Source organism: Heptranchias perlo, chromosome 14 (assembly GCF_035084215.1).
Source record: "Heptranchias perlo isolate sHepPer1 chromosome 14, sHepPer1.hap1, whole genome shotgun sequence".
Lineage (NCBI taxonomy): Eukaryota > Metazoa > Chordata > Chondrichthyes > Hexanchiformes > Hexanchidae > Heptranchias > Heptranchias perlo.
The window spans coordinates 51770275-52058632 of record NC_090338.1 but is presented as its reverse complement, the minus strand read 5'-3'; the positions used below and the strand labels follow the sequence as shown (position 1 = coordinate 52058632).

Sequence of the window (288358 nt, the reverse complement as noted above, 5' to 3'; positions counted from 1 at the left end):
GGTCGTATGAGTGGTAGAGGATGTGTATTGGCAAGAGTATCTTGACTTACTTGGCCACCTTTGTGATATCATTGCCTTCTTGCTGCACTGTGTGGAGTGGAGGTTGCACTGTCTGTCTCTCACTAACTTCCCTCCATACGGCCTGCACCACTCTCTGACGGGGCTTCCTTCTCTTGGTGCTCAACAATCTTGCTTTTCTGACTCTGACTTCTGCCAAATTGACCTCCGGGGATGCGTCCACGCATCTGGAAGCCCTTCCATCTGCTGACACCCTGAAGCTGTTGCTGTTTCAGCCATTCTTGCAGAGGTGTGGTGCTCCTCTTTATCTGGCTACATAAAGACTGCACTGGAACTGTATTTCCCTCTCTACCAGCAGCAAGATTGCCTCTCTAAACCTGTGCCGCACAACAAACGAGCGCCTGGGAGGAAATTGCGGTGGTGGATTCTCATTGGAGGACATAACCTAAAACAGATTTTCAGGCTGACATATACAGCAAACTACATGGTTTGATGTGCAGGAGAGGATACATTCATTCATCGGGGGTGATTTTAAACCCCAAGAACGGGTGGGTTGAGGGCGGGTGGGAGTTGAAAACAGTTGTTTTTTGGGTCGCGACCACAACCCGGCTTTATTTCCAGGTTTAACGTCGGCGCAGAAAAGTACAGGCTTCCCACTGGGAAAGCAAAGTCCAAAAATGTTGTGGTCGCCACCCAAAGAAACAACTATTTTCAACTCCCGCCTGCTCCCAACTCACCCGTTCTTGGGGTTTAAAATCACCCCCATCATGTGACATAGGATGGTGAGGGTTAGAAAACTGGAAACAAAAATACACTGAATGAAGTGTGTAAAAGTATTTAAACGTTTCTTTGGAGCTGCAAGCTCCAATCTGAAGTAAAAGAGAAAACATAGGCCCTTGTATATGTATTCAATCATACCTTGCAAGAAAACCCCAAAGAATAGAAAAATCTGTAATCTTAGACGCCTACAGTAGAATCAAAATGTACAAACGGCAGAATAATGGCAGACTTCCAGTACTCCACACAGCCTCACGTGTTTGAAAACATCATGAATTTTTCCTAATGATAATTTAAATCCCATTGCTGACTGAGTATTGTGTTTAAGAATTTTGGTTATTTTTTCCAAATCGAACCTGTAAATGCTGGAATCTATACGAAAAACAGATTTTGTTTTCCCCTTTTTTCTTTCTTATGCTGAGGTCTGGTCATAATTTGTTCGAGTGTATGATTTGGAGTTCTCTGTTATTTTATGCATGTGTACACTTGTAGACATTCTGTGCACACGCATGCACAATTTTTAAAAAATGCTGGCAATCAGAGTTGTGAGGCACTGGGGGAGGGGAGAGCAAATGGCAAGTGGTGCTGGGAAAGTGAGCACCATGTGGAGGACAAATGTGTTGGTCAGTAAATAGTAATCAAAACTACATGCCGGCCGGCAGAGTAATACTACCATGCATCTACATATGTCTGAATTGATCTACGTATGAGACCCACCCATACGCGAGTCCAGTTTATTCTGGTGCAGATTTGGAACTTACAAATTGAAAAATTTCAAGTAACAAATGAAAGTCAGATTTTTGGATTGAATTAGGCATGTGGTTCTCATTCTGATCTGAACTTTGTGGCCGGCCCCCTTCAAAATGTCATTGTGTGGGCTTGCTGCACTGGATGAACTACAAATCCTAATCCATTTTTCACAGCGCATGGGAACAATGTCTTTAAAAAAAGGTTTGATCTGGGTAAAAACGGTTAATTTTCTCGAGGCAAGCATCATAGGGCTGAGTTCTGCATTTAACTTGAGAAGAAATCTTCCAATTCAGAAATGATGGTGCATATCAAATGATTATTAGAATCATACATAAGCAACATTTTATGTAAAACGTGGCTTTTATTTCAAAAAGACAACTATTGTAAGAACAATAATTGAAGATAATAGAGAAACGAAATAAAAATGTGACCATTAATCATCAAACTTATAGATTTTATGGGTACATACATTCAGAATAGGGCATAGTGTGTCTTTAATAAGCAAAAGAATTAAATCTGACTCAGTAGCTACAGCATATTGATTATTCATAGCTCTGGAGGTGGAACTGCTCTTGCATAATTTAGTGGAGTTCCTGACTGGGTGATGAAGAAAAATAGCTACAAGCACTTATAAGGATAGCAACAAATGTGAATTAGCACACCAAAGATGTTTTATTAATAATAAAAAATATTAATTTCAATCAATCTATTGTTCATGTACATTTCTTTTCCAAAGCTATAGTGGAAACAGGCGACTAGGTACAGTGCATGTCAGCTTTTTGGCGAAAAGGTTGCCTGCACTCATTTTCAACATCAGTGATTTTCATGCTGATTCTAGTGTACAGTTCATTCTTATCGCGACCTACAGCCATTTATCTTGCCAGTGATTATTTAAGAAAAGGATCTTGTTCTTCTGTCTTCCAAGATACTGCAAAGAATCTGTGAAATGGATCACACTGTGAACTGCAGATCTACAAAACTGTCATAAATAAAGCATAAACAGTCACCAAGTCCACACTGCAGCAAGCAATAGTGTTCAAGGAGTCGAGACCAAAAACGAGAACACATCTCTATTAAAATGAATCTACACTGATACAGTGGAATCATGTTCTAGACCATAGGATTGGAGCAGACAAAGGAGCAACATGTAACTAGATTCTGCCTTTGTGCTTCTGAGTTTTAAACACATATAATTGGACTATAGCAGCAATTATATCACACTTTACCATAACGCAAAATGAATTTAGCTTCCCACTGATGCAAAATGTTGCCCCAAAATTAAATTTATGAAAGCAATGCGAGATGATGTCAGGGAGTTGGTCTGACATCTCTTCTGGTGCACACCTGATGCAGTAGGACTGCAAATGATGCAAAGTAAAGTTTAAAGAGTTCGCTGTGGGAATTTTCCAAACTTAATTTTTTCACTTCTTTAATATTGGCAAAGGGGCACTTGGATTGTCTCATTTTGATGCCAGTTGCAGAGTACCCTGTATGCACGATGCTCTTCTTTGCCTGCTCTGATATCACTGTAGAGTTGGCAGTGTAGCTTTGATTTGCTGGCTCCCCAATGTTCTAATCAAATATAGCGAACTTCAGTTATAATGTTTGTTCAATCAGCTGAACCAGAGAAAATAATTTCCCCAAACGAAATATGTTAAAGCTAATGCATGTTTTATCAGTTATGTAGTTATCATAGATGGGAACATTGGTTTGAATATGGAGCTTTTCAGGCCCAGACTGATGTGATCCTTTTTTTGGTGATTTGAGGACTCATCACTGGCTTATTTATTGTGCACAGGTGTAAATTGCTGTCATGGCTACCAAGAATCTCTGCTGCTATTATTCCAGAGGTGTGAAAAGTTATGCTCATGCAAGCAGCCTGTTTCTTTATAGAAAATCCTTTCATTTTGAACTGCTAACTGTTAAAACAATTTTTAGACTGTCTTTTTGGAGATTTTTTTTAACTGTACTGCTACAATTCTTTTCTCATGGATTTTGTGCAGCATTTCATGTTAAAATGACAGTGTCAGATTCATCAATCTCTGGAAAATAATGACATGATTCTTTAATAAAAACAATTTATTCATTGATATTTTGCATCTGTTTCATATTAGAGCTGCGCTGTGCATTTTTTTAGCTTTTGATGTTCCCTTCCCCAATTAGAACAGATATCAGTTATAATGAACAAATCAGGTTATGATGGATTAGTCTATTATAAGTAGCTTGTACTGTATTGGCTTCAGGCTGTTTCCTAAGATCTAGGATCCTGTAACTAGAGGGGGAATTGTAACTCCCCCACCCAGCTTAAACTGAAGCAGCTAGAGTTAATATGGAGCAGGCAATTTTCCACTCCATTCCCACCCCAAAGTGATTTTAACAACCCTGCTTTATCGGGCAGCAAACATGCCCGCCTGAATTAGGCGGAAACCTCGTACATTTATGCAAGTTGGGGTTCTCTGACATACATCGGACCCCAGTGATATTTAATGGCCGCCAGAGCAGGGAGTCCACCCCGGCCCCCTACTCAATGAAACCTGAGCTGCTGGAAGAAGAGGCTCTGTGAGGTAAGTGTTAAACTTTCACTTGTGGGCTAATGTGGAGCATGAGTGTTCCTCCGGGCCCCACAATGAGTGTCTGGGCCTTTGCTGCCCCAGGCTCCACACCTACTTCCCACCCATGAGACATTGTCAAACCCCTCCCCCCACCCCTCCCCGCCACTTACCTGAGGGCCAGTGGCCCGATATTCAACTGCTGGCAGCCAGCCAGCTGCCTCTTACCTCTTTCCGTCTGTTTCAGGCAGGCAGCTGGCTGGAGTGATGTAAATAAGATTCGGCTTGGTCGTTAAAATAGTTAAATGCTATCTGGAATATTTATGTTCATTTATTGGAGAAGGCAAACTTTAAAAGAATGATAATTGTAATAAAAAAATGAACATTTTAGTTTATGTATGTTTGTAGCTTTTTATATAACAATAAATTTCGTCTCGTGTCTGCAGCTTATGTGTCTCCACTATCACTTTCTCCTCACATCCAAACTGTCACTTTAGTGCATTCTCGTTGGCTGCCTGATTTCCCAAGATCAACCAAAATAAATTTCGCTACCTTAAAAAAGCAAACCATCAAAACCGAACTTAAAAATATACGGCCAGAAATTGCGAGCTGGAGTCTCTCTTAATGCCACAGAATAGCCCCAATTTTTAAAAAATTTTTTTTATTCGTTCACTGGATGTGGGCGTCGCTGGCGAGGCCAGCATTTATTGCCCATCCCTAATTGCCCTCGAGAAGGTGGTGGTGAGCCGCCTTCTTAAGCAGCTGCAGTCCGTGTGGTGACGGTTCTCCCACAGTGTTGTTCGGAAGGGAGTTCCAGGATTTTGACCCAGCGACAATGAAGGAACGGCGATATATTTCCAAGTCGGGATGGTGTGTGACTTGGAGGGGAACGTGCAGGTGGTGTCGTTCCCATGTGCCTGCTGCTCTTGTCCTTCTAGGTGGTAGAGGTCGCGGGTTTGGGAGGTGCTGTCGAAGAAGCCTTGGCGAGTTGCTGCAGTGCATGATGATATAAAGCTATCTCTGACCCATGCTTATGTCTAGTGAGGTTTCGCGCTGGGAGCAGAACCTCACAAAATTAGTCCCACAGTGTTCACTCAAACTTTGCAATGAAAAAAGAAATGAGGCCATGTCCTGATAGAGTTGGGTGTGAGGCTATAAGAATTCTGTTACATAGTAAACACATTCTGCTCCAGGGTATTTTAGCACATTTTGAAAATATGGTACCGTATTTAACGCTGTAGTGACATCTAGTGTTAGGATGTTTATACTGTACATTCTTCATTTTTTATTATACCAACAGTATGTCTAGTTTAGATTCTTTCTATATTGTACCCTGAATCAATGACAGCCATCCATTTGGACATGTGGCTAGTATGGGTAGACTGAACAGTCCTAATCAATAATGTAATCCTTGCCATCAGTTCTACTCATTGATAGTAATTTTAATCAATGATCTAATTGCACTTATCATTAAATAGGGAGTCTATTGTCTTGGCAGCTCCAGCAGTAGAATGTTGTAAATGGATTCAGAGGAGGCTAAATTGGGATTAGACCCAGTGTCGACATTTGAACATGGGTACCCTTGTTTGTGTTCCGTCAGTTCTCAGAAGGGCTTCTCGGTTGATGCCTTTCTTGTGGTGGTGAGGGAGGGGGGCTGATGTGGGACAGGAGAAAAAAGGTGAGAACTCTCACTTTTGTATTGTGACATTTTAAAATTTATTCTGAATAAATATATTACTGTCGAAAATGATGAGCAGATTTGGTGACTTATAAATAGTTTATAAGTTCTGAGGAAGATTCCTACCTCTGATATAGATGTCTTCGCTTTGGTCCCTCCCACGCTACAGAACTGTTTAGTTAATGCCTCACAAACACAGGGCACAGGAGGGAGCATTGAGAAGACATTATTAAATCAGATCTAAAGGGCCACCTTCAGTACTGAAACACAAAGACAAAAACTGGCATATCATGTTGAGCAGTGATAATGGGGGACTTCAATTATCCTAATATAGACTGGGAAAATAACAGTGTAAAGGGGAAAGAGGCATAGGAATTCCTGAAATGTGTACAAGAGAACTTTCTTGATCAGTATATTTCCAGCCCAATGAGGAAGGAAGCAGTGCGAGATCTAGTTCTGGGGAATGAAATGGGGCAAATGGAACATGTTTCAGTGAGGGAGCATTTGGGAAACAGTGATCACAATATCAAAAGCTAGAGCTCCCTGGATAACTAAAGATATTGAGATTAAAATGAAACAGAAAAAGGAGGCTTATGATAAATGTCAGTTTCATAATTCAGTAGAGAACCAAACTGAATACAAAAAGTACGGGGAGAACTGAAAAAGGAAATAAGAGGGGCAAAGAAAGTGTATGAGAATAGATTAACAGGCAACATAAAAGGGAATGTAAAAGTCTTTTATAAACATATAAATAGTGAAAGGGTAGTCAAAGGAAGGGTAGGACCGATTAGGGACCAAAAAGGAAATCTTGTGGAGGCAGAGGGCATGGCTGAGGTACTAAATTAATACTTTGGCAGTATCCTCTTCTTTAGTGATGACAGATGCAATGTCATAGTAAAGGAGAAGGTAGTAGAGAAATTGGATAGGATAAAAATAGATAGGAAGGATCGTAATCATAGGACACAGATTTAAGGTGATCGGCAAACGAGCTAGAGGCGATATGAGGAAACATTTTTTTATGTAGCGTGTTGTAATCATCTGGAATGCACTGCCTGAAAGGGTGGTGGAAGAAGATTCAATAATAACTTTCAAAAGGGAATTGGATAAATTCTTGAAGGGAAAAGAATTGCAGGGCTGTGGGGAAAGAACAGGGGAATGGGACTAATTGGTTACCTTTTTCAAAGAGCCGGCACAGGCAAGATGGGCCAAATGGCCTTCTCCTGTGCTGTACCTACTATTATAAAGAGGAGGTACTTAAAAGGTTGGTAACGCTCAAAGTAGAAAAGTCACCCGGTCCAGATGGGATGCATCCTAGGGTGCTGAGGGAAGTAAGGGTGGAAATTGCGGTGGTTTTGGCCACAATCTTACAATCCTCCTTAGATGTGGGAGTGGTGCCAGAGGACTGGAGGATTGTAAATGTTACACCCCTATTCAAAAAAGGGGAGAGGGATAAACCCGGCAACTACAGGCCAAACAGCCTAACTTTGGTGGTGGGGAAACTTTCAGAGACAGTAACCCAGGACTTAGAAAAATATGGGTTAAAAATGAAAGTCAGTACGGATTTGTTAAAGGCAAATCATGTCTGACTAACTTGAGTTCTTTGATGAAGTAATGGAGAGGGTTGATGAGGGTAGTGTGGTTGATGTTGTGTATATAGACTTTCAAAAGGCATTTGATAAACAATGATAGACTTGTAAGCAAAATTAAAGTCCATGGGATTAAAGGGGCAGTGGCTGCATGGATATGAAATTGACTAAGGAACAGAAAGCAGAGAGTAATGGTGAATCGTTGTTTTTCAGACTGGAGGAAAGTATATAGTGGTGTTCCTCAGGGGTCTGTGTTGGGACCATTGCTCTTTTTGATATATATTAATGACCTGGACTTGGGTATACAGGGCATAATTTCAAAGTTTGCAGACAACACGAAACTCGTAAACAATGTGAAGGATAGTAACAGACTTCAGGAGGACATAGACAGACTGGTGAAATGGACAGACACATGGCAGATGAAATTTAATGCAGAGAAGTGTGAAATGATTCATTTTGATAGGAAGAATGGGGAGAGGCAATATATACTAAATGGTACAATTTTAAAGGGGGTGCCGGAACAGAGAGACCTGGGGGTGTACTTACACAAGTCTTTGAAGGTGGCAGGACAAGTTGAGAAGGCTGACAAAAAGGCATATGGGATTCTTGACTTTATAAATAGAGGCATAGCATACAAAAGCAAGGAAGTTATGCTGAACCTTTATAAAACACTGGTTAGGCCCCAGCTGGATTATTGTGTCCAATTCTGGGCACCACACTTTAGAAAGGATGTGAAAGCCTTATAGGGGGTCCAGAGGAGATTTACCAGAATGGTATCAGGGATGAAAGACTTCAGTTATGTGGAGAGACTCGAGAAACTGGGGTGGTTCTACTTTGAGCAGAGAAGGTTAAGGGGAGATTTGATAGAGGTGTTCAAAATCATGAAGGGATTTGGTAGAGTAACTAAAGAGAAACTGTTCCCAGTGAAAGAAGGGTCAGTAATCAAAGGACACAGATTTAAGGTAATTGGCAAAAGAACCAGCGACGACATGAGGAAAACATTTTTTACTCAGCGAGTTGTTATGATCTGGAATGCACTGCCTGAAAGGGTGGTGGAAGCAGATTCAATAATAACTTCCAAAAGGGAATTGGATAAATATTTGAAAAGTGAAAATTACTGGGCTATGGGGAAAGAGCAAGGGAGTGGGACTAATTGGATAGCTCTTTCAAAAAGCCAGCACAGGCACGACGGGCTGAATGGCTTCCTTCTGTGCTGTATCATTCTATTCTATGATTCTAAATAAAAAGCTATCAGATTGTCATTAAAAACTCAACTGGTTCACTAATGTCTTTTAGGCAAGAAAACATGCCGTCCTCACTTGGTCTGGCCTATATGTGACTCCAGTCATATAAGACTGGGGTCACATCCAGTCATCCAGTCTAGGGATGGGCAATAAATGCTGGCCTTGCCAGTGACGCCCACATCCCGTGATCGAATAAAAAAAAGTCACAAAGCAGTTTGGTTGGCTCTTGTAGCCTATTAGGTTGCTACAAGAAGCTCCACCACTGCCTTCCCAGGGCAACTTGTGGTGGACAATAAATGCCAGTCTTGCCAGTGACACCCATATCCTGAGAATGAATTTTTTAAAATTCTGCCATTCTATATGTTTCTTGTGAAAACTGCAAACCTTAACAGTGCACATCCAGTGTTCTCAAAGAGAAATAGCATTGATGTGGAAACGACATCACATCCGACCAATTATAGTATGGAAATGAAACTTCAGCCTCTTTACGTATCATGCACAATATGGATGGCGATCTGATGTAAGCATTCTCTGTCCATATTTCTGGTTAGTTACGCCCCAAATTCATGGAACATAACCAAACCAAAATGAACCCTAGTAACACCCTGTATAATTCAATTTGAAGTACAGGTAAAAATATAGATACCGAATTTAATATAATGTTTGTTGATTAATGTTTAATGATATTCCAATTTTCACACTGAACAAAGTTCTTTTATTTCTGAAGCTATGAGGAAGCTGTGATGATATCAGGACACTGCCAAGTCCCACTATTGAACTGTAATGAAGTAATTGATTGTTACCCAATTCCTACTTTTGTAGGATTAGACGTGACAAACTAAGTTGTAATGATGTCTGTTATTCACAGCCTCTCTAAATAGGTTCTTAACCCTTCGGGGTCTCCTTACTTCTGAAAAAGCTTCACAAAACACATAAAGGGTAATTTTAGGAATTCCTATGTCTAGGAAGTTCGCCTGCCGGAAATGCATATTGGGAATTTGGGAGCAGACTTCAGCTGGCCTGGCAGGATTTTCTGTCCAAGCTGGGAGCCTGAATTAATAACATTTAGCCTGGAGCCTTCAAGACTGTAGCTGACAGAACTGATTCTATTTGGTTGGTTAATTAACAAAGATTGTGAGTGACCTTTTGACAACAGCTACTTAACACCAGCAGCTACAACAGTACATAATGTTCCCGGACACTGAGGTAAAAATTCCACTTCTGCACGCGGCAGCCTGTGATTTAGCATCTGTTAAAGTCAATGGGCAGAAAATCACAGGCTGGTGATTGCAGAAATGGAATTTTTACCTCACTGTGTCTACTTTTAATTACACCAATCTCATTACACTAAGCAGATAGGTTCATTATTGGACTGGTATCAGCTGAGTTCTTTTGGATTTATGAACAGCGCAAATCTAAAATCCTTAAATCAAAAGAGAATGAGGCTATCTATTAACCATTTTATCACAAAAGTAATTTTGCCTTTTTAATATTTTAAAGAACTTTTAGTAGCTTTACCTTAGTTTTCGTAATTTCCTTGAGTGTTAATGCGATTTGCTGAACAGGAATAATTTTGTGCTTTTTCTAACCGTTATGAATTTTCAGTATATATCACTGCCTTGGCAGTCCGAGTCTCATTGTTCCGATTTGCCTCATAGAACTGAAAGGGATTTAACATGGAAACTTGTTAATTGAGAAATGAAATGAAATGAATGGATTGATATGTGGATGAATAAACAATCACAACTATAATGGACTGCCAGCAATATTGTACTTGAATTCTTCTTTAAATGCAATCATTCTTCTATATAAGTGAGTCCACTAGACTATATTCACCTCCAACCTGAATTACCAATGGCAGTCACCTTCAAAAGCATAAAATCCTGAATATATATTTTCAATTGTTTTAGGAAATTTACTTGACTGCTCTGCCATGGATATACTGTTGCACTAATAATAAATGTTGATCCTCAGCCATGTTCTGTGTATTTTTGGCCCAACTCATGACCATTTTTGCTCCAACCCAATTCATTGTCTAGTGGAACAGATCATGCAAAAATAAGGGAGAGTGCGATCTAAATTTGGCAGATAGAGTACTTTGAACTTCCAAATAAGAATTCAGAGTGCTGCATAGGCAAGTTCCACAATCTTTAGTGGGATCGCCATTTGCACAAATCAAAATGGTGGAATTTCTTACCCATGCCACTTTGTTAAAACTGCTCGACATGTGGATGGATGGAATGAGAGGTAAATATTGTTCTTTTTTACTCTTCCTAGGCTAAATATGTTAATCTGTCCAGCATTGATATCAACCTCCATTCAAACTCAGTGTAAAATTAATGCAATTTTTGCAGTGATGTTTTACAGAATTTATAAACTGTCCGTCGGTGCAGAATTCACATGGGCCTTCAGTCAGGTGATCATAATTACAATTCGCAGTATGGATCAACCATGTTAGATTTAATCTGAAACTAATCAGGGTGACAGGGAATAGACTCAGAGTTGATTGAGAGTAACGCTTTAGTACTGAATAGCCTGCGATGCAAACATACACATTATCCGTAACATCTGCAAAAATAACTGTCTTAACATTCTAAATGCATAAACTTAAGTATAACATTTGCCAACACAAAATATTCTAAAAAGGAAAATTGATTTTCAAATATGAAATAAAAAAAAAAGAAAATTGTTCAAATGATCAACAGGTTAGTCAGTCTCTGAAGATGAATGGAAGGCTAATGTTTGGATGGGCTTTGTCATTAGATCAGTTCTTGTTTTTTAACTATAGTTGTGATCAGAAATACATTACAGTCCTCAAAGCATAAAGCTCACACATGGTGATTCTATATACCTTCTGTTGGTTTAAGCCAATCAATTGAATATTGAAACAGTCACAGGTTTCTACTCCGATCAGGCTCTGCTTTGAATGATTACCTGTAGGAGTTTCTCCACTATATACATACGATGATGTCATGTGATGTGGTTTTAGATCATTTGTGTGGCATAGGTTTGGATTACATCGAGTTACATCGAAACTACAGCACAGAAACAGGCCATTCGGCCCAACTGGTCTATGCCAGCGTTTATGGTCCACATGAGCCCCCTCCCTCTCTATTTCATCCAACCCTATCAGGATACCCTTCTATTCCTTTCTCCCTCATGTGCTTATCTAGCTTTCCCTTAGATACATTTATGCTATTTGCCTTAACTACTCCTTGTGGTAGCGAGTTCCACATTCTTATCACTCTTTGGATAAAAAAGTTTCTCCTGAATTCCCTATTGGATTTATTAGTTACTATTTTATATGTATGAGCTCTATTTTTAGACTCCCCACAAGTGGAAACATTGGGGATGGTTTTAAACCTCAAGAACGGGTGGGTTCGGGATGGGTGGGAGTTGAAAATAGTTTTTTGGGTCGCAACCGCAACCTGGCTTTATTTCCGGATTTAACGTCAGCGCAGAAAAGTACAGGCTTCCCACTGGGAATGCAAAGTCTGAAAATTTTGCGGTTGCGACCCAAAAAAACAATTATTTTCAACTCCCACCCACTCCAAACCCACCCGTTCTTGGGGTTTAAAATCACCCCCATTTTCTCTATGTATACCCTATCAAACCTTATCATCATCGCAAAGACATCTATCAGGTCACCCCGCAGCCTTTTCTAGAGAAAAGAGCCCCAGCCTGTTCAGCCTTTCCAAATAAGGATATCCTCTCAGTTCTGTTATCACCCTTTGAGAATTCTTTTTCGCACCCTCTCCAATGCCTCTACATCCTTTCTATAATATGGAGACCAGAACTGTGCACAATGCTCTAAGTGTGGTCTAACCAAGGTTCTATACAAGTTTAGCATAACTTCTTTGTCTTTCAATTCTATCCCTCTAGAAATAAACCCTACTGTTTGATTTGCCTTTTTTATTGCCTTATTAACCTGCGTCACTGCTTTTAGTGATTTGTGTATCTGTACCCCTAAATCCCTTTGCTCTTCTATCCCATTTAGACTCTTATTATCCAAACAATATGTCGCCCCCTTATTCTTCCTACCAAAAGGCATCACCTCACACTTGTCTATATTGAAATTAATTTGCCAATTACATGCCCATTCTGCAACTTTATTAATGTCCTCTTGCATTTTGACACATTCTTTCTTTGTACTAACTATATCCCCCAATTTGGTGTCGTCCGTCCGCAAATTTTGAAATTGTACTTCCAATTCCCAAATCCAAATTGTTAATGTAAATTGTGAACAACAGTGGTCCCAGCACCAATATTCCCTTTAATCTTTTTCGACCATGTGCGGAATGAATTTGGGTTTGTGCACTGATATAAAGGCTGTGTGCGCCAATGTAAATAAAGATCATAACTTTGAATAGAATATCTCTGTAGAAAACGGTATTCAGGATATATAACAAACAGAACAAATGTCCAACATAATGGCTAATTGTAACAAGGCGAGCTGTCAAGGATTTTTAATTAAACAAAACTGGTTATAGAAATTTCAGAAGTAAACACTGCTACCAGAGGAATGGGGCCATCCTGATTGAGACCCAGAGTCTGGAGGTGTCAGGTCAGATGATGGAGAAGATGGTGGCTGTCTGTGGTTCAGATGTTTTTCTCTTCTTCCAGTGTTTATATATTTTGTCCAGGTTTACTTCTTTACCACTTGACAGATTAGATTTGATCCGCATAAGCATATCAAGGTGATTTTCTTTCAAACTGTTTAGTGATTTTGTTTTTCTATTATTCATAAGGCTGAAGCCATGCTCACAATCAGCACTTGAAGCTTGAACCGTTGCACATGTATCCACTAGTTGTGAAACCACATTGTACCGTTCTGCATTTTGTGGAGTGAAAGTCACCGTGTCCTGAAATGTTTTCAATGACTTTGCTTCTCTGCAATTAAGTACTTGTAGTCATTGTATTGGCTCACAATGAGCTCCATCTCATCCATGATGTTTTGCCCAGAGGACCTTACTTGACCAAGGACCAGGATTTGTCTGTATTTGTCAACCGGCTTCTCAATATTCTCAGTGCCAAATTCATAGCTGATTTGTTGTGGTGCAGGTGAAATTCATTGAGTTCATTTTCTGGGAACCTTTTTTCCAAATGATCACATAGTCGGGATACGAATGTCAGAATGGAATTTCCCTTGAAAGGTTCATCTCTTGTGCATGATGCAATTAGATTTTTCACTGTGTTGCACCAGAAGACCATTTCGCCGAGATACTGTTCTCTGATCCAGCCGATCTTGGCCCACGTTAACTGTTCAGCTTCGATTGTTGTTAAACAGCTCTTCTGAAAGCATTTACACAATTCTGCTAGCTCATTCACAATATCATTCAATGCCGATATGGTAAGTAGAGTCTGAGAGCTTCTTCAGGCAATACTTGGCAACTGGGTCATTGTTCTCTGTTCTTTCATGCTTAAAGTATTGAAGAAGAGCATCGTAATTGCGCATCAGAGCACAAACTGCAAAATGTCTCAATAGCCACCTTACTTTACTGTGACATTTGCAATTTCCTCAAATTGTTCTTTTCGAACTGAAGATCTGCAGAAGACTGTATAAATGGACTTCAGCAATGTCTCTGTTTCCTTTATCATTGGTACTTTGTTCCAGGCATCAACAATTCCCAAATCTTCTCGATGGGCCACAGTGTTGCTCTACTAAATGTAGAATGGACTGCTTAAGCCCTGTGGCATCACCATTGTTTTTTCCCAGCATGACTGAAGCACCATCTGAAGTGAACATCACCATTTTCATCACGTCCAGATGATTCAGAGTGTAGAAGTCTTTGATAGCCGTTGTAATAGCCAGTGCATCGCAAGAAATTAACTTAACAATTCCACCGAATATTGTCTTGTGCACTGCAGAAGCCGCTTCCCTGAACTTGCAATAAATGATGAGCATCTTGCTGACTGAAATATCCGTGCTCTCATCAATAATTAGTGTATGAAATAAAGCTTGGCGAATCTCCAACATAATTTCTGCATGGACGACACTGTTGATTGATTCCAAAAATTCAAAGGCATAGTTTTTGCTATGCCACCTCGCTGGTGCCTGGAGATATTTAGCCATGTGGTCGTGTATATGTTGCCCAGAGTACATGGAGTTGTTTATTTGTACTCCAAGCAGTACATTGTCTATGAGAATCTTTATTTCATCTGGCTTCGATTGCTGTCTCACCGTCAGGTCCATTCTATTCTCTCTGTCAGCAGCAGTTTCTGTTAACATATTCTGCAACCTGAATCCCACTGGGCAAGAATTTCTGTTTCTAAAAACAACCACAGCAGATTCATGTGATTTACTTGATTAATGCCTCTTCATATAGTCTAACTTCCATCCGTCTTCCCATTTCTTGTCAGTGGAGAAATCGCCTGTTACTTTTGCTCCAGCACACATTTTGCAGATCAAGCCCACATCTGCGCTATATTGGAATATCTCCCTCAATTACACACGGATCTTGCTTCTTGATTCATGAGATTCCGCCTCTACAATTTCATCTAGCCACTGTTCTTTGAATGCGAGTCAGGATTTCTTCTTAGCGCTGGCTCTATTGTTGGCTGATGCTATTGCCTTCCGTTTAAACATGGGTATGATGGTGTGGTGTTGCAGTGACTCACGACTCCCGAGCTTTTTATTGAATCAGCTTAATGGCCAGGATTTTAATATGCCGGTGGGATGTCAGCAGTGGGGGGGGCGGCGAGGGGTCAAGGGCATGTAGGAAACCAGAAAAAAAAAATCCCTACCTTTCCCCACGTGATCTCAACCTAATTGATGGCCCTTAACCTGGCTTCCGGTTTTGCCGTCTGAAAGCTGCGCTGCAGACGGACTACACACCCGCCTGATGTGCTGTCAGCTGGAGTATTTAAAGAACCATTGATGCAATACTCACATTCTGCCCTGTGAAGTCTACTCCATCACATTACTCCTCACACCCACTTAAGGCTCATCGTCAACTTACCTTCACTTTCTGAGCACTTCCTCACCTCTCCATTTATGAACCCACCACTACCACTCACTTCAATCCTAATGCGATGTGATGCCTCTGTCTGATACTCACCCTCACTCACTCAGACGTCTGTACTTGCTCCCTGTGTAGGAGAAGAGAGCGTAGAATGCACGGAAGAGGGAGAGGACTGGAGGGGGGCCACAACAAATAGTGGTCCTCACAGAGGCGGAGGAGGAGGCGCTGGAACTGAGCCGAACGGTAGAATGCCTGTCCTTCGGAGATGCTGAGACTAATGGTAGGGCGTTGGGGAGAGTTATAGAACAAAGAGATCTAGGAGTACAGGTTCATAGCTCCTTGAAAGTGGAGTCACAGGTGGATAGGGTGGTGAAGAAGGCATTCGGCATGCTTGGTTTCATTGGTCAGAACTTTGAATACAGGAGTTGGGATGTCTTGTTGAAGTTGTACAGGGCATTGGTAAGGCCACACTTGGAGTACTGTGTACAGTTCTGGTCACCCTATTATAGAAAGGATATTATTAAACTAGAAAGAGTGCAGAAAAGATTTACTAGGATGCGACCGGGACTTGATGGTTTGACTTATAGGGAGAGGTTAGACAGACTGGGACTTTTTTCCCTGGAGAGTAGGAGGTTAAGGGGTGATCTTATAGAAGTCTATAAAATAATGAGGGGCATAGATAAGGTCGATAGTCAAAATCTTTTCTCAAAGGTAGGGGAGTCTATAACGAGGGGGCATAGATTTAAGGTGAGAGGGGAGAGATACAAAAGGGTCCAGAGGGGCAATTTTTTCACTCAAAGGGTGGTGAGTGTCTGGAACGAGCTGCCAGAGGCAGTAGTAGAGGCGGGTACAATTTTGTCTTTTAAAAAGCATTTGGACAGTTACATGGGTAAGATGGGTATAGAGGGATATGGGCCAAGTGCAGGAAATTGGGACTAGCTTAGTGGTATAAACTGGGCGACATGGACATGTTGGGCCGAAGGGCCTGTTTCCATGTTGTAACTTCTATGATTCTATGATTCTATGATTCTATAACACCCCACAAACATCTGGTGACACAACTTTAACATTCATTACACAACGTGAATTGATATTATTAATGATTGACATGTTGCACACCTCAGTATGCTCATTGCAACATTACATCTGTGATGCTTCTTAATATTGCTTCTGTTCTCGTCCAGGCCCTACAAGGACAGAAATGGTGGACGAGGGCGATTCCTCAGAGGAACTCCCGGCCTCTGAGGGCACACCATCACATCTTAGCGAGCCATCCACCAGCACAGATACTCACACCTCAGTGGGTCCTAGTAGTCAGTTAGTTGGGTTGTCAGCTGGTGAGTCACCACACACAAGTGAATACGAGCAGACACTGGTGACAGGGGCAGCTGTGGAGAGTCTGTGTTGGTGGGCGCACTCCTTTCCAGGCTCTGCTCAGCTGGATGCAGATGCTGAACCCCGGGGGGCCATCCTTTAAAAGAATGATCGAGGGACAGCAGCACATTTGCAAGGTACTGGAAAACGTGCCACACGCACTTTCCACAACAGTGGAGAGGATGGAGGAGTGCACCTCCAGCATTAGAGGAATTGGGACACAGGTAAGTGTGTAAATGAGTGCGATGGAGAGAACGGCAGCCTCCATCGATCCTCAAGCACGGCTCACGAATGATTCCATTCAGGCCCTGACAACGGCCATGCGGACTCTGGATGCCAACATGTCTGCTGCCTTAAACTGGCCGACAGATACTTTAGCTGTGGCCTTCGAACGCATCGCAGATCTGCTCAAAGCTGTTGTTCAGCAGACTGGTAGGAGTGATGTGGCCCTGGCGCAGGAGATGGATGATGGCGAAAGGAAACATGGAAGTGGGGACGCCACTCAAAGTGCTTCCGTTGCCCCCCCAACCAGTACCCGCAATGCTGCCTCCTCTCCAGGTGGCCGAGTCTGCTCCTGCACAGGTTTCAGGTGGAGCAGTCTTTGGAGGGGCCCTCAAGGACTCTACAGCCCAGAGGGCGTAGGCCGAAAGCATCTCAACAGTCCGGACATGGACATGAGCAACCTGCCACTACCTCTGCTACAGCCACAGGGGATGCACCACGTAGAAGTAGTAGGAAGAGAAAGGCTGAGGTTTTGTGATCACGAAAGGTATGCACAAGGGTGTCTGACAGACTGTCATGTTTGTCATTTCTCTTTGTTTTTTGTTCCATGCAGATTAAATGTTATAATTATCATCACCATTGCCATGTCTTGCCCATTCTTGAGACCCTTTGGTGATTGCGCCCTTTCATGTGCTTTATCATGAATGGCGAGCCTTGATGCCACCAGTGGGTGCATTTACAGTGGGTGCATGTGTGGTTGTAGGAATGTTTTGGGTGGGGGCGGGGGTGGGGCTGGTGTTGGTGGTGCTCGTTCCAGGTGGTCTGAGAATTTGACCATCCTCACTTTGCAGATCTCCTTATGAGAACCTATCAATTATGAGTGCCTCCGTGGCATGACGAGCAGCCAGGTGAGCTGCTACTTTGCCCAAAGGTTGTCCATCGTCTTCCTCCTCCTCCTCCTGCTCCCCCTCCTCCGCCTCACTGTTGATGGTAGATGCGGAAGCTTCATGAGGGCATGGGCCTCAAGCACTGGTAATCCTCTCTGTTGAGTGATGTTATGCAGACTACTATAATTCTACCCACTTTCGCTGGTGAGTACTGAAGGGCTCCCCTAGATCGATCGAGGCACCGAAGCTGCATTTTGAGCAGTCCTATGGCATGTTCAATGACAGACCTGGTGGTGATGTGACTGTTGTAGTACCGCTGCTGAGTCTTGCTGGTGGAGTTTCTCAGAGGTGTCATGAGCCACGTCTGCAGGGGGTATCCCTTGTCTCCAAGGAGCCGGCCCTTATGTCTGTTTGGTGCGTAGAAGAGGGTAGAATCAAGGAGTCATGGCAGCTGCCAGGGAATCTGGCACAGACCTGCATAAATCTTTTCCGACGGTTGCAAATGAACTGCATATTGATCGAGCGATATCCCTTTTGGTTGATGAACAGTCCTGGCTCATGTGGAGGTGCTCGGATTGCTAAGTATGTGCAATCAATTGCTCCCTGTACCCATAGGAAGCCAGCCAGAGAGTGGGAACCCACTGCCCTCTCAATCTGGCTGATGTCATCCATGGGGAAGTTGGCGTAGTGGGACGCCCTGCAAAACAATCCATCGGTAACCTGTCGTATGCATTTGTGAGTAGACGACTGCGTGACCTTGGCGATGTCACTGGTGTCGCCTTGGAAGACAAAGAAATTGAGGGCAGCTGGGAGCAGCTCTGCATGAAGGAAGCTGCAGATGTCTGTGACCACCTGGCGACTCACTCTGAGCCTTTGTAGGCACTGCTTCTCAGAGAGGTCCAGGAAGCTCAGCCTTTGTCTGTCGACCCTCTCACGTGGGTAGTACCTCCTGCAACCTCGGGCCCTCTGTTGTTTCCTGCTCTGCCCTTCTGCAGGTCCCTGTGGCGCACCTCTGTCTTGTGGAGCTGCAAGTGGTGGAACTGCTCACGGTGATGGTGATGGTGATGGTGATATGCCTCCTCCTCAGATGTACTGGTGAATGCAGCCATTGCGCACCCCCCCGCCCCATCCTGATGTTGTTAGTTTGAGGGGGTCCAAAAAGTAGATAAATATGTCTGAACACAAGAATTCTGAGTGTGAACAAAGAGATCTGAGTCTAAACACAAAGAACTCACAGCCAAAGGTTTGCCTGAGAGAACTGAGTGCCCTGCTGCAAAAACTCATCTTTATCCCCATCTGTCAAACAGGAATTTAAATGGACAAATGGCTGCTGGCTGCAACCCGTCTTCCCGTTTCCACGGCATCTTACAGATGCATGGGAAACACATTGAGACAGAGTTAAAATCGTTTCCCTGCCTCAATACATAAAATATAAAATAATTTAAGTGTCTTATTTGTGTGTTTAAATTTGGCCCGCTGGCTTTAATTGCCGGGACTTCTTGTTTCTTGAACCATGCGTGCACTCGGACGCGTCTGGGTCGTCTGCGTTTTTTGGTGGGTTGGAGCCGGGATTCGTTCCCGCTCCTTAAAACCGTGACTTTGATTGCCCTCCTGCCCCCAACCCACCCGGATGCGGGGGCTAAAATTGTGCCCAATGGCTCTGATTCAAACAGAAATAAATCGTGTGCAATCAGAATTTTTAAATTGAGTCAGAAATACAAAACAGCTGTGAAATCAGACAGTGTGAATTTGGGGATAGGGAACAGTTTAATTAAAACTCTCCCCCTCCCCCACCCCCCCATTGAATCCTCAGCAGGGTTTAAAAAAAATTATTGCATTACAATTGTACATCTCGCAGGTCTCATTTGTTTTGGCTGCCTCTATGTAAGGAAGGGAGCAATTTGGTCATGCACACTGTGCACCAAACTGCTCCCTGCATTACAGAGAAGCCCAACCCAATTCAGCTTATCCAGTGCCCCCAACAAAATTCAGCCCAGCCACAAAGAGCCCCGACTCCCACCCCAACCCCCAAACACTCAACTCGAACTCATTCTTCATGGTCTGGGGTGCGCACAGAGCCAGATCCGAACGCAAGCAGCTGGACCCGGGGCTGCTGCAGGAGACTCACACCAGGAGGATGACCATGGCTTGCACCAATTACAAACTCCAGCGCATGCGCTCTGCCGGATATGAAGATCCACCTCCTGGCCCAGGTGCGGTGCACGGACAGAATGCTGAAGTCCGCAGCATACAACAGACTGTTGCGCACGTGCGCAGCTTAGAGGGAATGGTGCCCCGCACCGATCCCTGTGGAACACCACTTCCCACCTTTTGCCAGTCTGACTAGCTACCCTTAGCCCCTACTCCCTGTTTTCTAGCCAACTTGCTATCCATTTTGCTACCTGTCCCCTGACTCCACATGCTCTGACCTTAGCCATGAGTCTACAATGTGGTACCTTATCAAAGGCCTTTTGAAAATCCAAATATATTACATCCACTGCATTACCCTTGTTTACTCTTTCTGTAACTTCTTCAAAGAATTCAATAAGGTTGGTCAAGCATGACTTTCCCTTCTGGAATCTGTGCTGACTATTCTTTATTATATTTTCGTTCTCTAGATGTCTTTCTACTACATCATTGAGTAAAGATTCCATTATCTTTCCTATACCAATATTAAGCTAACTGGTTCCTTGGACTTGTTCTAGCTCCATTTTTAAAGATAGAAATACCATTAGCTGTTCGCTAGTCCTCTGGCACTTTTCCCTTTTCTAGTCAATTATTAATAGTGCCTCTGCTAGCTCCTCCCTGACTTCTTTTAATATTCGTGAATGCAATCCATCCAGACCAGGGGTCTTATCCTCCCTTAGTTTGATTAGTTTGTCAATTATCTCCCCACTTTCTATCTTAAATGTTTTAATATCTTTTTCGACCTCTTCTAATGCCCTGCCCACCGTATTAGTTTCCCTGGTAAATACGGAGGCAAAGTAACTATTCAATATTTCTGCTATTTCACTGTTGTTACCTGTGAGTTTACCTTGTGCATCCCTTAGTGGCCCTATCCCTATTCTGATTTTTCTTGTGTTATTTATGTGTCTGTGGAATACTTTACTATTTCTGTTTATATTCCATGATAATTTAAGCTCGTAGTTCCTCTTTGCCTACTTAATTGTTTTTTTGATTTCTTTCCTAACCTTTTAGAATTCCCTTTTGCCATCCTCTCCTTTATTGTCTATGTATTTAGTGTATGTCTTTTTCTTTAGTTTCAATTTTAACCTTATCTCTTTATTTATTCATCGTGTGTCATTATTGGCTAGTTTGTTCTTGCTTATAGAGGAATACACTTCTCCTAAACTCTATTGATCACTATTTTGAATATTTCCCACTGATGTTCTTTGTCAAAATTTTTTCCAGTTTACCTGTCCTAGTTCCACTCTCATCCCCTCAAAATTAGATTTTTTCTAAACTAATACTTTGGTTTTTGTCTTCCTTTTTTCTTTCTCAATCATTATTTTAAACCTTACCATGTTATGATTGCTATTGCCTAGATGTTCCCCTACGCCTACTTCTCTTATCTGCTGCGGTTCATTTCCCATTACTCGATCCAGCAGTGATTCCTCTCTTGTTGGGATTCTCACCTACTGAGGAAGAAAGGAGTCATGTACACACTGTAAAAACTCCATCCCTTTTCTCCTTTCCCTACCTCTTCTTGCCAGCTTATTTTGCTAAATGTTTAACTTATCACTTTCTTTACAATTCATTTGAAGTTAACTCAGCTCCCCTTGCAGAAAGAAATGACAAACAACAACAAAATGATGGAATGGACAGATTTTAAATTATGTTCTCTCCTGAAAGACAAAAATGGGGACAAATGCTCACCATTGAATAAACACATGTCATGACAGCAAAACACTTCAATACATAATAAATTATGTTGAGGGTGATTTTTGTCTCTTTGTTCCCTATTTGGGCCCAAAAACAGGACAGTAACAGGTAGAAAATGGTGTGTCAGTTCATCCCACCCAACTTGTGCTAGTTGCAGAACCCAGGGAAGGGGGTGGAGGAAATTCTTAGTGGTCAGAGCTGCTGTCTAAACCAGACAGGAGCCTCATGAATAAATCAGGGTAGCATGGCATCATTAAGACACCAACACAATTTCCCAACCTTACCGCCTGATTAACGCTACTTCCTGCTCCTGTCCACAAATCATGGTCGGCAGAAAATGTTAGGCGGCCACTTCAACATTATTTAAAGGGATCCTCAGCTGCTCTTGGGCAAAGCAGTATGGAACTTTTGGATACATTACTTACACTATCTTATCTTTAAATTAATAGAAGTTGTCTTATTTGCTATAGTAGGCTCTGGACTGTGAAAGGGCATGTGACTTTGTAGTTGTGTCTTCATGGGAATACTGCTAGGAATCCTATTCTGGAGGGAGACAGGAGGAGGACAAAGGAGGAGTAAATAGAACTGCAGCTAGAGGGGAAGCAGATAGAAGGATGCATGCTAGGCAAAATCGTTATCCTCCCAACAGAGTTTATAAGCCCAGGAGAGCATACTTGTAGTTCTTTGAGAAACAATGTATAATGAGGCTTTATTTCTCCAAGGAGGCAGTGAAAGAATTGTGTCACATCCCACGAGAAAATTTGCAGCCAACTACCAGAACTAGCACAGCACTGAATGTTGCAGTCAAGGACATTGAAGCCCTTAACTTCTTTGCCTCCATCTCCTTCCAGGGTGCTACGGGGGAATCAGTAACATCAGGCAATCTGCAGTCCATGCTTGTATTAAGCAAGTGACTGATGCCTTGTTGGCCAAAGCTTTTCCCATGGACATCCAGAAGCAGCAGGATAGGGCTCTGGGCATCATACTGATTGCAGGATTTTCCCAAATCCAGAGCATCATTGACTGCGCCCACGTAGCCCTGCACGCTGCTTCATACAACATTGCCGTCTTCATGAATTGTAACAGGTACCAGTCTGTTAAATGTTCAAATGGTATGTGATGACCAGTGGTGCATTATACAGGTCTCTCTCTGCTTTCCTGGCAGCTGCCATGATGCTTTTATATTCTCTCAGTCAAACATTACCCCACCGTTTGACCCAGGACAGTAAGTTAAAGGCTGCCTTATAACACCTCTTAGGAGCCCACTTACAGCAAAGGATACTCTGCTACAATCAGATTCATGGTTGTACGAGAGCTGTCACCAAACAGACGCGATTGGAGCCCTGAAACAACCAGATGCTTGGGCAGGTTTGATGGCTTCCTTCAATACAGTCCACAGAGACTGTCCTGTATGATGGTTGTGTGTTGGGTAACTTTTGCTCTACAACAAGGACAGCACATGAAGCCACCGGGGAGGTAGAACCTTCACATGGTCAGGGAGGACACCGATGACAAGGAAGTGAAAGAGTCCAGTAGTTACCTGCTGCCCAGAGGTTTACGGCAGCTACCTGCTGCCCAGAGGTTTACGGCAGCTACCTGCTGCCCAGAGGTTTAAGGCAGTTACCTGCTGCCCAGAGGTTTAAGGCAGTTACCTGCTGCCAGAGGTTTACGGCAGTTACCTGCTGCTAGAGCTATATGGCAGCAGCTTGTTGAAAGGAACTTCAGCTGAACAATCCATCCTCCCTTGCATCAACAGTCATGTCCAACATATGTACCAGTCCTTCCACCCAACAATCAACAGCATCTGCCCAAATACCAACATTTCTATTTCTATCACCTCACATTCCAAGTTCATCAGCCACGAAAGGAGAAGTCTCTGTACACAGAGTTTGGTTTACAGACAGGCCTTCACACTATTTGTCATCCTGTTGTGGGCCCTTAGTGCCAATCTGAAATGTTGTTTTATCAGTTCTAGTGCTTCTATGAGGTGCTCCCCCAGTGCCTGAAACCTGGGAGGGGGTAGGCTACTGCAGCCCAATCAAAGGCTGATGAGATGTTCATGGTCAGCAACCTTTAGGAGCTCAAGCCTGAGAGGCCCCAGCTGGAGACTGTAACAACTCGCACCGAGATGGACATTGGTTCAGGAGTCACAAGAGAAGTCATCACTGTAAGATTTGGGTTGGGAAATTCCTCAGAGCTGCTCTCGCTCCACTGCTGTTACTTCGCCAGGAGTGCAGCGAAAACCCTCTTTATGCTCGTAAATGGGATCTTCAAGACACCTCGGGTGAAGTTACGGTGATGGAGCGGGAGCAGCGCTGAGGAATTTCCTGGCCTCGTATCATTTTCCATTCTTGTTGCACAACTGCCCCCCGCTACTGAGCTGCAGCTCAGCACTGCTACTGATCTGCGGGACAGCAAACTCCAGGAGATCCAAGTGAAGCCCCTATCTATTTGATCTCCCAGCTTGTTCAAGGTGGAGGCGATGGTTGAGTCCAGGATCCGAATGGATCCACTATGAGCATCCCTGAGCGATACTGTGACTGGTGTCACAGATTCCAACATTGGGAGCTCAGCTGCGATGGCCATCAAAGTGACCACCATACTATATCAGATATTTTGTAAGCTCTCGAACAGGCTGCCCAATCCCTTCCGCAATTGTTGAAGTACAGAACTCATCCTTTTTTAAATGCTGGGGTCCTGAAGCCTGGATCGCTATCCTTTTCAGCAGAGTTAGGACACAAGCTGGCCCTCTGGTTAGTTCTTCTTTTTGCCACCTTCACCAGCTCCTTCTCACTTGTGCTTGGTGAAACCCCCAAATCACTCCCTTCAAACTCACATGTTATGCCAATTTCTGGGCTAGTTCCTGGCATGGTAAGAGCTAGTGACAGTACATCATCATCACTGTCTAGCACTAGAATCTAAGTCTTTAGATGGGCTTAGAAAAATGGGAGATGGGCAAGGGTTATGATGTAGTATCAATGGCAAGAACTGACCAGATTGTCTTGTTCAGGAGATGAGTAAGTGCAAAATTGAAAGAGTTAATGAGAAAGAGGATATTTCAATAAACCTTGTTGTAACACTGGGCTTCCAACTTCACCATCCCCAATGCTGACTGCTGTATCTCTTATATCAATGTAGTGAGCGGCTGTAGAATGGCTGGACCTCTTTCTGTGCTGGTTGTCTTCCTCCTAGAGTGTGCAAGCTTTTTTTTTTATTCCTTCATGGGATGTGGGCATCGCTGACGAGGCCAGCATTTATTGCCGATCCCTAAGTGCCCTTGACAAGGTGGTGGTGAGCCGCCTTCTTGAACCGCTGCAGTCCGTGTGGTGAAGGTTCTCCCACAGTGCTGTTAGGAAGGGAGTTCCAGGATTTTGACCCAGCGACGATGAAGGAACGGCGATATATTTCCAAGTTGGGATGGTGTGTGACTTGGAGGGGAACGTGCAGATGGTGTTGTTCCCATGTGCCTGCTGCTCTTGTCCTTCTAGGTGGTAGAGGTCGCGGGTTTGGGAGGTGCTGTCAAAGAAGCCTTGGCGAGTTGCAGCAGTGCATCCTGTGGATGGTACACACTGCAGCCACTGTGCGCCGGTGGTGAAGGGAGTGAATGTTTAGGGTGGTGAATGGGGTGCCAATCTAGCGGGCTGCTTTATCTTGGATGGTGTCGAGCTTCTTGAGTGTTGTTGGAGCTGCACTAATCCAAGCAAGTGGAGAGTATTCCATCACACTCCTGACTTGTGCCTTGTAGATGGTGGAAAGGCTTTGGGGAGTCAGGAGGTGAGTCACTCGCCGCAGAACGCCCAGCCTCTGACCTGCTGTTGTAGCCACAGTATTTATATGGCTGGTCCAGTTAAGTTTCTGGTCAATGGTGACCCCCAAGATGTTGATGGTGGGGGATTCGGCGATGGTAATGCCGTTGAATGTCAAGGGGAGGTGGTTAGACTCTCCTGTTGGAGATGGTCATTGCCTGGCACTTATCTGGCGCAAATGTTACTTGCCACTTATGAGCCCAAGCCTGGATGTTAACAGGTCTTGCTGCATGCGGGCTCGGACTGCTTCATTATTTGAGGGGTTGCGAATGGAACTGAACACTGAGCAATCATCAGCGAACATCCCCATTTCTGACCTTATGATGGTGGGAAGGTCATTGATGAAGCAGCTGAAGATGGTTGGGCCTAGGACACTGCCCTGAGGAACTCCTGCAGCAATGCCCTGGGGCTGAGATGATTGACCTCCAACAACCACTACCATCTTCCTTTGTGCTCGGTATGACTCCAGCCACTGGAGAGTTTTCCCCCTGATTCCCATTGACTTCAATTTTATTAGGGCTCCTTGGTGCCATACTCGGACAAATGCTGCCTTGATGTCAAGGGCAGTCACTCTCACCTCACCTCTGGAATTCAGCTCTTTTGTCCATGTTTGGACGAAGGCTGTAATGAGGTTTGGAGCCGAGTGGTCCTGGCGGAACCCAAACTGAGCATCGGTGAGCAGGTTATTGGTGAGTAAGTGCCGCTTGATAGCACTGTCGACGACACCTTCCATCACTTTGCTGATGATTGAGAGTAGACTGATGGGGCAATAATTGGCCGGATTGGATTTGTCCTGCTTTTTTTGGACAGGACATTCCTGGGCAATTTTCCACATTGTCGGGTAGATGCCAGTGTTGTAGCTGTACTGGAACAGCTTGGCTAGAGGCGCGGCTAGTTCTGGAGCATAAGTCTTCAGCACTACAGCTGGGATGTTGTCGGGGCCCATAGCCTTTGCTGTATCCAGTGCACTCAGCTGTTTCTTGATATCACATGGAGTGAATCGAATTGGTTGAAGACTGGCTTCTGTGATGGTGGGGATATCGGGAGGAGGCCGAGATGGATCATCCACTCGGCACTTCTGGCTGAAGATGGTTGCAAACGCTTCAGCCTTGTCTTTTGCACTCACGTGCTGGACTCCGCCATCATTGAGGATGGGGATGTTTGCAGAGCCTCCTCCTCCCGTTAGTTGTTTAATTGTCCACCACCATTCACGACTGGATGTGGCAGGACTGCAGAACTTTGATCTAATCCGTTGGTTGTGGAATTGCTTAGCTCTGTCTATAGCATGTTGCTTCCGCTGTTTAGCATGCATGTAGTCCTGAGTTGTAGCTTCACCAGGTTGGCACCTCATTTTTAGGTACGCCTGGTGCTGCTCCTGGCATGCTCTTCTACACTACTCATTGAACCAGGGTTGATCCCCTGGCTTGTTGGTAATGGTAGAGTGAGGAATATGCTGGGCCATGAGGTTGCAGATTGTGGTGGAATACAATTCTGCTGCTGCTGATGGCCCACAGCGCCTCATGGATGCCCAGTTTTGAGCTGCTAGATCTGTTCTGTATCTATCCCATTTAGCACGGTGGTAGTGCCACACAACACGTTGGATGGTGTCCCCAGTGCGAAGATGGGACTTCGTCTCCACGAGGACTGTGCGGTGGTCACTCCTACCAATACTGTCATGGACAGATGCATTTGCGACAGGTAGATTGGTGAGGACGAGGTCAAGTAAGTTTTTCCCTCGTGTTGGTTCGCTCACCACCTGCCACAGGCCCAGTCTGGCAGCTATGTCCTTCAGGACTCGGCCAGCTCGGTCAGTCGGTGTGCTACCGAGCCACTCTTGGTGGTGGACATTGAAGTCTCCCACTCAGAGTACATTTTGTGCCCTTGCCACCCTCAGTGCTTCCTCCAAGTGGTGCTCAACATGGAGGAGGACTGATTCATCAGCTGAGGGAGGGCAGTAGGTGGTAATGAGCAGGAGGTTTCCTTGCCCATGTTTGACCTGATGCCATAGCTTCTTTTACAAGAGTGGACGTTGATTAATCTGTGCCCTTGGCTAAGGCTTTCAACTCTCCCCATTTAAGAGTCAGCTCACCAAGATGACAGGAGGAAGCAGCAAGTATGGCCAAGAGGGAGAAGTAGTTGTGAGGGCAATAGCAGCTTTTGAGGGTATAAGCGCAAGCTGAAAGAAGGTTTTCCCTGCTAACATGGGAACCATGAGAAGTAGAGAAGGAAAGAATCAATTGTGCAGAGGAACAGGTCGGGTCCTGTGGGGCTGTGCAGAAAGAAGGAGAGACATGAAGGGAAATCGTACCTTGGTATTCCTGGTGAGATCTTTAAATTCATTTCTCCGCTGCAGCCAGTCCTGGTGTAAATTCTGCTTGCATTCACGAGTTGTGCCCCCTCTTTTCATGCCCGTTCACTGACCATCCAAGGGGAAAGGACCTCCCTCCTCTCACAAACTTGCCCCACTAGCATCTCCATGGTTGAATCTAAAAACCTTCGGGCCTTCCTGGAATTCTTCTTGCCCAAAGAGATCTTCCTGCAGCTCCACGACCTGCATTTCCTGTTCAGCCACAGCAAAATTTCACCTCTCCCTTAAGCTGCAGCAGGCCCTTAAGAACTCAAGAGTAGTGCCTGAATTCTCACATCCTAATTGTCGGGCTGCCTACGGGAAGCGCATTTTGCACTGGCTGTTCGCCTACTGTCGGCTAATGAAAGGCGAGCTGGAGTATGGGAAGAATCTCCCAACAACTCCCCCAGGCGGCCGTTTCTATTGTCTCACCCACCTCCTTCACACTGGGAGACCAAAATCGACCATGCTGTTTCGATAAGTAGATTCTCAGTTAAATTATATTATGATTGTACATTTCCACACATTTCTCTCTGGAGAAGAGTATTGCAGTGGTGGCAAAACATTCATTTGGAATTCTTGCTGGTAATTTTTCAAGCTGACAGTGCCTAACTGGTGCTGAGAAATAATTGCCATCATTAAAACTGCTACGTGAGGTGAACGTGCGAATGTTTATGCAGGAAATGCACCTAATTCCCTCAGTTCCAATCAAAGTGACACAATAATTGCAACACCTGTAAGCCCAAATTGTATGACGGCAATACACAGTTGTACAAGTAAGCTCAATCCTGTTCAAAATGTGCTTAATGATTCAGGGGAAATATTTGGTATTGAATTATCACCATTTTAACTACTGCAAAGGGAGATATCTGTATAGTTAGCTGTCTCGTTCAATGGTACTTTATGCTATAGCACTGCAATGTAGAGGGAGCCTGGGAGTGGACAATTTGTATGGGAATTTCCCAGCTCTGACAGCTCAGTTTTCTCAATCATGATATGGAACCAGAATGGATATTCATAAATGTCAGAGCTGGGGGAGTATTATTTTTATTCATTATGTCAGAGCTGGGGGAGTATTATTTTTATTCATTCTCAGGATATGGGATTTGCTGGCAAGGCTGGCATTTATTGCCCATCCCTAGTTGTCCTGAGAAACGACTCCTGCTCCTCCTGACTCCACAGGAAGGGTTTAAAAAAATAATTATGACTTACTTTATGTTAACGGCAGCAGGGGGCACTGAAGAATCCTGAGCTGACTAATTTTGAAAATGGGTCCTTTAACAGGCGCTAGGCAATGAATATGTAAATTAGGGGCCTAACGTTTGTTTTCTGCATCCATTTAGGATCTGTCAATTTTTCAGGTTTTCATGGACACAATTTATAATGTTATTACTTTGCACTGACTGGTGCACTGATGTTATAACGTGAGTGGGAGTGACAGTTATAGTGCCTGCTGGTACAGCCAGGATGGGGAAAGGGGTGGAGTGGGGGGGCGAAGTTACATGGATGTGAATGCAAAGCCACGCACAGAACTTTATTACTGGTCTCCAACTGTTTTTGCTGGTTGAAAGCTGTCAGATTTGATGAGGTGTTACGTAAATACAAAATAGATTGTTTAGGCTTACAAGTGGCACTTTTTAAAATTCATTCATGGGATGTGGGCGCCGCTGGCAAGGCCAGCATTTATTGCCCATCCCTAATTGCCCCTGAGAAGGAGGTGGTGAGCCGTTTTCTTCAACCGCTGCAGTCCGTGTGGTGAAGGTTCTCCCACAGTTCTGTTAGGAAGGGAGTTCCAGGATTTTGACCCAGCGACGATGAAGGAACGGCGATATATTTCCAAGTCGGGATGGTGTGTGACTTGGAGGGGAAATTGGTGGTGTTGTTCCAATGCGCCTGCTGCCCTTGTCCTTCTAAGTGGTAGAGGTCGCGGGTTTGGGAGGTGCTGTCGAAGAAGCCTTGGCGAGTTGCTGCAGTGCATCCTGTGGATGGTACACACTGCAGCCACAGTGCGCCGGTGGTGAAGGGAATGAATGTTTAGGGTTGTGGATGAGGTGTCAATCAAGCGGGCTGCTTTGTCCTGGATGGTGTCGAGCTTCTTGAGTGTTGTTGGAGCTGTATTCATCCAGGCAAGTGGAGAGTATTCCATCACACTACTGACTTGTGCCTTGTAGATGGTGGATAGGTTCTGGAGAGTCAGGAGGTGAATCACTCACTGCTGAATAGCCAGCCTTTGACCTGCTCTTTTAGCCACAGTATTTATGTGGCTGGTCCAGTTAAGTTTCTGGTCAATGGTGACCCCCAGGATGTTGATGGTGGGCACCACTTGGAGGAAGCACTGAGGGTAGCAAGGTACTCTCATATTCCCTCCCTCCACCACTGGCACACCATGGCTGCAGTGTGTACCATCCACAGGATGCACTGCAGCAACTCGCCAAGGCTTCTTCGACAGTACCTCCCAAACCCACGACCTCCACCACTTAGAAGGACAAGGGCAGCAGGCGCATGGGAACACCACCACCTGCACGTTCCCCTCCAAGCACAGAATGTACTCTGGGTTGGGGACTTCACTGTCCATCACCAAGAGTGGCTCAGTAGCACCACTACTGACCGAGCTGGCCGAGTCGTGGAGGACATAACTGCCAGACTAGGCCTGCGGCAGGTGGTGAGCGAACCGACCTACTTGACCTTGTCCTCACCAATCTACCTGTCGCAAATGTATCTGTTCATGACAGTATTGGTAGGAGTGACCACCGCACAGTCCTTGTGGAGATGAAGTACCATCTTCATACTGAGGACACCATCCAACGTGTTGTGTAGCACTAACACCGTGCTAAAAGGGATCGATTCAGAACAGATCTAGCAGCTCAAAACTGGGCATCCATGAGGCAGTGTGGGCCATCATCAGCATCAGAATTGTATTCCACCACAATCAGTAACCTCATGGCCCGGCATATTCCTCAATCTACCGTTACCAACAAGCCAGGGGATCAACCCTGGTTCAATGAGGAGTGTAGAAGAGCATGCCAGGAGCAGCACCAGGCGTACCTAAAAATGTGGTGCCAACCTGGTGAAGCTACAACTCAGGACCACATGCATACGAAACAGCAGAAGCAACATGCTATAGACTGAACTAAGCGATTCCACAACCAACGGATCAGATCAAAGCTCTGCAGTCCTGCCACATCCAGTCGTGAATGATGGTGGACAATTAAACAACTGATGGGAGGAGGAGGCTCCGTAAACATCCCCATCCTAATGTTGGCAGAGCCCAGCACGTGGGTGCAAAATCAAAGCTAAAGCATTTGCAACCATCTTCATCAAGAAGTGCCAAGCAGATGATCCATCTCGGCCTCCTCCTGATACCCCCACCATCAAAGATTCACTCCATGTGATATCACTAAAAGGGTTGAGTGCACTGGATATAACAAAGGCTCTGGGCCCTGACAACATCCCAGCTGTAATGCTGAAGACTTGTGCTCCAGAACTAGCCACGCCTATAGCTGTACTGGAACAGTTTGGCTAGAACACTGGCATCTACCCGACAATGTGGAAAATTGCCCAGGTATGTCTTTCCACAAAAAGCAGGACAAATCCAATCCGGCCAATTACCACCCCATCAGTCTACTCTCAATCATCAGCAAAGTGACAGTGCTATCAAGCGGCACTTACTCATCAATAACCTGCTCACCGGTGCTCAGTTTGGGTTCCGCCAGGACCACTCTGGTCCAGACCTTATTATAGCCTTGGTCCAAACATGGACAAAAGAGCTGAATTCCAGAGGTGAGGTGAGAGTGACTGCCCTTGACGTCAAGGCAGCATTTGACTGAGGGTGGCACCAAGGAGCCCTAGTAAAATTGAAGTCAATGGGTATCAGGGGGAAAACTCTCCAGTGGCTGGAGTCATACTTAGGAAAAAGGAAGATGGTAGTGGTTGTTGGAGGCCAATCATCTCAGCCTAAGGACATTGCTGCAGGAGTTCCTCAGGGCCGTGTCCTAGGCCCAACCATCTTCAGCTGCTTCATCAATGACCTTCCCTCCATCATAAGGTCAGAAATGGGGATGTTCGCTGATGACTGCACAGTGTTCAGTTCCATTCGCAACCCCTCAAATAATGAAGCAGTCCGAGCCCGCATGCAGCAAGGCCTGGACAACATCCAGGCTTGGGCTGATAAGTGGCACGTAACATTCGTGCCAGACAAGTGCCAGACAATGACCATCTCCAACAAGAGAGTATCTAACCACCTCCCCTTGACATTCAACCGCATTACCATCGCCAAATCCCCCACCCTCAACATCCTGGGGGGTCACCATTGACCAGAAACTTAACTGGACCAGCCACATAAATACTGTGGCTAAAAGAGCAGGTCAGAGGCTGGGTATTCTGCGGTGAGTGACTCACCTCCTGACTCCCCAAAGCCTTTCCACCATCTACAAGGCACAAGTCAGGAGTGTGATGGAATACTCTCCACTTGGCTGGATGAATGCTGCTCCAACAACACTCAAGAAGCTCGACACCATCCAGGACAAAGCAGCCCGCTTGATTGGCACCCCATCTATCACCCTAAACATTCACTCCCTTCACCACCAGCGCACAGTGGCTGCAGTGTGTACCATCCACAGGATGCACTGCAGCAACTCGCCAAGGCTTCTTCGACAGCACCTCCCAAACCCGCGACCTCTACCACCTACAAGGACAAGAGCTTCAGGTGCATGGGAACAACGCCACCTTCATGTTCCCCTCCAAGTCACACACCATCCCAACTTGGAAATATATCGCCGTTCCTTCATCGTCGCTGGGTCAAAATCCTGGAACTCCCTTCCTAACAGCACTGTGGGAGAACCTCCATCTCACGGACTGCAGCGGTTCAAGAAGGCGGCTCACCACTACCTTCTCAAGGGCAATTAGGGATGGGTAGCATATGCTGGCCTTTCCAGCGACGCCCACATCCCATGAAGGAATAAAGAAAATTTGGCGATGGTAATGCCGTTGAATGTCAAGGGGAGATGGTTAGATTCTCTCTTGTTGGCGGTTGTCATTGCCTGGCACTTGTGTGGCGTGAATGTTACTTGCCACTTATCAGAGATAGGGAAAATGGAAGAGGGGGTTGGGTAGCCTTAGTGATTAGAGATGAAATCACTTCAATGATAAAGGGGGATATAACGAGAGGTAAGCAGCCAACAGAGACATTATGGGTTGAATTGAGAAATACGAAAGGATCTGAAACTATAGTGGGAGTTGTGTATAGGACACCTGGCAGCAGCTCTGAAGTGCTAGATTTTATAAATGCAGAGATTAGACAAGCGTGTAACAAAGGCATAGTGGTTTTAACGTGGGACTTTAACCTTCACATAGATTGGGAAAAGCAGACTAGCAACTGTCAGAAAGCTAGTGAATTTCTTGGGTGTGTCCGGGATAGTTTTCTACAGCAGTATGTCCTAGAGGCAACAAGGGGGCAAGCCATACGAGATTTAGTAATGAGTAATGAACCAGATTTATTTAACAGCTTAACTGTGTGCGAAAATCTATCCAACAGCGATCATAACATGTTCGAGTTCGATGTAGTGTTTGAAAGGGAAAAAAGTGAATCAGCTGCTAAGATTCTAGACTTGGGTAAGGCTGACTTCAATGGGATGAGACAGAGACTGTCCACAGTAAACTGGGCAAATCTGTTAATGGGTAAAACGAGTGATGATCAGTGGGAAATGGTTAAAGAAACATTTAACGTGATACAGAATCGGTTTATACCCCTGAGGGACAAGACCTCTACTTGCCAAAAAAAACAGCCATGGACAACTAAAGAGGTAAGGCACAGTATAAGACATAAGGAAAGGGCATACAAAAAGGCAAAAAATGGCACAGATCTTGGCGAATGGGAAAGATACAAAGATCAACAAAGGGTCACAAAACAGATAGTAAGGGCTACAAAAAGAGAGTATGAAACAAAACTTGCAAGGGATATCAAAACCAATACGAAGAACTTTTATAGTTATATTAGGAAAAAGAGGGTAGTCAGGAGCAATGTTGGCCCCTTAAAAACTGAAAGTGGGGATATTGTCATTGACAATGGGGAGATGGCGGACATGTTGAATAATTACTTTGAGTCAGTATTTACAGTAGAAAAAGAAGATAGCATGCTGGAAATCCCAAGAAAACTAATATTGAATCGGGGATAGGGACTCAATAAAATTAACATAAGTAAAACAACAGTAATGAAGAAAATAATAGCACTAAAGAGTGACAAATCCCCAGGACCAGATGGTTTCCACCCCAGGGTTTTAAAGGAAGTAGGTGAGCACATTGCAGATGCCCTAACGATAATCTTTCAAAGTTCTCTAGAATCAGGAACTGTCCCTCAAGATTGGAAAATTGCACATTTCACTCCGCTTTTTAAGAAAGGAGATAGAGGGAAACCAAGGAATTATAGACCAGTTAGCCTAACATCTATTGTGGGGAAAATGCTGGAGTCTATAATTAAGGATAGGGTGACTGAACACATGGGGAATTTTCAGTTGATCAGAGAGTGCCAGCATGGATTTGTGAAAGGTAGGTCGTGCCTGATAAACCTGATTGAATTTTTTGAAGAAGTGACTAAAGTAGTGGACAGGGGAATGTCAATGGATGTTATTTATATGGACTTCCAGAAGGCATTTGATAAAGCCCCACATAAGAGACTGTTAGCTAAGATAGAAGCCCATGGAATTGAGGGAAAAGTACGGACTTGGTTAGGAAGTTGGCTGAGGGAAAGGCGACAGAGAGTAGGGATAATGGGTAGGTATTCATATTGGCAGGATGTGACTAGTGGAGTCCTGCAGGGATCTGTCTTGGGGCCTCAATTATTCACAATATTTATTAACGACATAGATGAATGCATAGAAAGTCTCATATCTAAGTTTGCTGATGACACAAAGATTGGTGGCATTGTATGCAGCGTAGATGAAAATATAAAATTACAAAGGGATATTGATAGATTAGGTGAAACTGTGGCAAATGGAATTCAATGTCGGCAAATGTGAGGTCATCCACTTTGGATCAAAAAAGGATAGAACAGGGTATTTTCTAAATGGTAAAAAGTTATAAACAGTGGATGTCCAAAGGGACTCAGGGGGCCCGATTTTACCAGGCCTGCGGGTTGGGTTTCGGGTGCGTGGTCAACACGCTCGGTGAAATTAGTGGGTTGCCCGCGCGATCGTAGCAGGCAACACACCAATTGGATCCAATTACCTGCTCCTCCGGGGTCCATGGCGCTGGCCTGCGCGTCGGGCGGGCTGCGCATGCGCAGTACGATCTGTCAGCTGGAGGCTCTCTAGTTAAAGGGGCAGTCCTCCACTGACAGATGCTGCAACCAATAGAACACATTACAGCATGGAGCAGCCCAGGGGGAAGGCTGCTCCCAGTTTAATGACGCCTCACCCCAGGTATCATCAGATGGGGTGAGGAGGAGGGGGAGGACAGAGCTCTTCCACCCGGCGGGCGGGAGGAAGCGGCCTGCCTCTGCCACCAAGAAGGCCTGGCTCGAGGTGGCAGAGGAGGTCACCTGCACCACCAACATATCGCCCACCTGCATACAGTGCAGGAGGCGCTCCAATGACCGCAGTAGGTCAGCCACAGTGAGAACACGTAGTCTTTCCCCTACACTCCGTCTGCCACAACACTGCCCCCACCCCACATCTCCTTCGGCACCGCCAACACCACTCTGTCACATCACCCCTCATACTCACTCAAACCTCATCCTCATCTTACCTGCACCTACTCACCTCGCGAGTACTCACCCGGCCACTAACACGCAACCCGATCCTCATATAATCTCATGGCTCTATCCCATACGCACCCTCTCATGCATCTCCCTCATGGCCAGCCTCACTCAACCTGCCACCACCTGTGCTGCAGCCACAGGGCATGCATCACATATGTGCAGTAGGCAGCGTAAGGCAAACGTGTCATGAGCATGAAGGGGATGCACAAGGATGTTTGAGGGTTTGTCATGGGTGTTACCCATATTGAATTTCAGAACAACTCACATCACACATTATATTGGCACCACCACTGCCATGTCTCCGCGAATCCTATCTGTTTTGTGCAATAATGCCCGCTCCTGGGTATCACTATGAGGACCCACCACTGATGCCACCCATTGTGTCACTGCAGAGTAGGTGCAGGTGTATTTGCAGGGCTCTTCCGCGCAGACGACTGAGAGACATCGGCGGTGTACCCGGCAGCACCCTGGAAGGATGCGGAGGAGAAGTTGTGGAGGGCAGTGGTGACTTTGGCAGCGACAGGTAAGCAGATGGTGCTGGGGCCAGCCAGGAGCAGCTCGGCATGAAAGAGGCTGCAGATGTCCACGACTACATGTCGAGTGAATCTGCACCTCCGTGTGCACTGCTGCTCGGAGAGGTCCGGGGAGCTGCGCCTCGGTCTGTGAACCCTGTGGCGAGGGTAGTGCCCTCTGCGACGCGTCTCTCTCTGCGGTAGCCCTCCCTCCTGCTGTACAGGTGGATGTGTCACAGCACTCTGTTGTGGAGCTCCACATGTCAGAGGTGGACGGCGAGGCTGGTGATGCTGTTCGCCCTCCGAGGGGGTCATGACTGCAGCTACGACGGCCCCCATCCGCAAGATGTACATCTGAGGGGGTCTGCAAGGTAGGCACATGTCTCCGGACCCCGGGGTGAGTGTGCAGGTTGGTGACTTTGACCGTCAGGAGGGGGGTTGTGGAGGTCACACTTTGTCCCAAGTGACAGAGCGGCCTCCTGCAATGGGTGAGGGTCTCCCCCCACCCCCCCCACCTGTCAAATGGACCTTTGCAGCTGCCACAGGCTGACGGCTGCAACACGTCCAGTTCAACTAGGACTGTTTCCCCCAGTGTGTGAAACAGTCCCATGTTTCTCCAAAATCACACACAGTCCCTTAATCAGGTCAGTTAATGACCTGAACAAGCAAAATAAATACACTCAAGTGGCATCCCGCTGGCTTTAATTGCCTGCGGGATTCCCACCAGCGGGGGCTACACACGCACCCCCGCACGTCATCGGGGAACCCGGAAGTGGGCGGGATCATGGCGCGATCCAGTCACGTGCCTGGATATCGGGATTTTCAGGGCCCCCCCGCTGGAAATGCACACGAAACCCGCCGGTAAAATCGAGCCCAGGGGTTCAGGTACATAGATCATTGAAGTGTCATGAACAGGTGCAGAAAATAATCAATAAGGCTAATGGAATGCTGGCTTTTATGTCTTGAGGACTGGAGTACAGGGGGGCAGAAGTTATGCTGCAGCTATACAAAACCGTGGTTAGACCGCACCTGGAGTACTGTGAGCAGTTCTGGGCACCGCACCTTCGGAAGGTCATATTGGCCTTGGAGGGAGTGCAGCGTAGGTTTACTACAATGATACCCGGACTTCAAGGGTTAAGTTACGAGGAGAGATTACACAAATTGGGGTTGTATGCTCTCGAGTTTCAAAGGTTAAGGGGTGATCTGATCGAAGTTTATAAGATATTAAGGGGAACAGATAGGGTGGATAGAGAGAAACTATTTCTGCTGGTTGGGGATTCTAGGAGTTGGGGGACACAGTCTAAAAATTAGAGCCAGACCTTTCAGGAGTGAGATTAGAAAACATTTCTACACACAAAGGGTGGTAGAAGTTTGGAACTCTCTTCCGCAAATGGCAATTGATACTCGCTCAATTGCTAAATTTAAATCTGAGATAGATAGCTTTTTGGCAACCGAAGGTGTTAAGGGATTTGGGCCAAAGGCAAGTATATGGAGTTAGATCACAGATCAGCCATGATCTTATCAAATGGCGGAGCAGGCACGAGGGGCTGAATGGCCTACTCCTGTTCCTATGTTCCTATCAGCCCAAGACTGGATGTTGTCCTGGTCTTGCTGCATGTGGGCATTTGATGGCCAACTATCAAAAGTGTTGACAATAGACAAACTCATAGTATCATAGCAGGTACAACACAGGAGGAAGCCATTTGGCCCATCGTGCCTGTGCCAGCTCTTCGAAAGAGCTATCCTGTTAGTCCCACTCCCCTGCTCTTTCCCCAAAGCCCTGTCATTTTTTTCCCTTCAAGTATTTATCTAATTCCCTTTTGAAAGTTACTATTGAATCTGCTTCCACCACCCTTCCAGGCAGTGTGTTCCAGATCATTACAACTCGCTGCGTAAACAAATGTTTCCTCATGTCGCCTTTGGCTCTTTTGCCGATCACATTAAATCTCTCCTTTGGTCACTGACCCTTCTGCCACTGGAAACAGTTTCTCCTCATTTACTCTGTCAAAACTGTTCATGATTTTGAACACCTCTATCAAATCTCCCCTTAACCTTCACTGTTCTAAGGAGAACAACCCTAGCTTCTCCACATGGCTGAAGTCCCTTATCCCTGGCACCATTCTAGTAAATCTCTTCTGCACCCTCTCTAAGGCCTTGACATCCTTCCTAAAATGTGATGCCCAGAATTGAACACAATACTCCAGCTGAGGCCTAACCAGTGTTTTATAAAGGTTTAGCATAATTTCCTTGTTCTTGTTCTCTATGCCTGTATTAATAAAGCCCAGGATCCCATATGCTTTTTTTTAACAGCCTTCTCAACTTGTCCTCCCACCATCAAAGATTTGTGTATTTGCACCCCCAGGTCTCTCTGTTCCTGGACCCCCCTTTAAAATTGTACCATCTAGTTTATATTGCCTCTCCTCGTTCTTCCTACCAAAATGCATCACTTCACAATTCTATGCATTAATTTTCAGCTGCCATGTGTCTGCCCATTTCACCAGTCTGTCTATGTCCTCCTGAAGACTTTTACTATCCTCCACATTGTTTACTACATTTCTGAGTTTTGTGTCATCTGCAAACTTTAAAATTATCCCCTCTATACCCAAGTCAAGTTCATTACTGTACATCAAAAAGAGCAGTGCTCCCAATCCTGACCCCTGGGGCACACCACTGTATATTTCCCTCCAGTCTGAAAAACAATCGTTCACCACTACTCTCTGCTTTCTGTCTCCTAGCCAATTCTGTATCTAAGCTGCCACTGTCACTTTAATTCCATTTTGCTTACAAGTCTATTGGATGGTACTTTATCAAATGCCTTTTGAAAGTCCACGTACACAATATTAACCGCACTACACTCATCGATCCTCTCCGTTACTCATCAAAAAACTCAATCAAGTTAGTCAAACATGATTTTCCTTTAACAAATCCATGCTCACTTTCATTTATCAGCCCACACTTTTCCAAGTGCCAATTTATTTTGTCCTGGATTACTGTCTCTAAAAGTTTCCCCACCACCGACATTAGTCTGACTGACCTGTAGTTGCCGGCTTTATCCCTCTTCCTTTTTTTGAACAGAGGTGTAACATTTGCAATCTTCTGGCACCATCCCCGTTTCTAAGGAGGATTGGAAGATTGTGCCCAGAGCCTCCGCAATTTCCACCCCTACTTCCCTCAGTAACCTAGGATGCGTCCCATTTGGACTGGGTGACTTTTCTACTTTGAGTACTGCCAATCTTTTAAGTACCTCCTCTTCATTTATTTTTATCCTATCCAATATCGCTTCTACCTCCTCCTTTACTGCTACAATGGCAGCATCCTCTTCTTTAGTGAAGACTGATGCAAAGTATTCATTTAGTTCCTCAGCCATGCTCTCTGCCTCCCCAAGAAGATTTCCTTTTTCGTCCCTAATTGGTCCCACCCTTCCTTTGACTACCCTTTTACTATTTATATGTTTATAAAAGATATTTGGGATCCATTTTATGTTAGCCGCTAATCCATTCTCATACTCTCTCTTCGCCCCACTTATGTCGTCTGAATTTTTTGTACTCAGCCTGGTTCTCTATTGTATTATGAACCTTACATTCGTCATAAGCCTGCTTTTTCTATTTCATTTTAATCTCTGTATCTTTAATCATCCAGGGAGCTCTAGCTTTGGATGCTCTTCCTTTCCCCCTCAGAAGAATGTGTCCACTTTGTACCCGAACCAACTCCTCCTTGAAGGCCTCCCATTGTTCAATTACTGTTTTGCCTACCAATTTTTGATTTCAATCCACCTGGGCAAGATCCTTTTTTAGATCTCTGAAATTAGCCCTCCTCCAGTTAAGCATTTTCACATTTGATTGTTTGTTGTCCTTTTCCATTACTATTCTAAACCTAATGATATTATGATCACTGTTACCCAAATTTTCCCTCACTGAATCATGCTCCACCTGCCCACTTCATTCCCCAGAATTAGATCCAGCATTGCTTCCTTCCTGGTTGGGCTGGAAACACACTGTTCCAGAAAGTTCTCTTGAACACATTTCTGGAATGCCTCCCCCTCTTTGCCCTTTACAATGTTACTGTCCCAGTCTATATTGGGATAATTGAAGTCCCCATTATCAATACTAACTTTAAAATTATTTTTCTAGCAGATCATAATCAGTATTAATGGATTCTGCTTCCTAAGCACAATCTAGTAAATGAGACAATCCCATTTTGAATAGTTTATCAAAGTTACAGTCTTCAAATATATATCTAGACACACAAAGGCCAGTGTCTTCATAGCAATGTTGGGACGTTGAGTTCAATAATGGGATCAGTGTCTCATCATCCAAAGTAAAGAATGTCCTTTCCATGTAAAGCTTTTAAGAATAAGAGCTAAAATATTCCCCAAATGATTATTGGTAGATTATATTATCAAATGGATATTAGAAAAGATGATTTCCTACATGTATCTGAGTACAGGTAATTTTCTATTAAGTGCATATGAGTATGGGTAATTTTCCCCAAGTGCATTGTATTGTAGGCTTGACAACCCTCTTGTATCCCACCTCCTCAGTTAGTATTACAAATACTGTTTTGTAAACAGTTTATTTTGTACTAGCCGCTATGATGAACATGGAGCAATTTTATTCACCTGTGGAAATAATTTTTTTTTTAGTGAGTGCAACAAACCTAGGTTCCATTGTAGTGTAATGCTTACCAACCACAATGGAATTGTGGCTTTATTCCATCAGTTGAGAATTGAAGAATTCTTCACACTGGTTAATTATAATAGTTGAAAAAGATGAGCGGGCTTTACAGCTTTTTGTTTTAAACCGTTTTAGGAGTGGGTGAGATAGAATAGTATTCTTTCATACGTGTCCTTCATATCCATACTAACAGAAGGAAGTAATGTGGCACCCTGAAATTTATTCATTTCTCAGAATCACTAAAGTAACACTTGAAATGAATAATCTATCCATGTCCATTTCTGTGCTTCGCTGATATTTTATTGTAATGTTACAGCTTTGCTTTGGTATCTTACTCAGAAGTTGTGAAATTTCTTCTGGAATTGCTTTCAGGTCCTCTTGGTAGAGGGCCCTGAGTTCACTGTTTCATAAGACCGTGCTCTTGGTCCTCAACGAATGATTGTGGCCTGTCCTGCGGCAAAACAAAAATCATTCCTTCTCTCTATCAAGTCATCCACCAGCATCTCCATGTCCCAGTCAGTAAATTGGTCTTACGTGAATTTAATTCTAAGCCATGAGAGGAAAGTTTTGCATATTTTACAGCCAGATGAATGAAACTTTCAACATTTATACAACAATAGCAACCTCCATTTACATAGCATTGTAAATGTCCCAAAACACATCATAGAAGCAAGAAGGGATGCCAAGCAATAACAGGAGAAAGTTTAGTGGAAGTGCCAAAAGCATGGTCGAGGAGATAGATTTTCAGTGGGCCTTTGAAGATGGGAAGAGCGATATCAAAGTAAAAGGATTCGGGGTGATAATTCCAGTGGGTAGAGCTAAGATGGCTAAAGATTGTCACCATTAGTGGAATGGAGGGAAAGGGGATACATAGGAGGCTAGAGTTGGAAGGACAGAGGGTGCAGGCAGGCCATGTGGCTAGAAGAGGTAGCAGATGTAGAATGGGGCAACACCATGGAGAGATTGTAAATAAGGAAGGGGATTTTGAATTCAATGTGTTAGGGAATGGGAAAATAACGAAAGTCAGCGAGGATGGGATGATGGGCAGCGTAACTTTGTGCTAGAACGTGGGTGGCAGCGTTTTGGATGAGCTGGAGTTTGTGTAGATGTTGAGCCTGGAGGTGCAAAGGCGCAGATGAAGATTTCAGTGTGGGGCAGGGGCGGGGGTGGTCGCAGTAGCAGGAGAGAGATGTGTTGAGGTAAGGGCGAGGAAGGTGTTGCTGCAGAGGCATTCTTGGTGATGAATGGGATGTGGGGTTTGAAGTTCAGTTTAAGGTCAAATAGGAAACAAAGGTTACAGACTAACCAATTCAGACTAAGTGAGTTGCAGGAAGGCAGATGGAATTGGGGGCTATGGTGGTACATTTTGTCTTATCCATGACTTAGTCTTGGGACAAGCATTAGTACATTAGTGCATTCTGTCAACCTTATTACATTTGTATTTCGTGAAATCTACTGCAGGAGTATTGTCCAAAGTTACTGCTTTACTTGGCAGTCTTCAAAATCTGTCAAAAATAGGATTATTATTTGACAAAGAAGATACCATTGCCCATTAGACAACAATATCACTCTTAGGAATTTTATTAAGGATTGATTCTTTAGGGGACATTAAGTTGACTTGATTTCAATTGTTTGCTCTTATAGTTTTGTAGGTTGGGAGAAGATTGTATAAGCTTATCAAGTTGAGGGATGTCAGTGCTCTGTGTTAACATGAAACACTGAGGTCAGGTATAGTACAGCCAGCTGCAGAGGAAAACTTTTTTTTTACACAAACTATCCTGATGACCTCACTAAGAGAGAATGTTAATTTGATGCCAATATTTCCCCAAATTTTAGGCGTATTTTGTATTTTGGACACATACCTAGTGGCTTGTGAATACCTGCAGAGTTACTGATTGGTGGAACAGGAATGATTGGCAGGTGTGTCTGACTTCTTTTCTCACTTGTGATCTATTGAGACAGAGTGGAAAGACTTTGGGCGACGCAGCAGCCATTGAGTTAATCGCTGTGTGTGGTGCTCACGGTGATTTTTCCGCTATCTTAGAACTCCAACCCTTAATTTGTAAAACCTGAGTCAATTTAGTTACTTTTTCCTACAAATTGTAAAAGGCCAAAGTGGTGAATTCTGAAATAATCTATTTAAATGTATCTGAAGGAAAGATGTGAAATTGTATTATCCTCAGCTGTTGTTTTACAGATCACTGTATTTTTTTCACTTTTCATAATGTCTCCATGATTCCACACTAAAATCATTTTCACATCGTTCACCTGACGAAGGAGGAAGCCTCCGAAAGCTTGTGAATTTAAAATAAAATTGCTGGACTATAACTTGGTGTTGTAAAATTGTTTACAATTCCACACTAAAAGTACAAGAAGAAATGTATCTCTTCAACGGTTTGGCAGTGCACTGTTATCCCCCTAACAAAAGGATTTGACGGTTCTTCCATGAAATCAATGACTCTTCATTTTCCTCCTTCCCACTTTCAGCACAAATACTAAATCTTCTCTCAGCACCATTTCTTATGTATCATAAAGTGTAAATCCAGAGTCTGAATCAAGGTATTTCAATATAACTGAACTCATGCTGCGCTTTGCCAGGTTTGGTTGTGACAAGCAGCATGCTCTGGTTTTTATTTTAAGTGATGAAATGGGAATGTGGAGATGAGCCAAGTTTCCACCTTATTATTTATCTGGAGGAAGGAACAGTGATTTTGATAGCTTGGATTAAGCCCAGATTTAATGAGTGTTCATTTACTCATGCCTGTTATGAATGAACCTATATTGAATTAAGTAGTGCTTAGGGTTAGCTATCCATCACAGCAAAAGTAACTGCCAAAAAAATATTTAACAAATGGAAATATATGGAAATGTTCTAATTAGAAATATATTTAAAGAAAAATTAGATAAATATATTGAAACAAATATTATTCAAGGCTATAATAGTCCATCAATTTAGTAAACTCATTTTAAAATTAAGCATTAAGACTCATACTTTATATTTGCAGGATAATCTGTTTCAAGATATTAAAATCTTTCTGAATGTAACTTATTTTCCTGTAAGCTGTGTAATTGCCCTGGTGAATTTTACACACATTTGTGGAGCGATTCAACTTGTCCCGGTTTCTGACGCGAAATGGGTGACAGGATCCGAACGCACTTCCGAAGATGTTGGTCTGAGGTCCGATCAAAGTTGGGCCTCGGTCCTCATTTGCATTAAACCGGCGAGCTGCGGACGCCAATCGGTTGGGGCCTGATCAGTTCTGGCGGCTCCAACTCCGAGCTGGCCTGGGGGGTGGTGGGGGGGGAGAGGCAAAGCGGAAGAGGGAATGGCTTGGGCTGGCATTGGCCCATAGTATTTTTGTAGAGCCTGGAGGAGCATTCTTCCATCTAGCTTGTCCCATATAGTTGTGACGCCAAGTGCATCACAATACAAACACTCCCCACCCGCCCACAGCCACGTAATCTCCTGGGAGAAGCAAAAAATCAGTTAAAACCCAGGCCAATTAGGGGGGAAAAAATCTGGAAAATTCCTCTCCAACCCTTTTAGGCGATCGAAACTAATTCAGGAGATCACATAGACCTTGATTTATATTACAGGCTACTTCCATTTGTATGAGGTGATCTCCGCCCCAGCCAGAAACCAGGCCCAGCTCTCTCTTGAAGGAATACAGCAAATCAGTTTTCACCGCATGAGCCGGCAGCCTGTTCCACAGGTCCAATATTCTCGAGGTAAAGAAGAACTGTCTAACTGCGAACCTAGCTCTGCCTTTACATAACATGTAAGTGTAGCCCCTGGTCCTCCCTAATCTATTCAGTTGAAATAATTGGTCCACATAAACACAATCTAGTCCCTTCATTATTTTATAAAGCTCGATCAAATGGCCCGAGTCTACGCTTTCGTGAAGTATACAGACCCAGTTCTTTGTGCCTATCTGGGTAACTAAGGTGTTTTAAACTGGGAATTAATCTTGTGGCCCTTCTCAGCATCCTTTCCAGAGCCTCAGTATCCCCCAGCATGTGAGGAGACCAAAACTGGACGCAGCAGAAAAGTTTTCTGACCTTTTTTGAGCGGCCTCCAGTGGTCCCTTTAAGGACCGCTGATTGGGCTGCTAAAGACCTGGAACAACTGGGTGGTGCATGCACGACGCACACTTTGCCCATTTCCTATCGGGATCCTACAACTTGTGCGCCCTGCACACCTAGAAGTCATCAGCTTCCAATTTGGCAGCTGGTGCACTTCAAGGGGAGACTAGGGACAGGAGATCGTGACCCGAAGTTCATCCACCCAATGTTGATCTAATGCCCAAAAAATGGGTGCAATGATGTTGAATTTCTCCCCCTTTGGATCTAAAAAATCTCAGCAGTTTGTTTCCATACCACCACAGTGTATTCAGACTTGCGTATACATTGGGGAATATATAGGGACATTTTTTTTAAATGAAGTAGAAAAGTCTGATCATATGCAAGGATCTCTGTTGTGGGAAAGTAGAATTAGCCAGTAACAAATACGTTTAGAATAGAATCCTTCCACATGAAAGAATAATTGTAAACAGTCTGCAAGTCTTGTTGTATGCAAGTCTTATTATGAGTAACACTTTGGTATATCCTCATTTATTGTACTTTGCCAAGACAAACCATCAAGTGTAGTATAAATACAAGGAAATTAAAACTGGTTAAATGCAAAAAAGAACATAAAGTATAAATTCAGTGGTTCCACTGCAAAAATGTCATTAGGGAAACGAAGCATCTCTGATCCTTGGCTGTGATTACAAAGAACATAAGAAATAGGAGCAGGAGTAGGCCGTATGGCCCCTGAAGTCTGCTCCGCCATTCAATAAGATTATGGCTGATATTCGACCTCAACTCCACTTGCCCGCCCGATCCCCATATGTCTTGATTTCCCTAGAGTCCAAAAATCTATCTAGCTCAGCCTTGAATATACTCAACCATCAGCATCCACAGCCCTCTGGGGTAGAGAATTCCAAAGATTCACAACCCTCTGAGTGAAGAAATTCCTCCTCATCTCAGTTTTAATTGGCCAACCCCTTATCCTGAGACTATGCCCACTAACTCTAGACTCTCCAGCTAGGGGAACCAACCTCTCAGCATCTATCCTGTCAAGTCCTCTTAGAATCTCATATGTTTCAATTTATTCACCTCTCATTCTTCTAAACTCCAGAGAATATAGGCCAATTCTATGCAATCTCTCATCATTGGACAACCCTCTCATCCCAGGCATCAATCTAGTGAACCTTTATTGCACCACCTCCAAGGCAAGTATATCCTTCTCTAGATAAAGAAAACAAAACTGTACACAGTACTCTGGGTGTGGTCTCACCAAAGTCCTGTACAATTGTAGCAAGACTTCCTTACCCTTGTACTACAACCCCCTTGCAATAAAGGCCAACATGCCATTTGCCTTCCTAAGTGCTTGCTGTACCTGCATGTAAACTTTCTTTAGTTCTTGTACAAGGACGACTATCTGTTGCAGCCCCCCTCCAGTCCTCTCCCTCTCCCGTGCATTCTGGGTTCTCTTCTCCTATAAGGGAAAAAGTACAGACGCTTGAGTGAGTGATGGTGACGTGGCCAACCGATGAATGCATTGGTTTGGGTGTGGCTGACAGTGAAAGAGATGCATCAGAGGGTGAGTATGAGACAGAGCCATGACATTGTATGAGGATTGGGTTGAGTGGTAGTGGTGGGGTGAGTAATGGGGAGGTGAGGAAATGCTGAGGAAGTGCAGGTAAGTTGAGGATGAACTTTGAGTGGGTGTGAGGAGTGATGTGATAGAATAGTGTTGGCAGTGCAGAATGAGTTGGGGGGTGGGGGTGATGATGTGGAAGACGGAATGTAGGAGAATGAATAAGTGTACTCACTTTGGCTGACCTAGTTAGGTGATTGAAGCGCCTCCTGCACTGGATCCAGGTGCGGGAGATGCTGCTGCTGGTGACCTCCTCTGCTACCTCGAGCCAGGCCTTCTTGGTGGCAGAGGCAGGCCACTTCCTCCTGTCCGCCAGGTAGAAGACATCCCTCCTCCTCCTCACCCCATCCAGTAGCACTTGGAATAAGACATCACTAAATTCTCGGAGCAGCCTTTCTCCTATGCTGCTCCATTGTGCTGTGTGGGTGTTTGCTCCAGGAGCAGTCTTTGGAGGACTGCCCCTTTAAGTAGAGCTCCTCCAGCTGACAGCCTGTGATGTAGTCCGCCCGCTGCACAGCTTTCGGACGGCAAACCCGGCAGCCACGGTAAGTGGCTCCAATTGACCCACGATCGCGTGGGGAACGGACAGATTTTATTGGGCGGGTTACCCACGCGCCCAATCGCACACCACCCCCCCACTCTGCTGCCAACCCACCTCCCCCCTAATATCGGATCCTTTGCAACCTCCTCACAGCTTACTTTCTCACCTAGCTTTGTATCGTCAGCAAACTTTGATACATTACACTCGGTCCCTTCATCTAAGTCATTGATATAGATTGTAAATAGCTGAGGCCCAAGCACCGATCCTTGCGGCACCCCACTAGTTACTGCCTGCCAACCTGAAAATGACCCGTTTATCCCTACTCTCTGTTTTCTGTCCATTAATTGTCCACTAACTGCCAATCTCAACAATATAGAAAGTCAGTACTCCTGGATCTTTGCTTCTCAAACGTTCAAAAGGTTTTTGATGAGGTATCACATAGTAGACTCATGACTAAGGTCCGAGCATGTGGGGTCAGGGGACAAGTAGCAGAATGAATAGCAAATAAAACAGAAAACTGAGAGTAGGGGTTAAAGGTAGTTACTCAGACTGGCAAAGGGTGGGAAATGGTGTTCCACTGGGATCGGTGCTGGGACCACTGTTGTTCATCATTTACATAAATGATTTGAACTCGGGAATCGGAAGTAATATATCAAAATTTGCACATGATTCCAAATTGGGGGTATAGTTGGGGGAAAACTCTCCAGTGGCTGGAGTCATACCTAGCACAAAGGAAGATGGTGGTGGTTGTTGGAGGCCAAACATTTCAGCCCCAGGACATTGCTGCAGGAGTTCCTCAGGGCAGTGTCCTAGGCCCAACCATCTTCAGCTGCTTCATCAATGACCTTCCCTCCTTCACCACACGGACTGCAGCGGTTCAAGAAGGCGGTTCACCACCACCTTCTCAAGGGCAATTAGGGATGGGCAATAAATGCTTGCCTTGCCAGCCATGCCCACATCCCATGAACGAATAAAAAAAAAAGTTAATATTGAGTAAAACTGCAACAAAATACAAGAAGACATTAACAAACTTGCAGAATGGGCTTGTAATTGGCAAATTAATTTCAATATAGCTAAATGTGAGGTGGTGCATTTAGGTAGGAGGAATAAGGAGGCCACATACTCTTGGAAAATAAGAGTCTAAATGGGGTAGAGGTACAAACGGATCTCGGGATACAAATTCACAACACAGGTTAACAAGGCCATAAAAACTGCAAACAAAGCACTGGGGTTCATTTCTAAAGGAATAGATTTCAAAAGCAGAAAAGTTATGTTAAACCTATATACAGCCTTGTTTAGACCGCACTTCGAGTACAGTGCACAGTTCTGGTCTCCATAATTACAAAAAGGATATAGAAGCACTGGAGAAAGTGCAAAAACAATTTACAAGAATGATACTAGAACTGAAAGGGTACAACTTTCAGGAAAGACTGAACACGCTGGGGCTCTTTTCTCAAGGAAAGAGAAGACTGAGAGGTGACCTGATAGAGGTCTTTAAAGTTACGAAGGGGTTCGATAGGGTAGAATGTTTCCACCCGTGGGGGAGTTCAAAACTAGAGGCCATAAATATAAGACAGCCACTGATGAATCCAATGACGAATTCTGGAGAAACTTCTTTACCCAGAAAGTGGTGAGAATGTGGAATTCGCTACGACTTGGAGTGGTTGAGACGATTAGCATAGATACATTTACAGAGATCTAGACAAAGACATGAGGGAGAAAGGAATAAGAGGATATGTTGACAGGGTGAGATGAAATAAGGTGGGAGAAGGCTCGTGTGGAGCATGAACACTGGCATAGAACATTTGGGCCGAATGGCCTGCATCTGTACTGTAAAATTCTCTGCAATTCATTTTAACTACATGGTTTCATCAGAATATACTATGCAGTATTGTCTTTCCTCCAGCTGAGAGTAAATTAAGGAATTCAATTCCCAAAAGGAACAATGCTGGCTGTACAGGTAATTACAGAAGATGAGAAAATTACAACATTCGTGATGAGAAACAATCTATCTTTAGAAACAAACTGCTCCAACTGGCCTGTAATTTTTTTTTGAAGTAACTGTAATGGGCAAGATATTCGGAGAAAAGTTTAAAATATATTTTAAAAGACTAGCCGTTCTGCTGTGACATTGAGTCAGAGGTTATGCTATTCCGAGCACTTCTCTCTCTTTCAGAATTAGGCTAAGGAATTAGCCAGGTTTAATTGAAACAACTACTTCTGTTATGCCAGCCCATCAATACCAGCTTCAATCTCAAATTTGCAAAAAATCACAGATATAATATAAAAATTTACGTTTATCTCACCTGTAAATTTACATTTATCTCATCATGTCCTAACATCAATAAAACAGATTATCTGGTCATTATCACATTGCTGTTTGTGGGCAAATTGGCTGCTGCCTTTCCTATTACAACAGGGATTACATTTCAAATGTACTTCATTGGCTGTAAAGCACTTTGAGATGTCCTGAGGTCATGAAAGAAGCTATATAAATGCGAGTCTTTCTTTTCGGTATTACATAAACTAAAGCACACAGCTTAAGGCTGTTTTAATTGAAAGTTGTTCTGAACACAATTTTAAACATTAATATTTTCCCTTACAGTTTCTTCTATGTCTCCTTTTTCCTTGGTCGATATAAAATGTAATGTTTTGAATAAAAATGATACTCAAATGTCCCATGTGTTTAGAGTGTGTGTTTTAATACTGGTGAGACAATCAAACTACTTTAATCTTTTCCTCTTCACCAAATATCTCTGGTGCAGTACTTATTACTAAACAATTCTACTTAAATTAAAAACAGAAACAGAAAATATTAGAAGTACACAGCAGATCAACATTTGTAAAAAGGGAAGACAAGTCAACATAGCAGAGTATAAGACTTCTTCAGCATTACACATTTGACGGAAATGTAACATGGTAGGGCAAAAGTATGTTAGATACAGTGTTTTTATATAAATACAAGCCAATCTCCTATGGCATTGCCCATGAAGAGTCAGAGTTTAAGCTGTTGCAACTGAACAGGGCTGCTGGGGTAGAGAAGTGAGAATGGGTGAAAATCTCCAGTGAAAGGAATTGAAAAGAAGTTTGTAAGACTTTTGCCCAGAGCTAGTGAAGCAAGTCTTTTTTTTTGATTGGTTCCTGAAAAATAAATATTTGTTGGTTCCCTTTTCCACTGTAGCTGGATAAAAAAAGGTAGCACAACTACATAAATAAATCTTTGTCTTTGAATTTTTGGTATTTATAAAAAAGCACAGGTGTTTGAATCACCCACTCTGTCTCTTTTCTGTCTGTCTTTCTCTCAGCAGCTTCTCTCTCTGAAATAAAAAAAGGTTAAAAAATAGTTCTCCTGTGAAACCTTACCTCAAAAAAAAATGGTAAAACTCATGCTCCAGCTTATTTTGAAATCATTCAGAAAAGCAAATTAATGCATAAATATTGTTATGGGTTTCAGTTGCACTGAGAGTCTTGCTCAGGAATTCCTCACACTATATGCTCAGTTTTTAGCATTGTGAGAATTGCAGCACAGACATAATTGGTAACTCCCTTCAGTGATAGAGAATTTCAACTCCAACCACTGGCATTTGATATAGGCTGCGGCCTTTGAGTAAAAATGTTAATGAAGATACACAAACGTACAAAAGACAATTTTATAGGCAAGTTTTATCATGGAATTGTGATATATAAATATTTTTATGTCACTATACACGGCAAACTTTATTTTCAACATTATATCAGTTACTCCCCTCCAAGTCACACACCTTCCTGACTTGGAAATATATCGCCGTTCCTTCATCGTCACTGGGTCAAAATCCTGGAACTCCCTACCTAACAGCACTGTGGGAGAATCTTCACCACACGGACTGCAGCGGTTCAAGAAGGCGGCTCATCACCACCTTCTCAAGGGCAATTAGGGATGGGCAATAAATGCCGGCCTTTCCAGCGACGCCCACATCCCATGTACGAATTAAAAAAAAGTTACTAATAAAAGATAATGACCTGAAAAATTTCAAAAAAATATTTGGAATTATTTGATTGATTTTTCTTCTCTTTTCTTTTATTGGTAATTTTTTTGAAGTCCATGATTGGTAGTTTTCATTATTACATGATACTTGCTGATTGGAACATTTTCCACCTCTTCAGGTTTGATTTGTTGCTTCTTTATGCGCAGAACATTTGAGCAAATCAAATGAAAGCATGATACCAAGGTTTGTACGAGTGACAGTGTAATCTCAAAATGTGACACCAGAAAGGAGGACAAACAATAGGAAAGATGCTCAGATTACCATTTTTATTATATTAGTCAATCTCCCGTGTGATTGTTCACTATTAGTGAGAGGAAATGGTATATATTTTAGCTGTGTTTGTTATAACAGGCTGAGAGAGGCCAGTGTCACCTCTGGAGCAAGCCAGAATAACATGCTTGTAATATTCCTTTTTTGTAAGAGGTTACACCACCATCATCTGGAGGCAGTAAGAATAGCATGTGCTACCATTCCAGTGTCATCCATTGATCTCAATGAATTGGGGCATTCCCTGGTTACCCATTGATTTTAATGGACTGGGTCAAAATCATGGCAACTCCAGGATATTAATATAGTGTAGCTTTCTAATTAATTTTCTGTGGCATTGCTTATGGTAAATTGAAGGATACATTGTTTTATGACCGGAGAGTTATTAAAGTATATAGGATTGGAGGCAGCCTTGTGACATGGGTTAGTAATTGTTTAGGAGGTCAGAGATAAAGAGTAGGAATAAAAGGAATGTATTCTGATTGGCAGAATGTGAAAAGTGGTGTTCCCTAGGGACCTGTACTGGGGCCTCAGCTTTTCACCATATATAATCAATGACTTGGATGAAGGAATATAGAGTTGCATATCCAAGTTTGCAGATGATACCAAGTTAGGAGGCACAATATGTTGTGTAGATGGGAGCAGGAAGTTGCAAAGGGATGTAGGCAGACTAAGAGAGTGGGCAAAACTATAACAGATGGAAATCAATGTCATCCATTCCATCACCAAGGCCACTTTCTTACACCTTCACAAAATTGCTTGCCTCCATCACTGCCTCTCCCTCGATGAAATTTTCCCCGATGCCTTCATTTTCTTAAAGCTTCTCTCATGCTCTTCCAGCTGGCTGCTGTACCTCTCCCTTCTACATCATAATTCATTCAAAATGTCTCAGCCCGCATCTTCACCCACACAAGTCCTACACTTCAATCATCCTGCCTTCACCCAGCTCCACTGGTTCCTCGTGCTCCAGTGGATTGACTTCAAAATTCTCATCCTTGATTTAAAATCCCTCTATGGCCTTGCCCCACATTACTTTAGTGATCCCCTTAAGGCTTAAATTCCTGTGTGCGCCTTCCACTCCTCCTTGCTGCTGCTTCTCCATGCTCCTCTCTTCCTCCGTTCCAGTCTTTGTGGCTGCTCATTCATCCACTAAGCTCCTCTTCTCTGAAACTCCTTCTTTGCTTTCAAAAACCTTGTCAAAACCCTTCTCTTGGACAGTGCCTTCAGTTCCTCCCCCCACCGCAGGTGTTGCTGGGGCTCAATGGATAATTGCACTACTTGATGTGTCACCTTCATTGAGCCATAATGGTCCTGGTTTTGATCCATGGCCTGTGTTGTCAGCTTGTTTCAGCAAGGGTGGTAGAGGGGACACTTTAGTTAGTCTCAGTATCTCTGGGCTGGGGATAGCCAAGGTTTATACTCCCAATCAAACAATTAACATTTAGATTATCAGCGTTATCACCATTCAGTGATTCGTCAAGAGTAAAGGTCTGATTTCAACTCCTCTTACTCATGAATAGACATCGACTTGATGGGTCAAATGCTTTCCCTCTGTGTTGAAATTTCTATGATAGTATGACATATCAATTTCAGGTATACTTATGGATTAATAATCCAATAGAGACAATTTACTAGCTCAGTAAAGTTGATGGACCACAAGTGAAACTATCTATCAGGTAACCCCGGTATAATTATGAAATATTAGTAATTTTATTTTTTACTAGCAGATCTCCCAACACATTGCTAAGGGGTAATCTGTAGTGTTCGAGCATTGTTGTCATATTTAGCTATTAACTTGGCCTGTCTCTTTAAGGTCAATGCTTAAGTACTCTCTGTGGGAACCCATATAGTTGTAACTGCTTATAAATTCCTAAGATGAATTAGAGGTCAGTAAATTGCTTGTAAATTTCAAACTCCAGATCAATGACTGGTTTTCTTTTTTTTAAAGATTGCTTTGTAGCTGCTGCAAAGGGTAACATTTGATATGTAACAGAAGGGGCAATAGATGCAAGACATATATTGATCCTGTGGCATTGCATATGGAGAGTCAAGAGCAAATGTAGTCTTAAGGTGAAGAAGCAGGGATAAATGGTAAGGAATAATTGTTACAGGATGTGAAGATGTAATTCAATTGCTATTTTAAAGTAATAAATTCTGTCCTTATTTGTATATAATGCTTTGATTTCATTTCATTTGTAGTTAAATAGCAAAACTTATGGTAATTTACGAAGCAGAGTTGTTTGGAACATAGAAGTTTCTCTATGCAACAGGCTGAGGAGCCGGGGACACAAAACTGAGGTGGTACATGACCATCCTTGATGGAAAGGTCCAATTACAGCAAGACAAGTTTTACTTAGGAAGTTTCCATTATATATGTGGGCATAGGAATTTATATTGGAAAAGTTGGTTTTGTTGACAAAAGGTGCAAGCAGACAGAAGATGTTTGATATATTATATAGATGTACATTAGCCGATCTTCCACAATGTTGCTCATGGTAAGTTAATGAAAATTGTCACTGAGAGAGTGAGGTAAAAATTTGGAAGCAATTTCTTTACATGAAACGTTTTGCCATAAGGGAAAATAATATGTTCATGTGAAAGAAATAAGAAACATCTGCAAACTTTTGCACTAATTTTAAGGACCAAGACATTAATCAATGTAATAAAATAAATAGCTTTACCATTAAGGTGTTATCATCTTTCAAAAACAAAGAATGGGAAAAGGATTCACTAAAAATAACTGAATAAAATGGAACTGACAGTGCATCTCAAGGATTAATTGAATTTGATGTCAGAAATGCCAAAAGCTAATGGCATTTGTGCATGTGTTATTGCTTGTTCACGTATCAGTGACGACTGTAATATGGAGGTAACATTCCAAAGAATCCATTAGACTGGTGTTGACAGTGGGTAAATGTAAAATGCAGTGTGTACCAGCACCAGATTATATTGCTACGTAGGTGTGCACTCTGAGTCTTCATGAATTAATCACTTCTGAACTTAAGGCAAGAGTCTCTCTCAAGTTGGATGAACATGATACAGCGTGCTTAGATTAAAATTAAATGTTATTTTTATAAATCAATAAGCCTTTCAGAGTGTGAATAGTTACTCAGGAAACAGTGCTTGGCTAGCATTATCTGGGATAGATATGATGAATGATCTAATCCTCATTCCCTTATCCAGTGCAATGCTGTTACGGTTGTTTTCAAAATAATTATTTTAGAAATGCATAACGCGGCTTCCTCATTACTTCCATAATTTCTTAAAAGTACATATCAGCATTTTGATTCAGTGCAATATCTCCCTGATTAGATTTTTAATAGCAATAGCCACTTCCCTTGATTAATAGGCAGAATGCTTTACATTGGAGCAACAAGCTTGCTCGACCCTTGGAAGAGTTATAGTTCATTTAACTCCTGTGTAAACCAAAAGGACTTTCATTCCCTGACCATTAAAATATCATGCAAGTAAATGCCTGTTTCCCAGGCAGCTTTCATTGCACTTTCATTTTGAGGCAGTCCATCATGCCAGGATTATTCGAGCCACAAAAAAAAAATCTGAAAGGTTGATTCTCAGGAGACCAAGGCTACCCTGTAAAACCTGTCTCAAGACATCTCTGTGACAGCCACGGTCAGCAGTACAGATGCAGTGTGGCCCAAGAAGCCATCAGGGCAGCGTTGAATATACAACAGACATCTTAAAGCAGTGGTCAGATGCCTGCACATTTCTGGGGAATCATTGTATGTTCCCATGCGCCTGCTGCCCTTGTCCTTCTAGGTGGTAGAGGTCGTGGGTTTGGGAGGTGCTGTCGAAGATGCTTTGGCTGGACTGGATGTGACAGGACTGCAGAGCTTTAATCTGATCCGTTGGTTGTGGGATCGCTTAGCTCTGTCTGTAGCCTGCTGCTTCCGCTGTTTAGCGTGCATGTAGTCCTGTGTTGTAGATTCACCAGGTTGACACCTCATTTTTAGGTATGCCTGGTGCTGCTCCTGGCATGCTCTTCTACACTTCTCATTGAACCAGGGTTGATCCTGGCTTGTTGGTAATGGTAGAGTGAGGGATTTGCCAGGCCATGAGGTTACAGATTGTGCAGGAATACAATCCTGTTGCTGCTGATGGCCCACAGCGCCTCATGGATGCCCAGTTTTGAGCTGCTAGATCTGTTCTGAATCTATTCCATTTAGCACGGTGGTAGTGCCACACAACACGTTGGTTAGTGTCCTCAGCGTGAAGACGGGACTTTGCCTCCACAAGGACTGTGCGGTGGTCACTCCTACCAATACTGACATGGACAAATGCATTTGCGACAGGTAAATTGGTGAGGACGAGGTCAAGTAGGTTTTTCCCTCGTATTGGTTCTCTCACCACCTGCCGCAGGCCCGTCTGGCAGCTATGTCCTTCAGGACTCGGCCAGCAGTGGTGCTACTGAGCCACTCTTGGTGATGGACACTAAAGTCCCTAATCCAGAGTACATTCGGTGCCCTTACTACCCTCAATGCTTCCTATAAGTGGTGTTCAACATGGAGGAATAATGATTCATCAGCTGAGGGTGGGCGTTAGGTGGTAATCAGCAGGAGGTTTCCTTGCCCATGTTTGACCTAATGAGATTTCAGGGGTTCGGAGTCAATGATGAGGACTCCCAGGGCCACTCCCTCCAGACTGTATACCACTGTGCCACCACCTCTGGTGGGTCTGTCCTGCCGGTGGTAAGGACATACCCAGGGATGGTGATGGAAGAATCAGGGACGTTGGCTGAAAGGTATGATTCTGTGAGTATGGCTATGTCAGGCTGTTGCTTGACTAGTCTGTGGGACAGCTCTCCCAATTTTGGCACAAGTCCCCAGATGTTAGTGAGGAGGACTTTGCTGGGTCGACTTGGCTTGGTTTGCCTTTGCCTTATTTGTCGTGTCTGGTGTCTAGTGGTCCATCCGGTTTTATTCTTATTATGATTCTTTGTAGCTTGATTGTACAACTGAGTGGCTTGCTAGTCCATTTACAGAGGGCAGTTAAGAATCAACCACATTGCTGTGGGTCCAGAATCACATAAAGGCCAGATTGGGTAAGGATGGCAGGTTTCTTTCCCTAAAGGACATTAGTGAACCAGATGGGTTTTTACGACAATCTGGTAGTTTCATGGTCACCATTACTGATACTAGTTTTTTATTCCAGATTTTATTTAATTAACTGAATTAACTGTCGTGGCAGAGATTTGAACTCCTGGCTCCAGATTATTGGTCCAGAACCTCTGGATTACTAGTCCGGTAACATCACCACTATGCTCCCGTATCCAATTAAGGGTATGTCTGCCAATAGTTAGACTGTACCGTTGTGAAACAGGAATGATTTATTTGATTCAGATTCTTGCTTAATTGCATACAGAATGAAACCTGCTGAAATAGGCCCGATTATGTCCATTGTTGAGTATGATTCCAACAATTTACAAGAGATTGTTCTGCAGTACAGAACATTGCCTTGATAATATTAAATGATAAATTACTTTTCTTGTGTCTCAAAAAACTGCTTTTGGTTCTATTGAATTTTATTCAGCACTTCATCACAAAAACAGGGTCAGAGCCTATACTGGACTAAACAGCCATTTTAGAGGCTGAGTGGATCACCATTTTACAATCGCTATCTGTGCAATTTTTTAACTTATATATACACATACACACACAGGAACTAAATAGCAGCAGAACGTAATTTTACGTGCAGATGCACAGCCACAAGGCCATCGGTGTGTTGGGGACCTCAGAGACACAAAGTTCACTTACTTCCACGTCCAAATCCAATTTCTGAATACATGGGACATGAGTTACAAATGCTTATAGAAAAATATTTACAAAGTGCATTATTTATATGTGATTTCCATAGGCACCCTTAGTGACCTGTTACAATATAATGTGGTGCACAATTTGGGGAAATGGAAATTAAATTGTGATTCTATGCTTTGTTCCATATTTTTAGTACTTGTTTTGAAAAATGGTGCAAATTTTCCAAAAAATTAGAGCCTAATGTTTTCAAATTGAAGTGGTGTAAATTTTACTCTTTGTCACAATGGCTGTGGATCTTTGGTGGGCTCAGGATATCTGTCCTTTGTCTGCATACTTGACTCCAGCCACGTTCCTGTCATCAGGACAATTTAGGTAATTAAGGTGGATCCTGGGACCATTTATCCACTGCTGGGGCTGTGCTATCACTTGCAATCGATTACCTTAGTCAAAGTGGGCCTTTAAAATTTAACCCTCACTCACCCAAAGTCCATAGCAATGCTGAATGCCAGGAATGCACTGAACTGCAGTTAATGCTGCAAAGGCACAAATGACGAGAAATACGACATACAATGTCATCCTGTCATTTGCATCTTATTATAAAACGCTTGCCCATATTTGAGCAAATGTATCCATACCTGACAAAAGTCCAGGAAGTGTTGTTGGAGAGCTGGTAGAATGGCTCCCCATTCAATTTACCTATCTCACCCATCCCTGTTATTCAGGTTCACCAGCATAGCTGAAGATGTGACTGTTAGGGATGGGCAATAAATGCTGGCCTCACCAGCGACGCCCACATCCCATGAACGAATAAAAAATAGAGGAAAATCTTTGCAAAGACTTTTAGAAATTAAAGTATAAAAACTTAACAGAATCAACGATTGGCAAATGCTATTAAAAAGACAAAGTCCTTGTTAGTAACATATTTTATTCCAAGCAATGTTAGAGTTCATTTAAGTTAGCTCTATACATTCCTGCAGCTACTTGTTAGTTGAAGTGCTCAGTCTTTACTATCAGCGTTTGCAGGATTAAAGGTTTCTTGGAATGCAAAATGGAGAATCAGATTCGTTCAGTGCTGCATGTTAATTTATGACTAAATTAGAACAAAATTCCTTCTGGATGGAAATACCCTAATCATTCTATTTGTGTTGCTATTTTCTTACTGTTTTGTTAGCAGTGATTATTTTGCATTTGCTTAACATTTTGGGAGTGCACAGTGTACATGGAAAACTGGTCTAATCATAGATACTGTGTGTGAAAACATTTCTATGAAGGAACAAAATATCAATCTGTAAAAAGCAAGGCAACTGTGGTGTCACAATAGAAGCTTTTGCATCAGCCCAGTAAAGTTGTTAAATATTGATGTGCTTCCACATTATATATTTTCAAAACCATTTGAAGTAGGAATATAATTAGATAAGCTATGGATAAGACACTTCCTTAACAGTAAGAAACCTTGGAGAAACTGATCAAATTTAATTGAATTGTTTTATTGATTTTGTTTCACTTTGACGGAGAGGCAGTGTAAACTTTCTATCATCGAAATTCAAGGCTCTAATCAATCACAGTGGTATAGGATTTCTGAAATACGAACTTCCCCTGAGTTTACAAACTACAACATTCCAAATTGAACAGCACAAAGGATCAGCACTGTGGTTAACAGAATGTGTAGAAACATCTTCTTGCTTTGTGAAATCAAAGGCACTTTTTCACTTTTTCAACTCCACCATGGGCACAGTTTCTCTTTATTTCTGTTTTTGTGAAAAGATCCCTTCCCGACCTGGGCAGTCACATGTCCAAGTTTTCTCCGAGTGGGCAAGGGTCCATGAATATGCCTCAAGAGCATTTGGCTACCAAAATATGAGGGGGGTGGGGGGGACAGTGGTAGGGGAAATTCAGCCTCCCAAACATCACAAAGACTACAGCTGGGCAAACCCAGATCCAAGTAATTGTGACATGGTTCCTCGCCACCCAATGGAACTCATGGCTGGGAATGAGTATCCTTGCCCAATTCCATTCTTCTCTGCAGCCACTTGTTTAGGCTGAGCCAGATGGTGTGGAACCTTGGTGTCCTGTTCAGCCCTGAACCAAGCCCCAAACCCCATTTCAGATCCATCATCAAGACCACTTACTTTCATCTCCACAACATCTCCATCTTTACCCCATCCCAGTGCCTCTGAAATCCATAGCAACAATTTCATTACCTCAAGATTCAACTTGTCCAATTCCCCACTCACTGGTATCTCAAACTCCACCCTATATAAACTCCCAAGTTGTCCCAAACTCTGCTGCCTGCTGTTCCAGTTATCCATTACCCTGTCCTTGCCAACCGTAATCAGCTGCTATTCCCCAATGCTGTGAATTTTAAAAAACATTCAATCTCAGGATGTGCAAGGTTGACATTTATTGTTCATTTCTAGTTGCCCTGGATAAAAATGAATGGCTTGCTAGGTCACTTCTGAGGGTAGTAAAGAATCAACTATATTGGTGTATACGCCTGACCAGGTAAGGACGGCTGGTTTCCTTGTTTAAAGCACACGACTGAACAAATTGGGTTTTTATGACAACCTGATAGCTGCATTGTCATTTTCTTTACTGATATCAGCTTTTTATTTCCAGATTTTTTTTTAAGCTGAATTTATGGATTTGAACTCATGTTCTCTGGATTGTTATTCCAAGCCTCTGGATAACTATTCCAGTAACATAACCCCTACGCTACCGTACCCTTCTAAATCCACATTTCTGTTGATACATCCCTCCGTGGCCTCACCGCACCCTAACTCCGCAACCTCCTCCAGGCTCTTTGGTCTTCCAACTTTGGCCTCTTGTGCATCCCTCTCTTCCTCCGCTCCACCATCAGTTCCAGAACATTCAACCATTGTACTCCTTCCCTAAACCCTCCATCATACCATGTGTCTACCTTATCACACCCTCTTAAAAGCCTCCTCAAACCGATCTCATCAACTATGTTTCCAATTATCTCTCCTAACGTTTAAACAAAAATGACCATTCAGGCTTCATTTTCTCCACTTGGGACATTTTTAAAGGTGTGATATAAATGCAAATTGCAGTTGCTTAGAATTTCAGAACTACTTGCTGCGTGGTATCGTTCTGCATTTCTCATCAGGACAAGAACTTAGGATCCAAAACTACTTGAAAACATAACAAAATACAATTATTTTCATTTTAGGTTTTTTATAAGCGACAGCTGAAAATCATTAATTATATCCTATTGTTGCACAGCAAAATAAATGTTGACCACCTCATTTTCCCTAACTTGATGAATTGTAAGAAACAATAAAATATAAATGTATTTCATGAGAATGAATGGCCTAATAATTTACAGTTCACAAAATCACACGTAGGTTATGAAGGTGTCTCTCATTCATGGGATAAACTGAATATTTCACTATTTTCAATGGTGTTTGCATAACAGGTGTGGAGATTTTTTAAAAATGATTTAAGTTTATTGTTAATTTTAAAGGTGCTCGTTACAAATCTAGATTCTGCTTTAACTACATATTGTATCAAATGACCAATCTGTCACCTGTCATCTCTTTCCAGACATTCTGCACCATCATGAAAATTTCTATTGTGGAGATGAGTTGTTGACATTTTAAACTCATGGGGCTGTTCCAGTCCCCGCGCCGCCCCATTTGGCTCCACCCCCGCGTCACCCCATTTTTTTGTTATCCTTCCGCACTGCCCCGTTTGGCGTCACTCCCGGCTGTGTCCGATTCCCCCCCACTCCGCGGTGTCCAATTTCCCCCCCCCCCCACGGTGTCCAATTTCCCCCCCCTCCACGGTGTCCAATTTCCCCCTCCTCCGCAGCATCCAATTCCTCCCCTCCGCGGCATCTGGTATCACCCCCTCCGCGGTGTCCGATTTTTCCGCCCCCCGGTGTCCGATTTCTCCCCACCCACCCAGCGCAGTGTCAGATTTCCTCCTCCCCCCACCCTGCGACTCCCCGGCTGCTTTCCAGACCGACAGACAACCAGCCTATCAATCTGGCCGGCTGCCGGGCGTGAAACATTTGAAAAAATTAAATGCTGTTAAATTCAGAAGGACGAGTGGGAAACCCTTATTTTATGGTTTCCTATCCGAAAATCCTCCCTCCCTGCTCTCTTCCCGGCTCCGAGTAAATATTGGGGTCCACTTATTTCAGGAGTGTGTTATATAGCTAGTATAAATATTCAGCTCCATGATTCCACAGAAAGGCAAACTCTTTTGAACATATGCTCAAATTTGCCATTAACTGCTGTACAGAAAGAAAAGCTAGTTTAAACACTCAAGCTCCATTCACCAGGTTATAAATGTGACACTAATTTCATAAAACACCTGAATATTTATGCCAGGCGTTGGCCAAGGATGAGCTATTCCAGTCTAAATGTCATCACGCAATGCAATACATTTCAAATCACTTCATAAACCTAGAGCAACAGAATAAATCAACATTTACTTAAGTCGTCTCAGCTCTGAGAGGCCCTGATATGAGGAAAATAATAATCTATTAGAAAACATTAAAGGAACGTCCTTAAGAGTTATACCACAGGGAGCAGTGAAAATATGTGGGCTGGGATTTTCCACCCACCCTACTACTGATTACTAGGTGGATCTGTGGTGGACGCAGGGGTGGAAAATTGCTTGGGGATGCACTCTGATGTAGCCCTGCCTTGGTCAAAATGGAAACAAAATGCAAATGAGAAAAATATGTCCTCTGACTTATTTTTCATCGTTTGTTTCTTTGCAGTACTGGGATGCTTGTAGCCTCTCGTGTCCAGTGTTGCTATGGCAGTGGAAGCGCCCGAGATTTTTTTTTGTGTGCTGTCAGAGCCTGTGCAATTACGCACAGAATGATGGATTATACAGGCTGAAGAGGAATCCTTAAATTCATTTTGAACAATTGGCCCCTTTTACAGACTGCCTGTATCCCCACACTGCAGCAAGTTTCCAAGGCCTGCCACAGACAAACTCCACCTCAATCCGATGGGACTCCCCGGCAGAAGTCGGAGGTCAACATGAGAAAATTGCCAAAACTAAAGCATAGGAATCAGAACTGTGATTTATGCCATGGGACTTATTTTATGTTAAAGCCATTTTTTTCCCAGCACACAAGCCAGCTGAAAGTTCAAATGGATATATACCTTGTAAAATAAAGAGTAAGTGTAAGATAAATTGCCTGATTTTCCATTTGGCCAGCCTCTGCCTGTAAATCTTGGGGTTGATCTGGGTACCAAACATAGCTGTGGCCATGAAATTGCTGTAAATTTGAGCAACAAAATGGATCTTCTTTAGCATTTGAATTTCATGTTTCAGTCCATCTGGTTTGAACAGAATTTGTGCTCTTTTAACTGGACCGTTCATCACTTGTACCCGTCGTAAAGCAACCGCAGTGTTGCACTGTTAAGGGCCATGGTACCACACTGTAGCAAAAGTAATTTGTTCTAGCCCTCCCACATCTTCCCATGTCTTTCATTGTGCCTCTCCTTTTTTGGCCAAATGATTACACATTTGCACCCAATTCCATTTAAAGCAGGAAAAAAATCTTGGTTTAAGAAGATGCAAGGAATAATCCTGTGAACCAAGGGGCAAGAACTGATGGGGCAGGGATCTCCTCAATTTTGTCTAGAACTCTCAAAGTTACCTCATAGTTACGGGCTTGTTTCTGTGCTGAACATTTTATGATTCTGTCTCTCCAGGTAGGAGTAATGAAAGACGTAGGGGGCTAAATTGGGTCATGTATCGCCTATTGTGTAGGTGCTATGCGGACTCCTAAGCACCAAAAATGGCATCCGAGATGCATTCGCGCACTTCCGGCGTGACATGCGCAGGACGCCAGACGCGCACCTAACAAACGCCGGAAGCATGTAGAGTAGGGGGATTATGACGTAAATCAATGTGCAAAGCTGATTTGAAGCAGCTGGTGCCATTTTCAAACTCCCCGTTCCAGCACTGTCCTAACTTCGCACAGCTGAACAGGAGTTAAACGGCATGAAGGACCCCCCCCTCCCCCCTCCCCCCTCCACCAGCACTATTTAAAGGGATCATGCAGGAGTTACAGGTTAGTTGCTGGATTAGTTATTCTGGCTGCTGGTACAATTGTGGGTGTTTATAGAAGTTTCCTATACTTGGAGGAAGTTGCAATATTATATAGAGAGTGGTCTGGGTGGTCTTGCAGTTCTGTTAGTCTGGCCCATTGAAGTCATCATCTGACTCCTCTGCAGCAGAACTAGTGAGCAACCTCACCCTCCAGTGAGCTGGCACCTACGGTATCCATTCCCCCTGACCCAGCCCATGCGCACGTGCCCGGTATCTCACCTCCTAGAGCAGATCTCTCCTCTATCCTAGCCTCTAACGTACGCCAAGTGTCATTCTCTGAGTTAGTGGCTGTGAGTGCAAGATTAAGTGACAGAGCGTCTGTATCATCATTATCATCTTCCTCTTCCTCTTCTGACGGTGCTGGTTCCAGGTCGTGGGTATCTGAAATGACAAAGGGTCACGGGTTGAGTTGTGGTGAGGGAAGAAGAGAAAGTAAGACATGCGTGCTGACACCATCTGCAGCACATGAGTCAGCAAAGATTGTGGGATGAGGGAGAAGTGGGAAGCAAGAAGGAGGATTAGGTATGCAGAGACCCTCATCCTCCATGGGCGTGAGGACGTGTAGGCGTGCCTGACCTCCCCAGGTCTTTCCTGCTGCCGAGTGTTGTACGCCACCTTCTCCTGCAAGACAGAAGGAAGTGTGTCAGTGAGTGTCCTGCAAGATGTTTGGGTGATGTAGCTGTCATGCTTGAATAGTTGCCAGTGTGTGTGACCTGTGAGTTGTGGGTGTGCGGCTTGCAAGAGTGGTAATGTGTGAGGGTGAGATGCAGCATCTGATTCGCAGGGTTGCGTACTGAATGAAAGAGTTTGTTGGTAGGTGGGTGACAGGGGGTGTAGTGCGTGGAGCAGTGGATGCGGCTAGTAGTGCAGGTAGTAGGATATGTCACGTGACAGTTGAACGCAATCACCTTGACCACTCGTGCCAAATCATTGAACTTCTTCCGCATTGCATCCATGTGCGTGGAGTGATGCTCCTGACATTGAACTCGTCCGCCTCAGCCTCCCACTGCCACATGAGGATGTGCCTGGAGGGCCTCCTGCCCCCCTGCGGATATAGGATGGCCCTCCATCTGTCCACCTCTTCCACCAAGGCCTCCAGTGGATCGTCTGAGAACCTTGGTGCATGCTCTCTCCCAGGCGCAGCCATTCTTCAATATGTTCAGTTCAGTAATCATTTCTCACTTCCTGCAGCCACAGTCCACCTCCCCTTTAAGAGGTGTAGGCTTCCTTTAAGTAGTGCTATCCACTTCCAAAATCGGGGCCCCCTGCTGGTGCGTGCAGCCACACACGGCGCAGGTAGCGCTGGCTGCATGCAGCAATCGTGCAGATTAGCAGGCAGCATGAGTATTATGAACTGCCTGCATCTCAATGACTGGGCACGGGTTCATTGGGGGTTAACTAGTTTAACCCCCGTGGAGTTTATTCATTTATAACTGATGACAAAAACTGAAATTTGCTGTTATTAGGGCTAAAGGCAAAGTCTTTGGATTTGGCGATAAGTCTCATCCACTTATTAGCATATCACATTCAGGAAGTAGAAGCCTCCAGAATTATTACTACTTTTGGGAAAATTGAGGGCTCAAAAACTTCAGACTCAAAGTAAATTAATGAGGTGTTTTGGAATTTTTATTCTGAAGTATAACACACGTACAACAATCCCTGATTAGAGACTTTTGACAAGATTAAACTGCCTTGGATATCTGAGGCTAGGTGCTTATATCAAGACCAAACATTGGTGATCAAGACTAATCACTAGTGTTGGAGGCACAGAAAAAGCTATCAGCAATTTTTCTTTGCTCAACTTCTTTTCTTTGTTTAAGATATGTAACATAAATAGCGTTTTGGTTTTCGCAAAATTGACAGTGGTGCTAAAATAAGTGTTCAGTCACACAGACTAGATAGACTCAAGTTTGATTCTCAAGCTATTATCTCAATCAGGACAGCAAATGCAGCATTAAAAACAGCAAGGGATCCCACTCCTAATCACTGTCCAGTACCTGCTGCTAGAAAGTGAAACGTCCAGATGTTTTGCAACAGGAGGATTGGGCTTGACTGTGATGCCCTCCATAGTCTTCCAACTGTTTGCTACTCATTAGATCTTATCCAAAATTTCACCTGCTAAAATGGTCACATTGGGCTTCATTTTAGCACCCGCTATCGGGTGCGTTCCTGGCAGAGGGGCCCCGAAAATCGGGGAATTCTGGAGCGGGTCGGGAGCCCGGCTCCAACCCGCCCAATTCCGGGATCCCCATTGACGCGCTGACGTGCGCATGCAGCCCCCGCAGGTGGGACTCCCGCAGGCAATTAAAGCCAGCAGGATGCCACTTGAAAGTATTTACCTTGGTCTTTCAGGTCATTAACAGACCTGATTAAGTGAATATGTGAGGAGGGGTGGGATTTTACTGACAACTGGGACTGTTTCCCATACTGGGGGAAACACTCCCAGTTCAAATGGACATGTTGCAGCTGTCAGCCTGTGGCAGCTGTAAAGGTCCATTTGACAGGTGGGGGGGGGGGGAGACCCTCACTCATTGCAGGAGGCCACTCTGTCACTTGGGACAAAGTTTGGCCTCCACCACCCTCCTCCTGACAAGAAAATTCACCAACTTGCACACTTACCCCAGGGTCCAGAGACATGTACCTACCTTGCGGACCCCCTCAGATGTACATCTTCCGGATGGGGGCCGCCGTAGCTGCAGTCATGACCTCCTCGGAGGGTGAACAGCATCACCAGCCTCACCAGCCTCGCCGTCCACCTCTGACACGTGGAGCTCCACAACAGAGTGCTGTGACACATCCACCTGTACAGCAGGAGGGAGGGCAACCGCAGAGAGAGATGCGTCGCAGAGGGCACTACCCTCGCCACAGGGTCCACAGACCGAGGCTCAGCCTCCTGGACCTCTCTGAGCAGCAGTGCAAACGGAGGCTTAGAGTCACTCGACATGTAGTCGTGGACATCTGCAGCCTCCTTCATGCCGAGCTGCTCCCGGCTGGCCCGAGCACCATCTTCTGTCAAAGTCACCACTGCCCTCAACAACTTCTCCTCCGCATCCTTCCAGGGTGCCACCGGGGACATCGCCGACGTCTCTCAGTCGTCTGCACAAAAGAGCCCTGCAAATACACCTACACCCACTCTGCAGTGACACAATGGGTGGCATCAGTTGTGGGTCTTCATAGTGATCCTCAGGAAAGGGCATTATTGCACAAACCAGACAAGATTCGCAAAGACATGGCAGTAGTGGTGCCAATATAATATGTATATGAGTTGGTCAGAAATTAAATAGAAGTAAAAACCATGACAAACCCTCAAACACCCTTGTGCATCCCCTTCATGCTCACGACACATTTGCCTTACGCTGCCTACTGCACATATGTGATGCATGCCCTGTGGCTGCAGCACAGGTAGTGACAGGTTGAGTGAGGCTGACTGTGAAAGAGATGCACGAGAGGGTGAGTATGAGATAGAGCCATGAGATTGTATGAGGATTGGGTTGAGTGGTAGTGGTGGGATGAGTACTGGCGAGGTGAGTAAGTGCAGGTAAGATGAGGATGAGGTTTGAGTGGGTGTGAGGGGTGATGTGACAGAGTAGTGTTGGCAGTGCAGAAGGAGATGTGGGGTGGGGGCGGTGATGTGGCAGATGGAGTGTAGGGGAATGAGTAAGTGTACTCACTTTGGCTGACCTACTGAGGTCATTGTAGCACCTCCTGCACTGTATGCAGGTGGGCGATATGTTGGTGCAGGTGACCTCCTCTGCCACCTTGAGCCAGGCCTTCCTGATGGCAGAGGCAGGCCGCTTCCTCCCGCCCGCTGGGGGGAAGATCTCTGTCCTCCCCCTCCTCCTCACCCCATCTAATGATACCTGGAGTGAGGCATCATTAAACCCGGGAGCAGCCTTCCCCCTGGGCTGCTCCATGCTGTAATTTTTGCTATTCGTTGCAGCATCTGTCAGTGGAGGACTGCCCCTTTAAATAGAGCTCCTCCAGCTGACAGACCTGACTGCGCATGCGCAGCCCGCCCGACACGCAGATCAGCAGCGGGGAACCAGGAGGAGCAGGTAAATGGATCCAATTAGGCTGCGATCACGCGGAGGGCAGACTAATTTCACCGGGCACGTTACCCACGCGCCCAATAGCCCCCCCGCCGCGAACCCACAGCCCTGCTAACATCGAGCCCATTATATCTGACACATGCACAGGCTAATTAAGCACCCCTGTGCAGTTAGCATTTTTTTTTGATCTGGGCTGGAATTGTAAAATGGCAGTGGGTTTCTTCCACTGCTGCTGTCTTTTCGCTGTAGAAAACACATTCTGCTATTTCAATACCTGTGAGCTTAACACTTCTCAGATGGATAAAATCTTTGAGTGATCTAATGGGTGAGCACTTGGAAAAACATAACTTGTTTAAGGCAGTCAGCCTAGATTTAACATGTTTGAAAAACTTCAGGTTATTTAAAGAGAAATGCGGGAGAGAATTGCAACTGGCAGCAGGTTTTCAGAAAGCTTTTGACAAAGTTGCACGTTGGCGACTAATGGCTGAGGTAATGCATTATAGGAGCTATCGAAGAAGTATGATGCTGGAGAGAAAATTGACTTAAAACAGCAAACAGACAGTAAATATAAATGAAAAGTTTTATATTGGAAAAATGTTATGAGGAGAGTACCCCAGGGATCGGTCTTGAGATCTTTGCTATTTTTAATATTTGTTTATCTCATGTGGCATTCATTGTTCATGGTAAGTCAGAGGATATGCTGTTTTATAAGGACAGGAACATTACCTCATGTAATGTACAATGTATTATTATCATCGGGGCTATTGATTTGCTATGACTGAATAAGTCAAATTGCAATTTTATTACATGGTGTTTGGAAGGAAAGGGTTAACCAGACTGTCTTGAAATCAGCTAATGCTGTACTGCTATTGATTTACGCAGTGACCACTGAACTGTTGAATTAAGACTGACCTTAAAGCAATGGTCAGTTTAGACAATAAACCTAATTAAAAGACATTTTCAAGCATACTGCAGAGAACTTTAATTAATTGATAACAAGATCTGCAGGAGGGATTACATCATTCTTTTCAGAAGCAGGAGATCGGTATGGAATGGTATAAGATAACAAAGTTGGGGAGTTGTACTGGCCTGTGGAAAAAGAACTTGATAAAACTAAAGTTATTGCGCAGACACAGGACAGGCAGAAAAACACCCTTTGTTCATTCACAAAGAGGGAGGCCTTGAAGCTGGAAAGTTAGGGAGTGTGAATCAAGTAAAGGGAATTCGAACAGATCTGTATGCTGCAAAGACAGGCAAATCAGTGTTGAAATATAACAATGTAATGTAACTATGCAAATTGTCATGTAGAAGGGCTGAATAAAAGGTATAAAAGTGGGTGTTGGAATAGATACTTTGGAATTCGATTAGTGTCTGATCAACCAAGTACACCGAGCTCAGAACTGTAACGTTTTTGGATTTTGCAGCTAAAAGCACGCAAGGTTTTGCCGTAAGTACTGCTGTTAAGTATATGTTTAATTATTTTAATAAATTATTATTTTATGCTTAAAAATCTGTGAACGTCTGACATTTAATGCTGTGAACCCTATTATTTTGAGAAGTAAATTATAAGTAAGAACACCCCTCCTCTAACAGTTGGCACCCCCAGATAAGCATCCATATGTGCTGATGTATCATAGAACGAAGACTTAAGAGTCAAACCCTGATTTCTCTGATAGGTACAGCAGTGCTTCAAGCCTTTTACTGATTTCCAGTACTGGCACGTTACATTAAATTATTATAAAGCCATGGCAGAATCAAAATCTAAACGAGATGAGAGTTTAGAGAAACGTATCCTTGAACACCAAGTATCACAGTTTGCATTGGACGCGGTTGACTATGAAAAAGCATTTAAATAATTTAGAACCCTCTTTGATAGAGTCTAAGACGAAAAAGGGCCTGATTGTCCAAGGGTTAGGTATAATCCGTTAAGTCTTCATAAAGCAGTTAGAACAGCAATCAACACTGTGTAATAAATTCAGTGAAAATGTATGTGAGCAGTATAGGCATAGTCTAAAGGAATGTGGAATGGTAGTGGTAGGGTTGAGACCAGTCACAAACTGGGACTCTTGACTGGTGCCCCAATGCCCCCATCTCCCCTGATACTGTGTCATTACACCCCTTCCTTTTCTCCTTTCTACAAAGCAATGAATCACAATTAAGAAATTTGCATATCAACCAATCTAGTAGTGCAAATAGACTGGAGAGAAAACTGGATGTGTTTCTGGAGAAAGAAGGTGTTGGGAGATATGGTGACCTTTGGCGAAAAACAAACTGGCCTGTTGGTCCTGATGGCCTTTTCCTGTTTTTAAAATGTCTTCTGGTCACATTCCAGATTGATGATTGTCACTCCAGCTGATATCCACTCTTTGGCTATGAATCTGACAGGTTATATCATATCCTGACTTTCTGAACTTATAACGTTATGCTAGGGGAAATGTCTTGTTATTTAATCTTGAAGCCAGTGGCACTGTCAATCTAAAACTGTTCTATACTCTAGCAAAGTCCTATTTTGTAATGGATTGATCAATGATTTGTAGAATCAATGTGGTAAAAGTTATAAAATGATTGATCTGTCAGAGAGGTATCTCAGATCCTCTCATAAGTGTCATTGGGCGCTAAATTGGGTTGTGTAGCGCCCGTTGTTTCGGCGCTATATGGCCTCTCCGACATCCAAGATGGCGTCTTGGATGTGCACGCATGTTTGCTGCATGACATGCGCCAGACGCCACCTTGGTATAGGAGTTAGCGCATGTGCTAATACTGGACGTTGGAGGCATGTAAAGTAGGGAGAAAATGGCTGCAAACAGTGTGCAACGCTGATTTAAAGTGTTATACACCATTTTCGACCTTAACGCTCAACTCAACGCACAGTCTTATCCCCGACCATCTAAATGTTTCTTAAAGTGCCTGAAGGACCCCCCACCAGCGCTATTTAAAGGGCCATGCAGGTGTTGCAGGTTAGTTGCTGGATTATTGCTTCTGGCTACTGGAGGAGTAGGAAGTGTTTTGTGAAGCTCCCCATTCTTATTGAGAGTTCCTACACTACTTTTGAGAGTGCTTTGGCAGGTACTGCCTTACGGGTCGGAAAGTTGCAACCCTGGTGGAACAACATTCCTGCCAACCATGGACGGTCTGCTAAGGCTCCCGCTGGGCATTGACTGGGAGCTTGCAGAGAGGCCACGCCCAGCAGGTCAAGCTGTGAGGAGATGAGGAGGTGTAGGGCACTGAGCAGGAGGCCATACCCAATGAGGGCCTTCCGGGACCAATTCTCTTACCTCAACATGACCGAGGAGGATTGCATCCGATGCCTGAGGTTCACCAAAGAAGCCGTCACTGAGATCTGTCAACTGGTGCGGCCACAGCTGCAGCCTCAGAGCAGGGCGAGGACAGCATTGCCTGTGGCTGTGAAGGTCACCGTGGCACTGAATTTCTACGGCTCCGGAGCATTTCAGGCCTCTGCTGGCGACATGTGCAACATCTCGCAGTATGCAGTGCACTGCTGCATAACGGAGGTCACAGATGCACTGTACCAGATGAGGAACAGGTTCATCACCTTCCCTCTCAACAGAGACAATCAGATCGACCGAGCACGGGGGTTCGCCTGCATCGCTGGCTTCCCCATAATGCAGGGTGCCATAGACTGCATGCATATTGCCCTGCGTGCCCCACACATCAACTCGGCTGTCTTCGTCAACCGAAAGGGCTTCCACTCCCTCAACGTGCAGCTGGTGTGCGACCACATGCATCGAATCATGGAGGTCGATGCCCGCTACCCTGGGAGCAGTCACGGCACCTTTGTCACGCGGCAGCCCAACATGCCAGCTATCTTTCACCCGACTCAGCAAATCAAAGGCTGGCTACTGGGCGACAAGGGCTATCCCCTCACGACGTGGCTCATGACACCCGTCAGGAATCCACGCACACGTGCACAGCAGGCCTATAATGAGAGCCATGCTGCCACACGCAACATCATGGAGCACACCATAGGCCTCCTCAAACAATGCTTCCGCTGCCTGGACTGGTCTGGAGGAGCCCTGCAGTACTCCCCTGTGCGGGTGGGCAGATTCGTGGTGGTCTGCTGCATGCTGCAGAACCTCACCTTCATGAGGGACCAGCCTTTGCCACCAATGATTGGAGAAGACCCTGAGTCAGAGTCAGAGGTGGAGGAGGAGGAGGCTGAGGAGGAAGAGGCAGAGGAGCAGGAGGAGGAAGTGGCTGAGGAGGAGGAGGAGAAGGGGGTGGAGCCAGAAGAGGAAATGGAGGAAGACGCACAGGCGCAGCAGGAACCACACGCCTTATTTGCAAGGGCTGTGCGTGCTCGCCTGATCCGTGCCCGCTATCAATAATTGGAACTACATCCCTCAACTCACCAACAGTCCTACACTCCCCAACTTTCCCCTCCCACAAGACAATCAAATCGCCCTCTATCTGATTACACATTGGTCTCCCTCTCAGCTCATTGCATAAATAAAAACCACCACCAAATGCAAAATCAAACTCTCATTTATGGATGAAGAAATGAAATTATGCAAACATAACAGAACTATTCACCCTTGTGCATTCCCTTAATGCCTGTTGTTCGTGTGCCTTTACCTATCCTAGTGCTTCTATGAGGTACTTCCCCAGTGGCTGGAACATGGGTGGTGAAAGGCTGCTAGCCTTCAATGGAGGAGTGCAGATGGCCTTGGAGGACAACCTCGAGCAGCTCTGGGCCAGGAGGGCCCGGCTTCAGACTGCACCATCTCAGCATGGGCTGCAGCAGTGAGGCCTGGCTGGCCGAGAGGCAACAACAGGGGCACTGGCGGAGTGGCAGTGGTGGGAGCAGGAATGTGGTCATCCTGAGAGAGGACAGCAGGTCCGACTGCCATGGCGCCACTGCCACTCTCCTGGGGTGGTGCCTCAGCAATCCTGGTGATCGGCTGGAGAACGGACTGCTGGAGTGCTGTGACGCCCTGGAAGCCTCGTTCCACAGTGGAACCCAGACCCACGATAGCAGCAGTCTGAGCTTCCAAGGCAGCAGTCTGAGCTGCAAATGCAGAAGTGAGACCTTGGATGGCAGACGTTTGTGCTGCAATGGATGCTGTAACATTAGTCATCAGATGCTGCTTCATGGTGGGTTCCACAGGTGCGCTGATGGAGGTGAACACCTGTTCCATGTTGGAAAGGTTGGGCTCCAAGCTCTGCGCAAAGCCCTGCGCCAAGTTGGAGCTGGACTCCTCTATGCCCCTTCTCATTGTGCGCAGGCTTTCCTGTGCCCAAGCATTTGTTGGTGTACGCCCATCAGCCGTCTTCTGTAGCCTGGCCCATCGAAGTCCTCATCTGACTCCTCTGCAGCAGAACTAGTGAGTGACCTCACCCTCCAGTGAGCTGGCACCTGTGGTATCCGTTCCTCCTGCCCTGCTCCTTTTTTTTTATTCGTTCACGGGATGTGGGCGTCGCGAGGCCAGCATTTATTGCTCATCCCTAATTGCCCTTGAGAAGGTGGCAGTGAGCCGCCATCTTGAACCGCTGTAGACCGTGTGGTGAAGGTTCTCCCACAGTGCTGTTAGGAAGGGAGTTCCAGGATTTTGACCCAGTGACGATGAAGGAATTGCGATATATTTCCAAGTCGGGATGGTGTGTGACTTGGAGGAGAATGTGCAGGTGGTGTTGTTCCCATGTGCCTGCTGCCCTTGTCCTTCTAAGTGGTAGAGGTTGCGGGTTTGGGAGATTCTGTCGAAGAAGCCTTGGCGAGTTGCTGCAGTGCATCCTGTGGATGGTACACACTGCAGCCACGGTGCGCCGGTGGCGAAGGGAGTGAATATTTAGGGTGATGGATGGGGTGCCAATCAAGCGGGCTGCTTTGTGCTGGATGGTGTCGAGCTTCTTGAGTGTTGTTGGAGCTGCACTCATCCAGGCAAGTGGAGAGTATTCCATCACACTCCTGACTTGAGCCTTGTAGATGGTGGAAAGGCTTTGGGGAGTCAGGGGGTGAGTCACTCGCCGCAGAATACCCAGCCTCTGACCTGCTCTTGCAGCCACAGTATTTATGTGGCTGGTCCAGTAAAGTTTCTGGTCAATGGTGACCCCCAGGATGTTGATGGTGGGGGATTCAGCGATGGTAATGCCGTTAAATGTCAAGGGGCAGTGGTTAGATTCTCTCTTGTTGGAGATGGTCATTGCCTGGCACTTGTCTGGCGCGAATGTTGCTTGCCACTTATCAGCCCAAGCCTGGATGTTGTCCAGGTCTTGCTGCATGCGGACGCGGACTGCTTATTATCCGAGGGTTTACGAATGGAACTGAACACCGTGCAATCGTCAGCGAACATCCCCATTTCTGACCTAATGATGGAGGGAAGATCAATGATGAAGCAGCTGAAGATGGTTGGGCCTAGGACACTGCCCTGAGGAACTCCTGCAGCAATGTCCTGATGCTAAGATGATTGGCCTCCAACAACCACTACTATCTTTGTGCTAGGTACACTCCTGCGCATTTGTGCTCAGTGTCTCACAACGTGCAGATCCCTCCTCTAAATTAACCTTTAAAGGACATGCAGTGTCAGTCTCTGAGCTGGTGGAAGCAAGTGTCAAATCGAGTGATGGTGTGGCTTCAGTGTCCTCCTCCTCCTCCTCCTCAGGTGCCATCACGTGTTCTTGGGTATCTGCATTGACAAAGGGAAACAGGTTGAGTTGTAGAGTGGGGAGAGGAGCAAGTAAGAGGTGTGTGCTGACAGCATGTGCAGCACGTGAGTCAGAAAAGATTATGGGAGGAGGGAGATCTGGAAAAGGAGAAGGAGCATTAGATATGCAGAGACCCCCTTCACCGGGACCTCCAACATGGCACATTGTGATGGCTGCAGCGACGGTCCGCCCAATGGTCAGTAGCACTGTCTCCTCCAGGGGGGTGAGGATGGCAGACGTGCCCGTCCAGCCTCACGTCCCTCCTGCTGCCGGGTGTTATACGCCACCTTCTCCTGCAAGACAGAGGAAAGTGTGTCAGTGAGTGTCCTGCAAGGTGTGTGGGTAATGTGCCTGTCATGGTTGAATAGCTGCCAGTTTGTGTGACTTGTGAGTGGTGGTCGTGTGGCCTGCAAGTGTGGTACTATGTGGAGGTGAGATGCAGCATTGCTTATGGATGGGCAGTGTTTGTTGGTGGGTGGGTGGGTGACGAGAGGTATCGTGCATGGAGTATTGGTGCAGTGGGTAGGATGTGCCACTTGACACTTGTATTCACTCACCTTGACCACTCGTGTCAAATCATTAAACTTCTTCCAGCACTGCACCCACGTGCGTGTTGCAATGCTCCTAGCATTCACCTCCTGCTCCACGGCCTGCCAATGACTGCGCAGCTGTAGTCTGGAGGGTCTCCGTCCACCCTGCGGGTACATGCTTGCCCTCCTTTGGTCCACACCTTCCACCAGGGCCTCGAGAGCATCGTCCGTTTATTTCTGTTGAGTTGAGTAGTAATCTAATAAATAGAAGCATAGCAGCGCACCTCAGACTTGTCGAATTTGCATCTTATGCCATGTGGGAATTCCAGGATGCATTCCATGTCCTGGACAACCACATGTGCAGGAAGTGTCGTCAGCTGGAGGAGCTCGAGCTCCGGGTTCTGGTGTCACTACAGTGCATCCGTGAGGCTGAGAGCTACATGGATAGCACGTTTCAGGAGGTGGTCACCCTGCGGCTTAAGAGAGCGCAGGCAGAGAGGGACTGGGTGACCGCCAGTCAGAAGGAGGACCAGGCAGGTAGTGCAGGAGACCCCTGAGTGCATCTCACTCTATAACCAGTATTCTGGTGAGGGAGAGGGTTCCTCTGGGGAGTACAAACAGAGCCAAGTCCACAGCACCGTGGGTGGCTCAGCTGTACAGGGGGGGAGGAGGATGGTCAGGAGAGCAATAGTGATAGGGGATTCAATAGTTAGGTGAAGAGACAGGCATTTCTGCGGCCACAGACGTGATTCCAGGATGGTATGTTGCTTCCCTGGTGCCAGGGTCAAGGATGTCACTGAGGGCTGCAAAACATTCTGAAGGGCAAGGGTGAATAGCCAGAGGCCGTGGTCCATATCGATACCAATGACATAGGTAGAAAGAGGGATGAGGTCCTGCAGGAATATTTTAGGGAGTTAGGAAAGAGATTAATAAGCAGGACCTCAAAAGGTAGTAATCTCCAGATTACTCCTGGTGCCACGTGCTAACAAGTATAGAAATAGAAGGATAGAGCAGATGAATATGTGGCTGGAGAGATGGTGCAGGAGGGAGGGCTTTAGATTCCTGGGGCATTGGGACCAGTTGTGGGGGAGGTGGAACCTGTACAGGCTGGATGGATTGCACCTCAATAGAGCTGGGACCAATGTCCTTGCAGAGAGGCTAGCTAGTGCTGTAGGGGAGGGTTTAAACTAATTTGATAGGGGATGGGCACCAGGATTTAGCCTTGGAAAGGAGAACCAAAGTGTACAAAGATTGGGAGAGAGAGATAGCACTAGAGTAAGAAATAGTATGGTATTAGATGGGATCAGATTAAGAGAGAATACAAGATGGTCTAAGGTAGGTTTACAGTGCATGTGTGTAAACGCACAGAGTGTAGTAAACAAGGTTGGTGAGCTGCAGGCGCAATTAGCCACATGAGAATATGATGTTGTGACGATAACGGAGACCTGGCTCAAAAAAGGGCAGGATTGGGTTCTAAATATTCCTGGATACAAGGTGTTTAGGAAAGATAGGAGGGGGGTGGCAGTATTGATTAAGGAGAATATTGCAGTGCTGGAGAGAGAGGATGTCCTGGAGGAGTCAAGGACAGAATCTATTTGGTTAGAGTTAAGAAACAATAGAGGTGTCATTACACTACTGGGGGTATACTATAGGCCACCAACTAGTGGGAAGGATATAAAGGAGCAAATTTGCAGGGAAATTACAGAGATGTGCAAGAGCCATAGAGCAGTGATAACGGGGAACTTCAACTATCCTCATATAGACTGGGATGGTAATAGTGTAAAGGGCAAAGAGGGGAAGGAATTTCTGAAGTGTGTTCAGGGGAACATTCTTGACCAGTACATTTCTGGCCCAACGAGGAAGGAGATATTGCTGGATCTGGTTCTGGGGAATGAGGTGGAGCAAGTGTCAGTTGGGGAACATTTAGGGAATAGCGATCATAACACATAAGGTTTAGATTAGCTATGGAAAAGGCCAAGGACTACTCTAAAGTAAAAATACTCAATTGGAGGAGAGCCAATTTCAGTGGGATGAGAAAGGATCTGGCCCGGGAAAATTGGAAACAAAGATCGGCAGGCAAAACTGTAATTAAACAATGGGTGGCCTTTAAAGAGTCTCCTCTTTAAAGGCCACCCATTGTTCAATTATAGTTTGGTTTGGGTACAGTCTAGGTACATTTCCATGAGGGAGAAAGATAAGGCAACTAAAGTCAGAGCTCCCTGGAAGACAAAAGAGAGAGATTAAGATGAAGCAGAAAAAGGGGGCTTATGACAGATGTCAGGTTGATAATACAAGTGAGAACCAGGCTGAATATAGAAAGCTCAGAGGGGAAGTGAAAAAGGAAATATGAGAATAAACTGGTGGCTAACATAAAAGGGAATCCAAAAATCTTCTATAGACACGTAAACAGTAAACGGGTAGTAAGAGGAGGGGTGGGTCCGATTCGGGACCAAAAAGGAGATCTACGCTTGGAGGCAGAGAGCATGGCTGAAGTACTAAATGAGTACTGGGCATCTGTCTTTACCAAGGAAGAAGATGCTGCCAAAGTCACAGTAAAAGAAGATGTAGTTGGGATACTGGATGGGCTAAAAATTGATAAAGAGGAGGTACTAGAAAGGCTGGCTGTACTTAAAATAGATAAGTCATCAGGTCCGGATGGGATGCATCCTAGGTTTCTGAGGGAAATAAGGGTGGATATTGCAGAGGTACTGGCCATAATCTTCCAATCATTCTTAGATATGGGGGTGGTGCCAGAGGACTGGAGAATTGCAAATGTTACACCCTTGTTCAAAAAAGGGTGTAAGGATAAACCCAGCAACTACAGACCAGTCAGTTTAACCTCTATAGTGGGGGAACTTTTAGACAATCCGGGACAAAATTTACACTCACTTGGACAAGTATGGATTAATTAAGGAAAGCCAGCATGGATTTGTTAAAGGCAAATCGTGTTTAACTAACTTGATTGAGTTTTTTGAAAACGTAACAGAGAGGGTCAATGAGGAGAATACGGTTGATGTAGTGCCGCATAATAGACTTGTCATCAAAGTTGAAACCCCTGGAATTAAAGGGGCAGTGGCAGCATGGATACAAAATTGGCTAAGTGACAGGAAACAGAGAGTAGTGGTGAACGGTTGTTTTTGGACTGGAGGGAGGTGTACAGTGGTGTTCCCCAGGGGTTGGTACTGGGACCACAGCTTTTCTTGATATATAATAATGACTTGGACTTGGATGTACAGGGCACAATTTCAAAATTTGCAGATGACACAAAACTTGGAAGGGTAGTGAACAGTGAGGAGGGTAGTGATAGACTTCAAGAGGACATAGACAGGCTGGTGGAATGGGCGGACACATGGCAGATGAAATTTAATGCAGAATAGTATGATGTGATACATTTTGGTTGAAATCATAGAATCACAGAAAATTTACGGCACAGAAGGAGGCCATTCGGCCCATCGTGTCCACACCGGCTGAAAATGAGCCACCCAGCCTAATCCCACTTTCCAGCACTTGGTCCATAGCTTTGTAGGTTAAGGCACTTCACGTGCACATCCAGGTACTTTTTAAATGTGATGAGGGTTTCTGCCTCTACCACCCTTTCAGGCAGTGAGTTCCAGACCCCCACCACCCTCCGGGTGAAAAAAAATTTCCTCAGCTCCCCTCTAATCCTTCTACCAATCACTTTAAATCTATGCCCCCTGGTTATTGACCTCTCTGTTATGGGAAATAGGTCTTTCCTATCCACTCTATCTAGGCCCCATAGAATTTGGTACATCTCGATTAAATCTCCACTTCAGCTTCCTCAGTTCCAAAGAAAACAATCCCAGCCTTTCCAATCTTTCCTCATAGCTAAAATTCTCCAGGAAGAACGAGGAGAGGCAATATAAACTAAAGGGTACACTTCTAAAATGGGTGCAGGAACAGAAAGATATAGGGGTATATGTGCACAAATTGTTGAAGGTGATCGAGAAATCGGTTAAGAAAGCATACGGGATCCTGGGCTTTATAAATAGAGGCATAGAGTACAAAAGCAAGGAGGTTATGATGAACTTTTATGAAACACTGATTTGACCACAACTGGAGTATTGTGTCCAGTTCTGGGCACTGCACTTTAGGAAGGATGTGAAGGACTTAGAGAGGGTGCAGAAGAGATTTACTAGAATGGTTCCAGGGATGAAGGACTTCAGAGAAGCTGGGGTTGTTCTCCTTAGAGCAGAGAAGGTTGAGAGGAGATTGATAGAAGTGTTCAAAATCATGAAGGGTCTAGACAGAATAGATAGAGAGAAACTGTTCCCATTGGCGGGAGGGTCAAGAACCAGAGGACACAGATTTAAGATGATTGGCAAAAGAACCAAAGGCGACATGAGAAACAAAATTTTTACACAGCATGTGGTTAGGATCTGGAATGCGCTGCCTGAGGGGGTGGTGGAGGCAGATTCAATCGTGGCTTTCAAAAGGGAATTGGATAAGTACTTGAAGGGAAAAAATTTGCAGGGCTACGGGGATAGAACAGGGGAGTCAGACTGGCTGGATTGCTCTTGCAGAAAGCCGGCACAGACTCGACAGACCGAATGGCCTCCTTCTGTGCTGTAACCATTCTATGATTTTCTATGATTCTAAGAAGGTTAATAGTTAACTTTGAGACCATGCGGGTCATTTTTTACACAGCGAGTGTTTATGATCTGGAATGCACTACCTGAGGGGGTGGTGGAGGCAGATTCAATCATGGCTTTCAAAAGGGAATTGGATAAGTACTTGAAGGGAAAAAATTTGCAGGGCTACGGGGATAGGGCGGGGGAGTGGGACTAGCTGGATTGCTCTTGCAGATGGCCGGCACAGACTCAATGGACCAAATGGCCTCGTTCCGTGCTGTAACCATTCTATGATTCTATACTGATGCTGCATCTAAATGAAAAGTTTAAGTCTATTTGAAGATTGAAAATGAATGCGACCATGGTGGTCTGAATTGGGTTATGTTAATTTTCCTTGCTAACAGCCAGGCGCTGAATCTTCTGGGCGTCTGCTCCGCTGGTGCAGGTGCAGCAGTGTGGAACCCCCATACACCTGCAGCTGAGGACTCAGACCCTTTCCCCTCTTCAGTGGTCAGGCAGCTTCTGTGTAGAGAACAGACAAGTTAACATTTCAGGTGTGAAACCTTCATCTGAACGAGTGATTGACTGCAAGAAGGCTCAATTTGATGGAGAAAATCCTGTTCTTGATAAATAATCTAATGGGGCTGATATGGCCTTGTGATAGCCTTACATGTCTCTAACGCCTGGAGAGTGGTAGGTGGCTTTGTGCTGGCTTTACATCTATTCAATCTATTTTACTCTGTTGGGAAGAGAGTTGTGCATGGCTTTCTGGTAGAAGTATGTCAGTATAATTCACTGAATGATGGTTAACACGATGACTCTTTTTCCAGTGTTCTATACAATAATTTATTCCACTCTGCAAGGTTATGTAACAGTTTCTTCAATGCCAAGGATTATGGCTAAGACCATTCATTACTTTCATTTGATTTCTGTAGTTTCAATATTCAGTATCAGATATAGGTTCAATTTAGAACTAACAACTAGTTGAACTATGGACCATTAACTCCAATTTTGAACCCAAATATTTAAAAAAATCTTTATTCTCAATAGATTACTAGATGTATTACTATCTGCTGAAGGGATTCAACAAAGTGGCAGGCAATGGCTTCCAGCAATTTCTAGAAATATTATTAGTGATGGCAAGATTGGTCATTCATATATGTCAGGACTTCTTGTTTTATGCCACGCCCTCTCCTGCACTCCTATGTATTGATGGAAATTTATTGCAGGCAAATGCAACATTGAATATATTGTTAGAAGCAGTTAAGGCAATTTGATGTTTTTGTAAACATAAAAATAGCAAGTAAAGCATAAACCCTTCAACTTTTCTGAGGTAACTTTGAAAGAAAAAACTGTATGTACTTTATACTAGCTGATTTCCTAAAAATGAAGTTGTCTAGTCAAGTACAGTAAAAGAGTCAAATATTTAGCTGAAGAGTAATGCGGGCAGCACTGGCAAGGCTGCATTAATTGCCCATCCCTAGTTATGCTGAAAAGGTGGTGGTGGATCTTCTCCTTGAACCACTGCAGTCCTTGTAGGTAATGGTACTCTCACAATGATGTTAAGTGGGAATTACAGTGATTTGACCCAGCGACAATGAAGGAATGGTGATATATGTCCAAATCAGGATTGTAAACAATTTTACAACACCAAGTTATAGTCCAGCAATTTTATTTTAAATTCACAAGCTTTTGGAGGCTACCTCCTTCCTCAGGTGAACGATGTGGAACGATGTTTCCACATCGTTCACCTGAGGAAGGAGGTAGCCTCCGAAAGCTTGTGAATTTAAAATAAAATTGCTGGACTATAACTTGGTGTTGTAAAATTGTTTACAATTGTCAACCCCAGTCCATCACCGGCATCTCCACATCAAATCAGGATGGCATGTGACTTGGAGGGTAATGTAGATGTGATGGTGTTCCCAAGATCTTGTTGCTCTTGTTCTTATTGATAGTAGAAATCGCTGTCTGGTAAATTGCTGTTGTGCTCCTGTACATAATACATACTGCAGCTACAGTGTGCCATTGGTGGATAGAGTCCATTGGCAGCAGTGCTAATCATACAGACTTTGTTTTTACTGGATGGAGTAAAGCTTCTTGAGTGTTGTTGCGGTTGCACCCATCCAGACAAATGGCTGGTATTCAGGTTTTGCTGTAGGCTTCATTATTAGAGGAGTTATGAATGGACCTGAACAGTGTAGAAGTATGAGTGAACAGTGCAACTACTGACCTTATGATAGAGGAAAGTCATTAGTGAAGCAGCTGAAGTTGGGGTAAGAACACTGCCTCAAGAACTCTAGCAGTGATGTCTTGGGACTGCGATGATTTATCTCCAATGACCACAACCATTTTTCTGTGTGTCAGGAATGACTCCAGCCACTGAACAGTTTTCCCATTACAATAGCCACCTTTCTTCTATATATGTTTATACTGAAAACTCAGGAACAATCATTGTCCGTAGCAAGTAGCAGGTTCTGGAAGGACTGGGCCATTAATTAAGTTAGGAGGGAGATTCTGAATGAAGTCCTAATTTAAATGTGTATATTTAAGTAGAACATTTTCATAACACTAAGTACTATTGCAGAGATGTTTGGTAAAGAAGGAAAGATGCAAATAAGTTGATTCTTTTCATAGATTTTATATATTTCTTGGTGTTAACTATAAAAACTACATCTAAAATAAATGCACAGTAAATTAAAGAGGTACTTCCACGTATTACATGCAGAGATTTGTTTATTTATCTATCTATGCTATCAAACAGTACCCGGTAACCCTGTTGGAAAGTTTTAATGTGTGGATATTTGGTAAGGGCACGTTCAATTTTGGCTGATTCCCCACAGGTGGAATAGTTTGGCACTGCTTACTATCTGAGCTGAGAGTGAAGAATGACTATTTTGATGAGTTGGCAAAGCCTGCTGATGCCTGTAACACTGAACCCCAGTAGGAAACTCTGCCTTTAGTAGAAGAGAAAGCATTTTTTTGCCGAGTCCTCTATCTGTAATATTATGAACACTGTTCAAAAGAAATGAAATTATTTACCTTTCTTGGAGAACAGGCTAAAACCTTTTCAAGTGCTGAAGTGTAAATTATTAACGTGAAGAATTTCCAAGGCTTCTTGCTTTGTCATGATGTCCCATGGCATTCCAAAGCTTAACACATAATCCTGTATACGGGTAGATTGCATTCACCGTCACTTCCAGAGCAGGAGAAAGCTCACCCAAACTGCTGCAATTTACTTCCCTATGAAACACATTACATCAATAATGGACTTGAATGTGATACTGGTCTTTACTCCCAAACTTTGAACTTTAAAATATTTCCCTTGATGTCCTTTCTGAAGTGATATCTATTGGGTGTGCAGCTTTTTGGGGCATATAAATAAACAGCATGCACACCTAAAAATAGAAAACCAATTACTGTGGTTTGAAATTTATGTGTAGTAGTTAGAATCTGAGAGTACAGGAGTCAGTGAAAAGTGACACGTTACCAGGCACATCAGTTGTAGTGATCACAAACACCTGCTGAAGCTATTAACCCCTATGCTGCTGAAAGCTTTTCGATTTTCATAAAATGATTCAGTGATCTTGTCATTATGCTCCAGCAGGATTACCCTGCAAATGGCTAACACATTTATATTCCTTAGTCCACTATTTTAATGGAGGTATAAACCTGCTTACAATACATGGGCTTGTGCCTATATTAAGTTAGCAGACAAAGGTTCTCATCCACTATTATTGCTAGCAGTAATTTTTAGACTGTAGAGTCTGATCTGTACAAACTCTTAAAAATGGCCTATTCTTGTCTGCATTATTTGAGCAATATATAAGCTATACTTTTATTTTTATAACACTCCTGCATTATTTAGATCACTTTCACCATTTTGTATATCATCGTTTTATGTCATAACACTCCCACCTCTATAATAACTCTTTATCTTTGTTATACATCCCATTTTATAACAGACTCAGTTTTTTACAGACATTCATTCTCATTTTAATAACTCACCAATAATCATCGCAATACCTGTCACATTTCTTCTCACAACATCTGACCCTTAATAATTGTTCCAGCTCAAGATTTAGTCAACTAGCGATTATTGATTTAAAATAGTACGTAATGTGCACATGGAAAATGCAGAATCACAGAAACTAACATTTACTCCTGAGCAATAACACACTAAATTCAGCAGGAAATTTGTGGTAAATTACACAGGGCAATCCCACAATACATCTTTAAATTTAATTGAATGTGAGTGAAGTAATAAAATGCCAATTGTTTTCTTATTGTAGTGACCAAAGATGGGATTGTCCTAAACATGGCAGTGTTTTTATACTTTAGCACTGACTGGAAATAGTTTGGAGCAGGAAATGTACTTTGCGCATTACCACTGCTGAATTGCATTTTAAGCTGTTTAAGTAGAAAATCAACAATTAAACAAATAATTGATGGGCAGAAGACACTAAATGAAATCCAGTAATGATTTTGCATTACCTTTCTAAGCACTAAATGTGTGTACAGTTAAGACCCACTTGAATTAGGGTTTAATTTCTTCACTATATACAAAAAACTTTTTGTCATAAATCTGCAGTATCTATTCCTCTACATATGAAATTGCTGTGGTTTGCAAAACTCTTGTAATACATTAACAATGACTCTGATTTTGAGGTTTATAAGCAATAGATGATTTTTACAAAGTAACTAGTACACTTAAAGGAATAAAAACAAGTATTATGTAGATGGAATCTTTGCTCTGTCCGACTGTTTTGGTGAATTAATTACTGACACAAGGAAAGTCAGCTTTAATAATCAAAAAGGAAATGAGGACCCAGAAGGTAAAGGCACTACAACTTTGCTAGAACATTGCAGAAGAAGTTCCAGGGATGAGGGACTTCAGTTACATGGATAGACTGGAGAAGCTGGGGTTGTTCTCCTTAGAGCAGAGAAGGTTGAGAGGAGATTGATAGAAGTGTTCAAAATCATGAAGGGTCTAGACAGAATAGATAGAGAGAAACTGTTCCCATTGGCGGGAGGGTCAAGAACCAGAGGACACAGATTTAAGATGATTGGCAAAAGAACCAAAGGCGACATGAGAAACAAAATTTTTACACAGCATGTGGTTAGGATCTGGAATGCGCTGCCTGAGGGGGTGGTGGAGGCAGATTCAATCGTGGCTTTCAAAAGGGAATTGGATAAGTACTTGAAGGGAAAAAATTTGCAGGGCTACGGGGATAGAACAGGGGAGTCAGACTGGCTGGATTGCTCTTGCAGAAAGCCGGCACAGACTCGACAGACCGAACGGCCTCCTTCTGTGCTGTAACCATTCTATGATTTTCTATGATTCTAAGAAGGTTAATAGTTAACTTTGAGACCATGCGGGTCATTTTTGTCTCCCTACTGCCCTGTTTGCGCTCAATAATGGGGCGGTAGTGAGTGGAAAATAAAATCCGATGCCGCCTATTTAGCACTGCTTTTACAACTGGCCTGATTTTCTTGGGGACGTTAATCCTGGCGGCCAGAGTTCTCGGCCAAAACAGGTGTGAGCATCGTGAATATATTCAAATTGGGGTCAAATGACATCATGACAATGCCAACATAATTTTTCAATTTTACTGTCTGATGAACATCACCTCCAGTCCCTTCCCACCACCATGGATGATATAAGTTCAGGGGCAGCCATTTCAAATGCTTTTTAAAGGGATCCTTAGCTGCTTTTAGGTCAAACTATGTAGAGCTTTTGGAAACATTTTATTGGCAGTAGCATGTGGGTTTTTTGACCTTAAATGATATGAAATTGCTTGTAGTTGCCTTTTTCCACGTATGGAACTGTTAAGGAGCTTCTGGCATTGCATTTGTTTCATGATGGGGATCCTTCTAGGAATCCCATTCTGGGAGGAGGAGCAGGAGAAAGGAGCAAACTGAGCAAATAGGCGGTGAACTCGGATGAATCCTCACTCTCCCAATAGAGTTTATAGGCCCAGAACAACATACCTGCACTTCTCTGAGGAGCAGTATGTAAGAAGGCTTCGATTCTCTAAGGCTTCGATTCTCTATGACAGAGTTATGTCATATCCTGCAAGAAGATCTGCAGCCAACTGCCACAGCTAGCACAGCATTGCTTGTTGTAGTCAAGGTCACTGCAGCCCTGAACTTCTTTGTCTCCGGCCCCTTCCAAGCCGCCACAGGGGATATCAGCAACATCAGCCAGTCTGCAGTCCATACTGGTATTAAACAGGTGACTGGCTTGTTTGCTACAGCAAACACATTCATCACTTTTTCCATGGAAATTAACAAGCAGCAGGATAGGGCTCTGGGGTTCGCACAGTTTGCATGATTTTCCGGAGTTCAGAAAGTCATTGACTGCATCCATATCACCCTGTGGGCTCCTTCACACAACATGACTGCCTCCATGAGTTGCTAGGATTGCAAACTCTATTAATGTGCAATTGGTGTTACATCGAGATACATTGAAACTACAGCACAAAAACGGGCCATTCAGCCCAACTGGTCTATGCCATGTTTATGCTCCACACGAGCCTCCTCCCTCCCTACTTCATCTAACCATATCAGGAAACCCTTCTATTCCTTTCTGCCCCACGTGCTTATCTAGCTTCCCCTTAAATGCATCAACGCTATTTGCCTCAACTACACCTTGTGGTAACGAGTTCCACATTCTTACCACTCTTTGGGTGAAGAAGTTTCTCCTGAATTCCCTATTGCTGTGCGATCACTAGCAGCAGATCTTCCAGGACTCTGCCTGCTTTCTTGGCAGCTGCCATGTGTCAGTTATCCATCCCCCCCACTGTTTTGTCTTGCACTGCAAATTATAGGCTGGCTGCTTGGAGGCGAGGGCTATTTACTGCACACTTGGATTATGACTCGCTTGGATGAGTTCCTAAAAGGAGTCATAACCCACTGATTGAACACTCATTGAACAGACCATTGGAGTCCTCAAATAGTGATTCAGATGCCTGAGAAAGTCCAGTGGCTTCCTGTAATACAGTGCAGAAAGAGTGTTCTGTGTGATTGTGGTTTTCTGAATGCTGTAATTACAACACTTACTCTTTAATAACCTGCTGCATCAGGTATTATGTGCTTAAGGGGGGAAAATTGGGATTAAAGAAGTTCTCCACACACGGCATTTTTACATCTGTGACATACTTTCAGCAATAGGATTGACTGCTAGCTGAGTGACACTGTCAACAAATTGGATCTTCAGTGCACTGATTTTGCAACAATTTTCAGCAACTCTTGAGACGTTGCTGATGTATTCTTTGATTGCCCGAACATCAGTTTGGTTGAACCAAGGTCAACTTTTCATTTCCAGTTTGTTATTGCTTTTAAATGATATCTAGGTCAACAGCATTTTATCCCTCTTCTGAAAAATCAGTTTTAACTCTTGATCCACAGCAGATTTTCGGTGAGGTGCAAATGGTTACAATATTTTCTGCGCAGTAAGAGAATGACAGGCTACAAGATAAAGTAAAAAAGGATGAAATGATTTCATTCAGCGTCTAACTTGTGTGAGAACAACTGGGTATATGTGAGATCTCTGAAACCTTCCCTCATGGTTGTCTGTAACTGTTCTGCAAGTAAGTTGCAGCTGGCCTGGATTATCCACAGCAGCAGTGGGTACATTTGTGGGAGATGTTCCTTCTACTATCTCTATGGCCAGAGTTAATGAGTTTGCCACTGCAGTTACCAACAGTATTGGTCCCTGTAGAATGGCAGAGTGCAGTACAGACAACTACTCATCCAACTTAGCCCATACTACCTTGCATTGCTGTGTGTATCCAAACAAGTGACTCCTTGGCATTATTTATCTGTTGTAACATTGTCTGTTGCAAAACAAGCCTGTAAAATATCCTGAATAACGAAGGATGGGGAGTCAGCATGCGGGAACTCCATCCCCCAACTGCTGGCCCCTATTCAGCAATATCGGTGAGCGAGGGATACCTTTGCATTCCCTTCCTCACCAGTATTCACTGCAACTTACTTGCAGAACAGTTACAGCCAACCATGAGGGAGGGTTTCAGAGCTCTCACATATACACTTGTTGTATAGTGTCGATCTGTTCTGGTGCTTAACCCCAGTGAACGGTTGTGATTAGTGCACAGATGATTATTCTTCTATGCCTGTCGCTGAAGACAACTTGATTTTCCTAGCTCTGTAAAGAGAGCAGATGGGATTTTATGAGTACATAAACAGACTGAACCATTTGGGTATTGTCCTCCCCCCCCCCCCACTACATATAACAATGAAGGTCCTTCCTGCTTTACATGGGAACTTTAATCCCCGCCTAGAAATGGAGTGTTGTTGAGGTTCGACATTGATCTGGCGGATTGCATTCCACTGGATTTTATGGTTTGGTGCACCCTGTTTGCATCCAAAATCAGGGCATTTTGGACTTGAAAATTAATCTATTAGTTGTATACAATTGATAGTGAATATATCTCTTGTACTCGTCTTATTTTGATTTCTTTGAACCTCTTGGACTCAATGATGAGCCAATGAGCTCAATTTTAAACTGCTCCAGGATCAATATGAACTTCCACAGAAAGGAAAGGAACTACAGTATATTGCAAGGAATGGTAGCAGATCAACACAACATCACCTGACAATCAGGAAGAATGACCAATAACCTTGTTGAATGGATTAAAGAGTAACTGTCTTAACTGTCATGATGGGCAGAAGATTGGCTAGAGGGAGAGACATCACTGTTAATGTTACCTTTGTTCAGCTTGGTAAAAGAGAGAGAAACAAGATTACCAATTGACGGTCAATAAAGAGAAGATATTTCTGCAGGAATGATAAGTGGAACTGGGGTGATTCAAATGATCCCTCACAAGTGGGGAAAACCTGATATGAGAGGATTGTGTTTGAGCATGTTATTACGGCATGTTATTACGGGTGATTCTGCTCATTTCTGTGAAAATTGTGTTGCATTCAACTCCAGGATTTGCTTGATAGTTGTGTACAGCCTTCAAAGTCACTAATTTATAGTTTTCAAAGAAAAATGGACAGAATTTGATCCTCAAAATACTGGTAAAAATCCCAGAATGCCATATAATAAAATTATTCAGTCACTATAGGCCAGTGGCCTTAAACGGATGGAATCACAAATACAATCCCCCAAACACCAGTCAAAATCCCCAAATCCCATGTTAAAAAAAGGAAATTCACTTGACTTTAACCCATGAATTGGAAATAGGTGGGTTTTGTGGGGAATTTGCTTGCAATAGTTTCAATAGTTTTCTTAACATTAGAGAAAAAAAGTGTTAAATATTTACAAAATAAGTAAATATACAATTATCATTCCTGTTTCAGAAATAATTGCTAAAGGAAAATGCTGTGTTTTAGCAGTTAACATTCTATGAAAGTACTTCTTTCATATTCTTTATCAAACAATTCACTGTATTTTTAATCAGTTGGTGCAGTACATTTAGTCTATTTTTGAATTGGGTAAATAAATGGCTGCTTGTCAGGACCAGGATAAGAAGTATTACTCATTCAAGCTTTTTGTCCCAACATTCTGTAATGAATTGAAGAAAGCAAAAAAGATAAATCACCAGGAATCTCAGGTGCTCTTTCAATTCATTTCAGATATTGTGTATACCTGCTAAGTGATAATCCACATGTGTACGCATTACTGCTTCATTTCTTATTGGTCTTGAGCAATGAAAATATTGTTTATTCACACAAATTAAACAGTGTGATTATCATGAACAATTATACCACACCAGCTAATGCTTGTCCAATCATATCACCTTAAGAGAATAAGCAGATTGACCGACAGATACATGACATGCGTTATAGATATACAGGAATACAGATACACAGCATGCATTATAGATAGACAGTAATACAGATATACAGGAATACAGATACACAGCATGCATTATAGATAGACAGGAATACAGATATACAGGAATACAGATACACAGCATGCACTATAGATAGACAGTAATACAGATATACAGGAATACAGATACACAGCATGCATTATAGACAGACAGTAGTACAGATATACAGATACACAACATGTATTATAGATAGACAGTAATACAGATATACAAGAATACGGCCTCAACCGGGATCTTGGGTTCATGTCACGCTACACGTTACCCCACCAGCGAACAAATGTTATCTGTTTTTAATATAACGGGTCAGTTGCTGTCTTTTCTATGTTGCTACCTCTCTATCTCTGTTTTTTTTTTGGTTTTTTTTGGTGATTTGTATATTCGGAGACCTTGCAGGTAACACCTGTCTGTCTGCACACTGATTGCCTTGGCAACGGGCAGTTGAAAAAACTGTCTGTAATCACCAAGCATTGTTCTGTGATTTATAAATGCGATTTCATTTCGAGGATTTCATTTCCAACAACGTTCACCTGAGGAAGGAGGAAGCCTCCGAAAGCTTGTGAATTTAAAATAAAATTGCTGGACTATAACTTGGTGTTGTAAAATTGGTTACAAATGTTGAAGGAACCCATCGAGAAATTTGTTGCCAATGAGCAGGGCATGTGTCGGGCCCAGTCCAAAATCTCCCCCACATGTTCCATGTATGAAAGTTGCCTAGTGACGATGCTATAAATAAGATCTCACTTAAAATAAAACCAACAGTGGAGACCAAATCCTCACTTGCCCTAAGTTACAGTAAGTTATTGGTGAGTCCACCTATCACTTATTTAACATGGGTAGCTAATCAAAGTTGTCAGTTTTCACATCTACCTCTCAAGTGGAAAACTGTGTTGGTTTTTGTACATATTTTGTTTCTGGAATATTTCATTCAGAAGCTGTATTTCTTTCCAGTATTACATTAGAACGGGTTTTGAATCAAGTTAGTGATGACATGCAAATCATCTACTGCTCTTTCGTATTGCATTTTAAATATTCCTAAAAGCAAGGTTAAATTATCATAGAATCTTGAATGATACAGCACAGAATCATATCTCTGCCGGCTTTTTGAAAGACAACCCAAGCTTCTCCAATCTCTCAACATAACACAAGTCCCTCATCCCTGGTACCATTCTAGTAAATCTCCTCTGCACCCTCTCAAAGACCTTGACATGCTTCCTAAAGTGTGGAGCCCAGAATTGGACACAATACACTAGCTGGGGCCCAACCAGTGATTTATAAAGGTTTAGCATAACTTCCTTGCTTTGTACTCAATGCCTCTATTTATAAAGCCAGGGATCCTGTATGCCTTTTTGACAGCCTTCTCAACTTGTCCTGCCACCTTCAAAGACTTGTGTATGTACACTCTATCTTCACACCATCTTCAGCTGCTTCATTAATGACCTTCCCTCCAACATAAGGTCAGAAATGTGGATGTTCGCTGATGATTGCACAGTGTTCAGTTCCATTCGGAACCCCTCAGATAATGAAACAGCCCGTGCCCGCATGCAGCAAGACCTGGACAACATCCAGGCTTGGGCTGATAAGTGGCAAGTAACATTCGCGCCAGACAAGTGCCAGGCAATGACCATCTCCAACAAGAGAGAGTCTAATCACCTCCCCTTGACATTCAACAGCATTACCATCGCCGAATCCCCCACCATCAACATCCTGGGGGTCACCATTGACCAGAAACTTAACTGGACCAGCCACATAAATACTGTGGCTACGAGAGCAGGTCAGAGGCTGGGTATTCTGTGGCGAATGACTCACCTCCTGACTCCCCAAAGCTTTTCCACCATCTACAAGGCACAAGTCAGGAGTGTGATGGAATACTCTCCACTTGCCTGGATAAGTGCAGCTCCAACAACACTCAAGAAGCTCGACACCATCCAAGATAAAGCAGCCCGCTTGATTGGCACCCCATCCACCACCCTAAACATTCACTCCTTTCATCACCGGCGCACTGTGGCTGCAGTGTGTACCATCCACAGGATGCACTGCAGCAACTCGCCAAGGCTTCTTCGACAGCACCTCCCAAACCCACGACCTCTACCACCTAGAAGGACAAGGGCAGCAGGCACATGGGAACAACACCACCTGCACGTTCCCCTCCAAGTCACACACCATCCCGACTTGGAAATATATCGCCGTTCCTTCATCATCACTGGGTCAAAATCCTGGAACTCCCTTCCTAACAGCACTGTGGGAGAACCTTCACCACATGGACTGCAGCGGTTCAAGAAAGCGGCTCACCACCACCTTCTCAAAGGCAATTAGGGATGGGCAATAAATGCTGGCCTCGCCAGCGACGCCCATATCCCATGAACGAATAAAAAGAAACTCCCAGGTCCGTCTGTTCCTGCACCCCCTTTAAAATGTTACTATTTAGTTTCCATTGCCTCTTCTCATTCTTCTGACCAAAATGAATCACTTCACACTTCTCTGCGTTAAATTTCATCTGCCATGTGTCCGCCCATTTCACCAGTCTGTCCACGTCCTCCTGAAGTCTGTTACTAACCTCACTGTTTACTACGTTTCCGAGTTTCGTGTCATCTGCAAACTTTGAAATTATGCCCTGTATACCCAAGTCCAGGTCATTAATATATATCAAAAAGAGCAGTGGCCCCAACACCAACTCCTGGGGGACACTACTGTATACTTCCCTCCAGTTTGAAAAACAACCATTCACCACTACTCTTTGCTTTCTATCCCATAGCCAACTTCGTATCCATGAAACGACTGCCCCTTTAATCCCATGGGCTTCAATTTTGCTAACAAGTCTATCGTGGTACTTTATCAAGCGCCTTTTGAAAGCCCATTTATACAACGTCAACTGCACTACCCTCATCAACCTCTTTGTTACTTCATCAGTGAACTCAATCAAGTTAGTCACACACGATTTGCCGTTAACAAATTCATGCTGGCTTTCATTTATTAACCCATATTTTTCCAAGTCCCATTTTTTGTCCCGGGTTAAAAGTTCCCCCACTACCGATGTTAGGCTGACTGGCATGTAATTGCTGGGTTTATCCCTCTCCCGTTTTTTGAACAGGTGTGTAACATTTGCAATCCTCCAGTTCTCTGACACCACTGCCATATCTAAAATGGATTGGAAGATTGTGGCCAGAACTTCTGCAATTTCCACCCTTACTTCCCTCAGCAACCGAAGATGCATCCCACCTGGACTGGGTGACTTTTTTACTTTGAGTACTGCCAACTTTTTTAGTACCTCGTCTTCATCTATTTTTATCTAATCCAGTATTGCTACCACCTCCTCCTTGCCAGCAGCCTCTTCTTTAGTGAAGACACTTGCAAAGTACTCATTCAGTGCCTCAGCCATGTCCTCTGTCTCCACTAGAAGATTTCCTTTTTGGTCCCTAATCGGCCCCACCCTTCCTTTGACTACTCTTTTACTATTTATATATTTATAAAAGTCTTTTGGATTCCGTTTTATGTTACCTACTAATCTATTCACATATATTCTCTTTGCAGCTCTTATTTCCATTTTTGGTTCTCCCCTGTACTTTTTGTATTCAGCTTGGTTCATTTATCAAAAGCCTTTTTTCTGTTTCATTTTAATCTCATTGGGGCAGAAATTGAGTGAAACGCAGAAATCCGAAACTTGCTCCTACTGGTTTGCCACGATATGACAGCTTCGAATTAAAGGTATATTGCATGCTGCAATCAGAGAAATCATTGGAAAAAGTGACAACTTGCTTATCTGCCCAGCTGGAAAGTAACTAATTATGCCACAAAACAGGTACACATAAAAATACAGGTCTGAACTAAGTTTTAACAGTCTTAACATTCTTTTTTTCGTTATCTATAATGTTTTTATATTGATTTTAATGTTGTACCTTTCGCTTCCTGGTTTAACAATTCAAGCCTGCAGAGACAGTGAACGCAGCTTGTCAAAAATGCTGCAATCTGATTGGTTGGGGGAGAGATCACTCCTCTCACTTCTCCCAGGGCCCCAGCTTCTCTTGAACTGATGTTGGGCTCTTCTCCGCTTTCTATTCGAGGAAGTGGCCAACGAAAAGACTGCGGTAAGTTAGTGGGTTGGTATAAATCTATGGAGCAGCGAGCCGTGTTGGTTCATTGTTCCTAGCAATTTCTGCCCCTATATCTTTAGTCATCCAGGGAGCTCTAGTTTTGGATGCCCTTCCTTTCCCTCTCGTGGGAATGCGTATAGTTTGTACCTGAACTATTTCCTCTTTGAGGGCCTCCCATTGCTCATTTACCTGCCAGTTTTTGATTCCAATCCACCTAGGCCAGATCGCTTTTCAACTCATTGCAATTAGCCCCCCTCTAGTTGAGTATTTTCACATTTGATTTTTCCTTGTCCTTTTCCATAACTACTCTAAACCTAATGATATTGTGATCACTGTTTCCCAAGTGCTCCCCCACTGAAACAAGCTCCACTTGCCCCGCTTCATTCCCCCGAACTTTATCAAGCACTGCTTCCTTCCTCTTTGGTCTGAAAACATACTGATCTAGAAAGTTCTCTTGTACACATTTCAGGAATTACTCCCCCTCTCTGCCCTTTACACTGTTATTTTCCCAGTCTATTGAAGTCCCCCATTATCACTACTCTAAAGTTCCTGCATCTTTCTGCAATTTGCCTGCAAATTTGTTCCTCTATCTCCTTCCCACTATTTGGTGGCCTATTGTATACACCCAGCAGTGTAATAGTTCCTTTATTGTTCCTTAATTCTAACCAAATAGATTCTGTCTTTGAACCCTCAAGTACATCATCCCTGTCGCGTGCTGTAACAGTATCTTTGATTAATACTGCCACCCTCTCCTTTTTTTTCCTTCCCTATCCTGAATACTTTGTATCCAACAATATTAAGTGCCCATTCCTCCCCTTGTTTGAGCCAGGTCTTTGTTATTGCCACTATATCATAATCCAATGTGGCAATTTGTGTCAGCAGCTCACCAACCATATTTACCACACTCCATGCATTTACATATATTCACTTTTACCCCATCTTAGTCTGCCTCGTTTTTTCCCACTGTCTGATCCCTCCTATTTCTGAACTACTCTTTAAACTAATACTGTTTGTCTCTCCCAGTCCTCTGTGCACCTTGTATCTCCTCTTTAATGCTTCATCCTGGTGCCCCTCCCCCAGCCAAATTATCTGTTGTATATTATAATAAAGTCTATGTAAACTACACTGTTGAAAACATCAAACACTGCACCAAGAGATAATATTGGAACAAACTTCAAAGTAAATAGTTCCAGCATAACTATGCAAATTCACTATAACTGGATTATTCTCCAGGTTTTAACCTTGAAATAGATTATTTTTGACAAATAATATCTCCTGTCTTTATTTACAAAATAATTATTGCATCTGAACAGAAATTAACACAGTTTAACAAATAAACATTAAATGAACATTGTTGAGGTTATTATGATACACTTGACATGGTCAGTTCATGATTCATAATGAGTTTTAATTAATTTTAGTGTTATTTGATACTCCTAAGAAATGGAAACTTGTTGCACTTCAAATCCAGCATACAAAACTTTTCTAATTATATAAAATGGCAGTCTGTAGTAATACTCAATGTTTCATACAAAATGCTCAGAATTGAAACTTTCATAAGAATGTAAGAATTTCTAGAACAGCATTTTGCCTATTCCCTTTTAATTGTTGTAAGATACACTATTCTTATATACATTTATACATAGGATTAGGATTTGGTCTAATCTCATATGATTAAGGTTTTTGCTTTCTTTTCACTTATAATTGGCTTGTAGACTTGTACTGTAGATAGAAATAATAAAATGGTCAAGTTGCTCATTTCCAGAATTCTTCAGGGTATGGATGACATTTAACAAGAAAAAGCTTTGTCAGCAAGGAGAGGTCTTTTGTTAGCAAGGAATGCTGAATAAGGGGTCAGTGGTCTCCCAGATAAGAGAGAAGCCTATATCATCAAAGACAACGATCAACAGATCAGTTAGGAAACTGAAAAACAACTCCTTTTAAGGGATGGCTGTGCATGACTAGAGCCCTATAATGATCTTTCATAAGATCACAATTCATAGAGAGAGACAAGAATGAAAGAATCAATGAAGGTTACATTCTCTACCCAGACCGAAAGCAGGTGATATTATTTATTTCTCTGTATCACTATTGCTTAAGACATTGAGTGTGTCAAGACTTGGTCGAATTCAATAAGGATTATTTGCAACCAAATTGGTATCAAGTCCAAGAACCTTATAAAGTGACCACCTTGAAGGGACTTGACAAGCAATAATCTGACTTGAGGGAGATTGAGTGCCTACGATGGACAAGGATCTAAACCCAATCCATTTCAGCGGATGCATGGGGTATCCCTCGAATAGTATGAGTAACCATGATGACTGTCATGGAAGCTCTTCAAAAGAAGCTAACTGACGTAGCCGGTAGGGCGGTGTTGGTCATCATAATGACCAAAACAGATGAGCTGTTTGTGATGGCAATGACCCACATAGATGGGTTGGTGAATGAGAAAAAGATGAAATTAAGAGCAATGAGGCATTTGTTAATATATGCTGCTCACTTTTGCACGGAGATAAGCGAAAATAGAATAAGTGATGTGTTAAAAGATAAAGCGACAATTCAACAGCGATTGGATGACATATTGGTCATGCTGGCTCAGTCACAACAGGCAGCTACCACCGCTACAGCCCAAGGGTTGGGGAGTCAGCAGGCAATAGAGGAACGGGATATTTTACAAACAGAGAACAGAGGGGTGATTTTCAACCCCAAGAACGGGTGGGTTGAGGGCGGGTGGGTGTTGAAAATAGTTGTTTTTTGGGTCGCAACCGCAACCCGGCTTTATTTCTGGGTTTAACGTCGACACGTAAAAGTACAGGCTTCCCACTGAGAATGCAAAGTCTGAAAATTTTGCGGTTGCGACCCAAAAAAACAACTATTTTCAACTCCCACCCACCCCCAGCTCACCCGTTCTTGGGGTTTAAAATCACCCCCCCAGGAGATTGAAACAGAAGATTGAAAATGCTAGAGGAGCCTTGCATGAGCTTATGACCTAACCAATGAAATTGGTGGATCACACGCACTGTAAATTAAGAATTTATGAATTACAGGGTAAGTTAAATAGACAGGGAGCTCTGGTCTCTGCTGACACTTTTGGTGAGGGTCCAGATAGAAAGGATGGGTACATTGACAATGATGTGATTTGGACCGAGAGGCTGCATGCTACCATAATACTGATTGTGATGAGGGGGGACCTGGGAAAGCACTACCAGCATCCTATATTGTTGCCACCACTCAACGTAATATGAAAGGACAAGTCACTAGTACCTTCTTGTATGATAAACACATGTCGGCACAAGACATTGATGCGCTGGTACGTGAGATAGGGATAATAAAGGATGGGCGTAACCTAACCTGGTTGATGTATCGTGGTGCTGTGCAGCCTTTCACGGGTGCATGGGGAACTGAGCGATGAGGAATATAAGAAGGTGCTTAGGGCTGCTTGTGAGCCAGGGCTGCGTTCCCCCCTCAATCCTAGCATCCATCTTCCGGCCACTACACCGACAGAAGCCGTAACAGACATTATGCAGTTACTGGGAATGGATCAGTTAAATATAATGCATCAATGTGGACAGACTGCTCAAGGTCCAGAAGATCACCCTTGCACATTCGTAAACCGGCTGTTCGATTTGTATGAATTGACTCAGCCTACCAGGACTCCTCCCTGGGGTGGGGGCCCAGCCTCCAATCCAAGTGATGATGCCCTGTTTAAACAGATGCTTTTGTCCCAAGTGCACCTAGTCGTGAAGACAGTGAATTTTTTGAAGAGATGACTAAAATAGTGGACAGGGGAATGTCAATGGACGTTATTTATATGGACTTCCAGAAGGCATTTGATAAAGTCCCACATAAGAGACTGCTAGATAAGATAGAAGCCCACGGAATTGAGGGAAAAGTACGGAATTGGATAGGAAGTTGGCTGAGCAAAAGGCGACAGAGAGTAGGGATAATGGGTGGGTACTCACATAGGCAGGATATGACTAGTGGAGTCCCGCAGGGATCTGTCTTGGGGCCTCAATTATTCACAATATTTATTAACGACTTAGATGAAGGCATAGAAAGTCTCCTATCTAAGTTTGCCGATGACACAAAGATTGGTGGCATTGTAAGCAGTGTAGATGAAAACATAAAATTACAAAGGGATATTGATAGATTAGGTGAATGGGCAAAACTGTGGCAAATGGAATTCAATGTAGAGGTCATCTACTTTGGATCAAAAAAGGATAGAACAGGGTACTTTCTAAATGGTAAAAAGTTAAAAACAGTGGATGTCCAAAGGGACTCAGGGGTTCAGGTACATAGATCATTGAAGTGTCATGAACAGATGCAGAAAATAATCAATAAGGCTAATGGAATGCTGACCTTTATATCTAAAGGACTGGAGTACAAGGGGGCAGAAGTTATGCTGTAGCTATACAAAACCCTGGTTAGACCGCACCTGGAGTACTGTGAGCAGTTCTGGGCACCGCACCTTCGGAAGGATATATTGGCCTCTGAGGGAGTGCAGGTTTACTAGAATGATACCCGGGCTTCAAGGGTTAAGTTACGAGGAGAGATTACACAAATTGGGGTTCTATTCTCTAGAATTTAGAAGGTTAAGGGGTGATCTGATCGAAGTTTATAAGATATTAAGGGGAACAGATAGGGTGGATAGAGAGAAACTATTTCCGCTGGTTGGGGATTCTAGGGCTAGGGGGTACAGTCTAAAAAATAGAGCCAGGCCTTTCAGGAGTGAGATTAGAAAACATTTCAACACACAAAGGGTGGTAGAAGTTTGGAACTCTCTTCCGCAAACAGCAATTGATACTAGCTCAATTGCTAATTTTAAATCTGAGATAGATAGCTTTTTGCCAACCAAAGGTATTAAGGGATTTGGGCCAAAGGCAGGTATCTGGAATTAGATCACAGATCAGCCATGATCTTATCAAGTGGCGGAGCGGGCTCGAGGGGCTGAATGGCCTACTCCTGTTCCTATGCTCCTATGTTCCTCCTTTGATAGTCGTAGGGGTGTCAATTAATAAAAATACCCCCTAGATTAAAACTATTGAAACTGCCTCTCAGGCATCGGGCTCTGTAAAGGACCACATCGGGGTCACCCCAGCACTAACATAAGCCTGTGACGGCTGTTGATAATAATTCAGGGACCCGACCTAAATTTGGAAACAACTCTCGAAATGATCGGTGCTACCGGTACCAGAAATTTGGTTACCATGCACGGGACTTTCGTAGCCACAGCTTCGACAACCATGATCAGGGGCGTAAAAATGGGCCCACGTTAACGGAATCACCCAAAGTCAGCCCTGTAGAGCAACAATTGGGACAACTAATTGCTCTAATGTCAGCTCAACAGGTGAATAACAATGGTAAAACTGTAGCCGGTGTGCAATCATCCGCTCCTCCTGATTGTAGGGAGGGGACGGACACCACGCAATGACGTAGCGGAACCTCCCCGAAGCCAGTGGTGCAGTTCTGGCGTGATCATAGTAACTGTCCCGTTGACTCTGTCATTATTAATGGAGGCCAACAACAGAATATGTTAATAGACACTGGATCGGCTGCTCCGATCATTCATACCCCATACCCTGAACGCCATCCAGCGACAACAGGGAAGCTTATTTCTTTAACTGTTCTTGAGGGATCTATGGGCCAGGCACATGAAATTAAGGAGGCACACTTTGACTTCGGCCAGATACAAGTAATTTTTGACCATCCCGTAGTGATGAGAATGATGAATTGTGAAGGTATCTTAGGGTCCGATTTTCTCGAGCATTGTGGTACGATTGTCAATTATATGAACAATGTATTATGGTTTCACCAAGGGGCCCACTCCAACAGGGCCGTGTCAGACATGCACCCAGTGTTTGCGATTAAGAGACTTGAGCTATATCCCTTACTCTCACACCCAGATCCAGACAGACAGGCGCTATTAACACACTACAGAATGGTGTTTGCCTCGCACAAGAACGACTGTGGGCGCCTAAAGGGAGAGGATGTAGTTAATGAGCTGACATATGTTAAAGCTAAGCAGTACCCTATTTCAGCCGAGAGCTATCCTGCATTGCAGACTATAGTTGAGGTGCTGTTGCAGCAGGGTGTTATACGACCGGGCCACTTTCACAACCAATTCGCCCATTTGGCTCATTAAGAAACCGGATAGGAGCTGGTGTCTCCCGATCGATTATCGAAAGTTAAATCTGGTGACCTCAGCCTGCTCCCTGGTGGTGAGAGAGACCCCATGTTATTATCCCAGATACCAAGGAAAGCCAAATGATTCTCAACCATACCTCCAATGGCTTCTGGAGTATTCCTGTAAGGAGGGAGGAGCAATATAAATTTTCTTTTACTTTAGGGGATCAACAGTACATCTGGACTTGCCTACCACAGGGGTTTCATAATTCTCCCACTATTTTTCATAAGAGAATGGCTGCAGCGATCAGTAACTTTTCACGTCCAGATTGTTTGTTACACTAAGTCAATAATCTGCTTCTTGCCACTGAAACCAGTGATGAACGTACACAACTGCTTCAGGAACTGCTGCAGCTGCTGACAGATGCTGGTCTTAAAATTAGCCCTCGAAAGGTAAACTTCCTGCAACCTCAAGTTACTTTCCTCAGCATTGACATCTTGGTTGAAGGACGCAGCCCCGATCAACATGAAGTAAATATGATCCCTGCCTGCCTCAATGACAGCTTTGTGATCTTTTATGGGGTTGGTGGGCCACTAGCGATTGTTTATTCCACAATTGCCGAGTTCACCAGACCACTGTATGACCTGCTGAAGCTCCAGGATAAAGAACATAAAGATAACTGGACAGAAGCACAGACTAAGGCAATCGAACAGTTAAAGGCTGCAGTGATGGAAGCTACTTGCCTTATCTCACCCAATCCACATAAAGCATTCCACCTCGAAGTTGTTGCTACTGATCAAAGCTTGGCTGCAGTTTTATGTCAAGAGGTTCAGAAAAATTACTTCCCATTACATTTGCCTCACTGGAGCGGGGAAGACATACAATGCCTGTGAGAGACCTTTACCAGCCACGTTTTGGGCAGTTCAACATTTTATTTTTATCACTGGTCTGCAGTTGCTGAGTCTCCATTCCCCTCATACACCCTTGAATCTCCTGATGCGATAGGGTGATACTCTGGTTTCATCCGTGAGGCTGAACTGTTGGATTTTGTTACTAATGGACCATGATTTGGACATCAACCCAAAGAAAGCTACCGTGCTACCGCAACTTTCACTTTATCCAGGGGAGCCTCACCAGTGTCCCGGTGCCCCTGTGGGAGATCGAAACATACCCAGTGCTGAAGGAAACACTGTCAGATGGTGAAGATGTGTATATCGATGGTTCTTCCTTTCACCAAGATGGAACTCCTATGACTAGATTCGCTGTTTGTATCCCCCTCGATGTCAGCCAGTACAAGTGTACTCCTCATTCAGCTCAATATACCAGACTAGCTGCTCTGCTGACAGCTGCGAAGGACACCTCCCAACGGCCCATCACTATCTGGTCAGATAGTGCCTGCACTGTTAACATCATGCTATCCCTCCCGCTATACCGTAAAAATGATTTTAAAAAGTCCAACCGGAAAATTTTAATGCACACAAACTTGGAAGTGTAGTAAATAGTGAGGAGGATAGTGATAGACTTCAAGAGGATATAGACAGGCTGGTGGCATGGACGGACATGTGGCAGATGAAATTTAACGCAGAAAAATGCAGTGATACATTTTGGTAGGAAGAACGAGGAGAGGCAATATAAACTAGAGGGCACAACTCTAAAAGGGGTACAGGAACAGAGAGATCTGGGGGTATATGTGCACAAATCGTTGAAGAGGGCAGGGCAGGTTGATAAAGCGGTTTAAAAAGCATACGGGATCCTGGGCTTTATAAATAGAGGCATAAAGTACAAAAGTATGGAAGTCATGATGAACCTTTATAAAACACTGGTTCGGCCACAACTGGAATATTGTGTCAAGTTCTGGGCACCGCACTTTACGAAAGATGTGAAGGCCTTACAGAGGGTGCAGAAGAGATTTACTAGAATGATTCCAGGGATGAGGGACTTTAGTTACGTGGATAGACTGGAGAAGCTGGGGTTGTCCTCCTTGGAACAGAGATGGTTGCGAGGAGATTTGATAGAGGGATTCAAAATCATGAAAAGTCGAGACAGAGTAGATAGAGAGAAACTGTTCCCATTGGCGGAAGGGTCAAGGACCAAAGGACATAGATTTAAAGTGATTGGCAAAAGAACCAAAGGTGACATGAGGAAAAGCTTTTTACACAGCGAGTGGTTGGGATCTGGAATGCACTGCCAGAGGGGGTGGTGGAGGCAGATTCAATCATGGCCTTCAAAAGGGAATTGGATCAGTACTTAAAAAGGAAAAAATTTGCAGGGCTATGGGGAAAGGGCGGGGGAGTGGGATTGCTCTTGCATAGAGCCGGCCCGGACCCGATGGGCCAAGTGGCCTCCTTCCATGCTGTAACCTTTCTATGATTTCTATGATTGATTTCTTTATGGCATGTGCTTAAATCCAGACAGGCCCCGTGCCACATTGGTAAAGTAAAGGCACGTACTAAGACAGGTATTAAACATTCACAGGGAAACTCACTGGCTGATCGGGCAGCTGAAGAGACAGCTTGAATAGGCCAGCCTTGGGAACCTCCACGGCTCAGCGTTCTCATCTTAGCTAAGACAGCACCACAGGTGTTGGATTTGAACCTTACCAATCGGTCAAGGAGTGGCATGCCTCCAGCAAACCACTGCCACAGCCTACTCAGTGGGCTAAGGATACTGAGGTGCTAGGGACAGATCAGTCTCTATTAGTCCATAAACTGCCTGATTGCCTAATGTTTACTGTGTGTGTGCCCCCACAGCTTACCGAGGATTTCTTTTACATGTTTCATTCTCATCCTACAGGGGGCTATTATTTGGCCGAGGTAACTTAGCAAAAAGTGAGTAAGGTTACCTGGTGGCCTGATTTGAAGCTGGATATTGAAATACACTGCCAGTGCTATATAGCTTGCCTGCAACATAATTCCTCTTTGCACACCAACCGTGCCTTTCTCCAATCCGCCCCGTTCCCCCCCGAGGGCTCCAAATTGATTTTATCGGATCCCTGTACAGGTCCAGCGTGGGTCACCATGGTGATTATTGACAAATTCACCAAGTGGATTGAGGCATTCCAACGCATAACTAACACGACACTCACTGCAGCACGCTTGCTCCTGAGTGAGGTGATCTGCAGGTGGGGACTACCAATACAGGTGGATAGTGATCAAGGATCACATTTCACAGGGAAATTTTTTGCAGAATTACAGAAAGCAATGGGAATTATGCAAAAATTGCATGTATCCCACCATCCTCAGTCATCAGGGGTGTTTGAAAGGGGAAATAGGACTTTGAAAACAATGCTTAAGAAGTTTTGTGCTGATCACCCAACTCAGTGGGCACCCATGCTGCCAATGGGCTTAATGGCTACACTCTGTACTCCACCCTCCACTACAGGAGTGTCACCCTACCAAGCAATGACTGGGCGACTAATGCGTACCCCGGGACACCTTTTGCTACCAGCAGCAACACCATTGCTTCAGAGGGTGATTGGAGACATGTGATTGACGAATATGATTGACCATGTCCAGGCCACCAATCAATATATGGCCCAAACGATTGGGAAATCGAAAAATCAAATTAAGAAGTATTTTGATAAAAAGGATAGACCTTTTGAATATGAAGTCAGTGAGACCGTCATGGTGTTAAACTATGGAAAAAAGAATCATGTGTTTGCACCTAAATGGAGAGGACGTGTTCCAATTGTAGATAAAGTGTACTCTATACAATAAACGGATAAAAAGAAACGTAAAAATACTAGGTGGCAGCACATTAACCAGTTGAAGACTGTGGAGGGTGGTCAGAAATTGGATTGATAAGTAATCTAGATACAGATGTAAAGACTATCATGATGATACTAGGATTACTGATTGCTTGGGTAGCATTTGGATTTATATATGGAAACTATGATGATGAGTGAGTTTGGGCACGGTATCGCATCTCTGCAGATGGAGCCATAAACCAAACTGTGATTGTACAAGATGGCTCATCATTGATGAGTTGAAAGTGAGGGATCAGAAAGTGATTTCTTCACCCTCAAAGTTGGGAACTGTAAGATGCTCTATTCTTAAATACATATATACGTAGGACTAGGATTTGGTCTAATCTCATATGATTAAGGTTTTTGCTTTCTTTTCACTTATAATTGGCTTGTAGACTTGTACTGTAGCTAGAAATAATAAAATGGTCAAGTTGCTCATTTCCAGAATTCTTCAGGGCATGGATGACATTTAGCAAGAAAAAGCTTTGTGAGTAAGGAAAGGTCTTTTGTTAGCAAGGAATGCTGAATAAGGGGCCAATGGTCTCTCAGATAAGAGGGTAGCCTATATCATAAATAACAAGACAACGATCAACAGATCAGTTACGAGACTGAAAAGCAACTCCTTTTAAGAGATGGCTGTGCGTGACTACAGCCGTATAAAGATCTTAAGCTTTCCATTACAATTCGTAGAGAGAGACAAGAACGAAAATCGACGAAGGTTATGTTCTCTATCCAGAGCGTAAGCAGTTTATATTGTTTAATTCTCTGTATGACTATTGCTTCAGACATTGGGCCGGAAATTGCTCACATCGGCGTGGCAACTTTCGCAGCAGCTCCTGTGATTAAAGTGTACGAATTTACTTACCGCTGATCCGTGGAGTAGACTTGGTGATTTTGAAGCTTTGAAAAATATTGCGATACCAGCCCAGCCTCTGAACAGCGTGGGTTGATTCGCATGGGAATTGTCTGTGGGAATGGAAGCCACGCCCACAAGCAGGCAAGTAGAAATCATTCAATTTAGGTAAACTTCTGTATGTCAATGTAAATAAAAATTTAACATATCTTCTGATAAAAACCCAAGCAAGTGATTCAATTTAATGGAACAGACAGGAGTTAAAAGTAAAAAAAAAAATATTTTAATGATCAAGAAATATTAAAATAAGAGTAAAAGGATATTCCACACTTTTAAAATTTAATTTTTAGTTTCTTCGCAGTCATTAAGAGTCATCGCACTTTTAAAAAGTAGTGTAGAGCTGGTATTTTTCAGCGTACCTTTTGATGGCGTAAGTATTTTCGTTCCAGCTGGGCAGATGGGTAAGGTTATGATTTTTAAATGATTTCAGTGATTTTAGCGTACCATGCCCCTTTAATTCGCAGCTGTCAAACCGCCGGCGAACCAATGGGAGCAAGTTCACGATTTCCGGGTTTTAGTGCACATGTGCGCATTTGTGAACGTGCTTCCTAGATTCGCCGGTGGAGAGAGAGGATGCCATTATGGAACGGTGTCCAGAGGTGTGCGATTTCTGGCCCACTGAGTGTGTCGAGACTTATTCGAACTCAATAAAGATTATTTGCAACCAAATTGGTGTCAAGTCCAAGAACCTTACATTGTTCTCACCCCATGTACTCACCTTCTTACCATATCTCTCAATTTATTCTCTCCTTGCGAACATACCTAGTTGCCTTTTGAATTCATTCATACTATTCATTTTATTGCTCTTCCATGGTAACTTACTTTACAAGTCATCCATTACTTAAAACAATTTCCTCCTGACTTTTATTCTTACTCCTAACTATTTCATTTTAACTTCTGTCCCCTATTTAAACCCTTCATGAGAGTGAAAATTTTGCCCAAATCAACTTTGTCATTTTCCTTCATAATCTTGAAAATTTGAATTAGGTCCTATCAAAGCTTTCTCTTTTTCAAAGATACCAAGCCCAGCTTTCTTAGTTTTTTCTCATAACTTAAATTCTTGACACCTTGAATCGATTTAGTTGCTTATCTCTGTACCCTTTCAAGGATAATCATATTCTTCTTGTGATCAGGTGACAGAACTGTATATATAGCAGTCTAGGAGGGATCTCACTGGCATTTTATAGAGCAACAATACAGCAATCTCCAATTCCCAGTTCACTCATACTCTTGATACCAAGCCTTTTAGAATTGAGCTGTTGACTGCACCTAGAATATAATTTATGTGGTTTAACTCAAACAGCACAATGAAGGTTTAATGTAGGAAAGGACACACACTCTTCTTTTCTACCCCTTTCTCATTCTCCATTTTACTTGCTTCTTTTTGTAAGACCTCCACCCATTCTCCAGGTAGGAGAGCAGATTCTGAGATAACTGTTGCTTGTGGAAAGCATCTCTTTGTGAGTTAATAATGACACACTAGGTTGCGTTTCTGGGAGCTTGTACCCAATCATTGCCAGTGTGTATCGGAGAATTGCATTAGGATTCAGAAAATCTATGCTAGTAAGCCTCAATTTTCTGAGGGTTGATGGTGGCATATCAGGAAATAACAGGCGTGCTGCCCATTGCTTTCCGACTATTGAAATCAATGCTGCTGGCACAAACTCAGAAAATGAGTTCATTGCTTAATCTCTTCAGTACAAGAACTGTATTCTTGATGAGCTGGCTGATAGAATCTACAGTAAAGTTAAATGGATCGTGTTGATTTGTTCGGGAATACTCAGTCCATGAAGCAACATGAACAGTCTGCTTCTCAAGCCTCGGTGATCTCCTCTGGAGAGCCATTGCTGAAACATTTTATTTGATGCAACAAATTGAATAGAACTAAATTGAATTGAAATTTTGTATGAATTACCCGCCGCATGGCATCAGTCATATGGTGAAGCTATTATGTTGCTGCAAGTCAATATGGTACTTTTTGCCAGAAGCTGATGAATGTGTAGACAAGTATTCTGATAAGCTTTCTAGCAAAGTTGGAGAGAATAATTCTAACTGCTGCTATAACTTTGAGAATTAATTATTACTCTACTGTCAAGTTTGTGGACATGTAAAGAAGATTATATTGGTGTAATGGACCACCATTATCTGTCACAATGGAGAGAATGCCCTCCTCCCAAATAGATTTTGTAAATTGGTCGAAAATAGAGGATCCCGAAATTTGCACCTTGCGTATAAATGCAACAATACCCCAGGCACAGAAATGAAGACAAGTACAATACAAATGACAAAAGAATCATTGGGACTGATAATGCGGCCTGTGGTATCCAAAGCACTAGGCCTACTCAGCCCCTGATGAGTACAGCATCCCATCGCGCAGGCCAGAGTGCTTTGAATGCCTGCGCACCAACTATGTGTAAGGTTCATTAAGGCCCCCAGCTTCCACTTAAATTAGGATGAAACCCCATAATCTGGAAGGGGCACGTCATTAAAATAATTTTGAGTTTTTCTCCTGGGTGGCCCTTTCCTTTCAATAGGACCTATCGTTTTTCATTAGTAAACTTTGCTTCTTTGGTATCCGAAGGAATGAACGAAAGGAGTTTCTGCATCCCAAAACTCTTACCGGCAGCCCTTCACTAGCTGCTAGTGTCTGACAATCTGGAGCCCGACCCCTGTGTCACTCCCAGCATGTCACATGCTAGGTGCTGGGAGCACAACAGAAGTACGTAAAGGAGCTGACCTCACATGATTGGGTGATATTAGTCCAGTGAGGCACAGGCGCACAGAGTGCCTGAGGAACAGGGATCTTGGCAGAGTGGAATGTGGGGCCTGCAACATCAGCCGCATTGTGTAAATTATTTACCAATCAAGGAAGAAAATGCAAATAACAAAACAAAACTTAATGTAGTTTTGATTTCTCATGTGAGGTGTTATTCTGGGAAGTTATTGACAGATAATCAGGAAGGCTGATGATTTGAGTGCAGATAGAGGAGGTTCCATGTACAATTCCTTTTTATGTTTATAACATCGATATTTGAATGTCAGGTAATGGTTTAGTATATAATTACAACAATACTGTATGTGGATGCAACTCAGCCTCTGTTACTAGTGAAAAATTCCATTGCACTGACAATGATTTAATGTTGTCCATATGTGGTTATCTTCTGACTTTGGAATATTGTGCTCCAGGCACTCCAGGCAGTGTGTTTGGAGATGATTAGAACAAAATACAGAAGATTTTTTTTGTACCATATCTATTTGGATTAATGCATAAGTACTTTGCTAAAAGATTGCTTTTGTCAAGATTATGCTTTGTTCAGGATATCTGCAAATGATGAGTAAAATAACAAATCTCATAATTTTTATATTGCAGTTGAGTGTAAACAAAAACAACAGAAAACACTAAAGATTGGATTTTTAAACTGCTGCCTCGAGGAGACAATTGACAGCAATTGACTGTCTTCTCACTGAATACAATCAGGCAACATTCTTGTCTTGATTCAAGCCTTTGTTTTACATTAAGTGCTGGTGTAGCAAGGAATTGTTCCACGGATTGATGAGGAGCAGCTTTGCACCTGCAAAATTGCATCTGGGTTGGGGTGTCTCATCAAGCAATCCAGTAAAGACAAGCTGCTGCTTTACATGCAAACAATGTAAATCAGTGCTCAAATCATCCCAGAAAGGAACATGTATAAATTTAGCCATCCTCAAAATAATGCTGTTACTCGATCTAAGCTTTGATCCAAACTATGTTCTAAATAATTAATTGCTGAAGAATCTAATGGTTAAAGTGGTAGATTTTAAGGAGCGTCTTAAAGGAGACACCTTGCTGGTGAGATTATTAAACTTTTTCTGGCAATGCATCCATGCCCTTGGCACAGTGCTACTGCTGTAGATGGCCTTATCCACCTCTTGCCATGCTGCAGACTTCAGCAGCTTCCTTCCATGGTAAGAAAACAGTGCAACCTTCTTTTCTCCACTTGCAACAGCAGCTGTTCAATGGCCTTGTGATCAAACTCGGGTGTCCTTATGCAACCTACCTTCTTTGCTGACATTCTGAATGATTTGACACTGCTTTTCCCACTTTTTCCTCCATGGCGTTGCTAATTGTAAAATGATCTGCTGGCACAAGTAAGTTCACAAAAGCACTCCAGGATATTTCCTTACAGTTTGTGAGATTGAAAAATATTCACCAAGGTTCACGGTTTTCGCCACAGGTTTTCCAAAGGCCCCAAGAAGCACCTGCCCTTTAAGTGTACACAGCCCCTTTTAAGGTCTATAGCTTCATTTTACATCCTGGGTCATCATCACCACACCCAATAGAAAACATCAGCACCTGTCCATGTAACACCCAGCATGTCCAAAATGAGGCCTGGGAAACAATCCATGCACATTGTACTAGCAAGCCTGTTTACTTCCACTTTCGCAACATTGTCCATATCTGCGTCATTTTACTCCCACTACCAACAAAATCACCTTGGACTTGACTTCCTGTCCAGCCTCCTGACCTCCATTCTCCATAGACTCAAATTATCCAACACCACGATGCCTGCACACTGTCCCTCAATAAGTTGCACTTCAAAATGGGAGCAGCAGGGCCCAATATAGCGTGCGGTGTGCATGCATTCAGTCTGCACCAGAATTGCACCACACGCCATATTGGTCACCCGAGAGTCATCCATGGTGCCTGCCTGTGACTGGTATTGGGCCCATTGCTTCTGCAAATTGGGGGGATAACTCCTTTTGCAGGCCCCTTTGTAAAACTGCTTGGTGACTTACCACAGCTTACGCTGCGCATTCCAAGGTCAGTTTCCTCAGGCGTACACCAACCAACCCAACAGTCCCTTTAAGGACTGCTGGAGGCTTCCACCTGAAAGGTAAGTCAAAAGTTTTTTATTTACCTGAATGTGGAGCCAGGGGGAGCAGGAGTGCTGCTGTTGGCCGACGTTCGCCCCCCTCCCAATTGTCTCTCCCCGCTTCCCAGACTTACCTTAGGCCCTTGTGAGCTGCCTCCGGGCTGCAACTAATGCTGGCACCTCGCTGGTAACATACAAATGAGGACAGCAGCCCAATTTGCCTTGGTGTTGCTGCCGGCTTCTTTAGGTTCATGCAGCATGTGGAACAGGCTTGAGGGGCTGAATGGCCTACTCGTGTTCGTATGCACCCGGATTGTGCCCCATTTTGGGTGCAATCCAATTTCTAGGCCTTTGTATTTGTCTGCAAAACTCTCCATGACCTCTTCATCCCATCCTACCTCTACAACCTTCTTCAGCCTTGCGTTCCCTCCTGCACCCTCTGAATCTGACCTCTTATGCATCACCCTTCCTTCTGCTCCACCTTTGGTGGCAAAGCCTTCAGGTGCCCTCCATCCTTGTAAACTCACCCCATCTCCAACGGCCCTTTCCTCTCCAAAGTCCTTGAATGTGTTATCACTTCTTAAGTTTGTGCCCATCTTTCCCAAAACTCCATGTTTGAATCTCTCCAATTAGGTTCCCCGCCCCCTACACAGCAACAAAATAACATTAAGCAAAGTCACAAAATACATTATCTGTAACTGTGACCATGGTGCATTATCCCTCCTTGCTCTCCTTGACCTTTTTGCAGGCTTTGATATGGCCGATCACACCATCCTCTTTTAACTCCCCTCCTGTATTGCTCAGCTTGGTGGGACTGCCCTCACTTGGTTCCACTCTTAACTATCCAGTCATAGCCAGAGGAGCTCCAGCAAAGCCTTCTCTTCATGTCCCTGCACCATTACCTCCAGAGTCCCCCAAGGACCTATCCTTAGCTCTTCTTCTTCCTCATCTATATGCTCCCCCTTGGTAGTGCGAAAGGATCTTGGCTCGGAAGATCAGGAAGTAGAATCAGTATGGGTGGAGGTAAGAAATAACGGGGCAGAACACAGTGGTGGGAGTAGTTTATAGGCCCCCTAATAGTAGTTATACTATTGGACAAAGTATTAATCAAGAAATAAGAGGAGCTTGTAACAAAGGTAATGCAATAATTGTGGAGGACATTAATCTTCATATAGACTGGGCAAACCAAATTGGCAAAAGTAGTTTGGAGGATGAGTTCATGGAATGCATTTGAGACAGTTTCCTAGAACAATACCTCGTGGAACCAACCAGGAAACAGGCCATTTTAGATCTTGTCTTGTGTAATGAGACAGGGTCAATTAGTAATCTCACAGTAAGGGATCCTCTGGGGAAGAGTGATCATAATATGATAGAATTTCACATTGAGTCCGAAACTAGAGCCTTAAACTTAAACAAAGCCAATTAGGTATGAGGGGCGAGTTGGCTATGGTTGATTGGGAAATTAGATTAAAAGATATGATGGTAGATAGGCAATGGCGAACATTGAAAGAAATATTTCATAATTCTCAATGAATATGCATTCCATTGAGGAATAAAAACTCCACGGGAAAAGTCATCCATCTGTGGCTAATTAAAGAAGTTAAGAATAGTATTAGGTTAAAAGAAGAGGCTTATAATGTTGCCAAGAAGAGTGTTAAGCCCGAGGATTGGGAGAGTTTTAGAAACCAGCAAAGGATGACCAAAAAATTGATAAAGAGGGAGAAAATAGAATATGAGAGTAAACTAGCAAGAAATATAAAAAGAGATTGTCAGAGCTTCTACAAGTATAACAAAAAGGAATTCAGTAGCAAAAGTAAACGTGGGATTTTTAGAGACTGAGACAGTAGAAATTATAATGGGGAATAAGGAAATGGCAGAGACGTTAAACAAATATTTTGTATCCGTCCTCATAATAGAAGACACAAAAAAGTTGTGGCCTCCCCTGCCCCGGACACCTCTCCCCCACACCCACCCCCCACCTCTGTCCAAAAACCACCGCCCTGCGACTGATCTGCTTGCCGGTGAGCCTTCCTTTACTGCCAGCCGGAGGTCTATGACCGCCCAATCGTCCACTCCCACCAGCTGGCCAGCTGTAACATTGGGTCCGATTTTAGCAGGGCTGCGGGTTCTCGGCGGATGGGCTAGCGGGCGCGTGGGTAACGCGCCCGGTGAAATTAGTGGGTTTCCCGCGCGATCGTAGCAGGCAAACCACTAATTGGATCCACTTACCTGCTCCTCCGGGTTCCCCGCTGCTGATCTGCGCGTCGGGCGGGCTGCACATGCGCAGTAAGATCTGTCAGCTGGAGGCGCTCTATTTAAAGGGGCAGTCCTCCACTGACAGATGCTGCAACCAATAGCAAAGATGACTGCATGGAGCAGCCCAGGGGGAAGGCTGCTCCCAGTTTAAAGATGCCTCATACCAGGTATCAATACATGGGGTGAGGAGGAGGGGGAGGGCAGAGATCTTCCACCCGGCGGGCGGGAGGAAGCGGCCTGCCTCTGCCACCAGGAAGGCCTGGCTCGAGGTGGCAGAGGGGGTCACCTGCGCCACCAACATATCGCCCACCTGCACACAGTGCAGGAGGCGCTCCAATGACCTCAGTAGGTCAGCCACAGTGAGTACACGTAGTCTTTCCCCTACATTCCGTCTGCCATATCACTGCCCCCACCCCACATCTCCTTCGGCACTACCAACACTACTCTGTCACATCACCCCTCATACCCACTCAAACCCCATCCTCATCTTACCTGCACCTACTCACCTCGCCAGTACTCACCCCGCCACTAACACGCAACCCAATCCTCATACAATCCCATGGCTCTATCCCATACTCACCCTCTCGTGCATCTCTCTCACGGCCAGCCTCACTCAACCTGCCACCACCTGTGCTGCAGCCACAGGGCATGCATCACATATGTGCAGTAGGCAGCGTAAGGCAAACATGTTGTGAGCATGAAGGGGATGCACAAGGGTGTTTGAGGGTTTGTCATGGTTGTTACTTATATTGAATTTCAGATCAACTCACATTACACATTACATTGGCACCACTACTGCCATGTCTTCACGAATCCTGTCCGGTTTGTGCAATAATGCCCGCTCCTGGGTATCACTATGAGGACCCACCACCGATGCCACCCATTGTGTCACTGCAGAGTGGGTGTAGGTGTATTTGCAGGGCTCTTCTGCGCAGACGACTGAGAGACATCGGCGATGTCCCCGGTTGCACCCTGGAAGGCTGTGGAGGAGAAGTTCGGGAGGGCAGTGGTGACTTTGACAGCAACAGGTAGGAAGATGGTGCACGGGGCAGCCAGGAGCAGCTCGGCATGAAAGAGGCTGCAGATGTCCACGGCTACATGTCGAGTGACTCTGAGCCTCCGTGTGCACTGCTGCTCAGAGAGGTCCAGGAGGCTGAGCCTCGGTCTGTGGAACCTGTGGCGAGGGTAGTGCCTTCTGCGACGCATCTCTCTCTGCGGTAGCTCTCCCTCCTGCTGTACAGGTGGATGTGTCACAGCACTCTGTTGTGGAGCTCCACGTGTCAGAGGTGGACGGCGTGGATGGCGAGGCTGGTGATGCTGTTCGCCCTCCAAGGGGGTCATGACTGCAGCTACGGCGGCCCCCATCCGCAAGATGTACATCTGAGGGGGTCCGCAAGGTAGGTACATGTCTCCGGACCCTGGGGTAAGTGTGCAGGTTGGTGACTTTGACCATCAGGAGGAGGGTGGTGGAGGCCAAACTTTGTCCCAAGTGACAGAGTGGCCTCCTGCAATGGGTCAGGGTCTCCCCCCCCCCCACCTGTCAAATGGACCTTTGCAGCTGCCACAGGCTGACAGCTGCAACACGTCCATTCGACCTGGGAGTGTTTCCCCCAGTGTGGGAAACAGTCCCATGTTGTTCAAAAATACCACATAGTCCCTTAATCAGGTCAGTTAATGACCTGAAATACCTAACTAAATATTGTCAAGTGGCATCCCGCTGGCTTTAATTGCCTGCGGGATTCCCACTAGGGGGGGCTGCGCGCGCACGCCGGCGCATCAGCGGGGAACCCGGAAGTGGGCGGGATCGAGGCGGGATCCGGTCCCGCTCCTGGATTTCCCGATCTTCGGGGCCCCCCCGCCGAGAACGCACCCGATAGCGGGTGCTAAAATCGAGCCCATTCTGTTCGTTTCAGACAGGTAGCTGATCGGGGGCAGGCAGATGAGAACCGGGGTTTGAAATACCAAGGCCTGAAATCTGGGCCAGCAAGTGCCTTTTGTACTCGTCCCACTCCCACTGCCCCCCTGACACTTGCTGGGAGTTAAAATCGATTCCTCAGAATCACAGGGTAATTTTGACTTTAGATGATAGTATAAAATGGGCGATATTGATTCAGCCGCATATTAAACATCTAAATGAAAATCATGGGAGATGTATAACTGGCAGCTAAATTGATATTACCCAATTTACACTATCACCCAAAGTCAAATTTAGCCCCATGCAGTGTAATTTGAGTGTAATTTGGCAGAGTGTCTGGAGAGACGCAAAAAGAGTGAGTCTTTTGGTATGTTCTGTAGTATAGTTTATTTTTCAGTAAAGTTTACCAACTTTCAGAAACTTAACAGACATTTGCACTATAAAGCTTCTCCTTAAAACTTTGGAAGTGGTCATACTGATGTGACAAATTTGAGAGTACTTGCGTAATACTGACAAATTTGGATAGCACTGTACATGTCGAAAGATAGCTACAGTCTAGTTTGACTAGGATCAGCTGTTCTCTTCCAGTTTTATTGGGGATTATTGTCTCCACAGTATAGTAATCTGGTTCTGGTTTGATGCTTTTGTGCTGTGCTGTGCTGCCAACAATACGGTATTTCAATTGACAAAAATGGTAATGTTTTTTCAGCATGATGGCTTGTGATATTTGTACAATGTCTTTACACTTTTATGTCATTTGACACAGTACAGATGGTTTATATGAATGTACCAAGTAAAGTATCCTTAGGAACTATTAAAATGAACAAAGGAATAAACAAGCTGGTCCAATGGCAGTTTATAGTGAGATACGAGTGCTTGATAAAGACAGTGATGTTAAAGTGTGTTACTGTTAAAATAATTGCATTGCTATATATTCCAAATTGCGAACCAAATTATGTCACAATAGCTCGATCTTTTGAAAGTGTGCTGATTGTTGCTCTGTTAACAGCATTTTACATTAAAATTGTGATTATTCCCTCAAAACAAAATGAACTCAATTCAATCTAATTTTTGTTAAGTTAACTGTTGATTGCATTCCATTAATATAGGTGAGTTATTATTGGCTGTTGATAACTAATACAGCCACAAAATGACACATGGGTAGATGGGACAATCCTTTGTTTCCAGTTTTTTATATAGCAATGAAAGATTTCAATTTAGATGTGAAATAATAAGAAAACCACTTCTCTTTCTAATGGCTTGCCATTTTGGTCCTGTGCCAGGGTTGGATTTTACTCGGATTTTCTAGAAGTATTCACTAGTGAGGATATTGTGAGGTTTGAGCTCCGTGTTCACCACTTTACAGCCACCCCACCCCCCCCGCCCCCGGCACCGGGTCAATGAACACAACCTCCTATAGTTCCGCTCGGCTTATACAGTCTAAGCTGCCTGGATAGCCGAGTAGCCAGTGATGTTTGCCGTGCTACTTGCTGCTGCTCTTCATACATCCCCTGTGCTTGGAGCTGAAGCCGCAGGTTCCCAGGCCGGAGACGCACTGGCCCTTGACTCTGTTCAGGTGGGTGGAGTGTCTGTCTCAGGTGAGTGTGCTGACCTAGCATTGGATGAGCTGATTTGTCCAGCTCCAGCCTCCTCTTTTCTCTTTCCTAAGCAGTTTGGTCGTAGCTTCTTCAGCAATTTAATCATTTCCAAATTAAACCTCAAAAGGCAGAGTTGTTAAAGCTCCTACTTCTTTCAAGCAGGATATTCTAGCCAAGACCTGGCCAAGGGTACATCTGTGGCCCTTGAATGTAAGTAATCCTACCCTTCACATACTGGTCACTCCATTGAGATGTGTTTGAACTAATATAAGAATACACCTTGTGTTATGCAACCTCTTTGTTTACCTCGTATTCACCATGTAGAAATTGTGACATCTTTTCCATGTCAGTGATCACTACCCAACCAGCTGTCTCATACCTTAGGGATGCACTTAGTCTCCCTAACTGCATTGCAAACCCTCTTGCAGACCAGCTGTTGTTTGCTTTGTGACCCAGCCTGTCACACTTAAAGCAACTGATCGCTCCAGCATCGCCCTTCTATGATCTGCTTGTGTGCACTGACCAAGGCTTGCATTGCACAGGCTGGTCACACTGGTTCAGTGAGCTGCTCATTGGGCAATCTCACGTGACTAGTTTTCTGACATTCACGAAGTCACAGGATCATTGATTCATTTTGTCCAACTGCTTCATTTGTCTTGCACTTCTGGTCAAGCAAACATTTCCTTAAATCATTTGGAACCACTTCTAGAAAATGATCCCTTAATATCAGTTGACTTATATCTTTATAATCTGTTGCATTCATAGAGTTACAGTCTGTTACTGCACAGAAATAGGTCATTTGGCCCATCAAGTCGACAGAAGTGTTTTCTCCTCATGAGCCACTCATGCCTAAATCCATTATCCTGCTCACTCCTCATATCCCTTAATAGTTCTCTTTTACAAGCAACTATCTAATTCCTTTTTAAAAGAATTTATGGACTCTGCTTCAATGGCAGAGAATTCCACGTTCTAACGGTCCTCTGTGTAAAGGTTTTTTAAAAAAAAATTCTCCTTTAATTTCTTTTATGATCATTTTAAATTTGTGGCCTTTCCTTACTGCCTCGCTGATCAGTGGAAATAATCTATCACTATTTAACTTGTAACCATTTATGTAATCTTGGAAACTAGATTATCGTTCTCTCCTTACCTCGCTACAATTTCCAAATAACCCCCAGCTGTATGACTAATTCTCTGTAAGTACCATACAGTGTTGTTAGCAACTTTTTGAATTTATGTTTGTATGCTTCTGGCGTAAAATCATAGGCAGTAAAGAATAGCACATTTTATAACCTCCTAGTCTGTACTATCCAGTGGATCCACATGTGGTATGCTGGGAATACTTTACCACAAAGTGACAGCATTGACCTCTCACCCCTAGGCCCATTGTCCCACTTATGGCAGTTTGCTTATAATTCAAAAGCCTTTAAGAATTAGGCAATAAAGCTGGATAGGTTGAGGCCTGTCACGTTGTTAGTGGCTCTACCTCAGTGATGTTTTGCATAACTAATTTTAATTTGAAAATAAAGCCCATCTGACTTGCTGCAAATGAACTAAATGTTTCACTTGATTGCAGTTTTTTTGCTAGTATTTTATGTATGGAAGATTTTTGATATCCCAGTAAAGCTAGAAAACCTGTTTGTGATGGGTTCTTGCCAAAGGGTGCCTTAGAGGCTCAACAAAGCATAGTGCAGGACACAAAAAACTCTCATTGTAGAAGAATGCCTCTTGCAATGTCAGTGCTGTCTCTCCCCCGTCCTCTCCCTTGAAGCAGTTGGGAGAAACAGACTTTGAGGAATGTAAAGGTAATGTGAAATCCCGTAAGATGTGGTGTTTACTGCTCCTCGGCAGAGCTGCCTTGGCTGGAGGCCAGAAGCACTATCATGAATTCAATCTCTACGTCTAAAGACTCAGAAGTCAGTTATTTACTCTTTAAGAGCTGAAGGAGGATTTTGACATAAAAATTTAAGTTAAGCTACACAGACGAGTTCTCACATATATGCCTAACAAAGCTGTTCCGATTGGCTGAGAATAACAGTAATACCCACGAGAGATGCAGCTTTATTTGGCCTCACATTCCATCATTGTTTTGTGTCTGGGGCACTGCAGATGAAGTCAGCAATGTCACGTACAGCAAAGGGAAATAAATTTACCAATTCAGACGAGAAAGAAACTGTAAATTTCCCATCCCCATAATCAAAGTGCAATAATAAACTCGAAGGGAAGTGTTTGCCTGCGAGTTAGTGAACAACGGGCTGTTTAGCATTCAGCCTTGCTTTGTGTCAACCAATCCCTGGTGTCTTCCTACCCACGCTAAATATTCTCTATCGAATTCATTACTGCCTAATCTAACAAGACTGCAATACAGTGTTCCATTTATTTAAAGGATGGTTCTGGCCATTTCTCTAACTGTGCATTCTAATTTTTTTATATATTTGTTCATGGGGTTGTGGATGTAGCTGGCAAGGTAGACATGTAGAGAAAAACAGGTTGCAGCATTGAAAGCTTCAAAGGACCCTCAGCAGCGAACGAGAGGCAACTCTATAATATTTTGGGGCTGCTCCATTGTAAATATTAATTTAAATTATCATTCTCTTCATACTATTTGCTATAAAACTGCCAGTGATCACACACACATTAATCATACTGTGCTGTTTTTCTGGGTTTGATTTTAAAGCAGAAAAATGTATTTCTCCTCCTCCAAAAATGCCTTTTTGCAGAAAAAATTGGTGTTTTCAGTGTGTTAGTTGAGTTGAAGAATGTGCAAATATTAAGTGTGAGCAAGGGTAACAGTAATGCAAGATGATACAAATGCATTATTCAGTGCAAAATTTAAAACTGGGATGTTGAATTATGACTGAGTACCAATAGATAACTGGGCACTTCTGGGAATAGTCTGGACACTCAGATTTCACGGTTAATTTTATTCAACTAAAACTACCTTGCATTACTGAAGCCGTAACAGCCACTATGGGGAAACACTACAAGGTGGTAATATTACTATGCGTTGTTAAAGCAGACACTTAGGGGTAACCATATGAATTTGTACATTAATTACCAGATGTTAAGTACAGCTAAAACGTGCAAATGACTCTGAGTGAGTGTGTGACTATGTGGGGAATTTTAACTCACCCTACCTGGCTGGAATGGGACATGCAGTTAAAATAGCTCTGAATAGACTTGCCATCCCATTCCTGCTTAATTCTGCCTGCCAGCACCTTAACAGGGCCCTTTTCTTAGGAGGCCAAGGTGTCTGCCTGACTCAGGCAGGAGCCTCATTAGTACATGCAAATCATGTCATTAGGACCCCGATGACATATTAACGCCCTCCTGAGCAGGGTGCCAGTCTTAGGCACCCGGCTCTGTAAAACCTGATGGGGAAGAAGAGGAGGAGGCATTCTAAGGTAAGCGGGACCAGGAAGAGCAGGAGAGCTGCCCACAAAGAAAATCTGGGCCTCTGCTGTCCTGGGCTCCCTCCCTTTCCACCCACGAAAGGGTCCCGATCCCCCGCCTGTGACTTGCCTTGGTGCTGGCAGGCCTGCAGATTTTTACCTGCCTGAAGCTGGCCAGCTGCCCCTTTCCACCCATTTCAGAGAGTCAGCCGGACTGCAGGACTGCAGATGGGGCCCAGGGGTTAAAATAGCCCAGGCCTCAAATTGATGATGTCATATTGCCCTGCCCCTCATCTGCCTGAAACCCATTCCCAGTTAAAATCTCCCCCTTGTCTTAGCTACACTGGCTACATTTTATAGGTGAACAGAATTCAGAATAATGGACACCCAGGAGAGATTACAATCGAATTGAGGTGTTCGGATGATGTAAATCATGAAAATAAAATGTGAGTGGTTGCAGCCATTTTCTGAACCTCCAAAGATGAGATTACGCCCTTGGAATGATTATCTGGCATCTGTTACTGTTGCTAATATACACTGTTTCACAATGATACAGGAAGGAGGGATTTATCTATATATTTGTCAGTTTTTTTTGTGCTGGTAGCAGCTGTCACTGCACACGATTGCTGTTAGTGTGCTCCATGTCCTTGCACTACTACAGGAGGATGTCATTGTTTTGTGATATTGCTGTACATTTATACAGAAACGAACCACAGCTAATTAGTGGTAAAATGTTCCATTTATTATAGATTTGTAGATACATAGGAAAGTATCTCAGTACAGAATCATATGATACGAATAAGGAGATTGAAGCTCTAACGGTTTGTGAATTCTCTCCTCTAACCCAGAGATTTGTTTCAGGCTTCAAACATTTTTCATATATTTGTTATACTATATCACGCATAAAAGTATAGGTGGATTCACTAGAGGTTTCTTCTATAAAGAATTGTGGATGTGAAGGAAGCTAGTGAGTGCTATATCTGAGCAGCAACTTTACAGATCAAATCAGATTATGGGGCCAATTTTCATCTCACTACCTCCTGTTTACGCCTATTAATGGGACAGTAGCAGGACAAGCATTGAAAAAAAACCACCGACTTGCGGGTGGAGGCCTGCCCCTTCCAATTTTCAGATAGACCTCGATTTAGGCAGCCAGCACTCCCATCAAAAATATGGGGGGGGAGGAACCTTATTAATGTATGTAAATTAGGGTCAAATGTTGCAGTTAAGACTCCTTTGCTATTGTCCACTCTTCAACCTGCCCACAAACCATGTTTGGACAAGTCGGCTGGCAACTACTTCCAAAAATTTTTAACGGGATACTCACCTGCTCTCAGCTAAGATGCTGCAAAGACATGTATTAGATAGTGGTTTTTAGCTATTAGTACTTGTAATGGCTGCACAATCTTCTGAACTCTTATGGGACTTCTGGCAATGCACCTTTTTCTTCATGGGGTCCTTCTGGTAATTCCACTCTGGCTAGAGGAAGAGGAGGAGGAGCAGCAGAAACAGGAGGAAGGAGCAAACAGCTGCAGTTGCAGGGACAGCAAATAGAAAGAGGGATGCTCACAGGAGTCCTTACCTTCCCAACAGAGTTTATGGGCCCAGGACAACATGCCTGCACCCTTCCCGAGGAGTAGTGCATAAGTAATCCGCACTTCTTCAGGGAGGCTGTGAATAATATCACTTGCCAAGAAGACCAAAAAGCAGCTGTCACAGCTAGCACAGCATTGCCTGTTGCAGTCAAGGTCATTGTAGCCCTGAACTTCTTTGCCTCTGGCTCCTTCCAGACTGCCACAGGAGACATCCCTCACTACAAATTAATTTTATCTTGGGTAGATAAAGGCACTCTCTGCGTCAAGGGAGCAAGGGATCACCTACGGGAATGGTCCGAGATGCTAAACTAGTGCAAAATATCTAGAGTAAAAATCTAAAAACATGGAAGAATAAGGTGGCATAGAGTATCACACACCACTCAACAGTTTATTCAAACTGATTGTTTTTATATCCCTCCATGGCCTTGCCCCTCCCTATCTCTGTCATCTCCTCCAGCCCTAGAACCCGCTGAGATCTCTGCGCTCTTCCAATTCTGACCTCTTGCACATCTCCGATTTCAAAAGCTCCACCATTGGCGGCCGTGCCTTCAGCTGCCTAGGCCTTAAGCTCTGGAATTCCCTCCCTAAACCACTCCGCCTCGCTACTTCTCTCTCCTTCCTAAAGACACTCCTTAAAACCTACTTCTTTGACCAAGATTTTGGTCACCTGTCCTAATATCTCCTGATATGGTTCAGTGTCAAATTTTGTTTGAAAATCGCTGCTGTGAAGCGCCTTGGGACGTTTTACTACATTAAAGGCACTATATAAATACAAGTTGTTGTTGTTGGTGGTGATTGTCCTGGTAAAACCTGAGCCTTTCCGCATTGTGAAAATAGAGGTACAGTTTCTAAAGTGCTGTGCATCCCCTCTGTGATGCTGCACGAAATTTACAGTGAAGTGAGCTTGGCAAATTTCTTCCTTATCTGCTCCCAACTTTGGACCATAAGTGAGTCAGCATTAACTCTCTCTGCAGTTTCTATCCAGGTTTCTCTGGTATTACTATTGACTGAAGCCCCTTTATTCCAAAAAGATCCACTCTTCTCTGAAGCACCTTTGGCAGAAGCACGTCCAAGGCAGTATCTTAAGTCTCTAACCATATTTAAAAAATATCTAGCCAACCAATTTTGGAATCACTTGGAAGTTTGACTTCAAAGTAGAATTTCCTATTGAAATCCTTGGTTTCCAACGCCCTTCTGCCTCAGCTTGTTAACTTGAAAGGAAGAGAACAGATGCCCAGGAGATTGGCATCAACCCAGTGAGTGGCTTTGGACTAAGAACTGAAGATGACCTTGGCTCCTATGATTCATATTTTTGTAATTTGTGGACATCTTTTACATGGCTTCTTCATAGAATCATAAAAAGTTACAGCACGGAAGGAGGCCATTCGGCCCATCGAGTCCGTGCCAGCTCTATGCGAGAGCAATCGAGCTAGTTCCACTCCACTGCCCTATCCCCGTAGACCTAAAAAAATTTTCATTTCAAGTACTTATCCAGTTCCCTTTTGAAAGCCATGATTGACTCTGCCTCCACCACCCCCTCAGGCAGTGCATTCCAGATCCTAACCACCCACTGTGTAAAAAGGTTTTTCCTCATGTCACCTTTGGTTCTTTTGCCAATCACCTTAAATCTGTGTCCTTTGATTCTTGACCCTTCCGCCAACAGGAATAGTTTCTCTCTATCTATTATGCCTAGACCCTTCATGATTTTAAATACCTCTATCAAATCTCCTCTCAACCTTTTCTGTTCCAAGGAGAACAACCCCAGCTTCTCCAGTCTAGTCACGTAACTAAAGTCCCTCATTCCTGGAATCATTCTAGTAAATCTTTTCTGTATCCTCTCTAAGGCCTTCACATCTTTCCTAGAGTGCAGTGCCCAGAACTGGACACAATACTCCAGTTGTGGTTGAACCATTGTTTTATAAAGGTTCATCATGACTTCCTTGCTTTTATACTCTATGCCTCTATTTATAAAGCTCAGGATCCTGTATGCTTTTTTAACCGCTTTCTCAACCTGCCCTGCCACTTTCAAGGATTTGGGCACATAAACCTCCAGATCCCACGCGGGAGAAAGGTCAGGCAACTAAAGCCAGAGCTCCCTGGATGACAAAAGAGATAGAGAGTAAGATGAAGCAGAAAAAAGGGGCGCATGACAGATGTCAGGTTGATAACAAAAAGTGAGAACCAGACTGAAAATAGAAAGTTCAGAGGGGAAGTGAAAAGGAAATAAGAGGGGCAAAGAGAGAGTATGAGAATAGACTGGCAGCAAACATAAAAGGGAATCCAAAAGTCTTCTATAGGCATTTAAATAGTAAACGGGTCATAAGAGCAGGGAGTGGGGCAGGGTGCGATCAGGGACCATAAAGGAGATCTACTCATGGAGGCAGAGGGCATGGCTGAAGTACTAAATGAGTACTTTGCATCTGTCTTTACCAAGGAAGAAGATGCTGCCAGAGTCTCAGTAAAGGAAGATGTGGTTGAGATACTGAATAGGCTAAAAATTGATAAAGAGGAGGTACTAGAAAGGCTAGCTGTACTTAAAGTAAATAAGTCACCGGGTCCGGGATACATCCTAGGTTGCTGAGGGAAGTAAGGGTGGAAATTGTGGAGCTACTGGCCATAATCTTCCATACACTCTTAGATACGGGGGTGGTGCCAGAGGACTGGAGAATTGCAAATGTTACACCCTTGTTCAAAAAAGGGTGTAAGGATAAATCCAGCAATTACAGGCCTGTCAGTTTAACCTTGGTGGTAGGGAAACTTTTAGAAACGATAACCCGGGACAGAATTAGCAGTCACTTTGGCAAGTGTGGATTGATTAGGGAAAGCCAGCACAGATTTGTATCTCATTTAGTATCTCGGCCTTGCCCTATGCCTCCATGAGTAGATCTCCTTTTTGGTCCCTGATCAGCCACACCCCTCCTTTTACTTCCCATTTACTGCCTATTGAAGACTTTTGGATTCCCATTTATGTTTGCTGCCAGTCTAGTCTCATACTCTCTCTTTGCACCTTTTATTTCCTTTTTAACTTCCACTCTGAACTTTCTATATTCAGCCTGGTTCTCACTTGTGTTATCAACCTCGCATCTGTCACACATCCCTTTTTTTTGCTTCATCTTACTTTCCATTAAAATTGGATGGAGTCAGTATTAGTTTCACACTAGCAGTGAATCCAACTGTTTTATGAAAGGAAAAATGTACTTCTTAAGCTGGAATGGTGTTTTATACTCTAAACATAACAACCATGGAATAAAATGTATTAAAACAATGATGTCAATGACTGACCTTAAAATTGTACTTTTCCAACTGAAAAACCAGCCAGGGTAGGCCAGCACAAGCCAAAGTTGAGTGTTTGCTACATTACACAATCCTAACATACAGTTTAAATAGGCACAAAGGGAGCAGTGTTATATGGTCACTGAACAAACAGAAGCAAAATAAATGCATTACTTGGTGCTTCCACTATGTTAGCGATTAGTGCTGTATTAGCTTTTCAGCATAGGGATAGAGGGTAACTAATGTATTATAGTTCTGTAATGGTTTAGATGGGATATAAATGTTGATAAGAAATTAATTGTTCTAAATATTGAAGTTGCAGAGTATTCAAATTTAGACTGTGGACACAAACTTTATTAACAGACAGGCTATGTAGTGTGTTCTTGACTGTTCAGGTACATATGCACTAAAAACAGAAAATGCTTAAAAATACAGAGCAGGCCTATTAGCACCTGAAAAGAGGAAGATGCTTATATAAGCTGTATATAGTTTCATGGCACAGACGCTACAGCCTGTCTCCTCCAAATACACTATTCCCTACCTGTAACATCTGAGGCCATCAGCCCTCAGTCCAATCTGCCAATCAAACCTTGTAAGATTAACCATATCAATGAATTGCATTCTTCCACCATCAGATTTTGAAAGACCCATCAACGTGTAACATACTGAGCTGCCTACCACCAATTTGGCTGCAAATGTCTTTAATTTCTACACACCCCTGCTAACTGGGACAGTAGACACTATGGGGGTAATTTCAACCCCCAAGAACGGTGGGTTGGCGCTAACATAATGGAAGCACCTGCTATAAGTGGGTGATTTTAACCCCCAAGAACGGGTGGGTTGGGGGTGGGTGGGAGTTGAAAATAGTTGTTTTTGGGTCGCTCGGCTTCACTTCTGGGTTTAACGTGGGTGGTAAAAGTACAGGCTTCCCACTGGGAATGCAAAGTCTGAAAATTTTCCGGTCGCGACCAAAGAAACAACTATTTTCAACTCCCACTCGCCGCCAACCTACCCGTTCTTGGAGTTGAAATTACCCCCATAGTGTCTACTGTCCCAGTTAGCAGGGGTGTGTAGAAATTAAAGACATTTGCAGCCAAATTGGTGGTAAGCAGCTCAGTATGTTACACGTTGATGGGTCTTTCAAAATCTGATGGTGGAAGAATGCAATTCATTGATATGGTTAATCTTACAAGGTTTGATTGGCAGATTGGACTGAGGGCTGATGGCCTCAGATGTTACAGGTAGGGAATAGTGTATTTGGAGGAGACAGGCTGTAGCGTCTGTGCCATGAAACTATATACAGCTTATATAAGAGAAGATTTCTTAAAAATTGTGTCTAATGGAAATAAAAACAAAATATCGGAAATACACAGCAGCTGCATCAGCATCTGAGACAGAGAAAATCTAAAGAAGAGTTCTGATGAAGGGCCAAACTGGAATTTTAACCTGCATTTTCCTCTTTTCAGGTGCTAATAAGCCTGCTCTGTATTTTTAAGCATTTTCTGTTTTTATTGCATATATACCTGAACAGTCAAGAACACACCACACAGCCTGTCTGTTAATAAAGTAAAATAGTTGGCTTTCTTATGTTTTAATGTCTTGATGAAGGGGGAAAGAAAGTTAGGATGAGTATGAAGATGAGTCATAAAAATGAAGTCTGCCTGGATAAAAGCTTGTAAGAAACTCAGTTATACTACAACGTTATTATCTAAGACCACTTTATGCTGCTCCCAGAAAGCTTGGTTTTCCTTTTTGGGGCTAAATACTTATTTTCCTTCAATGACCCTTATCTCCCTAGGAAGCTCGTGTGCCCAAGATTTGAATATTGTTTCCATTATCTGGGAGGCTCTGAATACAATTCTCACATATTCTTGAACAGGATGCAAGAAAAAGCTAGTTGTCTGATAGTCAATTCTTTTCTCACTCAAGCCTCCAAGCTTTCTCTATGTTATTAGTACTAATAATGTTATTACTCATCTCAACTTTCCTTTCTCATACCTTGTAAACTCCAAAATGCTGTATTGGTGCACTGAATGTAAGCTTTGCTCAGTTGGTAGAGCTTTCACCTCTGAGTCAGATGCTTGTGGCTTTAAACCCCATTCTAAGACTTGAGCATATTATTTATCAGTGCAGCACTGAAGGAGTGGTGCCATCTTTTGGATGAAATGATAAACTGATGTCCCATCTGCCTGCTGAGGTGTTCATGGTACTATTTGAAGAAGAGCAGGGAGATCTCCCGGTGTTCTAGTCAACATTACTCCCTCAACCAACACCACCAGAAAGACTGATGTACTATTTATGGAATCTTGCTTTACACAAACCTTTTAACCTTGGTGTACTATGGAGCTTAGTATTTCATTTGGCTTCCCAATTTTGCCCTATGTACTAAATACAAATACTTTGTAACTTGACCTTTTCCTTCGGTACTGGCCATAATGTTCTCTCCATTCAGTAGCAACTTTAGTTAAGTTAGTGAATTTCCAGACTTTTCTTCAAAGTTGCCAGAGGATAAATATTTGATTGATCAATGTCTTTCCTTCCCTAAAGTGAACCTGTGTAAAATGAGTTAAATTCAGTTGAGTACTTTGCAAAATCAAATACCTCATCTTTTTGAACATTGAGATCTATCTTCTGAATGTTCCTTTTGGACTCGTTTGCAAGGTGATTCCTATCAATAAAGAATAACAGAAAGGATAAGTGTAACCAGCTCTGCTCATATAAAGTTCTTGAGTTCCTAGTTCTCTGTAGGCCAACAGAAAGGATAGGTCTCTTTAATCTGAAAATTTAACTTGTCATCTGATGTCAAAACCACTTTACCCCAGAGTCACGACTTCCTGTTCTTTTCTTTCATCAGATGCACAGTCTGTGGAATTAATGAATATTTGATTAATTTTATCTTACACCCAAAGGCAATGAGTCCTTTTAAAACCATTATTTTTTATTTCTCAAAGTTCTTCTGCAGAATTGTTGGACTTCTACATTGTTGGGACTTGCTGGGGTTTACCACATTACAGAATAAAAAAAATATTTCTATTATTTTTCTCATTAATGGAATAATTATGAAAATTATATGTTGTGAGATTCGCGAGAGCTGTTAATAAAATTTCCATCAATAAAAAATGATGAAAATTACAGCTAAGATTGTAGATAATTAATTATTTTAATGAACTGGCATTTGCTCTGCCTTGAGCTTCACTTCAGTGACATCCTTTTTTAATGGCAGCAAATCTCCTGTGGCACAGTCCATGGTAAGTCATGTGATGCACTGTTTTATAAGGTCAGGAGCATTATACCACATAATGCAAAATGTATTATTATTCTGCTAAGGTGGAACTGTGCACTTTTAAGGTCACAAAACCTAATTGCTGTTAAGTAAACACAGGGCAAGCTCAATCAGAGTTTAATTGCAAATTGGAAGGTGATTATTAATTTCAGGCTCCAGGTGAATGACCAGCTCAGGCACTCTCCGCCCAGTATCAGCTGGCGGTCCAGCTGAAGAGGAGCCCAACAGGTAAGTTTTAATATATTTTTGTGGGGCCTGGAGGAGTCTGTTTTTAGTGATGTTGGTTGAGGGCCACCAGGGAAAACGCCCTTGCTTTTCGAATAGTGCCATGGGATCTTTTATGTCCACCTGAGAGGGTCGATGAGGCCTTGGTTTAATGTCTCATCCGAAAGGTGGATTATAACAGTACAATTATCCTCCACCCCTCCTTCCACAATGTATACACCTTAAGAGTTTTTTTGAAGTAACTGCTATATAAGGCCTTTCTGGCATTCTTGAACCTTTTTAGATCCATTCCAAATTGTTACTGACTATCAACACACACCAGCCATAACAGGGGTGGTGAAGTACATTTAGAATGTGAAGTTCTTTTTAAAAATATTGTTGCCTCTCCAAGTGGATTTAAATAGTTTTACTGTATCTGACCTTGACGTAAAGGTGACTATGCATATTATTCATTATCTATGTTTGTTATAATTACATCTGGAGTCTATTTGGTTTGTAATATTTATATATATTCAGTGGTACAGAGATTAAACTTCTGTTCATTTCTAGCCTTATTAATATTGTCCAAGGGCAGCTTTAGAATGTAGACTTCAATGACAACCACCTAAAACATTAAATTAATTTCTGTAGAAATTGCTTCAGAGTGTTATTTTAATATGGCACACTCTGCGAAGATAAGAATTCGAACCCCCTAGCCTAATAACATCAGTTAGCTAGAAATTGCCATTCTTTTAGACCGTGAATCTTATTGTAATTTAAGTAATTGAAAGGCACAGAAAATATTTTTTGTGTGGATGCTTTCAACATATAAAAAACAAATCCCAGAATTAACGTACTCTGTAAACACTGTCAGATTTTTGTTAACCTTTGAGGACTAGTGCCACATTTATATCATATTAAAATATATCACCAATAAAAATGAAATATTTTTATTACTTCCTTTCATCACATAATCAGAAGTCCTGTAGGTCTATGTATATGTATCTGTATATATGCAACATGATCTCCCATGGCATTGCTCAACCTAAGTCAGATGATGCACTGTTTTGTAAGGACAGTGGCATTATACTGTGTAATGTATAGTGTATTATTCTGCACCTAAGGTGAAACTGTACCTTTAAGCCCAAGTTGAGTTTGGGAGCACTGGGATGGTGGTAGTTGAGTTTGGGAGTACTGGGATGGTGGTAGTTGAGTTTGGGAGTACTGGGATGGTGGTAGTTGGTAGTGGGGGCAATGAGATGGTGGTAGTTGTTTGTGGGAGCATTGGGATGGTTGTTGTTGGGTGTGGGAGCATTGGGATGGTGGTAGTTGGGTGTGGGAGCATTGGGATGGTGTTAGTTGGTTGTGGGAACATTGGGATGGTGGTAGTTGGGTGTGGGAGCATTGGGATGGTGGTAATTGGTTGTGGGAGCATTGGGATGGTGATAGTTGGGTGTCAGAACATTGGGATGGTGGTAGTTGGTTGTGGGAGCATTGGGATGGTTGTTGTTGGGTGTGGGAGCATTGGGATGGTGGTAGTTGGTTGTGGGAGCATTGGGATGGTTGTTGTTGGGTGTGGGAGCATTGGGATGGTTGTTGTTGGGTGTGGGAGCATTGGGATGGTGATAGTTGGTTGTGGGAACATTGGGATGGTGGTAGTTGGTTGTGGGAGCATTGGGATGGTGATAGTTGGGTGTGGGAGTACTGGGATGGTGGTGGTGAAGTTTAACAGTTCTGGAAGGAGGGTTTTGGAATGTTGGGGTACTGATAAGGGGTTATGGGAATATTTGGAAGGGGATTGTAGGGCATGGGGGTACTGGGATGCCAGTGGCAGAGTGTGACAGCACTGGGGAGTTGTTGGTTGTGGGAATACAGGGAGTGGGGTTGTGGGGTGTTGCTGACAAAAGCACTGTGGGTTGGAAGTCGGGGACAGGCATAGATGCTCAGTGTGAGGGCCCGAGGCAGGAGTGAAGGGTGGCAGCGGAGAGTGAAATGGGGAAGGTATAGGTGCTCGGGGCAGGAGGTTCAGTTGATCGGGGGGGGGGGCAGGAATGAGGACACCTACATTATTTAAAATAAATACTCCATAATCAGTATTGATTTCTGTAAGCAATATATTTTACTGTTAGAGTCTTTAATCAAAAAGGCTGTAAGGTGGTTTGTTTCAAAATATAATGGTTTTATTAAGAAGTTATAATAACCAATAAAAGATGTTAAAATATAAGAGTACAATTAAACATGCTGGTAGAATGAATACAATCTGGTACAAAGTTGAGCACTGTCCAAGACTTCGAGGTGCACTTTTGAACGGTCCAGCCCCGCTCCAATAAATCAATAAATCAATACTCAATACCGTTCTAATCAATACTAAAAAGCTCCCATCTTTATGTTTTAGAGACAGTTAGCTCTGTGTGGGCCTCCCATCAATCATTCTCTCTTTTCCACGGGGCTGCTATCAGTCCTACTCCCTTATAAACACAACATTTGGCTTTACCACCTCCCTCGTGATTAGTTGTCTCCGAGATGTCACTAGCTCTTATCTCCATCTAAAGTGTCTCACAATACTACCAAAGTATGTATAACTCCCTTTACCCATGTTATGAACAGGAGATGAACATGACACCAGATGCTCATCACTCAAAGAGGCCCTCTCTTGCACAAGGTCATAAAAAGCTTGTTTTGGATTGACAGAAAGCCTTTTCCCACAGGGAAAACTGACATAATGCTTTTCTCTAACAAGGTTTACAATATTATACAGAAAACTTATATAATACTTTTCTTACAATTTCAAATTTTCTGAAAATCTTGTATCTAATTATCAGTTGTAAACAATTTTACAACACCAAGTTATAGTCCAACAAATTTATTTTTAATTCCACAAGCTTTCGGAGGCTTCCTCCTTCGTCAGGTGAACGGTAATCAAGATATTTCTTCCATATTTATTTATTTTTAATTTCACAAGCTTTCGGAGGCTTCCTCCTTCACCTGACGAAGGAGGAAGCCTCCGAAAGCTTGTGGAATTAAAAATAAACTTGTTGGACTATAACTTGGTGTTGTAAAATTGTTTACAATTGTCAACCCCAGTCCATCACCGGCATCTCCACATCCTAATTATCAGTGACAGCTGGGAATGTGACTTTTAGCACCAGGCAGAGTTTCTGAGCGTATGGTTGGGTCAGAGGGGTGGTGTTCAGTTGTAAAGAGAAGGGATGGAATCACAGAGGATTGAGCTCAGGTTGGGGATTATGATGGGGTAGAATCAGATTCTGGAATCGAGGCAGCATCGGGCTGCACGGGCCTATGGCTGATCTTAGTATTTCCAAAGTGGATGGGACTGCGGTAAGATTAATCATGTGAGAAAAGGTTTCAAGTAAATGTTACAGAAATTAAGTGTTACTTGACAGGAACTGTGCACATATGCAAGACTTTTAATAGAAATATATTTTATTGGATGTTCTTTAGTTTTTAAACTTTATTAGACAAGGTTTAAGAGTAATTGAAATCTAAATATAAACCTTTGTACCCTCAATCAAATTTCCACCTCTTAATAGGCAATATTTTGGAAAAATTAGTTAAATTATGAGGCATTTTCTAAACATTTTGTTCATGCTGCGTTCCATAGTATTCAATGTATTGGATGTATTGGATAAGCTCCTCATAACTTGCAAATTTGGAGGATATCCAGACTCAGAATTGTATCCTATATGGATCAAAGATCAAAATGAAAAGCATTACTGAGGTTTGCTGCTTCAGTTGTCTGCATATAAAGTCTGAAAAGCAGATGCATTGACTTTTACTTGGTTAATGGCCAGAAGCCACCTGTCAAAATCTGACAAAATCACAATATGCACTTTTAGTTTTTAAAGGATAATGTTAAATAAATATGGAAGAAATATCTTGATTAAAGGCCATGTATCAGCTCCTCAGCTGTTTTAGATAAATACATGGGAACATTTTTTCTCCCCTTTGTAGTTGGTTGTATCTATAGTTTTTGCATTTTTGGAAATCTATTTACATATACAATTATTGTGTCTGTTTTGCAAGTTCAAATGTCCACATAATTTTCCAGGTCACCATTTCCACTTCTACGCACATTTCCAGAGTCTCATTAAAAAGAAATGAGTGCACATGGATAACTGCCAATGTGATTTTATTTCAGATAAGTTGAACTCACTTTGCAGAAGTTGTGGTTAGATACTTGCATGCACTAGTACACCATGCAAACGAGAATAGCATTATAAGTGGATAAGAAGTGACGAGGGAGCTGATAGTTATTCATACCACCGATTCCATAGTGGGTTGCCTGGCTCTTGCAGTAATACAGGCTTACATTTTGTGACTGTCATTATAATAAAGTAATGCTGATCGGAAAATCTAGGACACAATATTATTTACGCTAGTAATTGGCAGTAGGGTCCTGAAGATCAGCGGAGGCACAATCCCAACAGCTATGCTGAGATCACACCTGCCATAGAACTGTGCCACTGACCCCACTGAAGTTCGCATGGTCACTGATGAGCCCACAGGAGTGGGCCTCTGACCTTTTGGGAGTGCATCTACAGCAACTCCTGTAGTAGCTAGGACTGGGTTTCCCCCTCTTCAGAAAGCTGTTGAGTCTGGCCTAAGGAGGACCGCTTCAACCCCCCAAAACCATTTCTTGTTTGCGGGGGTCCAGGTCTCAACCCCAGCTTGGACCCACAGGTGGATTCCACTTTCAGCCAGGTATACCTGAGACCAGGGATACCCCACAAATTGAAAGCCAAATCCTGACTGAGGGTCTAGGAACGGGAATTTAAAGAGATCCCACCCCCCGCCCGAGGGTGAAGCAGAGGCTCCACCCTCAAGGCCACCCTGGAAATATGAGTGCAAGACTGGATCCGGCCATGTTTGTGATCGTTCTGTCAGGCTCCCGCCGTGTTACTGCTGGATTTACAGTGGGACTCTGCCAAAATGGCCACAAAATTTCATGGCCTAGATCTTTGTCACGTGATTTAGAGGATGATCCTTTTATTGGAAACCATTTCACCAGTGCAAGAAGTTGATCCGTTTTTCTGTTTAGTTGAGCACTGGTGGAAGCAATCTATTTTACTGCCTGTTCAGACAGAGCGGAGAAATAGTCACCACAACATTGTCTAAATTTCACAGCATTTCCTCCATGTTGCCTGGATGGTCATTATTCTTTGTTATTGAAAAGGTCACCCACAGGGTTGAACAGCAACATAATATTATGGCCTGTTTGCTGCAAAGGTTTTTCTTCAGTGATCCATTGCTCAGAATTGTGATTGATAGCTGAGAAATCAACTTCCTAGATCCACACCATTAATGTAATTTTTCTTGCCCTTTTATTGTATGCTTCTACATTACCATTGCCAATCATGTGCAAGTTGGTATTTAACTGTTCAATCTGCACTATTAACATGATATAATTGGTAAAACTCCTGGGGCTAAATTTTAACCCCCAAGAAAGGGTGCGTTGGGAGCGGGTGGGCAGTGGAAATTCCAAGTTTTCAGAGCGGGACCACATCCCAGATCCAACTCACTCACTTCTGGGTTTAAACCAGGCAGATTCATCTGTGTGTGAAGAGCAGACACCAGGATGTCCCGCCCCACTTAAATCTGGCGAGCTGATACTTAAAAGGGCAATAAACCTCATTGAGATACTTGAGGTACTTAATACTTTGTGTATTGGACAATTGAAACAAATTTAACCTTACCTGTTTGGGTTTCCCATCGCTTCCCATTCGCGTCAGGTGAAAGTAGGTGGGAAGGACCGGATCCATGGGGTGAGTGCCTTTATTGCATTGCTTGAGGGCCCAGAGGAGCAGGAATGCTTCATCCAGGCCCAACAAGCTCACCTGACCAACAGGACCCCCACGATCGGCCGACCTCCCACTCACCACCCCCCTCACGAACTGATGGCAGACCCCCCCCCCACCACCCCCCCATTTTGGTGGACTCCCACCTACCTCCAACTCTTCACTGGACCTCCAGCGAACTCCGATCTCCTTGCCGGCCCCCTCCGATCTCCTTGCCGGCCCCCCCGCCCTGCACCCCCAATCTCCTCCCTGGCCCATGACCCCTCCCTCCGATCCCCTGCTGCAGTAGGCCTTCCTGGCTGACAGCAATACAGCTTGTCAATCAGGCTGGCTGCAGGGCGCAAAACCCGGAAGTGAAATTGATGGGCCTCATTACGTGACCCGCCCAGTTACCTTCCGGGTTTCGCAACCGGAAATCTCCCCCCTCACCCACCCCCCCCAACCCACTCCCGCTCCCTTCCCAGGTTTCAGTTAAAATTTACCCCCTAGAGTCTGATTAGTGTGTTCAGAAGAGCACACTTTGTACATTCCTCAATGGAAAATGTTTACAAATATCATACTAGCTTGGCTGGTTGAAGCCAGAGCTGTTCGTGTGTATCAAATGTTCATGAAAATAGTGTTTGGAGTGACTTTCCTCAGCAGTGTAGACCATTTCCCATAACAACAGCATTTAAATTGTGTCAAAACATCATAAAAAATTTAAGGAACAGGAAAAGTCCAGGGGGAATCAACTAAGTCACTCTCTCGCGATCAGCCAGCTGATTAAATTAGCATTGGAAAAGACTTCAGAGCAATTTGCTTTTCCATCCAGTTGGACAGGCTTATCAAGGTGGAAACTGAAAAAACAAGGCAGAAAAATAGTGGGAAGGAAATAAATGGGGGAAAAAATACCCCTTGAACTAAAATTCTCCTCTCCTTCACCACTCAGGCCCAGTTGACCACTTCCTCCATTCAGAAGATTCTTCTTCCTCAACAGTTTTGCTGTAACTAGGATCATGTACCAAACTCACCACAGAAACTGAAATATCCTGCGTGCATTTATGTCAAACAGCAAAAATTCCAAAACAAATCACAAAGCCTCATTATCATAGCTACAACCTAAGTGTCCTATTACATCGGAAAATAGTTTAATACTACATAATTTACTTTTGATTATGTTTCCTGCCTTTAATAATTCATGTAGATTATAATACATGGAATATTTTATTGCTAACACTGCATTTCTGAACATGTTATCCTTGTGATCAAGATTTTCAGAACACACTTGCAAGTGTGATAATTATGAGCCTTTTGCATATTAAGTAAACCCAGTAATACAACTCTGCTGCTTCAGATATAAAACTTTAAAATGGTCAACTGTAAGGCAATGAGGGAAGAGCTTAAACAGATTGATTGGGAATAGGACTCAGAAACATTTCAGTTCAAGATAAAATTTAAGGTAATACTAAGAATGCAAGGTAAATACATACCCAGCACAGATTTAAGAAAGTAACTCCAAATGAATTAAATGGACAATATCAAGTGAAATAAGTTGTTTTTTTAAAAAAAAAAGCTTTGGCAAGAATGGCGAGGGAAACCATAGGAAGAGTAAAGAACCTCCAAAAATGTTTTAAAAAACGGCAGCCAGAAGAGCAAAGAGGGAATGAGAAATGAACATTGCTGCAAAAGGCAATCATAATAATAAGAAATTATTTCAGTATTATAACAGCAAGAGGGTAATCAAAGAAAAATTGAGATCCTTTAAGGATGCAAATGGGGTTGATGCTGAGGATGAATTAAAATGGCCAACATCTTAAGTGATCAGTTCCTAGAGGTATTCACCAGAGAAGACACCATGCTACTCATCATAGGAGGTTTTGCATCTAAATTTTATGACTTTGGTTTTGCTGGCATTAAAACCAATAAATCCCCAGGAACAGATGCCACATACCCAAAATGCTGACTGCCATAAGGGAGTCAGTGAATGCACATAAGGTTCCACTGGATCAGAAACAAGACAATGTGATCCTATTTTCAAAAAAGGCAATGAAGAGAAACGGATAACTACAGATGCAGTAGTCTTGCATTGGTAACCGGCAAGGTGATGGAATTGATATAGTGGAGGCAAAAGCTCTGTACTCATTCAGAAGGCAGTTGGCTGCTGTGATCAAGTTTCTATTGAAGGATGACTGAGTAGCCTCCTTGGCCTGTGCTTATCTTTGAGATATGGGCATTGTTCACAGCCACCTGGGGTCTGGAATGCAGTTGTATTATCTAGAATGGTCTTGTGCTGATCCAGGAAATGTTGCACAGTAGGGGGCTTGGGAGTGGAACACAGGATGGAATGGTGTGGAGCAATGCACAGCAGAGTAGGGAGTTATGGGAGTAAAGCACCCAGTAGGGGAGCAGGGCCAGAATGTAGAGCATAGTGAAGGCCAGGGAGCAGAGCATAAGTTGGGGATAGAAACTGGGGAGTGGAAACTGGAGCACAGTGGCGGGGGATTGGGACACAGAATTTTAAAGTGAAAGTGCTGGACTGTGGGAGATCATGGGGTTTACCTGTTTAATAAAGCCGGAACATGGCAAACAATGATGCTAGCTGTTATTTTTCCTGGATTGATTTCCAATCAAAGCTATATATCGGACAAAAATGTTTTGCTTGTCCAAATAGAAAATTTGGACATATCTTTAAAGTAAATTGTATTTTGTGATTGGCAAGTAGGCTGGTCAAGCACAGAGTGAATCGCTACCTGTTGGGAAGCCCTGCCTTACTTGTCCATTACTGTATTAGAATGAGGAGAGAGAGAAACATCCTTAATCCCCTGCATTCTGGTGTTGCAGTCCATCAGAGTGACATACGGATTGATACTAGTACATCCTGGGAGTCTGCTACTTGGTTGATTCTCTTCACCCTAAGGCATGGGGAAATTAGCAAAACTCAAGCCTCTAGGCATCTGAGTCAGGAGTGGGCCTCCAAATCAAAACATTCAGGGAGACATTTTAAACACACAAAAGACAACTTTATAGAAAAGTTTAATGATGTGTTGTGAATTATGTAATTATTTAATATCTTATTTTTAGCACTGTCTCCTCTGATTAGCAACAAAACGAGATGATGGTCCAAACGATTTTCAAAAAATATCTCAGTGATATTATCATTTAAATGTGCCCATTCTCTGTCTTGTTAGTTGTTTATTGGTAGTGCTTTATGATTGGAAGTTTTCATGCCTCCTTTGAGCACAACAAAATTATCCAGGTTTTCTTTTCTCTTCCCTTCTCGACATTTTACCTCTTTCCTTCTGCTCGTCCAAAGAGGGTGATTCATGCTGAGATGTGGGCACCAGTAGATATCCAGTACCTCTTTGAAATTACATTATTTATATGTGAGTTTAGAAAGTGAGTCTTGGCAGGCTATTTGCCCATAGGCAGCATTGCAGTCGAGCCTGATCTTGTCCTCGCTTGACAGCCACATGTGCACTTTCCAATAGAGATCAATAGGATTATAGTCATAGGTACGATGACTGATTTTTTAAAGTTCTTTTTCTCTCTGCTGCTTTCATGGAAGATTGAAGAGTGAAATATTGACCTTCCAGCTTTCTAGCACCACACCACTTCATAGAATCATACAGCACAGAAGGAGACCTTTCGGCCCATCGTGCCTGTGCTGGCTCTTTGAAACAATTAGTCGCACTACCCTGCTTTTTCTCCATAGCCCTGCAAATTTTCCCCCCTTCAAGTATTTATCCAATTCCATTTTGAATTTGTTGCATTTTCAGTTTGGAAGTTCACAGTTCATTGATCAATTCAGTAATCTTAACAAACTAGTGATGCATATTGTAGAGATGAATTTAAGGAAAAAGCAAATATGAAAATCAAAATACTCTTTAAGCATAAAAATATCTTGTTATGCGAAATGATCTGCCATGACATTGCTAATGAGTAGCCTGGACCATAATTGTGATCTTTAGCTGCTAATTTAGCTTTTCCCTTTAAGCCCACTGCTCAGCTACATAAGAACATGAGAAAGAGGAGCAGGAGTAGGCCGTACGGCCCCTCGAGCCTGCTCCGCCATTCAATAAGATCAACTCCACTTTCCCGCCCGATCCCCATATCCCTTGATTCCCTTTGTGTCCAAATATGCATCGATCTCAGTCTTGAATATACTCAATAATTGAGCATCCACAGCCCTCTGGGGTAGAGAATTCCAAAGATTCACAACCCTCTGAGTGAAGAAATTTTTCCTCATCTGGGTCCTAAATTGCCGACCCCTTATTCTGAGACTATGACCCCTAGTTCTAGGCTTTCCAGCCAGGGGAAACTGCCTCACAGCATCTACCCTGTCAAGCCCTCTAAGAATTTTATACGTTTCAGTGAGATCACCTCTCATTCTTCTAAACTCCAGAGAATATAGGCTCATTCTACTCAATCTCTCCACATAGGAGAACTCTCTCATCAATCCAGTGAACCTTTGTTGCACCCCCTCTAATGCATATATCCTTAGGTAAGGAAACTAAAACTGTACATGGTGCTCTAGGTGTGGTCTCACCAGAGGCCTACACAATTGCAGCAAGACCTCCTTACTATTATACTCCAACCACCTTGCAATAAAGGCTAACATACCATTTGCCTTCCTAATTGCTTGCTGTACCTTCATGTTAACTTTCTGTGATTCATGTACAAGGACACCCAAATCCGTCTGACTACCAACATTTCTTAGTCTCTCACCTCTTAAAAAATATTCTGCTTTTCTATTCTTCCTACCAAAGTGGATAAGTTCACATTTCCTCTCATTATACTCTATCTGCCACCTTCTCATCCACTCAGTTAACCTGCCTATATCCCTTTGCAGTCTCTTTGTGTCCTCCTCACAGCTTACTTTTCCATCTAGCTTTGTATTGTCAGCAAATTATTTTTTTATTATTCATTCTTGGTTTGTGGGCATCGCTGGCAAGGCCAACATTTATTGCTCATCCCGAATTGCCCTTGAGAAGGTGGTGGTGAGCCGCCTTCTTGAACCGTTGCAGTCCTTGTGGTGAAGGTACTCCCACAGCGCTGTTAGGTAGGGAGTTCAAGGATTTTGACCCAGCGATGATGAAGGAACAGCGATATATTTCCAAGTCAGGATGGTGTGTGACTTGGAGGGGAACGTGATGGTTATAGTGTTCCCATGCACCTGCTGCCCTTGTCCTTCTAGGTGGTAGAGGTTGCAAGTTTGGGAGATGCTGTTGAAGAAGCCTTGGTGAGTTGCTGCAGTGCATCCTGTAGATGGTACACACTGCAGTCACGGATACATTTCACTTGGTCCCCTCATCTAAGTCACTGATATATATTGTAAACAGCTGAGGCCTTATGGCACCCCACAAGTTACAATTTGCCAACCCGAAAATGACCCGTCTATTCTTACTCTCTATTTTCTGTCTGTTAACCAATCCACAATCCATGCTAATATATTACTCTCATTCCCATGAGCCCTAATCTTGTGTAACAACCTCTTGTGTGGTAACTTATCGAATGCCTTTTGAAAATCCAAATATACTACATCCACCGGTTCCCCCTCATCTACCCTGTTAATTACACCCTCACAAAATTCTAATAGATTTGTCAAACACAATTTCCCTTTCATAACACCATATTGACTCTGCCTAATCATATTATGATTTTCTAAGTGCCCTGTTACTACATCTTTAATAATAGATTTTAACATTTTCCCTACTACTGATGTCAGGCTAACTGGCCTATGGTTCCCTGTTTTCTCTCTCCCTCCATACTTGAATAGCGGGGTTATAATTGCTACCTTCCAATCCACAGGGACCATTCTAGAATCTAGGGAATTTTGGAAGATCATAACCAATGCATCCATTATCTCGTCAGCCACCTCTTTTAAAACCCTAGGATGTAGGTCATCAGGTCCAGGGGATTTGTCGGCTTTTAGTCTCATTAATTTCTCCAGTACTTTTTCATTACAAATCTTAATTTCTTTAAGTTCCTCACTCTCATTAGACCATTGGTTCTCCACTATTTCCAGTATGTTTTTTTGTGTCTTCTACTATGAAGACAGACACAAAATATTTGTTTAATGTCTCTGCCATTTCCTTGTTCCCCATTATAATTTTTCCTGTCTCTACCTCTAAGGGATCCACATTCACTTTTGCTAATCTCTTCCTTTTTACATACTTGTAGAAGCTCTTACCATTTGGAAATAACTATGGGAATGTTTGAATTTTGAATAATACCAAAAGCAGGGTTGTCACAGCTTATTTCTTTGGCTCAAATTTCACTGCTGAGTAACAGTGATATTTGTGTGTTGGGTTTAATTTCATAACCCTGCTAGATATATCTACTATCCTTTTCTAAATAGAAAATGAAAGAAAAGTTTTGAATTGTGCCATGTTAAATGTTCCTTTGTGTTCGGCCTTAGAGAGGGTGCAGGAAAGATTTACTGGAATGGGTCCGAGGATGAGGGACTTCAGTTACGTGGATAGAATGGAGAAGCTGGGGTTGTTTTCCTTAGAGAAGGTTAAGAGGAGATTTGATAGAAGTGTTCAAAATCATGAAGGGTTTAGATAAAGTAAATGAAGAGAAATTGTTCCCATTGGCGGAAGGGCCGAGAACCAGAGGACGCAGTTTTAAGGTGATTGGCAAAAGAACCAGAGGAAAAACTTTTTTACACAGCGAGTAGTTATGATCTGGAATGCGCTGCCTGAAAGGGTGGTGGAAGCAGATTCAATTATGGTTTTCAAAAAGGAATTGGATAAATACTTGAAGGGAAAAAAATTGCAGGGAAAGAGCAGTGGAATGGGAATAACTGGATTGCTCTTACAAAGAGCTGGACTGGGCTCAATGGGCTGAATGGCCTCCTTTTGTGTTGTAACCATTCTATGATTCTATGATTCTATGAAAGAAACAAGCATTAATATTGGATCCTACATTCCATGGCATCATGCCCAACTCGACCACCCAGGCACACCTACAGCTAGTCAGCCAATTAATATAACACCGAACCGAAACCCATAGATGGCACAGAACCTATTACACTGTCAAGCATGGCAACAGTGGTATGTTTGTTCTTTCAATAATGGCATGCAAGCCTATGAAATTTATGTTTCAATTCCCTTTCCGATTTGTTTTGCAATACTTGCCCTGTCTTTCCTCAGCAGCACATCCACAACTGCTATCACATTTTTAATCTAAAATAAAAGTAAATGGTTTCAAAAATACAATCACTTGGATATTGGAAACACAAAGCAAGTTCTTCCCCTATCGTAGAAGAGATGACTTTCATTATAAATGTTCTTATTAAATTCTGAAAATTAAATTTTGATGTGAAGATATTAAATATTTGTCCTTTTGTTCTCTCACAAGTTTCAACAAATTGGTTGAAAAAGATAATGAGCTAAACACTGTGCAGCTGCTGCACAGTGGCAATATTAACTAGTCACCAGGATAGTACCAAGAAACTTGTTAATAAGGTGTAGCATGTTAATATTTTACTGACACAAAATTACTGCTTTCTAAATTATATTTGAATAAACAAATGGAAGCTGAACCTGGCCAATTAAGACAAATCATTCTTATTGTCAGTCTAAGTAGATAATGGAAATGTAAGCAGGTTATTTGACATTTAGAGAACAGAACTGGAGAATACCCTATTAAAATGAAGAAGCCTCAAATCAGATTAGATGAAACTTTTGTTCCCACAGAGAAGTAGACATGTGGAACAGGATCCCAGTAAAAGCAAGTGACATGAACCCTTTGAGAAGGAACTGGACAATTATCTAATTAGGAACGGGGTTGGAGGCCTTAAGTGTTATAAATTGGATTACCAGGTGGTGAAGGATAGAATACTAGAGCCTAGTCTTCAGTTGCTTCCAAGCCTTTATTCTTAGAGCTCCATATTACAATACACACCACACATCAGCTCTCTTATAAATGGATACAAGAGAGTTCCCACCTCAATACAATTAACACTAATTGATTACATGGATACAGTTAACATTAAGGATGGCAGAAATGTGGAATAATCAAATTATGCAAGTGCTGCTGAGGCTGGAAAAGGGGCGAGGGATGAATGTAGTTTGCAAAGGGCAACAGGTCATAGCTGAAATATGAGGAAAATTGTTTGACCTGTCAGGATCAGGTAGTATTCAGACAAAACTTTCTCTTAGCAGGTTGTATAAAATCTACGGATGGAGTGGCTTGATGGGCCAAATGGCCTTTTCTCATCCAATACTGTTTTTTATGCTCTTATAATGTGGGCTAATGTTCCTCATGTTCTGGTATTTCTGATTCTGCACATGAACATTTTATTTCTTGATCAAAACCAAAATACTGCAGATGCTGGAAATCTGAAATAAAAATATTATTTTATTTCTTGATTTGTTTTTCCTCTAAATTGTGGTGACACAGAAGCAATGACTATAATCAATCTACACCTGCACTACACTAGTGTAGAAAGAAATGGGGTAAAAATGCTGTGTTCAGTACTAGTAAGAATAAATTTGAAAATGAAGGGTACATGATGGCTAGTGATTCAAACCAAATTAATATGTGTTGCCACACATTGAACAGTATATTAAATCTTAATACTTAGATTGCTATTCTGGATATCGTTCTGGCTTTGCTGAACTAACTACACACACAAATATTTTATCTGGATAATATATTTTTTAAAAAGCAGTTAAACTCCACATAATTGCTGTTGTTTCTTACCACTTTTGTGGGATAATTCTGAGAACCTCAGTTTTTTTTGTTCACAGGCAACATGACCAGGTATAAAACACTGATGGCATCGATTTTAACCCGAGGCGGGGGAAACGCGCTTGCTGGCCTAAGTTTCAGGCCCAGGGTATTTTTACATCTGAGCCACATTTGAATGCAGCTGATCCACTTCCTATCCAGAACGAATGGGAAGAGGGCTCTGAGCGGCGGCTGGCAGGTGAATATGCGGTGGACCTTAGGCATGTGGCAACTTTCAGGTTAGTGGTGGAGAGGGGCTTTTGGGAAGGTCTAGCGGGAGCGGTCCGAGGCAGGGGAGGCCACGACTTTCCTTGTGAGGTCTTGAGGTTTATGCCTGCTCCATCAGGTCCCACAGAGGACATTTTTTGACTCACCCGGTGTAAGTGGATTTTCCCATTACTGTTGCAACAAAGGGTCAACAATAACTTCTGTGTAATTCGGGCCCAAGTGGTTATTCAACAACCAGTTTTAATATTGACTTACAACAGAATTATACTACAGCTGTCTTCAACATTACATTAAATGACAAGCAAGTAATACAACCTGATTTCCCGCGGACTCAAGGTGATCAGACTCGACCTTCATAGGCTGCCTCTTGGCTATGGACTTCCAACTGTCCTGAGAGCTCTAACCTTTGGAGGGAGCATGCCCTGTCTTTATACTATTCGGCTACTTTGTTCTGCACATACTCATCTCTGACCTTACCTCCTAGTTGTAAATTATTCCACCCCCATGTTGACTCTGTGATAAACAACTTCAGATGAACTGTACCACATAACATGACTACCTCATTCTTTATCTCTGCTGTGTAAACTGTTTGTTCCTCTTAGAAATATGGAGAGAAGACCCCCATTCGGCCTTTCATGACTCCACAAAATCTACTGCTGTAGCAGCCTTTCAATACCATCAGTACTTAGGTATGTTGGTCACTTAGTAACCCCAACCCTTATCTCCTGACTTACAAGCGCTTTTGTTCACACAGAGACAAGACTCCGCCCCCACCAGCATTCATTCTCTTGCTAAAATGCTTGGACGCTATCCGAGGCGGAATACTTGACCATGCTTGGTCTAAGCCATATTCTTACACCCAAAGGGCCTCTTTGCTCTTCCCACTGGCTGCCAACCTGCTAAAGCCGGGTGGGAAAGCCAGTGTGGCTTCCCCGCTCAGGCTCCTGTTAAAATGCCATCGGGGTCCTATTCACGAATGGGAACCCCATTAGCACGGTGCCTCATCCATTGCCAAAACCAGCGGTGTTAAAATCGGAAATCTTTGAGAACAGGGTGGTAAATGGCGGTAAAACCTAGGAAGCCACAAATGTTTCCTCAATTTGTTGGGGGCGAGTAATGCACAGGTGTCTCAATCTGAGGTTATTCTAAACAGTGCTGTATGTTACATGGCTGGTTCTTTACATCCCCCACACCCCAGGCCAGAAAGCTTTCGCTTCTTAATAAATGGCATGATTTCTATCATGTAATTTACAATTGTAGCAGTAATAACACTGAGCACAACACAGGTGGAAAATAAATAGTGCTCATCTCTGGTTACTGTCTGCACAAGACAATGGAAGGTACAAATGGTACAATTTGCTTTGGATACAATGCAGGAACACTACTGCGTTTTTTATAGGAACATAGGAACAGGAGTAGGCCATTCAGCACCTCGTGCCTGCTCCGCCATTTGATAAGATCATGGCTGATCTGTGATCTAACTCCATATACCCTCCTTTGGCCCATATGCCTTAATACCTTTGATTGCCAAAAAGCTATCTATAATATTTAATTGATCTCACAGTGTGCAAGTTATATTGGTGCCCATTAAACACCTCTGAGCACCTTTGCTGCTTTCAGTTGTGGCTGTAAATTGTTTTGAAATAATGACAGCTCAGAGGTGCCATTGCCTTATATCCATGATGTAAATAGAATGTTCTCATGAAGATACTTGGCTCTTAGTTTTAGGTGAATGCTACTCTGCAGCGAACATCATTATAATGAAATATTGCCTTCTTTTTCTTCTTAACTTTGAATTTTTCAAACACAGCATGATTAAAAAGACCTCAGTTCTGTTTCTAAGTTTTAAGTGTCATAACAATAAATATGTCCAAAGCAAGTTTACAACTTATTAGGTTTGCCAGTATTGATTGTAATGTGGAGACTAGGATAAAGCTATTAGCAATTTTTCCAATCAACTTTGTCAACTAACAATTAACATACCCTTAGTTGCACACTAGATAGAATGTGAATATAGTTAGCAATTTGCACCTTCTCTAATTACAGTTGATTCCCATCTGTTAAGTGCTTTGATTGATAGGACCATCACGGAGAGACTGACAGTGTGACTGAGTGTTAAATTACATCTGTTTGATATAATTTGTTTTCCCATTTATTGAGTTCAACAAATTCATTGTGGACTGGAAATGTGCTTTCTTGATTAAATTTGATTTGTACTTCATAACGCAGTGGGATGCATCTTGTATCCTTTAATACAACCCAAGATGTAGAGAAGCACGACTGAACAAATATGCAAATCATGATGGCCAGTGTTTATACAACAGAACGTTTATTCATGAAACACTTTCATTTCAGTATATATACTATATAAACATTACAGTATTCCCATGTATTGATCAATAAAATAACTCCTAATGTAACATTGTACAGTATCGCTGCTTGCCTAATCATGTGATCTAAGACCCTGCTTGCTTTCTTTTGTCCATATTATTTTTTTCCCTTGGGCACATTGGTGTCTTGTGTCATCACTCTTTTATGGTAAACTTGTGCCACCAAAAATATGAAAGTAGAAAATGGTAATGCATTTCGTGCAATCACATCTCATCTCTGGTTGAAATGATATCACCTCAACATTTTAATATTGGGAAAGAGTTCTGCTGTTCACTACTTATAGCAGGTAGAAAGAACAGCCTAGATATTTGATTGCGCCGCACACCATATTGGTTAGGGAGCCCTGTAGTCATCCAGAGCGCCCGCCTACAACTGGCATTATGCCCATTGCTTATGCAAATCGGGGGCCTATTGCTCATTTCAGGTTCCCTTGTCAAAATCTGTTGGTGATTGACCCTTAAAGGGACTGCTGGAGGCTTCCACCCAAAAGAAAAGTTTAAAGTTTTTTACTTACCTGAATTCAGAGCTAGGAGAAGCTGGAGGGGAGGCAATCGGTGGTGGTGGTGGGGGCGTCGGCAGCAGTTTTAATGTGGAGCCAGGAGGAGCTTAGACTGAAATTTCTAAATCTAATTTTTTTTAATGATACCATGTTTGGTGCAAAGCATTAATAAACAGAGACACATTTCTTGCTTCTAAACCTTCTTGAAGTACCAAATAAAAATTTTTATTCCTACTTATGCCAATAATGCTAATAATTTGTGACGATAGAAATTTAGTCCAACGCTGACACAAGTGAATTGTTTTAGAACACTGAGTAAGGTATTTCTGGAGACAGAGTTGAGTAGAAAATTAGCCCAGGACAGCAGGAAACAAAAACAGAAAATGCTGGAAACATTCAACAGGTCAGGCAGTATCTGTAGAGAGAACAGGTGTAAACCCTTCACCAGGCCATGTTCTAATGAAGGGTCCACACCTGAAACATCTATTTGTCTGCTCACTCCACAGGTGCTTCCAGCATTTTCTGTTTTTTTTCAGATTTCCAGTGTTAGCAGTTTTTTTATTTAAATAATAAGAAACAATTTTTTAATACATGATAATATATTCAATGATCTGGGGGTGGGGGTTGTGGGGATTTGGTCCATTGGAAAATAAAATTGGGCTGAGTGTAAAACGGGCTGCCAGTTCACTTTTGCCTGAGACGAATTTTACCCTCTATAACTCCACATGAGACGTAAGTAGAAAAGCCACTGATATTCCACAGTATTTCTCTGTACTTGGAATTAGAAGACATTTGTTGGCAGAGCTTTTTTTAATATACAAACATAGAGAATTTTTTCAATTGCATGATTTTTTTTTTCTCGCCTGACAATACCAGTGATTCAGAGTGAGCGCACATTTTATTTCTCATGATATGTAACAAAGTGGGCATAATAGTGTAATTATGGCAATTCTGTGCATTAGCAACAGTAGGAATCGGGTCCAATGTTTTAAGTAACAGTAATTTAATTTTACACTGATGGCTGAAATTGACTCACAGCAGTTTTCAATTTTCACCTTTACAGTGCTTATTGTAGATAGTACAACTAGAGATCAGGAAATGAGGGGATTGAATTGATGGGAAAAGAGAACCACCTCTTTTTTCTCTCCTTCATGCCAATATTTCTACCAGCAGGAGTAAGATAGTTAGAAGCTGATCGGGTTGCTGTTATTAATTCCCTAGGCATCTTTCACATCCAGTTGTGGTTATCATTTGTCATAAGTACATAAGAAATAGGAGCAGGCGTAGGCCATATGGCCCTCGAGTCTGCTTTGCTGTTTAATAAGATCATGGCGGATCTTCTACCTCAACTCCACTTTCCTGTCCGATCCCCATATCCCTTGATTCCCCTAGAGTCCAAAAATCTATCTATCACAGCCTTGAATATATTCAACAACTCAGCATTCACAGCCCCCTGGGGTAGAGAATTCCAAAGATTCACAACCCTCTGAGTGAAGAAATTCCTCCTTATCTCAGTCTTAAATGGCCGACCCCTTATCTTGCGACTATGGCCTCTAGTTATAGACTCTTTAGCCAGGGGAAACTACCTCTCAGCATCTACTCCGTCAAGCCCCCTCAGAATCTTATATGTGTCAATTAGATCACCTCTCATTCTTCTAAACTCCAGAGAGCATAGGCCCATTCTATGCAATCTCTCCTCACAGGACAACCCTCTCATCCCAGGAATCAATCAAGTAAACCTTTGTTGCACCGCCTCTAAGGCAAGTATATCCTTCCTTAGATAAGGAGACCAAAACTGTACACAGTACTCCAAGTGAAGTCTCACCAAAGCCCTGTACAATTGTAGTAAGACTTCCTTACTCTTGTGCTCCAACCCCCTTGCAATAAAGGCCAACATGCCAGTTGCCTTCCCAATTGCTTGCTGTACCTGCCTGCAAACTTTTTGTGCTTCTTGTGTGAGGACACCCAAATCTCTCTGAATACCAACATTTAATAGTTTCTCATCATTTAAAAAATATTCTGTTTTTCTCTTCTTCCTACCAAAGTGAATAACCTCACATTTCCCTACATTCTATTCCATTTGCCACCTTCTTGCCCACTCACTTAACCTGTCTATATCCCTTTGCAGACTCTTTGTGTCCTCCTCACAGCTTACTTTCCCATCTAGCTTTGTATCGTCAACAAACTTGGATACATTACACTCGGTCCCTACATCTAAGTCATTAATATAGATTGTAAATAGCTGAGGTCCCAGCACTGATCCTTGCAGCACCCCACTAGTTACAGCCTGCCAACCTGAAAATGACCCATTTATCCCTACTCTCCGTTTTCTGTCTGTTAACCAATCCTCTATCCATGCTAATATATTACCCTCAATCCCATGAACCCTTATCTTGTGTAACAACCTTTTATGTGGCACCTTATCGAATGCCTTTTGAAAATCCAAATATACTGCATCCACTGGTTCCCCTTTACCCTGCTTGTTACATTCTCAAAAAACTCTAATAAATTTGTCATGAGGAGGACAGGGTAGAACTCCCGCTGTGTGTGTCTGAATGACAATGAAAGCTATGTACAAAGGGAAGGAAACTTCAGCTGGTGAAGTTAATACTGGGGGAGCTGGTCTCCCCACTTGTTATGGACCATAACCATTGATGGAAATTTTAACTGAAACACAAAACTGCCACGCAGCAGACATTTCAATATTTAAATTAGAGAAACACCTCCAGGAATTAAAGTTTAACATTTGAGTAGTGCATTTTATTGCTGATACCATTAATAGAAACACAGCAGGTCCCTTTTTTGTTCCCTTCACTGCTACCAGCCTCCAATCACCATTTCTTTCTGTTTTATTATTCCAAGTATCACTTTGCAACAGATGGAGATTGGAAGATTATACAAAATTTATGGAAAACTAAGAAGCACCTGGGAAAGATGGCATTTGGAATAGCATCATTAGTCAAAAGGTTGCAATATTTTAAAAACTGGTGTTTGTACAAAAATATTTGAATTATTAATTGGGGCCTTTTTTTAAAAAAAACAAAAAACATCCTCATTAAAAATAGTCTGAAGCTGTGATCATGGTGATGCCAGAAAACTGCTCATTCTTTTTTTTAGTCTCTGAGTTCACTTATTTCAATGCAATTAATTACAGATAGTTTAAAAAAATAAACAGAACACATTTGAAAATCAAAATGATATAAGCAGTAATGGCTGGCAGCCTATAGTGTATTGGAGAATTGATGATGAGTGGATCAATTAAAGGTCAAAGCCATTGGCTTGAGACTTTTAGCCAGTTACCCAAATGCTTATTCTCCCAATTCCAAATGGGACCATTATCACAATTCAAATAATCCTTTTTCTATTTTAGGGTAAGTGTTTCTCCTATTATTTTTTTTGGCTGCTTAGTTACCACCATTGCTTTCACTTGTTATCCATGTCAGGAACTGAGTACATGGCAGTGGTGCCAGTTATATTGTGGCGTCACCAATCATGGTTTTGTGTCTTTAAATGTGATAGGGTCAGCTTCTTGACAAAGGCCAGATTATGCCTTTCCAACAACTGACGAACAAGTTCCATCTCACTCAGTGTGACCTATTCTGCTACCTCCAAATTAAACATCTCCTCCAAGACTCAGCAATGCTGATCCCCTCAAGCTGTACATCCATTCCCTGACAAATTCCCAGAGACACATCACCACCCTCAGCACCATGTCTGCTTCCCAATCAAAAGATAACAGAGAAACCCTTAAAAGAGTCTTGGGGTGAAACTTTGGCCACCAGACAGACATATAGATACAGACCCTCACAACAAATAAGGGTACGATAGGATAGTGCTTATGTTACTGGACTAGTAATCCAGAGGCTGGGACTAATAATCTGGCAATATGTGTTTAAATCCTACCATGGCAGCTGGGGAATTTAAATTCAGTTAATTAAAATAAAAAAATCTGGAATAAAAAGCTAGTATCAGTAATGGTGACCATGAAACAACCAGATTGTCATTAAAAACCCATCTGGTTCACTAATGTCCTTCAGGGAAGGAAACCTGCTGTCCTTACCTAGTCTGGCCTATATGTGACTCCAGACCCACAGCAATGTGGTTGATTCTTAACTGCCCTCTGAAATAGCCTAGCAAGTCACTCAGTTGTCAAGAAGGCAGCTCACCACCACCTTCTCAAGGGCAATTAGGGATGGGCAATAAATGCTGGCCTTGCAATCGATGCTTACATCCCACGAATGAATAAAAAAAAACTACCAACTGCAGCAAAATGCATGAGGCAGCTTACCCTAGTCCACAAATTCCACCCCTCTCTGGGACACAGGTGCTGCAAGGGTCACAGGCGGAGGGGCACACTGCTGCATGCCCCTCTGGTCCTGCTGCCTCATTCAGCCTTTCTGGGCAATAATCTGGAAGCTAACGGAGAGCATGACAGACCTCACAGTGCTTGCAGAACTGAGCCAATGCATGCTGGGCCTACCTATTGGGGAGCAAATGCCCCTGCAATACATAGCCCAGCACTGCTAACTGCAAGACAGTGCATCTCGCCACTGTGACGGAGCACAACAAACGTGGGTGAAACTTGTGGTCAGCCAGAGAGGGTGATGTACGCCTCCATTTGGAACTCAGGCAATCTGGAGCATATTGCTGGAAGCCACGGTACTGAAGCACCTCCCACACAGATGCAGACCACCCCCAAGAAAGAGAAAGTGAAGACACAAACTAACAGCCCTCTCCTAATGTTCTACAGGTGACAGTACACAAACCCTATGAGGCTGGTCACCACATTTATAAGACCCTTGTTACCTCCTGACCCAGCCAAATCCCAGGGACCATCACCAAATTATCCTGAGCCTCAAACAGCATACTCTTACCAGCTTGTGTACAATATATCGACCACTCAAATATACCAGTGTGTTCCTCTCCAATGGACAAGCTGCACAGTGATCTTATAAAAGATATGTATGGAACAATAAGTCTTCAAATTTTAAAAGATGTGACACGATTCCCTCAATTGCTGTTAATTTTGCTGTATTCAGCCAAATGGACACTGCTCATGGCATGATATTGTTTAATAATAAACTATTATGTCAAAAATGTATACAAGTGTAAACAAATGTGTTGCTCCTGTACATAATCAGGTTATGTAGAGGTTGTATGCACTTGGGAATGTGTGATAATATGAATCCTGACATCAGGTATAATGTAGAAACTTGTTCTTAATTATTTTAATGCAAACTAATTTGTGCAGCTGGTGCACTTATGACGATGGAAGAAGAGAACATTTTGGAGAAAGCAGTTGATCATTGTGGAAAGTTTTAAAGCTTTGGTGTAATCCTCATGGGGAAGTGTTAATACTGCTCCTCGGTAAAATGCACAGTACAATCTATCATGGCCAGTCTTGGGAGCAAAATTCCATCTTTGAAACATAATCTGTACCCAAGAGAACCCAGCAGAGATGACACGTTTGCTAGAGGCCCTGGCAGCAATTGTTTGCGATATTGCAGACATTTAAAAACAATCCCTACGAGTTTAGAGGCTGAGGAAAATAGAGGAATAATAATCTGGAAAAGTACTCCATGGTTCTGTGGATCAAACAAATGCTCTAACTCTTTCATCTCTCTCTTTTTAAAAGCAGATAACCATCAAAAAGCAATTGGAAAAAAAACCTATAATCTCTCTACTGATACTTTATTTCAGTAATTAAAACCAAGGGCTGGAGACCGAGAGGAACCCCTTCATGTGCTTTTCAATCCAAAAGAATTGTGCATCAGGTTCTTTACTGATTGATAAGCATATACAACCTACACGAATTTGATGTTTTCATCAATTATTTTAATCAATTTATATACTGCAAAACATCCCCCAGGCTCCACCTGCCCTAACCCTGAACCTGGGTCTTTCTCTAGTTTCTCTCTTATTTCCCCTCATGCCCACCTCCTTCTCCCTTTCCCACTAAGTTCTTTATCTGAATGCACGTAGCATTCGTAAAAAAATGGACGAGTTAACGGCACACATAACTACGTATGGGTATGATCTTGTGGCCATTACAGAAACATGGCTGCAGGGTGACAATGACTGGGAATTAAATATGCCAAGGTATTTAACAATCAGGAAGGACAGGCAGGAAGGAAGGTGAGGTGGGGTGGCTATGTCAATAAAGGAAGGAATCACTTTAATACAGAGAAATGATATTGGGACAAAGGATCAGGATAATGAAACAGTTTGGGTAGAGATAAGGAATAATAAGGGGAAAAAACACTAGTGGGTGTAGTATATTGGCCTCCTAATAGTTGCAACTCTGCTGGAAGAAGTATTAATCAGGAAATAGTCAGGGCATGTAATAAGGGAACAGCTATAATTATGGGGGATTTTAACTATCATATTAACTGGACAAATCAAATTGGGCAGGGCAGCCTTGAGGAAGAGTTTATTGAGTGTATTAGGGATGGATTTCTTGAGCAGTATGTAACTGATCCTACAAGGGGGCAAGCAACCTTGGACCTGGTCCTGTGTAATGAGCCAGGATTAATTAATAATGTCCTTGTTAAGGATCCCCTTGGAATGAGTGCCCATAACATGGTTACATTCCATATCCAATTAGAGGGTGAGAAGGTTGGTTCTCAAACAAGTTTACTGAGCTTGAATAAAGGAGACTATGATGGTATGAGAGCGGAATTGATTAAAGTGGACTGGGAAAATAGATTAAAGGGTAAGACAGTACATGAGCAGTGGTGTTCATTTAAGGAGTTATTTTACAACTTTCAAAACAAATATATTCCACTGAGGAAAAAAGGGTGTAAAAGAAATGACAGCCATCTGTGGCTAAGTAAAGAAATTAAGGATAGTATCCGACTAAAAACAAGGACATATATGGTAGCCAAACTTAGTGGGAGGATAGAAGATTGGGAAGTCTTCAAAAGACAGCGAAAAGTAACGAAAGGATTGATTAAGAAAGGGAAGATAGATTATGAAAATAAATTAGCAAAAAATATAAAAACAGATAGCAAGAGTTTCTTTAGTTATATGAAAAGAAAAAGGGTGGCTAAGGCAAACGTAGGTCCCTTAGAGGACGAGACCGGGAAATTAATGGTGGGAAACATGGAGATGGCAAAAATGCTGAACAAATATTTTGTTTCAGTCTTTACGGTAGAGGACACTAAGAATATCCCAACACTGGATAAACAGGGGGCTCTGGGGGGGAGGAGCTAAATACGATTAAAATCATTAAGGAATTCGTACTCAGTAAATTAATGGGACTCAAGGCGGATAAATCCCCTGGACCTGATGGCTTACATCTTAGGGTCTTGAGGGAAGTGGCAGTGGGGATTGTGGATGCTTTGGTAATAATTTTCCAAAATTCTCTGGACTCAGCAAAGGTCCCGGCAGATTGGAAAAACTGCTAATGTAACACCCTTATTTAAAAAGGGTACTAGGCAGAAGGTTGGAAATTATAAACCATTTAGCCTAACATCTGTAGTAGGTAACATTTTGGAGTCTATTATTAAGGAGACAGTAACGGAACATTTGGATGAACATAATTTAATAGGACAAAGTCAGCATGGCTTTATGAAGGGGAAGTCAGGTCTGACAAATTTGCTTGAGTTCTTTGAGGACATAACGTACAGGGTGGATAAAGGGGAACCAGTGGACGTAGTGTATTTGGACTTCCAGAAGGCATTCGACAAGGTGCCACATAAAAGGTTATTGCTCAAGATAAAGAATCACTGGATTGGGGGTAATATTCTGGCATGGGTGGAGGATTGGTTATCTAACAGGAAGCAGAGAGTTGGGCTAAATGGTTAATTCTCGGACTGGCAACCAGTAGCCAGTGGTGTTCCACAGGGGTCGGTGCTGAGTCCCCAACTCTTTACAATCTATATTAACGATTTGGAGGAGGGGACCGAGTGTAACATATCAAAGTTTTCAGATGAAACAAAGATGGGAGGGAAAGTAGAGAGTGAGGAGGACATAAAAAACCTACAAGGGGATATAGACAGGCTGGGTGAGTGGGCGGAGATTTGGCAGATGCAATACAATATTGGAAAATGTGAGGTTATGCACTTTGGCAGGAAAAATCAGAGAGCAAGTTATTATCTTAAAAGCGAGAAACTGGAAAGTACTGCAGTACAAAGGGATCTGGGGGTCCCAGTGCAAGAAAATCAAAAAGTTAGTATGCAGGTGCAGCAGGTGATCAAGAAGGCCAACGGAATGTTGGCTTTTATTGCTAGGGGGATAGAATATAAAAACAGGGAGGTATTGCTGCAGTTATATAAGGTATTGGTGAGACCGCACCTGGAATACTGCATACAGTTTTGGTCTCCATACTTAAGAAAAGACATACTTGCTCTCGAGGCCGTACAAAGAAGGTTCACTCGGTTAATCCTGGGGATGAGGGGGTGGACATATGAGGAGAGGTTGAGTAGATTGGGACTCTACTCATTGGAGTTCAGAAGAATGAGAGGCGATCTTATTGAAACATATAAGATTGTGAAGGGGCTTGATCGGGTGGATGCGGTAAGGATGTTCCCAAGGATGGGTGAAACTAGAACTAGGGGGCATAATCTTAGAATAAGGGGCTGCTCTTTCAAAACTGAGATGAGGAGAAACTTCTTCACTCAGAGGGTAGTAGGTCTGTGGAATTTGCTGCCCCAGGAAGCTGTGGAAGCTACATCATTAAATAAATTTAAAACAGAAATCGACAGTTTCCTAGAAGTAAAGGGAATTAGGGGTTATGGGGAGCAGGCAGGAAATTGGACATGAAACTGAGTTCGGATCGGTCAAGGCCCTGTGGGTGGCGGAGCGGGCCCAGGGGCTGAGTGGCCGGGTCCTGCTCCTACTTCTTGTGTTCTTTAGATTTGAGGTTAGGATCAGATCAGCCATGATCTTATTGAATGGCGGAGCAGGCTCGAGGGGCCGATTGGCCTACTCCTGCTCCTATTTCTTATGTTCTTATGTTCTTATGTAAACTGTTAACCACCTAACTCCCCATTCTGCACCCACCCCACCCCAACCCCGCGCTAGCTGATAGTGTAAATGATTCCCTTTCCTCAGGTATTGTCTCCTCCTTTTCAAAACTGCCATCATCACCCCCTTTCACAAAACCCACTCTCAATCCCTCTATCCTTGCAAACTACCACTCTGTCTCTAAGCTCCCTTTCCTCTCCAAAGTCATTGAACATGTTGTCACCCCCCAAATCTGTAGCCATATTTCCCACAATTCCATGTTTGAATCCCTCCAATCACCTACCAACCCCTCTCACAGCACTGAAATGGCCCTAATCAAAGTCACAAATGACATCCTCTGTGATTGTGACCATGATGCACTATTCTTCCTCATCCTTCTTGACATTTCTGCAGCTTTTGATATGGTCCACCACTCCATCTTCCTCCAATGCCTCTCCCACTGTCCAGCTCAGTGAGACTGCCCTCATTTGGTTCCACTCTTACCTAATCATAGCCAGAGCATCTCCATCAATGGCTTCTCTTCCTGTCCTTGCACTAGTATGTCTGGAGTCCCCCAAGGATCTATCCTTGGCCTCTTCCTCTTCACCATCCACATGCTGCCCCTGGCATCATCATTCAAAGACCATGGGGCCATGTTCCAAATGTACACTGACAACACCCAGCTTTACCTCTCCACCACCTCTCTTAACCCTTCCATTGTTTCTGTGTTGTCAGACTGCTTGTCCGACATCCGGTCCTGGGTGATCCGCAATAATCATTGGGAAGCCATTTAAAATGATCATCCTCATGTTCAAATGTCTTTATGGCTTCACCCCTCCCTATCTCTGTAACCTCCAGCTCTACAACCCTCTGAGAACGCTGTTTTCCTTCGAATTTGACCTCTTGTGCACCCTTCACTCTGCTCATCCCGCTGTTGGTGACCATGCCTTCAGCCATCTGGTTAAAGGCATGGTTCTGGAATCCCCACTGTAAAACTCTTAGCCACCCCCCTTTCCTTCTTTAAGACACTCCTTAATAACCACCTCTTTGGCCAAGATTTTAGTCACCCTTCTTCAAATCTCATTCTTTGGCTCGCCACCAATTTTTTTTGGGTACACTTCTGTAATCATTAGGATTTTGATTACGCATCTGTGATTTTTTTCTACATTATAGGCGCTATTTAAATGCAGGTTGTTGGTCTTGATAATTGGTGGAAATGATCCATTCGATTGACAGGAATGATTTTTTTTCCCACTCTACATGGCCAGTAAACAATAGAAACTGAGTCAAGGATAGACACGTGGTAGAAACCAAAATTGTTGTTGTACAATTTTGTCAAGTGAAAACATCATTTCTCGGCACCTAACAAAAAAAATAATGACCACCACATAGTGCCATCAAGATGGTTGGTAAATTGTTGCCAAAGAATCTGCTCCAACCAGCTCATGCACAAGCATATGGAGCCTTGCCAACACTGTGCAGATTTATAGGATATCAGTGTGTGAAGCACTGTGTGAATACAATGTGCATGTACTGAACCTGATGTGTGATGAAGGGGTAAATTTTAACCCTCCAGAATGGGTGGGTTGGGGGTGAGTGGGGAGTAAAAATCCTTCATTTTCAAAGCGGGACCGGAACCCGGCTCCAACAAGCCTACTTCTGGGTTTAACCCAGGCAGGTTTGTGTGCGTGTGGGCAGCAGACACCAGGAAGTCCCGCCCCCACTTAAAGCCAGCAGGCCGGTACTTAAAAGGGCAATGTACCTCATTGAGATACTTGAGGTACTTAATATTTTGTGTGTTGGAATAATAAAATATACCTGGATTTGGATTTTCCATCGCTCCCATTCACGTCAGGTGAAAGCAGGCGGGAAGATTTGGATCCATGAGGTAAATTTTTGGTCACGTCCTAATATCTCCTTATGTGGCTAGGTGTCAAATTTTGTTTGATAACACTCCTGTGAAGTGCCTTGGGACATTTTACTACATTAAAGGTGTTATATAAATGCAAGTTGTTGTTATTGTTGTTGTTAAGCCAAAAATTGCTTACCATAAAAGAATGATGATTCTAGGTAGTAATGCACCCAAAGAAAGTAAAATTAACATGGCCAAAAGAAAGGATCGTCATATTATTTCACCTTCTGCAACATCGACCTGTCACCCCTCTGATTCCATTGATCCCGGTGAGTGGTACAATATTTTATCAAATCATGTTCCATTACTTAGCATGCAACAGTCTCAGCTATTAGATGGGTAAAATATATAAAAGTGTTACAGAAAGGCTACAGAGAAGTGGATGATTCTTGAAAAGTTTGACTGTGATATAGACCTTCATTTTTTGCAGTCTAATGCCAATTAAACAAAACATGTACATTATATCTGAAGAAATTCTTCTCCTCTATCAATATCCTCCAAGTCAACACAATAGGACACCACCATAATTGTTTATGGAGGTGGAAGTGTCCGCTCACTATGTAAAAGCAATTATGGCTGAAGCTGCGTGAAGGCCCTTTTATGTAATGATTGAGGTCTTTAAAGTAACGAAAGCATTCGATTCGGTCCATGTGGATGGGCTATTTGAGGTCATTAGGTTAGGGAGAACCAGGGGACATGCGTATGAGTTATGTGAGTCACTGACCTTTGGAACAAGTTGCTGACTCGTGCAATGAGTGCAGATTCGCTGCAAACATTCAAAAGGGAGCTGGACGAGTTCCTAACTGTGGCTGACATCACAGCGTACAGAAGGTAAGTAAAGTACCGAGGGATAAATCTCCTGGTCACTGTTGTCCCCTGGAACTTATTTGATCACCTTTGGGCATCAAGGATGAATTTTCCAGATTGTTTCCCCCTAAATTGATCAAGGATTTTTCTTTGCTTTTCTTGCCTCTCTCACTGTGGGCTGACAGGAAGACATCTTTGATATGAAGGGATCTTTTTGGCTAAGAAGCACACATCAGCCATCATCCACAGTGCTCTACATCAGGTCCACTGCATTCAGAAAATGCAGAATAAGGAATGTATGCATGAATGTCAGAGGCTAGATAAACAGATGGACGTTGTGATTTGTGGGTTCAGCCATTTAATGACGATAAACTGTGTTGCTAGATCATAGTGCTAGGTAGCTGATGTGCTGGACATACTGATGCAAATCCAGCAGTCTCTTCTATACCATGCTAGAATGTCACTACTTAAATGTCTGTAGATTGGAAGAAGGGCAACTTTAGGGAAATGTCAGGACATCATCAAATGGGACTTTAATTGATACATCATTCCATCTCGAGGTTGAAACAAATGGTTCCTTTGTTAGAAATTCCTCTCAAACTTCCACAGATAGAAATGTTATAAGAAAATATGAACAGTTTTGGAGGATTTTTCTTTCACAACATTATCAGTTTATCTAAAAAAAAATCACATTTGTTAATTGTATGATTTCTATCACTGACTGTTAATTGTATTTAGGTGGTGGGTATCAACTGGGGACTCTCTTTTATCCTTTTTATAGGAGAGCTTAGCTAGTGTGTGGTGAGTGAATAAGAGGAATCTCTGTGAATAAAGGCTTGGAAGCAACTGAAGACCAGGCTCCAGTATTCTATCCTTCACCACCTGGCTATCCAATTGTAACAACATTTTCCAATTTAATTCATCGTGTGTGTTTCAAACTCTTGCGCTGATTTGTGTGGGATTTTGTTAAATTTTACTCCACATAGTGTTTCAAGATTATGTAGTGAATTAAATTTTTTTGTTTACTATAAAAGAAATCTATTTTCAAAATCAATTGCTTACATCCATCACTGCATTGTTCTGGGCTTTTTTTCTTCACTGTGTTGATATTTCATTTATATTTCATATAAAAATAACACGTTGGTAGCGAATTGGCAGTACAATGTGACCTTCAATTGAATAGATTCTGGAATTTACCATCCTATGTGGCTCTCTTTTATGCTCTGAGTCCTGCCTTCATTTACATTTAGTATGTGATTTGGACTGTGCCATTTCAAAAATACATGAATTATTTATCACACTGATTACATTTGTACAAGCACATATCATAAAGATGCACATTTCTAGTGGTACAGTGACCTAATTGTACTGACAAGGTTTACATCAGAAAATCTTAGCATTCTGCAATGTGTGAATGAATCACTGTGGCTGGTAAAGCTGGTCTGATTTAAATTCCATACACTGTAGGCCAACCTAGCATGAGACTGCAATAAATCTAAAGTTGATTGGATCTGTATTGTAATAATTGGTTAAATTTGTGTTTTTTGGCACAGTGCATAAAATCATTTCCACCCAAATAAACATTGGTTGGAAGATTTGTACAGCCAAAAATCCAAAATCTAATTTTCTGTCCAAATCTAATTCACTCTCAAACTGCGTAGGTCAATAAAACAAATTGACATTAGCGTATTCAGAACTGGATAGTTTTCACTACCATCAAATTAGCCATTCACTAAAAGTGTTGGGCAGGTTTGAAATTTGTGAGGAATCCATTAAACACCAATCACACATTATTAAATAAGAATACACTTAGCAGCATAAATCTGATGTTGGCAGATGCTCAGTAGCTACCTTAGACTTTCAATATTTATTGCAAAGACTTACCATTTAAAAAAAAACAAACAGCTATACTATTACAATTAATGTACCAGGTAGAAAAAGCTGAAATTCACTGAACAACTTCAGGCTGAAATAATTTAAATAGCACAACAACAGCAGGTTTAAAATTTAAATGCGGAATTTCCAATGGTGTGGATCAATTTGAAGGAGCAAACCTTTACTTTCATCTAAAGGCTGTCAGCTGTCAGATAGACAGTTACACAAAAGGAAAGTAATACACTTTATTGATATTTTTGTCTGTGAGCAAATCTATGGGAGATCAATTAGTTACAATAGTTTTATAGTTACATTTAGCAGTCAGGTTATTATACCACACGCACCTTCACCCTCCCGCCCCCCCCCCCACCAACTGCTGCCAACCCGCCACCATTTCAAAATTGAGTCCATGGAAACCATTAAGACCAATGATCCAACTCCAGGATCCAAGCCCTAGGAACGGAGCAGAAGAACGCCCGAGATCCCTGAAAGTGGGGAGGCCCCTGCATTGCAACTTTGCTTGAGGTATTAGAAGATGGGATATGTAAGGTTTAGGGTAAGATATTTTGTGATTTCTTTTTCAGAATTGTGAACTTTTTATGTACTATGCTATAAATTTTATTTTAGGACTATGTGGTGGGGTGGATGGAGAAGAACTTTCAAAATAAAAAATTAAGCAACTGCTTTTTTTAATTGGGAATGTATTTAGCGTTAGTAAATATTTGAGAGTGTTTTTAAGTGTTTTATGACTGGTTGATTTTGGTGAGTTAGAAATATCAGACCATCAGCATGCTTTATACATCCTATACACACATCAAACTCTTAGCCCATTGGACACTTCCTGGCATCGTAATGATAACTTGCCAAAAACACAGCTTTTAATTCTTTAGATAATTATATTAAATGGCTAGATTTCAGGGAGAACAGGCCTTTTGATTCTTTTTACAATGTCTTTGCATTGATCATCCTCTACCCCACTCCAACCATGAGGAACATGGGGGCACAAAAGTGTAAGGTTACAAAAATAAAAACATGCCTTTGAAAAATAATATTGTAAATAGTGTTAACTCCTTTTTACTCTGACATTTTCTTCTATTTCTATTGTACTGTGCTCCTCTTCTTGCTCATCCTCCATTTATATATAAAACAAAGAAATTATGAAACTGTAGAAAATAGTTACATAAGATATATCAAAGAGGTGCAAGTTTAAAATTCTGCACGGTAAATACTACAGCACTTCAATAAGAATGCAATTATCATTTATAAATGTTACCCTTTGAAAGTCAATGCACTGTAGTGAAGGATAAATATTAAAATATTAAATGAAAGTTTCCAGAGCATTTACATGCTTGAAAATCAATACACTAATTAATCTTCTTTATAGTACAAACTACATGCTATTTGTTGGAGATTGAATATCTGGAATCGTCTTCCATATAACCTTCTATCTAGTCTTCCCTAGTTCCACATTTCTACTAAAACCTAGTGAACATATTTCAGGTTGTCACTTTCTCCTCCCACTGAGGCAAGATGTTCCAATTCCAGATGGAATGTTGCTTACTGATCAGGCCAGAAGCAGACACGTAGTTTGCAACCACATTAACTGGGATCATTTGTTAAGGGGGTCCACTCAGCCTCAGTGCAACTCTAGTTTAGGGCATACCATGGCCCTTTTTTGTTGTAAAAAAACAGATATAAGGCCTAGAGCCCGTTGTTTTGGCGCTACGCGGCCTCCCGGAGATCCAAGATGGCGTCTTGGCTGCACACGCACTTTTCCAGCATGACGTGCGCCGGACGCCATCTAGGTATAGATAGTAGCGCATGTGCAAATACCGAATGCCTGCAGCATGTAAAGTAGGGAGAAAATGCACGCAATCAGTGTGCAACGCTGATTTAAAATGATAGACACCATTTTGGACCTTAATGCTCAACTCAACGCATAAACTTAACCACGCATAAACTAACGTGTCTTAGAGTGACTGGGGGACCCTTCACCAGCGATATTTAAAGGGACCATGCAGGTGTTGCAGGTTAGTTGCTGGATTATTGCTTCTGGCTGCTGGTGGAATAGGAAGTGTTTTTTGAAGCTCCCTTTACTTACTGAGAGTTCCTAGAGGACATTTGAGAGTAGCTTGGCAGGTACTGCCTTATAGTTCGGAAAGTACAACCATGGTTGAACAAAATTCCTGACAACCATGGTGGTCTGCTAGGGCTCCTGCTGGGCATTGAGCATGACTGGGAGCATGCAGAGAGGCCACGCCCAGCAGGTCAAGCTGCGAGGAGAGGGAGGAGGAGGCGCAGGGCACTGAGCAGGAGGCCATATTCAATGAGGGCCTTCCAGGTCCAATTCTCTTACTTCAACATGACCGAAGAGGATTGCATCCGACACCTGAGGTTCACCAAGGAAGCCGTGACCGAGATCTATCAACTGGTGCGGCCACAACTGCAGCCTCAGAGCAGGGCGAGGACAGCATCGCCTGTGGCTGTGAAGGTCACCGTGGCACTAAACTTCTACGGCTCCGGATCATTTCAGGCCTCTGCTGGCGACATGTGCAACATCTCGCAGTATGCAGTGCACTGCTGCATAAGGGAGGTCACAGACGCACTGTACCAGATGAGGAACAGGTTCATCACCTTCCCGCTTGACAGAGACAAGCAGAACGAACGAGCACGAGGGTTCGCTCGCATTACTGCTTCCCCATGGTGCAGGGTGCCACTGACTGCACGCACGTTGTCCTGCGTGCCCCACACATCAACTCAGCCGTCTTCGTCAACCTAAAGGGCTTCCACTCCCTGAACATGCAACTGGTGTGCGATCACACGCATCGAATCATGGAGGTCAATGCTCGCTACCCTGGGAGCAGTCACGACACCTTCATTATGTGGCAGTCCAACGTGCCAGCTGTCTTTCACCTGGTTCGGCAAGTCAAAAGCTGGCTACTGGGCAACAAGGGCTATCCCCTCACGATGTGGCTCATGATACCGGTCAGGAACCCACACACACCTGTACAGCTGGCCTACAGTGAGAGCCATGCTGCCACACACAACATCATGGAACACACCATAGGCCTCCTGAAACAATGCTTCTGCTGCCTGGCCCGGTCTGGAGGAGCCCTGCAATACTCCACTGAGCGGGTGGGCAGATTCGTGGTGGTCTGCTGCATGTTGCACAACCTCGCTATCATGAGGGACCAGCCTTTGCCACCAGTGATTGGAGAAGACCCTGAGCCACAGGTGGAGGAGGAAGAGGATGAGGAGGTGGAGGAGCCAGAGGAGGAAGTGGAGGAAGATGCAAGGGTGCAACAGGGACCACATGCCTTGTCTGCAAGGGCTCTGCGTGCTCGCCTGATCCGTGCCCACCATCAATAATGTCAAATACATCCCCGAACTCACCAACAGTCCTACACCCCCCACCTGTCCACTCCCACATGACCATCAAATCGCCCTCCATCTGATTACACATTGGTTTCCCCCTCAGCTCATCGCACAAATAAAAACCACCACCAAATGCAAATTCAAAGTTACATTTATCAATTAACAAATAAAATTATGGAAACAGAACAGAACTATTCACCCTTGTCCATTCCCTTAGTTCCTATTGTTCGTGTGCCTTTACCTATCATAGCACAGTTACGAGGTGCATCCACAATGGCTGGAGCATGAGTGCTGGAATGCTGCTGGCCTTCAATGGAGGAGCGTGCAGATGGACTTGGAGGACGACCTCGAGCAGTTCTGGGGCCTGGCTTCAGACTGCACCATCTCAGCATGGGCTGCAGCAGTCTGGCCTGGCTGGCCTATAGGCAACAACAGGGGCACCGGCGGAGTGGCAATGGTGGGAGCAGAAATGCTGCCATCCTGAGAGACGACAGCAGGTCCGACTGCCATGGCGCCACTGCCACTCTCCCTGGGTGGTACCTTCACAATCCTGGTGAGCAGCTGGAGAACGGATTGCTGTGACACCCTGGAAGCCCCGATCCACAGTGATCCCCAGAGCCACGCTATCAGCAGTCTGTGCTTCCAAGGCAGCAGTCTGAGCAGCACCAAAGCTTGCAGACCTTTCATTCACATCAGTTTGTGCAGCAATGGAAACTATGACATCGGCCATCAGCTGCTGCATCATGGTGGGTTCCACAGGTGTTCTGATGGAGTTGACCACCCGTTCCATGTTGGAAAGGTTGGGCTCCAAGCTCTGCACAAAGCCCTGTGCCAAGTTGGAGTTGGACTCTTCCATGCCCTTTGACATTGTGCGCAGGCTTTCCAGTGCCCCAAGCATTTGGTGGTGTACGCCCATCAGCCGTCTTCTGTAGCCTGGCCCATTGAAGTCCTCATCTGACTCCTCTGCAGCAAATCTAGTGAGCGACTTTGACCTCCGACAAGCTGGCACCTGTGGTATCCGTTCCCCCTGCCCCGGCTCCTGCACACTTGTGCCCGGTCTCACCACATGCAGATCCCTCCTCTAACCTAACCTCTAAAGGACGCGCAGTGTCAGTCTCTGAGCTGATGGATGCGAATGTCAGATTGAGTGACGGTGTGCCATCAGTGTCCCCCTCCTCCACCTCCTCCTCCTCCTCCTCCTCCTCGGACGTTGCCGCCATGCGTTCTTGGGTATCTGCAATGACAAAGGGAAACAGGTTGAGTTACGGAGTAGGGAGAGGAGCAAGTAAGACACACGTGCCGACAGCATCTGCAGCAAGTGAGCCAGAAAAGATTATGGGAGGAGTGAGATGTGGGAAACGAGAAGGTGCATGAGATATGCAGAGACCCCCTTCATTGGGACCTCCAGCACGGCATGTTGTGACGGCTGCAGTGACGGCCCGCCTAATGATCCGAAACACGGTCTCCTCCAAGGGGGTGAGGATGTGTAAGAGTTCCTGTCCACCCTCAGGTCTCTCCTGCTGCTGGCTGTTATGCGGCACCTTCTCCTGCAAAACAGAGGACAGTGTGTCAGTGAGTATCCTGCAAGGTGTGTGGGTGATGTGCCTGTCGTGGTTGAATAGCTGCCAGTGTGTGTGACCTGTGAGTGGTGCTTGTGTGGCCTGCAATTGTGGTACTATGTGCGGGTGAGATGCAGCACACCAAGTGCAGCATTGAGTAAGGATGGGGAGTGGATACATGACGGGGGGTGTGATTTGTGGAGCAGTGGTACAGTTGGTTGGATGTGCCACTTGACACTTGCATTCACTCACCTTGACCACTCGTGTCAAATCATTGAACTTCTTTCGGCACTGCTCCCACATGTGTGGTGCAATGCTCCTGGCATTCACTTCCTGGGCCACATCCTGCCAATGCCTGCGGAGCTGCAATCTGGAGGGCCTCCTGCAACCCTGTGGGTACATATTGGCCCTCCTTTCTTCCACCCCCTCCACCAGGGCTTCCAGTGTATCATCCAAGAAGTGTGGGGCCCGCTCTCGCACCGGTCCTGCCATCCTTCCGGCCATCTTTCCCTCCTCCCAGTGGACTGTGTATGTCCCATTTAAAATGTGCAGCTGCACCTTTAAGAGGAACAGGCTGCCGATGATGTGTGCTGAGCACGCCCCATTTCCGGCTTCCTCGTTCTCCTGGTAAATAGCAGGCAGCTCGAAATTCATATGCTGCCTGTGTAGGGGCCATCGGGCGTGGGGTAATAGTGGATCACGCTACCCCCGCCCGAAAATGGACCTTATCGAATTTTGCCCCCTTAGTGTTCGATAGAAGCTAAAGCAGTTAATTGAGATTCAAGGCAAGAAGGCTTGCTCATCACAATGCAAGTCACAAGCTCTACTTTGGATTTGTTCAATACATCATGCTGTATCTCAATAATATGCATAACTGTAAGTTAGCGTTCGGGATACATCTGTATTACAGAAGTTACACATTATTGAATCTCATAATGATACACATCCGACAACCTGCTACTATGCTTCAGGCTTCAAACTAACACATTCAAATAGTTCAATGGAGGGAACAGCTCAGGGAGAACTTTTCAATTCCAATTCACTTATACTGGCTCTTCCCCAATGAAACTCAATCAGGACAGCCACTCCAATCTCCAAACCATTTTCATAGTGATTTTTCCAAATTCCATCACCATGGTGATGGTGAAAGGCTGGCGGTGAGGAGACCAGAAATAGCACAGTCTGTTAGTTCTTCAGACATGTGCTGCTCAGAACCATAGGTCCAATTGGCTTCTTACTCACATGTTACATCTTACTCATTTGTTCTGAAATATTTCTCCTTTGTCTTTTTTTCCCAACTATCAAATGAATTATTTTAAATGATTTTACAACAACAGTTGTTATGTGTGATAACTATGTTCAGTGTAACAACTACTGCTACAGCCGATCTACAGAATCATGGGACTGTGACTGCATCTTTAGTGCTGTATCTGAACTGTATTTGACTTTTGTACAGTGAGCTGACAGCATCTCTTGCTTTATCACTTTGCCTTTTGTTCTGTTCTGCTTTCTTCTTCTGCTCATACATCACATTAGACTAAGTCAGCTTTCATCTTCTATTAGGAGAAAACATTAAGTCCTTTACACAGCTGAAAATGTGCATAATGTGACTGTCAATTCAAGTCTTTTGATGTGTACACGTCTTCTTGGTGGGGAGGGCATCTTTCTTTATTGTCTATAAATACTTCTTGTACATGATTTTGTACTGATCATCACAAATTTACAATAATAAAGATAATATATTAAAAGCATAAAAATTCTCAGTTTTTTAAGTATTTTAATTAAATAAAAATGGACCAGATTTGACTTTTGTAGAAAAATCAATAGTTTGTTGAGGTTAGAGAAGATAATGAGGACAATAATATTGATAGATGAAGAAGGAGTAAGTGTGCAGACATCAGAGGTGGTAGCTGTAGTTTAGATTTTTAAAAGCCATGAAGAAAATATGCTTGTAAAGAATTGGAAAATGAGATTTTAATTTTTCCAATGAGCATGGAGGATTCTGCCAATGCACTGCAAGGATACTAAAGGCTATGCAGATTTAATTTAGAGTGGAGTCATTAGCAGAGGAATAGAAAGGGTTGGATGACTTAAATAGGTCATTGATACAAAGAAGATACAGAATGGAAAGAGCATAATATCCTGGGGAAAAAAGAATTTGGGAATAAAGCATCAACTACAGGCACAGTTAGGGCAATTTGTCAGGAAACTGGATTTGCATTGGATATGGTTTTAGTGGGAGGCCTTACGAAGGTGATTTGTTTGGAAATGTACCTCATCAGATCTTGCCAAAGACTTTAGTAATGTCTATGGCAATAGTGGATGATTTACCAAAGTGTTCAAGAGTAGATATCCAGAGGTGCACAACAAAGTCACTCGTGAAATGGCTTGTTGGAAACCATACTGGAAAAACTTTCAAGGTGATGAATAAGTTGAAAATCAACAGTTGCTTCTATAACTTTAGAAAGTGCCATTGATGGGGTGGGGGGGGCGGGGTGGTCCCCCTTCTTAGAGTTAGGTGATCACTTGGCCTTCCAATTCCACCCCCCACCCCCTCTACTCTTTGCCAGGATCTCAACAGCCACCTAAGCTCCAAATCACCCAAAACTCTCACTGCCCACATCCCATCCCACACTAAGCCAATCACCCTCATCCTTGCTGTCTTACACAGACTTTCTATCCTGTAATGAATCAAATTGAAAATGCTCATCATCATCTATAGGTTCATCCTTGGCCTTATCCCATCCGAGTTCTTAGGACTCCTCCACCCTTACTTTCCCTCTCATATCCTCTGCAAAAGCTGCTAAACTGTCTTTCAGGACTTTATACTATCTATCAACCATATGTATAATTTCAACATTTGGCATAAAACAATGGTATGAAATATTTATAAAGGAACATAGGAACAGGAGTAGGCCATTTAGCCCCTCGAACCTGTTCCGCCATTCAATGACATCATGGCTGTTCTGTGACCTAGCGCCTTAGCCCCATATCCCTTAATACTCTTGATTAACAAAAATATATCAATCTCAGATTTAAAATTAACAATTGAGCTAGCATTAACTGCCATTTGCGGAAGAGAGTTCCAAACTTCTACCACCCTTTGTGTGTAGAAGTGTTTCCTAACTTCACTCCTGAAAGTCCTGGCTCTAATTTTTAGGCTATGCCCCCTAGTCCTGGACTCCCCAACCAGTGAAAATAGTTTCTCTCTACCCCATCAGTTCCCCTTAATATCTTGAAAACTTCGATCAAATCACCCCTTAATCTTTTAAATTCCAGGGAATGCAACTCTAGTTTGTGTAATCTCTCCTCACAATTTAACCCTTGGAATCTAGGTGCCATTCTCGTAAATCTACTCTGCACTCCCTCCGAGGCCGTCACAGCCTACCTAAGGTGCAGTGCCCAGAACTGAACTCAGTACTCAGGTGCAGTCTAACCAGGGCTTTGTATAGCTGTAGCATAACTTCTACCCCCTTGTATTCTAGTCCTTTAAATATAAAGGCAAGCATTCCATTAGCCTTTTTGATTATTTTCTGTACCTGTCCATGACATTTTAATGATTTATGTACATGGACCCCTAGGTCTCTTTGGACCTTCATGTTTCGAGCTTTTCGCCATTTAGAAAGTACACTGATCTATCCTTTTTAGGTCCCAAGTAGATGACCTCACACTTGCCTACATTGAAATCCATTTGCCACAGTTTTGCCCATTCACTTAATCTATTTATATCTCTCTCTAATTTTATGCTTCCATCTACACTGCTTACAATGCTGCCTATTTTTGTGTCATTGGCAAACTTGGATATGCAGCTTTCTATCCCATCATCTAAGTTATTAATAAATACAGTGCATAGTTGAGGCCCCAACACAGATCCCTGTGGGACACCACTAGTCACATCCTGCCAATTTGAGTACCTGCCCATTATCCCTACTCCCTGTCTCCTGCCGCTCAGCCAATTTCCTAACCAGATCAATAATTTGCCCTCAATTCCATGAGCTTCAACTTTAGCTAACAGACTCTTATGAGGGACTTTATTGAATGCCTTCTGGAAACAACATCCACAGACATTCCCCTGTCCACTATCGTCACCTCTTCAAAAAATTTAATCAGGTTCGTCAGGCGTGACCTTCCCTTTACAAATCCATGCTGGTTCTCTCTGATCAGCTGAAAATTTTCAAGGTGTTCAGTCATTCTATCCTTAATTATAGACTCTCGTAATTTCCCAACAACAGATGTTAGGCTAACTGGCCTATAATTCCTTGGTTTCCCTCTCTCACCTTTCTTAAATAGCAGAGTGACATGTGCAATTTTCCAATCTAAAGGAACGGTTCCTGAATTGAGAGAACTTTGGAAGATTATAGTTAGGGCATCTGCAATGTTCTCACCTACCATCTGGTCCTGGGGATTTTGTCACACTTTAGTGCCATTATTTTCTTCATTACTGTTGATTTGCTTATGTTAATTATGATGAGTCCCCATCCCTGATTCAAAATTAGTTTCCTTGTGATGTCCGGCATGCTATCCTCTTCCTCTACTGTAAATACTGACGCAAAGTAATTATTTAACGTCCGCCATTTCCTTATTTTCATTTATAATATCACCATTATCAGTTTTCTAAGGGGTCCACATTGCTCTTGACCACCCTCTTTTTGCTAATATAATTGTAAATTTTTTTTGTGTTGATTTTGATATTCCTTGCAAGTTTCTTTTCATACTCCCTTTTTGTAGCTCTTACTATCTGTTTTGTTACCCTTTGCTGTTCTTTGTATCTCTCCCAGTCGTCAGGATCTGTGCTACTTCTTGCAATTTTGTATGCTTTTTCTTTTAGTTTGATATTGTCCCTTACCTCTTTTGTCATCAATAGCTGTTTTTTTTGGCAAGTGGAGCTCTTGCCCCTTAGGGGTATAAACTGGTTCTGTATCATGTTGAATTCTTTTTTGAACACCTCCCACTGATCTTCTATCATTTTACCCATTAACAGATTTGTCCAGTTTTCTGTGGACATTCTCCGTCTCATTCCGTTGAAGTCGGCCTTACTTAAATTTAGAATCTTAGTAGCTGTTGTGGATTTCTCCCTTTCAAGCACAACGTTGAACTCGATCATATTTTGATCACTATTAAATAAATGTTCATGCACCGTTAGGCTGTTAACTAAATCTAGCTCATTACTCATTATTAAATCTAATATGGCCTGCCCCCTTGTTGGTTCCAGGACATATTGTTACAGAAAACTGTCCTGAACACACTCAAGAAATCCATTACCTTTCTGACATGAGCTCATCTGCTTATCCCAGTCAACATGAAAGTTAAATTCCCCCATTAAAATCACTCTGCCTTTGCTACATGCTTGTCTATTTTCTACATTTATACATTCTGCCACTTCACAGCTGCCACCAGGGGACCTATACATAATTTCCACTACAGTCTTAAATCCTTTTCAATTTCTTAATTCTACCCATAAAGTCTCCACTGCCTGCTTACCTCTCTTTATATCCTCTCTTATCATTGAAGTAATTTCATCCTTAATCACTAAGGCTACTCCTCCCCCTCTACCAGTTTCCCTATCCATCCTGTAGACATTATAACCTGGTATATTCAGTTCCCAGTCCTGACCATCTTACAGCCATGTCTCAGTAATGGCTACCATGTAGTACCCTCTAAGTTGAATTTGCGCCTGTAATTCCTTCAATTTGTTCCTTATACTCTGTGTATTTATATAAAGAATGCTTATTTGGGTCATACACCCTAACCTGACCTTCTGCTCTAACGTTGTTTTTCTCACGCGTTTCTTATTTCTCTCTCCTGATTTAATTACTTTACATCTTTTAGTTTTCCCTTTACCTGTAGTGCCTAAATCATAATTTCTGACTATCACTCTGCTCTCTTGCTTTTCATTTATTTTAGAATTATTATTTGTACCAATTTTTCCACCTAAGTCCTCCACTCCATATACTAGTTTAAAGTGCTTGTGACCACCCTATTTTTCATTTCCGCTAGGACCCTGGTCCCAGCCTGGTTCAAGTGGAGCCCGTCTCAGTACTGGTGCCAGTGTCCCATGAAATGTAACCACTCTTTCCCACACCACTCCTTCAGCCATGTGTTAACCTCCCTAATCTGCATATCCCTATGCCAATTTGCACAAAGCTCGGGTAATAATCCATAGATTATCACCCTTGAGGTCCTGTTTTTTTAATTTAGCTCCTAGCTTCTGGTACTCTCCGAACAGGACCTCCTGTCTATGCTTTCCTATGTTGTTGGTCCCAACATGGACCACAATGACTGGATCCTCCCCCTTTCTCTCCAATATCCTTTCAAGCCAGTTTGAGATGTCCCTGGCACCAGGTAGGCAACATACCACGTGGGACTCTCGATCCTGCTTACAAAGGATACTATCTGTCCCCCTAATTATTGAATCCCCTACAACTACCACATCATGCTTCTCCTCCTCCTCCTCCCTTTGGACAGCCTCCTGCTCCAGGGTGCCATGGTCAGCATTCTGGCTGTCTCTCCGACAGTCTTTATCCTTATCCTCACAGGTAGCAAGTACATTGTACCTGTTGGATGAGATCAGTTTCTGCGGATCCTCGTTCTTTATCTCATCTGAATTCCCCTTATTCTGTACACTATCAGTCACACCAACCCTGTTCTGATCCTGTACCTCTCTACGAGGTGTGACTGAGCTCTGGAGCGAACTGTCCCGATACTCCTCCCCCTCCCTTATGTGTCAGAGTGTCTCTAACTCACACTCCAGCTCAATGACTCCGAGCTGGAGAGATTCGAGGCGGAGACATCTACTGCAGATGTGTTTGCTCGGAACATTCTCGATGTCCACAAACTCCCACATACAGCAGTCCAGACATAAAACCTGCTCTGCCATATCTTAGTCTATATTTATTTATAGATAATTATTTTTTAGTCTATTTTGTTTTTTTTTTGCTTTTTAAAAAAAAAATTAGGACCTCCTTCCCCCTCCATATCTAATTCCCATTCTCACCAAATTCTCAAGTTTCAACTTGGTTCACAATCTACTCAGTTCGCGATGCGCTCTGTGCTTCTGGACTTATTCTATTTCCCTTTATAAATATAGGAATAACATTAGCTGTCCGCCAGTCCTCTGGCACTTTTTCCTTTTCTAATGAATTTTTATATATAAGTAACAGTGACTCTGCTATCTCTTCCCTAATTTCTTTTAATATATGTGGATGCGGATCTGGACCAGGGGTTTTATCTTCTCTAAGTTTGATTAGTTTATCAATTATTTCCCTCCTTTCTATCTTAAATATCTTTATATCTTTTTTGATCTCTTCTTCTCACGTTATGTCCACCATATTAATCTCCCTGGTAAATACTGAGGCTGTCGTTACCTGTGAGTTTATCGTGTGCATCCCTTCGTGGCCCTATCCCTATCCTGATTTTTCTTTTGATATTTATGTGTCTGTAGAATACTTTACTATTTATTTTTATATTCCTTGATAATTTAATTTTGTAGTTTCTCTTTGCCTTCCTAATTATGGCAAAGAGAAACGTAATCATTGCAATCCCTATGTACATATTCTCATACCTAGACAGAAACAGCAGGTTGCGTTGGGAACAGAGAACATTTCCACCTTAATTTATTTACTTAGCTTGAATATACAATGATTAACAATAGCTACTCAATCATGTTTTTTTTTGTGTATAATTTTCTTTCAGTATTTAGATAGAGATTTTTGCCTGTATGTTCCTGGGCATCTCTCTGTTTTGTACGTTTGGAAAATGTAATTTTCTGTGATTAGTCATTCTGTCACTGTGGATGCTTGGCATTAACAGACTGCTGTGCTGCCAATCCATCTATGTCTACTGAAGGTGGTGTTTACCAGCAGAGTGGAATATACAGTTGCACAAGTTCCTATGGCAACAATTAACCATTTTGTGTACTGAAATCAACAAAAATGGCTGTTTTCTTTTAGATTTTTCAGATTTGCAAATTGATTTTTTTTCCATTGATGTATGTATTAATCTAATTCTACATTACACTTTTCATTGTTGTAAATTTACAAATTTATTTCTATAGTTGTTGTGTGACTGCACATATTGAAAGCTACAAAGGACATTTGAGACTGATTCCAAATACAAGTGAATTGCAATGTCTTCTATTACACAAATACATTCTGCTTCACTGTGCAAATTACATTTTAAAGAAATTAGAATGCAATTCTTTCTTTTAATTACTTCAGCCCACATTTTTGTTTGATATTTAGGATACTGAAGTAAAAGAGCATTTATTAATTATAAAGATGACAGAATTCCATAAGTTGCCATAAATTTCACAAGATGCATTGGAATGAAGTCCTAACCTTGTTCTGACCCAAGCATTCTGAAATAGCCACTTTATCATGCTACTTCAAATAGATAACATTATGCAATATTTATGAGGTTGCCAGAGTGGTCTGAAAATTTGATGAAATTCAATTGGAAGCTGATATAACTATTTAGGTAAAAATAAAAATGAATGCCTCTTAGTTTAGGATGAGGAAATTGAGAGTGATGAAGTGAATCTTCAGTGGTTACAATATTTTTTTGTTCCTCTGGGCTGTCAATCTGTTGAACTGCCAATCTTAGACATGTTGCTGTACAGGAGAAAATTAGAGATTGAATTGTCACTCAGATGTTCTCAAGTACCTTCTTACAGCCCTATTAAAATTGGCATTAGTAGATTTCTGGGAGAATGTCACTCACGCTTTCCCAGTGTTGTTGACCATCTCCAACAAGAGAGAGTCTAACCACCTCCCCTTGACATTCAACGGCATTACCATCGCCGAATCCCCCTCCATCAACATCCTGGGGCCACCAATGACCAGAAACCGAACTGGACCAGCCAATAAATACAATGGCTTCAAAAGCAGGTCGGAGGCTGGGTATTCTGCGATGAGTGACTCACCTCCTGACTCCCCAAAGCCTTTCCACCATCTACAAGGCACAAGTCGGGAATGTGATGGAATACTCTCCGCTTGCCTGGATGAGTGCAGCTGCAACAACACTCAAGAAGCTTGATACCATCCAGGACAAAGCAGCCCGCTTGATTGGCATCCCATCCACCACCCTAAACATTCACTCCCTCCACCACCGGCGCACTGTGGCTGCAGTGTGCACCATCCACAGGATGCACTGCAGCAACTCGCCAAGGCTTCTTCAACAGCGCCTCCCAAACCCACGACCTCTACCACCTAGAAGGACAAGGGCAGCAGGTGCATGGGAACAACACCACCTGCATGTTCCCCTCCAAGTCACACACCATCCTGACTTGGAAATATATCGCCGTTCCTTGATCGTCACTGGGTCAAAATCCTGGAACTCCCTACCTAACAACACTGTGGGAGAACCATCACCACACGGACTGCAATGGTTCAAGAAGGCGGCTCACCACCACCTTCTCAAGGGCAATTAGGGATCAGCAATAAATGCTGGCCTTGCCAGCGACGCCCACATCCCATGAATGAATAAAATAAAAAGTAGGTGTATGGTCACAGAGACATTCATGCTCATCCTGGCCCCATAAAAATCATTCAATAAACTTATCATTTCTGTTTTTGGAGTGGCCTTAAAGGGACACACCTCCTTAAAGACTAATACATTTACATGATAAGGTATTCCTCTCCTTCGAATCATAGGACGAAAAAAAATTGGATAAGGCCTATTATTAGGTGTAAGAAGCATGATCCGCTATTAACCCATGCCCAATGGCCCTTGCGCAGGCAGGACGAGAACTTCGTCCAGCCTCAGTACTTACCTTCAATCTGCGTTGAAATCCAGGCCTTACACGATGATTGAAGTAAATGCGCACTTCCCACCAGCAGGGGGAGCCCCAATCTCTTAAAGGGAGGATGTCTCTTAAAATCTCTTAAAGGTAGCCGGTACCTGTTATTTGCTATAAATACCAGTCTGAACAGAGATCAGACATCGCACACGTAAAACACAGATGCAGGTTCCATCCCTATGTTTACAAACATTGAATAAAGGTTGCGCACTACTAAATTCCATAACCTCCAATCTGCATGCCAAACCTCACCATTCTGCCGATCTGAGTTTGTACCAGGCCTGCGAGAGTGCATGCACCAAGGTTCTCTGCTGATGCACTAGAGGCCTTGATGCAAGAGGTGGACAGAAGAAGGGGCATCCTATATCCACAGGGGAGGCAAGAGGCCCTCTAGACATATGCTCAAAAAGCAGTGGGAGGCAGTGGGGGACGAATTCAATGCCAGGTGTATAGCACCACAAACATGGATGCAGTGTAGGAATACGTTCAGTGCTTTGACGCGAGTGGTCAAGATGAGTGAGGTCAACTGTCAAGTGGAATCTTCTACCAACTGCACCACTAGCCGCATCCACTGCTCCACGCACTACACCCCCATCACCCACATAGCAACAAACTCTTTCCATCAGTACTCAACTCTTCCAATCAGATGCTTCCTCTTATCCTTACACATTACCACTGTTGCAAGCCGCCCACCCACAACTCACAGACCACACACACTGGCAGCTATTCAACTATGACAGGCACATCACCCAGACACACGTTCCGCTTTCTTGCAGGAGAAAGTAGCGCATAACAGGAGGCAGCAAGTGGAAGTGGCAATTAGCCCCTCGAGCCTGTTCTGCCATTCAATGAGATCATGGTGGACCTGTGACCTAACTCCATATACCTGCCTTAGCCTCATATCCCTTAATACCCTTGGTTCACAGAAATCTATCAATCTCAGATTTAGAATTCACAATTGAGCTAGTATCAGCTACCATTTGCAGAAGAGCGTTCCAAACTTCTCCCACCCTTTGTGTGTAGAAGCGTTTCCTAACTTCACTCCTGCACGTCTTGGCTCTAAATGTTAGGCTATGTCCCCGAGTCCTAGTATTCAAGTCTAACAGACCTCCAAAAACAGTTACAAATATATCAGCAGCCAGAAGCAATAATCCAGCCACTAACCTGTAAACCCTGCATGGTTCCTTTAAGTAGCGCTGGTAGGGGGTCCTCCAGGCACTCGAAGACATGATCAGATGGTCGTAGTTAAGACTGTGCGTTGAGTTGAGCATTAAGTCCCAAAATGGTGTCTATCACTTTAAATCAGCATTGCACACTGATTATATCCATTTTCTCCTTACTTTACATGCTGCCGGCGTTCGGTATTTGCGCGTGTGCTAATACCGAGATGGTGTCCGGCGCATGTCACGCTGGAAACATGCGTACGCAGCCAAGACGCCACCTTGGCACCTCGGAAGGCCGTGTAGCAGCAAAACAACGGGCACTACACGGCCCAATTTCTAGCCCATAGAATCTTACAGCAAAGAAGTAGGCCATTTGGCCCATTGTGTCTGTGCTGGCTCTTAGAAAGAACTGTCCAATTTAATCTCACACCCCAGCTTTTTCTCCATAACCCTGTAAATTAGTCCTCTTCAAGTAGATGTCCTTTTGAAAGTTTCTATGGCATCTCATTCCACCACCCTTTCAGGTAGTGTGTTCCAGATCTCATTGAAACGATTATCCGATTGTCCCTCATCACAGATTCACATCTCATTGAAACGCATAAAATTCTGACAGGACTAGACAGACTGGATGCAGGGAGGATGTTTCCCCTGGCTGGGGGGTCCAGAACGAGGGGTCACAGTCTCAGGATACAGGATAGGACATTTAGGACTGAGATGAGGAGAAATGTCTTCACTCAGAGGGTGGTGAACCTGTGGAATTCTCTACCACAGAAGACTGTGGAGGCCAAGTCACTGAATATATTTAAGAAGGAGCTAGATAGATTTCTAGACACAAAAGGCATCAAGGGGCATGGGGAGAGAGCGAGAATATGGGGCTTCATTTCAGCACCCACTATCGGGTGCGTTCCTGGCCGGGGGGCTCCGAAAATCTGGGAATCCTGGAGCGGGTCCGGAGCCCGGCTCCAACCCGCCCACTTCCGGGTTCCCCACAGACTCGCCAACGTGCGCGCGCAACCCCCGCATGTGGGAATCCCGCAGGCAATTAAAGCCAGCGGGGTGCCACTTAACAATATTTACTTAGCTATTTCAGGTCATTAACAGACCTGATTAAGGGAATATGTGAGGAGTGGTGGGATTTTATAGACAACTGGGCGGTTTCCCATACTGGGGGGAAACACTCCCAGTTCAAATGGACGTGTTGCAGCCACCAGCCTGTGGCAGCTGCAAAGGTCCATTTGACAGGAGACCCTCACTCATTGCAGGAGGCCACTCTGTCACTTGGGACAAAGTTTGGCCTCCACCACCCTCCTCCTAACAATAAAATTCACCAACTTGCACACTTACTCTGGGGTCCAGAGACATGTACCTACCTTGCGGACCCCCTCAGATGTACATCTTCCGGATGGGGGCCGCCGTAGCTGCAGTCATGACCTCCTCGGAGGGCGAACAGCATCACCAGCCTCATCAGCCTCGCCGGCCACGCCGTCCACCTCTGACACGTGGAGCTCCACAACAGAGTGCTGTGACACATCCACCTGCACAGCAGGAGGGAGGGCAACGGCAGAGAGAGATGCGTCGCAGAGGGCACTACCCTCGCCACAGGGTCCACAGACCGAGGACCAGCTTCCTGGACCTCTCTGAGCAGCAGTGCACACGGAGGCTCAGAGTCACTCGACATGTAGTCGTGGACATCGGCAGCCTCCTTCATGCCGAGCTGCTCCTGGTTGGCCCGAGCACCATCTTCTTACCTGTCGCTGTCAATGTCACCACTGCCCTCAACAACTTCTCCTCCGCATCCTTCCAGGGTGCCACCGGGGACGTCGCCGACGTCTCTCAGTCGTCTGCACAAAAGAGCCCTGTAAATACACCTACACCCACTCTGCAGTGACACAATGGGTGGCATCAGTTGTGGGTCTTCATTGTGATCCTCAGGAAAGGGCATTATTGCACAAACCAGACAAGATTCGCAAAGACGTGGCAGTAGTGGTGCCAATATGATATGTGATGTGAGTTGGTCAGAAATTAAATAGAAGTAAAAACCATGACAAACCCTCAAACACCCTTGTGCATCCCCTTCATGCTCACGACACGTCTGCCTTACGCTGCCTACTGCACATATGTGATGCATGCCCTGTGGCTGTAGCACAGATAGTGGCAGGTTGAGTGAGGCTGACTGTGAAAGAGATGCACGAGAGGGTGAGTATGAGATAGAGCCATGAGATTGTATGAGATTGTATGAGTGGTAGTGGCGGGATGAGTACTGGCGAGGTGAGTAAGTGCAGGTAAGATGAGGATGAGCTTTGAGTGGGTATGAGGGGTGATGTGACAGAGTAGTGTTGGCAGTGCAGAAGGAAATGTGGGGTGGGGGCGGTGATATGGCAGATGGAGTGTAGGGGAATGAGTAAGTGTACTCACTTTGGCTGACCTACTTAGGTCATTTTGTGCCTCCTGCACTGTATGCAGGTGGGCGATATGTTGGTGGTGCAGGTGACCTCCTCTGCCACCTCGAGCCAGGCCTTCCTGGTGGCAGAGGCAGGCCGCTTCCTCCCGCCCGCCGGGGGGAAGATCTCTGTCCTCCCCCTCCTCCTCACCCCATCTAATGATACCTGGAGTGAGGCATCATTAAACTGGGAGCAGCCTTCCCCCTGGGCTGCTCCATGCTGTAATTTTTGCTATTTGTTGCAGCATCAGTCAGTGGAGGACTGCCCCTTTAAATAGAGCTCCTCCAGCTGACAGATCTTACTGCGCATGCGCAGTCTGCCCGACACGCAGATCAGCAGTGGGGAACCCGGAGGACCAGGTAAATGGATCCAATTAGGCTGCGATCGCACGGGGGGCTGACTAATTTCGCCGGGCGCGTTACCCACGCGCCCAATAGCCCCCCCCACCACGAACCCGCAGCCCTGGTAACATCGAGCCCATGGTGTTGAGATAGAGGATCAGCCATGATCATATTGAATGGTGGAGCAGGCCCGAAGGGCCATATGGCCTGCTCCTTCTCCTATTTTCTATGTTTCTCTGCTTCTATTAACAATCCTCTGTGTGAAAAAATTTCCCCTCTATTCCCCTCTAGTTCTTTTGCCAATTATTTTAAATCTGTGACCTCTGGTTACCGACCCACTTTCCAGAGGAAACAGTTTCTCCCTACTTGCTCTATCAAAAACCCTCATAATTTTAAATATTAAGTCTCCCCTTAACCTTCTCAGTTCTAAGGAGAACAATCAGAGCTTCTTCAATCTTTCCACATAACTGAAGTCCCTCATCCCTGGTATCATCCTGGTAAACCTCCTCTGTACCCTCTCCAAGGCCTTGACATCCTTCCTAAAGTGTGATGCCCAGAATTGAAAACAATTCTCCAGCTGAGGCCTAACCAATGATTTGTAAAGGTTTAACATGACTTCCTTGTTTTTGTATTCAATGCTCCTATTTACAAAGCCAATTATCCCAAACGCTTTCTTAACCACCTTATCAACTTGCCCTGCCAACTTCAAAGATTTGTGAATGTGCACCCCCAGGTCCCCCTGCTGTTGCACCCCCCTCAAAATAGTATCGTTTAGATTGTACTGCCTCTCTATGTTGTTCCTCCCAAAGTGCATCACTTCACACTTATCTGCACTAAGTTGTATCTGCCATGTGCCTGCCCACTTCACCAGTCTGTCTATGTCCTCCTGAAGTCTGCTACCATACTGCTCACTATTTCCTTAAGAAACAACAGGGGTTTAAATTGGTTAACCCCCGAATCCAGGCATCGCGGTGCACGATTAGCCCGTGCCCGGTCGTACCGACACAGCCAGCATGCTAGATTGGTGCTGGCAACTTCATTTACCTGACTGATGCACAACGTGGAGCCCTAGCTGCGTTCGTCTCTTCATTTTCTCCGTTCTCTGCACTTCTCACCAGCAGCGGGGACCCAATTCTTGGGGGAGTTGCTCGCACCTCTTAAAGGATGGCTGCACCTCTTAAAGGCAGCCATGCAAAAAATAAGATATGGGTCTACACAGATTTTGAATGGAGATCAGACATCGCACATGTAAAACACTGATGCAGCTTCCATCCCAATGTTTACAAACTGTTGAGTTATGTTAAAACATTGAATAAAGATTGCGCACTACTAAATCCCACATCCTCCAATCTGCACGTCAGACCTCACTAATCTGCCGATCTGAGTTTGTACTGGGCCTGCGAGAGAGCATGCACCAAGGTTCTCTGATGATGCAGTAGAGGCCATGGTGCAAGAGGTGGACAGAAGGAGCGGCATCCTATATCCACAGGAGGGCAAGAGGCCCTCCAGACATATGCTCCTGAGGCAGTGGGAGGCAGTAGGGGATGAAGTCAATGCCAGGCGGATAATACCATAAACATGGATGCAGTGCAGGAAGAAGTTCAATGCTTTGACACGAGTGGTCAAGGTGAGTGAGATCAACTGTCAAGTGGCGTCTCCTACCAACCGCACCACTAGCCGCATCCACTGCTCCACCAACTACACCCCCCATCACCCACATACCAACAAACTCTTTCAATCAGTACTTAACTCTCCCAATTAGATGCTTCCTCTCACCCTCATACATAACCAGTTGCAAGCCACATACCCACAAGTCACAGGTCACACACACTGGCAGCTATTCGACCATGACAGGCACAAGACCCAAACATCCTGCAGGACAGTCACCGACACACGTCCCGCTTTCTCGCAGGAGAAGGTGATGCATAACAGGAGGCAGCAAGTGGCAGTGGCATTTAGCCTCTCGAGCCTGTTCCGCCATTCAATAAGATCATAGCTGATCTGTGACCTAACTCCATATACCTGCCTTAGCCCCATATCCCTTAATACCCTTGGTTGACAAACATCTATCAATCTCAGAATTAAAATTAACAATTGAGCTAGTATCACCTACCGTTTGCGGAAGAGAGTTCCAAACTTCTCCCACCCTTTGTGCGTAGAAGCGTTTCCTAACTTCACTCCTGCAAGTCCTGGCTCTAAATGTTGGGCTATGTCCCCTAGTCCTAGTATTCAAGTATAGGAGACCTCCAAAAACAGGTACAAATGCATCAGCAGCCAGAAGCAATAATTCAGCAACTAACCTGTAAATCCTGCATGGTCCCTTTAAATAGCGCTGGTGGGGGGTCCTCCAGGCCGTCTAGGACATGGTTAGCTAGTTGTGATTAAGCCAGTGTGTTGGCTGCAGCGTTAAGTGCCAAAATGGTGTCTATGCCTTTAAATCAACGTTGCACACTGATCTAACACATATTCTCCTTACTTTACATGCTGCTGGCATTCGTTATCTGCGCATGCCAAGATGGCGTCTGGCACAGGTCACGCTAGCAGCGTGCATGCACATCCCGGACGCTATTTTCGAACTTCAGAAGAACACGTAGTGCAGAAACAACGAGCGCTACACGGCCGAATTTCTAGCCCTACATATCATCTGACTTACTTTGAGCAACACCATGGGAAATTCTCCAGTAATATATTTAAAACGCTGGGATAGATTGTTGTCTTCACTGTCTAGGTGATAATCTGGTGGAGTGGATTGCCTGCTTGATTTTCATTCCACTGAAACCAGGTGAGTTCTATAATGGGTGGGTGATTGGCTTAGTCAGATTACCACCTCGGCAGTGAAGACAAAAATCAACCCCAGTATTTCTGAGCAAGCAAATGTTAGACTGCAGACATCACACTTTCTAACAGATGGGAAAACAGTTTTAAAATCTTAGATGGAAACGGAAACTTACAAGCGTACTCCAATTTGCAAAGTTCCTTGACCAAACAACAATTAAATTCTGAATGATCAGAGCCTTTGTTTACTTAACCATCTCCACCTTACCAGCAGAATAATATATTACGCATTGCATAATATAACACTCCTGTCGTTACAGGATATCATCCAACTTAACATGAGCAATGTCATGGAATATCTGCTAATAATATATTCAAAGTGGCTCTTCAGTGTACATTTTTGTCACATTTTTCATATTGTACTTTGGCATGACACTCTTAGACGTAAATTTGCAGTCAAATGTCTTGAATATCATATTCATAAAAAAACACATTAGAGCTCAGTCAAACAGTCATTAAAATCTATCATGTAAAATAAGCAGAAAATGAACCAAGCAAATCAATTTCAATGCAAAAGAATAATAATTCAGTAATTATGAGAAGTAATGAAAACCTTCCCAGAAAAATTATTCCAAATCCTTTTTCAAAAACGTTTCATTGTAATTATCGAGGTCATGGTGTTGAATATGAACAGGAGCAATTCAATGGCAAAGACACTCAGTGGCAATGTGAATCGTTGATACTGTATGAAGATAAATTTGGGACATTTTTAATGAAAAGGAGATGGTGGTTTTAAAAAATAACAAAAACTTGGCTATTACAGTCATTATAATGGTGGTTGTAATAGTCCTTCTGAGATTAAGCTGCAGTGGTATCCATAAATTCCATAATCCATAAATTCCCCTAAATGACCTTGTCCAAAAGTCTGTACACCATTTGTTCGACAATATAAAAAGATAAAATAGTTGGGTTCAATTCATGAATAGATTTAATGTTGTTAATGTGTTGGGTTTTATGAATGTTGTATATTAAGAATGATATTTGTATTACTGGCCTGGAAGGGATTATTACAGTTCAGGATGTGCGGTGTTAATGTTACCACCATAGTAAGGGATGTCAGATAATGTATTTGTCACAATTGATTGGCTAGATTAAAATGTTACCATCATGGACCACCATGCGAATGTAGCTCAGGACATGCAAATTAGGATCTTTCCTCCATGACAGCTGGCTAATTTTGACAGTTTGAAAAGGTTCATGCAGGCTTATTAAAAGCATATTGTGTATACATTATTGTTTCTTCATCTTAGCACTGCAGGTTGCCTGAGGTGAAGAGTCACATCTGGAAACATAGCTTTAATTATTTGACATCACTCAGACTCTATTCAAGCTTGTTCAAAAAACTTTTTTTCATTCTTTGCTGCACTGCTATTTTTTTAAAATAAGCACTTGTTTTGTAATACTTCCTGTTTTATTATCTAAAGCTTTATATTTTTTTTTAAAGTAACATCTTTTCTCAACAATCAAACATTCCTGTATTTTGTCCAATATGAACTGGAAGCTGTGCATTCTCTATGTTCTCTGCTTGCATTCCTGGGTACCTGAGGGGCTAACTTTACTCCATTTAGAGTAATCTTGGTTTCCGATTTAACGTAGTCTCATGCTACACTACCTTCGAACTCTCTAACAGCACAACTTAAAGCAAAAGCATAAAAAGTCGCTAAATACTATAATACGCCATAAAATAAATACAAAAACTCTGTGATTGGTCAATTGCCCTTCTTCAGAATGTCTGAAAATTGATTTCAAGAGTGCCTTTGGATTCAACAAACAGAATTCTGGTTTTTGGGGTAGTGACTCTATTCTGTTTAGTTTTCCTGCAATGTCAGCTGTGTCTCAGTGAATCGTACTATATCATATAGGCCCGTAAATTGTTTCGAGCGGCAAACTAGTAATGGTCGCCGCTCATTAGATTTAAATTCACCCACTAAGTTACCGCGTTCTTTTTGGCGGCAACTTCCTTGAAATGCGAGTTCAAATAACATCAGCGTTCTTTCCCGGGCTGTGTGAGTGGTGGAAGGTTCTCTAAGGCCCCTCAGCCAATCAGCTTGAAGTAAGTCACACTGTGAGAATCAGGATGTGCAGTTCATTCACAAACTGCGATGCCCAATAAGGTAATATAAAATGACATAAAGTGAAATAAAGAGAGGATAAGTTTAAAAGACTCAGATGAAAGAGACAGAAGATAAAAGTGAAATAAAAGTTTTAACATTTTTTTAATTTTAAAACTTTTTTTAAATGTCCAAAAACTTTTAAAATCAGGAGTAATGAGACCCCACATTTTTAAAAGTTAATTGTTAGTGCCAGATAGGTTGTTTGGCAGTCATTAAGACTTACCACACTGTTAAAACTTAATTTAGACTTAAAAGACTGAGCATACCTGTTTTGTGGCGAGATTGGTTCATATCTAGCTGGGCAGGGCAGCAAGTTGGCGCTGGTCTGTTGATTCTATTGATTGCAGCCAGCGATGTCCCTTTAAGGTGAAGCTGTCAGATCGCCAGCGCACCAGGAAGAGCAAGTTCTGATTTCTGCATTTGACTGCACATGTGCGGTTGCCGGAACTTGCTCTTTGATTTCGCCACTAATAACGGTGAGCGCTGTTAAGCTCACTGTTATTTTGAAAGCAATTTTCGCCCATAGTAATGTGAACTTCAAACATGGAGGGGAAAGAAAAGGTCTGATCAATCGTGAGAATTCCAATCCCGTTGCAAACCCTTTCAACAACTTGGATGTCAAAGCTGACATTGTTATGAGCTCATTTGATGTAGAGATCAATGTATAGACAGAAGAAAAAGAGACGTTCCAAATATAATGTTGAATGCCCCTGAAGAATCTTAACGCTTTGCATGTCAGCACTGACTGCAATAATCTATACCATGGAATAACACAGTTCTTTCATGTCAATGCTGGTAATTAACTCAAGGCAGCAGGACTATTGATCTTTTGGTCAAAAAAACACACAGGCACATTTTCAGAGATTCTGCTTCCAGTGTGGAATCTTGCTCACTGGGAGCACAGATTGGTAAATCAGGTGTGAAGGTTAGCATGCCCAATTCACAGTGCTCCCGATTTTCTGGTGATTAAAATTAATGACTAAAGTCTTGTCTCTAAATAAATGAAACAAGCAATTCACACTTCGTGACAAATATAATTTGCTGCTTGCTGAATGTTTGTATTTATTTCCTCCCTCTTTATGTATTCATCTCCCATAGGAAGGTAGAGGTGTTGCAATGTCCACAAAAGAGTGTTAGAAGTTCATTAACACTTCATTAATGCTGCAACGGTAAACAATAATTCATGAAAGTATAAATGGCTTGTTTTTGTACTGAAGAAGTTATTTTAATTTTGTTTTCAGACGTAAGCTATGAAATGTTGAATTTGATCTCAAACTACAGGTCAGATATTGGGTAGATACTGCCTGTACAATGGACCATAACTCTTATAATTGCCAGAAGATAATAGGAGTTTAAAGAGCTTGTCTTGCTCTTAAACACTGTATGTTGCAGCTCAGCACCATTACCAGTCACTGGTATTTACAGCCATTATCGCAGTTGACAGCTTCAGGCGACCAGCCAATGGTTCCAAATGATGATATGTCACAAATATTAAGCAGACACTGTGGAATTTATTTGTCAGCAAGTCCGGTTGTCAGTTACACATGGTGGGATGTAAAATACATGTGGAATGATCCACTCTCTGTAAAATGAATATAGACTGACAAAGCTGCCTTGAAGCACTGATTGCTCTGATTACTTGACATGATAAGTAAACACAAGTGAGCTATACCTTTGTACCTTTGAATAGTTTATTGTAAAATATGTTGCTTTATAGCTACATCTTGCATAATGCTCTATTTATCATAGCAACTCAATAATTTGAGAAAAAAACATATTTTGAAATCAAGTTATAATGCATTTACAAAATAACTACTCCTTGTGTATTAATGGTGCAAATGATCACTGTGGCTGAAATCTTGACACACATCTTTTCCACCACCTTGACATGGTCCACTAACATTGCTTCTGAGATGGAGACATCCAGATGTGTCCATCTGCAGAATTTCTTTTAACTGGCCTATGTTTGGGTCTTAAGTAAGTCATTCACCAAACTGTGTTTCCTTCAATAGTTTGTTTTTCTTACCCTTTGTGCTACACCTGTCATTGGATTCACCCATTGCAAAGTGAAGAGGATGCGCATTAAATGGGGAATGGTATCTGGTATCTGGGGGAGTGGGTGCAGGATTTCCTGTACAGTAGCAACTCTTAATGAATTGTAGTTGCTATTTAATAGTGGGGGGGGGGTGATCTTTTTGGTGGGACAGGCACAAAGTCTTTGGGAGAAAATGGTTGCATTTCTTTGAGCATCACAAAGGAACAGCATAGGCAAACAATGTCATTCACTGAATCAGCAGAGGGGGAGCAGAGGGTTGCCCTGTTTTGTGCAAAAAGGAGCCTAGAAGAAGCTGGCCAAAAGGGTAAATGCAGTGTCCATTGTAGAGAGGAACCGGCATCATGTGAAGAAAATGTTTACCAGTCACAGGAAAACTGCCAAGGTAAGACTACCTAGCATTTTGATAGACAAAGTAAATGGGCAAAATATGCATATCAAAAAGAATTTCCTCTCAACCTGCTACAGTTTGACCGAGGCCGCATGCAAAATACTCAGACAATCTTACAACTCTTTCAGAAATTTTATTTTGCTCCAGGGCAAACTTTGTAGTTGCAAATGAAATCTGGAGCTCTACTGTTACACTTAGGTCTGTAAAGTTATCCCCATAAGATAAACATCCAACAATACCTAAGTGTATGATGCATGTTCATTTACTCACTGAAGCAGTTTTGGGATAATGTGGAGTGGCTAAACACTGCAGTCTAGAACCTGGAGATCTGGTAGTAGGGATGGCCAGCTGTGGTACTGTTCAAGGGGACATTCTGGCTATGCAAACCAAAATAGACAAGTACAATATTTTTTTGTTAGTATTTTAATTCTACATTTTTTTAGTAAATTCTGTAAGCCATGTTTTAAACTGGATTCTCTGTGAAATAACAAATCTGGTACTGTGAATTTTGTGCCTCTAAATAGTGGCCAGATGTGATGTTGAAATTTATGGTTATGAGAAGGATGTTGGATAACAGTGTTGTAGAGTTCATTTTTTGATAGGCTACGTATAGCATTTATAGCAATCTGCTTTTATATCTTGCAGAAGTAGAGTTTTGGGTATTCAGTGACATGGGCAAGCTTTTATGTTCTCCTTTCAGTACAATGGGAATGGTTGTTAAACAGTACTATACATCACAGATATTGTCATGTGGCTGCACGTTGGTGTCCCAGTGGACTGTGCCATAGAGTGGCAGGACACTAGTTATGTTCTCTGATTCTTCAAGTGGTTATTTCAGCTAGTCTCATGTCTCAAGTCAGAGACTTGAGCACAAAATCTAGGCTAACAGTCCAGTTTAGTACTGAGGGGGTGCTGTACTGTTGGAGCAATCTTGGAGCGTCTTTCAGATGAGATGTTAAATCAGGTTTTACACCCCTCTCTCAGGTAGGTGTAAAAATTCTCATGGCACTATATTTATCCCTCAAGCAACATCGCTAAAACAGATTATCTGGTCATTTATCTCATTGCTGTTTATGGGAGCTTGCTGTGTGTAAATTGGCTGCCGCGTTTCCTACATTACAACAGTGACTACACTTCAAAAGTACTTCATTTGGCTGTAAAGCACTTTGGGAAGTCCTAAGGTCGTGAAAAGCACTATATAAATGCAAGTTCTTTTGCTTCTCTTCTCTTCAGATGTTCAGCTTCCTTCAAGCAAGCAGAGAAACACCCAGAAGAATTTCCCTGTTATTCATTTTGTAGCAGCAACTGAAATTGCAGCTCCCAGAAATCCAGAAATGAAAAAAATAGTCAAAAATGCAGTAAGCATAAATCCAAGAAGCAAAACTCCAGCAAAAAAAATTCCAACACATGTTTGAGGTATAAACTGCTCAGTCTCTCAAAGGACAGAATGTGCCTTCGTCTTATCTCCTGCTTTACATGGGCTAGATCAGTGCTCAAACAGTCCTGGCGAGAAACTGAAATCTTGGCTTCAGGTAATTTGAAAAAAGTACAGCCACTTTTAATGAATCTCTCACACATTTCCTGCAAGTGCACTATAGCACACACTTCAGGTCCCAACGGAAGACTGTACAGCGCAAATTGGAATGGGAAAAAAGGATTCCCTGCCCAATTTCCCATCCCCTGTTTACACATTCTATGCCGGGGGGAACTGGAAAATTGGCCTCAGATAGTGACCAGAGGAAATCTTTTCTCTCAGTGTTTGTCTTTTTACTTTATATTTATAGCTCGGTAACTATGAAGTAGAAAGCTTTGATTTTCTGTTACAATTAGTAGTTATTTTACTCTGTGTTTCTGCTTCTCTTATTCTATGGGATTTTCATTATTAAGTGATAATGTGCATGAGATTCCTGACAATTCCTGACAATTAAGTAACATTGTCCAGCACTGGGTTGAATCCAATTTTAAGGAATTTGGAGGAATGAGGATGAGAGACAAAGTAGAAAATAGCCACAAGGAAATGCCTGTAATGCCACTGGATTTTTAAGGACTGATTTTAACTTTCGGCCTTGGTGAAAAAGGGAGGTAGCAGATTGGCTGCCCATTGTACATTCTGTCTGTTTTTCCTTTCCATTGAAGTCAGTGGAAAGGGAAATCGAGCAGGGTGTATAACGAACATCCGATTAGTCGTTTTCGACCACTGCCGAAAGGTAAAATCAGCCCTCTAGTGTCTAAGATGACAGGGATATAGTATTGCTACCTCATTCAAAGTAAATCTACAGCACCGTCAGAATAAAGAAAATCAAGTAGAGGTTCCTTAGGGCTGTATTCCCCATTTCCTTCCTCAATGACCTAATAAAATGAAGGAATAACTATGTAGTTTCCATCAAAGTATGATGCAGGCATTAATGGGGCAGTAACAACCTCAGAATTTACATTCTATATTAATGACTTAGATGAAGAGACCAAGTGTAATGTATCCAAGTTTCCTGATGATCCAAAGCTAGTTGGGAAAGTAAGCTGTGAGGAGGACACAAAGAGCCTGCAAAGGGATATCGGCAGGTTTACTTCATTGGCAGGTGGCAGATGGAGTAAAATGTGGGGAAATGTGAGGTTATTCACTTTGGCAGGAAGAATAGAAAAACTGAATATTTTTTAAATGGTGAGTAACTATTAAATGTTGGTGTTCAGAGGGATTGGGTGTCCTTGTACAAGAAACACAGAAAGTTAGCATGCAGGTGCAGCATGCAATTAGGAAGGCAAATGGCACGTTGGCCTTTATTGCAAGAGGGTTGGAGTACAAGAGTAAGGAAGTCATGCTACAATTGTACAAGGCTTTGGTGAGACCTCACCTGGAGTACCGTGTACAGTTTTGGCCTCCTTTTCTAAGGAAGGATATACTTGCCTTAGAGGCAGTGCAATGAATGTTCATTAGATTGATTCACTAGATTGATTCTGGGATGAGAGTGTTGTCCTATGAGGAAAGATTGAGTAGAATGGGCCTATACTCTCTGGAATTTAGAAGAATGAGAGGTGATCTCATTGAAACATATAAGATTGTAAGAGGGCTTGACAGGGTGGATGCTGAGAGGATGCTCCCCCGGCTGGAGAGTCTAGAACTAGGGGACATAGTCTCAGGATAAGGGGTTGGACATTTAAGACTGAGATGAGGAGGAATTTCTTCACTCAGATGGTTGTGAATCTTTGGAGTTCTCTATCCCAGAGGGCTGTGGATGCTCGGTCATTGAATATATTCAAGACTGAGATCGATAGACTTTTGGACACTAAGGGAATCAAGGGATATGAGGATCGGGCGGGAAAGTGGAGTTGAGGTCGAAGATCAGCCATGATCTTATTGAATGGCGGAACAGGATCGAGGGGCCATATGGTCTACTCCTGTTCCTATTTCCTATGTTCTTATGGTGGACATAGCGCCATTGCTGACACTCTGACTACCGCCATTTTTAAAGGGGCTTTTCCACGGGTGGCCGCAGCACCTGCCTGTTTCAAGCAGTAGGCCTCTTTACTGTGCAAATTGAGGTCCTATAACATAGTTAGGATCCTGATTGCAATTTGAAGGGACGCATGTGCAGAGCGTGCATTGTGCACACTCCGCCCATGTGTCCTGGTGTTGAACGGCCTAAGCACCGGTTTTTAAAGGGACCGCTGCTGACTGCTCCAAAAACAGCCCCAAAAATTTATCCAAGTTATAGTTTTGTGGAGCCAGGAGGAGCAGGAATGCCACCCAAAAGTTTAAATCTACCTGTTTGTCTTTTATTATTTAAGGCTGCACCATCCTTAGCAATGCAGTAGTTTCCACTTTGCTGCAACGCTAAAGAGGATGTGTAAAGAGTGGCGAGGTCACATCAAATTGATTCGGCGAACCCAAGGTGGAACCCTTAGCATCTGATAGTTTGAGACCCGAAATACAGCTCAGAAACCAGCCAGCAGTCGTCTGCAGTTCGAGTACCATAAAGTAGAGTAGAGCAAGGCCATGGCAGGTGCTTTGTCAACAAAGGAGGAAATAAAGGTTCAAAGGTTCAAGAAGGCGGCTCACCACTACCTTCTCAAGGGCAATTAGGGCAATAAATGCTGGCCTCGCCAGCGACGCCCACATCCCATGAACGAATAAAAAAAATGGAAATGGATTTAAAAATCATTGCCAAATTGGTTGGCCCTCCTGGCAATCATGGATTTTTTTTCTAATTGCTTCTAAATTTAACAACCACCCCTGTGTGTGCCTGCATTGTGAAATTTAGCACACAGATCTCATGACACAATAACATCAGCGGCAGGTAAGATCAGGTTTTGGAGGAGGCAGTATAAATAAGTTGGTTGTAAAAACAGAAAGGCAGATTATTATCTGAAGGGTGATAGATTGGGAAAAGGGGAGGTGCAACGAGACCTGTGTGTCCTTGTACACCAGTCGTTGAAAGCGAGCATTCAGGTGCAGCAAGCAGTTAGGAAGGCGAATGGTATGTTGGCGTTCATTGCAAGAGGATTTGAGTACAGGGACAGGGATGTCTTACTGCAGTTATACAGGGCCTTGGTGAGACCACATCTGGAGTATTGTGTGGAGTTTTGTTCTCCTTATCTGAGGAAGGATGTCCTTGCCATGGAGGGAGTGCAACGAAGGTTTACCAGACTAATTCCTGGGATGGCAGGACTAACGTATGAGGAGAGATTGGGTCGACTAGGCCTATATTCACTAGAGTTTAGAAGAATGAGAGGTGATCTCATCAAAACATATAAAATTCTAACAGGACTAGACAGACTAGATGCAGGGAGGATGTTCCCGATGGCTGGGGAGTCCAGAACCAGGGGTCACAGTCTCAGGATACGGGGTATGCCATTTAGAACCGAGATGAGGAGAAATTTCTTCACTCAGAGGGTGGTGAACCTGTAGAATTCTCTACCACAGAAGGCAGTGGAGGCCAAGTCATTAAATATATTCAAGAAGGAGATAGATATATTTCTTAATGCTAAAGGGATCAAGGGATATGGGGAAAAAGTGGGAACAGGGTACTGAGTTAGACGATCAGCCATGATCATTTTGAATGGCGGAGCAGGCCCGAAGGGCCGAATGGCCTATTCTTGTTCCTATTTTCTATGATTCTATGATTCTATAAGTAAGTGACTCTCTTTCTCAGTTCGTTTCCTATAGTGTGAATTCACAGTTACCATAGAATCATAGAAAGTTAACAGCATGGAAGGAGGCCATTCGGCCCATCGAGTCAGTGCAGGCTCTATGCAAGAGCAATCAAGCTAGTCCCACTCCCCTGCCCTATCCCCGTAGCCCTGCAAATTTTTTCCTTTCAACTACTTATCCAGTTCCCTTTTGAAAGCCATGATTGAATCTGCCTCCAGTTATTATGCATTTACACCACAGCTAGCAGTCTGAGACTGGTAGCTGCAGTTTGAGTTTCAGCAAGACAAAAGCCTGTTTATATTGCTTGTCTCCTGCCTGACTGGAACTCTAACCGTGCCAATCAGGAGAGCTCTGGCTGGATACATGCATGCGCAGAGCTCTCTCCCAAACAACTAAAAACGTAGGGAGTGAATTTCCTCGCCATTTTTGGCCTAATTCCAGTGCATAATCAGGGCAAGTGGCTTTTTGTTGTTGGAAAATTAGACAGAAGCCGTTTCCACTACAAAATCGCTCCCCCATTCCTGTAGCACTGGTATGCAGTCCTGGGGGTGAGAGAGCTGGCACTATCTCTTAGTGTTACAACTGACATGTTTGCTGCCGCAGACTCCCAGCAATCTGTGTCTACTGATATCAGTTTCCTTCAGGATGGCTTGCAGGTCAGACTGTAGAGAAATTGTGACATGTTCTCCTCTGCCTGTGTGCCATGCCTAGCTGCCTTGTTTGGCTGCATCTGCCAGCTGCTCCCATAGGAGACATTCTTGAAAAGTGGCAGAAAAGGCTTCATGAAACATGCAGTCAAGCTAGCTGACAGTCAAGTAATTGAGCCAAGTACTGTTTCTTACTTACCTGCTTGTCCCCAATCTGCTGCCACAGCGCTCTGCCAGAACTGTCATTTTGAAGGCTGCACTGTAATTGTCACGCAGCCCAGCATGTTACACGCATTTTACACAGGGGTTTATGACAATGGCTCCTCCACTGGATATGCAAATGAGCTGACCCAGGAAACTCTCAGAAATACATCTTCAGATCATCAGCGGGTGCAAATGTTTACCATTGGCGCAAAAGCGTCGCAACTCGCCATGTGGAAATTCTAGGCCATAATGTTTAGAGAGCGGGAAGGGGAAAATCCCACTCGCTAAACATTTACAGTAAGGTCAGGTCAGTTTAAAAAATGCTCTACTCTGAATCCAGATACACAAGTTTAATAAAAGTTGCTTTGGACATGCAGTTTAAATAGATCTTAAATAGAATGACAGTTCAGTTACTGGAATTCTGCGCCAGTAAGAACCCATTGTTTGTATGTTTACTACAAAAGCAATCAAGATGGTTGTAAGAAAGATGCAACATGTTGCAGGAGGGTCACCTCTCAGCACAGATCCCAGAAGGTACCTGCAGCGAGTACTTGCCCAGATACAAACTGGATTACATCCTCCAGAAGCCATGTGATTGAAATTATATTCTAGGACAGAAACAAGTCTATATTTGCACAATGTGTAAATTCTATTTCTCTTGCACAATTGGGGCTCGATTTTAAAATGGAAGAGCTGGTGTGTTGGGGTGGGGGGCGGGGGGGGGGGGAAGAAAATTGGGATTTCTGGGAGTGGGCAGAATTCCCAGCTCTAATACGCCTAAGAATGTGCACGACCCAGAGCCATCTGGGTGCGTGCAATGTTCCTGAACCCGGAAGTCCCACCGGCAATTAAAGCTGGTGGGACGATATTTAAACAAGGAATTCAAGTACTTAAAGTACTTGAGATGTACATAAATCGAAGTAAGAATGAAGGCAAGTGATTTCAACGCTGCCTCAGCATGTTTCCCGTGCTGTGTGAAACACGCCATGGGGATTGAGTCGTGTTTCAGCCGGCAGCCATTTGGACATTTGACAGATGGGGATAAAAGGTCAGTTATTGCAGCAGGTGAACAGTCATTATTTTATATTAAAACACAGAAACAAGTTGTACAGATTAAAATAAGGCACTCTCTGTCATTCTCCCTCTCCCCCACACCCCCCGCCCATCTCTGATTAAAGTAAGCTGTTCTCTGTCATTCTCCCTCTCCCTCTCAGACAAACTTTTGGCTGGGAGATCTTTGTGTTTAGACTGTAAATTCTTGGTTTCCACTCAGAATTCTTTTGTTTACACATATTTACAAACTTTTTGGACCCCCTCAAACTGACACCATCAGGATGGGGGGCGCGATGGCTGCATTTACCACTACATCCAAGGATGAGGAACATCACCATCCTCACCAGGCACGGCGTGCACTTCCACCACTTGGAGCTCAACAACACAGTGCTGCGCCACAGGCACCTGCACAAGAGCAGAGAGGGGAACAACAGAGGGAGCAACATCGCAGGAGGCACTATCCTCATCACAGTGTCTACAGACCGAAGCTCAGCTTCCTGGACCTCTCTGAGGAGCAGTGCCTACGGAGGCTGAGAGTGAGTCGCCAGATGGTCATAGATATCTGCAGCCTTCATGACGAGCTGCTCCCGACTGGGCCTGATGGCATCTCATTACCCGTCGCAGTTAAAGTTTTTTTTTATTCGTTCGTGGGATGTGGGCGTCGCTGCAAGGCCAGCATTTATTGCCCATCCCTAATTGCCCTTGAGAAGGTGGTGGTGAGCCGCCTTCTTGAACCGCTGCAGTCCATGTGGTGAAGGTTCTCCCACAGTGCTGTTAGGAACGGAGTTCCAGGATTTCCAGCAACGATGAAGGAACGGCGATATATTTCCAAGTCAGGATGGTGTGTGACTTGGAGGGAAATGTGCATGTAGTGTTGTTCCCACGTGCCTGCTGCCCTTGACATTCTAGGTGGTAGAGGTCGCGGGTATGGGAGGTGCTGTCGAAGAAGCCTTGGTGAGTTGCTGCAGTGCATCCTGTGGATGGTGCACACTGCAGCCACAGTGCGCCGGTGGTGAAGGGAGTGAATGTTTAGGGTGGTGGATGGGGTGCCAATCAAGCGGGCTGCTTTATCTTGGATGGTGTCGAGCTTCTTGAGTGTTGTTGGAGCTGCACTCATCCAGGCAAGTGGAGAGTATTCCATCACACTCCTGACTTGTGCCTTGTAGATGGTGGAAAGGCTTTGGGGAGTCAGGAGGTGAGTCACTCGCCGCAGAATACCCAGCTTCTGATCTGCTCTTGTAGCCAAAGTATTTATGTGGCTGGTCCAGTTAAGTTTCTGGTCAATGGTGACCCCCAGGATGTTGATGGTGTGGGATTTGGCGATGGTAATGCGTTGAATGTCAAGGGGAGGTGGTTAGACTCTCTCTTGTTGGAGATGGTCGTTGCCTGGCACTTGTCTGGCGCGAATGTTACTTGCTACTTATCAGCCCAAGCCTGGATGTTGTCCAGGTCTTGCTGCATGCGGGCACGGACTGCTTCATTATCTGAGGGGTTGCGAATGGAACTGAACACTGTGCAGTCATCAGCGAACATCCCCATTTCTGACCTTATGATGGAGGGAAGGTCATTGATGAAGCAGCTGAAGATGGTTGGACCTAGGACACTGCCCTGAGGAACTCCTGCAGCGATGCCCTGGGGCTGAGATGATTGGCCTCCAGCAACCACTACCAACTTCCTTTGTGCTAGGTATGACTCCAGCCACTGGAGAGTTTTTCCCCTGATTCCCATTGACTTCAATTTTACGAGGGCTCCTTGGTGCCACAGTCAGTCAAATGCTGCCTTGATGTCAAGGGCAGTCACTCTCACCTCACCTCACCCCATTTGTTTTAGCACCCCCTCCAGTCCTCACCCTCTCGTGTACATTTTGCACTCTCTTTTCCAAGAAGGGGAGAAAGTACAGACGTCTGAGTGAGTGATGGTGAAGTGGTCAGCCGATGAATGCATTGCTTTGGATGAGCCTGACCATGAAAGAGATGCATCAGAGGGTGAATATGAGACAGAGACATCACATTGAATCAGGATTGGGGTGAGTGGTAGTGGTGGGGTGACTAATGGGAAGGTGAGGAAATGCTCAGGAAGTGAAGGTAAGTTGAGGATGAGCCTTAAGTGGGTGTGAGGAGTGATGTGATGGAGTAGTCTTGGCAGTGCAGAATGAGTTGTTTGCGGGGGATGGGAGTGATGTGCACCACGGAATGTCGGAGAATCATTCAGTGTACTCACTTTTGCTGACCAAGTTAGGTCATTGAAACGCTTCCTGCACTGGACCCAGGTGCGGAAGATGTTGCTGCTGCTGGTGGCCTCCTCTGCCACCTTGAGCCAGGCCTTCTTGGTGGCAGAGGCAGGGCTTCCCCCTGTCGGCCGGGTAAAGTAGTTCCCTCCTCCTCCTCACTCTGGCCAGTAGCAGCCGAAGTGAGGCATCGCTAGATCTTGGAGCAGCCTTGCCCCTGTGCTACTCCATTGGGTCTTCCTGCTTTTTACTGCAGCAAAATCTATTGGAGCAATGGCCATTTAAATCCAGACGCTCCAGCTGACAGCCTGTCATGCGGGTGCGCAGTCCGCCCACTGCGCAGCTTTCGGACGGCAAACCCGAATTCAAGGTTAAGGGCCAACAGTTAAGTCGCGATCGCGTGGGGAATGGTAAGTTTTTATTATTCGAGTTTGCGCGCGCCCATTGACGCCCCCCCACCCCCGCCGCCACTGCCATCCCGCCGCCCTTTTAAAATCGAGCCCTCATTGTTTGTGCCCAATATACAAGGAGGAATTCAAGTCCTGACATAACTGTTGGTTACAGTGAAACCTGTATAAACAGACACTCCCAAAAAATAGACACCTGCAAAAGACAGACACTTATTGGCAGTCCCATATAACTTGCATTGTAAAATATACAAGTCACGCTGAATTCAAAGGACACTCACACATTACGAACCACAGACAGCCTTCAATGTACCACGCCCTTTTACACCTTGAAACACAGGACACAGCCTGACGTCACACTTTAAAATGTTCAAAGTACGTACTGTATCTGAGTCTGAACATCATGATGACCAATGGATTGTTACTGGATTCCTTTTTGTACTTGGGTTTTGAATCTGCCCTGATACAGGGAGGGACAGTGGCTGCAGGGGTGATTCAAACCCCAATACAGGGAGGGACAGCGACTGCGGGGGGGATTCAAACCCTGATACAGGGAGGGACAGTGGCTGCAGGGGTGATTCAAACCCCAATACAGGGAGGGACAGCGACTGCGGGGGGGATTCAAACCCCAATACAGGGAGGGACAGCGACTGCGGGGGGGATTCAAACCCTGATACAGGGAGGGACAGCGACTGCGGGGGGGATTCAAACCCTGATACAGGGAGGGACAGCGACTGCGGGGGGGATTCAAACCCTGATACAGGGAGGGACAGCGACTGCGGGGGGGATTCAAACCCCAATACAGGGAGGGACAGCGACTGCGGGGGGGATTCAAACCCTGATACAGGGAGGGACAGCGACTGCGGGGGGGATTCAAACCCTGATACAGGGAGGGACAGCGACTGCGGGGGGGATTCAAACCCTGATACAGGGAGGGACAGCGACTGCGGGGGGGATTCAAACCCTGATACAGGGAGGGACAGTGGCTGCAGGGGTGATTCAAACCCCAATACAGGGAGGGACAGCGACTGCGGGGGGGATTCAAACCCCAATATAGGGAGGGACAGCGACTGCGGGGGGGATTCAAACCTCGATACAGGGAGGGACAGCAACTGCGGGGGGGATTCAAACCCTGATACAGGGAGGGACAGTGAATGCAGGGGTGATTCAAACCCCAATACAGGGAGGGACAGCGACTGCGGGGGGGATTGAAACCCCAATATAGGGAGGGACAGCGACTGCGGGGGGGGATTCAACCCTCGATACAGGGTTTGAATCCCCCCTGCAGTCGCTGTCCCTCCCTGTATCGAGGTTTGAATCCCCCCCTGCAGCCACTATCCCTCCCTGTATCGAGGTTTGAATCTCCCCCGCAGTCGCTGTCCCTCCCTGTATCGAGGTTTGAATCCCCCCCTGCAGCCACTATCCCTCCCTGTATCGAGGTTTGAATCCCCCCCGCAGTCGCTGTCCCTCCCTGTATCGAGGTTTGAATCCCCCCTGCAGCCACTGTCCCTCCCTGTATCGAGGTTTGAATCCCCCCCGCAGTCGCTGTCCCTCCCTGTATCGAGGTTTGAATCCCCCCCGCAGTCGCTGTCCCTCCCTGTATCGAGGTTTCAATCCCCCCGCAGCCGTTGTCCCTCCCTGTATTGGGGTTTGAATCACCCCTGCATTCACTGTCCCTCCCTGTATCGAGGTTTGAATCCCCCCTGCAGCCACTATCCCTCCCTGTATCGAGGTTTGAATCCCCCCTGCATTCACTGTCCCTCCCTGTATCGAGGTTTGAATCACCCCTGCATTCACTGTCCCTCCCTGTATCAGGGTTTGAATCACCCCTGCATTCACTGTCCCTCCCTGTATTGGGGTTTGAATCACCCCTGCATTCACTGTCCCTCCCTGTATCGAGGTTTGAATCCCCCCCGCAGTTGCTGTCCCTCCCTGTATTGGGGTTTGAATCACCCCTGCATTCACTGTCCCTCCCTGTATTGGGGTTTGAATCACCCCTGCATTCACTGTCCCTCCCTGTATTGGGGTTTGAATCACCCCTGCATTCACTGTCCCTCCCTGTATCGAGGTTTGAATCCCCCCTGCATTCACTGTCCCTCCCTGTATCGGGGTTTGAATCCCCCCTGCAGCCACTGTCCCTCCCTGTATTGGAGTTTGAATCCCCCCTGCATTCACTGTCCCTCCCTGTATCGGGGTTTGAATCCCCCCTGCAGCCACTGTCCCTCCCTGTATCGAGGTTTGAATCCCCCCTGCAGTCACTGTCCCTCCCTGTATCGAGGTTTGAATCCCCCCTGCAGTCGCTGTCCCTCCCTGTATCGAGGTTTGAATCCCCCCTGCAGCCACTGTCCCTCCCTGTATCGAGGTTTGAATCCCCCCCGCAGTCGCTGTCCCTCCCTGTATCGAGGTTTGAATCCCCCCCGCAGTCGCTGTCCCTCCCTGTATCGAGGTTTGAATCCCCCCCGCAGTCGCTGTCCCTCCCTGTATCGAGGTTTGAATCCCCCCGCAGCCGTTGTCCCTCCCTGTATTGGGGTTTGAATCACCCCTGCATTCACTGTCCCTCCCTGTATCGAGGTTTGAATCACCCCTGCATTCACTGTCCCTCCCTGTATCAGGGTTTGAATCACCCCTGCATTCACTGTCCCTCCCTGTATCGAGGTTTGAATCACCCCTGCATTCACTGTCCCTCCCTGTATTGGGGTTTGAATCACCCCTGCATTCACTGTCCCTCCCTGTATTGGGGTTTGAATCACCCCTGCATTCACTGTCCCTCCCTGTATTGGGGTTTGAATCACCCCTGCATTCACTGTCCCTCCCTGTATCGAGGTTTGAATCACCCCTGCATTCACTGTCCCTCCCTATATTGGGGTTTGAATCACCCCTGCATTCACTGTCCCTCCCTGTATCAGGGTTTGAATCACCCCTGCATTCACTGTCCCTCCCTGTATTGGGGTTTGAATCACCCCTGCATTCACTGTCCCTCCCTGTATCAGGGTTTGAATCCCCCCGTGCAGCCACTATCCCTCCCTGTATTGGAGTTTGAATCCCCCCTGCATTCCCTGTCCCTCCCTGTATCGAGGTTTGAATCCCCCCTGCAGCCACTGTCCCTCCCTGTATTGGAGTTTGAATCCCCCCTGCAGTCACTGTCCCTCCCTGTATCGAGGTTTGAATCCCCCCTGCAGTCGCTGTCCCTCCCTGTATCGAGGTTTGAATCCCCCCTGCAGCCACTGTCCCTCCCTGTATCGAGGTTTGAATCCCCCCCGCAGTCGCTGTCCCTCCCTGTATCGAGGTTTGAATCCCCCCCGCAGTCGCTGTCCCTCCCTGTATCGAGGTTTGAATCCCCCCGCAGCCGTTGTCCCTCCCTGTATTGGGGTTTGAATCACCCCTGCATTCACTGTCCCTCCCTGTATCGAGGTTTGAATCCCCCCTGCAGCCACTATCCCTCCCTGTATCGAGGTTTGAATCCCCCCTGCATTCACTGTCCCTCCCTGTATCGAGGTTTGAATCACCCCTGCATTCACTGTCCCTCCCTGTATCAGGGTTTGAATCACCCCTGCATTCACTGTCCCTCCCTGTATTGGGGTTTGAATCACCCCTGCATTCACCGTCCCTCCCTGTATCGAGGTTTGAATCCCCCCCGCAGTTGCTGTCCCTCCCTGTATTGGGGTTTGAATCACCCCTGCATTCACTGTCCCTCCCTGTATTGGGGTTTGAATCACCCCTGCATTCACTGTCCCTCCCTGTATTGGGGTTTGAATCACCCCTGCATTCACTGTCCCTCCCTGTATCGAGGTTTGAATCACCCCTGCATTCACTGTCCCTCCCTATATTGGGGTTTGAATCACCCCTGCATTCACTGTCCCTCCCTGTATCAGGGTTTGAATCACCCCTGCATTCACTGTCCCTCCCTGTATTGGGGTTTGAATCACCCCTGCATTCACTGTCCCTCCCTGTATCAGGGTTTGAATCACCCCTGCATTCACTGTCCCTCCCTGTATTGGGGTTTGAATCACCCCTGCATTCACTGTCCCTCCCTGTATTGGGGTTTGAATCACCCCTGCATTCACTGTCCCTCCCTGTATTGGGGTTTGAATCACCCCTGCATTCACTGTCCCTCCCTGTATCAGGGTTTGAATCACCCCTGCAGTGGCTGTCCCTGTTTTCAAAAGCAACCTTGTTGACAATGCATGCCAGATGATGCGCACGCACATGACCTCACGTGATACGATTGTCCGTCGCCTGTCGTTAGGAACAGGTTCTGCTGTACAGGTTCTGTACTTGGCACATCAGTTTTGTTATTATAACTGCTTCCAAACTTATGTTCTTAGCATTGTTGCATCTGATTAGGTGCTGGTCATAATCTCAGCTGGTTCTTCCAGATTGTTGGGAACATTTTTACAATGATCATTTTGAAAATAAGGACACCTGCAAAAAAAGGGCAGCTTTAGGTGTCTGTAATTTACGGGTTTCACTGTATTTCTTTAGTAAAAAAAATCAACGAGTTGAGGTGACTAACGATCTAAAGCCCCACTTTCAAAATTTTCACCAATGCAATCTAATTTGCATTATTATGTATCCGGAGAGCATTTGTGAATTTTCCTTGTTTAATATCCTTATAGCTGTATTTTGCTCGTGCAAAAGTACATTTTCAAGCGGCGGTGTCAGGCAATTTGAAGAAAATGAATTATTGTCAAAATGTGACTTTCCAGGTTTTTTTTATTCGTCCATGGGATGTGGGCGTCGCTGGCAAGGCCAGCATTTATTGCCCATCTCTAATTGCCCTTGAGAAGGTGGTGGTGAGCCGCCTTCTTGAACCGCTGTTTAATGATCGTGAAAACCCTAGCTGTTAGGTGGCTATAAAGAGGAAGTGCATTGACGACCCACTGGGGTGACTTTACTGGTCCAGAACTATATTTGAAGTCCAAGCAGATGCAGAAGTCTTGGGTGGCTATTGTTTATATGGGAAGGTAACTTTGGACTTGTGGTGGACCAAATAATGTCAACCTGCTTGACTTCATATGTTGATTTAATGTCAGAGGGTCATATCTGACCACATTTGTCTTGAGCCAGTTTGAGAATGTATTATATTATTCAGCTGCATTGCTTAAGACACATGATCATCAGAGGTCTTTAAAATTATGGAGGGGTTTGATAGGGTAGAGGTAGAGAAGATGTTTCCACTTGTGGGGGAATCCAAAACTAGGGGCCATAAATATAAGATAGTCACTAATAAATTTAATAGGGATTTCAGGAGAAACATCTTTACCCAGAGAGTGGTTAGAATATGGAACTTGCTACCACATGGAATAGTTGAGGTGAATAGCATAGATGCATTTAAGGGGAAGTTTGATAAGTACATGAGGGAGAAAGGAATAGAAGGATATGCTGATAGGAGTAGATGAAGTGGGGAGGGAGGAAGCTTTTGTGGAGCATAAACACTGGCATAGACCAGTTGGGCCGAATGGCCTGTTTCTGTGCTGTAATTTCTATGTAATTCTATCTGCTTTTCGGTGGCTCTTCAGTAGCAGCAACAAACCAGCCAGGAGTTTATTGGAAAAACTAGTTTTCCTAATAAACTTTTTATTTAAGACTCAGTATAGAAATAACAATTTCAAGATTGAAAATAAAATGCAATATAAAATAATTAATGGATAGTACTAAACAATATTTTACTTAAAATTGCTTGAAATATGTACATCTCCCCCTCATTCCCCATTGCGACCTCTGGTTCCTGTTCACTTTTTGTGACTTTGTTACTGAATGTAGGGAAGATCAGTGACTACTATCATCTGGAGAGAAAATAAATGAAAGGTAATGCACTCACTCTTGTGTAAGGCAGTGACTCTGAGAGATGACTCCTTATAAATGCCATCGTTTGATAGAAGAGTGCGTGACTTGTCAGTGTTTTACACAACATTAAGGGTAATGCTACTGATGCGTGAGCAGGTGTTTCTAAAGCATCGACTAATTACTGCATCCTTTCCTGTTCTACTCCTTTTTCAAGTGGAGCTGCTTTACATATGAAACATTGCCTTGATCCCTTCTCTCTTGAGAATGGGTTTGTCTTTGAGCTAACCAGGCTGGGTCCTATGATGAATGGTAGATGGTAAGGATGCAGGGGTTATGTTTGCAGAGATGTGAGAATGATATAATCTTCCATCTTATTTCCAGCACCTCCAGAGTGCCAGTGTCCTGAATAACTCGGTTGCCTCAAGAGGACTTAGGTCTTAGGTGCCTGAAGAGGATTGCTCTGCTGTTTTATGTGGAGAAAAAAATCATAATAAGTGACTTTACAGAATTCTGAAATGTAATTCCTTGTTAGTGGATATTTGATATTGTCAGCAGAAGAAAGAGGTAATGGTGCAAGCGAACGTGAGTTTTGCATTTGTTCTGTGTCTAATTTATATACAAAACAATGTTAAAAAAAAATCAAGGAAATTAACTCAAGAAGCTACAAGAAAATGCTGGGCTATAAATTGGGTTGTGTAGTGCCCGTTTTGTAGGCGCTACACGGCCTCCTAAGGACCTAAGATGGCGCCCAGAATGTGTGGGCACGTTTCTAGCATGATGTGTACTGGACGCCATCTTGGTGAAGGGGCTTGCGCATGCACAGATAACGAACATCGGCAGCGTGTAAAGTAAGGAGAATATGCGTTAGATCAGTGTGCAACGCTGATTTAAAGGGACAGATACGGTTTTGGAACTTAATGCTCCAGCCAACACACTGTCTTAACCACGCACAGATGAACAGGTCGTAGACAGCCTGGAGTACCCGCCACAAGTGCTATTTAAAGGGATCATGCTGGTGTTGCAGGTTAGTTGCTGGATTATTGCTTCTGGCTGCTGATGCATTTGTATGTATTTGTTGAAGTATCCTATACTTGGAGAGAGTTGCAATAGTATATAGAGGGTGGTCTGGGTGGTCGTGCAGTACTGTTGGTGGCATTTACCAACTGTGGTGAGCTGAACAAGATATCTGCCAACCATGGGTGGCCTGCAAGGGCTCCTGCTGGGCAGTGAACATGACTGGGAGCATGCAGAGAGGTCACGCAGAGCAGGTCAAGCTGCAAGGAGAGGGAGGAGGAAGAGGAGGTGCAGGGCACTGAACAGGAGGCCGTATCCAATGAGAGCCTTCAGGGACCAATTCTCTTACCTCCACCTGAGCGAGGAGCATTGCATCTGACGTCTGCGGTTCACAAAAGCGGTCGTGATGGAGATTTGTCGCCTGCTGCAGACCCAACTGCAGCCTCAGAGCAGGGCAAGAACAGCATTGCCTGTGGCTGTGAAAGTAACCGTGGTGCTGAACCTTTACTGATCTGGATCCTTTCAGTCCGCTTCTGGCGATGTGTGCAACATCTCACAGTTTGCAGTGCACTCCTGCATTAAGGAGGTCACGGAGGATTTGTACGAGCTGCACAACAGATTCATCATGTTCCCTATTGACAGAGAGAAGCAGAATGAGTGAGCACAAGAGTTTGCTCGCATTGCAAGCTTCCCCATGGTGCAGGGTGCCATTGACTGCACACATATTACCATGCGTGCTCCACATCTCAACTCAGCCACCTCCATGAACAGAAAGGGGTTCCACTCCCTCAGTGTGCAGCTGGTGTGCGACCACACGCAGCGCATCATGCAGGTCAATGCTCGCTACCCTGGCAGCAGTCATGACGCCTTCATTATGCGGCAGTCCAACGTCCCACCCATCTTTCAACCGGCACGGCAAGTCAAAGGCTGGCTACTGGGCGACAAGGGCTATCCCCTCATAAGGTGGCTCATGACCCCGGTCAGGAACACACGTACACGTGCAGAGCAGACCTGCAATGAGAGCCATGCGTTACACGAAGCATCATCAAGCACACTATAGGCGTCCTAAAGCAATGCTTCCATTGCCTGGACCATTCTGGAGGAGCCCTGCAGTACTCTGCTGAGTGGGTGTCAAGATTCGTCTTTGTATGCTGCACAACCTCGCCCTTATGAGGAAATAACCCTTGACACCGCCCATCCGGCGAGACCCTGAGCCAGAGGCAGAGGAAGAGGAGCCCTGTGCCAAGTTGGAGCTGGACTCCTCCATGCCCTTTGACAGTGTGCGCAGGCTTTCTGGCAAGCTTTCCAGTGCACCAAGCATTTGGTTGTATTTTTTCTGTGGCCTGGCCCATTGAAGTCATCATCTGACTCCTCTGCAGCAGAACTAGTGAGCGACCTCGCCCTCTGGCGAGCTGGCACCTGTGGTATCCGTTCCCCCTGCCCCGGCTCCTGCGCACTTTTGACCAGTGTCTCAGCACGTGCAGCTCCCTCCTCTAACCCAACCTCTACACTATGTGTCATGTCAGTCTCCGAGCTGGTGGACGCGAGTGTCAGATCAAGTGGCGGTGTGGCTTCATTATCACTGTCCTCCTCCTCCACCTCGCTTGGTGCCGGCTCCAGCTCTTGGGTAGCTGCAATGACAAAGGGAGATGGGTTGAGTTGTGGAGCGGGGAGAGGAAAAAGTAAGACGTGCGTGCTGACACCATCTGCAGCACCTGAGTCAGAAAAGATTGTGGGTTGAGAGAGGTGTGGGAAATGAGAAGGAAGATTAGGTACGTAGAGACCGTCATCTTCGATACCTCCACCGCCGCCACTGGCCACGGCCGCAGCAGTGGCCCACCCAATGATCCCCAGCATGATCTCCTCCACGGGGGTGAGGACGTGTTGCCGTGCCTGTCCTCCGTCCGTTCTTTGCTGCTGCCGGCTGTAATGCCCCACAGTCTCCTGCAAGACAGAGGGAAGTGTGTCAGTGAGTGCCCTACAAAATGTTTTGGTGATGTGCCTGTCATGGTCAAAAGCTGCCAGTGTTGTGTGACCTGTGAGTTGTGGGTGTGTGGATTGCAAGAGTGGTGCTATGTGAGGGTGAGATGCAGCATTCGAAGTGCAGCGTTGCGTATGGATGGGCAGTGTTTGTCGGTGGGTGGGTGACGGGGGGTGTCGTGCGTGGCGCAGTGGTGCAGTTGGTAGGATGTGCCACTTGCATTCACTCACCTTGACCACTTGTGTCAAATCATTGAACTTTTTCCTGCACTGCATGCACTTGCATGATGCAATGCTCCTGGCATTCATTTCCAGTGCCACTTCCTCTCACTGCCTCCGCATCTGTTGTCTGGAGGGTCTCCTCCCACCTTGCGGATACAGAATGGCCCTCTGTGCAGCCACCTCATCCACCAAGACCTCCAGTGCGTCATCGGAGAGCCACCGTTCTCTCGCCGGTCCAGCCATTCCACTTGTCCTCCTTTACCGATTGCATTGACAGTGCACCTCCCCTTTAAGAGCTGCAGGCTGCCTTTAAGTAGTGTTGGCCATGCCCCATATCGCACCCCCTGCTGGTGCGTGCAGCCACCCAACAGCGCAGATAGTGCTGGCTGCATGCAGAAATCATGGAGATGATCCGGTAGCACGAAGCTCACATGCTGCCTGCATCTCAACCACTGGACGTGGGTTAATCGCACCCGGATTCGGGGGTTATCAAATTTAACCCCCGCCACGTTTTACCAGATCTGGGTTTCAGTTGAACCAATGTTATATTCGAAAGGGGGTGAAATTGCTTATCTGTTGTTTTCCTTTATAATTAATTACCTGCTAACGAAGTTGAACGCTCAGAAATTGCATATTTCAAAGCAGTGTATTCCTGCAATTTCTTTAGCAGGTTTTTAATCATGGACATAAACAAGAAAAGAACTTGCATTTATATAGTGACATCCCAAAGCCCTTCTCAGCCAATGAGTTACTTTTGAAGTGTAGTCACTATTGTAATGTAGGGAAAGGTGACAGCCAAATTGTGCACAGCAAGATCCCACAAACAGCAATGAGCTAAATAACCAGATAATCTGTTTTCAGTGATGTTCGTTGGAGATAATTATTGGCCAGGACATAAGAAAACTCCCCTGCTCTTCTTCAAATAGTGCCATGAGATTTTTTAGAGAGGACTGACAGGGACTCAGTTTATTGTCTCATCTGAAAGACAACAGCTCTGACAGTGGAGCACTCCCTCAGTACTACACTGAAGTGTCAGACTAGATTATGTGGTTAAGTCTTGAAGTGGGGTTTGAACCCACAACCTTCTGACTCAGAGGCAAGAGGGCTACCATTGAGCCAAGGCTGAGGAATTGTATCTCTGAAAGGACCATTTTTGTGTCCTTTTATGTGTTGAAGTTGATGGCATTTTTATATAATCCACACCAAGCTCACCCAACATCTCTTTTTTTTTTGGAGGATGTGGTGGATGTGTTCCTTTGTACCAATTAACCACTTAATGTACTGCAGGGCTACTTTCCAGACTTGAGTGTGTTGCTGGTAGGCATTCCTCCTAGCAGGACAAAGAAGTTAAGCGACTTAGGGAGGGAATTTCAAAGCATGGGTCCTTTCGGCTAAAGGCACAACCAGCAATGGCGGGTGAACGGGAGCTGTTGCTGCTGTGGCAGGGATGGAAACCTGATAGGAAAGATTTGAATATGGAGTTGAGGGAAAGGTGGACACAGATTTGGGAGATGACAACGTGTCCAAGAACTTTGGTGAAGAAAGGCAGGTTGGAGATGGAATGGACATTTGCAAGAACAGAGAGGTCAAGGGTGGTTTTTTTTGAGGAGGGGCATGATGATGGTGATTTTAAAAGGTTGGAGGACAGCACCCGAACAGGGGAAACCATTTACAATGTCAGATAGCATGGGGGCTAGGAAGGGAAGTTGAGTGGTCAGCGGCTTAGTGGGAATGGGGTCAACAGAACAGGAGGTGGGTCTCATGGTAAGATGAGCTTCGAGAGTGGGATCAAGGGAAATGGGGAAAAAGCAGGAACAGGGTACTGAGTTAGACAATCAGCCATTATCATTTTGAATGGCGGAGCAAGCCCAAAGGGCCAAATGGCCTACTCTTGCTCCTATTTTCTATGTTTCTATGAGAGGGCATGTGGGAGGTGGGAAGAGAAACTAAAGAAAGATATGGGTCCAGGGCTAGAGCAGTGTGAGCTGGGGGATGTTTGATTTGGTGGACAATGAAAAAGGGATGGGAAAAGCAACAGAGGTGTCAATCTTAATGCCAAAGAAATTCATGAGCCCCTCAGATTTGTTACTGGAGCTGAGACTGAAGATGAGAGGGTTGGTAGTGCCGAAAATAAACCAGGAGTTATCTTTGGAGTACTAGGCAGTTTTAGAAGAGGAGAGTGAGACCTGATAGCGCTTGATGTGGTCAAGCCAGATATGGCAATTAATAGTTAAACTAGTTGTGCTCCAGATACGTTCAAATGGTCAGAAAGAGAATTCACATTATGGAGGCAGGGCAGGGATTAGAAGAGCTATGTCCTGGTTGTAGATAATATGAAAGGAGATAATATGAAAGAGTCCAAATTTCAAGTCTGAGGTCCTGTGTTGGATGAAGATGACTTGTAGACAGAGTGGAATCAGATTGGTGCATTCATGAACCAGAGTCTGGGTTCAGAGACAGTTGTGGAGAGGTAGTAGAGCCAGGATTCATTTAATGGGCAGATTAGCAGCTGCTGGAAGTTGTCCAGTGGAATCAAAGGACTGAGGATGTGTGGAGAGTTAACCATGAACCAGCACAGGTTTATCCAAGGGTCTTGTGGAGGTGCATAATGGCCTCAGGTGTTAGCAGTGCCACTAGCAGATCCGGTACACCAGCAGAGGACCGAGGAGCAATGGCAGTTAAACCCCCAAGGGCCAGGAGTAGTGAAGTCCAGAGAGTCAAGGGAGGGTGAAAGGGAAATGCACAGGGTCAGTGCAGATATGGGAGCTAGTCCGAGGAACAGCTGTAGGGAGCTTGAGGAGCTCCAGTCCCATGAAGGGTGACAGTGGAATTCTAAAGGATGAATGGAGCTGCACAAAGATGAAGGCCATAGGAAGCAAACAGATAGTAGTAAAGCAGAGACCGTTCAGCGGCATGGGCGAAGAAACCAGAACAGGATGGGATCAGGTAGGAATCGATCAGAGCATAGAATGAAAAGTCGTATTGGAGGAGCAGAAACTAAGACTGCAGGAGTAGGCCAAGAATACAGGCAGCCCAGCAGAGAATACAGTCTCAGTAGAAAGTGGCAGTGAAGGTCACAATAAAACCCAGAAGTGGAATTCGGCTCAGGAGCAAGCAGATTTCTGCCCAGGACCTAACACTAGTAGAGTAAAGCTGAGAAGCCAGCATTGCGTTAAGAGTACTGCACCACAGCAGTTAACAGCAACAGATGAGGGATGGGCATTGTAGCCTGGAACAGGTTACCTTAAACTTGACGATGACAGAGCAGAGTCACAGCAGTCAAGGCATACAGTGTAGACTAGCACAGCAGCACAGACCTGATGGCAGAAAAGTCCAGGGGTCTAGGAAACTAAATGTGAGCAGAGTACCAGCCATTGAGAAGAGCACAGGTAAAAACACAGAACAAGCAGTGAAAGAGGATGAACAATGTACTCTGTATGGGTAACTTGAACTTGGAGATTGAGTTAAAATGTACCTACCATTAGGAGCAGGTGAGTCTTAAGCAGTGAAGGAGAGAAGACTGGGTGGAAAGGGGCAATTGAATGCCATGGATGGAGTTGTAAAGGACAGGAATTAAGTCAGGAGCTGCCAACCCATGATCCATCTTCCCATACATATGTGAGAGAATTATACATTTGCTGTTGACTGCACTATTGGTGTAAAAGTGCCTTTAGATTCTACAGCTGAAAATTACAGCCTCTTAGCAGAAGCATAATGGATGTTATTTTGACTAATTTAAATACTAATAAAAGGGTGGCACTAACAGGGCAGTAAGTCATACAAAGTACCAACTTTTGGCTGAAGCACAAGATTTTGTCCTTTGCACTGCCACAAAATATGAATATATAATTGGCTTCAAGCAGTATGACTAAACTTACAATTAAAACTCACAAAAGCTTATGTGACATGAATGACTGGTTTTCTCTGAGGTGTAATATTATTGATTTAAGATATTTTTGAAGTTAAAAGATACTGTTACTCTAACAAATTAATTGTCTAAATCAAAGCTCTCCAGCTGGGAACCATTGGATATTCAAAATATTGAACCAGTGAGATCACATTATAACCTTGTCATACTGGAAATGGAAAGTTTGCAGATGGTAACCTTTTTGAGTAAGGTTAGGCCTTTTCTTTATCTTTGATTATATGATATGATACATTGAATCAGATACAAGAAAGGTAGGCCTGCTGACATTTTAATTTCAAAAAGAAAAGCAAGGTGAATCAATTTTACATTAAAAATTAATCTCAAATTAGATCAAAGCCAATCAGATGATTTAATGATTGTACAGAGTACAAAGTACAACAAATGTTCTAAGGGCATATTTATTTTAATTACAGTCTTATGTCATGGAACTAGAAAATAAAACATGAATGGTGCCCTCTAAAGCAACCATTGGTCCATTGAAAAATTTGGATTGGGCAAAGAGGTTAATCAGTTACTTGAGGAATATATATTTAGACTATACCAGCAAATCTCCTGTTACATTGCTCACTGTATTGAAGGCTATACTGTTTTATAACAATAGTGATGTTTATGTCATGTAGGGGATATTATCAGGGCCATTTTTTTTGAAAACTATAAATCAGTGGCATTTATTTTATTATATATAATCCAATGCTTATATATATATATATAATTTTTAATCTCTTATAGTTTTGAAGCTAAGGATACACTACGAGCTAGTATGCAAGAGTTAGATATCTTGTATTTAGCAGTACTGGGTGAGGCAGTGCAGTTTAGCTGCACTGGGGGCAGTCCTTTGGTGGGATGGTGGATGGTCCAGGCTTTGGCAGCATTGGGTGGGGGTCCCAGAGTTTGGCATCAGCATAGTGGATATGAGGTTTGGCCAAAGGTGGGGGAATATAGGGCTTAGCAAGATGGGAGGGATCCTTTGTTCTGCTACCACTACTGGTGGATTCCTGGTGGTCTGTCAGCAATGATGGGAAGAGAAGATCATGTGCCTCACAGCTTTGGGTGAGTGTGAAGGGCCCTGGTTCTAGCAGCACTGGTTTGTAACTTTCTAAGAGTTGTCTGCAAACATTCAACTTGCTGTTTTGTGATTGGCTCCTGGAAGTGTCTGTCTGTTTCTCCCTCTCTTGTCAGTACTTAGAATATTTACATATTCTAATTATCAACAAAACACAGACGATAATTAGAATTTCTGTTTGATTTTAAAATTCAATTCATTTGTTTTGTTAAAAGAAAAACTTCAAATTAGAATGTTGGAATATTCCCCTGTATCAGTCACTAAAATACATCCTGATATTACTGCTGTTCTAATTTATTCGATATAGAATGGAGTGGGGGGACTGCCCGGGACGGTCTAATCATAACCCACCTGAAAAAAACCCACAAAAATGCAAAGTAGTAAATCAAATATAGAAAACAGGTAAGAAATCATTGTAGTTCTATGTTATATGGAATGACATAATAAGAGTGCTTGTAATATATTTCAAGCCTGAGGAAATCTTGGGGCTGAACTGACTCTAATAAATTGCTGGAGCTTCACTTTCAGTTTACAGTTTGTAATGTTGGATGAGATTTTCCACTTGTTTGCTCAATCTCTCACACTTGACACTCTATAATCCTGTACCAGCACTGATTGTACTATAGCTGAGACATTTTTTTATTGGTTCATGGGATGTGGGCATCGCTGGCAGGGCCAACATTTATTGCCCATCCCTAATTGCCCTTGAGAAGATGGTGGCAAGCCACCTTCTTGAACAACTGATGGCTTTCTCGGCCATTAAGAATCAACCACATTGCTGTGGGTCTGGAGTCACATATAGGCCAGACCGGGTAAGGACAGCAGGTTTCCTTCCCTAAAGGACATTAGTGAACCAGATGGGTTTTTATGACAATCCAGTAGTTTCATGGCCATCATTACTGATACTAGCTTTTTAATTCCAGATTTTTATTTAATTAATTGAACTCATGACTCCAGAATATTAGTCCAGGCCTCTGGATTACTAGTCCAGTAACATAACCACTATGCTACATTATCAGTTGTAGTATTAATATTATCTTGTATATATGTAAGGAATCTTACAACACCAGGTTATAGTCCAACAGTTTTATTTGAAAATCACAAGCTTTCGGAGCTTACCTGACGAAGGAGGTAAGCTCCGAAAGCTTGTGATTTTCAAATAAAACTGTTGGATTATAACCTGGTGTTGTAAGATTCCTTACATTTGTCCACCCCAGTCCATCACCGGCATCTCCACATCTTATCTTGTATATGACAGAGATGGACTGGAGGGTGTGTCTTGTTGCAGATCATAAGGATGTCTATCTATAATATGTTAAAAATCTACATCTGCATACACCACTGCTGAAACCCTTATCCACACTTTTATTACCTCCAGACTTGATTTCTCCAATATCTACCGCAAGCTCCATGCTACAAAAGTTTCAGCTAGTCCAAAATTTCACTCTGCATTCTGAACCACACTAAGTCCCACTGAACAATAACTATTTATATAGTGCTTTCAATGTAGAACGTCCCAAAGTGCTTCACAAAGGCGTAATCAAAAAATGGATGCCAGAAGAATATATTAGGAGAAGTGACCAAAAGCTTTGTCAAAAGTTGGGTTTTACGGTGGGTCTTAAAGAAGGAGGTGGAGATGGAGAGGCAGAGGAGTTTAGACAGGAAATTCCAGAGTGAGCGTAGGTGGCTGATGGCATGGCTGCCAACTTTGGGGTGAAGGGACAGGAGGATGCAGAAGAGACTAAAGTCAGATGAACAGAGTGTTCATGGAAGGTTGTTTGGCCTGAGTAGGTTACAGAATAGGGAGGGAGATGACATGAAGGGTTTTAAACACGAGGATGAAAATCTTAAATTGGAGGTGTTGGGGGACCAAAGTAGAAATGCAAGAACTGTGGTAATGAGCAAGTGGAACTTGGTGTGGGGTAGGATGAGGAGAGCAGAGTTCTGGATGAGTTGAAATTTAGGGAACATGCAGGATGAGAGGCTGACCAGGAAAGCACTGGAATTGTCAAGTCTGGTGCGAACAAAGGCATGGATGAGGGTTTCAGTGGCAAACTGAGGCAGTGGCGGAGGCAGGCAATGTTATGGGCGTTGAAGTAGGTGGTCTTTGTGATGGAGAGGATATAGGGATGGAAGCTCAGCTTGGGATAAAACAGAATGCTGAGGTGGCGAATACTTGCGGGGAATTTTAACCCCCCATGACGGGCGGGACAGTGGCGGAAGGGTAGGTTAAAATTTCAAAAATCTGAAACCCGATCCCAACCTGCCTCGAATGCGCCCATTTCTGGTTTTAATGGAGGCGAGTTGGGGGGCAGGCAAGTAACCTGGAGAGGCGGGTTGGTAATTTCAATATGTTAATGAGGCTGCATGCCTTATACTTAACAGCTGTGGGCTGGGTTTCCCAGGGCTCGGGAAACCTGGCAGCTAAAGGGAGGCGAGAACGGCCGGATCCAGCAGGTAAGTGTCTTTCCGATACTGCTTGTGGGCCAAGAGGAGCAGGAATGCTTCCCCCCGACCCCCTAAGCAAACCTGCCACGATCAGCCCCATTCCCGCGATCTGAAGCCCCCCTGGACTCGCTACCTCTTCTCCCCCCGACCCCCGATCTCTTCAACATCCCGCGATCTCCCACCGACCCCCAATCTTTCCAACATCCTGCGATCTCCCCCCGCCGACCCGCAATCTCCCCCCGCCGACCCGCAATCTCCCCCCGCTGACCCGCAATCTCCTCCCGCCGACCCGCAATCTCTTCAACATCCTGTGATTTCACCCCCCGACCCACGATCTCCCCCCAGAGCTGTGACCTCTCCCTCCCTCCCTCCCTCCCTCCTCTCCGGTCCTCAGCTGTGGTTTTCGAGCACAGGCCTTCCCCCCCGATAGCCAGCCAGCTGTCAGCCGGCCGGGAAATAGAGACAAAATTTCAAATGAGGTCCTGCTGTTAAACTCAACAAGAACTTCGTGTTACCCGCATTTCTGGGATTCCTGGCCACTACGACCCTCCCCCCGGGCCACCCCCACATCTGCCCGTAAATATCGGGGCCTTTAGTTCAGCCTAGACAGTGGCCAGGGAGGGGAATGGAATTCGTGGCAAGGGTATGGAGTTTGTGATGGGGGTCTAATATTAAGGTTTCAGTCTTCTCAATGTTTAGCTGGAGGAAATTGTGGTACATCAAAGATTGGATGTGGGACAAGCAGTCTGACAACACATAGGCAGTGGAGGGATTGAGAGATAGAGCAGGATGCTATCAGCATACAAGTGGAATCTGGCCCCATGTCTGTGGATGATATCGCCCAAGAGACAAGAGGACGGGGCCAAGGATAGATTCATGGGGGACTTTGGAGGTAACGGTGTGGGGGTGGGAAGAGAAGCTAAAGCTGGAGATGCTTTGGCTATGATCAGATAGGTAAGAGTGCAACCAAGCAATAGCAGTTCCACCACACCTCCGGCCCACTCGCCCTGCCCCGCCGCTCTCGGCGTACCGGGTGACCAAAGATGAGGAGCATAGGCAGAAAGTGCCACCTGGACCTTAGGATCAGCCTCTTCAGGTGGTCAAACAGGGACTGCAACCTCTGGCACTGTGCACACATGTGTAAAGTCATTTCGTCCACTCCACAGAATGGGCATGCGTTTGGTGAAGTGGCTCAGGAATCTGTTTGATGCCACGATGCCTTGCAACACTTTCCATCTCAAGTTCCCAGTGGTGCAGGGATGGATTCCCTTATACAGGAGTTTCCACTGGGGACGCTCATGCGTGCTGATTTACAAAATGTTCTACTATGTTTCTGGGCGGAAGGCAAAGGCGAGGAAATGGAGAGCATGCAGCAGCAGTTTAGACAGGAATTCCCTCCGTGCAGAGTGGAAAATGCATAGAGGGAATTTCCAAGAGAAGGCTCAAGTTGTGAGGCAGAATTCTGCGAGGGAGGTTTCAGAGGCCCCGCACCGATGAACAGCTCTGTCCGAATTGGGGGTTAGGTCGGACAGGACCGCTCCACAAACCTGAGTCTCCTCGATTCACCATGCCGAGTCAGGGGCCAATGCAGACTTCATCTCCTGGATGGCTCTGGCCGGGAGGTGAACGCACCACCAAAACACGTGGGCGGCTAATCCTGCAGTAGGTCCCTGATTCTGGTTACTTTTGCAACAAGGGTCCTTCTCTCCATTAGCCGCTTGCTGCTGATCTCGACCCCACGCAGCCAGGGGTCATGGAGGAACGGCTCTGCTAGAATTGCCACTGCCTTGGTTTGGAAAGGGCTCCTGGTGGAAGCAACCAAGTTCCAGACCTTTAGTACGTCCTGGTAGAAGATGGGAAGCTCTCGCAAAGATGCAGACAATCCCTGCAGTCTCCAAAAATAAAAAAATAGGAACTGAATCCTAGAATATAAAAACATTTGTTATCTTTTTAAAAATATTGTTATTTTACTTACCTTCTAATGACTTCCCTCTATCACTACTTTAACTGTTAGTTCCCTAATGTATAACTATTTCTAAAGATATTGTTTCCATTAGAAAATTATAGAACTCTACCTACTGTATTTTCCAATTTTGGTATCTAAGATACAACTTAGACATAGAAGACCAGGATTTGCCCTTTCAATATGTGGTAATGATGATGTACTGGTGCTTACCTGCTTAGACTGGTTTCTGATGTTCTCAATTAATCTCATTGGACTCATCCTTTAATTTGTCTTTAGGACACTACCTGCTATCCCCTTATTGGTTCACACTCATGAGCAGTACAATGTCATTCTTCACTGCGATGGTGGGATTCTTCTGGTTCAAGGTCATCAGGTAAGTAAAAAACTGTTAAAATAATTAAATGTTTAGGTTTACAATAATCTTTAAAATTTTAGTATAATAAAATTGAGAGAAAGGAGGCAACTGAACCATACCTTTTTGTTTTTATCTTTCACTCCCCTTTGCTCTTTGTCTTGTTTGTTCTTTTACCCTCTACTGCTGCATTTTTCTCAACTATTCTCTATTTCTATTTCTCTGCCTTCCTTTTGCTTCCAAGGATCTGGGGCATTTCAGAAGTAATGAGCAAAATTTCCTTCTAACAATCACATAGTGCTCAAGCCTCCCACAAACCTAGGTTTGCATTGGTGCAGGCCTTGTAACAGCAGCATTGACTGACTAAACACCTGCCACTTCCAGTGATGATCTGCACTGTCTATCCTGATTGTGGGGAATCCTTTACTGAACTAGACCAAATTACATGTTTAATAGCTACCAATATTTGCTGACTTACAACTCTGGGGCTATACTCAGCCTTGTTCAGTGGAAGTTACTAAATGCAGCAGCATGAACGTTTGCCTGCCATACGGAGTCTAATGATGGCCATACAAGCAAAAATCAAATATGCCTGTAACTGGAAAGGAGCTCCCTCATAAAAAGAAGAGGAAATGGCCGACAGCATACAGCTTTATTACTTGAGTATTCATTTCTCCTGGAACACATTTGTTAATCACTAATAACTTGTTAACTGGTGTGTTAGCATAACAAGTAAAATTTGTTCACCTCAGCAGCTTATATTTACAAATATATTACCTTCCAGTAGTATGTCTAATACCATTTCAAATATCATATATGTTATCCACTTATAATTGTTTTCAAAATGATTCAGTTTCTAATATGGAGTAGTTCTCCTGTTCCCATGTCAAAATCACTGTTCTGCCATTGGATTAATCTCTCTTTATCTTCAATTGTTATCTCCAGTTTCTTCTTTACTTTTAGTTATGGCTCACAGTTCTGCTCTCTTTCCACACTCCACTTGCTTTCCCATTTTTCAGGCACCTTTTCCACTCTTGTCATCACCACCTGATTCTTCTAATAATTGTTGACTCCTCCTTTACCATTCCCACTGTCTCTGTTCACTTACAATTACGATCCTCCTTTTACAATTCAAACAAATGCGTACGTGGTTATACAGTCTGCTATTTGTTCTATTCTGTATTAGCTATATTCTCAATGTACATCTTGTGGTGTTGCAATTGATTTTTAGGCATTGATTACATGGCTTCAGCTTGCATGAGTAGTTGGCTGATTTACAATTTTGTCAGGGCCAGGCTACATTAAGGTGGTGAAGAGTATTCACTCTTGGCTTTATGTAGCTCTGACTCTTTTTGTATTATCAGTTTTTCTGAATTGATTTTGATTGGTGTTTTGAGCTATTTTTTACTAGCTTCACTGCCAGCTATTTCTATAGATTGTTGATGATTCTTTCTGATTTTCTACCTAACTTATTGTTTTAAGCTTACTGACTTTTTAAATTATCTTGCTATCAACTGTCTCTTTTTAGCTTTGACTCTTCTTTCATTGCCAATGTGTCTGATTTTCTTCTCTCTCTTGCGTATCTGCATTCAGGTTATTCTGGTTTCATCGACCATTCCTCTTCTTCAGTATGTTTATTTTTCCTAACTCCCCTTCTACCCTTAAACTTGACTTTTTTGATCTTTTTAAATAAAACTCTCTTGTGGGTCTAACTGACGCCTTTGAGCCTTTCCCTCGTGGTTCGGTATTGTGCGCTGCCTTCTGACCAGTTCATGGACCATTTGATACACCCCGTGACTTGCTCCAGCCAACAGGCAGAGAGACTCACAGTGGAATCTAGAATCTGATTCTGCTGGCAACAACAGGGAGCAATCTGGCCTGGTAGAGATGTTTCTCCCTTTCTGTATGTTGGCAACAGTTGGGAGGGATAGCAGGACAAACAGACTCTTTACATTACCAGACAATCAAGGTGTTAAAATAATGTTGTAAATGATGGAAGTGGTTTAATTGAACTTTAATAAAGAAAATACTATTAGATGCCTCTCATTATGAACGTTTTCACTAGTCCAGACTAAACTTGTACTAAAGTCAAGTTAGAAACCTAGACTTTGATAAGATGACCTTCGTGAAATGAGCTGCTTTGTCACCTTTTATGAGTTTCAATGATGAGGATTAATTGTGTTAAATACATACTGAAATTAAACATTATTATTGAACAAATTTCTACTATCATAGCACAATTTGTAATCCTTTGTTATGGATGTCAGTCATGCACCAGTGACATTGCCTGTTGTAACTACCAGCACCAGGAATGACAGTCAATATTGGCAACCCCCTACCCCCATAAATTAAATATGCAAGCCGGGGGTCCTGCTTGTGGGTCTGCTCCTGGTCCTGGCCAAAACAACCATCCACGGGTCCAGGATGCGTGGGACCCGTGGGGAGGGGCGCTCTGGCAGCCTGCTTCTCTTCTGCGGTTTGTCCGTGCCTGGATGGCCCTGTAGAGGGAACATGCGCTATCCACTGCTACGCTCGAGGCCTTCAACTACCGATGAGCACTGCAGGACGTTAATTGCATAATCAATCAAAATAACAAAATACTGATTTAGTTTAGCTTCTTTTAGTTTGATTGGACCTCCAGTGAGATTATTTTTAGTGGTGCCCTCCTAAAGGGGCAGTATTGATGTCTGTCTGGTGACATTGGTCCAATTAATATAAGCACTTCTCTTAAACAGATAGGCCCCTACTTTTATTGAGGTGGAGTAGATTGAACATTGAAATCCTGTACCCATCTTCCTTGTCCCACCTTCACCCCCCCACCCTCCAAGGACATTGCTAGCCCTACCCCTTTCCATTTCTCAGAATGGGCCCACACTAAACATCAGACCTTCACTTCAGGCTCCAGACTGCCCATGAACAACATCCCCAGGAGATCAGCTAGTAAAGTATAAATTTGCTACTAAATCAAAATGTTGAGATTTAAATACCAGTACAAGGACTACGCCTTTTATCTTTTTAAGGCCAGCATTTTGGCCTTGCTACCATTTACTTTAATACCATTAATTTAACATGCAATGCCAAAAGAATAGATGTAACAGATAGCCTATGAAGTAAGGCCTTCTCTCCTTGAGCTGAACTGTGAAAATATTATACATTATTCAGAAAAGGAATATTACAAGTTGCTCAGAGTGGTTAATCAAGTCAGTTCCACTTTTATATTATGTGAATGGAAGATTAAACCTCTTTGCTGTTTTCATATCCCTGGCTGTCACAGTGACATTATTTCTGCAATAAGATTGGAACTGGATGGAGACAACAACACACAAAACTGTCACTCGTCATTTATTTTAATATTTTACAGAGTTGTACTTTATGGTAGAACTAAACTACATTTTATAGGATTCTAAACAATGGGGCAGATTTTGCAGAATAAATAATTGCGTCAGAATGACGCACACCATTATTAATGTGCAAATCGGCCAGCAACTTGTAGCGTGGAAGAGATAGCCCGTGAATTGCGCATCTCCACAAGTTGCTGGTTGATTTGTGCCGTTCTGCCGTTAGCTTTGCGAAAACGACATCTTTCGCTTAACCTCCCCGTAATTTTCATGAAATTGCTGCATTTGCACATTAATTGCCCATTAAACTCGCCACAGAAAGTTAAGTCTAGTAATTATCAGCGTAAGTATGCTTTTAACGATGTGATAATTGTTAATGATTGCCAATCAACCTCTCTTGCCCAGAAAGTAAACAGTTAAAAGTGTGGAGTCTCATTCTTTCAGGTTGTGAATTGTTTTAGGAGATTTTAAAAATGTTAAGTTTTAAAATTGTTTTTCTTTTTCTTTTTGCCTCTTTTTTCTCTCTCTCAATCCAACCTTTCTTTCCCTCTCTTTATTTCTCTTTCTGTACCTGATTTGACATTGAATTCACCCACTCTAATTCACCCTCCTTAGTCCTTCCTCTGTTTATTTCTCAATTTTTTAGTCTCATTGGTTATCCCATTGTTCACCAAGGTCCCAAATGTCCTGTTGCCCTCGCTGTGCCATTATCAGCTCGCAAATCCAGCAACTTTTGTGGGCAAAAAATGTTAAAACCTTAAACGTGCGATTGTAAGTCTAACTAACGGGGCATGCTGCAAGATGCCCCACTCCAGCAAAATCTGGCCCATTATGTAATGAAGTATCAGAGAGGGTTGATCATACCTTTCAGCCAACGTCCCAGACTCTTCGATCACCATCCCTGGGATATGTCCTTTCCCACCGGTAGGACAGATCCACCAGAGGTGGTGGGGTACAGTGATATACAGTCAGGAGGGAGTGGCCCTGGGAGTCCTCAACATTGACTCCGGACCCCATGAAATCTCATGGCATCAGGTCAAACATGGGCAAGGAAACCTCCTGCTGATTACCACCTACCGTCCTCCCTCAGCTGATGAATCAGTCCTCCTCCATGTTGAGCACCACTTGGAGGAAGCACTGAGGGTAGCAAGGGCACAGAATTACTCTGGGTGGGGGACTTCAATGTCCATCACCAAGAGTGGCTCGGTAGTACCACTACTGACCGAGCTGGCCGAGTCCTGAAGGACATAGCTGCCAGACTGGGCCTGTGGCAGGTGGTGAGCGAACCAACATGAGGGAAAAACGTACTTGACCTCGTCCTCCCCAATCTACCTGTCGCAGATGCATCTGCCCATGGCAGTATTTGTAGGAGTGACCACCGCACAGTCCTCATGGAGATGAAATCCCATCTTTGCACTGAGGACACCATCCAACGTGTTGTGTGGCACTATCACCGTGCTAAATGGGATAGATTCAGAACAGATCTGGCAGCTCAAAACTGGACATCCATGAGGCACTGTGGGCCATCAGCAGCAGCAGATTTGTATTCCAGCACAATCTGTAACCTCATGACCTGGCATATTCCTCACTCTACCATTACCAACAAGCCAGGGGATCAAATCCTGGTTCAATGAGGAGTGTAGAAGAGCATGTCAGGACCAGCACCAGGCATACTAAAAATGAGGTGCCAACCTGCTGAAGCTACAACTCAGGACTACATGCATGCTAAACAGCGGAAGCAACATGCTTTAGACAGAGCTAAGCGATTCCACAACCAACGGATCAGATCAAAGCTCTGCAGTCCTGCCACATCCAGTCATGAATGGTGGTGGACAATTAAACAACTAACGGGAGGAGGAGGCTCTGCAAACATCCCCATCCTCAATGATGGCGGGGTCCAGCATGTGAGTGCAAAAGACAAGCCTGAAGTGTTTGCAACCATCTTCAGCCAGAAGTGCCGAGTGGATCCATCTCGGCCTCCTCCCGATATCCCCACCATCACAGAAGCCAGTCTTCAGCCGATTCGATTCACTCTATGTGATATCAAGAAACGGCTGAGTGCACTGGATACAGCAAAGACTATGTGCCCCGACAGCATCCCAGCTGTATTGCTGAAGGCTTGTGCTCCAGAACTAGCCGCGCCTCTAGCCAAACTGTTGCAGTATAGCTACTACACTGGCATCTGCCCGACAATGTGGAAAATTGCCCAGGTATGTCCTGTCCACAAAAAGCAGGACAAATCCAATTCGGCCAATTACCGCCCCATCAGCCTACTCTCAATCATCAGCAAAGTGATGGAAGGTGTCGTCGACAGTGCTATCAAGCGGCACTTACTCACCAATAACCTGCTCACCGATGCTCAGTTTGGGTTCCGCCAGGACCACTCGGCTCCAGACCTCATTACAGCCTTGGTCCAAACATGGACAAAAGAGCTGAATTCCAGAGGTGAGGTGAGAGTGACTGCCCTTGACATTAAGGCAGCATTTGACCGAGTGTGGCACCAAGGAGCCCTCGTAAAATTGAAGTCAATGGGAATCAGGGGAAAACTCTCCAGTGGCTGGAGTCATACATAGCACAAAGGAAGATGGTAGTGGTTGTTGGAGGCCAATCATCTCAGCCCCAGGACATTGCTGCAAGAGTTCCTCAGGGCAGTGTCCTAGGCCCAACCATCTTCAGCTGCTTCATCAATGACCTTCCCTCCATCATAAGGTCAGAAATGGGGATATTCGCTTATGATTGCACAGTGCTCAGTTCCATTCGCAACCCCTCAGATAATGAAGTAGTCCGTGCCCGCATGCAGCAAGACCTGGACAACATCCAGGCTTGGGCTGATAAACGGCAAGTAACATACGCGCCAGATAAGTGCCAGGCAAGGACCATCTCCAACAAGAGATAGTATAACCACCTCCCCTTGACATTCAACGGCATTACCATCGCGGAATCCCCCACCATCAACATCCTGGGGGTCACCATTGACCAGAGACTTAACTGGACCAGCCGCATAAATACTGTGGCTGCAAGAGCAGGTCAGAGGCTGGGTATTCTGCGGCGAGTGACTCACCTCCTGACTCCCCAAAGCCTTTCCACTATCTACAAGGCTCAAGTCAGGAGTACGATGGAATACTCTCCACTTGCCTGGATGAATGCTGCTCCAACAACACTCAAGAAGCTCGACACCATCCAGGACAAAGCAGCCCGCTTGATTGGCACCCCATCCACCTCCCTAAACATTCACTCCCTTCACCACTGGCACACAGTGGCTGCAGTGTGTACCACCACAGGATGCATGCAGCAACTCGCCAAGGCTTCTTCGACAGCACCTCCCATACCCGTGACCTCTACCACCTAGAAGGACAAGGGCAGCAGGCACATGGGAACAACACCACCTGCACATTCCCCTCCAAGTCACACACCATCCTGACTTGGAAATATATCGCCGTTCCTTCATCGTCGCTGTGTCAAAATCCTGGAACTCCCTTCCTAACAGCACTGTGGGAGAACCTTCACCACTCAGACTGCAGCAGTTCAAGAAGGCGGCTCACCACCACCTTCTCGAGGGCAATTAGGGATGGGCAATAAATGCTGGCCACGCCAACGATGCCCACATCCCATGAACGAATAAAAGAAAAGGGTTGATGAAGGTAGTGCAGTAGATGTTGTATGTATGGAATTTCAAAAGACATTTAATAAAGTACCACATAACAGACTTATTCGAAAAGTAGAAACATATGGGATTAAAGGGATGATGATAACATGGGTACATAATTGGCTAAAGGATCGGAGGCAGAGAGTAGTGGTGAAGAGATGTTTTTCTGATTGGAGAGAAGTATGCAGTGGGGTCCCCAGGGATCAGTATTAGGACCATTGCTTTTCTTGTTATATATAAATGACCTGGGCGTGGCTATAGGGAGTACAATTTTGAAGTTTCTGGGTGATACAAAACTTGGCAACGTAGTAAATAGTGGGGAGGATAGAAGCAGACTTCAGGAGGACATAGACAGACTGGTGAAATCGGCAGACACATGGCAGATGCAATTTAATGTGGATAAGTGTGAAGTGATGCACTTTGGGAGGAACATGGTGAGGCCGTATAATCTAAATTATAGCGACCTAAAACTAAATGGGGAGCACAGCCAGAGCCAAGACCAGAACACCATGGGTGGCTCAGCTCTACAGGGGGGGAGGAGACAGGTCAGGAGAGCAATAGTGATCGGAGATTCCATAGATAGGGGAGCAGACAGGCGTTTCTGTGGCCTCAAGCATGATTCCAGGATGGTATGTTGCCTCCCTGTGCCAGGGACATGGATGTCACTGAGCGGCTGCAGAACATTCTGTGGGGGGAGGGTGAACAGCCAGAGATCATGGTCCATATCGGGACCAACGACATAGGTAGAAAGAGGGATGAGGTCCTGCAGGCAGAGTTTCAGGAGTTAGGAAAAAGATTAAAAAGCAGGACCTGAAAGGTAGTAATCACCGGATTACACCCAGTGCCAAGCACTAGTGAGAATAGAAATAGGAAAATAGAGCAGATGACTGTGTGGGTGCAAAGGTGGTGCAAGGGGGGGGGGGCTTTTGATTCCTGGGGCATTGGGACCAGTTCTGGGGGAGGTGGGACCTGTACAAGACAGATGGGTGCATCTCCACAGGGCTGGGACCAATATCCTTGCAGGGAGGTTTGCTAGTGCTGTCGGGGAGGGTTTAAACTAGCTTGGCAGGAGGATGGGAACCTGAGTGTGGATTCAGATGGGATAAAGTCAGAACTGGAAATGAAGGCAGAAAATTAGTGAGTGAGTCTAGAAGGCAGAGGGAACGAAGGTTAGAAAATAAACAACAGAGGAGTTTGGCAGTCCTTTAAATGTAATTACCTCAATGCAAGGAGTATAGGAAATAAGGCGGATGAGATGAGGGCACAGATAGACACTTGGCAGTATGAAATCTTAACTATTACAGAAACATGACTTAAAGAGGGGCAGGACTGGCAGCTCAATGTCCCTGGTTACGGGGTTTTCAGACACGATAGAGAGGTGGATAAAAAAGGAGGGGGGAGGGGTGGCAATTTTGGTTAAGGAAACAATTACAGTTGTGAGGAGGGATGATATTTTAGAAGAAGCATCAAAAGAGGTCTTATGGGTTGAGCTAAAGAACAAAAAAGGGGCAGTCACACTACTGGGAGTGTATTATAGACCCCCAACAGTCAGAGGGAGATAGAGGAGCAAATATGTAGGCAAATCTCTGAGAAGTGCAAGAACAATAGGGCAGTAATAGTGGGGGATTTCAACTACCCTAACATTAACTGGGATACAAACAGTGTGAATAGTATAGAGGAGGCAGAATTCTTAAATTGCACGCGGGAGAATTTTTTTAACCAGTATATAGCAAGCCCGACAAGAGGGGGGGCAGTTCTGGATTTAGTTCTAGGAAATGGAGAGGCAGGTGGAAGAAGTTGCAGTGGGAGAGCATTTTGGTGGTAGTGATCATAAGACAGTTAGTTTTAGCATAGTTATGGAAAAGGACAAAGACAGAGCAGGAGTTAATGTTTTCAATTGGGGAAAGGCCAATTTTACTAAACTGAGAAGTGATTTTAGCAGAAGGAAACTGGAAACAGCTCCTTGAAGGTAAATCAGTATCAGAACAATGGGAGACATTCAAAGGGGTGATTCAAGGGGTTCAGGGTAAACATGTTCCCACAAAGAAAAAGGGAGGGGCTGCCAAATCTAGAGCCCCCTGGATGTCAAAAAGCATTCAGGGTAAGATAAGGCAGAAAGAGAAAGCCTATGATAGACACCGGGAACTCAATACTACAGAAAACTTAGAGGAGTATACAAAGTGCAGGGGTGAAATTAAAAAGGAAATAAGGAAAGCAAAGAGAGAAAGCAAAGAAAAAATATTAGCAGGTAAAGTCAAAGAAAACCCAAAGATGTTTTATAAATACATTAAGAGCAAGAGGATAACTAAGGAAAGAGTAAGGCCTCTTAGAGACCAAAGAGGTAAACTATGTGTGGAGGTGGAAGATGTGGGTATGATTCTTAATGAATACTTTGCATCTGTCTTCTCAAAGGAGAGGGATGATGCAGGGATTGAAGTTAAGGAGGAAGAGTGTGAAATATTGGATGAGATAAACATAGTGAGAAGGGAAGTATTAAGGGGATTACCATCTTTGAAAGTGGATAAGTCACTAGGGCCGAATGAAATGTATCCCAGGGCTGTTAAAAGAAGCCAGGGAGGAAATAGCAGAGGCTTTAACAATCATTTTCCAAACTTCACTGGATACAGGTGTAGTGCCGGAGGATTGGAGGACTGCTAACGTTGTACCATTATTTAAAAAGGGAGCGAAGGATAGACCAAGTAATCACAGGCCAGTCAGCCTAACCTCGGTGGTGGGCAAATTATTGGAATCAATTCTGAATGACAGGAGAAACTGTCACTTAGAAAGGCACGGACTAATCAATGTCAGTCAGCATGGATTTGTTAAGGGGAGGTCGTGTCTGACTAACTTGATTGAATTTTTCGAGGCGATGACGAGGAGGATTGATGAGGGTAGTGCAATTGATGTAGTCTACATGGATTTTAGCAAGGCTTTTGACAAGGTCCCACATTGCAGATTGGTCAAAAAAGTAAAGACCTATGGGATCCAAGGGAATGTGGCAAATTGGATCCAAAATTGGCTCAGTGGCAGGAAGCAAAGGGTAATGATCGACGGGTGTTTTTGCGACTGGAAGGCTGTTTCCAGTGGGGTGCCACAGGGCTCGGTACTAGGTCCTTTGCCTTTTGTGGTATACATTAATGATTTGGACTTAAACGTGGGGGACATGATTAAGAAATTTGCGGATGACACAAAGATAGGCCGTGTGGTTGATAGTGAGGAGGAAAGCTGTAGTCTGCAGGAGGATATCAATGGACTGGTCAGGTGGGCAGAAAAGTGGCAAATGGAATTCAATCCGGAGAAGTGTGAGGTAATGCATTTGGGGAGAGCAAACTAGGCAAGGGAGTACACAATAAATGGGAGGATACTGAGAGGTGTAGAGGAAGTGAGGAACCTTGGAGTGCATGTCCACAGATCCCTGAAGGTAGCAGGACAGGTAGATAAGGTGGTTAAGAAGGCATATGGAATGCTTTCCTTTATTAGCTGAGGCATAGAATATAAAAGCAGGGATGTTATGCTGGAACTGTATAAAACACTAATTAGGACTCAGCTTGAGTACTGCGCACAGTTCTGGTCACATTACAGGAAAAATGTAATTGCACTAGAGAGGGTGCAGAGGAGATTTACTAGAATGTTGCCAGGACTGAAGAATTTTCGCTCTGATGATAGGCTGGGGTTGTTTTCCTTGGAACAGAGGAGGCTGAGGGGTGATTTGATTGAGGTGTACAAAATTATGAGGGGCCTGGATCGATTGGATAGGAAGGACCTATTTCGCTTAGCAGAGAGGTCAATAATCAGAGGGCATAGATTTAAAGTGATTGGTAGAAGGATTAGAGCGGAAATAAGGAAATATTTTTTCACCCAGGGGGTGGTGGGAATCTGGAACTCGCTGTCTGAGAGGGTGGTAGAGGAATAAATCCTCAACTCATTTAAAACATACCTGGATGTGCACCTGAAGAATCGTGAACTGCAGGGCGACGGACCATATGTGGGAAAGTGGGATTAGGCTGGGTGGCTCGTTTTTCAGCCGGTGTGGACACAATGGGCCAAATGGCCTCTTTCTGTACCGTAAATTTTCTATGTTTCAATGATTCTAAATGGTACAATTTTGAGGAGGGTGCAAGAGCAAAGGGACCTGGAGGTGCATAGTCACAAATATTTGAAGGTGGCAGGGCAAGTTGATAAGGCAGTTAAGAAAGCGTATGGGATACTTGCCTTTGTAAATAGGGGCATTGAACACAAAAACAAGGAAGTCATGCTAAACCTTTACAGTCTTTTTTATTCGTTCATGGGATGTGGGTGTCACTCTTGGTCTATGTCCTCCTGAAGTCTGCTTCTATCCTCCCCACTATTTACTACGTTGCCAAGTTTTGTATTACCCAGAAACTTCAAAATTGTACTCCCTATAGCAACGCCCAGGTCATTTATATATAACAAGAAAAGCAATGGTCCCAATACCGATCCCTGTGGGACCCCACTGAATATTTCTCTCCAATCAGAGAGTTCACCACTACTCTCTGCCTCCTATCCTTTAGCCACTTATGTACCCATGTTATCATCATCCCTTTAATCCCTTATGTTTCTATTTTTTGAATAAGTCTGTTATGTGGTACTTTATTAAATGTCTTTTGGAAGTCCACACATACATCCACTGCACTACCTTCAACAACCCTTTTTTTGATTCGTTCATGGGATGTGGGCGTCGCTGGCGAGGCCGGCATTTATTGCCCATCCCTAATTGTCCTTGAGAAGGTGGTAGTGAGCCGACTTCTTGAATCACTGCAGTCCGTGTGGTGAAGGTTCTCCCACAGTGCTGTTAGGAGGGGAGTTCCAGGATTTTGACCCAGCGACGATGAAGGAACGGCGATATATTTCCAAGTCGGGATGGTGTGTGATTTGGAGGGGAATGTGCAGGTGGTGTTGTTCCCATGTGCCTGCTGCCCTTGTCCTTCCAGGTGGTAGAGGTCGCGGGTTTGGGAGGTGCTGTCGAAGAAGCCTTGGCGAGTTGCTGCAGTGCATCCTGTGGATGGTACACACTGCAGCCACTGTGCGCCGGTGGTGAAGGGAGTGAATGTTTAGGGAGGTGGATGGGGTGCCAATCAAGCGGGCTGCTTTGTCCTGGATGGTGTTGAGCTTCTTGAGTATTGTTGGAGCTGCACTCATCCAGGCAAGTGGAGAGTATTCCATCACACTCCTGACTTGTGCCTTGTAGTTGTGGAAAGGCTTTGGGGAGTCAGGAGGTGAGTCACTCACCACAGAATACCCAGCCTCTGACCTGCCCTTGTAGCCACAGTATTTATGTGGCTGGTCCAGTTAAGTCTCTGGTCAATGGTGACCCCCAGGATGTTGATTGTGGGGGATTCGGCGATGGTAATGCCGTTGAATGTCAAGGGGAGGTGGTTAGACTCTCTCTTGTTGGAGATGGTCCTTGCCTGGCACTTGCCTGGTGCGAATGTTACTTGCCACTTATCAGCCCAAGCCTGGATGTTGTCCAGGTCTTGCTGCATGCGGGCACGGACTGCTTCATTATCTGAGGGGTTGTGAATGGAACTGAACACTGTGCAATCATCAGCGAACATCCCCATTTCTGACCTTATGATGGAGGGAAGGTCATTGATGAAGCAGCTGAAGATGGCAGGGCCTAGGACACTGCCCTGAGGAACTCCAGCAGCAATGTCCTGGGGCTGAGATGATTGGCCTCCAACAACCACTACCATCTTCCTTTGTGCTAGGTATGAATCCAGCCACTGGAGAGTTTTCCCCCTGATTCCCATTGACTTCAATTTTACGAGGGCTCCTTGGTGCCACACTTGGTCGAATGCTGCCTTGATGTCAAGGGCAGTCACTCTCACCTCACCTCTGGAATTCAGCTCTTTTGTCCATGTTTGGACCAAGGCTGTAATGAGGTCTGGAGCCGAGTGGTCCTGGCGGAACCCAAACTGAGCATCGGTGAGCAGGTTATTGGTGAGTAAGTGCCGCTTGATAGCACTGTCGACGACACCTTCCATCACTTTGCTGATGATTGAGAGTAGGCTGATGGGGCGGTAATTGGCCGGATTGGATTTGTCCTGCTTTTTGTGGACAGGACATACCTGGGCAATTTTCCACATTGTCGGGTAGATGCCAGTCTAGTAGCTGTACTGGAACATTTTGGCTAGAGGCACAGCTAGTTAAGAACATAAGAACATAAGAAATAGGAGCAGGAGGAGGCCAATCGGCCCCTCGAGCCTGCTCCGCCTTTCAATAAGATCATGGCTGATCTGATCCTAACCTCAAATCTAAATTCATGTCCAATTTCCTGCCCGCTCCCCATAACCCCTAATTCCCTTTACTTCTAGGAAACTGTCGATTTCTGTTTTAAATTTATTTAATGATGTAGCTACCACAGCTTCCTGGGGCAGCAAATTCCACAGACCTACTACCCTCTGAGTGAAGAAGTTTCTCCTCATCTCAGTTTTGAAAGAGCAGCCCCTTATTCTAAGATTATGCCCCCTAGTTCTAGTTTCACCCATCCTTGGGAACATCCTTACCGCATCCACCCGATCAAGCCCCTTCACAATCTTATATGTTTCAATAAGATCGCCTCTCATTCTTCTGAACTCCAATGAGTAGAGTCCCAATCTACTCAACCTCTCCTCATATGTCCGCCCCCTCATCCCCAGGATTAACCGAGTGAACCTTCTTTGTACTGCCTCGAGAGCAAGTATGTCTTTTCTTAAGTATGGACACCAAAACTGTATGCAGTATTCCAGGTGCGGTCTCACCAATACCTTATATAACTGCAGCAATACCTCCCTGTTTTTATATTCTGTCCCCTTACCAATAAAAGCCAACATTCATAGAATCATAGAAGTTACAACATGGAAACAGGCTCTTCGGCCCAACATGTCCATGTCGCCCAGTTTATACCACTAAGCTAGTCCCAATTTCCTGCACTTGGCCCATATCCCTCTATACCTATCTTACCCATGTAACTGTCCAAATGCTTTTTAAAAGACAAAATTGTACCCGCCTCTACTACTGCCTCTGGCAGCTCGTACCAGACACTCACCACCCTTTGAGTGAAAAAATTGCCCCTCTGGACCCTTTTGTATCTCTCCCCTCTCACCTTAAATCTATGCCCCCTTGTTATAGACTCCCCTACCTTTGGGAAAAGATTTTGACTATCTACCTTATCTATGCCCCTCATTATTTTATAGACTTATATAAGATCACCCCTTAACCTCCTACTCTCCAGGGAAAAAAGTCCCAGTCTGTCTAACCTCTCCCTATAAGTCAAACCATCAAGTCCCGGTCGCATCCTAGTAAATCTTTTCTGCACTCTTTCTAGTTTAATAATATCCTTTCTATAATAGGGTGACCAGAACTGTACACAGTACTCCAAGTGTGGCCTCACCAATGCCCTGTACAACTTCAACAAGACATCCCAACTCCTGCATTCAATGTTCTGACCAATGAAACCAAGCATGCCGAATGCCTTCTTCACCACCCTATCCACCTGTGACTCCACTTTCAAGGAGCTATGAACCTGTACTCCTAGATCTCTTTGTTCTATAACTCTCCCCAATGCCCTACCATTAACGGAGTAGGTCCTGGCACGATTCGATCTACCAAAATGCATCACCTCACATTTATCTAAATTAAACTCCATCTGCCATTCATCGGCCCACTGGCCCAATTTATCAAGATCCCGTTGCAATCCTAGATAACCTTCTTCACTGTCCACAATGCCATCAATCTTGGTGTCATCTGCAAACTTACTAACCATGCCTCCTAAATTCTCATCCAAATCATTAAAATAAATAACAAATAACAGCGGACCCAGCACCGATCCCTGAGGCACACCGCTGGACACAGGCATCCAGTTTGAAAAACAACCCTCTACAACCACCCTCTGTCTTCTGTCGTCAAGCCAATTTTGTATCCAATTGGCTACCTCACCTTGGATCCCATGAGATTTAACCTTATGTAACAACCTACCATGCGGTACCTTGTCAAAGGCTTTGCTGAAGTCCATGTAGACCACGTCTACTGCACAGCCCTCATCTATCTTCTTGGTTACCCCTTCAAAAAACTCAGTCAAATTCGTGAGACATGATTTTCCTCTCACAAAACCATGCTGACTGTTCCTAATTAGTCCCTGCCTCTCCAAATGCCTGTAGATCCTATCCCTCAGAATACCCTCTAACAACTTACCCACTACAGATGTCAGGCTCACCGGTCTGTAGTTCCCAGGCTTTTCCCTGCCGCCCTTCTTAAACAAAGGCACAACATTTGCTACCCTCCAATCTTCAGGCACCTCACCTGTAGCGGTGGATGATTCAAATATCTCTGCTAGGGGACCTGCAATTTCCTCCCTAACCTCCCATAACGTCCTGGGATACATTTCATCAGGTCCCGGAGATTTATCTACCTTGATGCACTCCTCAAGACATCACTATTTATTTCCCCAAGTTCCCTAACATCCATGCCTTTCTCAACCGTAAATACCGATGTGAAATATTCATTCAGGATCTCACCCATCTCTTGTGGTTCCGCACATAGATGACCTTGTTGATCCTTACGAGTCCCTACTCTCTCCCTAGTTAATCTTTTGCCCTTTATGTATTTGTAGAAGCTCTTTGGATTCTCCTTTGCCTTATCTGCCAAAGCAATCTCATGTCCCCTTTTTGCCCTCCTGATTTCTCTCTTAACTCTACTCCGGCAATCTCTACACTCTTCAAGGGATCCACTTGATCCCAGCTGCCTATGCATGTCATATGCCTCCTTCTTCTTTTTGACTAGGGCCTCAATCTCCCGAGTCATCCAAGGTTCCCTACTTCTACCAGCCTTGCCCTTCACTTTATAAGGAATGTGCTTACCCTGAACCCTGGTTAACACACTTTTGAAAGCCTCCCACTTACCAGACGTCCCTTTGCCTGTCAACAGTCTCTCCCAATCAACTTCTGAAAGTTCCTGTCTAATACCATCAAAATTGGCCTTTCCCCAATTTAGAATTTTAACTTTTGGGCCAGAACTATCCTTCTCCATAGCTATCTTAAAACTAATGGAATTATGATCACTGGTCCCAAAGTGATCCCTCACTAACACTTCTGTCACCTGCCCTTCCTTATTTCCCAAGAGGAGGTCAAGTTTTGCCCCCTCTCTAGTCGGGCCATCCACATACTGAATGAGAAATTCCTCCTGAATACACTCAACAAATTTCTCTCCATCCAAGCCCCTAATGCTATGGCTGTCCCAGTCAATGTTGGGAAAGTTAAAGTCCCCTACTATTACCACCCTATTTTTCTTGCAGCTGTCTGTAATCTCCTTACATATTTTCTCCTCAATTTCCCGTTGACTATTTGGGGGTCTGTAGTACAATCCTATCAAAGTGATCTCTCCCTTCTTATTTTTCAGTTCTACCCATATAGACTCAGTGGGCGAACCCTCGGATATATCCCCTCTCACTACTGCCGTGATGTTCTCCCTAATCAAGAACGCAACTTCCCCTCCTCTCTTACCTCCTGCTCTATCTTTCCTATAGCATCTGTACCCTGGAACATTGAGCTGCCAGTCCTGCCCCTCCCTTAGCCATGTTTCAGTAATAGCTATAACATCCCAGTCCCATGTACCCATCCATGCCCTGAGTTCATCTGCCTTGCCAATCAGACTTCTTGCATTGAAATAAATGCAGTTTAATCTAGACTTCCCTTGGTCTTTGCCCTGCTTTCTCAGACCATCTGTCCGGTCATGTTCTGTACACTCTCCCTTACTGCCTTTTGTTTCTGTCACCACTTTATTTCCCACTGACTTCCTGCATCGGTTCCGATCCCCCTGCCACATTAGTTTAAACACTCCCCAACAGCACTAGCAAACACTCCCCCTAGGACATTGGTTCCAGTCCTGCCCAGATGCAGACCGTCCAATTTGTACTGGTCCCACCTCCCCCAGAACCGGTTCCAATGGCCCAGGAATTTGAATCCCTCCCTCTTGCACCATCTCTCAAGCCACGTATTCATCCTAGCTATCCTGTCATTCCTACTCTGACTAGCCCGTGGCACTGGTAGCAATCCTGAGATTACTACCTTTGAGGTCCTACTCTTTAGTTTAACTCCAAACTCCCTAAATTCAGCTTGTAGGACCTCATCCTGTTTTTTTACCTATATCGTTGGTGCCTATATGCACCACGACAACTGGCTGTTCACCCTCCCCCTCCAGAATGTCCTGCAGCCGCTCCGAGACATCCTTGACCCTTGCACCAGGGAGGCAACATACCATCCTGGAGTCTCGGTTGCGTCCGCAGAAACGCCTATCTATTCCGTTGGCCTTCTTGATCACCTGCTGCACCTGCATACTAACTTTTTGATTTTCTTGCACTAGGACCCCCAGATCCCTTTGTACTGCAGTACTTTCCAGTTTCTCGCTTTTAAGATAATAACTTGCTCTCTGATTTTTTCCTGCCAAAGTGCATAACCTCACATTTTCCAATATTGTATTGCATCTGCCAAATCTCCGCCCACTCACCCAGCCTGTCTATATCCCCCTGCAGGTTTTTGATGTCCTCCTCACTCTCCACTTTCCCTCCCATCTTTGTATCATCTGCAAACTTTGATACATTACACTCGGTCCCCTCCTCCAAATCATTAATATAGATTGTAAAGAGTTGGGGACCCAGCACCGACCCCTGCGGAACACCACTGGCTACTGGTTGCCAGTCCAAGAATGAACCATTTATCCCAACTCACTGCTTCCTGTTAGATAACCAATCCTCCACCCATGCCAGAATATTACCCCCAATCCAGTGATTCTTTATCTTGAGCAATAATCTTTTATGTGGCACCTTTTCGAATGCCTTCTGGAAGTCTAAATACACTATGTCCACTGGTTTCCCCTTTATCCACCCTGTACGTTATGTCCTCAAAGAACTCAAGCAAATTTGTCAGACATGACTTCCCCTTCATAAAGCCATGCTGACTTTGTCCTATTAAATTATGTTTATCCAAATGTTCCGCTACTGTCTCCTTAATAATAGATTCCAAAATTTTACCCACCACAGATGTTAGGCTAACTGGTCTATAATTTCCAGCCTTTTGCCTACTACCCTTTTTAAATAAGGGTGTTACATTAGCAGTTTTCCAATCTGCCGGGACCTTTGCTGAGTCCAGAGATTTTTGGAAAATTATTACCAAAGCATCCACAATCCCTACTGCCACTTCCCTCAAGACCCTAAGATGTAAGCCATCAGGTCCAGGGGATTTATCCGCCTTGAGTCCCATTAATTTACTGAGTACCAATTCCTTAGTGATTTTAATCATATTTAGCTCCTCCCCCCCCCCCCCTAGAGCCCCCTGTTTGTCCAGTGTTGGGATATCCTTAGTGTCCTCTACCGTAAAGACTGAAACAAAATATTTGTTCAGCATTTTTGCCTTCTCCGTGTTTCCCACCATTAATTTCCCGGTCTCATCCTCTAAGGGACCTACGTTTGCCTTAGCCACCCTTTTTCTTTTTATATAACTAAAGAAACTCTTGCTATCTGTTTTTATATTTTTTGCTAATTTATTTTCATAATCTATCTTCCCTTTCTTAATCAATCCTTTAGTTACTTTTTGCTGCCTTTTGAAGACTTCCCAATCTTCTATCCTCGCACTAAGTTTGGCTGCCTTATATGTCCTTGTTTTTAGTTGGATACTGTCCTTAATTTCTTTACTTAGCCACAGATGGCTGTCATTTCTTTTACACCCTTTTTTCCTCAGTGGAATATATATTTTTTGAAAATTGTAAAATAACTCCTTGAATGAACACCACTTCTCATGTACCGTCTTACCCTTTAATCTATTTTCCCAGTCCACTTTAATCAATTCCGCTCTCATACCATCATAGTCTCCTTCATTCAAGCTCAGTACGCTTGTTTGAGAACCAACCTTTTCACCCTCTAATTGGATATGGAATGTAACCATGTTATGGTCACTCATTCCAAGGGGATCCTTAACAAGGACATTATTAATTAATCCTGGCTCATTACACAGGACCAGGTCCAAGGTTGCTTGCCCCCTTGTAGGATCAGTTACATACTGCTCAAGAAATCTATCCCTAATACACTCAATAAACTCTTCCTCAAGGCTGCCCTGCCCAATTTGATTTGTCCACATAATATGATAGTTAAAATCCCCCATAATTATAGCTGTTCCCTTATTACATGCCCCGACTACTTCCTGATTAATACTTCTTCCAGCAGAGTTGCAACTATTAGGAGGCCTATATACTACGCCCACTAGTGTTTTTTTCCCCTTATTATTCCTTATCTCTACCCAAACTGTTTCATTATCCTGACCCTTTGTCCCAATATCATTTCTCTGTATTACAGTGATTCCTTCCTTTATTAACATAGCCACCCCACCTCCCCTTCCTTCCTGCCTGTCCTTCCTGATTGTAAAATACCCTGGCATATTTAATTCCCAGTCATTGTCACCCTGCAGCCATGTTTCTGTAATGGCCACAAGATCATATCCATACGTAGTTATTTGTGCCGTTAACTCGTCCATTTTGTTACGAATGCTACGTGCATTCAGATAAAGAACTTTCAAATATGTTTTGTGACACTTAGTTCCTGCTTTTTCCTTTTTTAACACTTTACCTTTTACTCCATACCTTCTGTCCCTTCCTGACACGCTTTCCTCTGTCTCCCTGCTCAGGATCCCAACCCCCTGCCACAGCTTTGATGCTGGGTTAATCGCCTTACGCCTTCTAGTTTTTATTTTATCTGTCGTGCCTAAAGTACACTTTCTTTCCGCTGCTCTACGCTTTTCCCTCTCACTTGTTCTTGAACAACTGTTTGTACTATTTGTATTGTAGATCTCCCCTGGGTCTTCCCCTCTCTTGCTGCTCTCAATTTTATTCCCTTCTGACTCCCCGCTCAGGTACCCATCCCCCTGCCACTCTAGTTTAAACCTTCCCCAACAGTTCTGGAGCACAAGTCTTCACAATACAGCTGGGATGCTGTCGGGGCCCGTAGCCTTTGCTGTATCCAGCGCACTCAGCCGTTTCTTGATATCACATAGAGTGAATCGAATTGGCTGAAGACTGGCTTCAGTGATGGTGGGGATATCGGGAGGAGGCTAAGATAGATCATCCACTCGGCACTTCTGGCTGAAGATGGTTGCAAACACTTCAGCCTTGTCTTTTGCACTCACATGCTGGACTCTGCCATCATTGAGGATGGGGATGTTTACAGAGCCTCCTCCTCCTGTTAGTTATTTAATTGTCCACCACCATTCACGACTGGATGTGGCAGGACTGCAGAGCTTTGATCTGATCCATTGGTTGTGGAATCGCTTAGCTCTGTCTGTAGCATGTTGCTTCTGCTGTTTAGCATGCATGTAGTCCTGAGTTGTAGCTTCACCAGGTTGGCACCTCATTTTTAGGTACGCCTGGTGCTGCTCCTGTCATGCTCTTCTGCACTCCTCATTGAACCAGGGTTTGATTCCTTGGCTTGTTGTTAATGGTAGATTGAGGAATATGCCGGGCCATGAGGTTACAGATTGTGCTGGAATACAAATCTGCTGCTGATGGCCCACAGGGCCTCATGGATGCCCAGTTTTGAGCTGCTAGATCTGTTCTGAATCTATCGCATTTAGCACGGTGATAGTGCCACACAACACGTTGGATGATGTCTTCAGTGCGAAGACGGGACTTCATCTCCATGAGGACTGTGCGGTGGTCACTCCTACCAATACTGCCATGGGCAGATGCATCTGCGACAGGTAGATTGGTGAGGTCAAGTAAGTTTTTCCCTCGTGTTGACTCGCTCACCACCTGCTGCAGGCCCAGTCTGGCAGCTATGTCCTTCAGGACTCGGCCAGCTTGGTCAGTCGTGGTGCTACCGAGCCAATCTTGGTGATGGACATTGAAGTCCCCCACCCAGAGTACATTCTGTGCCCTTGCTACCCTCAGTGCTGTCTATGACCTCCTCAAGTCTGCTGCTATCCTCTCCACTATTTACTACATTGCCAAGTTTTGTATCGCCTGCCAACTTCAAAATTGTACTCCCTATACCCAAGTCCAGGTCATTTATATATAACAAGAAAAGCAATGGTCCTAATACCGATCTCTGGGGGCCCCACTGCATATTGGATTATTGTTTGTAATTCTGGGCACCACACTTTAGGAAGGACGTCAAGGCCTTGGAGGGGGTGCAGATGAGGTTTACCATGAAGATACCAGGGATGAGGGACTTCAGTTGTGTGGAGAGTTTTGAGAAGCTGGTATTGTTCTCCTGAGAGCAGAGAAGCTTAAGGGGAATGTAATAGAGGTATTCAAAAATTATGAGGGGTTTTGATGGAGTAAGTTGGGAGACACTGATTCCTCTGGCAAGTGGGTCAGTAACCAGAGGTCACAGATTTAAAATAATTGGCAAAAGAACTAGAGGGGAAATTAGGAGAATTTTTTTTCAGAGGTTTGTTATGATCTGGAATGTACTACCTGAAAGGATGGTGGGAGCAGATTCCATAGGAACTTTCAAAAGGCAATTGGACATGTACTTGAGGAGGGCTAATTTACAGGGTTATGGGGGAAAAGCTAGGGTGTGGGACTAAATTGGGCAACTCTTTCAAAGAGCTTGCAAAGGCATGACGGGCTGAACAGCCACCTTGTGCGCTGTAAGATTCTATGATAAGGAGGACAGTTGTATTCTGTCAAGTAATAAAATAACTTTTATATTGAGTGGTTTTTAAAATTACTTGTCCAAATACATTATTATTTGCAGTTTTTGTTCTCAGTGCAGTTTTTAGCACTGAATTTCACAAGGAATGCTAAGGTGGAAAACCTGACTGCAATGGTTTATAGCTTTGCAGTACTGATCTCTATGGCTGCAGTGACTTAATAAACACTGACACTTAATCCAACCTAAATAAATTGAAAGTTTAAATACCATACAGAGCAGAGACTGACTAAAGAATGAACTTGCATTTATATTGTGTTTTTCACATCCTCAGGACATCCCAAATTGTTGCAAAGCCAATGAATTACTTTTGAAGTGTTGTGGAGGCACACAAAATTTAATGAAAGGTATATTTCAGAGGAATCTCCCTCCCTAAAGTGCTACTCCCCTCTACATATCTCTCTTCCTTTAAAAGCCTTCTGAAAATTTATCTTAAACTTCTTTTAATCATCTCTCCCAAGACTCCGCATCTGATCATTTCTTCCTTTGAAGCGCCTTGGGATGTTTTCCTACATTAATGGCACTGTATAGGTGTGTTTTGGTGGGTGCCTGTTCTGTGGTGAGCTGAGATGTTGTTTTGTTGTGAGCTGAGACGATGACTGTCAGCAGGCTATTCAATCATGGAGGCTATCATGGCTAAGCTTAATCCCTGCATCCCTTGGCGCCCACACATATATAGCCAGGGGAGGGTTAGCAAACAAGAGATATTTTCCAGTAATTTTCCCCTCTCTAGCCCAGAGAAACCGAGGCTTATTTTGCCCCTACTACTCCTAGCTGAGATCAATAAATTCAGCATAGATTAAGGATTGAACTGGGAACTTCCTGGTCTGTGTGGCTCAGTGTGGCTCAGTGCCACAGTGGTAGTGCATTTACCTGCTGCATCATTGGGAGAGCCAAAGGGAAACTTCCTGTATTACAACAGTTCTTTTAATTGTAGTAGCAGTCTGTTATGATTACAACTTCTTTCCTATCACATATCTTTTACCATAATGTTACCTACTTCAGAGTTCAGGTCTGTTCATGTTGTCAGTGCATAGTCTATGCTTTATTGTTCTCCTATCCACCGTGGCTCAGTTGGTAGCACTCTCGCCTATGAGTCAGAAGGTTGTGGGTTGAAGTCCCACTCCAGAAACTTGAGCACAAAATCTAGGCTAACACTCTAGTGCAGTACTGAGGGAGTGCTGACCTGTCGGAGGTGCTGTCTTTCGATGAGATGTTAAACCGCCCACTCAGGTGGAGGTAAAAGATCCCGTGCAACAATTTCAAAGAAGAACAGGTGTCCTGGCTGATGTTTATCTCTCAACCAACATCATTAAAACAGATTATCCAGTCATTATTACATTGCTATTTGTGCAACCTTGTGTGCAAATTGGCTGCCGCATTTCCTACATTACAACAGTGACTACACTTCACACAAAAAATACTTCATTTGGCTGTAAAGCGCTTTGGGATGTCCTGAGATCGCGAAAGGCGCTATATAAATGCAAGTATTTTTTTCTTTTTACTATTACCATCAACTGTTACACTAACTCCTCACAGTTTTTAAACAGTCATTCATAATGCACTGCCTGCCAAGAATTGTGATGCAATCTGCATGTCATAACTATCCATTGGCACCAACATTAAAGTCCTCATCTTCCATTGCAAGTTAGCATCACTAAAAATACATTTGTGTTGCATTTCAAAATGCAAAAGGCTGGACTTATTGTGCCATTCAGTTTTCCATGATGTCCTTCTTTTACTGTGTGCTACAAAGGAAGATTAGAAAGGGACTTCATTTAATACCCAACCACCAATTAAGTTATTTTCAATAAGGATAGAGGGCTAGTCATGGTGCACAGTACAATCCTCTGCCAAATATTGGTGGCAAATCCAACAAAAATTACTTTATGCTCTTGTTTTCTCTAACTCCTTGCTGCAGAACACAGTGGGTAGTGGTAAGTTGGAAGCAAACTAACAGAGAGGACTATTGAGTTTTACAGGCTGACAGGGTTCCTACAGGTGCAATGAAGAATTGATATGACACACAAAGCCCTATTTGTCAAATCTCTCACTTATATCAATTGGAAAGAATTTTGTTCTGTTAACATCCAATTAATGTGCATGATTATCGTCCTATTATTGTCAATGGATGGAAAATTGGAGGCAAAGCACCCACGATTTTCTGATAAATTACCCATTGCGTTTAAGGCCCTGTTGAGGGTGTGGGGCCTCGGGACATTCCACCTCAGATATCTTATTTCGATTGCGCATTCTCAGCTTTAAAACTGGTAAGAGATACAAATTAAATAGATGGGTAAAGAAATAGTTCTAAAAATTTACTCTTATCGCCAAATAATGGACAGTCATGTAATTTAATCCTGAATACATGAGGAAAATCCTCGAATACCATGAAGTAAAAATAGAATTTGACCTCTTTGGTCACTGTAAATCAATAGCCTGATGTTATCCCCATCATGGCAAAACACCCCTATTGTTATAGTACAACAAACCCTCTGACTCACCATGAGCAACACCACAGGAGATATGATAGTAAATATAACAAGCCGGAACTTGCTCAGAGCGACGTGGCAACTTTCGCAGCCGCTCCTGCGAATAAAATGTACGAATTTACTTACTGCGGATCAGTGGCGTAGACTTGTGTGATTTGGAAGTTTTCAAAAAATGCGCGCCATCAACCCAGTCTCTGAACAGCGTGGGTTGATTCGCATGGGGAAATGTCTGAGAACGGAAGACACGCCCACAAATCCTGTCAGGAACAGAAGTCATGCCCACAAGCAGGCAAGCAAAGTTCATTCATTTAAAGTAATAGTCTGCAAGTCATTGTAAATAATATTGTTAGAAGAAATTTAATTAAATTAAAGAGACAGAAGTGAAAAGTTTTAAAAAAAAAATTTTCAACTATTTAATTTTTAATTTTTTTTTAATGACCAAAAAATATTACAAAAGGAGTAATATGAGACTCCATTTTTAAAATTTAATTTTTAGTTATTTGACAGTCATTAAGAGTCATCGTGCTTTTAAAAAGTAGTGTACACCTGGTATTTTTCAGCATCCCTTTTGGTGGCGTAAGTAGTTACATTCCATCTGGGCAGATGGGCAAGTATCTGATTTTTCTGTGATTTCTATGATTGTCGCGTGCGATTCCCCTTTAATTCGCAGCTGTCAAATCACCAGCGAACCAATAGGAATAAGTTCACGATTTCCAAGTTTTAGTGCAAATGTGCGAACTTGCTCCTTCGATTTAGTCGGTGGAGACAGAGGACGCCATTGAGGAATGCCGTTCTCAGGTGAATAATTTCTACCCCAATATGTAGTAGAATTTTACTGAGTTTGAATGAATTGTCCACATATACAGCATAATTAATTTTAATGATGCACCACAGTATAGACAAGGACAACATCAGGCATTAAGTTAAATAGATTTCAAACAATTTTTGAAGCTCTTTGTTTAATATAATCAGGTACAGGAAGTTTTAGGATGAGATGCCCAATGCACTTCACTAGCAGGTGGATTCTGATGCAGCCTCATTTCCTGTTCCTATCTCTTCCTGCTTTGAAGTATTGGTTCGGAGTGAGCTTCATTGGCTACAGGAGTTTTTTTAAGACCTCTGAGAGCAATACTGAGGTTTGCTTTCAGTTGTTGCATATTTGCTTTCATGTTGTACATTGTCTTGGCATTCATTAAATTTCTAACCAGCACACACATTCCTTTCACTCTTTCCAAATCTACATCACTGTGCTTTTGCATCAAATTCTCGATCTATGTTCATGCTCCAGGCCTGAATATTCTATAGAGAAGCTGTCTTTCGGTTGAAAATAATTGTACATTGCGGCTTTTCATCTGCTGTACACCACCACACAAAACCTCATAATCAATTGAACTGACAAATTTCAATCCTTTTTCATGGATGTTTCCTTCAGGTGCCTCAAATGATAGAAGGGTCCATTCATGCATCTCATGCACAGATTCTGTTTGATAATGTGGTCGTAACATTGACGCTCATCAGTTCATTCCATATAATCTTTGGACAGATTGACCATCATCTGCTAATCCCATAAATACTATTTTTTTGTGGAACCCCCTCTAGCTATAATGATAAATCCTTCGAAATCTAAGGTGCACTGTATTTTGCTCTTACGAGCATTTTCCTACAGATTATTCCTACTATCAAAGAAAATGAACCCACTCCTTCTGTCCCTTTGTGTGCATTTTTATTTGATATTGTATTGTTTCCTCTCTTCACACTGGGTGCTTTCTGACACAGTAAAAGCGGGGAGCTGCTGCTCAATTACCTTATTCCTCAATGCAGTCAATCACTTTAGTTTTGGATGTCACCTCATTATGATGGTTCCTAATGATTCTTGTTAACTAACTATTGCACTGAGCAGACATGCGAAATCTCTGCAATCTGTGTGAGTCTGCACAATGAAACAGAGCACACATTTACAGTACTTCCAATTAAATGTTTGATTTCCTACAATACATTCTACTCTATAATGCTCAAAATCACAGGTTTTTGTGATAAAATGAAAGGAGTTATAAACATGTACGTATTTTTCTGAAGAGCCTTTTCTCACGTTGCACAAAAACTGTCTGACAATTGATTAGTAATCATCCTCCCCCAAACAGCATATTACAGGTCTTAACTCCATAACTGCTATTAGCTGCAGCTGGCAAAAATGATGCACAATATGAGGGCGATGCTAAAATGTCTGACAGCTAATTGAAGATGTTGCAAGAAATAAATTAACTGTTACTACTGACAATGTGCAAATGTGCTGCTGATGGAAGCTCATATTAACTGCTTAAGATTTGTCTCCAGATTCTTCTCTGCAGTATTGAAAGCTGTATTCCATTAGTCATCCTTGTCTGATTGTTAACCTTTGGGTAGCTGTTTTGGCACCTTAATGCACAATGACACTGCACTTATTGTTTAAATAAAATGTGTCAGAATTATTAGAGAATGTAATCAAGAAAAAAACACTCTGTTTTGTATCATATTGTAAGACAGTTTTTAGTGTATTATGCAGATATTGTCCTTGACTGCATGGGGTCAAAACTGCAATTTTGATCTCACTTGCAGCATGGAAAATCAAACTTAGTTTCTGCGAGGTAATTAAGGAAATACTGAAGCAGGCAGAAAATTGGCAAGCTACTGAAATCACATGACCAGCACCAATGTAATGTTGTGACTCAGTTGAATGAATGATGTATCTACAATATCCTCTGCTGGTGCCTATGGAAAACAACCACCAATTCCCAACTCCCAGCTTCATAATTAGAATAATGACTTAATACATGCCCTGAAGGTATAATAACTGCTCCTGGAGCTATGCTGTTTAATCTATTTGCACTTCACTCTGCTGCTGAAGAAAATATATTCAGTTGTTTGGATATTTTAATTTTTTTTATATATTTATAATAAATTGAGAAAATGCTAGAAATACACAGGAAATCTATCAGCATTTGAAAGAGAAAAGACAGGTTGACATTTTGGGTGGGGAATCTTTGATGATGTGCTGTTTGTTGCTCTTCCTTCCTGTTTTTATTTCAGTTTTCCAGTTTTCATGTTTCTTTTCACATCTACTGATTTTTTTTTCCTGATTTCACGCTCATGAAAATAACTACGACTGAATTTAATTTTAATATTTACAATCGAAACAGGTGGAATATGATAAAAGTTGAGGGGTGACTCCACCCTATCTACAAGTAAACTTCATCCCACCTTCTTTGTCACTAAGATTGAGACCATCCGTTCAGCTACCTCTGCCGCATCCCTCTCTTCCCCTTGTCTACCAAGCCAGGGTTTCCCCCTGTACTAACCCTGAAGCTGTATCTTTCTCTAGTTTCTCTCCTATCTCCCCTCATGTGCTCTCTGAGCTCACCTTGTTCATGAGACTCACCTCTTGCACTAAACTGCTGACCACCCAATTTCCCTTTCTGTTCCCCATGCTAGTTGACATTGTAATTGGTTTCCTCTCCAAGTACTGCCCCTTCCCATTCAAATCTACCATCATCAAGCCCTCCTCAAAAAATCCACACTTGACTTCTCTGTGTGCTTGCAAACTACCACCCCTTCTCCAACCTCTGTCACCCCTCCAGAATGTATTGTTGCCTCTCAAATCCGTGCCCATCTGTCCTGCAATTCCATGTTTGAACCCCTCGAATCAGGTCTCCGCTTCTGTAACAGCATTGAAATGATCCTAATCAAAGTCACAAATGACATCCTCAGTGACTGTGACCATGGTGCACTATCTCGTCTCATCCTCTTGATCTCTCTGCAGCCTTTGACATGGTCGACCACACCTTCCTCCTCCTACATTTTTTTCTCCATTGTCCAGGTTAGTGGGACTGCCCTCGTCTGGTTCCACTCTTACCTAGTGGTAGCCAGAGAATCTCCTGCAATGGCTTCTCTTCCCGCCCTCATACGTCTGGACCCCTTCCCCCTCCACCCCACAAGGATCTATCCTTGGCCCCCTCCTATTTCTCATCTACACGCTAACCCTGAGTGACATCTTCCAAAGACACAATGTTGGAGTTCCACACTTCTTGTCCGACATCCAATACTGGATGAGCCGCAATTTACTCCAATTAAATATTGGGAAGACCAAAGCCATTGTCTCCGGGCACCGCCACAAACTTCGTTCTTTCCCGACTGGTTCCATCCCCCTCCTGGCTACTGTCCCAAGCTGTTTGTAACCTTGGCGTCCTATTTGACCCTGAACTGAGCTTCAGACCCCATATCCTCACCATCACAAAGACCACCTACTTCCACCTCTGTAACATTACCCATCTCTGTTCCTGCCTCAGCCCATCTGCTGCTGAAACCCTCATCCATGCTTTTGTTACCTCCAGACTCGACTATTCCAATGTTCTCCTGGCCAGCCTCCCAACTTCCACCTTCCATAAACGTGAACTCATCCAAAACTCTGCTGCCCATATCCTAACCTAAGTCCTGTTCACCATGACCCCTGTGCTTGCTGATCTACATTTGCTCCCAGTCCATCAACGCTTCAAATTTTAAAATTCTTATCCTCATGTTTAAATCCATCATGGTCTTTCCCCTCTTTATCTCTGTAACCTCCTGTAGAACTACAAGCCACCAAGAAGTCTGTGTTCCGCCAACTCTGGCCTCTTATGTATCTCCTACTCCCTTCATCCCAGCATTGGCGGCCGTGCATTCAGTTGTCTAGGCCCAAAGGTCTGGAATTTCCTACTTGAACCTCTCTGCCTTGTCACCTCTCTCTCTTCTCTTAAGACCCTCTTTAAAATATACCACTGTGACCAAGCTTTTAGTCACCCCTCCGAAAATCTGCCCCTTTGACTCCGTATCAATCTTTGTCTAATTACGCTTCTATGAAGCATCTTAGGATGTTTTCCTACATTAAAGATGCTGTATAAATGCAAGTTGTTGTTTGTTGTTGTTGAAAACAGGCATTAATCTACACTTTCTCAGACCAGAAACCTCTCCAGGAAAGCACTTGTCCAGTTTTGAGGGCATTAGTTGCTCTATTTCATTGTGTGGAAAGAACCTCCTCTTCGCAAGAATGGCTTGTGATTTTCTAATTTTGAAATCATAACATCCAACCCTATTTCCAGGATTTAATTCAAATAATGTGACCTGAATCACATCACCCCTAAATCTTCTTGTGATAATGTATATAAATCAAGTTTCTAAGTATCTTCATAACAAAATGATTTGAGTAGAATCTTTATTGCTCTTTGACAGGGCCTCTTAAACCCAGGTCATACTGGATTTCTCATCAAAGGTCAGCTTAACTTGAAATTGGCTGCAATTTGACCTACAGTGCAGAGTATAACCCATTTAAACCCTGGATACCAAACAGTACCAGTGTAAATCTGACCAGGCTCAGTGATGACATCCCACTTGCACAGATTTGGACAGATATTAGTACAGTCTGACAGGTTGCCTCGTGATTTCCATCTCTTCTTCTGAATTCCAGTTTTTCACTTCATCAGTTCTGACCTCTGCACCTTGACCTCTGTACAGTGTACCTCAGGTGTTATGTTTCATTGCCATCTGATTTAATCAAGCTATGTTGAAAATAAAACATGTTTTGCATGGAGCATAGGCATTAATCTGTTTCAATGTGTAACTTTTTAGATAACTCCTTGCAGTTTTACCTGAGTAAATAACTGTCTAACTGATCAAATTAATAATGAGCGACTTGTATTGATTTTTTTTCCCATAATGAATGAAATCCCCAGAGTTGAAATATAAATACCTGTGTAGATGTTGTGATTTACCTGAGATTCTAATTACACTACCAATTTTATCACTGCTACAAAGTCGTTTCTGCTTCTCACTAACTCTACAGTTGCTGTATAAATCCAGAGTCAGCGCTCAACCTGATCCCGGAGAGAATCAGAGTGAGAATCCCTGGAGGAGATGGTTGCACACTGCTTGTGTTTGATACTGAGTAACTCCTGCGTAATATCAAATGCTGGGCATTTTTTGCCTACCTCGGTTCATTTAACTATTTAGACAGTGCAGACACTGCTGCCTGCATTCTAAACACTTAAAGGACAATTCCAAACTCCTGTACTCCCAGTGAAGGGCAGTGCTAGTAAGGAATGTATTTTGGGAAATTAGTGGACAGACAACCAGTACACTCAAAGATTCCTGTGATGTGATGCTCCCACAACCCCTAACCTCTCTCCTAACCTGGTGACCATTTTACATTGATGACCCCTCATCACTGACTTCCCCACCTGAGAAAACAGTCTTTCCCTATTCACCCAATCAAAGTTCTTTGTAACTTTAAGAACCTCTATTAAAACTCTATTAAATATGTTAAACACAACTTGCCTTTAACAAATCCATGTTGGCTGTCCTTGATCAACCCATGGATTTCTAATTGCTCACTAATTTTATCTTGAACCTCTGGTTTCCCTCCTCCTCACCGTACTTCTGCCATTAATTTCCCCTTTTCTTCCTCCCACTTACCTTTTTCAGACCTTTACTCTGAAAATCCCTAGGAAGGGCTCATTTGAGATCATTACACTGAGGCATCAAACAGTAGGAGCAACTGAGAGTGAAAGTTAATGTAGCTCTTTAAACTAAGTCAACTTCAAGATCTTTGTCCTCTTATTCAGATCCCTTCATGGCCTCACTGCACAAATCTGAGCCATTCATCCCCGGCCATACCCTCTGCATCTCAGATTTTAGATTGCTACTTGTTCTTTGCTCCCTCTACTCCACCATCAAAGGTCGACTGATTAGTCACAGTGCTCCTGCTGGCCTTAAAGTCTTTTAAAATACCAATTTTTTCAACCATGCCATTGTTCACTTTGTCCTTAACCCTCCCCCAAATTTTACTTTTTTTCTTTTCAATGTCCACTTCTCTGCTCTGTGAAGTGCCCAGATAGCTTTTATGTGAGGAGTGCTATACAGATGGAAGTTGTTTATACATGAGCGGTGGGATGCCACGGTACACAACTAAGTGATCCATGGTACTTCTGTACCACAGGTACCAGTTTGAGACCAGTGATGGTTAGAGTGACATGGGGCTGGCAGACTGTGATACTGCCAGCTCCGCAAGACTGTCTGCCCAGTGGAAGTGGGCCTGTGCGCCTGCAGGCAAGCATAAAAGTTCACAGGCTCACTTACCAGTGCCTGATGGCAGTTAAGTTTCACTTTTAATAAAAAACCAATGCGATCGTCCATTTTTTGCTGTTGTTAAAAAAAATGGTTTTAAAATTCTCAGGTGATTATTTGCACCACCTGGGAATTGTTTCAATGCGTTTTTCACCAGTTTTAGTTATACTGCAGTCAGTGTGGAGATGAAACAGTGCAAGACTATGGTCCTGTTACAGTTTGGGCTTTCTTATGACACTCTTAACTCGCGGTCACAGCAAAAGGGCAGTTTCCATAAGCAAACTTAATCTCTCATGAACTGAAACTTGCAACTTTATGCGTGACGTGAATAGGGCAGTATGTCACAGGACTGATAGTGACACTTTTACCACCAAAATTGGCCGTCCATCACATTTTTCTGCCTACTTTGGAAAAGCACCAAACATCATAAGGGATAAAATTGATCTTGTGAGGTAGTGTGGAACAGGTGGTGGAAAATCAGCAGCACATTTACACCATGCCTGATTTCTTTTCTGTTTTTTGCTTAACACCGTATAATGCTCCTGAACAGCAGGTCCTCGTGAGCAGTGCCATGGGAGAGCCACTAGTATTTTATAATTGCTGAATCACAATATGGAGTGATTAGCATTCCTTTTGTTGTTTTAAGTAAGGGTTGGATTTTTATTTTAAAATTATTTCCCTGCTGCATTTTATTTCCCTTCCCTTTTTTTAAGGTTCCCTTTCCCCTCTGCTGTGCTTCATTTACCGCTTGAAAGGAAGGGCAAGGAGACTACTGCCTGGCTTCTGCCAGATCTGCTATCCAGTTGGCTTCTGTGAAGTATATGAGCATCATGCAGAGTGCTATGCCTGTGATTTTTCCATCCTTCCTTGTGGGAAGCCTTGATCCTCTCTTCAGCATCTCCTTGATGACTCGCTCTGGGAAGAATTGCAGGCACAAGACCATCTTTTATTTGTGTATTCATGTGTCCTAACAGTCTTGTTCTCTTTCCCTCCCCACCTCCCCTACCTTTAGCAATACACCCAGATAATGGCCTTCCTATAATGTTAAATGTTACATTTAATGTGCTGGATATTAATACTAAAAAGTTAACTGCTAAAAAGTTAATGCCAGTATAGCAGGTTCATTGGTGAACATTTTTACATTAAAGATGCAGAACAATCTTATAATGCTGTCACTTGCCAACAACAGTTATGGACTATTGTTTTTTGGTAAACTCAGAAAAAGGATGATGTCTTTTTAGGTAACAGTTATTTGTTGTCTGTGACCCCATTTTGAGGCTTATTGAATGTTCAAGAATAGAAAGTTACTGTGTTTGTGGCTGTGCATGTCTTGCTATGAGCACCATCTGGTGGTCTAACAGGAGATTGCATCACTGCTGGGTATGTGGTGCTCAGGTCTCTCTGCACACAGTCACCTGCTATACTGGGTGGACAAATAGTGCACATCACAGAAATAAAGATGGTGTGACAACATGAAGCTGACATTCCATCTAATGCCACAATTACTTACTTGTACTGCCATATATACCAAACCACAAAGCACAACTATTATTACGGAGAGTGTGCATACAAATAATGTGATCTTATATCAAGAAAAAGCTATGACTAGCCACTTGTAATTAGAGGTTATATATTGAAATAAATTATAAATACACTTTGTACAATTCTGAGACTTGTGAAAGGAAGAGCTAAAAACCGAATTATAACTGGTAAATATTATGATATTTGGACAAAAACCAGATAGACTTACATGCACACAGTCTCTCTCTCTCTCTCTCATATGCATACACAAACAAACAGACATATATAAATATAATCTATCTCACAACAAAAATACTTTACAGGAAATTATTGAATACAGTGTTTCAAAATTTGATGCCATATTTGGTTTATGTTTCATTCACGGATACTTTCCATCTGCTGGACATCATTGGTAATTTTATTGCTCAATGGAGGATTCTTCCATATGTGTGAAAATTAAAATGAACATTTAGTGGTGTGAAGTAACACTTAACAGGTGGCAATGAAGTACAGTGTTCCAAGATTTATTTAAACCACGTGTCATGTTCTCCAGGAGGCTTGTGCTTATAAAATAAAGAATATCTCATCAGTGATGGTGAATTCCAGTAAATTCCTTCTTCACTCACACAGTGGTGTTATAACACATGAAGATTGCAGAACTAAATTTATTAAAGGAGCTGTATGCCTTAATTGCAGATATTGCGATGCTATCCCTAGTAATCTGTCAGATAAGAATACATCATTTAAACGTGGTCAGTGAAGCTCCCTTGATGGCTTAGTGGGTGACTGCACCAAATAGAGCAGGGCGATCCTATGTTCAATTCCTGATCAATGCTGAGGTAGCTGATCTCACTTGGATTAGCACTAGAAGCACTGTAGTTGGCCTCAGTGCTCTGGGTTAATGAGTGGGGAAAAATTGGCCATGGTTCCTGCTCCTGATTGTTGTTCAGTGGGCCTTCCTGGAAAATGTGCATGTGTCACTTGCGGATAGGATTAAGCCTACCTGTGTTGCCTCTCCATCTCCATGTTCAAATAAATTGCCAACACTCTCCATACAGGTTCCTAATGGTTATGATACTGAACTAACAACTTAGAGGTGTTGAGCAAGTTGTGAAATTGAATTCAATAAGTCGCTAGAAAAATGATCATTAAAGCTGTTGGATTGTTATCAGGTTTTGATAAGTTCTTCAGGGAAAGGAGCCCCTACCTAATCTGGCCTGTGACTCCAGTGCCGCAGTATGTGGTTGACTCTTAATGCCCTTGGAAGTAGCCTAGCAAGCCACTCAATTATAACACACCCGCTGCAAAACAGAACAATAGGAAAAATATCAGAATCACATAGGTATTAGAATATTTTCTATTAGACAACATCCTAGACTACGAGAGGCGGGGGCACAGGCATATACAACCAGATGGACATAGCCCTGGGAGTTCTTAACAGTGGCTCAGGACCCCCTTATGACTCATGGCCAAAGAAACCTCTTGCTGATTACCTCCTTCTGTCACCTTCAACTGACAAATCAGTACGTCTCCATGCTGAATACCACTTGGAAGAAGCATTGAGAGCATAAAATGTACTCGGGATGGGCCTAGAGGGCATTGCTGTCAGACTGGGCCTCTGTCAGATGGTGAGGGAACCAACACTAGGGGGTACCCTTCTTGACCTCGCCCTCACCAAGTTACTTGTCACAAACATGGTTGTCCACAGCTGTAGTAGGAATGATGATCACACAGTCCTTGTGAACACAAAATCTTATCTTCACAGTGAAGACACCTTCCATCATGTAGTGTGACACTACCAACGTAGTAAGCAGAACAGGCTAAGAACAGACAAAGCAGCCCAAATCTGGACATCCATGAGGCACTGTGGGACATTAGCAGCAGAATTGTATACCACCACAATGCCCAATGGGTGGTGCAGAAAAGCACGTCAGGAACAGCACCAATCTTACCTTCAAATGAGGTACCAACCTAGTGAAGCTACATCACAGGGCTACCTGGATGCTAAACATTGAAAGTCGCAAGCTATAGACAGAGCTAAGCGATCCTACTACCAATGGATCAGAACAAAGCTCGATAGCCCTACCACATCAAGTCAAGGTGGTGATTGATATTCAGGAGGAGGAGGGTCAATGAACATCTCCATCCTCAACCATAATAGATGCTAATAGAATGTGAATGCAAGAGATGAGGCTGAAGTGTTAACAAACATCTTTCAACCAAAAGTGACAAATAAACAATTATACTTGCCATCCTCACCATAATAGATGCTAATATGCAGCCAAATTAGTTCTCCTTAAAAAGCAGTTAAGTGTACTAGTCAAGTGAAGACTTGGGCCCTGAAAACATTCTTGTTGAAGTGCTGACAATATGCACACCAGAATTAGCTGATCCACTAGCCATGCTATTCCAGCACAGCTATGACACTGACATCTGCCTGACAATGTGGAAAATTGCCTAGGTATGTCCCATCCACAGAAAGCAGAACATATCCAATGGCCAATTACTGTCCTATCAGCCTTCTCCCAATCATCAGCAGTGATAAAAAGAAGTCAGTTATAGTGCCATCAAGCACCACCTACACAACCATAACTTGCTTGCCAACCATCAGTGCAGTTCCACAGGAACCATTTGGCTCCAGACCTTGTCACAGCCTTGATCTAAGTCTGGATACAAGAGCTGAATGCCAGAGGAGGGGTGCGATTAATTGCCCTTGACATTAAGGTAGCTTTTGACCTAGTGTGGAGCCCTAGAGAAAATGAGGTCAACGGGGGTCAATGGGAAAACCCTCCTGTGGCCAGAGTCATAACAGATACAAATCTCAGGTCTCTGCTCTCGTTCCTGGAGCCACTCCAATGACATTTTGTGGAGGCAGGCCAGGTGGCATGCTGGAGTCACTCCATCGATGCTACAGGTGAGCAAGGTGGTCGACGGAGGGACTCTAATAGGGGAAAGCTAGCACTGCTAAGGAAACAGTATTTCTAATTTAAAAAAAAATTAATGTATGTGGTGTGTACTTGATACCAAGATGTTCTCCTCCTTTAGTAACGCTTGTATAAATTTATAGATGAATCACAGCTCATTGTAGCAGTTGAGTTAATGATGTGATAGTAGGGTTAATCAAATATGAAATCCTATTGGTTCAGTTCCCAGTCTCAGCCTATCCTGATAATGTACTTTTATCAGTTATGACTATCAATTTGACAATCATTAAAAACGCTTGTACATTCAGTGCTCTGATAACCACCTTCAGTCAGAAACGGATTGAAAACAAGTCCAGAAGTAGATTAGACACTGTGCCACATCACAGACATAAAGCAGCTCGTCATCATGTTCAATAATATGTGCACATCATAACAACTAGTGTGCCCCTCTCCTACGAGACACTCACCCTATCTAGGAAATAAATAGTTCAACAATGAGAAGCCTGAGGCTGAGAGGAAATAAAAATGAGGATCTCTACTTAAATAATTTCAGAATATATATAGAAAATTTGTAACAAAGTAGTTTGTTACATGTAAAATTGGTAAAAGCAAACTTATGGGGCAGTTATCACTGCTCATAGTATAACTGCAACCAGTATAAAGTGAACTTTTCAAAGTTGGTTCTAAAGTTTATAAAAGCACCAGGAATCTGCTTGACCATCTCGGTAAATTTCAAATCTTTAGAAATGAGCCGATTGCCCCCTTTGCTCTCTTCCTCTAACAAGGGGGGAGCTGTGGTTTCTTAAAAGCTTTCTACCAATGGTTTTTGAAATGACAGTGGAATCTGCTTATTGTTAACTTGATTATAGTGAAGCTCAGCTCACAGCAAAATAAATCAAAAGTCCCACTGCACTTCCCGTTTTTACTGAACAAGAAACATTCCTGCTATTAACACTTGTCACCGTCATGGGTACTAATTTATTAACATTTCCCTATTTAGAGTGTGAGGACCAGGGCATCATCCCGCACCAATCACTGACATCCACATCAAAGGCATTTTTCTCTGCACTCTAATGGAACATTTTAATCATAAAGTGAGCAGTTAAATTCAGCTATGGAAAATGGTCTCTGATCATAATTATTTTTTTCATAAATTACACAATCCATTTTTTGTTGTGGTTTATAATTTTTAAAGAAGAAAAAATACAATAGAAAGGATTGAATTAGAATTCAGACTGTAATGTTTCTAAACAGACCTCAAACTTGTTTCTGTCTCCATTCAGCAAACTCGAAGTCAGTAATGATTAACTTACTCCTTACTGTAATGTTATTTCATCTTGGCTTTGCATTCTGATGCAATTTTATTTGGAACTACAGTCAGCTCCTGAGCTGTTGGCTACAAATTCAAACTCATTGGGAGCACTCATTGTAAGATAATTCATATTAACAAGGACAGAAGATTGAGTGAAATCAACAATCACGAGATCTGTTCACAAAAGGCCTAATACATATTTGGTTAATAAGGGGAATGATATACACTTTGCTTTGTTTGCTAATGTGCAAATTGATCTGTTCCAGTGTTGTGTAAGGGTTCTCATCAGAAAGCAATAGCACCAGGTGGAATCCCTCTTATAAACTTATAGATTGGACTATTAAGGTAATTTACTGGGGTACTCATACAAGTTTGCATTTGATCATGTGTTTCCATTAACAGTGTATCCATTATAAGTTTAGAATTGATGTAAAGTGGTTTCATCTTGGGTATCAGCCTTGGCTCGGTGGTAGTACTCTTGGCTCTGAGTCAGAAGGTTGTGGGTTCAAAGGCCCACTCCGGAAACTTGAGCACAGAAGCTCGGCTGACACTCCAGTGCAGTACTGAGGGAGCACTATGCTGATGGAGGTGCTGTCTTTTGGATGAAAATGGGTGGGTGTAAAAGATTCCATGTCACTATTTGTCCAGTATCCTGGCCAATATTTATCCCTCAACCAACATCACTAAAAACAGATTACCTGGTCATTGTTTCAGTGCTGTTTGTTGGACCATGCTGTGTGCAAATTAGTTTTTGTGTTTCCTACATTCCAACAGTGACTACACTTCAAAAGGCTGTAAAGCGCTATGAGACATCCTGAGTCATGAAAGGCACTATATAAATGCAAGTTCTTTCTTCATTGACGTGAAACTTATGTTGTATAAATCAAGTGTTAAGCCGTGACCTGGCTCCACTCATTCTGCTTTGTTCCAGCGTCAGGTCAGGCACTGACTTTCAATTCAGGCTGCATTTGCACTACAACTGCAGCATTGTACTGACAATACGTTGTAGTGTAAATGCAGCCTTATATTAGTTATTGTAGTATAATTGTACCACATGCAGTCAAACTTTGTTGCAATTATGTTGTAGGTCAAATACAGACTATTCCCATTGATATCTAATTTGTATTTTAATTCACACCAGTTGTGAATTGTGATTGTGAGCACAGCTTTATACTTTAGACTCATTGACCTAGAAATTGGTTCACGTTGGCCAGCCTGCAGGACACAATTGGATATTGGGCCTCAGGCCCCATTTACATCAGACCGGCGAGCTGCAGACACTGGCTGGGAGTCCCCAGGCAGAGGATTTCAGTTTTGGGCTGCTGAATCTCCCTATCTCTGCAATTTCCTCCAGCCTTAATGCTAGTGTGTGCCCTCTACTCTTGACGCTGCCTTCCTTTTCATTCCCCACTCTCTCCACTCCACCATTGGGTTACAGAGTCTTCAACCATCTTGTCCCCACATCCTGAAATGCTGTCCCTAAACCCCCTCACCTTCCGATCTCTGCCCTGCTTCGAAAACCTCCTCAAAACTTACTTCTTTGACAGTGCCTTTATTTACTTCGCCTGATGCCTCCTATCACTGGTCAGTGTCAGGCTTCACTTCTGTGAAGTAGCTTGGGGCATTTTATCATGTCACAGGTGTTATATGAAAGCAAGTTGTTGTGCACCTGGGAGAGTTTGATCCTGACCATGAATACCAAAATGGGAAGTATTCCTTTCACCAGCACTAACATCCCTCACCCTGATGAATACAAAATTCACAAAACAAAGGCGACAAAGCAAAACAGTTTTTTTTTAAAACTAAAAACAGTTTAGCAATTGGGAAGTAATGAAGCTGAACATTATTAGGTAGCAGGCATTTAGAAAACCTTCTTATCACATTAACTTTCTTAGCACAACAACAACAACAACAACAACAACAACATTCATTTGTATGGTGTCATTAATGTAAAAATCCATCCCAAGGCACAGTGACCATTTCTCAACCTTTATTTGCAACCATTACAGATAAAGATATACAAGGTTGTGAAATAAAATGGGATAAATTGCGTGCACATCAATTTCTGAAACTAACATGAGTGGAGATCGCCTATTATGTATTTATTATTGGCATAAATGTGGAGCTAGTCACTCAAATAATGATTGGTGACTAAATTAGTGTAAATAAGATCTACTTGGGTGAGAGGCAGACCTTAATGTGTGGTCGGAGCATTGTGGAGCCAAAGCTGCTCCATTCACAAACTTTAGGTCCAAAAAAAGTATAATGGTACAGCAAGGAACAATAACTTAGATTTATAAAGTGCCCATAATGTAATAAACATGCCTAGGAGTTTCACAGAGGAGAAAACAGGACACCAAGCAGAAGCTGGAGAAGAATTAAAGGAGGTGACAGAAGGTAAGGTCAAAGTGACAGGTATTGCAGATGCTTTTAAAGTGGGGAGAGAAGTAACATGGGAGAGGGATTTAAATGGAGAGTTCTAGTGTGGCACCAAGATGGCTGAAGACTCTGCCATGGGAGGAAGGGGGGCGCAAGAGTGGCCAGAGTTAGCAGAGGGCACTCACAGATGCACAGGACTGGTGGAAGTTACAGAGGCATGGATGAGCAATCGTGTGGAAGGGGTTTTAAATTAGGATCAAGATTTTGAATTTAATGGCCCCGATATTTGCGGGGCAGGGGAAACCCAGCAAGGCCGAGTACGCGGAGGTCCTGCCGAATTTTTTGTTCCATTTCCTGCCCAAATTAACAGGCTGCCAGAAAGAAAAACTGGAGGCAGGAGGCCGCAGCCGGGGACCCTTGGATACGGTCCCTGGCAATGGTGGGGGGGGGGGCGGAGCAGGATGCATATCACGGCATATGGGGGGAGGGGGGCGTCGGCCTTAATCATGAGCTGCAGATTGGGGCTTGGAGGGAGAAGGGGGGTATCACGGCCTCTCTAGCCCCTACCGCGATCGGCAGAAAGGAGGCCGAAGGCACCCTTGAGGGGCCAGGGGGAGCGCTCCTTCTCCTCCTGGCCCACAAGGAGTGCAATAATAAGGACTTACCTTCTGGAACCGCCAGCTCCCACCTCCATTTCGATGTCTGGTTTCCTGAGCCCTGGGAAACCCGGCCAGCAGCAGTTAAATTTATATCAGGCTCCAATTGCACTGTGGGAGCCTGATTTAAATATGTTAATGAAGTGTCCCGCCTCTCCAAGATGGGACACTCGCACGGCACGCTACCCGTAAAAATGGTGGCAGGCCCGTCTGCATTGGGTTGGGGTCACGTTTTGTATTTTTTAGGGTATAACCCCTCCACCCCCTAACCTCTTCCCTCCCATTGTGGGGGTTTAATATCGAGGCCAATGTGCTTGGGGACAGGGCGCTAATAAAGGTCAATAAGGACATGCTAATGGGTGAGTGGAACATAGTGCAGGATAGCTGTTCCAGTACAGCTACAACACTGGCATCTACCCGACAATGTGGAAAATTGCCCAGGTATGTCCTGTCCACAAAAAGCAGGACAAATCCAATCCGGCCAATTACCGCCCCATCAGTCTACTCTCAATCATCAGCAAAGTGATGGAAGGTGTCGTCAACAGTGCTATCAAGTGTCACTTACTCACCAACAACCTGCTCACCGATACTCAGTTTGGGTCCCACCAGAACTACTCGGCTCCAGACCTCATTACAGCCTTGGTCCAAACATGGACAAAAGAGCTGAATTCCAGAGGTGAGGTGAGAGTGACTGCCCTTGACATCAAGTGTGGCACCGAGGAGCCCTAGTAAAATTGAAGTCAATGGGAATTGGGGAAAACTGTCCAGTGGCTGGAGTCATACCTAGCACAAAGGAGGATGGTAGTGGTTGTTGGAGGCCAATCATCTAAGTCCCAGGACATTGCTGCAGGAGTTCCTCAGGGCAGTGGCCTAGGCCCAATCATCTTCAGCTGCTTCATCAATGACCTTCCCTCCATCATAAGGTCAGAAATGGGGATGTTCGCTGATGATTGCACAGTGTTCAGTTTCATTCGCAAACCCTCAGATAATGAAGCAGTCTGTGCCCGCATGCAGCAAGACCTGGACAATATCCAGGCTTGGGCTGATATGTAGCAAGTAACATTCGTGCCAGACAAGTGCAAGGCAATGACCATCTCCAACAAGAGAGAGTCTAACCACCTTCCCTTGACATTCAAAGGCATTACCATTGCCGATTCCCGCACTGTCAACATCCTGGGGGGTCACCATTGACCAGAAACTTAACTGGACCAGGAACATAAATACTGTGACTACAAGAGCAGGTCAGAGGCTGGGTATCCTGCAGCGAGTGACTCACCTCCTGACTCCCCAAAGCCTTTCCACCATCTACAATGCATAAGTCAGGAGTGTGGTGGAATACTCTCCACTTGCCTGGATGAGTGTGGCTCCAACAACACTCAAGAAGCTCGACACTATCCAGGACAAAGCAGCCCGCTTGATTGTCATTCCATCGACCACCCTAGACACTCACTCTCTTCACCAGCGGCGCACCGTAGCTGCAGTGTGTACCATCCACAGGATGCACTAGAACAACTCGCCAAGGCTTCTTCGACAGCACCTTCCAAACCCGCGACCTCTACTCTCCTTCATCGTCACTCGGTCAAAATCCTGGAACTCCCTATCTAACAGCACTGTGGGAGAACCTTCAGCACATGGACTGCAGCGGTTCAAAAAGGCGGCTCACCACCACCTTCTCAAGGGTAATTAGGGATGGGCAATAAATGCTGGCCTCGCCAGCGACGCCCACAACCCATGAACAAATTTTTTAAAAAAGCATATGAGCAGCAGAATTATGAATAAGTTGGAGTATATATAGGGTGGTATTTGGATGGCTGGTAAGGAGAAGCTGAGCTTGGAGATGGTGAAGGTAGTGATGGCATTTTCATCAGCAATTGGGGTGAGGTATGGTTGGAACTGGGTAATAGTGGACAATACTACTATTTCCACCGCCACAATATCAGGTTCAGCTTGAATCAGGAAGAGGGATGGGTTCAGGAGCTGGGATGTGGAATTTCTGGTGGGTGCTGAACATGATGGCTTCTGTATTGCCAGTGTTAAATTGGAGAAAGTTCTATGTCATTCACAGCTTGATGTTGAACAAGCAGTCAGACAGAACAATAGTATTCCTGCATTTGGGTGGTGATTAAGAGTTACAGCTCACTGTCCAGAAAGAACTATATTAATTTTGCTACTAACAGATCACCATAATGTGTATGATTTACAATCATAGTTGTTTTCTCTCTGACTTGGTAAGTGTGTGTGTGTGTGTGTGTGTGTGTACTCCAAAATGCTGGAAAATATTTCAAATAGGCCCATTAAAATTGCCTTTTGATTAATATTTATTTCACTTATTCCTGATTCTATACTTTTTTTTATTCGTTCATGGGATGTGGGCGTCACTGGCGAGGCCGGCCTTTATTGCCCATCCCTAATTGTCCTTGAGAAGGTGGTGGTGAGCCGCCTTCTTGAATCGCTGCAGTCTGTGTGGTGACGGTTCTCCCACAGTGCTGTTAGGAAGGGAGTTCCAGGATTTTGACCCAGCGACGATGAAGGAATGGCGATATATTTCCAAGTCGGGATGGTGTGTGACTTGGAGGGGAACGTGCAGGTGGTGTTGTTCCCATGTGCCTGCTGGTCTTGTCCTTCTAGGTGGTAGAGGTCGCGGGTTTGGGAGGTGCTGTGGAAGAAGCCTTGGCGAGTTGCTGCAGTGCATCCTGTGGATGGTACACACTGCAGCCACTGTGCGCCGGTGGTGAAGGGAGTGAATGTTTAGGGTGGTGGATGGGGTGCCAATCAAGCGGCCTGCTTTATCCTGGATGATTTCGAGCTTCTTGAGTGTTGTTGGAGCTGCACTCATCCAAGCAAGTGGAGAGTATTCCATCACACTCCTGACTTGTGCCTTGTAGATGGTGGAAAGGCTTTGGGGAGTCAGGAGGTGAACTACTGGAATAAACACAGAAACAAATTCAAGTGGATAACATTGGAACATTCTTGATTAATTTCCAAAGTCCTACATTTGACCCAAATTCTGACCATTTCTGGTTTGGCCGTGCCTGTCTCCTGAAAACAGTGAGGAACAATCCACCCTGCAGCACAAGAGCCCCGCCTTTGCTGCGTGAATACTTAAACAGACAAAATGTACTTTTATTGATGGATCTGTGATAGTCTAATGAAGATACAATGACCTTGGAGGAAGAATTTGTCCGTATTCCCTGACAATCAAATGATCATTGATGATTTCATGGTAGGCCAGCATCCATGTTGACATTTGGTGGCGATGAATACGTCAGGTTTTCCTTGGCAGTCTTGTCAAACCTGTGCACACTAGTCTGGGATCATGCGGTCTGCCTGTGACTTTTATCTTTGTGAAGTTATGTTGGATCCTGAAAAATCTCAAATTGTCTTCCGTATCACTTTATCGGCAACACTTGAACAGCAGATTCCCAGCTGAACAAGTTGAGATGCTCGGGATGAAAGAAAAAGTGGAAATGCTGGAAGTCTGAAATTGAAACATCAAATTTTGGAAATGCTCAGTAGGTTCATCGGGTTCTGAAAACAGAAAAAAACAGGTTAACGTTTCCAGTTGAGACACATCATCTGAATTGGTGTTGTCAGACCTGCTGTGCATTGGCAGTACTTTCTGTTTCTATTTAAATTTAAAAAAAAATGCTGTCTAATTGGCCTCGATATTAATCCCCCACCCCCTGTCGGGCAGGATAGGATCAGGGACGGGATTAAAAATTAAAACTCAGGGAAAGTGTCCCCGTCCAGCCACGTACGTGCCTGCCGCCATTTTTATGGCGGTGGGTTGTGTGCCGTGTCTGTGTCCCACTCTCGAGAGAAGGGACATTTTGTTATCATATTTAAATCAGGCTTCCACGTTGCAGTTGAGAGCCTGATTTAAAGTTAACGGCTGCCGACCGGCTTTCCCAGGGCTCAAGAAACCCGGCAGTAAAATGGAGACGGGAGCAGCCGGCTCCAGCAGGTGAGTGCTTTACAGAGCGCTGCTTGTGGGCCAGGGAGTAGGAGTGCTCCCCCCCAGCCCCTCCCGCTTCCCTTCTGCTGATGGTGGCCTCTCCTCGCTGCCGCAATCGTGACACTCCCCCCACCCTCCACCAAGCCCTGATCCCAAGCTCCGATCTCTCCCGATTGCTGGCGGAAAATGGAAGAAGAAAATATTAATGAGGTCCTGCCGTTAACATTGGCCCCGGGTTTTCCAGGTTTCCCTCCCGTTACTGCGATCCACTGCACCCTCCCTGCCTCCCCATAAATATCGGGGCCAATGACTTTTGCACAGGAGTAAGTCTGTCTCCGACCTGGGTCACAACAGGGATGTGCAGTGCTGACGCTACATTTGTGATTTTTCAAGCTTCCTTTCATTTTCTGTAGTCTTTACCCGCTCTGATTTACTCCTCTTACCTACTGCCACCTGAAGGATATAAAGGTAGCCCTCTCACAACTCATTCATGTGGGCTATTGTTAATATGTAAGTTTAGATAGTCCCCAAATCCAATCGTGACCTTCTCAATGTCCATATAGCATGGGATTACTGGATGATGATCAGGATTGGGAATTCTGGCCGATTTCCCCTCCCTAACCCGGGAATGCTGAGGGCAACTGTAGCACCCCTACCACTGCCCTGGCTGCACACCACCGTTTCTACTGCCTCCATTTCTTTTCCAAGGCAGCGCCTGGGAACTGGTTTTAATTTGGTTTAATTACTCGTGATGCTTTTATAAAAAAAAACACACAAAAGATTTTAAAGGTGCATAAAGCTGGTTCCCAGTCCCTGCCAGGAACAGAGTTCTCTTTTATATGGGAATTCTCTAAAGGGGAATGCTCTATTATTTGTGCAGCAAACAATGCTTATAATGCTGGAGAAACCGTTTACCTTCTTAAGCCTGATGGGATGGAGGGGAAGGATTCTTTCTCTTCCACTCTCCCTGCAACACCGACCCCATTCCAACTCTCACCCAGCCCAAATGCCAGTGCCCCCGCCCATACCTTCTGCCACCTGTCCTTGCTCCGGCTCCCTGCCCCAAGCATATGTACCTTTTCTCTTCCCACTCCTTCCTGCTGCTCTCGCTGCCCCCTGCCCCCATCCCATTGCCGACCTGCTTCCAACAAGGCCTCTATCGCTATGCTTTTCTCAGCAACAATCTGCAATCCCCTTCCCACTCTCCCTGACCTCCCAGGAACCACCTCCCTGTCATCCCACACCGATCAGCCCGTCCCCAACATTCCAGTGCTCCCGCACCTCAAACTTACCCTCCCACCACGACCTAACCACGACCTAACCACACATCTTCCCAACTACCCAATGGTACCTTCCAATCTACCTTCTACCTGATTGCTTCCTGGACCATTCTCCTTATGATTTTACTCTGTATCTTGGGCTTTAAAAATGTAAGAGCTAAAGTTACACACATAAACAAGAATAGAATAATAAATAGGGTCACTGATATACACTTTTCACACAAATATGCACACAATCATAGAATTCAACCCAAAAATATCACTAGCATTTCCACAATACTGTATAATAAAAATACAAAAAACAAAATACTGGGTAAGGTAGTGTAGAGGTTATGTTACTGGACTAATAATCCAGAGAACATGAATTCAAATTCCACCATGGCAGTTTGAGAATTTGAACTCCGCCTTAAAAAAATCTGGAAATAAAAAGCTGGTATCAGTAAAAGTGACCGTGAACCTGTCAGATTTTTGTAAAAACTGTTTATTAATGTCCCTGAGGAAGGAAACCTGCTGTCCTTACAAGGTCTGACCTACATGTGACTTGAGTCCCACGTCACTGCGTTGACTCTTAACTGACCTTTGAAGTGGCCTAGCCAGCCACTCAGTTGTATCAAACTGCTGCCTGTGGTTCAAGAAGAAGGCCCACCGCCACCTGTCCATGGGCAACTAGGGATGGGCAATAAATGCCTGCCTTGCCAGCGAAGCCCATATCCCGAGAATGAATTTTTAAAATATTAAACTTATTAGATTTTCCTCTAGGGTGTCCCCACGACGCTGCCCGATTGTGGTAAAAACCCAACAGGCGCGGGCCCACTTACGTCACATCGAGAGATCCTGCAGGGCCTTGTAGCGGTGATGGAGATCTGATGCTATGAACCCCTGCCCTTTTCTCTGTTGCTAGGCGCAGCAAAAATGAAAATCCTCCCTATTCCATCAGAGAAAACAGTGGCTCTGATAATATATTGTAATATTGTAATATAAGCGCCATGGGACATTTTACTATGTTCAAGGCACTATATAAATGCAAATTGTTGTTTTATCGCATGTAACATACTACAACAATGTCCCTGCTAACTCAAAGCCACAGGGGATCGCTTAAAACCGTGTCCCACCCACTCCTTTTGATCTCTTAATTGAAAAAGGTCATTTTAGTGATCTCATTCTTTGAGGTAGACAGACTGAATAAACAGAGGTTAAAACAAACTAAACATTTGAATTGAGGCCAATTTTTCTCATACATTGTTTACACCTGGTGATGTCAGGCTTTGTCAGGTCAGGTATAACAAGTAAAACCTTTTGCGAAGTACCGTGGCCCAATCTTATAATCGCAGCGATGTGTTACAGTTATGCACATCTTCCAGTAGAGGGCACCTCTGTCCTTCAGTATGTCTCCAGTTCACAGAGGAATAAGATTGCCACAAGGGACATTTAACACTCTGCCTCTGTTATTATAGTATATTTACCCTTCAAGTGAACACACATTTCAGCCCAGTTTCCTATTACCACGATGACAGCCATTCAGCAGGGCACAAGGACTGTAATTCCTGAGTTTAACCAGCTCATTTTGGTACTGGCAAACTTCACTTAAAGTAGTGCTAGGAGGCAGCCTGGCTGTCTACAAGCAGCCTGATCAAAGAACAGAAAAGCATCTGGTTTTACTCTGTTTTCTGTCACAAAGAGAAAAAAAAATCCCTTACAAGTAAATCATGAAAATGAATACCTGTACCTGTCCTCGGGCACTAAGGAGGCACAGCTATTTTACACACGACCTATTTCCACTTTGGAGGTCATGAATAATTTGATTTAATTGACTATTACATTATTAATATATTTATAGTTGAATTATTACTCAATGCATTAATAAAACATTGAAATCAAATTGCCATGCTCAAATTTGCATTATTTAGCTCATATTTAATAGGTTAAATTTACAAACCTGCTGATAGTGATCAAACTGTAGTAAAGAGGCATGCAGCCCTGCAGGCTGAGGTTCAAGGATATCAGTCCATGATCACTGAAGTATATCCAGCCAGCTAAATTGCCTTTGTTTCTAATTCTCAGTCAAACACACGCATAGCAGACACATCCTCCATTTCAAAAAGTAGCCAAATTATATTGAACAGCAGCGACTTAGCCAATAAGATAGTGACAGCACTAATATTCCCATTATTAACATCTATTTCTGTTATTCTATAATTACTATTCTAATCAAAATTATACCAAGTAATTGGAATAAATACGCCATTGCAAAATATACTGGCTGTGATCTCAGGTTTATGTTCAGCGGCAGAACAATTTGAAGTACTTCCACATCAGACCCAAACGCATTTCCCACTGATCTCCACCAGGCAAGTCCTCGGAACTTGATTCTGCACCCCACCACATATTACCCACCCCATAGAATATATATACAACACAGCTCACATGTGTATAAGGAATGTGTACTTTACCAAAGAGGCATGAGGACCTGCAGCCAGGGTCATCTGCCTGCACTGCTCTCTCTGTGGCTATCAAGGTGACCACCGAACTCAACTTTTATATCAGAGGCTCATTTCAGGCAGCTACGGGCTGTGGGGGGGGGGATCTCTGTAATAGCACGCCTGTAACGCAACCTGGCTGATATCATTAGGTGAGCACACAGTTTACGGTGAGCTGGAGAATTCATCAGCTTTGCACCACAGCAAGTCAGCAGTGAATCAGGGCCATCTACTTTTACAGGGATCCTGGCTATCCCTAAGGTCCAGGGTGCAAATGGTGGCTCCCATATTGCTTTGCAAGCTCCCACAGAAAACCCCTTCAACTACCTTAGCAGGAAGGGCTTTCTTTCCCTCGCTGTACAGATTGTGTGTGATAACATACAAAGAGTTCTACTTATCAATGCCAGATATGTTGGAAGTTGTCACGATATATTAATCAATTGAAATTCAATTCTCCCTGACCTCTTTAGGGAAGAAAATCATGTTCGTGAAGGCTTATGGGTGACAAAGTCTACCTCCTGATCCCAGGGGTAATGATCGCACTAAGAGTTTCCTGAACAGCAGCAGAGGAGTGCTACAATGAGGCACATGCCTCTACAAGACTGGGCATTGAGAGGACTATTGAAAGTCTTAAAGGCACACTTTCACTGCCTGGACAGGTCAGAAGGAGCTCTGCAGTATCCTTCAGATCAAGTATCATGCATAGTTATAGCGTGCATGACCCCACACAACTTCACCATTCAAAAATAGCTGGACTTTGGCATTGCTGAGAAGGCAATGCCAGCTTCACAGGAGGCAGAACTTCATGGAAGAGAGCATCACGATGACCTGCACTCAGAAGACTCCTAAGTTACTGCTGCAAGGAACATCAGAGCACATCTCATCTCATCTTTTCTCCTGTGTAACACACTTCTTTGCGCCTGGGACCGTTTCCGTGGGCCCCCAGTGACATCTAGCTCCCACCCAATTACTCCTGCCCACTGGCCTTGACGTCATTCCCGCCGGCTTGAGGTGGCAGACAGATGAGAAACCAGAGCCGTAATTCCATCCCCACCACTTTGAAATAAAGGAACATTCCCTTAATCCAGTACCCATTCAGAACATGAAAACGCATCAGCCATCCTTGTCCCTACTTGAACATGCCAGTAATCATCACCTGGTTGAATAAGGAAGCACCAAATACATGTACCCTTTCCTGCATGATTCTAAACACTGAATAACAAAGCACAACATGAATGCATATTCTATTATTGCAGTAAAGTCCATAATGAATACAAGACAACCTACTCTTTCCTAACAACGTTGAGTTGAGGGAAGAAATTGCAGAAGCCCTGTAAATTATGGGATTAGTTTTAACCCGTGCACCAGATGGGAACAATATGTGGGAGCGGATAAAATTGGGTGAGTTCGCTCCATTCCCACTTGGTGCCATTTTTCTTTTTGCCGACTTATAGTCAGCCGAGACTCCCGCTACAGGCAGGCTGGGGCCTGATGGCAAACCCGCCAGAGAAAGCTGGCAGGAAGCAGCAGAGTGGTCAGAAAAGACCACAGTAAGTTTTTTTTACCCATTGGGAGGATTCCTTGAGGGCCAGGAGGAGCAGGTCCCTGCCTTCCCTCTCCCTCCCCACACTGGCATATGTCTGGGAACTCCCCTCCCAGCACTTACTTTGCGCCGGGGACCATTTCCGTGGGCCCCCAGTGACATCTAGCTCCCATCCAATTACTCCTGCCCACTGGCCTTGACGTCATTCTCGCCGGCTTGAGGTGGCAGACAGATGTGAAAGATTAAAATCATCTGTGCCTTGTTTTCTTCCCAACTTCCAGGTGTGCCACCCACTTCGGGTCCCCGCGCACTGATATCGTCCCGGGTTAAAATGGACCCCCATACTTGAGGGTTCTATTGAGTATGGATGTGTTAGCGTGGATTTTGGACTGTTAAACTAAAGGCAACGATGAAGTGACTGATGGGTACACGACAGTTGTATTTACCCTAAAACCACACTGAAATGCGCTTTGTGTAGATTAGACTAACCTTAATTAAAGGCTTAAATATAACACTTGACTACTAATAAAATGGACACTATTAAATAAAATGGATTCTGTGACTGTGTATCTGGTATCACCGTGATAGGAAAAGTCGGAAACCTGGAACAGCTCAGAGAGTTGGTTATAATCAAACCCACTAAAACTGTGTGAAAAAAAAAATGAATTGAAAAGCTATAGTTGTGTATGACGAGCAAATTATAAAACTTACGAAGACTAACTATAAACTAAAATGTACGATGGAAGATGTTGTTTCCCATTTTATTAGTAGTCAAGTGTTATATTTAAGCCTTTAATTAAGGTTAGTCTAATCTACACAAAGCGCATTTCAGTGTGGTTTTAGGGTAAATACAACTGTCGTGTACCCATCAGTCACTTCATCGTTGCCTTTAGTTCAACAGTCCAAAATCCACGCTAACAGATGTGTGTTGGAGGACTAGAGTGTGGTCAATGTAGTATCCATTTTTAAAAAGGGAGACAGAGCTAATCCCGATAATTACAGACCAGTTAGCTTAACATCTGTGGTAGGGAAATTTTTAGTGTCCTTAATTAATGATGATATTATCACGTATCTAGATATAGAGAAAATAGTTAGTAGTAGCCATCATAGGAAAGTAGGAACGGAAGTAGGCCATTTAGCCCCTCGAGCCTGTTCCATCATTCAATGAGATCATGCCTGATCTGTGACCTAACTCCATATACCCACCTTAGCCTCATATCCCTTAATACCTTTGGTTAACAAAAATCTACTAATTTCAGATTTAAATTTAACAATTGAGCTGGCATCAATTGCTGTTTGCGAAGAGAGTTCCAAACTTCTACCACCCTTTGCGTGTAGAAGTGTTTCCTAACTTCACTCCTGAAAGTCCTGGCTCTAATTATTAGGTTATGTCCCCTAGTCCAAGACTCGCCAACCAGCGGAAATGGTTTCTCTCTACCTACCCTATCGGTTCCTCTTAATATCGTGAAAACTTCGGCAAATCACCCCTTATCTTCCAAATTCCAGGGATTACAACCCTAGTTTGTGTAATCTCTCTTCGTAATTTAACCCTCAGAGTCCAGGTATCATTCTAGTAAATCTATGCTACGCTCCCTCCAAGACCAATATATCCCTCCTAAGGTGCAGTGCCCAAAACTGAACACAGTACTCCAGGTGTAGTCTAACCAGGGCTTTGTATAGCTGTGGCATAACTTCTACCCACTTGTATTCTAGTCCTCCAGATATAAAGGCCAACATTCCATTAGCCTTTTTGATTATTTTCTGTACCTGTCCATGACATTTAATGATCTATGTACATGGAACCTTAAGTCTCTTTGGACCTCCACGGAAACCATGGATTTCAAAAGGAACGACCGTGTTTGACCATCCTTGTAGAATTCTTTTGAGGAGGTAGCAGACATGGTAGATCGGTGAAATGCAGTGGCTGTAGTGTACATGGATTTTAAGGAACGTACTACAAGGGAGATTACTAGAGAAGGTTAAGGGTTGCGGAATTAGGGGGAAGATAGCAAACTGAATTAAAAAATGGTTAGAAGAAAGAAAACAGAGTAGGAGTGAAAGGTAGTTTTTCAGAATGGTTAGAAGTGGGCAGTGGTGTCCCTCAGGGTTCAGTTCTGGGGCCACTTCTGTTCACTGTGTATATGAATAATGTGTTGAAAGGTGTTGAAATATGCTGATGATACCAAAATAGGAGGTATATCTAATTCTTTAGAAGACCAAAGGGATATTGGTAAGATGGAAGAATGGGCTAAAAGGTGACACATGGAATTCAGTATCTGTAAATGTGAGGTGATGCATTTTTGTAAAAAAAAACAGAAGTATTATATTCTTGATGGAAATACAGGATCGCATGATATTAAAAGCAATACCTCAGATTAATAAGGCTGTAAAAAAGCTAATAGAATTCTAGATTTTATTGCAAGAGGTATAAATATAAAAGCCAAGGTAGTGATGAACCTATATAAAACCTTACTAAGACCTCAGTTTTGGTACTGTGCATACTATAGGAAAGATATTGAGGCTTTAGAGAGGGTACAGCACAGATTCACTGGGATGCTGCCTGGTTTGAGGAAATACAAATACAAAGAAAGACTTGAAAAATTGTTTTTTTTTGAGTTAGAACAACACAGGTTTCAAGGTGATATAATAGAAGTATTTAAAATTATGAAAAGATGGGAGAGGGTAGCTAGAAGCAGACTGTTTCCAATAGTTATTGGGTCAGGAATGAGGAGTCACAGATACAAGATTAAATGTAAGAGATTTAAAACAAAGGGCTGGAGAAACTTATTCAAACAGAGAATTGCGCAGATGTGGAATTCACGTCCAGAGTTAATGGTTGAAGCAGAAATTATGTCAACATTCAAGATAAGATTGGATAGGTGGATGAAGGAAAAGGGGTTGATGGACTTTGGATACAGGGTGGGTAAATGTGACTAGAACTATTTGCTCATGTGGAAGGTAAATGCTGACATTGACTGGTTGGGCCGAATGGCCTGTTTCTGTGCTTTTAACTTCTATGTATAAATCCTTGTTCTTCTCCACTTCTTTCTTTACCGTTAAAAACCTTCTCGAAACCTATCTTTTTTGGTCACCTATCGTAACTTATGCACCAAAGCTCAACATTCGTTCCTTTATTCCTATTAGCTATTCCCTCTCTCCATGTAAAGCAGTTTAGGACATTTTCTACATTAAAGGCGCTCTGTAAATGCAAATACAACGTTTCGCTCCTTCAGCTGTAGGGATGGTGAATGGGTCACAAATCCTCCTGAGTTTTAGTGCCAACTTAGCCTCTTGCTTAGGTGGTAGGAAACATCCTTGTTATTGTTCCATTTTTACACCTCCATCCCTCCCTAATTAAAATGTATTGTTATCATAAAGCATTGGCCTAACTGAAGGTGCTAAGAACAGATGAGAGTTTCTTATAAATGATTAGCAAAGCAGCTTCAGTTTAGATATTGGGTTTAGTTTGGCCTCAACTAGCTGTAGTGATTTAAGCTCGGTTACTTCAATTGCTATCAAAATCAATCGTACATTTGAATTTGGGACCAGTGACCATTAAAATATTGGTGCAATGGCAGCATATTAAGTAATATGCTACCGTGCACAGTAATAGCATCTTAACAGTTAAGCACTTCGATCTGTGACCTCATAAGTGATGCCAACATCTTGTAACTTATGTTTTCCGTCTGGTGATCACAGCATCTCGACCTCAGTAACTAAACTGTTACAAAATCACACAACACCACTCAGAAGTCAGCATCTGAATAGAAACTTTATTGAGTTGTTATGGCAAGGTTTCCCTCAATTTCGCCCCCCCTCCCCCGCTCATGATTCTCTCTATTTCCTTGCAACCTCCTTCAATCAGGACACCTGAGTTGTGTAAGACCAGGACTTTCATGACTGTCATTATTAAGGCTCCAAATTATAAGAAGTTCCAATTTTACAATCCAAGATGAAAGTTGCCCTTTAATTCTTTCTTTGTTTTAATTCTTCACAACTGTAATGAGAATAATGTATTTCAGTATTTGGTCAACTTGGCTGAAACAGCCCAATAAAATAACAATGTAATACTTATGTCAGAAAAACAATACCACTGTGAGGTTTGGCACTGAGAAAATATGTAAAGGCAAAATGCCATGTTGGTGATGTCCCACAGATTCTGTGTGATTACTTTGGGTAACCTGAACCCAAACAAACCCTAAGTACACAAAGCTCTTTTGGGTGGAGGTTCATGGCGGGGAGATCATTTGCTGAGAACAGCATGAGGTGAAGTAAAAAACATTAGTTTTATCTTTCAAAGAAATATAGCGACAAACATTTTGACTATGATTAGGATTATCAAGTTAAAATTGTTGTGATATATACATTTCAGTCAGATGTTGAAGGTACCTATTGTTATATTAATTAATAATTTTTCACGTAAGTGGACATTTCCTGAGGACAGTATTTTTGGCACTTTAGAAACTTACAACCTGACAGGCAACTATATTATCTCATAAAGCCTTCTTCTCCAGGCCTTAAAACTGTCAAAGGAGCTTAGTAATTGGCAACATTATGTGTAATTATATTAAATTGTTGTGTTTAAGTTACATTGCCTTCTCCCTATTGGATTACGCTCCTTTAGGCAACTAAATTAATACTTATTTAGGAAGTAGGCAGATGTTTGTGGAAACAATACAGTGAGATGCTGGATGGTCCCACGAGCTCCAGCTATTGGGCTCTGTGAAACCTCTGATGCAGCATTGTACTTTGTGGCTTTGCATGCTAAAGCGATATTACTTCAGCTGTTCTTCCACTTCCTGCACCTGATGGATTGGAAAAAGACTGCTACCGTACTCGTGCAAACATTGATGGTCCTAAATCCACCAATGGTATTGCCATTTTCCACCAATGAAAAAGTGGCTTTATTCAATCTGAAGGCCGTGAGGTTCAGAGACACCTCAGGACATCCCAAAGTGCTTTACAGCCAATGAAGTACTTTTTGAAGTGTAGTCACTGTTGTTATGCAGGAAACTCCCTTGAATATAGAAGATTAAGAGGTGATCTAATTGAGGTGTTTAAGATGATTAAAGGATTTGATAGAGTAGATGGAGAGAAACTATTTCCTCTTGTGGCAGAGTCCAGAACAAGGGGGGAAAACCTCAAAATGAGAGCTAGGCCATTCAGGGTGATGTTAGAAAGTGCTTCTTCACACAAAGGATAGTGGAAATCTGGAACTCTCTCCCACAAAAAGCTGTTGAGGCTGGGTCAATTGAAAATTTCAAAACTGAGATTGATAGATATTTGTTTGGCAAGGGTACTAAGGATTACGCAACCAAGGTGGGTAGATGGAGTTAAGATACAGATCAGCTATGATCAAATTGAATGGCGGTATAGGCTTGAGGGGCTGAATGGCCTACTCCTGTTCCTATGTTCCTAAATGCCGCAGCCAAATTGCACGCAGCAAAATCCCACAAACAGCAATTAAATAAATGTCTAGGTAATCTGTTTTAGTGACTATGGTTGTGGGGTAACTTTTGGTTGGAACACTGGGAGAACTTCCTTGCTCTTCTTTGAATAGTGACATGAGATCTTTTACATCCACCTGAGAGGGCAGACGGTGCCTCAGTTTAATATCTCATCCGAAAGACAGTACCTCCAAAAGTGAAGCACTCCCTGTTACACAAGATTAGGGCTCATGGGATTGGGGGTAATATATTGGCATGAATTTAGGATTGGTTAATGGACAGAAAACAGAGAGTAGGAATAAACGGGCCATTTTCGGGTTGGCAGGCTGTAACTAGTGGGGCACCGCAAGGATCGGTGCTTGGGCCTCAGCTGTTTACAATATATATCAATGACTTAGATGAAGGGACCGAGAGTAATGTGTCCAAGTTTGCTGACGATACAAAGCTAGGTGGGAAAGTAAGCTGTAAGGAGGATGCAAAGAGGTTGCAAAGGGATATAGACAGGTTAAGTGAGTGGACAAGAAGGTGGCAGATTTTTTTTTATTCGTTCATGGGATGTGGGCGTCGCTGGTGAGGCTGGCATTTATTGCCCATCCCTAATTGCCCTTGAGAAGGTGGTGGTGAGCCGCCTTCTTAAACCGCTGCAGTCTGTGTGGTGACGGTTCTCCAGTGCTGTTAGGCAGGGAGTTCCAGGATTTTGACCCAGCGACGATGAAGGAACGGCGATATATTTCCAAGTCAGGATGGTGTGTGACTTGAAGGGGAACATGCAGGTGGTGTTGTTCCCATGGGCCTGCTGCTCTTGTCCTTCTAGGTGGTAGAGGTCGCAGGTTTGGGAGTTGCTGCAGTGCATCCTGTGGATGGTACAAACTGCAGCCACTGTGCGCCGGTGGTGAAGGGAGTGAATGTTTAGGGTGGTGGATGGGATGCCAATCAAGGGGCCTCTTTTGTCCTGGATGGTGTCGAGCTTCTTGAGTGTTGTTGGAGCTGCACACATCCGGCAAGTGGAGAGTATTCCATCACACGCCTGACTTGTGCCTTGTAGATGGTGGAAAGGCTTTGGGGAGTCAGGAGGTGAGTCACTCGCCGCAGAATACCCAGCCTCTGACCTGCTCTTGCAGCCACAGTATTTATATGGCTGGTCCAATTAAGTTTCTGGTCAATGGTGACCCCCAGGATGTTGATGGTGGGGGATTCAGCGATGACATTCAACGATATTACCAAGGGGAGGTGGTTAGACTCTCTCTTGTTGGAGATGGTCATTGCCTGGCACTTGTCTGGCACGAATGTTACTTGCCACTTATGAGCCCAAGCCTGGATGTTGTCCAGATCTTGCTGCATGCGGGCTCGGACTGCTTCATCATTTGAGGGGTTGCGAATGGAACTGAACACTGTGCAATCATCAGCGAACATCCCCATTTCTGATCTTATGATGGAGGGAAGGTCATTGATGAAGCAGCTGAAGATGGTTGGGCCAAGGACACTGCCCTGAGGAACTCCTGCAGCAATGCCCTGGGGCTGAGATGATTGGCCTCCAACAACCACTACCATCTTCCTTTGTGCTAGGTATGACTCCAGCCACTGGAGATTTTTCCCCCTGATTCCCATTGACTTCAATTTTACTAGGGCTCCTTGGTGCCACACTCGGTCAAATGCTGCCTTGATGTCAAGGGCAGTCACTCTCACCTCACCTCTGGAATTCAGCTCTTTTGTCCTTGTTTGGACCAAGGCTGTAATGAGGTTTGGAGCCGAGTGGTCCTGGCGGAACCCAAACTGAGCATCGGTGAGCAGGTTATTGGTGAGTAAGTGCCGCTTGATAGCACTGTCGACGACACCTTCCATCACTTTGCTGATGATTGAGAGTAGACTGATGGGGTGGTAATTGGCCGGATTGGATTTGTCCTGCTTTTTGTGGACAGGACATACCTGGGCAATTTTCCACATTTTCGGGTAGATGCCAGTGTTGTAGCTGTACTGGAACAGCTTGGCTAGAGGCGCAGCTAGTTCTGGAGCACAAGTCTTCAGCACTACAGCTGGGATGCTGTTGGGGCCCATAGCCTTTGCTGTATCCAGTGCACTCAGCTGTTTCTTGATATCACACGGACTGAATCGAATTGGCTGAAGACTGGCTTCTGTGATGGTGGGGATATCGGGAGGAGGCCGAGATGGATCATCCACTCGACACTTCTGGCTGAAGATGGTTGCTAACGCTTCAGCCTTGTCTTTTGCACTCACGTGCTGGACTCCACCATCATTGAGGATGGGGATGTTTACAGAGCCTCCTCCTCCCGTTAGTTGTTTAATTGTCCACCACCATTCACGACTGGATGTGGCAGGACTGGAGTATAATGTGGGGAAATGTGAAACTATCCACTTTGGTAGTAAGAATAGTAAAATGGAATATTTTTGAAAAGGTGAGAGATGAAAAAATGTTGGTATTCAGAGGGATTTGGGTGTCCCTGTACACGAATCACAGAAAGTTACCATGCAGGTACAGCAAGCAATTAGGAAGACAAATGGTATGTTGGCCTTTATTGCAAGGGGGTGAGAGTATATGAGTAAGGAGGTCTTGCTGCAATTATATAGGACTCTGGTTAAACCACACCTGGAGTACTGTGTACAGTTTTGGTCTCCTTACATAAGGAAGGATATACTTGCCTTAGAAGGGATGCAATGAAGGTTCACTAGAGTGATTCCTGGGATGAGAGGGTTGTCCTATGAGGAGAGATTGAGAAGAGTGGGCCTATATTTCCGAGAGTTTAGAAGAATGAGAGGCGATCTCATTGAAAATGATAAAATTCTTAGAGGGCTTGACAGTGTAGATGCTAAGAGGCTGTTTACCCTGGCTGGAGAGTCTAGAACTAAGGGCCATAGTTTCAAGATAAGGGGTCAGTCATTTAGGCATGAGATGAGGAAAAATTTCTTCACTCAGAGGGTGGTGAATCTTTAGAATTCTTTACCCCGGAGGGCTGTGGATGCTCAGTCATTGAGTACATTCAAGACTGAGATTGATAGATTTTTGGACACTAACGGAATCAAGGAATATGGGGATAGGGCAAGAAAGTGGAGTGGAGGTAGAAGATTAGCCATGTTCTTATTGAATGGTGGAGCAGACTCGAGGGGCCATATGGCCTACTCCTGCTCCTATTTCATGTGTTCTTATGTTCCCTCAGTACTGCCCTGAAGTGTCAGCTTCAATTCCATGCTGAAATCTCTGAAGTGGGACTTGAACCCACAACCTTATGACTCAGAGGGGGCAGTGCTACCACTGAGCCAAGGCTGACACCATCACAGATCAAAGAATTGCGTACAGAAGTTATTATGTCTGATTTATGGCTCTGCCCACTTATGTGCTGATATGACACTAAATTTTCAGAGATTCTACTCCTGCCATGCAGTATTGCTTGATGGAAGCATGTGTCAGAGAATTGAATGCAGAGGTTAATGCGCCTGATTTATGGCTCGCTGGATTTTCTAGTCATTAAAACTAATGATTGGAAAATTGAGAGCACTGGGAAGCATAGCACTCCTTGCCTGGTTTTCTGATCTCTGCTCTTGTCAAGTGAGATTCTCCAAAAATTCATCCAATGTTGTATCACAGAAACGTAACTGAAGGCTGTGGTGTCAATAGTAATACATATATGGGCACCCACACAGGAGGGTGTTTATTGCATGTGAAATACTTTCCCACCAGGACAACCTGTGGTTTTCTGCAGATTGCCTGGGGGGGCAATTTTAACCGTCGCGAAACTGATGGGATCAGGAGCAACGCTGGTTTTACATCCCGCCCGATTTTACTCTCCATTGAAATCACTAGGGTGTGATGTAAAACTGGCGTTCCACACGATCCCGTCAGTTTCCCGACCGGCGAGTTAGGTTAAAATTACCCCCATTGTCACTCTGTGCATTTGTCTCAGCTTTCCCCGCTGTCCCACATGCTGAATTTGTCCAGTTCATGTCACTCATGGGAGGAGGAGGCTCTGCAAACATCCCCATCCTCAATGATGGCGGAGTCCAGCATGTGAGTGCAAAAGACAAGGCTGAAGCGTTTGCAACCATTTTCAGCCAGAAGTGCCGATTGGATGATCCATCTTGGCCTCCTCCCGTTATCCCCAACATCACAAAAGCCAGTCTTCAGCCAATTCGATTCACTCCACGTGATATCAAGAAACGGCTGAGTGCACCGGATACAGCAAAGGCTATGGGCCCCGACAACATCCCAGCTGTAGTGCTGAAGACTTGTGCTCCAGAACTAGCTGCGCCTCTAGCCAAGCTGTTCCAGTACAGCTACAACACTGGCATCTACCCGATAATGTGGAAAATTGCCCAGGTATGTCCTGTCCACAAAAAGCAGGACAAATTCAATCCAGCCAATTACCGCCCTACCAGTCTACTCTCAATCATCAGCAAAGTGATGGAAGGTGTTGTCGACAGTGCTATCAAGCGGCACTTACTCACCAATAACCTGCTCACCGATGCTCAATTTGGATTCCGCCAGGACCACTCAGCTCCAGACCTCATTAGAGCCTTGGTCCAAACAAGGACAAAAGAGCTGAATTCCAGAGGTGAGGTGAGAGTGACTGCCCTTGACATCAAGGCAGCATTTAACCGAGTGTGGCACCAAGGAGCCCTAGTAAAATTGAAGTCAATGGGAATGAGGGGGAAAACTCTCCAGTAGCTGGAGTCATACCTAGCACAAAGGAAGATGGTAGTGGTTGTTGGAGGCCAATCATCTCAGCCCCGGGCATTGTTGCAGGAGTTCCTCAGGGCAATGTCCTAGGCCCAACCATCTTCAGCTGCTTCATCAATGACCTTCCCTCCATCATAAGGTCAGAAATGGGGATGTTCGCTGATGATTGCACAGTGTTCAGTTCCATTCGCAACCCCTCAAATAATGAAGCAGTCCGAGCCCGCATGCAGCAAGACCTGGACAACATCCAGGCTTGGGCTCATAAGTGGCAAGTAACATTCGCGCCAGATAAGTGCCAGGCAATGACCATCTCCAACAAGAGAGAGTCTAACCACCTCCCCTTGATATTCAACGGCATTACCATTGCCAAATCCCCCACCATCAACATCCTGGGGGTCACCATTGACCAGAAACTTAACTGGACCAGCCATATAAATACTGTGGCTACGAGAGCAGTTCAGAGGCTGGGTATTCTGCGGTGAGTGACTCACCTCCTGGCTCCCCAAAGCCTTTCCACCATCTACAAGGCACAAGTCAGGAGTGTGATGGAATACTCTCCACTTGCTTGGATGAGTGCAGCTCCAACAACACTCAAGAAGCTCGACACCATCCAAGATAAAGCAGCCCGCTTGATTGGCAACCCATCCACCACCCTAAACATTCACTCCCTTCACCACCGGCGCACAGTGGCTGCAGTGTGTACCATCCACAGGATGCACTGCAGCAACTCGCCAAGGCTTCTTCGACAGCACCTCCCAAACCCGCGACCTCTACCACCTAGAAGGACAAGAGCAGCAGGCACATGGGAACAACACCACCTGCACGTTCCCCTCCAAGTCACACACCATCCTGACTTGGAAATATATCGCCGTTCCTTCATTGTCGCAGGTCAAAATCCTGGAACTCCCTTCCTAACAGCACTGTGGGAGAACCGTCACCATACGGACTGCAGCGGTTCAAGAAGGCGGCTCACCACCACCTTCTCAAGGGCAATTAGGGATGGGCAATAAATGCCGGCCTCGCCAGCGACGCCCACATCCCATGAACGAATAAAAAAAAAACTCTACTTGCTTTTTATTTCCTTCCACTTGAACTGCAACTTTTTCTATTAAAAGCCAAGCCTTAGGAATTTGGGAAGAAACCCTTTGATTGCTTCTTGAAAAGTAAAACCCTGTTAGCCTAGGGTCAGTGCATTAGCATTTGTTACATCTGTTTAGTTCCATTTTAGAAGCATGGGTAAATATTAGTTACCATTCCATTAATGCCAATGAATCAGCTTGCTATACCTGAGCACATTGTTACCATATGCAGCATCTGTAATGCACAGAACAAATCTCCCCCTCCCCATCACCCGCTGTTGATTTTCCAATTTTTCACTTTTACTACCCTCTACTCCCAAAGGTGCTAACTCATGCTGGATGTAGGTCTCCTTTGGTATCTTGTCCCAGTGGCAATTTGATCTGGACAGTAATGGTGGAGGTGTATTACAATTGCGTTTTGACCCTGTCCTCACTTAATATCCACACACATGCATTTTCCAGGAGGGAGGCACTGGATAACAATGAAGAGCTGGACCACTGGCTGATATCTTCCAGTCGCCAGCTCGGGAGTGCTGGGCCAATCTCCTGCCACCCGTCTGAGATCAGTTAACTCACAACCGACTGGGACCCTCTGATTTGTATGGCTAAGGTAGGCACAGCTTATATCAGCAATCATGGGAGTTAGCATTCATTACTTAAATAAAAACATGCCACAAACCCACAAAAAGAATGTTAATGTAATAAGTAATTAGTAAATGATTTTTGGAAGGAGATCTAATGTTGGGATTCCCTCTTTAAACTTTTCATTAAATGTAATCCGTTTATAAGGACAAAGTCATATTTTTGGGTGGGAAAGTGCCAGTTGGAAAAATAATTACTTGATTTTACACTCACAAGCCTTTTAACATAGAAAGCATTCTTCAGTACATTTTTGCTCTGTTCACTTTGCCAGGGAGAGGTGAAATGCCATAATGAATACAGATCTTTCAAATAGATTAACAAATGTAGAGGGCAAATGAAAGGAAGTCTTTATCCCCACAGATTTCTGTAAAGTATGTTAATCTATGGCCCTGGGATACGCTGAGCCCAGAAATAAAAGGAGGTCAAGAGAACAACTGATGTTTAAAATGTAATCTTTAAGAACAAAACTCCAGGTAAGGTAAACAGAAACTAGGATCTGGATTTTTGAATGTCTGTTGAAGTGAGTAATCCATGGAGACTGCCTGTAACCCGCGGAGGAAAGTGAGTGACCTATTAACTTTTGTAATCCATGAAAGTGCTTTCAGATTCCCAGATACCTGTCAGTAATTCTCTAAAGACAACCTCGGGCTTCTTTCTATCATTTTCATGCAAGCACTTTAAGTCACACATGAAAGTATTGATTATGAATGTTACAGTACACAAGGCAGCATCCTAGACCAAACAAAAGTCCCTTTGGATTTTAAAAAATGGAGGTATACGTTCAAAATGCCTCCTTTTATTCCGAGAACAGTGTTAATGAGAGTGGCCCCTGCATTGAATTTCATGATTCTTATTTAATATAATTATTTTGATAACTATAAGTGATGATCACCTTTACCAGAATAAAAAAAAGGCTCTTGCAAAGGGTGAGAAATATACCTGATGCCTTTCAGTGCATTTATGTGCATATTGGTTATGAATGATCCTCGTAGCAATTTTATTAAATAGTTTAATAGTAGGATAGTTATTGCTGTTTGTTCAAAATAGTGTCTGCTGCCTACCGACCTTGAAATATGGAGGGTGATTTTAACCCCGAAGAATGGGTGGGTTGAGGGCGGGTGGGAGTTGAAAATAGTTGTTTTTTGGGTCGTGACTGCAACCCAGCTTCACTTTAGAGTTTAACGTGGGCGGTAAAAGTACAGGCTTCCCACTGGGAACGCAAAGTCCGAAAATTTTGCAGTTGCGACCCAAAAAAACAACGATTTTCAACTCCCAGCGTCCGTCAACCCTCCCATTCTTGGGGGTTAAAATTACCCCATGAAGTGGAATTTCTGTAGCAGAGGAACAGACACCTGTTCTAGTATGTCTTTATGTTAACCCAGTCCTTTTAATGATACATTAAAAATTAATGGAAGTTTTTAAAAAGATTTAATTCTTAGATTAATAGACTACGTCTCATAGAAAGTATTGTGAAGAACTACGACAGTTGAGAAATAAACCCGTATCCTTTCCCATCATCTTGTGCCTAATATATCTTGGCTCCTGATAATCTGTAACAGGAACAAACAAGATTGCAGTGTGTATTCACATAACTGGGATACATTAAAAAGGAGGATGAGGACGAGGGCAGCTTCCTCATTCAATAAGGGACCTCTAGTGTGAAGAGTGGGTCATCTTTCGAATGCAGGTGCCCGGTTTCATCCATTCTTAAACTAGAGAGGTGTGAAGAGAGGATAAATGAGTTAAATTTGTTTTCAAACAGAAGATAGGGGACATGTTCCAAATTTGAAAGGTAATTGAGGGAGTCAGTGGGGTGTATATGGAAAAATTATTTGTGTTGAAAGAGAAGAAAAGAACTGCAGGACAAAAATATTAGCTGAGGAAAGCATGAATTACAAGTAACGTAAGAAATAATTATTTCCTACTTGTTCATTCATAAAATAGTGCAGGCCATCATGTAGCACAGTGTGCACAGACTTGGTTGTAACAGTCATGAAGTTAAATGGACAGATTGCAGACTCAACAGGGAGCAGAGGGAAATGCACTTTGTCCGAGGTAGGAGAAAGATGAAGGTGTGCTGGGTGGCCCCTGCATGTGGACAGGGTGAGCTAGATTGAGTCAATGAACCTTTCACATTCCTTCCATACCGTCTCCTGCTCATGAGATGCAGAGTGCTGGAAGCCGTCAATGTTTATGGATACATAACTGAGATGGTTTTCATTTCTGTATGTTTGTTACAATATTGTGTAACAGTGAAATTAATTTTGTTGGTGGTTTTGTGCTGTGTGGTCATCCTAGTCTATCAACTATATTACCCAATCTTAGATCCATTTGCAGTAATAAACAGTATTATTGTCATGTAATTTTTTTTTTTAACGGACTATTTTAATTAAACAAAATAAGTACACCTGAAAATGACAATAAGAGAATTGACTTGGTCTTGGACAGAGTTTGTGATGTAGGCTCCGAAGTCCAACAACCTTTGTCATAATCCGGATAATAAACATAAGAAATAGGAGCAGGAGGGGGCCATCCTGCCCCTAGAGCTTGCTTCGCCATTCAATAAGATCATGGCTGATCTTCGACCTCGACTCCACTTTCCAGCCCGATCCCCATATCCCTTGATTCCTTAGAGTCCAACAATCTATTGATCTCAGCCTTGAATATACTCAACGACTGAGCATCCACAGCCCTCTGGGGTAGAGAATTCCAAAGATTCACAACCCTCTAAGTGAAGAAATTCCTCCTCATCTCAGTCCTATATGGCTGACTCCTTATCCTGAGACTATGCCCCCTAGTTCTAGACTATCCAGTGAGGGGAAACAGCCTCTCAGCATCTATCCTGTCAAACCCTCTAAGAATTTTATACGTTTCAATGAGGTCCCTTCTTATACTTCTAAGCTCCAGAGAATATAGGACCGTTTTATTCAATCTTTCCTCATAGGACAATCCTCTCATTCCAGGAATCAATCTGGTGAACCTTTGTTGCACCGCCTCTAATGCAAGTATATCCTTCCTTAGGTAAGGAGGCCAAAACTGTACAAAGTACTCCAAGTGTGGTCTCACCAGAGCCCTGTACAGTTGTAGCAAGTCTTCCTTACTCTTGTACTCCAATCCCCTTGCAATAAAGGCCAATATACCATTTGCCTTCCCAATTCCTTGCTGTACCTGTATGGTAACTTTTTGTGTTTCATGTACAAGGACACCTAAACCTCTCTGAACAACAACATTTAATAGTTTCTCACCATTTAAAAAATATTCTGTTTCTCTATTCTTCCTACCAAAGTGAATAACCACACATTCCCCCACATTATACTCCACCTGACACTTTCTTGCCCACTCACTTAACCTGTCTATATCCCTTTGCAGATTCTTTGTGTCCTCCTCACAGCTTACTTTCCCACCTAGCTTTGTATTGTCAGCAAACTTGGATACATTACACTCGGTCCCTTCATCTAAGTCATTAATATAGATTGTAAATAGCTGAGGCCCAAGCACCGATCCTTGCGGTATGCCACTAGTTACAGCCTGCCAACCTGAAAATGACCCGTTTATTCCTACTCTCTGTTTTCTGTCCATTAACCAATCCTCAATCCATGCTAATATATTACCCCCAATCCCATGAGCCCTTATCTTGAGTAACAACCTTTTCTGCTGCACCTTATCAAATGCCTTTGGAAAACCCAAATATTCTACATCCACTGGTTCCCCTTTATCCACCCTGCTAGTTACATCCTCAAAAAACTATGATCGATTTATTAAACACAATTTCCCTTTCATAAAACTGTGTTGGCTCTGCCTAATCATATTATGATTTTCTAAGTGCCCAGTTACCACTTTATTAATAATGGATTCCAGCATTTTCCTGACGACTGATGTCAGGCCAACTGGCCTGTAGTTCCCTGTTTTTTTTCTCCCTCCTTTCTTGAATAGCGGGTTTAAATTTGCTACCTTCCAATGCACTGGGATCGTTCTAGAATCTAGGGAATTTTGGAAGATCACATCCAATGTATCCACTATCTCTGCAGCCACCTCTTTTAAACCGTGGGATATAGGCCATCAGGTCCAGGGGATTTGTCGGCTTTTAGTCCCATTAATTTCTCCGGTGCTTTTTCTATACTAATCTTAATTACTTTAAGTTCCTCACTCTCATCAGACCCTTGGTTCCCCATTACTTCTGGTATGTTTTTTGTGTCTTCTACTGTGAAGACAAATACAAAATATTTGTTTAACGTTTCTAAGGGACCCACATTTACTTTTGCTACTCTCTTCCTTTTTACATAATTGTAGAAGCTCTCACAATCTGTTTTTATATTTCTTGCTAGTTTACTCTCGTATTATATTTTCTCCCTCTTTATCAATTTTTTGTGGTCATCCTTTGCTGGTTTCTAAAACTCCCCCAATCCTCAGGCTTACTACTCTTCTTGGTAATATTATAAGCCTCTTCTTTTAATCTAATACAATCCTTAACTTCTTTATTTAGCCATGGATGGATTATTTTTCCCCTGTAGTTTTTATTTCTCAATGGAATGCATATTCGTTGAGAATTATGAATTATTTATTTAAATGTTTGCCCCTCCTTATCTACCATCATACCTTTTAATCTAATTTCCCAATCTACCTTAGCCAACTCGCCCCTCATACCTATGTAATTGGCTTTATTTAAGTTTAAGACCCTAGTTTCGGACTTAAGTACATCACTCCTAATCTCAATGTGAAATTCTATCATATTATGATCATTCTTCCCCAGAGGATCTCTTACTATGAAATTACTAATCAACCCTGTCTCATTATACAAGACAAGATTTAAAATAGCCTGTTCCCTGGTTGGTTCCATGATGTATAGTTCCAGGAAACTGTCTCAACTGCATTCCATGAACTCGTCCTCCAAACTACTTTTGCCAATTGATTTGCCCAGTCTATATGAAGATTAAAGTCCCCCATGATTATTGCATTACCTTTGTTACAATCTCTATTATTTCTTGATTAATACTCTGTCCGACAGGATAGCTATTCTTATGGGGCCTGTAAACTACTCCCACCAATGTTTTCTGACCCTTGTTATTTATTATCTATTTGGTATTATACCATGCAGACTGCAGGGCCTAAATTTTAACCAGGAGGAACAGTTGGATTTGGGGGTGAAGGGGTACTGAAAATTTTAAAAGTTTGTAGCTGGAATGGATCCCGGCTCCAACCCGCCAAATTACGCGCTTCACCCAGACGCATCTGGGTGCGGACAGACTTCAGAAACCAGGAAGTCCCGCCGGCAAAGGGGCAATTAAGATAGTTGAAATAGTTAACTGAATTAAATTTTTGTGTATTGAGGCAGACAAATGATTTTAACTCTGCCTGAACGTGTCTCCATGGAAACGGAGGCGAGTTGCAGCCGTCAGCCATTTGGACCTTTAAACCAGCGATTGTCACGTGTGAATAAAAGGTGAGTTTTTGACGCAGGGCATTCAGTTCTCTCAGACAAACCCTTGGCTGGGATTTCTTTGAGTTTAGACTGAGATTTCTTTGTTCACACTCAGGCTTCTTGTATTCACACATGTTTACCTACATTTTGGACCCCCTCAAACTGACACCATCAGGATGGGGGCGCAATGGATGTATTCAGCAATACACCTGAGGAGGAGGCACGTCACCATCCGCGGCAGGCACGGCGTGCAGTTCTGGGAGTTGCAGCTCCACAGGACAGAGGTGCGCCACAGGGACCTGCAGAAGAGCAGAGAGGGGAAGAATGGAGGGGCCGACGTCACAGGACGCACTCCCCTCGTGAGAGGGTCTACAGGCAGAGGCTGAGCATCCTGAACCTCTCTGAGGAGCAGTGCCTACAGAGGCTCAGAGTGAATCGCCAGGTGGTCGCAGACATCTGCACACTCCTTCATGTAGACCTGCTCCTAGCTGGGCCTGGTGGGCACGCATTGCCCGTCGCAGTTAAAGTCACCACTGCCCTTAACTTCTTTGCCTCTGGATCCTTTGAAGGCGCCACCGGTGACATCACCAGGATCTCTCTGTCATCTGCACATAAGTGTATACGACAGCTCACGGATGGCTTGTTTGCCAGGGCATCCCACTACGTCAACTTACCCATCGACGACCTCAGCCAGACTGAGAGGGCAGTGGGTTTCCGCTCTCTGGCTGGCTTCCTACGGGTACAGGGTGCAATTGATTGCACACACGTAGCAATCCGAGCACCTCCACATGAGTCAGGACTATTCATCAACCGAAAAGGATATCACTCCATCAATGCACAGCTGGTTTGCGACCGCCGGAAGAGATTTCTGCGGGTGTGCGCCAGATTCCCTGGTAGCTGCCATGATTCCTTCATTCTGCGCAAATCCAACATCCCGGATCTTTTCCACGCACAAGACAGACTTAAGGGCTGGCTCCTTGGAGACAAGGGATACCCCCTGCAGACATGGCGCATGACACCTGTGAGGAACCCCACCAGCGAGGCACAACAGCGGTAAAACAACAGTCACAGCACCACCAGGTCTGTCATTGAACAAGCCATTGGAATGCTGAAGATGCGCTTCAGGTGCCTGGATCGATCTCGGGGAGCCCTTCAGTACTCACTGGCAAGGGTGTGTAGAATAATCGTTGTGTTACATCCTGCATAACATCACTCAATGGAGAGGGTTACCGGTGGATGAGGTCCCATGAGCTCAAGAAACAGCCGCACCTGCCTTCAACATTGAAGAAGACGAGGAGGAGGAGGAGGAGGAGGACGACAATGGACAAATATCGACAGCGCAGCCTCTCACCTGGCTGCTCGTGATGTCAGGGAGTCACTCATATTTGATAGATTCTCATAGGGAGATCTGTAAAGTGACTATAGTCAGGTACTCAGACCACCTGTAACCACAACCACCACCACCACCACCCCTCCCCAGTTTGCACAAAACAGCACAACTACACATAAACCCATTGTAAATGCACCCAATGGGTGGCATCAAGTCTTGCCGTTCATGATGAAGCACATGAAAGGGCGCTTTTACAAGAGGGACTCAAGAATGGACAAGACGTAGCAGTGGTGGTGACAATCATAACATTTAATGTGAATTTAACAAAAAACAAATATAAGTGAAAAACATGACAGTCTATCAGTCACCCTTATGCATACCCTTGGTGATCTCAAAACCTTAGACTTCCTCTTCCGACCGCTTCTACATGGTGCATCCCCTGTGGCTGCAGCAGAGGTAGTGGCAGGTTGCTCAGATTCATGCCCAGACTGCTTAGATGCTCTCGGCCTATGCCCAGGTTTTGGAGCCCATGAAGGCCCCTCCAAAGACCGTTGCACCTGCACCTGTGCAGCGGCAGATTCGGCCATCTGGAGAGGAGGCAGCCTTGTGGGTACCGTGTGAGGGAGGGAAACGGGTGAGACGTGGGAGCGCTTTGAGTGGTGTCCCCACTTCCATGTCCACTTTCACCATCATCCCTATCCTGCGCCAGGGCCACATCACTCCTACCACTCTGCTGGACAACAGCTTGGAGCAGATCTGTGACGTGTTCCAAGGCAGTGGCTAAAGTATCTGTCTGCCTGTTTAAGGCGGCAGTCATGTTGGCATCAAGAGTCCGCACGGCCGTTGTCAGGGCCTGAAAGGACTCATTTGTGAGCCGTGCTTGAAGCTCAATGGAGGCTGCCATTCTCTCCAGCGCAGACATTCCCGCACTTACCTGCGCCATGAGTCCACTAATTCTGGAGGTGAACTGCTCCAGCCTCTGTGTCAATGTGGAGACTGAGCGGGGCAAGTCTTCCAGTACATTGCAAAGGTGCTGCTGTCCCTCTATCATTGTCCTTTTCAAGGATGGCCCCAGGGTTCAGCATCTGTGTCAAGCTGAGCAGAACTTGGAGAGGAATGCGCCCACCAACGCTTTTTTTTTATTCGTTCATGGGATGTGGGCGTCGCTGGCGAGGCCAGCATTTATTGCCCATCCCTAATTGCCCTTGAGAAGATGGTGGTGAGCCGCCTTCTTGAACCGCTGCTGTCCGTGTGGTGAAGGTTCTCCCACAGTGCTGTTAGGAAGGGAGTTCCAGGATTTTGACCCAGCGACGATGAAGGAACGGCGATATATTTCCAAGTCGGGATGGTGTGTGACTTGGAGGGGAACGTGCAGGTGGTGTTGTTCCCATGTACCTGCTGCCCTTGTCCTTCTAGGTGGTAGAGGTCGCGGGTTTGGGAGGTGCTGTCGAAGAAGCCATGGCGAGTTGTTGCAGTGCATCCTGTGGATGGTACATACTGCAGCCACAGTGCGCCGGTGGTGAAGGGAGTGAATGTTTAGGGTGGTGGATGGGGTGCCAATCAAGCGGGCTGCTTTTTCCTGGATGGTGTTGAGCTTCTTGAGTATTGTTGGAGCTGCACTCATCCAGGCAAGTGGAGAGTATTCCATCACACTCCTGACTTGTGCCTTGTAGATGGTGGAAAGGCTTTGGGGAGTCAGGAGGTGAGTCACTCGCCGCAGAATACCCAGCCTCTGACCTGCTCTTGTCGCGCGAATGTTACTTGCCACTTATCAGCCCAAGCCTGGATGTTGTCCAGGTCTTGCTGCATGCGGGCACGGACTGCTTCATTATCTGAGGGGTTGCGAATGGAACTGAACACTGTGCAATCATCAACAAACATCCCCATTTCTGACCTTATGATGGAAGGAAGTTCATTGATGAAGCAGCTGAAGATGGTTGGGCCTAGGACACTGCCCTGAGGAACTTCTGCAGCAATGTCCAGGGGCTGAAATGATTGGCCTCCAACAACCACTACCATCTTCTTTGTGCTAGGTATGACCAGCCACTGGAGAGTTTTCTCCCTGATTCCCATTGACTTCAATTTTACTAGGGCTCCTTGGTGCCACACTCGCAAATGCTGCCTTGATGTCAAGGGCAGTCAATCTCACCTCACCTCTGGAATTCAGCTCTTTTGTCCATGTTTGGGCCAAGGCTGTAATGAGGTCTGGAGCCGAGTGGTCCTGGCAGAACCCAAACTGAGTATCGGTGAGCAGGTTATTGGTGAGTAAGTGCCGCTTGATAGCATTGTCGACGACACCTTCCATCACTTTGCTGATGATTGAGAGTAGGCTGATGGGGCGGTAATTGGCCGGATTGGATTTGTCCTGCTTTTTGTGGACAGGACATACCTGGGCAATTTTCCACATTTTCGGGTAGATGCCAGTGTTGTAGCTGTACTGGAACTGTTTGGCTAGAGGCATGGCTAGTTCTGGAGCACAAGTCTTCAGCATTACAGCTGGGATGTTGTCGGGGCCCATAGCCTTTGCTGTACCAGTGCACTCAGCCGTTCTTATATCACTTGGAGGGAATTGAATTGGCTGAAGTCTGGCTTTTGTGATGGTGGGGTTATCGGGAGGAGGCTGAGATGGATCATCCACTCGGCACTTCTGGCTGAAGATGGTCCTTAATGGTTCACTAGTGGCAGGCTGCGTGCATGACTGACTATGATATGACGGTGCACCCTCAGAGGCAGGGAGCTCCTCTGAGGAATCGCCCTCGCCCACGTCTTCAGTCCGTGATGCCACTGGAAGAGAACATACAGCAATATTAAGAATCATCTCAGTAGTAATGTTGCGATGAGCATACTGAGGTGTGCAATAGATCAATCATTGATAACATCAATCCATGATGACTGTGAGGGATGTTAAAGTTCTGCCACCAGACGTTTGTGGGGTGGAATTCTCAGCATCCCCGATGGCCAGGCACTCCACCGTTCAGCTTATTTCCAAGGCCTCCTCCTCCACCTATGTAAGGGCCACGATTTGTGGAGGCCCCCCTCCAGTCTGACTCCTCTCCTTGCATTTTGCACTCTCTTCTACAAGGGGAGAATGTGCAGACGTGTGAGTGAGTGAGTGAGTGAGTGAGTGAGTGAGGATGACATGGTCACCTGATGGCTGCATCGTTTTGGGTCAGGCTGACAATTGATGAGACGCATCAGAGGGAGACTATAAGACAGTTTGATCACATTACATCAGAATTGGGTGAGCGGGAGAGGTGGGTGCACAAATTGGGGGTGGGGGGGTGTGAAGAAGTGCACAGAAAGTGAAGACAACTTGACACTGAGCATTAAGTGGGTGTGAGGAGTGATGAGTCACTGCACTACTACTGCCTGTGGATCACACTAGAGAGCGTCAGTGGCAGGAGCTATTTCCCATTGTATGTAATTATTTAAATGTGAAGTCAAATACAATATTGGTGTACGAATATCTCCGATAACTCCTCTGTCCCTCTGGACCATGGCCCCACTGTCAAACGTCCAACCGTTATTTCCCACTAGTTCTGAAGAAGGATATGCACCCAAAATGTTAACTTATCTGTTCTCGCTATAGATGCCAACAAACTTGCACTATGTTTCCAGCGTTTTTGTTGCAGATTTACGGTATCTACTGTATTCTGCTTTTTACAGTATAGTGTGTTGAACCTCGGCTGTCAAACCAGGCAATAGACTAAACAAAGGTTCTAACTTGTCTTTCGATGCCCAACACTTATTCTCTAGGACTTTCTGTGCAGTCAGCAACCACCAGAGTAAGGTTTGTGAGACAGCTATCTTGTTAGTGTTGTTTTTGGCTGCACCCTGTTGTTACATTACCTAATATATATATACATTAAAAAAAGAGAAACATTTTACACTCAGCTTAAAATTACACTTAATAGTATGGCTGCCCCTTTCTCACTGGCTTGAATTTGTTGCCTGGAGTCCATGGAGGGGGCCTGCAATATTCAGCCAAGACTTTTGTGGTACTTTATAATGTTTGTAGAATTTCCTAGGGTCCTCCAGATACAGTCCATTAAAAGTGTACATCCTTAATCAAAGCACCTTTTTTATATTGCAAAAAACAGGTAATCAAAGCAGTATCGAATGTGGAAAGACAAAAATATAATTTCCTTCTACAGTTTTGTGTTTGTGGTTTAAGTTTATTCAGAATATCATTTTCACCCTTCACAGGGAAACATGCGTATCCGTATATGGAAAAAAATTGCACAAGTTTTGTCATCACACCTTAAACATCCCGAGGGTGTCACACTTTATTATATGCAAATATTGTGTTATACTTGCATGTGATTCGCTGAAAATTCATATTCATTGTGAGGGGATAAATCGGCGTGTGGCAAACCTGAAAAATAAATCTTTACCGTTCCCCATGATTGCAACGTAATCGATGGTCCTTAACGTGGCCTCCGGGTTTGGTGCCCGAAAGCTGCGCAGCCGATGGGTTGCACACCCACATGACAGGCTGTCAGCTGGAGTGTCTGTATTTAAAGGGCCCTTGTATCAGTGGCTTTTGCTGGACAAAGGAGCAAGCAGGCAGAATGGAGCAGCAGAGGTGCTGCTGACCGGTGTGAGGAGGAGGAGGGAACTATTTTACCCAGCCGACAGGAGAAGGCGCCCTGCCTCTGCGACCAGGAAGGCCTGGCTGGAGGTGGCAGAGGAGGTCACGAGCAGGAGCAACATCTCCTGCACTTGAGTCCAGTGCAGGAAGCGTTTCAATGACCTAACTAGGTCAGCAAAAGTGAGTACACTTACTGATTCTCCTACATTCTGTGGTGCACATCATCCCCCACCCCCGCACCCCTCACATTCTGCACTGCCAAGACTACTCCATCACATCACTCCTCACACCCATTTAAGGCTCATCCTCAACTTACCTTCACTTCCTCAGCACTTCCTCACCTCCCCATTTGTGACCCCACCACTACCACTCAACCCAATCCTGATCCAATGTGATGTCTCTGTCTGACAGTCACCCTCTGATGCATCTCTTTCATGGTCAGGCTCACCCAAAGCAATGCATTCATCGGCTGACCACTTCACCTTCACTCACTCACACGTCTGTACTTTCGCCAATGGTAGGAGGAGAGCGCAAAATGCACGTGAGAGGGGCGAGGACTGGAGTGGGGGGGGGGGGGGGGCCATAACAGATAGTGGTCCTCACAGAGACGGAGGAGGAGACACTGGAGATCAGCCACACCGTGTATGCCGGGGATGCCGAGGCTGGCACCCCACAAACGTTTGGTGACACAACTTAAACATTCATCACACATAAGTGGCCTTACAAGGCATCACACATGTCCTCCCAACTGTTGTCCAGCAGGGTGGTAGGAGTGATGTGGTCCTGGCCCACGAGAGTGATGATGGCGAAAGTGGACATGGAAGTGTGGACGCCACTCAAAGCGTTTCCACGTCCCACCCGTTGCCCCCCCCCTCAACCAGTACCCACAATGCTGCCTCCTCTCCAGGTGGCCGAGTCTGCCACTGCACAGGTGTAGGTGGAGCAGTCTTTGGCGGGGCCCTCACGCTGCTCCAAAACCCAGAGGGCGTAGGCCCAAAGCATCTCAGCAGTCAGGGCAGTGATCTGAGCAGCCTGCCGCTACCTCTGCTGAAGCCAGAGGGGATGCACCACGTAGAAGCGACAGAAAGAGAAAGGCTAAGCAATGGTAATTCACCAAAGGTATGCACAAGGATGGCTGATGAGATGTCATGTTTTTCATTTATATATTATTTTTGTTAATTTCACATTAAATGTTAGCATTCTCACCACTACTGCCACGTCTTGCCCATTCTTGAGTCCGTTTTGTGATACCGCCTTTTCATGTGCTTCATCATGAACGGCGACACTTCATGCCACCCAGTGGGTGCATTTACAGTGGATGTATGTGCAGGGTGGGGGGGTGGGGGTGGGGCTGGTGTTGGCACTGCTCATTCTAGGTGGTCTGAGGACTGGACTATCCTCACTTTGCAGATGTCCTTATGAGAATCGGTCCACTATTAGTGAGTCCCTGGCCTCACGAGCAGCCAGGTGAGCCGTTGGTCTGCCGATGACTTCCGCGTCCTCCTCTTCCTCCGCCTCCTCCTCAATATTGATGGCAGATGTGGATGCTGGATGCGGGCATGGGAGCTCATCGACTGGTACCCCTCTCTGTTGCACGATGTTGTGCTGGACGCAATAGACGACTATATTTCCAACCACTCTCGCTGATGCGTATTGAAGCGTTCCCCCAGATCGATCCAGGCACTGAAATCGCATCTTGATCAGTCTCATGGCATGTTCAATGACAGATCTGGTGGTTGTACTGACGTGTGCCTCGCTGATGGGGTTTCTAACAAGTGTCATGAGCCACGTTTGCAGGGGGTATCCCTTGTCTCCGAGGAGACAGCTCTTAAGTCTGTTTGGTGGGTGGAAGAGGGGCAGGATGTTGGATTCCCGCAGAATGAAGGAATCGTGGCAGCTGCCAGGAAATCTGGCATACACGTGAAGAAATCTTTTCTGGTGGTCGCAAACAAGCTGTATGTTGATCGAGTGATATCCCTTTCTGTTGAACAGTCCTGGCTCGTGTGGAGGTCCTCGGATTGCTACGTGTGTGCAATCATTTACACCCTGTATCCGTGGGAAGCCAGCCAGAGAGAGGAAACCCACTGCCCTCTCAGTCTGGCTGAGGTCGTCGATGGAGAAGTTGACATGGTGGGAGGCCCTGCGAAACAAACCATCGGTGACCTGTCATATGCACTTGTGGGCAGAGGACTGAGAGACCCCGACAATGTCACCGGTGGAAGAATCCGGAGGCGAAGAAGTTGAGGGCAGTGGTCACTTTAACTGCCACGGCCAATGGGATGACACCAGGCCCAGCCGGGAGTAACTCTGCATGAAGTTTTATCATTCACACCTTAAACATTCCCCAACACACCAGTTCATGGGGTTAAAATTTACCCCCTCATCGTTCCTCCCACTTGAAACACAATGACTCCTCAGCTACAGCACAATCCCTGTTGGCATGGCCAGCTAGCAGCGAGGCTGCCATTCCAAACATTTACAACCTTCTTCCCCCACCATTATTCACAGATCAAAGGAAGGATGTCAAAATAAATTTTCAACATTTATTGCAAGGTGTATATAATAGTCTCTCTACCTATTGCATAGACCCGTGCTATCCCCCCGGGGCCTGTGTAAGGAGTACTTCCCCCCTGGGGCCTGTGTAAAGAGTACGTCCCCCCGGGGCCTGTGTAAGGAGTACTTCCCCCCTGGGGCCTGTGTAAGGAGTACGTCCCCCCTGGGGCCTGTGAAAAGAGTACGTCCCCCCGGGGCCTGTGTAAGGAGTACTTCCCCCCGGGGCCTGTGTAAAGAGTACTTCCCCCCGGGGCCTGTGTAAAGAGTACTTCCCCCCGGGGCCTGTGAAAAGAGTACTTCCCCCCTGGGGGCCTGTGAAAAGAGTACTTCCCCCCGGGGCCTGTGTAAAGAGTACTTCCCCCCGGGGCCTGTGTAAAGAGTACTTCCCCCCGGGGCCTGTGAAAAGAGTACTTCCCCCTGGGGCCTGTGTAATGAGTACTTTCCTCCGGGGCCTGTGAAAAGAGAACTTCCCCCCTGGGGCCTGTGAAAAGAGTACTTCCCCCCTGGGGGCCTGTGAAAAGAGTACTTCCCCCCTGGGGCCTGTGAAAAGAGAACTTCCCCCCTGGGGGCCTGTGAAAAGAGTACTTTCCTCCGGGGCCTGTGAAAAGAGAACTTCCCCCCTGGGGCCTGTGAAAAGAGTACTTCCCCCCTGGGGGCCTGTGAAAAGAGTACTTCCCCCCTGGGGCCTGTGAAAAGAGTACTTCCCCCCTGGGGCCTGTGAAAAGAGTACTTCCCCCCTGGGGCCTGTGTAAGGAGTACTTCCCCCCGGGGCCTGTGTCAGGAGTACTTCCCCCCGGGGCCTGTGAAAAGAGTACTTCCCCCCTGGGGCCTGTGTAAGGAGTACTTCCCCCCTGGGGCCTGTGAAAAGAGTACTTCCCCCCTGGGGGCCTGTGAAAAGAGTACTTCCCCCCGGGGCCTGTGAAAAGAGTACTTCCCCCCTGGGGCCTGTGTAAGGAGTACTTCCCCCCTGGGGGCCTGTGAAAAGAGTACTTCCCCCCGGGGCCTGTGAAAAGAGTACTTCCCCCCGGGGCCTGTGTAAAGAGTACTTCCCCCCGGGGCCTGTGTAATGAGTACTTCCCCCCTGGGGCCTGTGTAATGAGTACTTCCCCCCGGGGCCTGTGTAAGGAGTACTTCCCCCCTGGGGCCTGTGTAATGAGTACTTCCCCCCGGGGCCTGTGTAAGGAGTACTTCCCCCCTGGGGCCTGTGTAATG

General features: G+C 43.9%; 1 long non-coding RNA gene across 1 annotated transcript; it reads left to right on the top strand.

The window, feature by feature from the left end:
• The first annotated feature begins 68671 nt into the window (after positions 1-68671).
• On the top strand, positions 68672-244468 carry LOC137332143 (uncharacterized). The gene is made up of 3 exons (XR_010965600.1): positions 68672-68917; positions 211971-212067; positions 244062-244468. It is a non-coding gene; the product is annotated as an uncharacterized lncRNA (long non-coding RNA).
• Positions 244469-288358: the final 43890 nt, after the last annotated feature.